This window comes from Rutidosis leptorrhynchoides, chromosome 11, assembly GCF_046630445.1.
Source record: "Rutidosis leptorrhynchoides isolate AG116_Rl617_1_P2 chromosome 11, CSIRO_AGI_Rlap_v1, whole genome shotgun sequence".
Taxonomy (NCBI): Eukaryota; Viridiplantae; Streptophyta; class Magnoliopsida; order Asterales; family Asteraceae; genus Rutidosis; species Rutidosis leptorrhynchoides.
In genome coordinates, this window is record NC_092343.1 from 263,201,512 (window position 1) to 263,489,869 (window position 288,358).

General features: G+C 34.1%; 1 protein-coding gene and 1 long non-coding RNA gene across 3 annotated transcripts; both read left to right on the forward strand.

The window, feature by feature from the left end:
* Window positions 1-120,935: 120,935 nt before the first annotated feature.
* On the forward strand, window positions 120,936-132,485 carry LOC139876909 (uncharacterized). Its single transcript, XR_011768361.1, has 4 exons — window positions 120,936-121,153; window positions 121,811-121,974; window positions 131,810-131,934; window positions 132,105-132,485. It is a non-coding gene; the product is annotated as an uncharacterized lncRNA (long non-coding RNA).
* A 315-nt stretch (window positions 132,486-132,800) lies between these two features.
* LOC139877351 (uncharacterized) lies at window positions 132,801-136,932 on the forward strand. Of its 2 annotated transcripts, XM_071864775.1 has the most exons (7): window positions 132,801-133,060; window positions 134,205-134,439; window positions 134,645-135,115; window positions 135,333-135,519; window positions 136,115-136,228; window positions 136,333-136,431; window positions 136,736-136,932. In XM_071864775.1, exons 3-4 carry the CDS (start codon window positions 134,803-134,805, stop codon window positions 135,425-135,427), a joined length of 408 nt encoding a protein of 135 aa, XP_071720876.1. In that variant the 5' UTR covers window positions 132,801-133,060; window positions 134,205-134,439; window positions 134,645-134,802; the 3' UTR covers window positions 135,428-135,519; window positions 136,115-136,228; window positions 136,333-136,431; window positions 136,736-136,932. The 2 variants fall into 2 exon arrangements, with proteins under 2 accessions (XP_071720876.1, XP_071720875.1); XM_071864774.1 differs by lacking the exon at window positions 136,333-136,431.
* The last annotated feature ends 151,426 nt before the right edge of the window (window positions 136,933-288,358 follow it).

Genomic DNA, 288,358 nt, shown 5'->3' on the forward strand with positions numbered 1-288,358 from the left:
TAACCTCACGATCCATTATTTCGACGGGTTCTTCGATGAATTGGAGTTTTTCGTTGATTTGGATTTCATCTAACAGAATAGTGAGATCTTCTTTAGCAAAACATTTCTTCAAATTCGAGACGTGGAAAGTGTTATGTACAGCCGCGAGTTGTTGAGGTAACTCAAGTCGGTAAGCTACTGGTCCGACACGATCAATAATCTTGAATGGTCCAATATACCTTGGATTTAATTTCCCTCGTTTACCAAATCGAACAACGCCTTTCCAAGGTGAAACTTTAAGCATGACCATCTCTCCAATTTCAAATTCTATATCTTTTCTTTTAATGTCAGCGTAGCTCTTTTGTCGACTTTGGGCGGTTTTCAACCGTTGTTGAATTTGGATGATCTTCTCGGTAGTTTCTTGTATAATCTCCGGACCCGTAATCTGTCTATCCCCCACCTCACTCCAACAAATTGGAGACCTGCACTTTCTACCATAAAGTGCTTCAAACGGCGCCATCTCAATGCTTGAATGGTAGCTGTTGTTGTAGGAAAATTCTGCTAACGGTAGATGTCGATCCCAACTGTTTCCGAAATCAATAACACATGCTCGTAGCATGTCTTCAAGCGTTTGTATCGTCCTTTCGCTCTGCCCATCAGTTTGTGGATGATAGGCAGTACTCATGTCTAGACGAGTTCCTAATGCTTGCTGTAATGTCTGCCAGAATCTTGAAATAAATCTTCCATCCCTATCAGAGATAATAGAGATTGGTATTCCATGTCTGGAGATGACTTCCTTCAAATACAGTCGTGCTAACTTCTCCATCTTGTCATCTTCTCTTATTGGTAGGAAGTGTGCTGATTTGGTGAGACGATCAACTATTACCCAAATAGTATCAAAACCACTTGCAGTCCTTGGCAATTTAGTGATGAAATCCATGGTAATGTTTTCCCATTTCCATTCCGGGATTTCGGGTTGTTGAAGTAGACCGGATGGTTTCTGATGCTCAGCTTTGACCTTAGAACACGTCAAACATTCTCCTACGTATTTAGCAACATCGGCTTTCATACCCGGCCACCAAAAATGTTTCTTGAGATCCTTGTACATCTTCCCCGTTCCAGGATGTATTGAGTATCTGGTTTTATGAGCTTCTCTAAGTACCATTTCTCTCATATCTCCAAATTTTGGTACCCAAATCCTTTCAGCCCTATACCGGGTTCCGTCTTCCCGAATATTAAGATGCTTCTCCGATCCTTTGGGTATTTCATCCTTTAAATTTCCCTCTTTTAAAACTCCTTGTTGCGCCTCCTTTATTTGAGTAGTAATTTTATTATGAATCATTATATTCATAGATTTTACTCGAATGGGTTCTCTGTCCTTCCTGCTCAAGGCATCGGCTACCACATTTGCCTTCCCCGGGTGGTAACGAATCTCAAAGTCGTAATCATTCAATAATTCAATCCACCTACGCTGCCTCATATTCAGTTGTTTCTGATTAAATATGTGTTGAAGACTTTTGTGGTCGGTATATATAATACTTTTGACCCCATATAAGTAGTGCCTCCAAGTCTTTAATGCAAAAACAACCGCGCCTAATTCCAAATCATGCGTCGTATAATTTTGTTCGTGAATCTTCAATTGTCTAGACGCATAAGCAATCACCTTCGTTCGTTGCATTAATACACAACCGAGACCTTGCTTTGATGCATCACAATAAATCACAAAATCATCATTCCCTTCAGGCAATGACAATATAGGTGCCGTAGTTAGCTTTTTCTTCAATAACTGAAACGCTTTCTCTTGTTCATCATTCCATTCAAATTTCTTCCCTTTATGCGTTAATGCAGTCAAGGGTTTTGCTATTCTGGAAAAGTCTTGGATGAACCTTCTGTAGTAACCAGCTAGTCCTAAAAACTGGCGTATGTGTTTCGGAGTTTTCGGGGTTTCCCACTTTTCAACAGTTTCTATCTTTGCCGGATCCACCTTAATACCTTCTTTGTTCACTATGTGACCGAGGAATTGAACTTCTTCCAACCAAAATGCACACTTTGAAAACTTAGCGTACAATTCTTCCTTCCTCAATACTTCTAACACCTTTCTCAAATGTTCACCGTGTTCTTGGTCATTCTTTGAGTAAATAAGTATGTCATCAATGAAAACAATGACAAACTTGTCAAGGTATGGTCCACACACTCGGTTCATAAGGTCCATGAACACAGCTGGTGCATTAGTTAAACCAAACGGCATGACCATAAACTCGTAATGACCGTAACGTGTTCTGAAAGCAGTCTTTGGAATATCATCTTCTTTCACCCGCATTTGATGATACCCGGAACGTAAGTCAATCTTTGAATAAACAGACGAGCCTTGTAGTTGATCAAATAAGTCGTCGATTCTCGGTAGTGGGTAGCGGTTCTTGATGGTAAGTTTGTTCAACTCTCGGTAGTCGATACACAACCTGAATGTACCATCTTTCTTCTTGACAAACAAAACAGGAGCTCCCCACGGTGATGTGCTTGGTCGAATGAAACCACGCTCTAAAAGTTCTTGTAATTGGCTTTGCAGTTCTTTCATCTCGCTGGGTGCGAGTCTGTAAGGAGCACGAGCTATTGGTGCAGCTCCTGGTACAAGATCTATTTGAAATTCAACGGATCGATGTGGGGGTAATCCCGGTAATTCTTTCGGAAATACATCGGGAAATTCTTTTGCAATGGGAACATCATTGATGCTCTTTTCTTCAGTTTGTACTTTCTCGACGTGTGCTAGAACAGCATAGCAACCTTTTCTTATTAGTTTTTGTGCCTTCAAATTACTAATAAGATGTAGCTTCGTGTTGCCCTTTTCTCCGTACACCATTAAGGGTTTTCCTTTTTCTCGTATAATGCGAATTGCATTTTTGTAACAAACGATCTCCGCTTTCACTTCTTTCAACCAGTCCATACCGATTATCACATCAAAACTCCCTAACTCTACTGGTATCAAATCAATCTTAAATGTTTCGCTAACCAGTTTAATTTCTCGATTCCGACATATATTATCTGCTGAAATTAATTTACCATTTGCTAATTCGAGTAAAAATTTACTATCCAAAGGCGTCAATGGACAACTTAATTTAGCACAAAAATCTCTACTCATATAGCTTCTATCCGCACCCGAATCAAATAAAACGTAAGCAGATTTATTGTCAATAAGAAACGTACCCGTAACAAGCTCCGGGTCTTCCTGTGCCTCTACCGCATTAATATTGAAAACTCTTCCACGGCCTTGTCCATTCGTGTTCTCCTGGTTCGGGCAATTTCTAATAATGTGGCCTGGTTTTCCACATTTATAACAAACTACATTGGCATAACTTGCTCCGACACTACTTGCTCCGCCATTACTCGTTCCGACACCATTTGTTCCTTTCGTTCTATTAACCCCTGGTCCGTAGACCTCACACTTCGCCGCGCTATGACCATTTCTTTTACACTTGTTGCAAAATTTGGTGCAGAACCCCGAGTGATTCTTTTCACACCTTTGGCATAGTTGCTTCTGATTGTTGTTGTTGTTGCGGTTATTATTGTTGTTGGGATGATTGTTGTAGTTGCTGTTGTTGTTGTTGTTGTTGTTGTTGGGCCGTTTGTTGTAGTTGCGATTGATGTTGCGATTGTTGGGATAATTGTTGCGATTATTGTTGTAATTGCTGTTGTTGTTGTATTGGTGATTCTTATCACCGTTTTCCTCCCACTTTCTTTTGACTTGCTTCACATTGGCCTCTTCAGCAGTCTGTTCTTTAATTCTTTCTTCAATCTGGTTCACTAGTTTGTGAGCCATTCTACATGCCTGTTGTATGGAGGCGGGCTCGTGTGAACTTATATCTTCTTGGATTCTTTCCGGTAATCCTTTCACAAACGCGTCGATCTTCTCTTCCTCATCTTCGAATGCTCCCGGACACAATAGGCACAATTCTGTGAATCGTCTTTCGTACGTGGTAATATCAAATCCTTGGGTTCGTAACCCTCTAAGTTCTGTCTTGAGCTTATTGACCTCAGTTCTGGGACGGTACTTCTCGTTCATTAAGTGCTTGAATGCTGACCACGGTAGTGCGTAAGCATCATCTTGTCCCACTTGCTCTAGATAGGTATTCTGAAATGTCCCGTTCTTATTGATTAAAAACGTTCCATATTAATTGATTTCGTTGCGAGGTTTTGACCTCTATATGAGACGTTTTTCAAAGACTGCATTCATTTTAAAACAAACCATAACCTTTATTTCATCAATAAAGGTTTAAAAAGCTTTACGTAGATTATCAAATAATGATAATCTAAAATATCCTGTTTACACACGACCATTACATAATGGTTTACAATACAAATATGTTACAACAAAATAAGTTTCTTGAATGCAGTTTTTACACAATATCATACAAGCATGGACTCCAAATCTCGTCCTTATTTAAGTATGCGACATCGGAAGCTCTTAATAATCACCTGAGAATAAACATGCTTAAAACGTCAACAAAAATGTTGGTGAGTTATAGGTTTAACCTATATATATCAAATCGTAACAATAGACCACAAGATTTCATATTTCAATACACATCCCATACATAGAGATAAAAATCATTCATATGGTGAACACCTGGTAACCGACAATAACAAGATGCATATATAAGAATATCCCCATCATTCCGGGACACCCTTCGGATATGATATAAATTTCGAAGTACTAAAGCATCCGGTACTTTGGATGGGGTTTGTTAGGCCCAATAGATCTATCTTTAGGATTCGCGTCAATTAGGGTGTCTGTTCCCTAATTCTTAGATTACCAGACTTAATAAAAAGGGGCATATTCGATTTCGATAATTCAACCATAGAATGTAGTTTCACGTACTTGTGTCTATTTTGTAAATCATTTATAAAACCTGCATGTATTCTCATCCCAAAAATATTAGATTTTAAAAGTGGGACTATAACTCACTTTCACAGATTTTTACTTCGTCGGGAAGTAAGACTTGGCCACTGGTTGATTCACGAACCTATAACAATATATATATATATATATATCAAAGTATGTTCAAAATATATTTACAACACTTTTAATATATTTTGATGTTTTAAGTTTATTAAGTCAGCTGTCCTCGTTAGTAACCTACAACTAGTTGTCCACAGTTAGATGTACAGAAATAAATCGATAAATATTATCTTGAATCAATCCACGACCCAGTGTATACGTATCTCAGTATTGATCACAACTCAAACTATATATATTTTGGAATCAACCTCAACCCTGTATAGCTAACTCCAACATTCACATATAGAGTGTCTATGGTTGTTCCGAAATATATATAGATGTGTCGACATGATAGGTCGAAACATTGTATACGTGTCTATGGTATCTCAAGATTACATAATATATAATACAAGTTGATTAAGTTATGGTTGGAATAGATTTGTTACCAATTTTCACGTAGCTAAAATGAGAGAAATTATCCAATCTTGTTTTACCCATAACTTCTTCATTTTAAATCCGTTTTGAGTGAATCAAATTGCTATGGTTTCATATTGAACTCTATTTTATGAATCTAAACAAAAAAAGTATAGGTTTTTAGTCGGAAAAATAAGTTACAAGTCGTTTTTGTAAAGGTAGTCATTTCAGTCGAAAGAACGACGTCTAGATGACCATTTTAGAAAACATACTTCCACTTTGAGTTTAACCATAATTTTTGGATATAGTTTCATGTTCATAATAAAAATCATTTTCTCAGAATAACAACTTTTAAATCAAAGTTTATCATAGTTTTTAATTAACTAACCCAAAACAGCCCGCGGTGTTACTACGACGGCGTAAATCCGGTTTTACGGTGTTTTTCGTGTTTCCAGGTTTTAAATCATTAAGTTAGCATATCATATAGATATATAACATGTGTTTAGTTTATTTTAAAAGTCAAGTTAGAAGGATTAACTTTTGTTTGCGAACAAGTTTAGAATTAACTAAACTATGTTCTAGTGATTACAAGTTTAAACCTTCGAATAAGATAGCTTTATATGTATGAATCGAATGATGTTATGAACATCATTACTACCTTAAGTTCCTTGGATGAACCTACTGGAAAAGAGAAAAATGGATCTAGCTTCAATGGATCCTTGGATGGCTCAAAGTTCTTGAAGCAAAATCATGACACGAAAACAAGTTCAAGTAAGATCATCACTTGAAATAAGATTGTTATAGTTATAGAAATTGAACCAAAGTTTGAATATGATTATTACCTTGTATTAGAATGATAACCTACTGTAAGAAACAAAGATTTCTTGAGGTTGGATGATCACCTTACAAGATTGGAAGTGAGCTAGCAAACTTGAAAGTATTCTTGATTTTATGAAACTAGAACTTTTGGAATTTATGAAGAACACTTAGAACTTGAAGATAGAACTTGAGAGAGATCAATTAGATGAAGAAAATTGAAGAATGAAAGTGTTTGTAGGTGTTTTTGGTCGTTGGTGTATGGATTAGATATAAAGGATATGTAATTTTGTTTTCATGTAAATAAGTCATGAATGATTACTCATATTTTTGTAATCTTATGAGATATTTCATGCTAGTTGCCAAATGATGGTTCCCACATGTGTTAGGTGACTCACATGGGCTGCTAAGAGCTGATCATTGGAGTGTATATACCAATAGTACATACATCTAAAAGCTGTGTATTGTACGAGTACGAATACGGGTGCATACGAGTAGAATTGTTGATGAAACTGAACGAGAATGTAATTGTAAGCATTTTTGTTAAGTAGAAGTATTTTGATAAGTGTATTGAAGTCTTTCAAAAGTGTATAAATACATATTAAAACACTACATGTATATACATTTTAACTGAGTCGTTAAGTCATCGTTAGTCGTTACATGTAAGTGTTGTTTTGAAACCTTTAGGTTAACGATCTTGTTAAATGTTGTTAACCCAATGTTTATAATATCAAAAGAGATTTTAAATTATTATATTATCATGATATTATGATGTACGAATATCTCTTAATATGATATATATATATTAAATGTCGTTACAACGATAAACGTTACATATATGTCTCGTTTCAAAATCATTAAGTTAGTAGTCTTGTTTTTACATATGTAGTTCATTGTTAATATAATTAATGATATGTTTACTAATCATAATATCATGTTAACTATATATATAACCATATATATGTCATCATATAGTTTTTTTACAAGTTTTAACGTTCGTGAATCACCGGTCAACTTAGGTGGTCAATTGTCTATATGAAACCTATTTCAATTAATCAAGTCTTAACAAGTTTGATTGCTTAACATGTTGGAAACATTTAATCATGTAAATATCAATCTCAATTAATATATATAAACATGGAAAAGTTCGGGTCACTACAGTACCTACCCGTTAAATAAATTTCGTCCCGAAATTTTAAGCTGTTGAAGGTGTTGACGAATCTTCTGGAAATAGATGCGGGTATTTCTTCTTCATCTGATCTTCACGCTCCCAGGTGAACTCGGGTCCTCTACGAGCATTCCATCGAACCTTAACAATTGGTATCTTGTTTTGCTTAAGTCTTTTAACCTCACGATCCATTATTTCGACGGGTTCTTCGATGAATTGAAGTTTTTCGTTGATTTGGATTTCATCTAACGGAATAGTGAGATCTTCTTTAGCAAAACATTTCTTTAAATTCGAGACGTGGAAAGTGTTATGTACAGCCGCGAGTTGTTGAGGTAACTCTAGTCGGTAAGCTACTGGTCCGACACGATCAATAATCTTGAATGGTCCAATATACCTTGGATTTAATTTCCCTCGTTTACCAAATCGAACAACGCCTTTCCAAGGTGCAACTTTAAGCATGACCATCTCTCCAATTTCAAATTCTATATCTTTTCTTTTAATGTCAGCGTAGCTCTTTTGTCGACTTTGGGCTGTTTTCAACCGTTGTTGAATTTGGATGATCTTCTCGGTAGTTTCTTGTATAATCTCCGGACCCGTAATCTGTCTATCCCCCACTTCACTCCAACAAATCGGAGACCTGCACTTTCTACCATAAAGTGCTTCAAACGGCGCCATCTCAATGCTTGAATGGTAGCTGTTGTTGTAGGAAAATTCTGCTAATGGTAGATGTCGATCCCAACTGTTTCCGAAATCAATAACACATGCTCGTAGCATGTCTTCAAGCGTTTGTATCGTCCTTTCGCTCTGCCCATCAGTTTGTGGATGATAGGCAGTACTCATGTCTAGACGAGTTCCTAATGCTTGCTGTAATGTCTGCCAGAATCTTGAAATAAATCTGCCATCCCTATCAGAGATAATAGAGATTGGTATTCCATGTCTGGAGACGACTTCCTTCAAATACAGTCGTGCTAACTTCTCCATCTTGTCATCTTCTCTTATTGGTAGGAAGTGTGCTGATTTAGTGAGACGATCAACTATTACCCAAATAGTATCAAAACCACTTGTAGTCCTTGGCAATTTAGTGATGAAATCCATGGTAATGTTTTCCCATTTCCATTCCGGGATTTCGGGTTGTTGAAGTAGACCTGATGGTTTCTGATGCTCAGCTTTGACCTTAGAACACGTCAAACATTCTCCTACGTATTTAGCAACATCGGCTTTCATACCCGGCCACCAAAAATGTTTCTTGAGATCCTTGTACATCTTCCCCGTTCCAGGATGTATTGAGTATCTGGTTTTATGAGCTTCTCTAAGTACCATTTCTCTCATATCTCCAAATTTTGGTACCCAAATCCTTTCAGCCCTATACCGGGTTCCGTCTTCCCGAATATTAAGATGCTTCTCCGATCCTTTGGGTATTTCATCCTTTAAATTTCCCTCCTTTAAAACTCCTTGTTGCGCCTCCTTTATTTGAGTAGTAATGTTATTATGAATCATTATATTCATAGATTTTACTCGAATGGGTTCTCTGTCCTTCCTGCTCAAGGCATCGGCTACCACATTTGCCTTCCCCGGGTGGTAACGAATCTCAAAGTCGTAATCATTCAATAATTCAATCCACCTACGCTGCCTCATATTCAGTTGTTTCTGATTAAATATGTGTTGAAGACTTTTGTGGTCGGTATATATAATACTTTTGACCCCATATAAGTAGTGCCTCCAAGTCTTTAATGCAAAAACAACCGCGCCTAATTCCAAATCATGCGTCGTATAATTTTGTTCGTGAATCTTCAATTGTCTAGACGCATAAGCAATCACCTTCGTTCGTTGCATTAATACACAACCGAGACCTTGCTTTGATGCATCACAATAAATCACAAAATCATCATTCCCTTCAGGCAATGACAATATAGGTGCCGTAGTTAGCTTTTTCTTCAATAACTGAAACGCTTTTTCTTGTTCATCATTCCATTCAAATTTCTTCCCTTTATGCGTTAATGCAGTCAAGGGTTTTGCTATTCTGGAAAAGTCTTGGATGAACCTTCTGTAGTAACCAGCTAGTCCTAAAAACTGGCGTATGTGTTTCGGAGTTTTCGGGGTTTCCCACTTTTCAACAGTTTCTATCTTTGCCGGATCCACCTTAATACCTTCTTTGTTCACTATGTGACCGAGGAATTGAACTTCTTCCAACCAAAATGCACACTTTGAAAACTTAGCGTACAATTCTTCCTTCCTCAATACTTCTAACACCTTTCTCAAATGTTCACCGTGTTCTTGGTCATTCTTTGAGTAAATAAGTATGTCATCAATGAAAACAATGACAAACTTGTCAAGGTATGGTCCACACACTCGGTTCATAAGGTCCATGAACACAGCTGGTGCATTAGTTAAACCAAACGGCATGACCATAAACTCGTAATGACCGTAACGTGTTCTGAAAGCAGTCTTTGGAATATCATCTTCTTTTACCCGCATTTGATGATACCCGGAACGTAAGTCAATCTTTGAATAAACAGACGAGCCTTGTAGTTGATCAAATAAGTCATCGATTCTCGGTAGTGGGTAGCGGTTCTTGATGGTAAGTTTGTTCAACTCTCGGTAGTCGATACACAACCTGAATGTACCATCTTTCTTCTTGACAAACAAAACAGGAGCTCCCCACGGTGATGTGCTTGGTCGAATGAAACCACGCTCTAAAAGTTCTTGTAATTGGCTTTGCAGTTCTTTCATCTCGCTGGGTGCGAGTCTGTAAGGAGCACGAGCTATTGGTGCAGCTCTTGGTACAAGATCTATTTGAAATTCAACGGATCGATGTGGGGGTAATCCCGGTAATTCTTTCGGAAATACATCGGGAAATTCTTTTGCAATGGGAACATCATTGATGCTCTTTTCTTCAGTTTGTACTTTCTCGACGTGTGCTAGAACAGCATAGCAACCTTTTCTTATTAGTTTTTGTGCCTTCAAATTACTAATAAGATGTAGCTTCGTGTTGCCCTTTTCTCCGTACACCATTAAGGGTTTTCCTTTTTCTCGTATAATGCGAATTGCATTTTTGTAACAAACGATCTCCGCTTTCACTTCTTTCAACCAGTCCATACCGATTATCACATCAAAACTCCCTAACTCTACTGGTATCAAATCAATCTTAAATGTTTCGCTAACCAGTTTAATTTCTCGATTCCGACATATATTATCTGCTGAAATTAATTTACCATTTGCTAATTCGAGTAAAAATTTACTATCCAAAGGCGTCAATGGACAACTTAATTTAGCACAAAAATCTCTACTCATATAGCTTCTATCCGCACCCGAATCAAATAAAACGTAAGCAGATTTATTGTCAATAAGAAACGTACCCGTAACAAGCTCCGGGTCTTCCTGTGCCTCTACCGCATTAATATTGAAAACTCTTCCACGGCCTTGTCCATTCGTGTTCTCCTGGTTCGGGCAATTTCTAATAATGTGGCCCGGTTTTCCACATTTATAACAAACTACATTGGCATAACTTGCTCCGACACTACTTGCTCCGCCATTACTCGTTCCGACACCATTTGTTCCTTTCGTTCTATTAACCCCTGGTCCGTAGACCTCACACTTCGCCGCGCTATGACCATTTCTTTTACACTTGTTGCAAAATTTGGTGCAGAACCCCGAGTGATTCTTTTCACACCTTTGGCATAGCTGCTTCTGATTGTTGTTGTTGTTGCGGTTATTATTGTTGTTGGGATGATTGTTGTAGTTGCTGTTGTTGTTGTTGTTGTTGTTGTTGTTGTTGTTGGGCCGTTTGTTGTAGTTGCGATTGATGTTGCGATTGTTGGGATAATTGTTGCGATTATTGTTGTAATTGCTGTTGTTGTTGTATTGGTGATTCTTATCACCGTTTTCCTCCCACTTTCTTTTGACTTGCTTCACATTGGCCTCTTCAGCAGTCTGTTCTTTAATTCTTTCTTCAATCTGGTTCACTAGTTTGTGAGCCATTCTACATGCCTGTTGTATGGAGGCGGGCTCGTGTGAACTTATATCTTCTTGGATTCTTTCCGGTAATCCTTTCACAAACGCGTCGATCTTCTCTTCCTCATCTTCGAATGCTCCCGGACACAATAGGCACAATTCTGTGAATCGTCTTTCGTACGTGGTAATATCAAATCCTTGGGTTCGTAACCCTCTAAGTTCTGTCTTGAGCTTATTGACCTCGGTTCTGGGACGGTACTTCTCGTTCATCAAGTGCTTGAATGCTGACCACGGTAGTGCGTACGCATCATCTTGTCCCACTTGCTCTAGATAGGTATTCCACCATGTTAACGCAGAACCTGTGAAGGTATGCGTAGCGTACTTCACTTTGTCCTCTTCAGTACACTTACTTATGGCAAACACCGATTCAACCTTCTCGGTCCACCGTTTCAATCCGATCGGTCCTTCGGTTCCATCAAATTCCAAAGGTTTGCAGGCAGTGAATTCTTTGTAGGTGCATCCTACACGATTTCCTGTACTGCTAGATCCAAGGTTATTGTTGGTATGTAGCGCAGCCTGTACTGCGGCTATGTTTGAAGCTAGAAAAGTACGGAATTCCTCTTCATTCATATTCACGGTGTGTCGAGTAGTCGGTGCCATTTCCTTCAAAATAGTTAAATGGAACAAGTTAATCATACAGAATATTAAGAGTAGTTAATAGTATTTCGTAGCATAATATGAACTCATTTATAAAAGCTTTTTCTTCATATTAGCGTTTTATAAGTTTAAATTTGGGTAGTACCTACCCGTTAAGTTCATACTTAGTAGCTAATATACAATTCAACTACTACAATTCTATATGAAAAACTGATTATAATAATATTTCGCGTTCAAACTTTTATACAATATTTTACAAACTTACAATACCGCTTATTTTACATAAAGCATGAAATATAGCACACAATAACTTTGATACAAGATAGTTGTGAAGATAATTCTAGCTAGTACACAAGTCGTTCAGCAAAGGCAATAAAGACACGTAATTCATACGTCCAGAAACAAGTCATGCATTCTGGTTTTACTAGGACTACTTCCCATCCTTGGTCTTGTGCAACATAACCGTTATGGCCGTTGATAAGACAGCGTGTTGTAACGTCGTCAAAGGGATGAGGGTTACGTAATGTCCAACAGTCCCGTAATAATCTAAAAACCTCATTTCTTACCCCAATTACCGACTCCGTCACTTGTGGAAACGTTTTGTTTAATAGTTGTAGCCCGATGTTCTTGTTCTCACTTTGGTGAGAAGCGAACATTACTAATCCGTAAGCATAACATGCTTCTTTATGTTGCATGTTAGCCGCTTTTTCTAAATCACGAAGTCCAATATTCGGATATATTGAGTCAAAATAATTTCTTAACCCATTGCGTAAAATAGCATTTGGGTTCCCCGCAATATATGCGTCAAAGTAAACACATCGTAACTTATGGGTTTCCCAATGTGATATCCCCCATCTTTCAAACGAAAGTCTCTTATAAACCAAGACATTCTTTGAACGTTCTTCGAATGTCTTACAAACTGATCTCGCCTTAAATAGTTGTGCCGAGGAATTCTGACCGACTCTAGACAAGATTTCATCAATCATGTCTCCGGGTAGGTCTCTTAAAATATTGGGTTGTCTATCCATTTTGCGTTTTTATACTGTAAAATAGACAAGAGTTAGATTCATAAAAAAAATACTTATTAATACAAGCAATTTTTACATATATCATAAAGCATAAGCACACTATATTACATATATTACACCACATGAATACAACTATCTTATTCCGACTCGCTCGTTTCTTCTTCTTCGGTTTTGGTTCGTTTTGCCAAATTTCTAGGGATATATGATGTTCCCCTAATACGAGCCGTCGTTGTCCACATTGGTTTAGAAAAACCTGGTGGTTTAGAGGTTCCCGGGTCATTGTTACAACTTAAAGACTTCGGGGGTTGACGATACATATAAAGTTCATCGGGGTTGGAATTAGATTTCTCTATTTTTATGCCCTTTCCCTTATTATTTTCTTTTGCCTTTTTAAATTCAGTTGGGGTAATTTCTATAACATCATCGGAATTCTCGTCGAAATCCGATTCATCGGAGAATTGGTAATCCTCCCAATATTTTGCTTCCTTGGCGGAAACACCATTGACCATAATTAACTTTGGTCGGTTGGTTGAGGATTTTCTTTTACTTAACCGTTTTATTATTTCCCCCACCGGTTCTATTTCTTCATCCGGTTCCGATTCTTCTTCCGGTTCCGATTCTTCTTCCGGTTCCGACTCTTCTTCCGGTTCCTCTCCGGGAACTTGTGAATCAGTCCACAAATCATTCCAATTTACATTTGACTCTTCATTATTATTAGGTGAGTCAATGGGACTTGTTCTAGAGGTAGACATCTATCACATAATATCAAACACGTTAAGAGATTAATATATCACATAATATTCATATGTTAAAAATATATAGTTTCCAACAAAAATGTTAAGCAATCATTTTTAAAGAAAACACGGTCGAAGTCCAGACTCACTAATGCATCCTAACAAACTCGATAAGACACACTAATGCAAATTTTCTGGTTCTCTAAGACCAACGCTCTGATACCAACTGAAATGTCCCGTTCTTATTGATTAAAAACGTTCCATATTAATTGATTTCGTTGCGAGGTTTTGACCTCTATATGAGACGTTTTTCAAAGACTGCATTCATTTTAAAACAAACCATAACCTTTATTTCATCAATAAAGGTTTAAAAAGCTTTACGTAGATTATCAAATAATGATAATCTAAAATATCCTGTTTACACACGACCATTACATAATGGTTTACAATACAAATATGTTACAACAAAATAAGTTTCTTGAATGCAGTTTTTACACAATATCATACAAGCATGGACTCCAAATCTCGTCCTTATTTAAGTATGCGACATCGGAAGCTCTTAATAATCACCTGAGAATAAACATGCTTAAAACGTCAACAAAAATGTTGGTGAGTTATAGGTTTAACCTATATATATCAAATCGTAACAATAGACCACAAGATTTCATATTTCAATACACATCCCATACATAGAGATAAAAATCATTCATATGGTGAACACCTGGTAACCGACAATAACAAGATGCATATATAAGAATATCCCCATCATTCCGGGACACCCTTCGGATATGATATAAATTTCGAAGTACTAAAGCATCCGGTACTTTGGATGGGGTTTGTTAGGCCCAATAGATCTATCTTTAGGATTCGCGTCAATTAGGGTGTCTGTTCCCTAATTCTTAGATTACCAGACTTAATAAAAAGGGGCATATTCGATTTCGATAATTCAACCATAGAATGTAGTTTCACGTACTTGTGTCTATTTTGTAAATCATTTATAAAACCTGCATGTATTCTCATCCCAAAAATATTAGATTTTAAAAGTGGGACTATAACTCACTTTCACAGATTTTTACTTCGTCGGGAAGTAAGACTTGGCCACTGGTTGATTCACGAACCTATAACAATATATATATATATATATATCAAAGTATGTTCAAAATATATTTACAACACTTTTAATATATTTTGATGTTTTAAGTTTATTAAGTCAGCTGTCCTCGTTAGTAACCTACAACTAGTTGTCCACAGTTAGATGTACAGAAATAAATCGATAAATATTATCTTGAATCAATCCACGACCCAGTGTATACGTATCTCAGTATTGATCACAACTCAAACTATATATATTTTGGAATCAACCTCAACCCTGTATAGCTAACTCCAACATTCACATATAGAGTGTCTATGGTTGTTCCGAAATATATATAGATGTGTCGACATGATAGGTCGAAACATTGTATACGTGTCTATGGTATCTCAAGATTACATAATATATAATACAAGTTGATTAAGTTATGGTTGGAATAGATTTGTTACCAATTTTCACGTAGCTAAAATGAGAAAAATTATCCAATCTTGTTTTACCCATAACTTCTTCATTTTAAATCCGTTTTGAGTGAATCAAATTGCTATGGTTTCATATTGAACTCTATTTTATGAATCTAAACAAAAAAAGTATAGGTTTTTAGTCGGAAAAATAAGTTACAAGTCGTTTTTGTAAAGGTAGTCATTTCAGTCGAAAGAACGACGTCTAGATGACCATTTTAGAAAACATACTTCCACTTTGAGTTTAACCATAATTTTTGGATATAGTTTCATGTTCATAATAAAAATCATTTTCTCAGAATAACAACTTTTAAATCAAAGTTTATCATAGTTTTTAATTAACTAACCCAAAACAGCCCGCGGTGTTACTACGACGGCGTAAATCCGGTTTTACGGTGTTTTTCGTGTTTCCAGGTTTTAAATCATTAAGTTAGCATATCATATAGATATATAACATGTGTTTAGTTTATTTTAAAAGTCAAGTTAGAAGGATTAACTTTTGTTTGCGAACAAGTTTAGAATTAACTAAACTATGTTCTAGTGATTACAAGTTTAAACCTTCGAATAAGATAGCTTTATATGTATGAATCGAATGATGTTATGAACATCATTACTACCTTAAGTTCCTTGGATGAACCTACTGGAAAAGAGAAAAATGGATCTAGCTTCAATGGATCCTTGGATGGCTCAAAGTTCTTGAAGCAAAATCATGACACGAAAACAAGTTCAAGTAAGATCATCACTTGAAATAAGATTGTTATAGTTATAGAAATTGAACCAAAGTTTGAATATGATTATTACCTTGTATTAGAATGATAACCTACTGTAAGAAACAAAGATTTCTTGAGGTTGGATGATCACCTTACAAGATTGGAAGTGAGCTAGCAAACTTGAAAGTATTCTTGATTTTATGAAACTAGAACTTTTGGAATTTATGAAGAACACTTAGAACTTGAAGATAGAACTTGAGAGAGATCAATTAGATGAAGAAAATTGAAGAATGAAAGTGTTTGTAGGTGTTTTTGGTCGTTGGTGTATGGATTAGATATAAAGGATATGTAATTTTGTTTTCATGTAAATAAGTCATGAATGATTACTCATATTTTTGTAATCTTATGAGATATTTCATGCTAGTTGCCAAATGATGGTTCCCACATGTGTTAGGTGACTCACATGGGCTGCTAAGAGCTGATCATTGGAGTGTATATACCAATAGTACATACATCTAAAAGCTGTGTATTGTACGAGTACGAATACGGGTGCATACGAGTAGAATTGTTGATGAAACTGAACGAGAATGTAATTGTAAGCATTTTTGTTAAGTAGAAGTATTTTGATAAGTGTATTGAAGTCTTTCAAAAGTGTATAAATACATATTAAAACACTACATGTATATACATTTTAACTGAGTCGTTAAGTCATCGTTAGTCGTTACATGTAAGTGTTGTTTTGAAACCTTTAGGTTAACGATCTTGTTAAATGTTGTTAACCCAATGTTTATAATATCAAAAGAGATTTTAAATTATTATATTATCATGATATTATGATGTACGAATATCTCTTAATATGATATATATATATTAAATGTCGTTACAACGATAAACGTTACATATATGTCTCGTTTCAAAATCATTAAGTTAGTAGTCTTGTTTTTACATATGTAGTTCATTGTTAATATAATTAATGATATGTTTACTTATCATAATATCATGTTAACTATATATATAACCATATATATGTCATCATATAGTTTTTTTACAAGTTTTAACGTTCGTGAATCACCGGTCAACTTAGGTGGTCAATTGTCTATATGAAACCTATTTCAATTAATCAAGTCTTAACAAGTTTGATTGCTTAACATGTTGGAAACATTTAATCATGTAAATATCAATCTCAATTAATATATATAAACATGGAAAAGTTCGGGTCACTACATATTCCACCATGTTAACGCAGAACCTGTGAAGGTATGCGTAGCGTACTTCACTTTGTCCTCTTCAGTACACTTACTTATGGCAAACACCGATTCAACCTTCTCGGTCCACCGTTTCAATCCGATCGGTCCTTCGGTTCCATCAAATTCCAAAGGTTTGCAGGCAGTGAATTCTTTGTAGGTGCATCCTACACGATTTCCTGTACTGCTAGATCCAAGGTTATTGTTGGTATGTAGCGCAGCCTGTACTGCGGCTATGTTTGAAGCTAGAAAAGTACGGAATTCCTCTTCATTCATATTCACGGTGTGTCGAGTAGTCGGTGCCATTTCCTTCAAAATAGTTAAATGGAACAAGTTAATCATACAGAATATTAAGAGTAGTTAATAGTATTTCGTAGCATAATATGAACTCATTTATAAAAGCTTTTTCTTCATATTAGCGTTTTATAAGTTTAAATTCGGGTAGTACCTACCCGTTAAGTTCATACTTAGTAGCTAATATACAATTCAACTACTACAATTCTATATGAAAAACTGATTGTAATAATATTTCGCGTTCAAACTTTTATACAATATTTTACAAACTTACAATACCGCTTATTTTACATAAAGCATGAAATATAGCACACAATAACTTTGATACAAGATAGTTGTGAAGACAATTCTAGCTAGTACACAAGTCGTTCGGCAAAGGCAATAAAGACACGTAATTCATACGTCCAGAAACAAGTCATGCATTCTGGTTTTACTAGGACCACTTCCCATCCTTGGTCTTGTGCAACATAACCGTTATGGCCGTTGATAAGACAGCGTGTTGTAACGTCATCAAAGGGACGAGGGTTACGTAATGTCCAACAGTCCCGTAATAATCTAAAAACCTCATTTCTTACCCCAATTACCGACTCCGTCACTTGTGGAAACGTTTTGTTTAATAGTTGTAGCCCGATGTTCTTGTTCTCACTTTGGTGAGAAGCGAACATTACTAATCCGTAAGCATAACATGCTTCTTTATGTTGCATGTTAGCCGCTTTTTCTAAATCACGAAGTCCAATATTCGGATATATTGAGTCAAAATAATTTCTTAACCCGTTGCGTAAAATAGCATTTGGGTTCCCCGCAATATATGCGTCAAAGTAAACACATCGTAACTTATGGGTTTCCCAATGTGATATCCCCCATCTTTCAAACGAAAGTCTCTTATAAACCAAGACATTCTTGGAACGTTCTTCGAATGTCTTACAAACTGATCTCGCCTTAAATAGTTGTGCCGAAGAATTCTGGCCGACTCTAGACAAGATTTCATCAATCATGTCTCCGGGTAGGTCTCTTAAAATATTGGGTTGTCTATCCATTTTGTGTTTTTAAACTGTAAAATAGACAAGAGTTAGTTTCATAAAAAAAATACTTATTAATACAAGCAATTTTTACATATATCATAAAGCATAAGAACACTATATTACATATATTACACCACACGAATACAACTATCTTATTCCGACTCGCTCGTTTCTTCTTCTTCGGTTTTGGTTCGTTTTGCCAAGTTTCTAGGGATATATGATGTTCCCCTAATACGAGCCATCGTTGTCCACATTGGTTTAGAAAAACCTGGTGGTTTAGAGGTTTCCGGGTCATTGTTACAACTTAAGGACTTCGGGGGTTGACGATACATATAAAGTTCATCGGGGTTGGAATTAGATTTCTCTATTTTTATGCCCTTTCCCTTATTATTTTCTTTTGCCTTTTTAAATTCAGTTGGGATAATTTCTATAACATCATCGGAATTCTCGTCGGAATCCGATTCATCGGAGAATTGGTAATCCTCCCAATATTTTGCTTCCTTGGCGGAAACACCATTGACCATAATTAACTTTGGTCGGTTGGTTGAGGATTTTCTTTTACTTAACCGTTTTATTATTTCCCCCACCGGTTCTATTTCTTCATCCGGTTCCGATTCTTCTTCCGGTTCCGATTCTTCTTCCGGTTCCGACTCTTCTTCCGGTTCCTCTTCGGGAACTTGTGAATCAGTCCACAAATCATTCCAATTTACATTTGACTCTTCATTATTATTAGGTGAGTCAATGGGACTTGTTCTAGAGGTAGACATCTATCACATAATATCAAACACGTTAAGAGATTAATATATCACATAATATTCATATGTTAAAAATATATAGTTTCCAACAAAAATGTTAAGCAATCATTTTTAAAGAAAACACGGTCGAAGTCCAGACTCACTAATGCATCCTAACAAACTCGATAAGACACACTAATGCAAATTTTCTGGTTCTCTAAGACCAACGCTCTGATACCAACTGAAATGTCCCGTTCTTATCGATTAAAAACGTTCCATATTAATTGATTTCGTTGCGAGGTTTTGACCTCTATATGAGACGTTTTTCAAAGACTGCATTCATTTTTAAAACAAACCATAACCTTTATTTCATAAATAAAGGTTTAAAAAGCTTTACGTAGATTATCAAATAATGATAATCTAAAATATCCTGTTTACACACGACCATTACATAATGGTTTACAATACAAATATTTACATCGAAATCAGTTTCTTGAATGCAGTTTTTACACAATATCATACAAACATGGACTCCAAATCTTGTCCTTATTTTAGTATGCAACAGCGGAAGCTCTTAATATTCACCTGAGAATAAACATGCTTTAAACGTCAACAAAAATGTTGGTGAGTTATAGGTTTAACCTATATATATCAAATCGTAACAATAGACCACAAGATTTCATATTTCAATACACATCCCATACATAGAGATAAAAATCATTCATATGGTGAACACCTGGTAACCGACAATAACAAGATGCATATATAAGAATATCCCCATCATTCCGGGACACCCTTCGGATATGATATAAATTTCGAAGTACTAAAGCATCCGGTACTTTGGATGGGGTTTGTTAGGCCCAATAGATCTATCTTTAGGATTCGCGTCAATTAGGGTGTCTGTTCCCTAATTCTTAGATTACCAGACTTAATAAAAAGGGGCATATTCGATTTCGATAATTCAACCATAGAATGTAGTTTCACGTACTTGTGTCTATTTTGTAAATCATTTATAAAACCTGCATGTATTCTCATCCCAAAAATATTAGATTTTAAAAGTGGGACTATAACTCACTTTCACAGATTTTTACTTCGTCGGGAAGTAAGACTTGGCCACTGTTGATTCACGAACCTATAACAATATATACATATATATTAAAGTATGTTCAAAATATATTTACAACACTTTTAATATATTTTGATGTTTTAAGTTTATTAAGTCAGCTGTCCTCGTTAGTAACCTATAACTAGTTGTCCACAGTTAGATGTACAGAAATAAATCGATAAATATTATCTTGAATCAATCCACGACCCAGTGTATACGTATCTCAGTATTGATCACAACTCAAACTATATATATTTTGGAATCAACCTCAACCCTGTATAGCTAACTCCAACATTCACATATAGAGTGTCTATGGTTGTTCCGAAATATATATAGATGTGTCGACATGATAGGTCGAAACATTGTATACGTGTCTATGGTATCTCAAGATTACATAATATATAATACAAGTTGATTAAGTTATGGTTGGAATAGATTTGTTACCAATTTTCACGTAGCTAAAATGAGAAAAATTATCCAATCTTGTTTTACCCATAACTTCTTCATTTTAAATCCGTTTTGAGTGAATCAAATTGCTATGGTTTCATATTGAACTATATTTTATGAATCTAAACAAAAAAAATATAGGTTTCTAGTCGGAAAAATAAGTTACAAGTCGTTTTTGTAAAGGTAGTCATTTCAGTCGAAAGAACGACGTCTAGATGACCATTTTAGAAAACATACTTCCACTTTGAGTTTAACCATAATTTTTGGATATAGTTTCATGTTCATAATAAAAATCATTTTCTCAGAATAACAACTTTTAAATCAAAGTTTATCATAGTTATTAATTAACTAACCCAAAACAGCCCGCGGTGTTACTACGACGGCGTAAATCCGGTTTTACGGTGTTTTTCGTGTTTCCAGGTTTTAAATCATTAAGTTAGCATATCATATAGATATAGAACATGTGTTTAGTTGATTTTAAAAGTCAAGTTATAAGGATTAACTTTTGTTTGCGAACAAGTTTAGAATTAACTAAACTATGTTCTAGTGATTACAAGTTTAAACCTTCGAATAAGATAGCTTTATATGTATGAATCGAATGATGTTATGAACATCATTACTACCTTAATTTCCTTGGATAAACCTACTTGAAAAGAGAAAAATGGATCTAGCTTCAATGGATCCTTAGATGGCTCGAAGTTCTTGAAGCAGAATCATGACACGAAAACAAGTTCAAGTAAGATCATCACTTGAAATAAGATTGTTATAGTTATAGAAATTGAACCAAAGTTTGAATATGATTATTACCTTGTATTAGAATGATAACCTACTGTAAGAAATAAAGATTTCTTGAGGTTGGATGATCACCTTACAAGATTGGAAGTGAGCTAGCAAACTTGAAAGTATTCTTGATTTTATGAAACTAGAACTTTTGGAATTTATGAAGAACACTTAGAACTTGAAGATAGAACTTGAGAGAGATCAATTAGATGAAGAAAATTGAAGAATGAAAGTGTTTGTAGGTGTTTTTGGTCGTTGGTGTATGGATTAGATATAAAGGATATGTAATTTTGTTTTCATGTAAATAAGTCATGAATGATTACTCATATTTTTGTAATTTTATGAGATATTTCATGCTAGTTGCCAAATGATGGTTCCCACATGTGTTAGGTGACTCACATGGGCTGCTAAGAGCTGATCATTGGAGTGTATATACCAATAGTACATACATCTAAAAGCTGTGTATTGTACGAGTACGAATACGGGTGCATACGAGTAGAATTGTTGATGAAACTGAACGAGGATGTAATTGTAAGCATTTTTGTTAAGTAGAAGTATTTTGATAAGTGTATTGAAGTCTTTCAAAATTGTATAAATACATATTAAAACACTACATGTATATACATTTTAACTGAGTCGTTAAGTCATCGTTAGTCGTTATATGTAAGTGTTGTTTTGAAACCTTTAGGTTAACGATCTTGTTAAATGTTGTTAACCCAATGTTTATAATATCAAATGAGATTTTAAATTATTATATTATCATGATATTATCATGTATGAATATCTCTTAATATGATATATATATACATTAAATGTCTTTACAACGATAATCGTTACATATATGTCTCGTTTAAAAATCATTAAGTTAGTAGTCTTGTTTTTACATATGTAGTTCATTGTTAATATACTTTATGATATGTTTTCTTATCATAGTATCATGTTAACTATATATATATATCCATATATATGTCATCATATAGTTTTTACAAGTTTTAACGTTCGTGAATCACCGATCAACTTGGGTGGTCAATTGTCTATATGAAACATATTTCAATTAATCAAGTCTTAACAAGTTTGATTGCTTAACATGTTGGAAACATTTAATCATGTAAACATCAATCTCAATTAATGTATATAAACATGGAAAAGTTCGGGTCACTACACACCACCTGTAACTAGATCAAGACATTTAGCAAATATTACCGCCGTTGATTTTTCTTTAGAATCATCATCCAGTCGACCAAGTACTTCAGTTCAAATTTCCGATAATCCATTTTTTGAACCCGACCTCACAATTGAGAATCCGAAGAATATTCAGGAACGATTCGTAGATCCTGAACCACTAAACTTTCCTCCGGAACCACCAATCATTCAAACTGAGATTGTTGAGGAACGAACCATTAAATCAGAATCCTCTAGTGATTCCGATTCAACAAATTCAATTATGGAGAATCTGGAACCTTTAAGTATGGAAGACCGAATGAGAGCTAAACGCACTGGCCAAGGTCACGCAATTACTCATCCAGACATTAATGCGCCAGATTATGAAATCAAAGGACAAATTCTACACATGGTGACTAATCAATGCCAATTTAGTGGTGCGTCGAAGGAAGATCCAAATGAACATTTACGTACCTTTAATAGGATCTGCACACTATTTAAAATCCGAGAAGTAGAGGATGAACAGATATATCTCATGTTATTTCCCTGGACTTTAAAGGGAGAAGCCAAAGATTGGTTGGAATCATTACCTGAAGGGGCGATTGATACATGGGACGTTTTAGTTGAAAAATTTCTTAAACAATTCTTTCCTGCATCTAAAGCCGTAAGACTTCAAGCAGAAATTGTTACGTTCACACAAAAGCCGAATGAAACTCTATATGAGGCGTGGACTAGATATGGAAAGTTGTTAAGAGGATGTCCGCAACATGGTTTAGACACCTGTCAAATAGTACAAATATTCTACCAAGGATGCGACATCACTACAAGAAAAAACATAGATATAGCAGCTGGTGGTTCTATTATGAAGAAAACCGAAACTGATGCTTACAAAGTTATTGATAACACTGCTTCCCACTCACATGAGTGGCACCAAGAAAAAGATATCGTTAGATCATCTAAAGCAGCTAGAGCCGATTCTAGCCATGACTTAGATTCCATTTCCGCAAAGATAGATGCTGTCGAGAGACGAATGGAAAAGATGACTAAAGATATTCACTCAATACTAATTAGTTGTGAGCAGTGTGGAGGACCACATTTGACAAAAGATTGTCTCAGTATTGAATTAACAATGGAACAAAGAGAGAATATTTCATACATAAACCAAAGGCCTGGAAATAATTATCAGAATAATCATCAACCGCCAAGACCGATTTACAATCAAAACCAGAATTATAACAGAAATATTCCATACAACAACCAACAAGGTCCTAGCAATCAACAAGTATCCAATAATACTTACAACCAGCAAAGACCTAATTTTCAAAACAAACCACCACAAAAAACCGATGATAAAAAGCCGAATTTAGAAGATATCATGACAAAGCTAGTTGAAACTCAAACGCAGTTTTTCACATCTCAGAAACAAACCAATGAACAAAATGCTCAAGCATTTAGAAATCAACAAGCTTCTATTCAAAATCTAGAACAAGAAGTAAGTAACCTAGCAAGGTTAATAGGTGAAAGAAAACCGGGAAGTCTACCTAGTGATACAAATGCTAACCCCCGGAATGAAACAGCTAAAGCTTTTACCACAAGAAGTGGTACAACACTTAAACCACCGGAAATACCTGTAACTTCTGATGAAACTATTCCTACTCCACAAGAACCACAACCTGATAAAGATAAGGAAAAAGAACCGGTAGTTGAAAAGGTTAATGAAGATAACACAGTTAAGGCTAAACCTTATGTTAAACCATACCAACCACCACTTCCTTACCCGAGTAAAATGAAGAAAGATAAACTTGAAGCCGAGCAATCCAAATTCTTGGATATGTTTAAACAGATAAATGTAAATTTTCCTTTCATTGATGTGATTTCAGGAATGCCTAGATATGCTAAATTCTTGAAAGATCTAATCTCAAATAGAAAGAAAATGGAAGAACTCTCGGCTGTTACTATGAATGCTAATTGTTCAGCAGTGCTGTTGAATAAGATACCAGAAAAACTATCTGATCCAGGAAGTTTCACAATTCCATGTTTTCTGGGTAGTCTTAGTTCAATAGAAGCATTGGCAGACTTAGGTGCTAGTATAAATCTAATGCCGTATTCACTATACGCTAAACTAGACCTTGGAGAATTGAAACCAACCAGAATAAGCATACAACTAGCCGATAGATCAATAAAATATCCTAGAGGGATAATGGAGAACATGCTAGTTAAAGTTGGTACTTTAGTATTTCCAGTAGATTTTGTTGTTTTGGACATGGAAGAAGATTCTCAAGTTCCTCTCATATTAGGAAGACCATTCTTAAACACGGCTAAAGCAATGATAGACGTGTTCGGTAAGAAATTGACCCTAAGTATAGAGGATGAGAGTGTTACCTTTTTAGTTGATAGAGCAATGCAACAACCACAATCTGCAGATGATACATGTTATTATATTCAAACTATAGATGCACATGCAGAATTATTAGAAGAATTTCCAGAATTACAAGGAACAGGAGAATGTTCTTTAGGAGAAGGTAATGAACCAATTGATGAAGCTGAAATGTTAGCTACACTTATAGCTAATGGATATGAACCAACAACAGAAGAAATTCAAATGCTAAAAGAAGAAGACAGATATCGATACAAATCATCGATAGAAGAACCTCCGAAATTAGAATTAAAGCCACTTCCAAACTATTTGGAATACGCTTATTTACATGGTGAATCTGAATTACCTGTAATAATATCGTCTTCTCTTACTGAAAATGAGAAATCACAACTCATTTCTGTGTTGAAAGCTCATAAACCAGCCATTGCATGGAAGATTCATGATATTAAAGGAATAAGTCCTTCGTATTGCACACATAAAATCCTTATGGAAGAAGGTCATAAAACGTATGTGCAACGCCAACAGAGACTAAATCCTAATATGCAAGATGTAGTTAAAAAATAGATTATTAAACTGCTAGACGCAGGTTTAATTTATCCAATTTCTGATAGTCCGTGGGTAAGCCCAGTTCAATGCGTGCCTAAGAAGGGTGGCATGACTGTCATTACAAATGAGAAAAATGAGCTTATTCCTACTAGGACTGTAACAGGATGGCGTGTGTGTATTGACTATAGAAAATTAAATGACGCCACCAGAAAAGATCACTTTCCCTTACCTTTCATAGATCAATTGTTGGAAAGATTAGCCGGAAATAGTTACTATTGTTTTCTAGATGGATTTTCCGGATATTTTCAAATTCCAATAGCACCCGAAGATCAAGTGAAAACCACATTCACGTGCCCTTATGGTACTTTTGCTTACAAACGCATGCCATTTGGACTTTGCAACGCCCCTGCAACCTTTCAAAGGTGTATGATGGCGATTTTTCACGACATGATAGAAGAATGCATGGAAGTTTTCATGGATGACTTTTCAGTCTTCGGTGATACATTTGAATCATGTCTAGTTAATCTTGAACGAATGCTTATTAGATGCGAACAATCAAACCTAGTACTTAATTGGGAGAAATGCCATTTCATGGTTAAAGAAGGCATCGTTCTTGGTCATAAAATTTCAAAAGAAGGAATTGAAGTGGATAGAGCTAAAGTAGATGTAATTGCTAAACTTCCACATCCCACCAATGTTAGAGGAGTTAGGAGTTTTCTAGGGCATGCCGGTTTTTACCGACGTTTCATAAAAGATTTTTCTAAAATTGCCACTCCTATGAATAAACTCCTAGAAAAGGATGCTCCATTCATCTTTTCAGATGAGTGTATCAAATCTTTTAATATTCTTAAAGAAAAACTTACTAATGCGCCGATCATGATAACACCAAATTGGAATCTACCATTTGAACTAATGTGCGATGCAAGTGATTTTGCAATGGGAGCCGTTTTAGGACAAAGGATTGAAAAATGATTTCAACCTATATATTATGCTAGTAAGATGTTACAAGGAGCACAAACGAACTATACAACTACTGAGAAAGAACTCCTTGCTATTGTCTTTGCTTTTGACAAATTTCGATCATATCTCGTTCTAGCAAAAACGGTGGTCTATACCGACCATTCTGCTCTTAGATACCTATTTTCAAAACAAGATGCTAAACCAAGATTAATCCGTTGGATCTTACTCTTACAAGAGTTTGATATTGAAATCCGAGATAAAAGAGGAGCAGAAAATCTCGCCGCTGATCATCTTTCTCGTCTTGAAAATCCCGAATTAGAAGTTCTGAATGAATCGACCATACAAGACAACTTTCCTTATGAATATCTATTGAAGATAGATTATAAAGAAATTCCATGGTTTGCAGACTATGCAAACTACTTAGTTTGTGGATTCCTTGAAAAAGGATTATCGTACCAAAAACGAAAGAAATTCTTCAGTGATATAAAACACTATTTCTGGGAAGATCCACATTTGTTTAAAAGTTGTCCAGATGGAATAATACGCCGATGTGTATTTGGAGATGAAGCTAGTAAAATATTAAACCATTGTCACACAGGACCAACAGGAGGGCATTATGGGCCTCAACTAACAGCAAAAAAAGTTTATGATGCTGGATTCTATTGGCCTACAATTTACAAAGACGCACACCTTCTTTGCAAATCCTGTGATGCATGTCAAAGGGCCGGAAAAATAAGTCAACGTGATGAAATGCCACAAAATGTCATCCAAGTATGTGAAGTATTTGACATTTGGGGTATTGACTTTATGGGTCCATTTCCAAAATCTCATAATAATCTATATGTACTCGTAACCATTGATTATGTATCTAAATGGGCGGAAGCACAAGCTCTCCCAACTAACGATGCACGAGTTGTAGTCAACTTTTTAAAACGTCTTTTTGCAAGGTTTGGAACACCGAAAGCTTTAATAAGTGATCGGGGTACTCATTTCTGTAATAATCAACTTGAGAAAGTACTTAAAAGATATGGAGTAACTCATAAAATCTCCACCGCATATCATCCACAAACAAGTGGACAAGTTGAAAATACCAACTGAGCTTTAAAACGTATTCTAGAGAAAACCGTAGGATCAAATCCGAAGGAATGGTCCATTAAATTGGAGGATGCACTCTGGGCTTTTAGAACAGCCTACAAAACTCCAATTGGAACTACACCTTTTAGACTTGTTTATGGAAAAGCATGTCATCTTCCAGTAGAAATTGAACACAAAGCATTTTGGGCTTTGAAGACATGTAATCTTGATTTACATGAAGCCGGACGTCTACGATTAAGTCAACTAAACCAATTAGAAGAATTAAGACATGAAGCATACGAAAATTCGTTAATCTATAAAGAAAGAACGAAGAAATGGCATGATAAAAGAATCAGAAGTTCAAAAGAATTTAAAGAAGGAGACAGAGTTCTTCTTTTCAATTCACGATTCAAGCTATTTCCTGGAAAATTGAAATCAAGATGGTCTGGACCATTCATAGTCAAAAGAGTTTTTCCATACGGAACGATAGAATTAATAAATTCAAATGGGATTGAATTTAAAGTTAATGGTCACAGAGTTAAACATTACATACATGGTCCAATGGAAGTCGACAACGAAGTTAATCACAATTTCGACACCACAGCTAACTAAGTGTGGGGAGAATCAAGTCTTTAAAGGATAATATGTATTTCTGTTAGAGTTAGATTGTCTGTTTTCGTGTAGTTCTCGAAAATGGAACCCGAATGGTCTTTCCCTAGCAGACCCTAAAGAACTAGTCTTCTCCCCCCATTCTGAATTTTTATTTTTTTTAGGTTTTTACAAAATGAAGACTGCCTGTGAACTAAACCATGGTCTAATGCTACACGCTTTGATCACTAAACGTAATAATGACATACTACCGAGTGAACTAGTATCAGTAATCAGAGAAAGAATGGACGGAGTTAGAAAAGAATCCAGATGCGAAGATAATAAGTTACAATTTGGTAAAGGAAAATCAAAATCCGCAGCGAAAAGAAGAGCACGACACCTAGAAAGATGTCACAAATGCGGAAAATGGTCACATGGAGGTAAATGTTCAAATAATCAAACCTATTCAAATACCGAATTTGTTACTTTATGCAGAGACGGACCGTTCATATGTTTAGAAGAAAAGACACTGAATGCTCGAGGTTACGCCTATGTAGCCATGGAAAACCAATTAAACCGACTATCTTATGAATGGGATAGATCATATAACTAAGAAATCTATTTCACAGGTATGTCTGTACAGTTTTTATTTTATTTTTTTTATTTTTAACCTTTTGATAATAAACGCTAATTTGTTCGCTAAAAAGTATTAAATTAGTATTAAATAAAATTAGGTTTGGCGACCGAAATTATTGATATCATTCAAAAATTTATTACATCACTGCGAAATTTAACGTTTATTCTTAAGGTGTAAATATCTTTAATCAATCAACCCAAAATATTTCAAAAATTCGTCATGAGTTAAATTAGGTCTTGGAACCGAAATTACTTTACCGAAAAGAGGGGCACATATTTTTGATAATATTTGATTGATTAAAGTGGGATAAAAAGCCAAAAAGATTTTGTATTTTATTTTTACCATGTTTTTAAAATTAATATATAAATTTTAAATTAATATTGTAAACTTTGTAAAAAAAATATTTTTAAAATTGTAAATATTTGAAAAATTAAAATAAGTTTGGTGTAAATTTATAATATGAATTTTTAATTTTTAAAATATGAATTTTTAATTTTATGCATTTTAATTTTAAGTTTGGTGTGAATTTTTAATATTAATTTTGAATTTTATATTTAAATTGTGTGAATTTAAAAACAAAAATTTACTTTATCTCATTAAGTTAAAAATATGATTTTTAAAATTCATCATAAGTTGAAGACTAGGTCTTTGAACCGAAATTGCTTTACCCGAGGGAGGGACGAGAACTTTTATTATCATTATTTTTAATCTTATTGAATTAAAGTATGCCAAAAACATTAAAAAACCCAAAAATCTTAGCTTTTAAAACAATCGCTACAAAAAGACAAATTTTAAAATTTTGTCGAAGGACGGACTAGGACATCGATCCGAAACGACCTCGTCCTAAATAACAAGGGAAACAAAATTTTAAAATTAATTACTTAATTGTTTTAATTAGTATAAGATATATTAAAAAAAAAAAAACAAACTCCGCGACTCGCGGAGTTTGAAGGGGAAATCTCCGCGACTCGCGGAGGGACCAAAACCCAGAAAAAAAAATAAAACGTAAAAAAAGATCAGTTCACTCCCCACAAAAACACATTGCGAAGAACACAGCGAAAAAACCCCAAAAATACACGAAAAATACACCCCAAAATCACAATTTTTGACCGTTAATCACCAAATCTTTTGCTAAAATCATGTTGAGAAGGATGCTATCTAGGAATTACTCAAGAAAAACGGTAAATTTCTACACCTAAACACCATTTAATCCGAAATTAGTGTTCTTGAGCAATTTTTTTTCCAATTTGATTTTGATACTTTTTAGTGTAATTAAGCTTAAATTGTTTATGTATTATGCTTGTATAACCTAGATTGATGCTGTTTAACATGATTAGAAGCCTTAAACTTCAAATTTTGAGTAATCTAGGGTTTGTGTTCTTGAGCAAATTTGGGGCTTTTTGATATAAACAGGTTATGGCCAATTTTTGTCATGAATTGTTGCTAAATTAAGTAGTGTAACATGTCTAGGTAGTTAAATGATCCAAACTTTGAGCCTAAACATGATTTTGAAAATTAAAGTGGACTTTTTCAAGTCTAAAATTCATGAACTTGATTTTTGAGAGATAATGCCATTTGAAACTTGTTTAATTGCTAGTAATGATTATTTTGACATGTTATTTGAGTTGAATGCTTATGAACTTGGCGAACATTTTCGTATATGCTTATTTGAAAAAGTGTAGATTTGATAAAAATGTGAAAATGAGCTTAAGTTTGATATAAATTGATCATGTCATTGTAATTATTTTGATTGATGATTTTGCTGACACTAATGCATATTTGGATGCACAAAAATTGTGTTTGATGTGTTTTGCAGACTGAAAGGGGTGAATCTTCATCCCAAGCTCGCAATGCTCCTGCTGAGAATGCGGAACAACAGGAGGTGGATAACTACTACAAGCAGGATATACATCATCCAGTCATGACCTTTTCTGATATGCACTTGGAAGAGTTGCACCCGAACCTGAGATTTGACAGACTTTGGATAGATTATCCAAAATATCAAAGGGGTTTGCATACTCTTCATTCTAAGGTTGTTGAGGTACCGAGGGTCATAGAATGGGGACCCTTAGAAGCTGTAGAATTGGTCGGGCCAATTAGGGAATTACTTGTACAGAGGTATGGTAATTCTACTTTTAATGACCGGGTACGTTTATTCACCATGCGTAGACCTGTATATAAAGTATGGTGTGAAGAATTGTTGTGTAGTATAGAGTTGAATGATCGGGTAACTAGTTTAACCGATCGATCTTTTATTAGATTTTTGTTAGGCGGTTCGATGCGCCACATGTCTTTACTAGACATGGCTCAGGCTTTACGTATATATACGCCTGAGGAGTTAGCATCTGCCGATTGTAGAGGGTTGATACTAAACGGTAGAAAGATAGATGAAAATTTTGATACACACGGTGTGTGGAGTCAAATGACAAGCCATCACCGTTTCAAAGGGGGAAATTACTCTTATTTGGATATAGATAGAGCTGAATTAAGAGTAATTCATAGGTTTTTAGCTAATTCAATTACACAAAGGGGTAAGAACAAGGAAAAGGTAAATGAACAGGATTTGTTTTACCATATGTGTATTCGAGACCCACAAAGCGTTGTAAGTATACCGTATTGTGTGGGTTATTATTTATCAGCTATGGTTCGGGGGATGAGACCGCATAGCATAATAGGAGGTGGTATTTTTATTACTTTGATTGCTGAATATCTCGGTGTGGATATAAGTCGGGGGGGATTATTAGTAGAAGAACCAGAACCCCACGATACAATAGGTTTAAATGTATACCATGGTGTGAAAGTTTTGAAGAGGCGAAATAACGCCGCAGTACCATACCATGGTAGACATCCACAGGTTGAGAGAAACCAACAGGAAGGTAATGTAGGAGGGGGAAATGAGATGCAAGAAATGCAAAGGTTTATAGCTTCACAGGAGTACGAAAATGCCAGACAGAGAGCATTTGAAGATTGGCAAGTTCATTAGAACCAAATCATAGCTCATTGCCAACATATAGGTAGAAATTATATTCCTACACCGAAACCCATCTTCCCTCCCTGGTCTATAGAGATGCAACCACCGTATCCTACGTATAACCCTGCCGAAGCATTCTATAGCACCTATGGTTATGCCTGGAACCCCTATTGGTACCAGTATCATCCCTAGTCTACTTATTTTTTTTTTTATTTTGTAATTTGTAATGTTGATACATTTAATACTTATGTTAATATTGTAATAGTTTTTATAATTTTCTAACTTTTATTCTTAGATTTTAATAATTTTTGAATGTGGGGTAATATTTCAAACTTCAAAAATATGTATATATGTTTGCAGTTTATCTTATGTACACAACAGGGTAAAACAACACATTTTCAAAGACTGGCATTAAGTTCAGCAAAAGCAACTAATTTTGACGACAAGATGCAAAATATATGTGAAATAACAACAAGATGGAATGAACAAATGATGTGCACCATTTATCATTCAGCAAACAAACGCCAATATATTTGGAAACTTTGGTAAAAATTTAATCATTTTCACACAAATCACCCTCAATAATTTAAATTGTTACTGATTTCTTGCAAATGAGGGCATTGCAAGATCTTAAGTGTGGGAAGGGGTTAAATTCTTTCGGATTTTAAAATTTTTACTTTATACACTTGGTTACCATTAAAAATACTAGTAAAGCAGTAGTTGTATTAGAATCTAGTGCTCTCTGATAATAAAGAACATCCCTAGTCTTATATACTGACTACCCAATTCTAGTAAAATTTTTAAAAATTTTCAATTAAATGAACTCAAAATCATGTTTATACATATTTATGAACGATAAAACTAGGTTATAACACTGAAATTATTGTTACCTCGAAAAGGACATAAATTGAGAAACAAACCAAAATGTTAAAATTCATTTAAAATGGAATAGAGGACGATTAAAAAAGGAAAATAAAAGCCAAGTGTGGGAAAATTTACCAAGTTATTCAAAACATATATCACATATTTTTGTACAAATAACTGAAAATACTTTTGCTTTGGACTAAACTAAAAAGTTTTACCTGATTTACTGTAAGAAAGATGGATCTACACGATGAATCAATTCCATCATTAAAAGGAAGTAAAGTCTTCCGAAAAAGACACGCGCTTCTTGATTTAGGTCATGAAGTTGTCGTCCAGACCAGCTGTAGGTTGACGAAAAATCTAGAAAAGTCATCACTAAAATCAGCAGGAAATCCACGGACCTCAGCATTAAACAGGGTCGCCAAGTGGTCAGATTTATCCTAACCATGAGAAGGATTTATCTCGTAAAATGGGGGGGGGCACCATGCAAATTAGCTGGATAAGACTAATGAATCAGATCCCTAGAAAGGATAATCTCCTTAAAGATTAAAAATCAGCTTTTAAGCCTGATATTACTCAATCCTAGAGATTGACCTTAAAGATTGAGAATTCAAACTCATGGAATTCAATGATATCTAAACTCGAGCTTGAACGAGAAAATATTTTGATCAAAATTACAAACCGATTTGTTTTCTGAAAACCCTATTTTCAATGCGTTCATTACCATTGAACGTAAAATCCTAGGAATTCACCTGGAATTCATTAGGTCACCTGAACCAAATCGGGTGTCAACCGTAAGAACGGTGGTTGTATAGTGGTCAAAGACATGACCTTGTGCCAGACCGAAAAATCATAAGGGTGAGCTTTACTATTGCTCCTACCAAGGATAGTAATTGCGTCCGACACGTTATAGACCATAATTAAAAGCATGTCAGGGGACATTGCCTTAACAGTTGCTTGTTCAACGCTTTCCTTTACAACCGGACGGTAGTTTACCGAAAGGTAATATACGGGACAAGTAAACTGGACGTGTTGCTTTCCAAATACAAGGTTAGCAAGTGGGTGACACAAAACCGCAAGTTTTGAGCTAAAATTTTCAAATCTGAAACCCACCAAACCCACAAAAATATTTTGCAAACACCGGTAAAGGGTTATTCCGGAAAACTTATCTAGGGTAAAAACTAGATTTAATTTTCAAAAGATCAAATGTTTTCATAAAGATCCAATTTTCTTAATGGATCTAAATTTTTATAGTCATGTGGGACTGTAAACCATATCGTTACTACCATTGTTTATACCGCCGTATAGAAATCACTGATGTACAAAGTGTGAAGAATAAAGAAGTGATTCTAGTATTTCAAGACAATATTGCTTGAGGACAAGCAACGCTCAAGTGTGGGAATATTTGATAATGCTAAAAACGAACATATATTTCATAGCATTATTCCTCAAGAAAGACAAGCTTTTAGTTGCAATTGTTCTATTTACAAGTGATATTCGTTTAAATAATAAAAGGTGAAGACAAAAGACAGATTCGACGAATTGAAGACGCAAACGACCAAAAAGCTCAAAAGTACAGAATACAATCAAAGAGGTTCCAATTATTGATAAGAAACGTCTCAAAATTACAAGAGTACAAGATTCAAAACGCAAAGTACAAAATATAAAATTGTATGCAAGGACGTTCGAAAATCCGAAACCGGGACCAGAGTCAACTCTCAACGCTCGACGCAACGGACTAAAAATTACAAGGCAACTATGCACATAAATATAATATAATATTTAAATAATTCTTATAATTATTTATATATTATATAAATAAATAAAAACCGTCGGCAAGAGAGACTCCAAAATAGGTGAGCTGTAATTTCAAACTCCGCGACTCGCGGAGTTTGAAGGCCAAAAATGCCGCAAGTCGCGGAGCCCCAAAATGAGAAACTGCCTATAAAGCCAACCGAATTCTGATCATTTTAATCATCTTTTTCTTCTTCTCTCATAATACTACGTAAATATTTATATTTATATTTTAATTTTAATTTTAATTATATTTCTAATAATAAGGGTATGTTAGCGAATGTTGTAAGGGTGTAAGTCGAAATTCTGTCCGTGTAACGCTACGCTATTTTTAATCATTGTAAGTTATGTTCAACCTTTTTACATTAATGTCTCGTAGCTAAGTTATTATTATGTTTATTTAATCCGAAGTAATCATGATGTTGGGCTAATTACTAAAATTGGGTAATTGGGCTTTGTACCATAATTGGGGTTTGGACAAAAGAACGACACTTGTGGAAATTAGACTATGGGTTATTAATGGGTTTTATATTAACTAAACAATACCTTGTTAATTTAATATACAAACTTATAATTCGACGTATTTATATATAACCACATACGCTTAATCGGACACGATGGGCGGGATATTTATAAGTACGAATTATTGTTCATTTGCCGGACACGGGGATGGATTAATAGTCAATGGACTCATTAAAACAGGGGTGGATTACATTCAAGGGTAATTGGTGTAATTGTTAACAAAGTAGTAAAACCTTGGTTTACACGCAGTCGATAACCTGGTGTATTCATTAAACAAAGTATTAAAACCTTGTTACAATTCGAATCCACAATTAGTTGGAATATTTGACTTCGGGTATAAGAATAATTTGACGAAGGCTTTCGCTCTTTATATTTATGACTGATGGACTATTATGGACAAAATCCGTATGGACATATTAAATAATCCAGGACAAAGGACAATTAACCCATGGGCATAAAACTAAAATCAACACGTCAAACATCATGATTACGGAAGTTTAAATAAGCATAATTCTTTTATTTCATATTTAATTTCCTTTATTTTATATTTAATTACACTTCTAATTATCGCATTTTTATTGTTATTTTATTTAATTGCACTTTTAATTATCGTACTTTTTATCGCAAGTTTATTTTATCGCACTTTTATTATTCGCAATTTCATTATCGTTATTTACTTTACGCTTTAAATTAAGTCTTGTATTTATTTATTATTTTACATTTGGTTTTAACTGCAACTAAAGTTTTAAAATCGACAAACCGGTCATTAAACGGTAAAAATCCCCCTTTATAATAATAATATTACTTATATATATATTTGTATTTTTATAAAAGTAAACTAATATAGCGTTAAGCTTTGTTTAAAAAGATTCCCTGTGGAACGAACCGGACTTACTAAAAACTACACTACTGTACGATTAGGTACACTGCCTATAAGTGTTGAAGCAAGGTTTAAGTATATCCATTCTATAAATAAATAAATATCTTGTGTAAAATTGTATCGTATTTAATAGTATTTTCTGCTAAAATTTAATAGTATTTTATACCCCTCTGCTAAAACATCACGTGGTTTCATTCGACCAAGCACATCACCATGGGGAGCTCCTGTTTTGTTTGTCAAAAAGAAGGATGGTACATTTAGGTTGTGTATTGACTACAGAGAGTTGAACAAACTTACCATCAAAAACCGTTATCCACTGCCGAGAATTGACGACTTATTTGATCAACTACAAGGCTCGTCGGTTTATTCGAAGATCGATTTACGTTCTAGATATCATCAAATGCGAGTAAAGGAGGATGATATTCCAAAAACTGCTTTTAGGACGCGTTATGGTCATTACGAGTTTATGGTTATGCCGTTTGGATTGACTAACGCACCAGCTGTATTCATGGACCTTATGAACCGAGTGTGTGGGCCATATCTTGACAAGTTTGTCATTGTTTTCATCGATGACATACTTATTTACTCAAAGAATGATCAAGAGCACGAAGAACATTTGAGAAAAGTGCTAGAAGTATTGAGGAAAGAAAAACTGTACGCTAAGTTTTCAAAGTGTGCATTTTGGTTGGAAGAAGTTCAATTCCTCGGTCACATAGTGAACAAAGAAGGTATCCAGGTGGACCCGGCAAAGATCGAAACCGTTGAAAAGTGGGAAACCCCAAAAACTCCGAAGCATATACGTCAATTTTTAGGATTGGCTGGTTACTATAGAAGATTCATCCAAGATTTCTCCAAAATAGCAAAACCCTTGACTGCATTAACGCATAAATGGAAGAAATTTGAATGGAAGGATGAACAAGAGATGGCGTTTCAATTATTGAAGAAAAAGCTAACTACGGCACCTATATTGTCATTGCCTGAAGGGAATGATGATTTTGTGATTTATTGTGATGCATCAAAGCAAGGTCTCGGTTGTGTATTAATGCAACGGATGAAGGTGATTGCTTATGCGTCTAGACAATTGAAGATTCACGAGCAAAATTATACGACGCATGATTTGGAATTAGGCGCGGTTGTTTTTGCATTAAAGACTTGGAGGCACTACTTATATGGGGTCAAAAGTATTATATATACCGACCACAAAAGTCTTCAACACATATTTAATCAGAAACAACTGAATATGATGCAGCGTAGGTGGATTGAATTGTTGAATGATTACGACTTTGAGATTCGTTACCACCCGGGGAAGGCAAATGTGGTAGCCGACGTCTTGAGCAGAAAGGACAGAGAACCCATTCGAGTAAAATCTATTAATATAATGATTCACACTAACCTTACTACTCAAATAAAGGAGGCGCAACAAGGAGTTTTAAAAGAGGGAAATTTAAAGGATGAAATACCCAAAGGATCGGAGAAGCATCTTAATATTCGGGAAGACGAAACCCGGTATAGGGCTGAAAGAATTTGGGTACCAAAATTTGGAGATATGAGAGAAATGGTACTTAGAGAAGCTCATAAAACCAGATACTCAATACATCCTGGAACGGGGAAGATGTACAAGGATCTTAAGAAACATTTTTGGTGGCCAGGTATGAAAGCCAATATTGCTAAATATGTAGGAGAATGTTTGACGTGTTCTAAGGTCAAAGCTGAACATCAGAAACCATCAGGTCTACTACAACAACCTGAAATCCTGGAATGGAAATGGGAAAACATTACCATGGATTTCATTACTAAATTGCCAAGGACTGCAAGTGGTTATGATACTATTTGGGTAATAGTTGATCATCTCACCAAGTCAGCACACTTCCTGCCAATAAGAAAAGATGACAAGATGGAGAAGTTAGCACGACTGTATTTGAAGGAAGTCGTCTCCAGACATGGAATACCAATCTCTATTATCTCTGATAGGGATGGCAGATTTATTTCAAGATTCTGGCAGACATTACAGCAAGCATTGGGAACTCGTCTAGACATGAGTACTGCCTATCATCCACAAACTGATGGGCAGAGCGAAAGGACGATACAAATGCTTGAAGACATGCTACGAGCTTGTGTTATTGATTTCGGAAACAGTTGGGATCGACATCTACCGTTAGCAGAATTTTCCTACAACAACAGCTACCATTCAAGCATTGAGATGGCACCGTTTGAAGCACTTTATGGTAGAAAGTGCAGGTCTCCGATTTGTTGGAGTGAAGTGGGGGATAGACAGATTACGGGTCCGGAGATAATACAAGAAACTACCGAGAAAATCATCCAAATTCAACAAAGATTGAAAACCGCCCAGAGTCGACAAAAGAGCTACGCGGACAGTAAAAGAAAAGATATAGAGTTTGAAATTGGAGAAATGGTCATGCTTAAGGTTTCACCTTGGAAAGGCGTTGTTCAATTTGGTAAACGGGGGAAACTAAATCCAAGGTACATTGGACCATTCAAGATTATAGATCGTGTCGGACCAGTAGCTTACCAACTGGAGCTACCTCAACAACTCGCGGCTGTACATAACACTTTACACGTCTCAAATTTGAAGAAATGTTTTGCTAAAGAAGATCTCACTATTCCGTTGGACGAAATCCAAATCAATGAAAAACTTCAATTCATTGAAGAACCCGTCGAAATAATGGATCGTGAGGTTAAGAGACTTAAACAAAACAAGATACCGATTGTTAAGGTTTGATGGAATGCTCGTAGAGGACCTGAGTTCACCTGGGAGCGTGAAGATCAGATGAAGAATAAATACCCGCATTTATTTCCAGAAGATACGTCAACACCTCCAACTGCTTAAAATTTCGGGACGAAATTTATTTAACGGGTAGGTACTGTAGTGACCCGAACTTTTCCATGTTATATATATATATATATATATATATATATATATATATATATATATATATATATATATATATATATATATATATATATATATATATATATATATATATATATATATATTATATATATTAAATGAAATTGTTATTTACATGATTAAGTGTTTCCAACATGTTAAGCAATCAAACTTGTTAAGACTTGATTAATTGAAATAGGTTTCATATAGACAATTGACCACCCAAGTTGACCGGTGATTCACGAACGTTAAAACTTGTAAAAACTATACGATGACATATATATGGTTATATATATAGTTAACATGATTTTATTATAAGTATGTATCTCATTAGGTATTTTAACAATGAGTTATATACATAAAAATGAGACTATTAATTTAAGAAACTCGAAAACGATATATATAACGATTATCGTTATAACAACGTCTTACTAGGTACATATGAATCATATTAAGATATTGATACACTTGGTTAATTATGTTAAATGATAAGTAAATATATTATTAAGTGTATTAACAATGAAATACATATGTAAAAATAAGACTACTAACTTAATGATTTCGAAACGAGACATATATGTAACGATTATCGTTGTAACGACATTTAACTGTATATATATCATACTAAGATATATTATATATCATAATATCATGATAATATAACAATTTAACATCTCATTTGTTATAATAAACAATGGGTTAACAACATTCAACAAGATCGTTAACCTAAAGGTTTTAAAACAACATTTACATGTAACGACTAACGATGACTTAACGACTCAGTTAAAATGTATATACATGTAGTGTTTTAATATGTATTCATACACTTTTGAAAGACTTCAATACACTTATCAAAATACTTCTACTTAACAAAAATGCTTACAATTACATCCTCGTTCAGTTTCATCAACAATTCTACTCGTATGCACCCGTATTCGTACTCGTACAATACACAGCTTTTAGATGTATGTACTATTGGTATATACACTCCAATGATCAGCTCTTAGCAGCCCATGTGAGTCACCTAACACATGTGGGAACCATCATTTGGCAACTAGCATGAAATATCTCATAAAATTACAAAAATATGAGTAATCATTCATGACTTATTTACATGAAAATAAAATTACATATCCTTTATATCTAATCCATACACCAACGACCAAAAACACCTACAAACACTTTCATTATTCAATTTTCTTCATCTAATTGATCTCTCTCAAGTTCTATCTTCAAGTTCTAAGTGTTTTTCATAAATTCCAAAAGTTCTAGTTTCATAAAATCAAGAATACTTCCAAGATTGCAAGTTTACTTCCAAGTTTTCTAAATCCATTCCAAGTAATCATCCAAGATCAAGAAACCTTTGTTACTTACAGTAGGTTATCTTTCTAATACAAGGTAATAATCATATTCAAACTTTAATTCAATTTCTATAACTATAACAATCTTATTTCGAGTGGAAATCTTACTTGAAATTGTTTTCGTGTCATGATTCTGCTTCAAGAACTTTCAAGCCATCCAAGGATCCTTTGAAGCTAGATCTATTTTTCTCATTTCTAGTAGGTTTATCCAAGGAACTTGAGGTAGTAATGATGTTCATAACATCATTCGATTCATACATATAAAGCTATCTTATTCGAAGGTTTAAACTTGTAATCACTAGAACATAGTTTAGTTAATTCTAAACTTGTTCGCAAATAAAAGTTAATCCTTCTAACTTGACTTTTAAAATCAACTAAACACATGTTCTATATCTATATGATATGCTAACTTAATGATTTAAAACCTGGAAACACAAAAAACACCGTAAAACCGAATTTATGCCGTCGTAGTAACACCGCGGGCTGTTTTGAGTTAGTTAATTAAAAACTATGATAAACTTTGATTTAAAAGTTGTTATTCTGGGAAAATGATTTTTATTATGAACATGAAACTATATCCAAAAATTATGGTTAAACTCAAAGTGGAAGTATGTTTTCTAAAATGGTCATCTAGACGTCGTTCTTTCGACTGAAATGACTACCTTTACAAAAATGACTTGTAACTTATTTTTCTGAGTATAAACCTATAATTTTTCTGTTTATATTCATAAAATAGAGTTCAATATGAAGCCATAGCAATTTTATTCACTCAAAACGGATTTAAAATGAAGAAGTTATGGGTAAAACAAGATTGGATAATTTTTCTCATTTTAGCTACGTGAAAATTGGTAACAAATCTATTCCAACCATAACTTAATCAACTTGTATTGTATATTATGTAATCTTGAGATACCATAGACACGTATACAATGTTTCGACCTATCATGTCGACACATCTATATATATTTCGGAACAACCATAGACACTCTATATGTGAATGTTGGAGTTAGCTATACAGGGTTGAGGTTGATTCCAAAATATATATAGTTTGAGTTGTGATCAATACTGAGATACGTATACACTGGGTCGTGGATTGATTCAAGATAATATTTATCGATTTATTTCTGTACATCTAACTGTGGACAACTAGTTGTAGGTTACTAACGAGGACAGCTGACTTAATAAACTTAAAACATCAAAATATATTAAAAGTGTTGTAAATATATTTTGAACATACTTTGATATATATGTATATATTGTTATAGGTTCGTGAATCAACCAGTGGCCAAGTCTTACTTCCCGACGAAGTAAAAATCTGTGAAAGTGAGTTATAGTCCCACTTTTAAAATCTAATATTTTTGGGATGAGAATACATGCAGGTTTTATAAATGATTTACAAAATAGACACAAGTACGTGAAACTACATTCTATGGTTGAATTATCGAAATCGAATATGCCCCTTTTTATTAAGTCTGGTAATCTAAGAATTAGGGAACAGACACCCTAATTAACACGAATCCTAAAGATAGATCTATTGGGCCTAACAAACCCCATCCAAAGTACCGGATGCTTTAGTACTTCGAAATTTATATCATATCCGAAGGGTGTCCCGGAATGATGGGGATATTCTTATATATGCATCTTGTTAATGTCGGTTACCAGGTGTTCACCATATGAATGATTTTTATCTCTATGTATGGGATGTGTATTGAAATATGAAATCTTGTGGTCTATTGTTACGATTTGATATATATAGGTTAAACCTATAACTCACCAACATTTTTGTTGACGTTTAAAGCATGTTTATTCTCAGGTGAATACTAAGAGCTTCCGCTGTTGCATACTAAAATAAGGACAAGATTTGGAGTCCATGTTTGTATGATATTGTGTAAAAACTGCATTCAAGAAACTGATTTCGATGTAACATATTTGTATTGTAAACCATTATGTAATGGTCGTGTGTAAACAGGATATTTTAGATTATCATTATTTGATAATCTACGTAAAGCTTTTTAAACCTTTATTTATGAAATAAAGGTTATGGTTTGTTTTAAAAATGAATGCAGTCTTTGAAAAATGTCTCATATAGAGGTCAAAACCTCGCAATGAAATCAATTAATATGGAACGTTTTTAATCAATAAGAACGGGACATTTCACATACAACAAAGGTAACTCGTACGTCCGAACTAGCGTAAGATCACTCTTTATTTGATAGATGTTGTAATTCATCACTATTGACAATATCCTCGGAATGATTTTCAGCTTACTCCTCTCTAGATCAAAATTCTCAATATCAGGTCGGTCGACATGAAACAACGTTCTCACCACATGAATATATCTATTAGCTGGAACCTCAAACAACTTTTTGGCAGACGGATAATCGTACCCATCCTTTCTCGCAATTCTTATCCCCAAATCATATGGAAGGTCAGGATGGGCTAATTGATTAAAAGTCTCCATCCGCATTGGAATCACTGAATTCCCCACTTTACCCTCCAGAATTAACGTTCGTGGGAAATTATCTCCTGGAATCCATTTCAAAGTTGACATCCAATTAAACACCTGCGTGGGATACGTCATCTCCCAAGAACAACCCAACTGTGTACTTTCAAATCCCATTTGAACTGGCTGAAGGACAACTTCCCAACCCCAGTCTACAAACACCTGAAACACCCCATACTTTCTCCACACATTTGGAGTAATATACCTTTCACAAAAAGCGTTTCTCAAAAGTTGGTCTTTCTTCTCGGTATACAATCGGACTTGCCATTCATAGGGTAACTCACTCAACCACTTCTTATCTTGCCAATTTGGAGCTCCTCCTGGATTGCCACGACTCCTTTTTGCCCTGCTCAACATTTTCTGCAATCACACAACTCAACAAGCTCGTTAGTACTTAACAACACACCTTACATGTCATTGCTCAATATATCTCATTATAACCTTTTAGCAATACATGCAAATCCTAACCTTATGCACCAAATCAACACACCAATCTTGCATACCTCATTTAACCACAAGACACTTAATTTGACATGTTACACATTATCATCACCACTAGACAACCCTTTTCTCAAGTAAACATCACATAAACATTGTAATCATTATTTCAACAAAAACTATAAACTTTACTACCTAACATTATTGCATTGTCACTTAACAAACATCAAGTTAAACATTGAACACTGAAAACACACATTCAAATCCCAAACATTATCAATTTTTCAGTCAAAGTCAACCCTAGTCAACTACTTAGAAGCAATTAACAAGTTTTAACCTAAACTTTTAAATTAATTATGCACGCATACTCCATTGACATATCTAAACACAATTAACAATAGTTAGAACAAAAGCAATGCTTAAACATAATTAATTTGCACTAACCCTAGCATAAGAACATGAAAATAACAAAACCCCTAAATTGATAATCAAGAACAATGAAAAACACAAGAATGATGATTACCTTGATGTTAAAACACTCGAATTGAAAGAATACTTGAAGAATTAAACCCACAAATCAAAAACCCCCAAACTTAGTTTTAGCCAAGAACACGAATTAACACCCAATTTGTATGATTTGGTAAGGATTAGGATGTTTTGATGAAGTGTTATGACGAATTGATGATGATTTGAGCTTCGATTTGGTGTTAAGATGAAGAAAAATTAGGGTTTAGAGTGATGGGGTTCGTGGTTTGTGGCTGCGTATGTGTTATTAATAAATAAATGATTTTTACCCATTTTAAACCCCAAAATCCGGCATCTGAAAAATAACAAAGGCGTAAATTACGCCGGTTTTGGCGTAAATTACGCCAATACACTTTTGGGCGTAAAAATCTGGCGTACTTTTACGCCTAACATGCGAAAGTTTTCTGAATTTTCAGCTTTCATGGGCGTAAAATACGCCAAAAGTGGCGTAATTTACGCCAACACTCAGGTACAGAAAATTTTTTAATTTCCCAATTTTCTCATTATTTTCGCACAAAACTTCCATTTTTCTCATTCTTTTTACACAAAACATTTTTGGGACTAAAAACCTTGACCCCCTCCCACACTTTAAGCATTGCATTGTCCTCAATGCAAAAAGTTAGAGATAGCCATTCAAACCGATCCCATTTTAAACTTCAAAAATGGTACTTTGCCCCGTCCGTATGTACAAAACAAATAAAAACTTACAAACTTTACAAATGTGTGCAAATTTTTGATGGAGTCGTGCACTCGACTCCTCTTCCGGATTAGCATTCGTCCGGATCAACGGCCCCATTTTTTCGAGAGCTGAATCCATCTTCCATACGGAGCGTGATCATGTTATCTTCATCTTTAATTGTCAAAGTCCCCGTATCAAAATCTAGTGACATCCTGGCGGTAGCTAAAAATCCTCGTCCCAATACAATTGGAGTATTTGCATCCGGTTCACAATCCATAATGAAGAAATCTTCCTTATAACCAATACCGTGAATAATGAAAAGAACATCTTCTGCAATCCCGATTGGGTCATCGACGGTTTGGTTTCCAAATCGAATACTTGTATTAGTTCGGACCAATCCTCGGATGCCTATTGATTTTGCAATTTTTGTTGGCATCATGTTAACACTCGCACCTGAATCTAGCAACACCCGGTAAATCTTCTTCTTTTTGAATTGACACATAACCGAAAAATCGCCCGAATCTCTATACTTAATGCGAGGTTTGAATTCGCATTTTGGTTTGGACTCACTTTTTGGTTTGGACTCAACGTATTCAACTTCAATTATCCGCCCCTCATCATCAACAAACGATGTTTTGGTGTTATTCATGAATCTTTCCGTGTTTTCTTTTCCCCACATACTTTCAAGCGTCTCACGAATCTCCTCTACATCCACGTCCGGTTCTTGTTCTACTTCGGGTGTTTCTGTAACCGTGTTAACACAAATGGTTTCATCGTTGCTTGACTTGGAACCTAAGCGTTGATTGAGGCTAATACCCCCACACTCAACACTTTGATAGATTTCATCCATGTCTATAGTATCCGCTACCATTTCTTTACTAACTACTTTATTTGTGTTAACCTCTTATATCCAAAGCATCATACAATATCCCTCATCAAATTCTCTCTCCACTATATATGCCGAAGGAAAACGCATATTTTCCGAATTACAAAACCTAAAAGTTCCGTTTCCTCCTTCAAAATTGATAGAACCTGCACCTGGGTCGATTTTACAATCCGCGGTTGCAATGAATCCACGCCCGACTAACAATGGAACATCTTCATCCGTAGGCATATCAAAAATGGTGAATGGTACTTCAAGGAAGACACCTTTCACACTAACCATCACATCACGAAGTACACCAATTGCCTGACACTTAGTATTGTTGCCAAGTGTGATGACCGCATCGGATTTAGTCAACGAACATAGAGAACATTTGTCATGAAATAATCGCTTGTACGTCATGTATGACATGATATTAATTGTAGACCCCGTATCAGCAATCACCTTGAATTCACGATGATCATTAGCAAAATGGGGTAAGACCCCAACGAAACTCAATTCGAACAATACTTCCCCTGGGTCTTCTTCTTGACGACGGAACTCCGGCCTTCCCTTAACATCTTCTTCCAATGACAACTTTTCATCAAACTCATCAAAACATTCATCTGAAATAACCTCAGACACCTCGTCCTCTGGCGCATCATCAAATCGCCCATAATCATCCCAAACGTCACAATTGGGCATCCGACTAATAGTAACATTTTGATCAAGCCACGCATCAATGTTCTCTTTACTAACATAATTCTTTGATTCGTTCACCCGAATTGTTCTAAGTTTATGAACTTTCAAGGGTTCAAACCGAATTGTTTCAACTACCCTAGCATCACCAAGCGACAAACCGGAAGCAATTTTCAATCGTTGCCCATTAACTAAGAACGGCTCCCCACCTTTCGGATCTTTTATTTCAATTGCCCCATACGGAGTAACCTTAGTAACCACATAGGGACTGTTCCACTTACTTCTCAACTTTCCCGCAAATAACTTTAGCCTTGAATTAAACAACCACACACTTTGCCCCACTTCAAACATCCGCCTTACAATTTGCTTATCATGAAACGCTTTCGTTTTCTCTTTGTAAATTTTTGAACTTTCATAAGCCTCGCGTCTCAACTCATCCAGCGCCGATAGGTCTAACTTTCTTGCTTTTCCTGCCTCATCCATGTTCATGTTCACCTGTTTAATAGCCCATTCTGCACGATGCTCAATTTTAACAGGTAAGTGACATGCCTTCCCATAAACAAGTCGATAAGGTGAAGTGCCAATAAGGGTTTTATAAGCTGTCCGGTAAGCCCAAAGCGCATCGTCTAGTCTTAAAGACCAATCTTTGTGACTAGGATTTACGGTTTTTTCTAAAATCCTTTTTAATTCCCTATTAGATACTTCCACTTGCCCACTTGTTTGGGGATGGTAAAGCGTAGCAATTCGGTGATTTACCCCATAATCCCTTAAGAGGTTAGCAAAATGCGAGTTCTTAAAGTGCGAACCCCCGTCACTAATTATGGCCTTAGGTACACCATGACGACAAAAAATATTTTTCTTAACAAACTTTAGGACAACTTTGTGGTCATTGGTCCGAGTAGCCTCAGCCTCCACCCACTTGGAGACATAATCAACGGCTACTAGTATATACTCAAACCCAAAGGAAGGTGGAAAGGGTCCCATAAAATCTATGCCCCAAACATCAAAGATTTCACAAACCAAACTTGGGTTCATGGGCATTTCATTACGCTTATAGATTCCCCCATCCTTTGACACCTAGCACAATTTTTCACATACTTACACGCGTCTTTAAAAATAGTAGGCCAAAAGAAACCTGAGTCGAGTACTTTGTACCCGGTTTTCTTGACTTTGTAATGTCCTCCACATGCAAAAGTATGACAATGAGCTAGAATGTCCTTATGCTCATCTTCCGCCACACATCTTCTTATGATTTGGTCGGGTCCACTTCGGTAAAGAATCGGGTCCTCCCAAATACAATGCTTAACCTACGATAAAAAGTAATCTCTCTTGTGCTTGTTCCAATGCTCCGGTATCTTGTTAGTCACCAAATAATTAACGATATGCGCGAACCAAGGTACCTACACAACACTAAACAAACACTCATCCAGGAAATTTTCCTGGATTGGTTTAGCAGGGTCAAACGGTGGCGGGGGTATCCTAGATAAATGGTCAGCTACCACATTCTCAATACCCTTTTTATCCCTTATTTCCAAATCAAACTCTTGTAGCAATAAGATCCACCTAATCAATCTGGGCTTAGACTCTTTCTTATCAAGCAAGTGCCTTAGGGCACTATGGTCCAAAAAGACAACTACCTTAGACCCCCACAAGTATGATCTAAATTTGTCTAAGGCAAAACAACTGCTAATAATTCTTTTTTGGTTGTGGTATAGTTCACTTGAGCATCCGAGAATGTCTTACTAGCATAATAGATAACAACCGGTTTCCTATCAACTCTTTGACCCAAAACAGCCCCAGCCTCAAAATCACTAGCGTCGCACATAATTTCAAATGGTTTAGTCCAATCGGGTGACTGCAAAATGGGTGCTTCGGTCAACTTACGCTTAAGGGTATTGAAGGCTTCCTTACATTGGTCATCAAAGTCAAAAGGTGCGTCTTTTAACAATAAATTACATAATGGTTTAGAAATAAAGCTAAAATCTTTGATAAACCTACGATAGAATCCTGCATGTCCTAAAAACGATCTTACCCCCTTAACATTGGTTGGTAGAGGTAATGTAGCAATAAGTTGAACTTTTGCTCTATCGACTTCGAATCCCCGTTCAGACACAATGTGTCCCAAAACCACCCCTTCCCTTACCATAAAGTGGCTCTTGTCCCAACTAAGGACAAGGTTGGTCTCGGTACACCTCTTTAAAACTTTTTCCAACATACTCAAACACGACTCAAAAGACTTGCCAAATATTGAAAAATCATCCATGAAAATTTCTAAAGACTCGCCTATTAACTCTGAGAAAATACTCATCATACACCTTTGAAAAGTAGCAGGTGCATTACATAAACCAAAAGGCATTCGTCTAAAGGCATAAGTTCCATAAGGACAAGTAAAAGTCATTTTTTCTTGGTCATTAGGGTGAATAGGTATTTGATTATATCCCGAATACCCATCTAAGAAACAATAAATTTTTGACCTGACAAATTTTCGATGATATGATCAATAAAAGGCAAGGGGAAGTGATCCTTTGAAGTTGCAGCGTTCAACTTCCTGTAATCAATACATACCCACCAACCCTTCACGGGACGAGTTGTGATCTTTTCACCTTCCTCAGTTTCCATCACTGTTATCCCAGCTTTCTTTGGCACTGTTTGCGTGGGACTTACCCACTGACTGTCTGAAATAGGAAAGATAATCCCTGCGTCCAACCACTTGAGAACTTCCTTCTTTACAACCTCCTGCATATTTGGGTTTAACCTGCGTATCACGAGCAGGTTTATTGTCCGGATCTGTAACTATCCTATGCATACACACTGAGGGACTTATCCCTTTCAAATCAGCTATTGTCCACCCTATTGCAGCTTTGTATTTATGAAATACTTCCATTAAAGCTTTTTCCTGCACACCTATCAAATCTGAAGCAATAATAACTGGCAAAGTGCCGTTAGTACCCAAAAACGCATATTTCAAATGAGACGGTAAGGGTTTTAACTCAAGAGTCGGTGGTGACTCTAGTGAAGGTCTCGTATTAGTATCAATGGATTTAGGTAGTGGCTCATATTTATGAGTCCACGGTGGCAACCTAGCATCCATTGTACTTGCTACTGCTAATTTTACTGTCTTGACCTCTTCACACTCAACATCCTCTTCGTCACCTAAGCAAAATATTTCTACTGGGTCGTCGGTTATTAGGTGAGAAGTATGTTTTTCCACTAATTCATCAATCACATCTATCCTATAGCATTCATGAACATTCGGTGTATGAAGAGAATTAAAGATATTAATCCTAATCTTGCGATTACCGAAAGATATGTCCATAGCACCCGTTCGACAATTAATGTGAGCATTAATGGTGGCCAAAAATGGGCGTCCCAAGATTATAGTGGGTTGGGTATCTCTATTCCTAGGTTCAATATCCATAACAACGAAGTCAACTGGGTAATAGAAATCCTCCACTTTTACTATCACATCTTTTAATATCCCCCTAGGCGTTTTAATTGATTGGTCCGCTAGTTGAATGATTATGTTGGTTCGTTTCATTAGGCCCAATTCAAATCGGTCAACTAGACAAAAAGGTAAGATATTTATGCTAGCTCCTAGGTCCAATAATGCCTTTTTAACGTTCACATTTCCCACAGTCACAGCTATCAATGGGGTCCCTGGGTCCTTAAACTTAGGTGGAAGTGTACCCGGTACAACCGCACTAAGGTGCTCGGTTAGCTCCACCTTTTTGGGTAAGGTCGCCCTTTGCTTCCTCTTTTGAGTGCAAAGGTCCTTTAAAAATTTAGCATAAGATGGGACTGGCCTAATAGCATCGAGAAGGGGTAAATTTATCTTAACCTGTCTAAACGTTTCCCACATGTCTTCTTGTTGTGGTCCCTTTTTCCCATAAGGGAATTGATTCGGGGACTCTAAGGCCTTGGGAAATGGGACGGTTTTTGATCCCGTTCCCGCTTTCCCGGTCTCATTCACGATTGGTTCGGTCTTTTTCACCCCCTCCCCATTGTTATCATTTTCACTTACCTCTTCCTCATCAAGAACAATAGGAGACTTACTTGATTCTGGTTGCACTACCTCTTTTTCACCAACCTTATTGTCATACTTCTTTCCGCTTCTCAAGGTACCTACCATGTTAATGCTATGCCCTTTTCCTTGATCCTTATGATTTGGATTTAGAACCGTGTAGCTTGGAATTGTACCTGGTTCCCTATTTCCCTTACTTTCCACTACATTACCGATCTCCTTAGTCAATGCACCAATCGACTTATTTTGCACTTCTATCATTTTCCGCATTTCAGAGATGAACGCATCCATCTTAGCATCCGAACTAGATGGTTGATTGGTTAAAGTACTGTTTTGATTTTGGTTTGGGTTCTGGCCTTGGTTTTGGTAATTGTTTTGGTTTTGGTTTCGGTTGTTTGGATAAGGATTTTGATAGTTTCTTTGGTAGTTACCTTGGTTCTGAAAATTACCCTGGTTTTGAAAGTTGTTTTGTGGTCTAAGTTGGTTCCCTTGGTTAGCATTCAGCGCGTTGTTATTGCTCCAACTGAAATTAGGATGATTTCTCCAACCCGGATTATAGGTGTTGGAGTATGGATCATATCTCCGTCCCTGAGCCTCGTTAACTTGTTCTTCCACTATGTGCTGATTTACCGGTGGAATCCCATTTCTACATCCATATGAAAAGTGAGAAGGATCTCCACAAATCTCACATACTTCCTGAACCTGCGAAACATTACAAGCAAGACCCTGATTTGGGTTGTTAAATATAAGCATTTTCAAATCATCAAATTCCTGCTCTAAATTCCTAGATGAACCACCCGAATCGAAAACATGATTCACTCGGGAGGTACTAGGTTGTTTACGATCAACTGAAGCTTGGGTTTTTGAACCCTTGCTTAACTGTTCAAAGAACGCCCATTCATTATCACTAGACCGAGTTAAGAATGCCTCACCACTAGCCGCTAAAAGAAACTGCCTGTTTTGGGAATCTAAACTATCATAGAAAACTTTAACCAATTCCCACTTGGGTATCTCATGGTGTGGACATGCCCTAAGTAACTCCTTCAGACGTTTATATGCTTCATGAAATAATTCACCCGGTAATTGTTTAAAAGATTTTATTTGCGTACGCATGTCTGAGGTTTTACTTATGGGGTAAAATTCTTCTAAAAATCGTTTTTTCATCTCCGCCCAAGTATTAATACTCCGGGCGGGCAAGGAGAGAAACCATCTTTTTGCCTTATCCTTAAGTGAATAAGGAAATAATCGAAGATGTACCTCATCATCAGTGAAACCCTTTACCTGATTAGTAGCACATATCCCATTAAATTCAGTGATGTGTTCATATGGCTCCTCATTAGCCATACCTCGGTAGGTTGGCAAAATCGAAATAAGTTGAGGTCGGACCTCAAATCGTCGGTTGTTTCCTCCTACTGGTGCAGGATAAACAATGGGTGAATGATCCTCAAAATCACCCGGTTGGTAGTAGGTATCTACTCCTCTTGGTCGTTCGGCCATCTCGTCTCGTTGATCAAAAACTTCCTCTTCAGTGTCAGACTCTGATTTAGGAGAGTTCGGTGGAACAATCGGATGTGTCTCTAACTGTGGTTGCGTGGATACTGAAGCCACTGTCGAACCCTTTAAGATTCTTGTAGCTTTTTAATTAGCTTTTGCAGATTTCTCGATTTCCAGGTCTAAAGGCTTAAGATTTTGATCTCTCAAACTCCGAGTTTGCATACACTAACCTGCACTTCAACAAAAACAAGAATACCGAGCGTAAAACTGACAAAAACAAAAATAAACAAAACACTATTTTTGGATTTTTATTGATTTTACAATTTTTATGGTTTGTCTAATCTAACACGAAAGCAATAAAATAAGAGCTTGCAATCAAGCGCACACTTCCTCGGCAGCGGCGCCAAAATTTGATCGATGTCGAAGGGTCAATCAAAAATAGCCTAATTACTCTAACTTAGCTAGGGTAAGCAGGATTCATTTCACGGGAAGTTATGGTTAACTAGCAAGCAATTTCAGGATTTTGTTATTTGCGATTAACTAAGATTAACTAAAGTAAAGACTAGAGTAACAACTACTGAGCAAATGTAACTTGAATATCTAAAATCATAAACAGTGAGCTAAACGAAAAAGTTGTAATCAATTGATTAAAAGCCTTTATCCCTTCTCAATCCCAATCTAACATGCATTCATTTCAAACAAGTATTATGCTTATCAAATATTGATCAAATCTCATAGACAAGATTTCTTAGGCTTATTAATTCTAACTATTTTGAGATTGAATCATGCAACCTAGACACTTTGTCTTTATCCTTAATCTAATTAACACTAAGTGGATTAGGAACAAAATGTTAAATCACTATAACTCAACTTGCAACAATCACAATCAATAATACTTGCATTGATCAATAACAATAGGTTCATAACATCACAATTCAAAAGACATAAGTTTCATAGCATTACAAACCACATAAACTTGAATGAAAGAATACATGTATCAATTGTTCATTGAAGGAATAAAGATCATCCAACCTCAAGTAATCTTTGTTTCTTACAGTAGGTTATCATTCTAATACAAGGTAATAATCATATTCAAACTTTGGTTCAATTTCTATAACTATAACAATCTTATTTCAAGTGATGATCTTACTTGAACTTGTTTTCGTGTCATGATTCTACTTCAAGAACTTCGAGCCATCCAAGGATCCGTTGAAGCTAGATCCATTTTTCTCTTTTCCAGTAGGTTTATCCAAGGAACTTAAGGTAGTAATGATGTTCATAACATCATTCGATTCATACATATAAAGCTATCTTATTCGAAGGTTTAAACTTGTAATCACTAGAACATAGTTTAGTTAATTCTAAACTTGTTCGCAAACAAAAGTTAATCCTTCTAACTTGAATTTTAAAATCAACTAAACACATGTTCTATATCTATATTATATGCTAACTTAATGATTTAAAACCTGGAAACACGAAAAACACCGTAAAATCGGATTTACGCCGTCGTAGTAACACCGCGGGCTGTTTTGGGTTAGTTAATTAAAAACTATGATAAACTTTGATTTAAAAGTTGTTATTCTGAGAAAATGATTTTTATTATGAACATGAAACTATATCCAAAAATTATGGTTAAACTCAAAGTGGAAGTATGTTTTCTAAAATGGTCATCTAGACGTCGTTCTTTCGACTGAAATGACTACCTTTACAAAAACGACTTGTAACTTATTTTTCCGACATATAAACCTAAACCTTTTCTGTTTAGATTCATAAAATAGAGTTCAATATGAAACCATAGCAATTTGATTCACTCAAAACGGATTTAAAATGAAGAAGTTATGGGTAAAACAAGATTGGATAATTTTTCTCATTTTAGCTACGTGAAAATTGGTAACAAATCTATTCCAACCATAACTTAATCAACTTGTATTGTATATTATTTAATCTTGAGATACCATAGACACGTATACAATGTTTCAACCTATCATGTCGACACATCTATATATATTTCGGAACAACCATAGACACTCTATATGTGAATGTTGGAGTTAGCTATACAGGGTTGAGGTTGATTCCAAAATATATATAGTTTGAGTTGTGATCAATACTGAGATACGTATACACTGGGTCGTGGATTGATTCAAGATAATATTTATCGATTTATTTCTGTACATCTAACTGTGGACAACTAGTTGTAGGTTAATAACGAGGACAGCTGACTTAATAAACTTAAAACATCAAAATATATTAAAAGTGTTGTAAATATATTTTGAACATACTTTGATATATATGTATATATTGTTATAGGTTCGTGAATCAACCAGTGGCCAAGTCTTACTTCCCAACGAAGTAAAAATCTGTGAAAGTGAGTTATAGTCCCACTTTTAAAATCTAATATTTTTGGGATGAGAATACATGCAGGTTTTATAAATGATTTACAAAATAGACACAAGTACGTGAAACTACATTCTATGGTTGAATTATCGAAATCGAATATGCCCCTTTTTATTAAGTCTGGTAATCTAAGAATTAGGGAACAGACACCCTAATTGACGCGAATCCTAAAGATAGATCTATTGGGCCTAACAAACCCCATCCAAAGTACCGGATGCTTTAGTACTTCGAAATTTATATCATATCCGAAGGGTGTCCCGGAATGATGGAGATATTCTTATATATGCATCTTGTTAATGTCGGTTACCAGGTGTTCACCATATGAATGACTTTTATCTCTATGTATGGGATGTGTATTGAAATATGAAATCTTGTGGTCTATTATTATGATTTGATATATATAGGTTAAACCTATAACTCACCAACATTTTTGTTGACGTTTTAAGCATGTTTATTCTCAGGTGATTATTAAGAGCTTCCACTGTCGCATAGTTAAATAAGGACGAGATTTGGAGTCCATGCTTGTATGATATTGTGTAAAAACTGCATTCAAGAAACTTATTTTGTTGTAACATATTTGTATTGTAAACCATTATGTAATGGTCGTGTGTAAACAGGATACTTTAGATTATCATTATTTGATAATCTACGTAAAGCTTTTTAAACCTTTATTGATGAAATAAAGGTTATGGTTTGTTTTAAAATGAATGCAGTCTTTGAAAAACGTCTCATATAGAGGTCAAAACCTCGCAATGAAATCAATTAATATGGAACGTTTTTAATCAATAAGAACGGGACATTTCAATTTACGCCAAGTTAGGCGTATTTTACGCCTATGCAATTTTTCTGATCATTTTTCAGGCTCCAGAATCTTGTCAAAAATCCACTTTAACTCGCCGTTTTGTACCACATTTAGCATCAACATCTTTCTTACCTGTAAAACATAAAATCTCATCAAAGTATCTCCTTTTTCACTCACACATTGTTAATTTTGCGTATTTAATCGTAAATAATCATGACAATTAAGGAACGATCACTAACTCTGGCGGAAGATCTAACACCACAGTCTGATCATTCAACACTTCACTGATCGGAAATGGACCAATAAATCTCGGTGCTAACTTACCACGTTTACCGAATCTGATAACCCCTTTCTACAGCGAAACTTTCAGATACACTTGTTCACCCACACTAAAGGTTACCGGACGTCTACGCGGATCAGCATACATTTTCTATCTATCTCTAGCGGCTTTCAACTTTTCTCGCGCAATTGCAACTTTTTCGGCTGTCATTTGAACAATTTCGGGACCTGCAAACTGTTTCTCCCCGGCTTCTAACCAACAAGTCGGAGTTCTGCAACGACGACCGTACAACATTTAATAGGGCGGCATCCCTATACTCGAATGATATGAATTATAATACGCGAATTCAACCAACGGCTAATGTGTATCCCACGAACCACCGTATTCTAACACACAAGCCCTTAACATATCCTCCAAAGTCTATATCGTTCTTTCACTCTGACCGTATGTCTGAGGATTATAAGCTATACTTAAATTCACACGTGTACCCAAATTCTGTTGAAGACTATTCCAAAAGTTTGACACAAATCTGGAATCTCTGTCTGAAACGATCGATAACGGCACACCATGTCGACTAACTATTTCTTTCACATACAAATCGGCTAACTCACTTAACGAAGCTGTCTCACGAGTAGCAAGAAAATGAGCACTTTTAGTTAGATGATCCATTATTACCCAAATCATATCGTGTCGTTTCTGAGTTAGACGATCCATTATTACCCAAATCCATCGTTATATGTTCCCATTTCCACTCTGGAATCTGTAACTGACGTAACGAACCATAAGGTTTCTGGTGTTTTGCCTTGACTTGAGCACAAATATGACACTTTTTGACATATCGAGCGATATCTGTTTTCATTGTCGGCCACCAATACACTGTTTTCAAATCATGATACATCTTATTACTACCCGGATGTACTGTCAATCTGGATTTGTGAGCTTCTGTTATAATTAAATCCCTCAAATCTCCAAGCTTAGGCACCTAAACACGATTGTTTAAATTCTTTAGTCCACGTCAGTCATCAATTAAGTCCACTTTTCATTTGATCATTTGTTCAGATTTAATATGTTCGTCCTCCAAAGCACATTCCTGAACGGTTCTTAAGCTGTTAATCAAATCTGGAGTTATATTCAAACGAAGGAATTTCACATTTTCACTTGACTTTTTACGACTTAGCGCATCTGCAACCACATTTGCCTTACTCGGATGATATTTAATTTCACAATCATAATCCCTGATCAACTCTTGCCACCATCTCTGACGCATATTCAATTCTTTCTGTGGGAAGATATATTGCAAACTCTTATGATCTGTACAAATAACACAATGGGTTCCATACAAATAGTGTCTCCACAGTTTCAAAGCAAACACTACTGCAGCCATTTCAATATCATGCACTGGATAATTCTTCTCATGAACTTTCAACTGTAGCGAGGTGTAAGCGATTACTTTACCTCTTTGCATTAAAACACAACCCAACCCAGCATATGACGCATCACAGTATACCACAAAGTTGTCTGAACGTTCTGGTAAAGCTAACACTAGTGCCTGACACAGTAGCTGTTTCAAAATCTAAAAAGCTTTTTCCTGTTCATCAGTCCATCGAAAGGCTACATCTTTACGAGTCAACTTAGTCAACGGACCCGCTATTTTAGAAAAATCTTTGATAAACCTTCGATAATAACCAGCCAATCCCAGAAAACTCTTAATCTCAGTCGGAGTCTTCGGAGAATTCTAATTCATTACCGCTTCTATCTTTATCGGATCAACCTTTATACCTTCAGCACAAATCACATGACCCAAAAACTGCACTTCACGTAACCAAAATTCACATTTTGAAAATTTTGCAAATAGTTGCTCACGTTTCAACAAGTTCAAAACTTGTCTCAGGTGTTCAGCATGTTCACTCTCTATCTTTGAATACACTAGTATATCATCTATGAACACAATCACAAACTTATCTAAGAACGGACGACACACTCTATTCATTAAATCCTTGAAGACTGCTGGCGCATTTGTCAAACCAAACGGCATGACAAGAAATTCATAATGACCATACTTTGTTCTGAACGCTGTTTTCGGTATATCTGATTCAGCAACACGAACCTGATGATACCCGGATCGTAAATCTATCTTGGAAAAGAATGAAGCACCCTGTAACTGATCGAACAAATTGTCTATTCGAGGTAATGGATACTTATTTTTCACTGTTCTTTTGTTCAATTCACGATAATCAATACACATGCGCATTGACCCATCTTTCTTTTTAACAAATAATACCAGAGCACCCCACAGTGAAGAACTCGGTCGGATAAACCCACGATCTAATAACTCTTGAATCTGTGACATCATTTCACGGATTTCAGACGGCGCTAATCGATATGGATCTTTTGCAACTGGAGTTGTTCCAGGAACCAACTCAATCTTATATTCGACTTCCCTTACCGGCGGCAGACCTGGTAACTCATCTGGGAACACTTCGGGAAATTCTGATACTACCGGAATTTCGGCCACTGTTTTCTTTTCTTTCTTCACATCAATCACATATGCAAGAAATGATTCACAACCCTTAGCCATCGACTTTTTTACTTTCATCATGGTTATCAACGAAAAATTATACCCGCCCCGCTCCCCTCGGGCCACAACACGGGTGTGATGACCCGGGAATTTCCAACCAAATTTAAACTTGAATCTTATATGGTTTCGACACGATAAGCAAAGTCTGTAATGTTGAGTCTTAAAATTTTAGAACTATTTAGATGGATTCATATGACCTTTGGCTGTGCCGATGATTCACGAACAGTTAATTGTAAATAATATGTACACACACACACACACACACACACACATATATATATATATATATATATATATATATATATATATATATATATATATATATATATATATATATATATATATATATATATATATATATATATATATATATATATATATATATATATATATATATATATATATATATATATATATATATATATATATATATATGTATGTATGTATATATATATATATGATTCTTAAACATAATTAATATTATATGTATATTGTAAGACATATATGAAATGAAATAATGTTAAATATTGGATATATGTTATTATAGTTAAAAATATGTAATTATAATAGACTAAATTAAAATTATAAATTAAAATAAATGGTATAGTAATATTATTATTATTTTCAATATTAATATCAAACTTAGTACTATTAATATAATATACGAATATAAGTTTATAATGTAAAAATATTACACAAAGTATGATACTATTAAACACAAGCCATAATATAATTACTATAGTAATATTATTACCTTCATCATTAATATTAACATCAATAACAAATTTGGTACATGTAACATGTTATTGTCAGTAGGATTATTTGTATCGTTATTATTAAAAACATTAACATATTATCATTATTATTATTATTATTATCTTTAAAACAATTTTACTATTATCATTGTTATTAATGGTTATTATAATTTATTAAAATTATCATTTTTTTTCTTTGTTATTATTACTTTCATCAAAAATAAATATTAATATAAAAGAAATGTATTATGAATATTATATATATATAGAAATAAATATTAATACATGTAAGTTGACGTATTAATGATATTATTATTTATGTTATTATTAATAGTATTATTATTATTATTATTATTATTATTATTATTATTAATATATTTATATTATTTATTAATATATAAAAAATATATATATATATATATAAATAAATAGACACAGGAGAGTAAATCTGTTACCCATCATTGTCTGTTTTTATTTTTTTGTGCTTGTTTCGAATATGGCTGTCGACACTCGATCACTACACAACAACATTGCTCCATTATATGTACTACATCTATGTTATCTGCAAATTAAAAAAAAAACATATAAACACCCTGTACGCAAAATAAATTTTCAAAGGCTCGAACTCGTTTCATTTTAAAGAAATCTATAATTGCAGAAAGGTTAAAGATTATTTAATTAATCTATCTGTGAAATTTCAGTTGAAAATTCCTTCTTTTGATTATGAATTTTTAGAGTCAAACTTAATTTATAAAAAGTCAACTATATTGTTCATCGTAAAATTCGAATTCCGTTTGATGTTTCAGATTCAATTATGTATTCAAAAAGTTTCCAGTAATCATTTACAGTATATTTCATGTTTTAATTATAACCTAAAACTATCTAAAATTAAAAATCCAAATTAGAGTTTATAGTGTTCTTGGTTCAAAAATCAAAAACTAGAATTCGAATTCGATTGCAAAAAGTAATAATGTAGTTGTGTTAGGAATCTTTCACTCAAACTTTCTGTAAAATATCAAATTTCAATTCATCTTAACAAACTCGAATTCCTGAGTCAAAGTTTTTAAATTTAAAAGTTCTTGAACAAATTCGAAGTTTATGTTATGAATTAAGTTAAATTAACGATTACAATAGTTTTTATAGATGATTTAAAATGCATTTCATGTTGTAACCCGGGTCCAAATCCTTAAGAAAATCGAAATCAAATTTTTTTTTTTTGATGAAGACCTGCGTCGAACAGCAAGGTCTGTTTTAAATTTTTTTTTTTTTTTTTTTTTGGATTTTAATTAATATAAACGAATGATGTTGAGTATTATTATTAAATTGAAGTATCTAAATATTCTTGTTTGATGATGGTTGAATTTACTAGTCGATCTGTATAGAAGATGAAACATGAAAATATAAACTGGTTAAATAAAATTGGAGTGGGCATAATTTCAGAAATGGGGCAACAGCCCAGCTACTTAACGAGTTAAAGAATTACCGAGAGGTCGCGGGTTCGATACTCGGCTCTGACAGTTTATTTTTTTCTTGAGGCTCATCTCATTAAGGTAGCCTTTCATGTATTTTATTAGTATGTTATTATTATTATTATTATTGTTGTTGTTATTACTATGATAATTATTATTATTATTATCATTGTTATTATTATTAATTGTTATTGTTATTGTTGATATTATTTATTATTATCATTGCAAGTATTATAATAATTATTTTTATTAAAATACGTATATCTATAAAAGCTATTATTTATTATCATTAATAAAATATTAGATACAATATTGAATGTTATTAGTATTATTATGAAAATAATAAAAGCATTGCTTTTCATTAATATTGATATTAATACCATTTCTAGTAATATAGTAACACATTTAAAATTTGTAATATCATTATTATCATTATCATTGTTATAAGTACTATCTTAACATTATCATTATTAGTATTATTATTATTATATTTATTAACAGTGCTAATATTATTATTAAAACTTATTATCATTAATAATCATTTATTTAAGGTTACCATTTTTAAAACGACAAGAATCGTGATTATTAGTAATAACAATATTATTATTAATAGAAGTTTGGTGAATTTAAAAATAAAAGTTTTTAAAATATTATTATAAGTATATATTAACTATATTAACAAATTATTTTAGAAATACTCATATATAACAATTTAGGCAATTTTACTATAACACTAAACAGATATATATATATATATATATATATATATATATATATATATATATATATATATATATATATATATATATATATATATATATATATATATATAACTATAATAATATTAAACATTTTGAATATATACCCAAACTAAATAAGTATAATATATATCCAAGATATAATATATAAACTTATTCGATTACAAATATATGTATTAATAAATATACAAATGATATAGGTTCGTGAAATCCGAGGCCAACCCTGCATTGTTCAGTTGTTCAGTATAGTCATTTGTATTTTTACTACAAAATACATTAGGTGAGTTTCATTTGCTCCCTTTTTAAATGCTTTTGCAATATATATTTTTGGGACTGAGAATACATGTGTTGCTTTTATAAATATTTTACGAAATAGACACAAGTACGTGAAACTACATTCTATGGTTGAATTATCGAAATCGAATATGCCCTTTTTATTAAGTCTTGTAATCTAAGAATTAGGGAACAGACACCCTAATTGACGCTAATCCTAAAGATAGATCTATCGGGCCCAACAAGCCCCATCCAAAGTACCGGATGCTTTAGTACTTCAAAATTTATATCATGTCCGAAGGAGGATCCCGGAATGATGGGGATATTCTTATATGCATATTGTGAATGTCGGTTACCAGGTGTTCAATCCATATGAATGATATTTTTGTCTCTATGCATGGGACGTATGTTTATGAGAAATGGAAATATAAAATCTTGTGGTCTATTAAAATTATGAAATGATTATTTATGTTAAACTAATGAACTCACCAACCTTTTGGTTGACACTTTAAAGCATGTTTATTCTCAGGTACGAAAGAAATCTTCAGCTGTGCATTTGCTCATCTTAGAGATATTACTTGGAGTCATTCATGGCATATTTCAAAAGACATTGCATTCGAGTCGTTGAGTTCATCAAGATTATTATTAAGTCAATTATAGTTAGATATATTATGAAATGGTATGCATGTTGTCAACTTTCGATGTAATGAAAGATTGTCTTTTCAAAAACGAATGCAATGTTTGTAAAATGTATCATATAGAGGTCAAGTACCTCGTGATGTAATCAACTGTTGTGAATCGTTTATAATCGATATGGACTTCGTCCGGATGGATTAGGACGGGTCGCTACAGTTGGTATCAGAGCGGTGGTCTTAGCGACCCAGGTCTTGCATTAAGGTAAGTAACTGTCGGTCGACTGACACTGACAGTCGGTCGACTGTCGACACAACCGGTCGAAGGTAAATCTCAGTCGGTCGGTTCACTCAACAATCGGTCGGTTCACCCTTAGTCGGTCGATTGTCGACCGACAGCCGGTCGACTGTGTTCATCTTCCTCAGAAACTGAACAAAGGCTACGGACTTCACGATGAAATCCTCAAATCTCGATCTAGAGCTCGTTTTAAACACCAAAATCGACCACAACTTGTTCACTCCTTGTTATAGACTCAAAACCCACAACAATTTGACCATAACAACACTTAAATCACTTGTTTTGACACAAATTCAAGCTTTTTACAAAACTCACACAAAACCATGAATTTAACAACGAATTGAACACAAAAACACATGTTACTTACCTTAATAGACTCAGTAAACGATAACAAACACGATTCTAACACCAATTTGAGCTCAAGATCAATGTTTAAGGATTAGGGTTTGGTTAGGTGGGAGGGATGAAGGTACGGTGTTTTTGGTGAATTTTCTAGAAATGGGAAGAAATTACAGCACACTAGTCACTTAATTGGGTTTAATTCCCACACTGTACAACACACGGGTACTTACCAGTTATCTGATATCTTTTGCACAAGATTAGGTAACCCAAACGAGGTCCAATTGAAATAAACAAACCTGTTCTGGGACCCTTGTCACAAACTGGTCACAACACAATTATAATAAAACACTAATAAAATAATTAAAATAAAAAGCACTTAAGACTAAGCACAAACCCTAAGGGTAAAAATAGTCCACTTACAACTAGCCCGGGTTTCAGTCTGTTACAAACACCATTGACCATTATTGACTTTGGTCCGTTGGTTGAGGATTTTCTTTTATTTAATCGATTTACAGTAGGTATCAATATTTCTTCCTCCGAAACCTCTTCTTCTTTCGATTCCTCCTCTTCTGGTTCCTCCTCTTCCGGTTCCTCTTCTTCCGGTTCCTCCTCTTCTGGTTCTTCCGGTTCCTCTTCGGGAAATTGTGAATCTTTCCAAAGTATATTCGACTCTTCATTATTATTAGGTGAGTCTATGGGATTTGTACCAGTGGTAGACATCTATCACACAATATCAAACACATTAAGAGGTTAATATATATCACATAATATTTACATGTTAGTAATATATAGTTTCCAACAAAAGTGTTAAGCAATCGTTTTTAAAGAAAACACGGTCGAAGTCCAGACTCACTAATGTATCCTAACAAACTCGATAAGACACACTAATGCAAATTTCTGGTTCTCTAAGACCAACGCTCGGATACCAACTGAAATGTCCCGTTCATATTGATTATAAACGTTTCATATTAATTGATTTCGTTGCGAGGTTTTGACCTCTATATGAGACGTTTTTCAAAGACTGCATTCGTTTTTAAAACAAACCATAACCGTTATTTTATCGACGAGGTTAAAAGGACACCACCTAGATTATCAGAAATGATAATCTAAAATATCACACTTACACACTACCAATACATATTGGTTTACAATATTAATATGTTACAACAAAGTAAATTTCGAATGCAGTTTTAAACAATATTATACAAGCATGCTGACTCCAAATCTTGTCCATATATTAGCATGCAACAGCGGAAGCTCTTAATAATCACTTGAGAATAAACATGCTTTAAACGTCAACAAAAATGTTGGTGAGTTATAGGTTTAACCTATATATTTATCAAATCGTAATAATAGACCACAAGATTTCATATTTCAATATACATCACATACATAGAGATAAAAATCATTCATATGGCGAACACCTGGTAACCGACATTAACAAGATGCATATAAGAATATCCCCATCATTCCGGGACATCCAATGAACATGATATAAAACTCGAAGTACTAAAGCATCTGGTACTTTGAATGAGGTTTGTTAGGCCCAATAGATCTATCTTTAGAATTCGCGTCAATTAGGCGTGCACTAATTCTCAAAACTAGTGATGTTCCCTAATTCTTAGGCTACCAAGCAAAAGGGGCATATTCGGCTTCGATCATTCAACCATAGAAAGTAGTTTCATGTACTTGTGTCTATTTTGTAAAACATTTATAAAGCTTCATGTATTCTCATCCCAAAAATATTAGATTTTAAAAGTGGGACTATAACTCACTTTCACATATTTTTACTTCGTCGGGAAGTAAGACTTGGCCACTGGTCGATTCACGAACCTATAACAAATATGTACATATATATCAAAGTATGTTCAAAATATAATTACAATATTTTTAATACATTTTGATGTTTTAAGTTTATTAAGTCAGCTGTCCTCGTTATTAACCTACAACTAGTTGTCCAAAGTTAGATGTACAGAAATAAATTGATAAATATTATCTTGAATCAATCCACGACCCAGTGTATACACGTCTCAGGCTAGATCACAAATCAAAGTATATATATTTTTGGAATCAACCTCAACCCTGTATAGCTAACTCCAACATTACTGCATATAGAGTGTCTATGGTTGTTTCAAATAATATATACATGGGTCGAAATGATATGTCAAAACATTTGCATACGTGTCTATGGTATCCCAAGATTACATAATATATTAGAATACATGTATAATACAATATGAGTTAGCTAGGATATGATTAATATAGATTTGTTACAATATTTCCTGTAGCTACAACAATCAAAAAATATCCAATCTTGTTTTACCCATAACTTCTTCGTTTTAAATCTGTTTTGAGTGAATCAAATTGATATGGTTTCATATTAAACTCTATTTTATGAATCTAAACAGAAAAAGTATAGGTTTATAGTTAGAAATATAAGTTATAAGTCATTTTTGTAAGAGGTAGTCATTTCAGTCGAAAGAACGACGTCTTGATGACCATTTTGAAAAACATACTTCCACTTTGAGTTTAACCATGATTATTGGATATAGTTTCATGTTCATAAGAAAAATCATTTTCCCAGAAGAACAACTTTTAAATCAAAATTTATCATAGTTTTTAATTAACTACCCCAAAACAGCCCGCGGTGTTACTACGACGGCGTATATCAGGTTTTACGGTGTTTTTCGTGTTTTCCGGTTTTAAATCATTAAGTTAGCATATCATATAGATATAGAACATGTGTTTAGTTGATTTTAAAAGTCAAGTTAGAAGGATTAACTTTTTTTTGCGAACAAGTTTAGAATTAACTAAACTATGTTCTAGTGATTTCAAGTTTAAACCTTCGAATAAGGTAGTTTTATATATATGAATCGAATGATGTTATGAACATCATTACTACCTCAGGTTTTGTGGATAAACCTACTGAAAATGATAAAAATAGATCTAGCTTCAAAGGATCCTTGGATGGCTTGAAAGTTCTTGAAGCAGAATCATGACACGAAAACAAGTTCAAGTAAGACTTTCACTCGAAATAAGATTGTTATGGTTATAGAAATTGAATCAAAGTTTGAATATGAGTATTACCTTGTATTAGAAAGATATCTTACTGTAAATAAAAAAGATTTCTTGAGGTTGGATGATCACTTTACAAGATTGGAAGTAAGCTAGCAAACTTGGAAGTATTCTTGATTTTATGAAACTAGAACTTATAGAATTTATGAAGAACACTTAGAACTTGAAGATAGAACTTGAGAGAGATCAATTAGATAAAGAAAATTGAAGACTGGAAGTATTTGTAGGTGTTTTTGGTCGTTGGTATATGGATTAGATATAAAGGATGTGTAATTTTGTTTACATGTAAATAAGTCATGAATGATTACTAATATTTTTGTAATTTTATGAGATATTTCATGCTAATTTTATAAATCATTGGTGTATGGATCAGCTCTTAGGTGCCCATGTGAGTCACCTAACACATGTGGGAACCATCATTTGGCAACTAGCATGAAATATCTCATAAAATTACAAAAATTATGAGTAATCATTCATGACTTATTTACATGAAAACAAAATTACATATCCTTTATATCTAATCCATACACCAACGACCAAAAATACCTACAAACACTTTCATTCTTCAATTTTCTTCATCTAATTGATCTCTCTCAACTTCTATCTTCAAGTTCTAAGTGTTCTTCATATATTTTACAAGTTCTAGTTACATAAAATCAAGAATACTTTCAAGTTTGCTAGCTCACTTCCAATCTTGTAAGGTGATCATCCAACCTCAAGAAATCTTTGTTTCTTACAGTAGGTTATCATTCTAATACAAGGTAATAATCATATTCAAACTTTGGTTCAATTTCTATAACTATAACAATCTTATTTCAAGTGATGATCTTACTTGAACTTGTTTTCGTGTCATGATTCTGCTTCAAGAACTTCGAGCCATCCAAGGATCCGTTGAAGCTAGATCCATTTTTCTCTTTTCCAGTAGGTTTATCCAAGGAACTTAAGGTAGTAATGATGTTCATAACATCATTCGATTCATACATATAAAGCTATCTTATTCGAAGGTTTAAACTTGTAATCACTAGAACATAGTTTAGTTAATTCTAAACTTGTTCGCAAACAAAAGTTAATCCTTCTAACTTGACTTTTAAAATCAACTAAACACGTGTTCTATATCTATATGATATGCTAACTTAATGATTTAAAACCTGGAAACACGAAAAACACCGTAAAACCGGATTTACGCCGTCGTAGTAACACCGCGGGCTGTTTTGGGTTAGTTAATTAAAAACTATGATAAACTTTGATTTAAAAGTTGTTATTATGAGAAAATGATTTTTATTATGAACATGAAACTATATCCAAAAATTATGGTTAAACTCAAAGTGGAAGTATGTTTTCTAAAATGGTCATCTAGACGTCGTTCTTTCGACTGAAATGACTACCTTTACAAAAATGACTTGTAACTTATTTTTCCGACAATAAACCTATACTTTTTCTGTTTAGATTCATAAAATAGAGTTCAATATGAAATCATAGCAATTTGATTCACTCAAAACGGATTTAAAATGAAGAAGTTATGGGTAAAACAAGATTGGATAATTTTTCTCATTTTAGCTACGTGAAAATTGGTAACAAATCTATTCCAACCATAACTTAATCAACTTGTATTGTATATTATGTAATCTTGAGATACCATAGACACGTATACAATGTTTCGACCTATCATGTCGACACATCTATATATATTTCGGAACAACCATAGACACTCTATATGTGAATGTTGGAGTTAGCTATACAGGGTTGAGGTTAATTCCAAAATATATATAGTTTGAGTTGTGATCAATACTGAGATACGTATACACTGGGTCGTGGATTGATTCAAGATAATATTTATCGATTTATTTCTGTACATCTAACTGTGGACAACTAGTTGTAGGTTACTAACGAGGACAGCTGACTTAATAAACTTAAAACATCAAAATATATTAAAAGTGTTGTAAATATATTTTGAACATACTTTGATATATATGTATATATTGTTATAGGTTCGTGAATCAACCAGTGGCCAAGTCTTACTTTCCGACGAAGTAAAAATCTGTGAAAGTGAGTTATAGTCCCACTTTTAAAATCTAATATTTTTGGGATGAGAATACATGCAGGTTTTATAAATGATTTACAAAATAGACACAAGTACGTGAAACTACATTCTATGGTTGAATTATCGAAATCGAATATGCCCCTTTTTATTAAGTCTGGTAATCTAAGAATTATGGAACAGACACCCTAATTGACGGGAATCCTAAAGATAGATCTATTGGGCCTAACAAACCCCATCCAAAGTACCAGATGCTTTAGTACTTCGAAATTTATATCATATCCGAAGGGTGTCCCGGAATGATGGGGATATTCTTATATATGCATCTTGTTAATGTCGGTTACCAGGTGTTCACCATATGAATGATTTTTATCTCTATGTATGGGATGTGTATTGAAATATGAAATCTTGTGGTCTATTGTTACGATTTGATATATATATGTTAAACCTATAACTCACCAACATTTTTGTTGACGTTTAAAGCATGTTTATTCTCAGGTGAATACTAAGAGCTTCCGCTGTTGCATACTAAAATAAGAACAAGATTTGGAGTCCATGTTTGTATGATATTGTGTAAAAACTGCATTCAAGAAACTGATTTCGATGTAACATATTTGTATTGTAAACCATTATGTAATGGTCGTGTGTAAACAGGATATTTTAGATTATCATTATTTGATAATCTACGTAAAGCTTTTTAAACCTTTATTTATGAAATAAAGATTATGGTTTGTTTTAAAAATGAATGCAGTCTTTGAAAAACGTCTCATATAGAGGTCAAAACCTCGCAACGAAATCAATTAATATGGAACGTTTTTGATCAATAAGAACGGGACATTTCAGTTGGTATCCGAGCGTTGGTCTTAGAGAATCAGAATTTTACATTAGTGTGTCTTATCGAGTTTGTTAGGATGCATTAGTAAGTCTGGACTTCGACCGTGTTTACTTGAAAAATGATTGCTTAACAAATTTTGTTGGAAACTATATATTTTTAACATGTGAATATTATGTGATATATTAATCTCTTAACGCGTTTGATATTATGTGATAGATGTCTACCTCTAGAACAAGTCCCATTGACTCACCTAATAATAATGAAGAGTCAAATGTAAATTGGAATGATTCGTGGACTGATTCACAAGTTCCCGAAGAGGAACCGGAAGAAGAGTCGGAACCGGAAGAAGAATCGGAACCGGAAGAAGAATCGGAACCGGATGAAGAAATAGAACCGGTGGGGGAAATAATAAAACGGTTAAGTAAAAGAAAATCCTCAACCAACCGACCAAGGTTAATTATGGTCAATGGTGTTTCCGCCAAGGAAGGAAAATATTGGGAGGATTACCAATTCTCCGATGAATCGGATTCCGACGAGAATTCCGATGATGTTATAGAAATTACCCCAACTGAATTTAAAAAGGCAAAAGAAAATAATAAGAGAAAGGGCATAAAAATAGAGAAATCTAATTCCAACCCCGATGAACTTTATATGTATCGTCAACCCCCGAAGTCCTTAAGTTGTAACAATGACCCGGGAACCTCTAAACCACCAGGTTTTTCTAAACCAATGTGGAAAATAACGGCTCGTATTAGGGGAACATCATATATCCCTAGAAACTTGGCAAAACGAACCAAAACCGAAGAAGAAGAAACAAGCGAGTCGGAATAAGATAGTTGTATTCGTGTGGTTTAATATATGTAATATAGTGTGCTTATGCTTTATGATATATGTAAAAATTGCTTGTATTAATAAGTATTTTTTTTATGAATCTAACTCTTGTCTATTTTACAGTATAAAAACACAAAATGGATAGACAACCCAATATTTTAAGAGACCTACCCGGAGACATGATTGATGAAATCTTGTCTAGAGTCGGTTAGAATTCCTCGGCACAACTATTTAAGGCGAGATCAGTTTGTAAGACATTCGAAGAACGTTCCAAGAATGCCTTGGTTTATAAAAAACTTTCGTTCGAAAGATGGGGGATATCACATTGGGAAATCCATAAGTTCGATGTGTTTACTTTGACGCATATTGTAGTGACCCGAACTTTTCCATGTTTATATATATTAATTGAGATTGATATTTACATGATTAAATGTTTCCAACATGTTAAGCAATCAAACTTGTTAAGACTTGATTAATTGAAATAGGTTTCATATAGACAATTGACCACCCAAGTTGACCGGTGATTCACGAACGTTAAAACTTGTAAAAAAACTATATGATGACATATATATGGTTATATATATAGTTAACATGATATTATGATAAGTAAACATATCATTAATTATATTAACAATGAACTACATATGTAAAAACAAGACTACTAACTTAATGATTTTGAAACGAGACATATATGTAACGTTTATCGTTGTAACGACATTTAATGTATATATATCATATTAAGAGATATTCGTACATCATAATATCATGATAATATAATAATTTAAAATCTCATTTGATATTATAAACATTGGGTTAACAACATTTAACAAGATCGTTAACCTAAAGGTTTCAAAACAACACTTACATGTAACGACTAACGATGACTTAACGACTCAGTTAAAATGTATATACATGTAGTGTTTTAATATGTATTTATACACTTTTGAAAGACTTAAATACACTTATCAAAATACTTCTACTTAACAAAAATGCTTAAAATTACATCCTCGTTCAGTTTCATCAACAATTCTACTCGTATGCACCCGTATTCGTACTCGTACAATACACAGCTTTTAGATGTATGTACTATTGGTATATACACTCCAATGATCAGCTCTTAGCAGCCCATGTGAGTCACCTAACACATGTGGGAACCATCATTTGGAAACTAGCATGAAATATCTCATAAAATTACAAAAATATGAGTAATCATTCATGACTTACTTACATGAAAACAAAATTACATATCCTTTATATCTAATCCATACACCAACGACCAAAAACACCTACAAACACTTTCATTCTTCAATTTTCTTCATCTAATTGATCTCTCTCAAGTTCTATCTTCAAGTTCTAAGTGTTCTTCATAAATTCCAAAAGTTCTAGTTTCATAAAATCAAGAATACTTTCAAGTTTGCTAGCTCACTTCCAATCTTGTAAGGTGATCATCCAACCTCAAGAAATCTTTGTTTCTTACAGTAGGTTATCATTCTAATACAAGGTAATAATCATATTCAAACTTTGGTTCAATTTCTATAACTATAACAATCTTATTTCAAGTGATGACCTTACTTGAACTTGTTTTCGTGTCATGATTCTGCTTCAAGAACTTCGAGCCATCCAAGGATCCATTGAAGCTAGATCCATTTTTCTCTTTTACAGTAGGTTTATCCAAGGAAATTAAGGTAGTAATGATGTTCATAACATCATTCGATTCATACATATAAAGCTATCTTATTCGAAGGTTTAAACTTGTAATCACTAGAACATAGTTTAGTTAATTCTAAACTTGTTCGCAAACAAAAGTTAATCCTTCTAACTTGACTTTTAAAATCAACTAAACACATGTTCTATATCTATATGATATGCTAACTTAATGATTTAAAACCTGGAAACACGAAAAACACCGTAAAACCGGATTTACGCCGTCGTAGTAACACCGCGGGCTGTTTTGGGTTAGTTAATTAAAAACTATGATAAACTTTGATTTAAAAGTTGTTATTCTGAGAAAATGATTTTTATTATGAACATGAAACTATATCCAAAAATTATGGTTAAACTCAAAGTGGAAGTATGTTTTCTAAAATGGTCATCTAGACGTCGTTCTTTCGACTGAAATGACTACCTTTACAAAAACGACTTGTAACTTATTTTTCCGACTATAAACCTATACTTTTTCTTTTTATATTCATAAAATAGAGTTCAATATGAAATCATAGCAATTTGATTCACTCAAAACGGATTTAAAATGAAGAAGTTATGGGTAAAACAAGATTGGATAATTTTTCTCATTTTAGCTACGTGAAAATTGGTAACAAATCTATTCCAACCATAACTTAATCAACTTGTATTGTATATTATGTAATCTTGAGATACCATAGACACGTATACAATGTTTTGACCTATCATTTCGACACATCTATATATATTTCGGAACAACCATAGACACTCTATATGTGAATGTTGGAGTTAGCTATACAGGGTTGAGGTTGATTCCAAAATATATATAGTTTGAGTTGTGATCAATACTGAGATACGTATACACTGGGTCGTGGATTGATTCAAGATAATATTTATCGATTTATTTCTGTACATCTAACTGTGGACAACTAGTTATAGGTTACTAACGAGGACAGCTGACTTAATAAACTTAAAACATCAAAATATATTAAAAGTGTTGTAAATATATTTTGAACATACTTTAATATATATGTATATATTGTTATAGGTTCGTGAATCAACAGTGGCCAAGTCTTACTTCCCGACGAAGTAAAAATCTGTGAAAGTGAGTTATAGTCCCACTTTTAAAATCTAATATTTTTGGGATGAGAATACATGCAGGTTTTATAAATGATTTACAAAATAGACACAAGTACGTGAAACTACATTCTATGGTTGAATTATCGAAATCGAATATGCCCCTTTTTATTAAGTCTGGTAATCTAAGAATTAGGGAACAGACACCCTAATTGACGCGAATCCTAAAGATAGATCTATTAGGCCTAACAAACCCCATCCAAAGTACCGGATGCTTTAGTACTTCGAAATTTATATCATATCCGAAGGGTGTCCCGGAATGATGGGGATATTCTTATATATGCATCTTGTTATTGTCGGTTACCAGGTGTTCACCATATGAATGATTTTTATCTCTATGTATGGGATGTGTATTGAAATATGAAATCTTGTGGTCTATTATTATGATTTGATATATATAGGTTAAACCTATAACTCACCAACATTTTTGTTGACGTTTTAAGCATGTTTATTCTCAGGTGATTATTAAGAGCTTCCGCTATCGCATACTTAAATAAGGACGAGAATTGGAGTCCATGCTTGTATGATATTGTGTAAAAACTGCATTCAAGAAACTTATTTTGTTGTAACATATTTGTATTGTAAACCATTATGTAATGGTCGTGTATAAACAGGATATTTTAGATTATCATTATTTGATAATCTACGTAAAGCTTTTTAAACCTTTATTGATGAAATAAAGGTTATGGTTTGTTTTAAAATGAATGCAGTCTTTGAAAAAAGTCTCATATAGAGGTCAAAACCTCGCAACGAAATCAATTAATATGGAACGTTTTTAATCAATAAGAACGGGACATTTCAGTTGGTATCCGAGCGTTGGTCTTAGAGAACCAGAAAATTTGCATTAGTGTGTCTTATCGAGTTTGTTAGGATGCATTAGTGAGTCTGGACTTCGACCGTGTTTTCTTTAAAAATGATTGCTTAACATTTTTGTTGGAAACTATATATTTTTAACATATGAATATTATGTGATATATTAATCTCTTAACGTGTTTGATATTATGTGATAGATGTCTACCTCTAGAACAAGTCCCATTGACTCACCTAATAATAATGAAGAGTCAAATGTAAATTGGAATGATTTGTGGACTGATTCACAAGTTCCCGAAGAGGAACCGGAAGAAGAGTCGGAACCGGAAGAAGAATCGGAACCGGAAGAAGAATCGGAACCGGATGAAGAAATAGAACCGGTGGGGGAAATAATAAAACGGTTAAGTAAAAGAAAATCCTCAACCAACCGACCAAAGTTAATTATGGTCAATGGTGTTTCCGCCAAGGAAGCAAAATATTGGGAGGATTACCAATTCTCCGATGAATCGGATTCCGACGAGAATTCCGATGATGTTATAGAAATTACCCCAACTGAATTTAAAAAGGCAAAAGAAAATAATAAGGGAAAGGGCATAAAAATAGAGAAATCTAATTCCAACCCCGATGAACTTTATATGTATCGTCAACCCCCGAAGTCCTTAAGTTGTAACAATGACCCGGGAACCTCTAAACCACCCGGTTTTTCTAAACCAATGTGGACAACGACGGCTCATATTAGGGGAACATCATATATCCCTAGAAACTTGGCAAAACGAACCAAAACCGAAGAAGAAGAAACGAGCGAGTCGGAATAAGATAGTTGTATTCGTGTGGTGTAATATATGTAATATAGTGTTCTTATGCTTTATGATATATGTAAAAATTGCTTGTATTAATAAGTATTTTTTTTATGAAACTAACTCTTGTCTATTTTACAGTTTAAAAACACAAAATGGATAGACAACCCAATATTTTAAGAGACCTACCCGGAGACATGATTGATGAAATCTTGTCTAGAGTCGGCCAGAATTCTTCGGCACAACTATTTAAGGCGAGATCAGTTTGTAAGACATTCGAAGAACGTTCCAAGAATGTCTTGGTTTATAAGAGACTTTCGTTTGAAAGATGGGGGATATCACATTGGGAAACCCATAAGTTACGATGTGTTTACTTTGACGCATATATTGCGGGGAACCCAAATGCTATTTTACGCAACGGGTTAAGAAATTATTTTAACTCAATATATCCGAATATTGGACTTCGTGATTTAGAAAAAGCGGCTAACATGCAACATAAAGAAGCATGTTATGCTTACGGATTAGTAATGTTCGCTTCTCACCAAAGTGAGAACAAGAACATCGGGCTACAACTATTAAACAAAACGTTTCCACAAGTGACGGAGTCGGTAATTGGGGTAAGAAATGAGGTTTTTAGATTATTATGGGACTGTTGGACATTACGTAACCCTCGTCCCTTTGATGACGTTACAACACGCTGTCTTATCAACGGCCATAACGGTTATGTTGCACAAGACCAAGGATGGGAAGTAGTCCTAGTAAAACCAGAATGCATGACTTGTTTCTGGACGTATGAATTACGTGTCTTTATTGCCTTTGCCGAACGACTTGTGTACTAGCTAGAATTGTCTTCACAACTATCTTGTATCAAAGTTATTGTGTGCTATATTTCATGCTTTATGTAAAATAAGCGGTATTGTAAGTTTGTAAAATATTGTATAAAAGTTTGAACGCGAAATATTATTACAATCAGTTTTTCATATAGAATTGTAGTAGTTGAATTGTATATTAGCTACTAAGTATGAACTTAACGGGTAGGTACTACCCGAATTTAAACTTATAAAACGCTAATATGAAGAAAAAGCTTTTATAAATGAGTTCATATTATGCTACGAAATACTATTAACTACTCTTAATATTCTGTATGATTAACTTGTTCCATTTAACTATTTTGAAGGAAATGGCACCGACTACTCGACACACCGTGAATATGAATGAAGAGGAATTCCGTACTTTTCTAGCTTCAAACATAGCCGCAGTACAGGCTGCGCTACATACCAACAATAACCTTGGATCTAGCAGTACAGGAAATCGTGTAGGATGCACCTACAAAGAATTCACTGCCTGCAAACCTTTGGAATTTGATGGAACCGAAGGACCGATCGGATTGAAACGGTGGACCGAGAAGGTTGAATCGGTGTTTGCCATAAGTAAGTGTACTGAAGAGGACAAAGTGAAGTACGCTACGCATACCTTCACAGGTTCTGCGTTAACATGGTGGAATACCTATCTAGAGCAAGTGGGACAAGATGATGCGTACGCACTACCGTGGTCAGCATTCAAGCACTTGATGAACGAGAAGTACCGTCCCAGAACCGAGGTCAATAAGCTCATGACAGAACTTAGAGGGTTACGAACCCAAGGATTTGATATTACCACGTACGAAAGACGATTCACAGAATTGTGCCTATTGTGTCCGGGAGCATTCGAAGATGAGGAAGAGAAGATCGACGCGTTTGTGAAAGGATTACCGGAAAGAATCCAAGAAGATATAAGTTCACACGAGCCCGCCTCCATACAACAGGCATGTAGAATGGCTCACAAACTAGTGAACCAGATTGAAGAAAGAATTAAAGAACAGACTGCTGAAGAGACCAATGTGAAGCAAGTCAAAAGAAAGTGGGAGGAAAACGGTGATAAGAATCACCAATACAACAACAACAGCAATTACAACAATAATCGCAACAATTATCCCAACAATCGCAACATCAATCGCAACTACAACAAACGGCCCAACAACAACAACAACAACAACAACAGCAACATCAACTACAACAATCATCCCAACAACAATAATAACCGCAACAACAACAACAATCAGAAGCAGCTATGCCAAAGGTGTGAAAAGTATCACTCGGGGTTCTGCACCAAATTTTGCAACAAGTGTAAAAGAAATGGTCATAGCGCGGCGAAGTGTGAGGTCTACGGACCAGGGGTTAATAGAACGAAAGGAACAAATGGTGTCGGAACGAGTAATGGCGGAGCAAGTAGTGTCGGAGCAAGTTATGCCAATGTAGTTTGTTATAAATGTGGAAAACCGGGCCACATTATTAGAAATTGCCCGAACCAGGAGAACACGAATGGACAATGCCGCGGAAGAGTTTTCAATATTAATGCGGCAGAGGCACAGGAAGACCCGGAGCTTGTTACGGGTACGTTTCTTATTGACAATAAATCTGCTTACGTTTTATTTGATTCGGGTGCGGATAGAAGCTATATGAGTAGAGATTTTTGTGCTAAATTAAGTTGTCCATTGACGCCTTTGGATAGTAAATTTTTACTCGAATTAGCAAATGGTAAATTAATTTCAGCAGATAATATATGTCGGAATCGAGAAATTAAACTGGTTAGCGAAACATTTAAGATTGATTTGATACCAGTAGAGTTAGGGAGTTTTGATGTGATAATCGGTATGGACTGGTTGAAAGAAGTGAAAGCGGAGATCGTTTGTTACAAAAATGCAATTCGCATTATACGAGAAAAAGGAAAACCCTTAATGGTGTACGGAGAAAAGGGCAACACGAAGCTACATCTTATTAGTAATTTGAAGGCACAAAAACTAATAAGAAAAGGTTGCTATGCTGTTCTAGCACACGTCGAGAAAGTACAAACTGAAGAAAAGAGCATCAATGATGTTCCCATTGCAAAAGAATTTCCCGATGTATTTCTGAAAGAATTACCGGGATTACCCCCACATCGATCCGTTGAATTTCAAATAGATCTTGTACCAGGAGCTGCACCAATAGCTCGTGCTCCTTACAGACTCGCACCCAGCGAGATGAAAGAACTGTAAAGCCAATTACAAGAACTTTTAGAGCGTGGTTTCATTCGACCAAGCACATCACCGTGGGGAGCTCCTGTTTTGTTTGTCAAGAAGAAAGATGGTACATTCAGGTTGTGTATCGACTACCGAGAGTTGAACAAACTTACCATCAAGAACCGCTACCCACTACCGAGAATCGACGACTTATTTGATCAACTACAAGGCTCGTCTGTTTATTCAAAGATTGACTTACGTTCCGGGTATCATCAAATGCGGGTGAAAGAAGATGATATTCCAAAGACTGCTTTCAGAACACGTTACGGTCATTACGAGTTTATGGTCATGCCGTTTGGTTTAACTAATGCACCAGCTGTGTTCATGGACCTTATGAACCGAGTATGTGGACCATACCTTGACAAGTTTGTCATTGTTTTCATTGATGACATACTTATTTACTCAAAGAATGACCAAGAACACGGTGAACATTTGAGAAAGGTGTTAGAAGTATTGAGGAAGGAAGAATTGTACGCTAAGTTTTCAAAGTGTGCATTTTGGTTGGAAGAAGTTCAATTCCTCGGTCACATAGTGAACAAAGAAGGTATTAAGGTGGATCCGGCAAAGATAGAAACTGTTGAAAAGTGGGAAACCCCGAAAACTCCGAAACACATACGCCAGTTTTTAGGACTAGCTGGTTACTACAGAAGGTTCATCCAAGACTTTTCCAGAATAGCAAAACCCTTGACTGCATTAACGCATAAAGGGAAGAAATTTGAATGGAATGATGAACAAGAGAAAGCGTTTCAGTTATTGAAGAAAAAGCTAACTACGGCACCTATATTGTCATTGCCTGAAGGGAATGATGATTTTGTGATTTATTGTGATGCATCAAAGCAAGGTCTCGGTTGTGTATTAATGCAACGAACGAAGGTGATTGCTTATGCGTCTAGACAATTGAAGATTCACGAACAAAATTATACGACGCATGATTTGGAATTAGGCGCGGTTGTTTTTGCATTAAAGACTTGGAGGCACTACTTATATGGGGTCAAAAGTATTATATATACCGACCACAAAAGTCTTCAACACATATTTAATCAGAAACAACTGAATATGAGGCAGCGTAGGTGGATTGAATTATTGAATGATTACGACTTTGAGATTCGTTACCACCCGGGGAAGGCAAATGTGGTAGCCGATGCCTTGAGCAGGAAGGACAGAGAACCCATTCGAGTAAAATCTATGAATATAATGATTCATAATAACATTACTACTCAAATAAAGGAGGCGCAACAAGGAGTTTTAAAAGAGGGAAATTTAAAGGATGAAATACCCAAAGGATCGGAGAAGCATCTTAATATTCGGGAAGACGGAACCCGGTATAGGGCTGAAAGGATTTGGGTACCAAAATTTGGAGATATGAGAGAAATGGTACTTAGAGAAGCTCATAAAACCAGATACTCAATACATCCTGGAACGGGGAAGATGTACAAGGATCTCAAGAAACATTTTTGGTGGCCGGGTATGAAAGCCGATGTTGCTAAATACGTAGGAGAATGTTTGACGTGTTCTAAAGTCAAAGCAGAGCATCAGAAACCATCAGGTCTACTTCAACAACCCGAAATCCCAGAATGGAAATGGGAAAACATTACCATGGATTTCATCACTAAATTGCCAAGGACTGCAAGTGGTTTTGATACTATTTGGGTAATAGTTGATCGTCTCACCAAATCAGCACACTTCCTGCCAATAAGAGAAGATGGCAAGATGGAGAAGTTAGCACGACTGTATTTGAAGGAAGTCGTCTCCAGACATGGAATACCAATCTCTATTATCTCTGATAGGGATGGTAAATTTATTTCAAGATTCTGGCAGACATTACAGCAAGCATTAGGAACTCGTCTAGACATGAGTACTGCCTATCATCCACAAACTGATGGGCAGAGCGAAAGGACGATACAAACGCTTGAAGACATGCTACGAGCATGTGTTATTGATTTCGGAAACAGTTGGGATCGACATCTACCATTAGCAGAATTTTCCTACAACAACAGCTACCATTCAAGCATTGAGATGGCGCCGTTTGAAGCACTTTATGGTAGAAAGTGCAGGTCTCCAATTTGTTGGAGTGAAGTGGGGGATAGACAGATTACGGGTCCGGAGATTATACAAGAAACTACCGAGAAGATCATCCAAATTCAACAACGGTTGAAAACCGCCCAAAGTCGACAAAAGAGCTACGCTGACATTAAAAGAAAAGATATAGAATTTGAAATTGGAGAGATGGTCATGCTTAAAGTTGCACCTTGGAAAGGCGTTGTTCGATTTGGTAAACGAGGGAAATTAAATCCAAGGTATATTGGACCATTCAAGATTATTGATCGTGTCGGACCAGTAGCTTATCGACTTGAGTTACCTCAACAACTCGCGGCTGTACATAACACTTTCCACGTCTCGAATTTGAAGAAATGTTTTGCTAAAGAAGATCTCACTATTCCGTTAGATGAAATCCAAATCAACGAAAAACTTCAATTCATCGAAGAACCCGTCGAAATAATGGATCGTGAGGTTAAAAGACTTAAGCAAAACAAGATACCAATTGTTAAGGTTCGATGGAATGCTCGTAGAGGACCCGAGTTCACCTGGGAGCGGGAAGATCAGATGAAGAAGAAATACCCGCATCTATTTCCAGAAGATTCGTCAACACCTTCAACAGCTTAAAATTTCGGGACGAAATTTATTTAACGGGTAGGTACTGTAGTGACCCGAACTTTTCCATGTTTATATATATTAATTGAGATTGATATTTACATGATTAAATGTTTCCAACATGTTAAGCAATCAAACTTGTTAAGACTTGATTAATTGAAATAGGTTTCATATAGACAATTGACCACCCAAGTTGACCGGTGATTCACGAACGTTAAAACTTGTAAAAAAACTATATGATGACATATATATGGTTATATATATAGTTAACATGATATTATGATAAGTAAACATATCATTAATTATATTAACAATGAACTACATATGTAAAAACAAGACTACTAACTTAATGATTTTGAAACGAGACATATATGTAACGTTTATCGTTGTAACGACATTTAATGTATATATATCATATTAAGAGATATTCGTACATCATAATATCATGATAATATAATAATTTAAAATCTCATTTGATATTATAAACATTGGGTTAACAACATTTAACAAGATCGTTAACCTAAAGGTTTCAAAACAACACTTACATGTAACGACTAACGATGACTTAACGACTCAGTTAAAATGTATATACATGTAGTGTTTTAATATGTATTTATACACTTTTGAAAGACTTAAATACACTTATCAAAATACTTCTACTTAACAAAAATGCTTACAATTACATCCTCGTTCAGTTTCATCAACAATTCTACTCGTATGCACCCGTATTCGTACTCGTACAATACACAGCTTTTAGATGTATGTACTATTGGTATATACACTCCAATGATCAGCTCTTAGCAGCCCATGTGAGTCACCTAACACATGTGGGAACCATCATTTGGAAACTAGCATGAAATATCTCATAAAATTACAAAAATATGAGTAATCATTCATGACTTACTTACATGAAAACAAAATTACATATCCTTTATATCTAATCCATACACCAACGACCAAAAACACCTACAAACACTTTCATTCTTCAATTTTCTTCATCTAATTGATCTCTCTCAAGTTCTATCTTCAAGTTCTAAGTGTTCTTCATAAATTCCAAAAGTTCTAGTTTCATAAAATCAAGAATACTTTCAAGTTTGCTAGCTCACTTCCAATCTTGTAAGGTGATCATCCAACCTCAAGAAATCTTTGTTTCTTACAGTAGGTTATCATTCTAATACAAGGTAATAATCATATTCAAACTTTGGTTCAATTTCTATAACTATAACAATCTTATTTCAAGTGATGATCTTACTTGAACTTGTTTTCGTGTCATGATTCTGCTTCAAGAACTTCGAGCCATCCAAGGATCCATTGAAGCTAGATCCATTTTTCTCTTTTCCAGTAGGTTTATCCAAGGAAATTAAGGTAGTAATGATGTTCATAACATCATTCGATTCATACATATAAAGCTATCTTATTCGAAGGTTTAAACTTGTAATCACTAGAACATAGTTTAGTTAATTCTAAACTTGTTCGCAAACAAAAGTTAATCCTTCTAACTTGACTTTTAAAATCAACTAAACACATGTTCTATATCTATATGATATGCTAACTTAATGATTTAAAACCTGGAAACACGAAAAACACCGTAAAACCGGATTTACGCCGTCGTAGTAACACCGCGGGCTGTTTTGGGTTAGTTAATTAAAAACTATGATAAACTTTGATTTAAAAGTTGTTATTCTGAGAAAATGATTTTTATTATGAACATGAAACTATATCCAAAAATTATGGTTAAACTCAAAGTGGAAGTATGTTTTCTAAAATGGTCATCTAGACGTCGTTCTTTCGACTGAAATGACTACCTTTACAAAAACGACTTGTAACTTATTTTTCCGACTATAAACCTATACTTTTTCTTTTTATATTCATAAAATAGAGTTCAATATGAAATCATAGCAATTTGATTCACTCAAAACGGATTTAAAATGAAGAAGTTATGGGTAAAACAAGATTGGATAATTTTTCTCATTTTAGCTACGTGAAAATTGGTAACAAATCTATTCCAACCATAACTTAATCAACTTGTATTGTATATTATGTAATCTTGAGATACCATAGACACGTATACAATGTTTCGACCTATCATGTCGACACATCTATATATATTTCGGAACAACCATAGACACTCTATATGTGAATGTTGGAGTTAGCTATACAGGGTTGAGGTTGATTCCAAAATATATATAGTTTGAGTTGTGATCAATACTGAGATACGTATACACTGGGTCGTGGATTGATTCAAGATAATATTTATCGATTTATTTCTGTACATCTAACTGTGGACAACTAGTTATAGGTTACTAACGAGGACAGCTGACTTAATAAACTTAAAACATCAAAATATATTAAAAGTGTTGTAAATATATTTTGAACATACTTTAATATATATGTATATATTGTTATAGGTTCGTGAATCAACAGTGGCCAAGTCTTACTTCCCGACGAAGTAAAAATCTGTGAAAGTGAGTTATAGTCCCACTTTTAAAATCTAATATTTTTGGGATGAGAATACATGCAGGTTTTATAAATGATTTACAAAATAGACACAAGTACGTGAAACTACATTCTATGGTTGAATTATCGAAATCGAATATGCCCCTTTTTATTAAGTCTGGTAATCTAAGAATTAGGGAACAGACACCCTAATTGACGCGAATCCTAAAGATAGATCTATTGGGCCTAACAAACCCCATCCAAAGTACCGGATGCTTTAGTACTTCGAAATTTATATCATATCCGAAGGGTGTCCCGGAATGATGGGGATATTCTTATATATGCATCTTGTTATTGTCGGTTACCAGGTGTTCACCATATGAATGATTTTTATCTCTATGTATGGGATGTGTATTGAAATATGAAATCTTGTGGTCTATTATTATGATTTGATATATATAGGTTAAACCTATAACTCACCAACATTTTTGTTGACGTTTTAAGCATGTTTATTCTCAGGTGATTATTAAGAGCTTCCGCTATCGCATACTTAAATAAGGACGAGAATTGGAGTCCATGCTTGTATGATATTGTGTAAAAACTGCATTCAAGAAACTTATTTTGTTGTAACATATTTGTATTGTAAACCATTATGTAATGGTCGTGTATAAACAGGATATTTTAGATTATCATTATTTGATAATCTACGTAAAGCTTTTTAAACCTTTATTGATGAAATAAAGGTTATGGTTTGTTTTAAAATGAATGCAGTCTTTGAAAAACGTCTCATATAGAGGTCAAAACCTCGCAACGAAATCAATTAATATGGAACGTTTTTAATCAATAAGAACGGGACATTTCACATATATTGCGGGGAACCCAAATGCTATTTTACGCAATGGGTTAAGAAATTATTTTGACTCAATATATCCGAATATTGGACTTCGTGATTTAGAAAAAGCGGCTAACATGCAACATAAAGAAGCATGTTATGCTTACGGATTAGTAATGTTCGCTTCTCACCAAAGTGAGAACAAGAACATCGGGCTACAACTATTAAACAAAACGTTCCCACAAGTGACGGAGTCGGTAATTGGGGTAAGAAATGAGGTTTTTAGATTGTTACGGGACTGTTGGACATTACGTAACCCTCATCCCTTTGACGACGTTACAACACGCTGTCTTATCAACGGCCATAACGGTTATGTTCCACAAGACCAAGGATGGGAAGTAGTCCTAGTAAAACCAGAATGCATGACTTGTTTCTGGACGTATGAATTACGTGTCTTTATTGCCTTTGCTGAACGACTTGTGTACTAGCTAGAATTATCTTCACAACTATCTTGTATCAAAGTTATTGTGTGCTATATTTCATGCTTTATGTAAAATAAGCGGTATTGTAAGTTTGTAAAATATTGTATAAAAGTTTGAACGCGAAATATTATTATAATCAGTTTTTCATATAGAATTGTAGTAGTTGAATTGTATATTAGCTACTAAGTATGAACTTAACGGGTAGGTACTACCCGAATTTAAACTTATAAAACGCTAATATGAAGAAAAAGCTTTTATAAATGAGTTCATATTATGCTACGAAATACTATTAACTACTCTTAATATTCTGTATGATTAACTTGTTCCATTTGACTATTTTGAAGGAAATGGCACCGACTACTCGACACACCGTGAATATGAATGAAGAGAAATTCCGTACTTTTCTAGCTTCAAACATAGCCGCAGTACAGGCTGCGCTACATACCAACAATAACCTTGGATCTAGCAGTACAGGAAATCGTGTAGGATGCACCTACAAAGAATTCACTGCCTGTAAACCTTTGGAATTTGATGGAACCGAAGGACCGATCGGATTGAAACGGTGGACCGAGAAGGTCGAATCGGTGTTTGCCATAAGTAAGTGTACTGAAGAGGACAAAGTGAAGTACGCTACACATACCTTCACAGGTTCTGCGTTAACATGGTGGAATACCTATCTAGAGCAAGTGGGACAAGACGATGCGTACGCACAACCGTGGTCAGCATTCAAGCACTTGATGAACGAGAAGTACCGTCCCAGAACCGAGGTCAATAAGCTCAAGACAGAACTTAGAGGGTTACGAACCCAAGGATTTGATATTACCACGTACGAAAGATGATTCACAGAATTGTGCCTATTGTGTCCGGGAGCATTCGAAGATGAGGAAGAGAAGATCGACTCGTTTGTGAAAGGATTACCGGAAAGAATCCAAGAAGATATAAGTTCACACGAGCCCGCCTCCATACAACAGGCATGTAGAATGGCTCACAAACTAGTGAACCAGATTGAAGAAAGAATTAAAGAACAGACTGCTGAAGAGGCCAATGTGAAGCAAGTCAAAAGAAAGTGGGAGGAAAACGGTGATAAGAATCACCAATACAACAACAACAGCAATTACAACAATAATCGCAACAATTATCCCAACAATCGCAACATCAATCGCAACTACAACAAACGGCCAAACAACAACAACAACAACAACAACAATAGCAACTACAACAATCATCCCAACAACAATAATAACCGCAACAACAACAACAATCAGAAGCAGCTATGCCAAAGGTGTGAAAAGTATCACTCGGGGTTCTGCACCAAATTTTGCAACAAGTGTAAAAGAAATGGTCATAGCGCGGTGAAGTGTGAGGTCTACGGACCAGGGGTTAATAGAAAGAAAGGAACAAATGGTGTCAGAACGAGTAATGGCGGAGCAAGTAGTGTCGGAGCAAGTTATGCCAATGTAGTTTGTTATAAATGTGGAAAACCGGGCCACATTATTAGAAATTGCCCAAACCAGGAGAACACGAATGGACAAGGCCGCGGAAGAGTTTTCAATATTAATGCGGCAGAGGCACAGGAAGACCCGGAGCTTGTTACGGGTACGTTTCTTATTGACAATAAATCTGCTTACGTTTTATTTGATTTGGGTGCGGATAGAAGCTATATGAGTAGAGATTTTTGTGCTAAATTAAGTTGTCCATTGACGCCTTTGGATAGTAAATTTTTACTCGAATTAGCAAATGGTAAATTAATTTCAGCAGATAATATATGTCGGAATCGAGAAATTAAACTGGTTAGCGAAACATTTAAGATTGATTTGATACCAGTAGAGTTAGGGAGTTTTGATGTGATAATCGGTATGGACTGGTTGAAAGAAGTGAAAGCAGAGATCGTTTGTTACAAAAATGCAATTCGCATTATACGAGAAAAAGGAAAACCCTTAATGGTGTACGGAGAAAAGGGCAACACGAAGCTACATCTTATTAGTAATTTGAAGGCACAAAAACTAATAAGAAAAGGTTGCTATGCTGTTCTAGCACACGTCGAGAAAGTACAAACTGAAGAAAAGAGCATCAATGATGTTCCCGTCGCAAAAGAATTTCCCGATGTATTTTCGAAAGAATTACCGGGATTACCCCCACATCGATCCGTTGAATTTCAAATAGATCTTGTACCAGGAGCTGCACCAATAGCTCGTGCTCCTTACAGACTCGCACCCAGCGAGATGAAAGAACTGCAAAGCCAATTACAAGAACTTTTAGAGCGTGGTTTCATTCGACCAAGCACATCACCGTGGGGAGCTCCTGTTTTGTTTGTCAAGAAGAAAGATGGTACATTCAGGTTGTGTATCGACTACCGAGAGTTGAACAAACTTACCATCAAGAACCGCTACCCACTACCGAGAATCGACGACTTATTTGATCAACTACAAGGCTCGTCTGTTTATTCAAAGATTGACTTACGTTCCGGGTATCATCAAATGCGGGTGAAAGAAGATGATATTCCAAAGACTGCTTTCAGAACACGTTACGGTCATTACGAGTTTATGGTCATGCCGTTTGGTTTAACTAATGCACCAGCTGTGTTCTTGGACCTTATGAACCGAGTGTGTGGACCATACCTTGACAAGTTTGTCATTGTTTTCATTGATGACATACTTATTTACTCAAAGAATGACCAAGAACACGGTGAACATTTGAGAAAGGTGTTAGAAGTATTGAGGAAGGAAGAATTGTACGCTAAGTTTTCAAAGTGTGCATTTTGGTTAGAAGAAGTTCAATTCCTCGGTCACATAGTGAACAAAGAAGGTATTAAGGTGGATCCGGCAAAGATAGAAACTGTTGAAAAGTGGGAAACCCCAAAAACTTCGAAAAACATACGCCAGTTTTTAGGACTAGCTGGTTACTACAGAAGGTTCATCCAAGACTTTTCCAGAATAGCAAAACCCTTGACTGCATTAACGCATAAAGGGAAGAAATTTGAATGGAAGGATGAACAAGAGAAAGTGTTTCAGTTGTTGAAGAAAAAGCTAACTACGGCACCTATATTGTCATTGCCTGAAGGGAATGATGATTTTGTGATTTATTGTGACGCATCAAAGCAAGGTCTCGGTTGTGTATTAATGCAACGAACGAAGGTGATTGCTTATGCGTCTAGACAATTGAAGATTCATGAGCAAAATTATACGACGCATGATTTGAAATTAGGCGCGGTTGTTTTTGCATTAAAGACTTGGAGGCACTACTTATATGGGGTCAAAAGTATTATATATACCGACCACAAAAGTCTTCAACACATATTTAATCAGAAACAACTGAATATGAGGCAGCGTAGGTGGATTGAATTGTTGAATGATTACGACTTTGAGATTCGTTACCACCCGGGGAAGGCAAATGTGGTAGCCGATGCCTTGAGCAGGAAGGACAGAGAACCCATTCGAGTAAAATCTATGAATATAATGATTCATAATAACCTTACTACTCAAATAAAGGAGGCGCAACAAGGAGTTTTAAAAGAGGGAAATTTAAAGGATGAAATACCCAAAGGATCTGAGCAGCACCTTAATATTCGGGAAGACGGAACCAGGTATAGGGCAGAAAGGATTTGGGTACCAAAATTTGGAGATATGAGAGAAATGGTACTTAGAGTAGCTCATAAAACCAGATACTCAATACATCCTGGAACGGGGAAGATGTACAAGGATCTCAAGAAACATTTTTGGTGGCCGGGTATGAAAGCCGATGTTGCTAAATACGTAGGAGAATGTTTGACGTGTTCTAAGGTCAAAGCTGAGCATCAGAAACCATCAGGTCTACTTCAACAACCCGAAATCCCAGAATGGAAATGGGAAAACATTACCATGGATTTCATCACTAAATTGCCAAGGACTGCAAGTGGTTTTGATACTATTTGGGTAATAGTTGATCGTCTCACCAAATCAGCACACTTCCTGCCAATAAGAGAAGATGACAAGATGGAGAAGTTAGCACGACGGTATTTGAAGGAAGTCGTCTCCAGACATGGAATACCAATCTCTATTATCTCTGATAGGGATGGCAGATTTATTTCAAGATTCTGGAAGACATTACAGCAAGCATTAGGAACTCGTCTAGACATGAGTACTACCTATCATCCACAAACTGATGGGCAGAGCGAAAGGACGATACAAACGCTTGAAGACATGCTACGAGCACGTGTTATTGATTTCGGAAACAACAGCTACCATTCAAGCATTGAGATGGCGCCGTTTGAAGCACTTTATGGTAGAAAGTGCAGGTCTCCGATTTGTTGGAGTGAAGTGGGGGATAGACAGATTACGGGTCCGGAGATTATACAAGAAACTACCGAGAAGATCATCCAAATTCAACAACGGTTGAAAACCGCCCAAAGTCGACAAAAGAGCTACGCTGACATTAAAAGAAAAGATATAGAATTTGAAATTGGAGAGATGGTCATGCTTAAAGTTGCACCTTGGAAAGGCGTTGTTCGATTTGGTAAACGAGGGAAATTAAATCCAAGGTATATTGGACCATTCAAGATTATTGATCGTGTCGGACCAGTAGCTTACCGACTTGAGTTACCTCAACAACTCGCGGCTGTACATAACACTTTCCATGTCTCGAATTTGAAGAAATGTTTTGCTAAAGAAGATCTCACTATTCCATTAGATGAAATCCAAATCAACGAAAAACTTCAATTCATCGAAGAACCCGTCGAAATAATGGATCGTGAGGTTAAAAGACTTAAGCAAAACAACATACCAATTGTTAAGGTTCGATGGAATGCTCGTAGAGGACCCGAGTTCACCTGGGAGCGTGAAGATCAGATGAAGAAGAAATACCCGCATCTATTTCCAGAAGATTCGTCAACACCTTCAACAGCTTAAAATTTCGGGACGAAATTTATTTAACGGGTAGGTACTGTAGTGACCCGAACTTTTCCATGTTTATATATATTAATTAAGATTGATATTTACATGATTAAATGTTTCTAAAATGTTAAGCAATCAAACTTGTTAAGACTTGATTAATTGAAATATGTTTCATATAGACAATTGACCACCCAAGTTGACCGGTGATTCACGAACGTTAAAACTTGTAAAAACTATACGATGACATATATATGGTTATATATATAGTTAACATGTTTTTATTATAAGTATGTATCTCATTATGTATTTTAACAATGAGTTATATACATAAAAATGAGACTATTAATTTAAGAAACTCGAAAACGATATATATAACGATTATCGTTATAACAACGTCTTACTAGGTACATATGAATCATATTAAGATATTGATACACTTGGTTAATTATGTTAAATGATAAGTAAATATATTATTAAGTGTATTACCAATGAAATACATATGTAAAAATAAGACTACTAACTTAATGATTTCGAAACGAGACATATATGTAACGATTATCGTTGTAACGACATTTAACTGTATATACATCATACTAAGATATATTATATATCATAATATCATGATAATATAATAATTTAACATCTCATTTGTTATAATAAACAATGGGTTAACAACATTCAACAAGATCGTTAACCTAAAGGTTTCAAAACAACATTTACATGTAACGACTAACGATGACTTAACGACTCAGTTAAAATGTATATACATGTAGTGTTTTAATATGTATTCATACACTTTTGAAAGACTTCAAGACACTTATCAAAATACTTCTACCTAACAAAAATGCTTACAATTACATCCTCGTTCAGTTTCATCAACAATTCTACTCGTATGCACCCGTATTCGTACTCGTACAATACACAGCTTTTAGATGTATGTACTATTGGTATATACACTCCAATGATCAGCTCTTAGCAGCCCATGTGAGTCACCTAACACATGTGGGAACCATCATTTGGCAACTAGCATGAAATATCTCATAAAATTACAAAAATTATGAGTAATCATTCATGACTTATTTACATGAAAACAAAATTACATATCCTTTATATCTAATCCATACACCAACGACCAAAAACACCTACAAACACTTTCATTCTTCAATTTTCTTCATCTAATTGATCTCTCTCAAGTTCTATCTTCAAGTTCTAAGTGTTCTTCATATATTTTACAAGTTCTAGTTACATAAAATCAAGAATACTTTCAAGTTTGCTAGCTCACTTCCAATCTTGTAAGGTGATCATCCAACCTCAAGTAATCTTTGTTTCTTACAGTAGGTTATCATTCTAATACAAGGTAATAATCATATTCAAACTTTGGTTCAATTTCTATAACTATAACAATCTTATTTCAAGTGATGATCTTACTTGAACTTGTTTTCGTGTCATGATTCTGCTTCAAGAACTTCGAGCCATCCAAGGATCCGTTGAAGCTAGATCCATTTTTATCTTTTCCAGTAGGTTTATCCAAGGAACTTAAGGTAGTAATGATGTTCATAACATCATTCGATTCATACATATAAAGCTATCTTATTCGAAGGTTTAAACTTGTAATCACTAGAACATAGTTTAGTTAATTCTAAACTTGTTCGCAAACAAAAGTTAATCCTTCTAACTTGACTTTTAAAATCAACTAAACACATGTTCTATATCTATATGATATGCTAACTTAATGATTTAAAACCTGGAAACACGAAAAACACCGTAAAACTGGATTTACGCCGTCGTAGTAACACCGCGGGCTGTTTTGGGTTAGTTAATTAAAAACTATGATAAACTTTGATTTAAAGTTGTTATTCTGAGAAAATGATTTTTATTATGAACATGAAACTATATCCAAAAATTATGGTTAAACTCAAAGTGGAAGTATGTTTTCTAAAATGGTCATCTAGACGTCGTTCTTTCGACTGAAATGACTACCTTTACAAAAATGACTTGTAACTTATTTTTCTGACTATAAACCTATACTTTTTCTGTTTAGATTCATAAAATAGAGTTCAATATGAAATCATAGCAATTTGATTCACTCAAAATGGATTTAAAATGAAGAAGTTATGGGTAAAACAAGATTGGATAATTTTTCTCATTTTAGCTACGTGAAAATTGGTAACAAATCTATTCCAACCATAACTTAATCAACTTGTATTGTATATTATATAATCTTGAGATACCATAGACACATATACAATGTTTCGACCTATCATGTCGACACATCTATATATATTTCGGAACAACCATAGACACTCTATATGTGAATGTTGGAGTTAGCTATACAGGGTTGAGGTTGATTCCAAAATATATATAGTTTGAGTTGTGATCAATACTGAGATACGTATACACTGGGTCGTGGATTGATTCAAGATAATATTTATCGATTTATTTCTGTACATCTAACTGTGGACAACTAGTTGTAGGTTACTAACGAGGACAGCTGACTTAATAAACTTAAAACATCAAAATATATTAAAAGTGTTGTAAATATATTTTGAACATACTTTGATATATATGTATATATTGTTATAGGTTCGTGAATCAACCAGTGGCCAAGTCTTACTTCCCGACGAAGTAAAAATCTGTGAAAGTGAGTTATAGTCCCACTTTTAAAATCTAATATTTTTGGGATGAGAATACATGCAGGTTTTATAAATGATTTACAAAATAGACACAAGTACGTGAAACTACATTCTATGGTTGAATTATCGAAATCGAATATGCCCCTTTTTATTAAGTCTGGTAATCTAAGAATTAGGGAACAGGCACCCTAATTGACGCGAATCCTAAAGATAGATCTATTGGGCCTAACAAACCCCATCCAAAGTACCGGATGCTTTAGTACTTCGAAATTTATATCATATCCGAAGGGTGTCCCGGAATGATGGGGATATTCTTATATATGCATCTTGTTAATGTCGGTTACCAGGTGTTCACCATATGAATGATTTTTATCTCTATGTATGGGATGTGTATTGAAATATGAAATCTTGTGGTCTATTGTTACGATTTGATATATATAGGTTAAACCTATAACTCACCAACATTTTTGTTGACGTTTAAAGCATGTTTATTCTCAGGTGAATACTAAGAGCTTCCGCTGTTGCATACTAAAATAAGGACAAGATTTGGAGTCCATGTTTGTATGATATTGTGTAAAAACTGCATTCAAGAAACTGATTTCGATGTAACATATTTGTATTGTAAACCATTATGTAATGGTCGTGTGTAAACAGGATATTTTAGATTATCATTATTTGATAATCTACGTAAAGCTTTTTAAACCTTTATTTATGAAATAAAGATTATGGTTTGTTTTAAAAATGAATGCAGTCTTTGAAAAACGTCTCATATAGAGGTCAAAACCTCGCAACGAAATCAATTAATATGGAACGTTTTTGATCAATAAGAATGGGACATTTCACACGAGAACAGAATAACTAACCCTAGACAGCATTATTTCTTAGAACATTTGAATCTCCCCACACTTAGGTAGCTGTGGTGTCGAAATTGTGGTTAACTTCATTGTCAATTTCTCTTGGACCATAATCAACTTGCATATCTGTGACTTTTGCTTTAAGCCATTGGTCGGATTCCTGTGTAATATCCACAAATTCAACTAGTTTTGCCTTTTGTTTAGGCGATAGATTGGATACTAACCGGTTACATAACTTAAAGTTCCCCTTGGTTCTAGCATCGCGAATCCATTTAATAAGTTTCTTCATTGAACTGTTAATAACGGGGTCATTTAATTTCGCATCAACAACGGGGTTCTTTGTTATTAAGTCATCATTAGGTGTTACTTCATCTTCCCCACACTTAGGCATTTTATTATTGTTAAGCACTACCGTTAGAGTTGGTAAAACAATATGGTTCTTACCAATCGTTTTTGTTGGTTCGACGGTTTTGGTTGGTGGAGATTTAGCCTTTCGACTCACAAAGGTGATCAATTTTTCATCATTACTAAGTGTCATTCTACCCTCTCTTACATCAAATAACGCCCCGATGGATGCTAAGAATGGTCGACCTAAAATTAGAGGAATGTTTGGGTCCTCTTCTATGTCAATGACAATAAATTCGACTAGAAAGGTTAAATTACCTACTTGAAAGGGTAGGTTGTCAGCAATTTCAACTGGGTGCCTAATAGTTTGATCAAAGAGTCGAACACTCATCTCTGTTGGACTTAACTCACCTACTCCTAGTCTCTTATATAATGAAAGAGGCATAACACTCACACTCGCACCTAAATCTGCTAGTGCATCATACATGACACAATCACTAAGTAGACAAGGAACAATAAATTCACCCAGATCACCCAACCTAGGTGGAGGTTTTGGTGGAACTGTCTTCACCGGGTTTATCTTTACGGTTTTTGTTTCTTGTACTTTCTTATTCTTCTTCTTCTTTCCAGAGGTATCACAAACTTTATTACCTATTACTTACTCATACTCAACTCCTTTTCTTGAAAACGGGATGGGTGGTCTGTATGGTGCCACCACTGGCTTTACATACTCGGGGGGTGGTGGTGGTGGTGTTGTAACTTCTTCATTGTTACTCACATCGAAAACCTTCCCATCTTCTGGAGCTGGTTTTTCAGAATTTATTGACACCATATTAACATTCTCATTCCGAGAATTTACTTCAGTATTACTCGGTAGCTTTCCTTATTCCCTCTCACTTATCATACTAGCAAGAGTACCTACGTGTTTTTCTAGATTCAAAATGGAAGCTTGTTGAGTTCTTAATGACTGATCAAACCTCTCATTTGTTTGGGTTTGAGATGTAATAAATTTTGTTTGAGATTCCATTAGCTTTGCCATCATTTCTTCCAAATTTGACTTTTTCTCTTCGGTTTATTGTGGTGGTTTATACAAGCTAGGTCTTTGTTGATTGAAAGAATTGTTTTGAGTTAGTTGGTTATTCGGACCTTGTTGGTTATACGAGTTATTGTTGGGTTCATTTGGATTGTAAAGAATGTTTTGATTTCGATTGAAGTTTGGCCTTGGCGGTTGATAATTATTTTGATAATTATTTCCCGGCCTTTAGTTCATGTAGGAAACATTCTCACGTTGTTCCATCGTTTGCTCAATGTGACAATCTTTCGTTAAGTGTGGTCCACTGCATTGCTCACAACTGATTCGTATTGCGTGAATATCTTTAGTCATCTTTTCCATTCGTCTCTCGAAAGCATCTATTTTTGCGGAAACGGAATCAAAGTCATGGCTAGAATCGGCTCTAGCCGCTTTAGATGAACAAAAGATGTCTTTTTCTTGATGCCACTCATGTGAGTGGGAAGCAGTGTTATCAATAATTTTGTAAGCGTCAGTTGCGGTTTTCTTCATAATGCAACCACCAGCTGTTATGTCGATGTCTTTTCGTGTAGCAACGTCGCATCCTTGGTAGAATATTTGTACTATTTGATAAGTGTCTAAACCGTGCTGAGGACATCCTCTCAACAACTTTCCGAATCTTGTCCACGCCTCATATAGACTTTCATTTGGTTTTTGCGTGAATGTAACAATTTCTCCTTGAAGTCTCACGACTTTAGATGCCGGAAAGAATTGTTTAAGAAATTTTTCGAGTAAAACATCCCATGTATCAATCGCTCCTTCGGGTAACGATTCCAACCAATCTTTGGCTTCTCCCTTTAAAGTCCAGGGAAATAACATGCGATAGATTTGTTCATCCTCCACTTCTCGGATTTTAAATAGAGTACAGATCCTATTAAAGGTTCGAAGATGTTCGGTTGGATCTTCCTTCGGCGTACCACTATATTGGCATTGATTAGTTACCATGTGTAGGATTTGTCCTTTGATTTCATAATCTGGCACGTTAATGTCTGCATAATAATGGCGTGACCTTGGCCAGTGCGTGTGGCTCTCATTCGGTCTTCCATACTTAGAGGTTCTAGATTTTCCATGATTGAGTTTGTTGAATCTGAATCACTAGAAGATTCTGATTTAACGGTTTGTGGTTCAGGAGGAATGATTAGTCGTTCAGGATCTCTGAGTTGTCCCTGAATATCCTCCGGATTCTCAATTGTGAGGTCGGGTTCAAAAAATGGATTATCGAAAATTTGAATTGGAGTACTTGGTCGACTAGATGACGATTCTAAAGAAAAATCAACGGCGACAATATTGGCTAGATGTCTTGATCGAGTTACAGGTGGTGAACGTATAAAAGGTGGTGAACGTTTTGCTCGGTGCATTCACTGAATATCCTATTAGTTATAAAAGATAAAAATTATATAAGTTATCAAATTAATAGACTTTTCTGATTTTGCCCACGTTTCGAATAGCCAATTGATCCAGCAGGTAGCCAGGACCCTTTAAATCAGAAGCCCACAACTCGCCACTAACAAATCCAACTATTAATACGAACCAGAAAATTTGGATGTCTATCAATTTAACCGCTTAAAATAATTTTTCGTTTTAAATTATTAGAGAAGAAATAGAGAAAATTCTAAGTTCTAAAAACTAGAGCGGCGAGAAATAAGAAAGAAAAAGAGTAGCGTCGAAAAATAAAAAAATTGAAAAATAAAATAAGAAATTAGCGCGTCGAAACTTAAAATTCTAAAAATTAAATTTTAAAAGTTGCGTCTAAAGGTATTAAAACTTAAAAGAAATTCTATATCCAAAACAGCAATATCTTAATTAGGCACTAAATTTTATTAAATACTAAAACGATAAGCGACGTCGTAAAATTCTAAAGCGCCTAAATTTTAGTCTAAAGAAAAAGTACTTAAGGGATTTTACGGCAAATCCTAAAAATCTAAAAGTATAAAAATAACTACGGCAAAAACTATAACTTAAACTAATTACGAGCAAAAAATATAAATATTACGAATAAACGATTAAAAATATACGAAATATAGAAATAATACTTAAAGTTATGAAAATATAATTTTTATAAAAATATAATTTTTATTATTGTATAAAAGTATTTATAAAACTAATTAACACTTAAAACTTAAAATACAACTTTAATTAAACTATGACTAATTAATATTAAATATAAACCCTAATTAGATTAATTAATAAATATAATAATTAAATTAAACCCTAAAACGTAATTAATGCAGTCTGAAGTTCAGGCATGTCAGGCAGCTCCGCGAGTACGGAGGTCTGCTAACCAAAAACTCCGCGAGTGCGAGGTCTGCTGCCCAAAAACTCCGCGAGTGCGGAGGATGCAGATTCAAACGAGCTGCAGGCCCAAATTACGCAGGTCCAATATTTTTTTATTTTTTTTTACTTTATAATCTTTACAAAATTAATATAAGTAATATTTATTAAAGTAAACTTATGTTTTTAAGAACTAAAAAAAATACTTTTATACTTTATATAAATTATATAAAAATATAATTTCTTTTTTTTACTTGAACACTTAAATAGATATATATATATATTATTATTTTTTCTTTTTAATGTTTTTAACACTTATTATAAATACAAAATATTTTTACGAAATACGAAATAATATATTTTTACAAAAATATACTTTACAAAAATATAGCGTTTTGCTTCGGCGTCCCTGCCAGCGGCACCAAAAACTTGATGTTAAAGCGAAGGGGTACTAAATACTATAATATTTTTACTAGGAAATACTATTAAATACGATACAATTTTACACAAGTTATTTATTTATTTAAAGAATAGATATACCTAAATCTTGCTACAACACTTATAGGCAGTGTACCTAATTGTAGAGTAGTGTAGTTTTTAGTAAGTCCGGTTCGTTCCACAGGGAGCTAATTGAAAACGTACTATATTTTTATACAACTATATTTATATAAATATATATAATTATATATAGGTAGTATTATTATTATTATTATAAAAAGGGGGTTTTACCATTTAATGACTGGTTTGTCGTTTTTATATTTTAAGCGTAAAAATAAATGACAATAATTAAAGTGCGTACAAAAATACAAATAAAGCGTAAAAAACTAAATTGCGATAAAGTAAATTGCAGTAAATAAAATGACAGTAAATAAAAGTACGATGAAATATGAAATAAAACAATTATGCTTATTTAAACTTCCGTAACCATGATGTTTGACGTTTTGATCTTAATTTATTTATCTGGGTTAATTGTCCTTTGTCCTGGATTTATTTGATACCTATCTGGTTTTTGTCCATAATAGTCCATCGGTCATAATTATAAAATGCTCGTCAAATTAACCTTATTCCCGAAGTCAAATATTCCAACTAATTAGGGATTCGAACTGTAACAAGGTTTTAATACTTTGTTTAATGATTACACCAGGTTATCGACTGCGTATAATCCAAGGTTTTAATACTTTGTTAACAATTACACCAATTACCCTTGCATGTAATCCACTCTTATTTTAATGAGATATGAATATTAATTTATCCAATTGATCAGTTTGAATAATCAATTACCCAACCCGAATAATTAATTAAATGATTGTAAAGGATGTCGTATAAACGTCACTAAATAGGACATTCGTAATCATTTTAATAATTATTAGATTAACTAATTTGAAGATAGGTTCGACAGATTCCAATGAGTTGTCGCTCAATTAGACAATACCCCCCATCTATTGATAGTCATAGTCCAATATCCACAAGTGTCGGTCTTTTGTCCAAACCCGAATTATGTTACAAAATCCAATAACCCCATATTAATATTTAGCCCAACATCACGATTACTTCGATTTAAATAAACATAATAATAACTTAGTTACAAGACATTAAATTAAAAAGGAAGAACATAGCTTACAGTGATTATTAATAGCATAGCGTTATACGGACATAGTTTCGACTTACAAACTTAAAATATTCGCCACTATAACCTTATTATTATTAACTATAAATTAAAATTAAAATTATAAATATAAATATATATATTTTACGTAGATAGAAAGAAAAAAAAGTGATGGTTCATCGAGCAGAATTCGCGAGCTTTTATAGGCCCACTTTAAACTGTACAGCACCGCGAGTGCGGAGCTTTTGTGCTTCACAGCTCCACGAGTGTGGAGGTTCGCATTCCAGCTCACACAAATTGGATCCTAGGCTGCCGATGTTTATTTTTATAATATATAAATATAATATATATATATATATATATAATTTACATAATTAATTATATATTATATTATATTTATGTGCATAGTTGACTTATAATTTTAGGTCCATTGCATCGTGCATTGAAAGTTGGTTCATGTCTCGGTTTCGGATTTTTGAACGCCTTTTCGTACGATTTAATATCTTATACTTTACGTTTAACGGCTTGTACTCTTGTCATTTTTAGGCGTTTCTCATCAATAATTTGAACCTCTTTGATTGTACTTTGTACTTTTTGGCGTTTTGGTCATTTACATCTTCAAATCGTTGTTTTCTTCTTTTGTCTTCGCACTTATTTATTTAAACGAATATTACATAAAAATAGAACAATTAAAACTAAAAGCTTTACATATTGGAAGGATATTGTGCCTAAATATATGTTCATTTGGAGCACTATCACTATACACCCCTCCCTTGGTGTATTTCGGCCAAAAACTTAATGGGGTGGGCCCCACATAGCCCACAATGATAAAAGTGTAATTGCTTTTAGCCCGAACGCCCGATCGAAGCTCGAAACGCGAAAACGCTACTACGCGATTGATTTTTCGGAGAGATAACATATACGCGACGAATAAAATATAAAAACACTATATATAATCATATGACATTAAAATATAATATTTAAAATAAATTGGATTTAAAAATCCCAAAAGCTTGACCGTTGGTTTGAAAACCGAAAAGATTCGTCGGATAGAAATCCGCGACACGTAGAAACGTATAACTTAAAATATGAATACAAATATTCACATAACACATAATAATTAATATATTATTACAAAAATAATAATATATGTCATAGAAATGACGTGGTACGAATAACAGTTAACGGTCGTTAAATAATTAACGGTAAAAGATAACGGAAAAAGTAGGGTCGTTACAGTACCTTCCCGTTACGGAAATTTCGTCCCGAAATTTAAGCAGGTGCAGGGGTTGACTCGGCATCTGGGAACAAATGCGGGTACTTCTGCTTCATCTGATCTTCACGTTCCTAAATGAACTCGGGACCGCGTCTGGCGTTCCATCTAACTCAAACAATAGGAATTCTACTCTGCTTGAGAGTCTTAACCTCTCGATCCATAATTTCGACAGGTTCCTCAATAAAATGTAGTTGCTTATCAACATGAAGCTTCTCCAGAGGAATAGTCTTATCGGCCTCGGCCAAACATTTCTTTGAATTCGATACATGAAAATCGTCATGAACAGCACTGAGTTATGGTGGCAATTTCAAACGATAAGCCACGGGTCCAACTCTCTCAATAATTTCAAAAGGTCCAACAAATCGAGGATTCAACTTTCCCCTCTTACCGAAATGTATCACACCTTTCCAAGGTGATACTTTCAACATAACACGATCACCGACCTGAAATTCAATATCATTCCTTCTCTTATTGGCATAACTCTTTTGCCGACTTCTGGCGGTTCTCAATCTTTCCTTAATCTGTACGATCTTCTCGGTAGTCTCATGCATAATTTCTGGACCTGTAAGTTGAGCATCCCCAACCTCGTTCCAACAGACAGGAGACCTACACTTTCTACCATACAGAGCTTCAAACGGTGCTGCTTTAATACTTGCATGATAACTGTTGTTATAAGAAAAATTCAGCTAACGGCAAATATTATCCCACCCATTACCAAAATCAATAACACACGCTCGTAACATGTCTTCTAACTTTTGAATGGTCCTTTCACTCTGACCATTCGTCTGCAGATGATAAGCGGTGCTTATATCTAACTTAGTTCCCAAAGCTTCCTGTAAGGATCGCCAAAACCTCGATATAAAACGAATGTCTCGCTCTGAAATAATAGATACATGAACACCATGTCTAGAAACAATCTCCTTTAAATACAAACGAGTAAGCTTCCTCATTGAATCTGTTTCCTTAATTGGCAAGAAATGAGTTGACTTAGTGAGTCGGTCAAAAATCACCCAAATGGTATCATAACCACCCACAACTCTAGTTAACTTCATAATAAAGTCCATCGTAATACCTTCCCACTTCCACTCGGGAATTTCAGGTTGCACCAAAAGTCCTGACGGTTTATGATGTTCAGCTCTAACTTTAACACAGGTCAAACACTTAGCCACATACGTAGCCACATCAGCTTTCAAATTAGGCCACCAATATAGCTCCTTAAGATCATGATACATCTTTCCTGAACCAGGATGAATAGAGTACCTAGACTTATGAGCCTCGTCTAAAATAAGTTGTCGCAGATCACCAAACTTCGAAACCCAAAGGCGTCCTGCAAAATACCGAGTACCATCGGTTCGTACCTTTAACTGTTTACTCAAGCCTCGTACCTTCCTGTTACAAAATTCTCCTCCTTTAAGGCTTCTTGTTGTGCCTCAAGAATCTGCCTTGCGAGGTTTGTTCTAATTGTCATATTCAAGGCCCCAAACCTACGAGGTTCAGCCCTTTCTTTACGACTTAACGCATCGGCCACAACGTTGGCCTTTCCTGGATGATATAAAAGTTCACAATCATAATCATTCAACGTTTCAATCCATCTCCGTTGCCTCATATTCAACTGTTTCTGATCGAGGATATGTTGAAGACTTTTGTGATCTGTGTACACAGTACTTTTGACCCCATAAAGATAATGTCTCCAAATCTTAAGCGTAAAACAACAGCTCCCAACTCTAAATCATGGGTTGTATAACTCTGCTCGTGGATCTTCAACTGACGTGATGCGTACGCAATGACTTTATTTAGCTGCATCAAAACGCAGCCAAAGCCCTGACGCGAAGCATCACAATAAACAACAAAATCGTCATTACCCTCAGGTAGTGATAATATCGGAGCGGTAGTCAACTTATTCTTCAGAGTTCGAAAAGCAGTCTCTTGTTCATCCTTCCACTCATACTTCTTCCCCTTGTGCGTTAAAGCAGTCAGAGGTTTCGCTACTCGTGGAAAATCTTGAATGAACCTTCTATAATAGCCTGCCAAACCTAGAAACTGACGAATTTGAGTAGGAGTCTTCGAAATTTCTCACTTCTCAATTGCCTCAATCTTGGCAGGATCAACCTGTATTCCCTGTTTACTAACAACATGTCCAAGGAATTGTACTTCTCTCAACCAGAAAGCACACTTATAGAACTTAGCGTACAACTCTTCTTTCCTCAACAGATCAAGCACTAAATTCAAATGTTCTTCGTGCTCTTCATCACTCTTGGAACAAATAAGTATGTTGTCGATGAAAATAATAACAAATTTGTCCAGATAGGGTCTACACACACGGTTCATGAGGTCCATAAACACAGCAGGTGCATTAGTCAATCTGAACGGTATAACAAGGAATTCGTAGTGACCATAACGGGTGCTGAATGTGGTTTTCGGAACATCAGCTTCTTTAACGCGCAATTGGTGATAACCAGAACGAAGATCGATCTTAGAATAAATAGACGAACCTTGAAGTTGATCGAACAGATCATCAATTCTCGGAAGAGGGTAACGGTTCTTAACTGTAAGCTTGTTCAACTCGCGATAATCAATAAACCATCGGAACGAACCACCTTTCTTCTTAACAAACAAAACAGAAGCTCCCTAAGGGGACGAACTGGGACGAATGAAATATAGTTGCAACAATGAAGGAGGAAATATATGGAGTAGTCACATCGGTGGCATAGATATTTAAGGCAATTCTCTCAGAGGAGATAACGAGGATCATGGACTTCAAAGTAAATTTTCATTACATTTCCGAAAGGAAGACGTACGAAATGTGTGGTATTTCAACGAGAGTGAACTTCCTTGTACAGCGAGCGAGGAAATCTAGGATTCATCCACATTCTTAAATTTATGTGCGGATGAAAATAACGCAAATCACGGGTTATAAAGAATGGCCGACTCCAGGTGATATGAATCTCCCAAAAATAATTTCGTGCACCTCATAGTATTGAATCCTAGGATTGATGTTTACGAGGGTGTTGCGGTTGACATCGAATATTGAGAGTAGAAATTCTTCAAACGGTCTAGTGTAATATATATCCATGATACCCACTATAACAACAGTTGGGGTAGAAACCCACCTAGCGCCTTCTCTACAATAGGGTGACCACCGAGTGTACCCCAGAAAATTGATTTATCGGTCCGCGTTTCGACCATGTCCAACCATAAGAGGGAAAAGTTTATGAGCGCAAAGACTTTCCAACAAATTTTATAAAATCTGCATCCAAAGTGGTGTAAGAGTTTCTATTAATGAACTTAATAGTAAGTTTCATCCTTAAATGGGGGATGAGAAGAACTGGGATCCAAACACTCTGTAGAGTAATGCGAAAATTTGATAAAATCAATCAAATGAGTTTTGAAAAAGCTTTAAACGTTTGACGTGACAACATAAACGGAACGAAGTTCTTAGTAAATTTAGAAGTATGTACAACGTGTACCATTTTATATAAAACAAATTGACTTAGTCAAACAGCTCAATAAATGAGTGGTTTTAAAATAATTTTGAAGGTATGATTTAGTAAATACTAGCCAAAATAGGTAAGGGTAAATTTATTCATTTGAATCCATACGTACATATATGATTTTATAAATTGTATATGTGAAAAAAATATTTCATTACTTCTATTCGCCCATAAATCTCGTGAGAAGCACCCAATTAAACAAATGTGTAAAACTCCCGATGATAAACAGAGTATCCGTATTTCAGGGGTTACAAGTTGAAGTAAGATCGTGAAAGATCGAATAAAGGACTTGAATCGTCGTGCGACATTTGACCAACAAATGTTACAAGGTCATGAAAACCAATGAGTTAAATGTTGTTTTGACTGTTATCAGGACATAAGTCCCTGGGTCAAAACTGTTCCCGAGCGAAGCTGTTGCTAACAAGCGAGTTATGAAGGGTAGAGCATGAGATATATAATCTAGTTAAAACGAGCTTCTCGTATATCAATAAATAAGATAATGAATATTTTCCCTACCCATGTAATACATCGGAATTTCTAAATAAGTAGTGTAAAATTTTTCTTTGACTCGCTTTCTATTCCTCATGTCACAATATTGGGACTTCTTTACAAATTAACGTAATATAATTACGTTGGCCTGACGCCATTATATTTCACTAATTCATAGTTCCATTCCAATAGCACTACATGAGGTCAGGACACGCGATCAACCTCGGATTTCCACACAATTTCTCTAAAACAATTTCTTAAACAATGCGCTAAGGATAGCACAAGAGACAAAAATATCATAAGTAACGAATAGGAGTAACGATGACATAAAAATGTCTTTGAAGTATCAAGAATCTTTAAATGTCCAGAATGACGTTTCCAGATCGCAACCCAAAGCACAAAGGCACAACCGCACAAAGGCACGTAATATAACAAGAATGTTATATACCTAAACATAATAGCTGACACTGAAATGCCGAGCATTTACAAGTCAAGAATGACATCTCGCGTAATATAACTCAAACGTTATATACATAACCATAATAGATGACATAGAAATGTCGAGAATTTCAGAAGTCAAGAATGACATGTAATGACCCGGAAATTTTTGACAAATTTAAACCTTAATCTTTAAATGTTTCCGACACGATAAGCAAAATCTGTAATGTTGAGTCTAGAAGTTTGAAATCTATATTCGGATAATCAATTACCCTTTGACTGCGTCAACGATTCACAAACTCTTGTTTGTAAATAAAAATGTATATGTAAATATAATTATAAGTATATATATATATATATATATATATAATTTGGCATGTATAAGTTATTATATTATTATTAATATTACCATTATGATTAATAAAACTAATAAGATTATTATTAACATTTCTATTATTATTATCATTATTAGTAATTTAAATCATTAAAATTATCATCATTATAAAAAAAATTATTAATTGTCATATTATTACTAAGCTCTTTATTAATAATATTATTAATAATATTATTATTAGTATTATTAATAACTTTAATATATTTAAACTTATTAAACATCGAAAATTAAAGATATTGGTATATATACATATATATAACAAGTGTTACAGTGATATATAACTATATATACATATACAAATATAGATATACATATAAGACTTCGGATATATATATACACACTTGTAGATATATATGCGAATTAATACAGATATATGAATATATATTACATAGATAATTATTATTACTAATATTTGTATCAATATTATTGTTATATTTAAGATTAATATATAAATATAGATAATACAGGTTATAAAAATAGAAACATAGAAATACAAATTTTTTTTTATATAAATACAGATAGGTATATAGACTGATATAACGCGTAATTTTATTATATATATATATATCATTATCAGTTCTATCATTTTCGCATAGAAATACAAATTTATTTCTGTTCTACTCGTGATTCTGTGTCGCCCATCACCACCATAAAACATGAAAAAATTCATTTTCTATTAATTGGAACGATATAGCTAAGGTTAATCATCACTGTAAATCGAAGGAGAAGAAATCAAACAGATTTATTTATTTTTTTTCATCTCTGATCGAGTTTTAAATTTTCAAAAAAAATTCTAATACGAATTTAATTGCAAAAAGTAATAATGTAGTTGTGTTAGGAATTATTCAAATGATCTTTCTGCAAAATTTTATGATCCAATTCCTATTATTCGTCTTGAATTCGTGAGTCAAAGTTCATATATAAAAAGTCAACTGAATTCTTATTTATCGAATTCGAAATTTATAAGCAGTTTCAGGTTCAATTGATTGTTCCTAAAGTTTCTAAAAACAATTTACAAGATATTTCGTGTAGAAATTTTCTTCTATTACGACCTCAAAATCAAAATTGATCATTGAGTTGTTATTTTGTTCAGCGATGGGGTATATATCTATATATTTTTTTTATTTTGCTTTTAAAACAATGATATTATAACTAGCTAAATCTTGTTTCATTTACATATTTAAATCTAAACTTTTAAGTTGTTGATTGTAATTAATCTGTAAGTAAGAGTCGAGTTCCAAATTGATAAGGAAGAAGATGAGAACTAGTCACAGTTTATATGTTCAGGTGTGGGATAAATATCAGAAAAAGCATCGATGGAGCATTGGTCTAGGGTGTTTTCAAGTAGGTGTGAGGTCGCGGGTTCGAGCCCGACTCAGGACAGTTTATTTTTATTAATGGCTTAATGAGGTAGTTTCCTAATTTAATGATTATTATTATTATTATTATTATTATTATTATTATTATTATTATTATTATTATTATTATTATTATTATTATTATTACACTTAAACTAGTATCATAATTATCGTTAACAGAATAATTATCAGTTTTATAGTTATTATAATTATCAGTATTATTATTATCATATATTATATTTTTTTAAGTATTATCATCACTATTAATGTTTTTACTGTAAAAATAATACAACTTTTTAAATTGTATTATTATTTCTACCAAACAAATATTAAGTTATATGTATTATATTTATTATATATCAATTACCAATAAATTAGTTAATTAAAGTAGTTTAATAAGAATTCGATATATTAGTATTAGGAACTTACTTAAGTTAAAAAAAAATAGATATTATTTATTTATTAACAAAATAGAAAATAAAAATATAAAGAATATTACTAATATTAATATATCAACTTATTTAATTACGATTATATGTGTTAATATATATATAAATGATATAGGATCGTGAATCCGAGGCCAACCCTACACTTGTTCAATGATGTTATATGTATTTTTACTACAAAATACAATATGGTGAGTATATAGTCCCACTTTTAAACTCTAAATATTTCGGGATGAGAATACATGCATTTTACGATTTACGTTATGGACACAAGTGATTAAAAATATATATTCTACGTTGAGTTGTACCACTGGCATACTTCCCTGTAACTTGGTAACTACTATTTACATGAGGTATTGTAAACGCGAATCCTATTGATAGATCTATCGGGCCTGACAACCCCAACCGGACTGGATGACCAGTATTCAACGGTTGTACAGTACTTCGTTTCGGTGACTACACTTGGTACGGTGTAGTAAGATTTCATAATAAAGGGAATATGCGACGTTGATTAAATGTTAAGTATGGTTATCAAGTGCTCAACCACTTAGAATATTTTTATTTAAACGTTTATGAATATGAAATCTTGTGGTCCATAGTTATAACGCTGCTAGCATCAAACCTATATCTCACCAACTTTATGTTGACATTTTAAAACATGTTTATTCTCAGGTACGAATTAAGTCTTCCGCTATGCATTTGCTCATTTTTAAGGACATTACTTGGAGTCGATCATCGCAATGGGACCAAATGTTGATGACTTCGTTCAGGTGGATTAGGACAGGTCATTTCAGTTGGTATCAGAGCGGTGGTCTTAGCGAACCAGGTCTTGCATTAGTGTGTATAACTGATAGTTGTTTAGATGCATTAGCGGGTCTGGACTTCGACCGTGTCTGCATGTCAAAAGTTTTGCTTATCATTTCGTGTCGAAAATTACCTGCTTATCATTCTAAGTCTAGATACGTCCTACTGCCTTTATTGCATAGATAGTGTACCGACAAATCCATATCTTAGCGTATCTGCTAATTCATATCTTAGCGTATCTATTACGATAAACTTTGCCTGATATCTTCCGTAAATTTCTCCGTAATTTAAGGAATCCTGGTACTATATATATCTATGCATATTATGCATTGAGAATACCATCCAACTATCAGTTGCTGTCTCTAAACGTTTCATACCAAAAATATTTATCTGTGATCGCGAAAGATGGCCTCTACGAATCGTCCAAGTTCCTCTGACTCCGAAGACAATGTGACGGGAACACACCAACCAATTAACTACCGTGATTACTGGAGAAGATGGGGGTGGGTTCGCGACATACTCACCCTATGGAGAAGGGAAGAAGGTACTTCATATCATGAACCGAATCTACCACCTAACCTTGGAGTACTTGACCCGCTCACCGGCGAACCTGTTCGCAACACCGTTTATACCCTTTTTGCGAGAATTTTTCGTCTTGAGACTACCATTAACGGAACTAGAGAAGATATCCGATCTCTACCTCACACTGATAACCAACCAGGGTTAGTAGAAGAAGTTAAAGAACTTCGGGCTCGAGTGCTAACCTTGGAGAATATGGTTCAAAACTTACAAGCACCAGCAGCATCACCGGCACTAACAGTACCACCAACAACAACATCCGCGTCACCAGCTTCGACATCTCATTCTGTACCTCGAGTATAATCATCGTTCTACATCGATTATTTTCGCTCGACATGGCGATTACGTAATTTCTAAAGTTTTAGAGATTATGTAATCTAGTATTAACGATAAATCAAATGAGTTTAATATCTTATTGACTCATTAAATCCATGATTACATCTGAAGAAAATATATATGCATATATGTTTTCATAAAGAATGTAATTAATATTCTTTTGTACAAATTATTAATGGTGAAAATATTTTAACGGGTAGGTAATACCCGAGGAATATTTAGATTTCACATTAATAAGTTACACTGTACATTCTTTCAAATCTGATTCAACAGTCATTTACTATCCTGTTTACATCTACAGATATACGTATCCATTCACCGCATAATAATCATATTCATCCAATTTCATATTTGGATTTTGATTTATCAAAAATCAAGTGGCTTAATTAAGGAAACATTTGACAAAATAAAATTTGTTAGAAATAAACAAATTAACTATGAGAAATTTTGTTAAGAATCCACGCTAACTGTTCCTAGCTAATTGTTCCCAGCTAACTGATTACACTTTATTTATCGCAATTTAATTATCGCAATTTACATTCTCGCAATTTTATTTATCGTCATTTAATTTCTGTTATTTACTTTACGCACTTTATTTATCGTCATTTAATTTCTGTTATTTATTTTACGCACTTTAAATATCGGGACACGTATACAATGTTTTGACATATCATATCGACGCATCTATATATATTATTTGGAATAACCATAGACACTCTATATGCAGTAATGATCGAGTTCTCTATACAGGGTTGAGGTTGATTCTATAGTAATATATATACTTTGAGTTGTGATCGAGTCTGAGACGTATACGGATCACGACACGTATTAATTAATTCGAATATAATATAATAAACTGTATATGAATTACTGGACTGTTAACTGTGGACTATCGACTGTGGACTAATAACATTGGACAATTAAAATGAATTAAAATATTGATTATAACATATGAAACTAAACAATTCTTCAAGTTTGCCACTTGAATTCATCTTAAACCTCATTTGTATCTCGACAATTACAACTTGCGATCAAACCTTTCATGATTCTTGAAAACATCTCAATCGAGAGGATGAACCAACCGCACCTCATCTACGGAAGGAGAGATTGATGTACAAAGTTATGCACCTGAAAAACTCTCGGACACTGAGTGAACGTTTAAACACGTAGCTGTGCTAATTCCTTTAGTGATATTATTACCCAAAATAACTTGGTAATCCCTTTCAAGGTAGCAAATTTTGTCACAGCTCCATCAAGTAAATTTCGACTTTTCGTTCGAAACAACCTTATTATAACCTTGAAATATATGCGTGCTCTTTTATTGATACCAGGGAACCTTTTATATTCCACCATATTACCATCAGCGTTTAATCATTTAAAAACATAATTCTCCTGAAACCACCTCGGATTGATAACCAAAGATTCAAATATCATTGCATTAAATGCAGAGGAAACAAAAAAATTGTAGATGGTCTAAACGGCCAAAAGTTTGATGATAAGGAATGGAGTGTTGGGAACGCTCGATAGAAAATGTTTGGTACTGAAAAACAGATTGAGCTTACCATAAAGGAAACCAAGGAGAAATACAAGTAACATACCCTAAATTCATAGAACTCAGATAAATCTGGATCCAACGAAATCTTTAGAGAATATCTTGCTCCGAAGTCATGTTAAAATCTTGCGAAAAATTTTTCTTCATCAACCTCCGAACTTAGAAATTCCAATATATCATCATAAATATCTTCGATATTCCTGAGGATACCTTCACAGCTATTCTTGTCCGAAATTATCTATCTCTTCGTGCTATCTATGTTACATCATAAAAGAAACTGTTTTAGTTTCTATATTCTGTAACAATCTAAGTATAAATAATGAATGAATTTTGGAGAAGTGTTGGGAATTGAAGCATGGGTTAGTATAATATAATGACGTCCGGCCAACGTGATTATATTACAGTAAGTCATGTTGAGTTTCTAATGAAGCATGATGATTCCCAGTACCGTCATCATGTGCCATTCACACGACTCTTACATTCTATCTAATCTCTAAACATATCAAGAAAATATTTTCTTGATGATTCGGTCTTTTCCAGGATATTCTGGTAATTTGACAAATCAAAATCATGCCATTACCATTTCTTTCTTAAGGCATTAGCTATGTTTATTTCGAATCTCATACCTACGAATTCCGGACCATTGCTTGTCTAACTCAATGACGGGAAGAGGAAACGGAAGAATGAAGCTCCAAAATAGAAATTGGAGTATAAATCACAGAAAATAAGAGAGAGCATTAAATATGGATGACAGCGATTATAGAAGACAGAAGCGGGGACATCGAAGTATAAGGGAACATATAAAACCCAACAACCACCCAGAAACTACAAACCGTGCATATCAATATGTATTGCCACGAAAAGACACGGAATAATTAACAACACTATAACCCCAAGGTAATGGTAGAAGAAAGTAATTTCCTCCGGTGGAAGATGAAAAAGAAGAACGATAGATATGAAAGTTAAGAGTATATCAAGAATCAGAATGGGATGGAGCATATTAACAAATGCTTTAGGAGTATGAATCGAGGAAAAAGGATAGAAGGTGTGAGTTGTAAAGAAATGAAGGAAGTAGATTTATAATGAAATATCCGACATAGCAATCGAAACAGATTATTTCATTTAATCAAAGAAGATCCTGATCGCCGAAGAACCAAATCTTATTACGTAAGATTTTCTTTAAATCCCGAAAATCAACAGTAACTACGTCATCGGTTGAAACGAATAAATATATTTACTCATTTCACTCTTTTGTGATAGCTTCACTCGTACGCTTCACATGATCGAATCGTTTTATCGATATCTCTCAATAATGATAAAAATCCATTATTACCTCATATACGCCATGAAAACATTCTTATTGTTATCCATGATGACCTCTATCAAATTTTGGGGACGAAATTTCGTTGACGGGTAGGTACTGTAATGACCCAAAAATTTCCGACAAATTTAAACCTTAATCTTTAAATGTTTCCGACACGATAAGCAAAATCTGTAATGTTGAGTCTAGAAGTTTGAAATCTATATTCGGATAATCAATTACCCTTTGACTGCGTCAACGATTCACGAACGCTTGTTTGTAAATAAAAATGTATATGTAAATATAGTTATAAGTATATATATATATATATATATATATATATATATATATATATATATATATATATATATATATATATATATATATATAATTTGGCATGTATAAGTTATTATATTATTATTAATATTACCATTAAGATTAATAAAACTAATAAGATTATTATTAACATTTCTATTATTATTATCATTATTAGTAATTTAAATCATTAAAATTATCATCATTATAAAAAAAAATTATTAATTGTCATATTATTACTAAGCTCTTTATTAATAATATTATTAATAATATTATTATTAGTATTATTAATAACTTTAATATATTTAAACTTATTAAACATCAAAAATTAAAGATATTGGTATATAAACATATATATAACAAGTGTTACAGTGATATATAACTATATATACATATACAAATATAGATATACATATAAGACTTCGGATATATATATATACACTTGTAGATATATATGCGAATTAATACAGATATATGAATATATATTACATAGATAATTATTATTACTAATATTTGTATCAATATTATTGCTGTATTTAAGATTAATATATAAATATAGATAATACAGGTTATAAAAATAGAAACATAGAAATACAAATTTATTTATTTTTTTATAAATACAGATAGGTATATATACTGATATAACGCGTAATTTTATTATATATATATCATTATCAGTTCTATCATTTTCGCATAGAAATACAAATTTATTTCTGTTCTACTCGTGATTCTGTGTCGCCCATCACCACCATAAAACAGGGAAAAAATCATTTTCTATTAATTGGAACGATATAGCTAAGGTTAATCATCACTGTAAATCGAAGGAGAAGAAATCAAACAGATTTATTTATTTTTTTTCATCTCTGATCGAGTTTTAAATTTTCAAAAAAAATTCTAATACGAATTTAATTGCAAAAAGTAATAATGTAGTTGTGTTAGGAATTATTCAAATGATCTTTCTGCAAAATTTTATGATCCAATTCCTATTATTCGTCTTGAATTCGTGAGTCAAAGTTCATATATAAAAAGTCAACTGAATTCTTATTTATCGAATTCGAAATTTATAAGCAGTTTCAGGTTCAATTGATTGTTCCTAAAGTTTCTAAAAACAATTTACAAGATATTTCGTGTAGAAATTTTCTTCTATTACGACCTCAAAATCAAAATCGATCATTGAGTTGTTATTTTGTTCAGCGACGGGGTATATATCTATATTTTTTTTTATTTTGCTTTTAAAACAATGATATTATAACTAGCTAAATCTTGTTTCATTTACATATTTAAATCTAAACTTTTAAGTTGTTGATTGTAATTAATCTGTAAGTAAGAGTCGAGTTCCAAATTGATAAGGAAGAAGATGAGAACTAGTCACAGTTTATATGTTCAGGTGTGGGATAAATATCAGAAAAAGCATCGATGGAGCATTGATCTAGGGTGTTTTCAAGTAGGTGTGAGGTCGCGGGTTCGAGCCCGACTCAGGACAGTTTATTTTTATTAATGGCTTAATGAGGTAGTTTCCTAATTTAATGATTATTATTATTATTATTATTATTATTATTATTATTATTATTATTATTATTATTATTATTATTATTATTATTATTATTATTATTATTATTATTATTATTATTACACTTAAACTAGTATCATAATTATCGTTAACAGAATAATTATCAGTTTTATAGTTATTGTAATTATCAGTATTATTATTATCAAATATTATATTTTTTTTAAGTATTATTATCACTATTAATGTTTTTACTGTAAAAATAATACAACTTTTTAAATTGTATTATTATTTCTACCAAACAAATATTAAGTTATATGTATTATATTTATTATATATCAATTACCAATAAATTAGTTAATTAAAGTAGTTTAATGAGTATTTGATATATTAGTATTAGGAACTTACTTAAGTTAAAAAAAATAGATATTATTTATTTATTAACAAAATAGAAAATAAAAATATAAAGAATATTACTAATATTAATATATCAACTTATTTAATTACGATTATATGTGTTAATATATATAAATGATATAGGTTCGTGAATCCGAGGCCAACCCTACACTTGTTCAATGATGTTATATGTATTTTTACTACAAAATACAATATGGTGAGTATATAGTCCCACTTTTAAACTCTAAATATTTCGGGATGAGAATACATGCATTTTATGATTTACGTTATGGACACAAGTGATTAAAAATATATATTCTACGTTGAGTTGTACCACTGGCATACTTCCCTGTAACTTGGTAACTACTATTTACATGAGGTATTATAAACGCGAATCCTATTGATAGATCTATCGGGCCTGACAACCCCAACCGGACTGGACGACCAGTATTCAACGGTTGCACAATACTTCATTTCGGTGACTACACTTGGTACGGTGTAGTAAGATTTCATAATAAAGGGAATATGCGACGTTGATTAAATGTTAAGTATGGTTATCAAGTGCTCAACAACTTAGAATATTTTTATTTAAACGTTTATGAATATGAAATCTTGTGGTCCATAGTTATAACGCTGCTAGCATCAAACCTATATCTCACCAACTTTATGTTGACGTTTTAAAGCATGTTTATTCTCAGGTACGAATTAAGTCTTCCGCTGTGCATTTGCTCATTTTTAAGGACATTACTTGGAGTCGATCATCGCAATGGGACCAAATGTTGATGACTTCGTTCAGGTGGATTAGGACGGGTCATTTCAGGACATCCCTCGGTTTCACTATCCGAGGTGTTCTTATAAAGATAAACTCGCATGAGTCGGGGAATACGTTTAAATTGGAATGGGAGTTCCTCCCGGATTCAGAACATAACAGAGATGTATGTATGGTAACCATATACATACCAATATGATACAAATAATCACATATAATAATATATTATCGGTCGGGCTGTAGACTAGACTCACTAATGCACCCTATTGACTCGGGTAACGACATCAATGCAGCCTAATTCCCTACAACCAATGCTCCGATACCAACTTTAACGACCCGTCAAGGTACACTTGATGACCATCGTTATCTTGGTCCCACAGCTTGATCGAAACTCTATATGAATTTAATAAAACAACCTTGCATTTTTTATTTAAAAATGATTTCCTATAAAGGAAATCTACCAAAATGTATAAGTTTAGAAAAACTATACATAAATACTTTAACCAAAAGTTGACCAAAACAAAGTCAACAAACACCCATTATTTAATGTATCAAAATAGAATGCAAGTTAATATTTAACAAAAGCTGCCATCATAAATATGCAGACTCTCTAAGCACAGCGAAAGCAATCAATCATGAACCTGAGAATAAAACATCCGAGTAACTGTCAACAAAAATGTTGAGTGAATTATAGGTTTAATATTGTAAATAATATTTAATTTAAACCACAAAAATTTATGTTTGAAAACATAAAAACTCCTTTTTGGACCACAAAATTATATGCTAGAAAATATATAAAAACATTATTCCATTTACAGTGAGCCACCTGGTAACCACTAAACCAGTTATTTACCCTTGCCAAACACAATAAATAATATACACCGAACAAGTGTATCTTCAACTAAATACGAAGTACTAAACATTCCGATTATAAATTGCTAGCGCGTCTAGCTCGAAATGGGGTTGTCAAACCCGATAGATCTATCCGTAGGATTCGCGTTCACCAGTAGAAACCAGTGATTACAGTTACCAGACTAGGGAATATTTTTGTTCAACTCACAATGAATAATTTAAATCCACTTGTGTCCAAAATATAAAATAAATTGCATGTATTCTCATCCCAAAAGAGTTAAAATAGAAAAATTGCACTATAACTCACCTTAAAGCAAAAGAAGTAACCACACAAGAATGCGAACATCATACGAAGTAAAGTGATCAAGAATGATTACAATGCCGATATAAATAACTAACTTAGGTCAAGTCTTAGTATGATAGGTATTGTCCATGTTACAAGTAGACATAGAACAACACTCAACATGCATCGGTTTGATCAGAACAGCGTACGGACACACACTTTCCATTTTTAGAAAGTTTCTATTTTTAGCAGGTTTTCATTTTTGGAAAGTTTCTATTTTTGGAAAGTTTCTATTTTAGGAAAGTTTATATTTTAGGAACGTTTCTATTTTGGGAAAGTTTCTATTTTTGAAAAGTTTCCAAATTTGGAATGTTTCCATATTTAGAAAGTTTCTATTTTTAGAAAGTTTTAAGTTAGGAAAGTTTCCTTATTTAGAAAGTCAACAAAAGTCAACTGAAAGTCAAAGTCAACCGAAAGTCAACTCAAAAGTCAACCTTGGTCAAACATAGTCAACATTAATTTTAAAAGTGTAAGTTGTAATAATAATATAAGTTATAATGTTAATTAAAGTTAAATATGTAAAATTATGTCATAACATAAGTTTAATTAAATTAAAATGAATTATTAAAGTTAACATAAGTTTAAGTGATATAATTAATATAACATAAGTATTTAATTAATTAATTAAATATTAATTATAATATAAGTATTATTAATTAATAATAAATTTTAAATCATATCATAAGTATTATTAATTAATAATGAATTATTAATCATATCATAAGTTTCTAATTATAATTATTAAATCATAAGTACTTAATAATTAAATTATAATTAAATAATAACTAAGCCTTATAATAATTAAATAATTAATTAATCCTTATTATAAGTCTTATAATAATAATCTCATAATATAAGTTTAATACTTTTCATAAGTATTTTCCATTAATAATAAAAGTATTATTAATCATAAGTTTAATTAAAATGTTAATTAAATCATAAGTAATAATTAAATGATATAATAAATATATATCATAAGTCTTAAATTATAATAATTACTTTTTATATCATAAGTAATTTAATAATAATGAAAATCATTATTTATATCATAAGTTTTAATAATTAATCATAAGTTTTAATCAAAAGTTCATCGGGTCATATCTTGAGCCCCGGGTGTCGGTTTTCGGAGAGTCTTATATATATCTTCGCCTAATCAAACCACCCGACACATTGGTGTACTCAAGAACACTCCAAGAACAATAACCAAGTCGTGATGATCAGCCATTACACCATTTGGAACTTTAATCCGTTCAAAAACACGTTTTAGTCATAACGAGTGATCCGTGGCTCGGATTTCGATGACCCGAACATAAAAGTTCTTGCAATCATCAATCCTAACACACTAGTACACCCTAAAGACTCCAAATTGGTCACAAAGTCGGACCATACCTGTACCAATTCGTTTTTATATTTTAATCTCATCAAAACACCAATTTAAGCATAACTTTTGATCCGGAACTCGAAAAGAGGTGAATCAAAAGCCTAAAATTATGTACTAAATGAGTGGAACTCATCTATATACTTTATTTCATCAAAAATCACAGTTAAGTTCACTGATTTTAACCAACAAGCTGCTGTCCCAATTTAATTAAACCGAAAACATGAATTAACGAGCATTTCTACTCATACAATCAACAATACAATAACATATACGCATCATACTATCACAATAACATCAAAATACAGAATATTAAAGAAAAATTGAAAAGCTAGTGTGACGATCGCTCCAAATCCATATGGACGAACACGTCATTCATTGATTTCATTGCGAGGTATTTGACCTCTATGTGATACGTTTTGTAACATTGCATTCGTTTGAAAAGGTATTTCATAAATGAATATATAAATTCCAGGTTTTTTTTACATCTGATGATTCCTACGTATAGACATTCACCATTTAAATGGTTTACAATAATACATCTGTTGACAATACAGTCAAAATAAGATACATGGTAATGGTTTGATGAATGCAAGTTTCTTGTATATAGCATGTATGACTCCAAGCACATAACTTGTATCACGTATGAGCAAACAGCGGAAGACTTCTAGAAACCTGAGAATAAACATGCTAACAAGTGTCAACACAAAGGTTGGTGAGTTCATAGTTTTAATATTACACATAATCCGTATATCAATGTGGATTACAAAAGTTCAGTTGTTTTATTCAAAACGTTTATCAATAGGTTTTACATAAAAGGTGGATCACAAGATTTCAGTTATTTCATTCGAAACGTTTATCAATCGGTTCTACAAAATTGAGCACCCTGGTAACTAAACTTTAATGTTTATATAATTTGTACCCTTTGTATAATCATCTTAATAATACACGCAAACCAACGTGTACGCTTCTCAAATAGCATACGTCCGTTAAAAGGCTAGTGCTCTAGCTCGGACGGGGATATCAAGCCCTATGGATCCATATATAACTACTCGCGCCCACCAGTTCTTATAACCGGCAGTTACTAGTTACCAAAGCTAAGGGATTTTCGGTTCAAACTCAGTGTAGAATTTAGTATGTACTTGTATCCATTGCGTTTAAAATAAAGTGCATGTATTCTCAGCCCAAAAATATGTATAAAAAGGGATCAATGAACTCACACATATAAATATTGTATATCGGTTAATAAAGCATTTGCATGTATTCTCAGCCCAAAAATGTAGAGAGTAAAAGGGATCTTATGAAACTCACGCATATAAATATTGTATATCGGTTAATAAAACATTTGCATGTATTCTCAGCCCAAAAATGTAGAGAGTAAAAGGGATCTTATGAAACTCACAGTTTAATATTGATATACAATATTGCAGGAAAGCACGTAGACGCATCGGAGATGATAAACACGAGGTTTGATTCACAAAAATACCCCCGAACATTACCCATAATTTCCTTGGCAATAACTCATATTTTCCTTAGCTCTTTCCCGCTCGAAAACATATTTTGAAAATTACTTGGACAGCACTCCGTCGTAATATTTTTTGTACATTATTATTTTTGTATCGCAAAAATAATAACACTAATAATAATAAAAAATAATAAGATTAATAATAATCTTATTAATAATAATAATAATAATAATAATGATAATAAATAATAAATAATATTACGGAGTATATATATATTTGTGTATGTGTGTGATTTAAATCGAGCGAAAACACTGAAATTTATAGATGTGGCCTGAAATCTGGAGTCATGCGACTCGCATGGAAATGGCCTTCTGGCCATGCGACTCGCATGAGGACCAGGGACAGCTCACATTGTTTTGGCTCCTAGCTTGTCGACATAATTAAATATTAATATAATATATATAATTTAAATAATTAATTATATATTATATTAAATTCACGTGCATAGTTGACTTGTAATTTTTGTTCCGATAAGTCGTACGTCATCACTCGACTTATGTCCCGGTTCTGGTTTTTCGAATGTCCTTTCGTACGCTGAGAAAACTTGTATTTTACGTTTCGTGACACGTACCTTTGTCAAGATATAGCCTTAAGTTATCCATAAACTATACCACTCATAGTATATCTTAAACTTTCGAGTATTTTGGTCATTTACTTCTATAAATCATCGTCTCGTTATTTGTTAAAAATACATTTTAAAATAGTGTTTTACTGTAGCAAAGTTACTGTAGCAAAGCCAAATTTTACTGTAGCAATTCACTGTAGCAAAGTCAATTTCACTGTAGCAAATAGTGATTTTCGAAAACACTGTAGCATTTTGAGTAATGTGGCAATTTGAAAACACTGTAGCAAATTAGTGTTTAACTGGTTCATCTTAAACGCTTTTGTTAACTTATCTAAATATCAATTGAATCAATAAACGAATGTTACTATCGTTTATTATATATATGTATATATCTTTTTAATATACATAAATCAGTTTTTAAATACACATTGGACGTTATTTATAAATAAATTTTAATAATAAATATTTCAACTTATCATATACATTCAAATAGATATTTAAACCAATAAGTTTAATGTACGGTATCAAACAATTAATACATTGTTACCTTTTCATGTTATAGTATATATGTATCTTTTTACATATAATTGTTCGCGAATCGTCGAAAACAACCGAAGGTATTTAAATATATAAAAGTAATTCAAAAATTTTGAGATTCAGTTTTACAGACTTTGCTTATCGTGTCGGAAATGTTAATCATACAAAGATTAAGTTTAAATTTAGTCGAAATTTCTGGGTCATCACAGCTAGGGTTAGGGTTTATACCCTAATCAAGAAAAGATTAATATAGACGCGTAGAGGATGATGCGGTGAATCCGGAAATGATGAAAGCCCTTTGATTTGCTTCCTTGATTCTTGAAGATGATGATGAATGTTGTGGTGGTAGGCGACGGCTCAAAAGGGAGGAGAGGGAGGAGGAAAAACTTGAGAGAAAATATTAGGTTTGGTGGAAAATGCTAATGAGAGTGTAATTACAAAATTGAGGAAAAAGATGAGGCTATACACCACTCCCTTGGTGTATTTTAGCCAAAAACCTAATGAGGTGGGCCCTACATGGCCCACAATGATAAATGTGTAATTGCTTTTAGCCCAAATGCCCGATCGAAGCCCGAAACGCGAAAACGCTACTACGTGATTGATTTTTCGGAGAGATAACAAATACGCGACAAATAAAATACATAAATACTATATATAATCATATGACATTAAAATATAATATTTAAAATAAATTAGATTTAAAAATCCCAAAAGCTTGACCGTTGGTTTGAAAATCGAAAAGATTCGCCGGATAGAAATCCGCGACACGTAAAAACGTATAACTTAAAATATGAATACAAATATTCACATAACACATAATAATTAATATATTATTAAAAAAATAATAATATATGTCATAGAAATGACGTGGCACGAATAAAAGTTAACGGTCATTAAATAATTAACTGTAAAAGATAACGGAAAAAGTAGGGTCGTTACAATTTGTTTCCTCACAATTCAATTCACTCTCATCTCTGCACTCTATATATATTTATTATTATTATTATTATTATTATTATTATTATTATTATTATTATTATTATTATTATTATTAGAATTATTATTATTATTATTATTAATATTATTATTATTATTATTATTATTATTATTATTATTATTATTATTATTATTATTATTATTATTATTATTATTATTATTAAGATTATTATTATTAATCTTAATATTAGTAGTATTAGTGTTAGTATTAGTATTATAATTTATACATAAAATACTACGACGAGGTTTTGCTCGCATGTTTTCAAAATGAGTTTTTGAGCGGGATAGAGCTAAGGAAAATATGGGTTATAGCTATGGAGGTTATGGGTAATGTTCATGGGTATTGTTCGCAAGTCAAACCTAGTATTTATCATCTCTGTTGCGTCTACGTACTTTCCTGCAATATTGAATCACAATATTGATACGTGAGCATTCATATCTTATCTTTTATATATTATTTGTGTATCCATGTCTAGTGCTCGAGTATATATATTTATGCATGCTTGTATGCTAAATTTCGTCGTTAAACAGTTTATGATGAATCAAGAATTAAATACATATATTACTGATAAAAGGTATATGATATGCATGTTTTTGGAAAGCTGGCGAAAAATCAATAACTTTTCATTTAGAAATCGCGTAATTTCGATGAACGAATCAAAAGATATGGTCAATTGAATTATGATTGACGTTAATTGGAATTGCTTTTGAATCTGCAATTAATATTTAAACAACTTGTTTGTAATATTGATAAATTGGATTTTTGAATATTACCAACCGAGTAAATGAATCTTTATATAAGGTACATCTCATTTTGTTGAACTATTGTCAAAATTGACCTTTTGAAACAACTTTGGATAACTTTTGTATGTCGATCTCGAGCATTAGGATTGTGATACACTATAACCTGACCTAGCTTGATAGACATTTATTGACCAACATATGTTCTATAGGTTGAGATCTACGGTTATTTGGTAATCCGATTTTCGGTCACATTTTGGTGAACGACTTTATATGCTGCTAAGGTGAGTTTCATTTGCTCCCTTTTTAATTGCTTTTGCAATCTATATTTTTGGGCTGAGAGTACATGCAATTTATTTTAAACACAATGGATACAAGTACATATTAAATTCTACACTGAGTTTAAACCGAAAATCCCTTAGCTTTGGTAACTAGTAACTGCCGGTTATAAGAACTGGTGGGCGCGAGTAGTAGTATATGGATTCATAGGGCTTGATATCCCCGTCCGAGCTAGAGCACTAGCCTTTTAACGGACATATGCTATTTGAGAAGCGTACACGTTGGTTTGCGTGTATTATTAAGATGACTATACAAAGGGTATAAATTATATATACGTTAAGTTTAGTTATCAGGGTGCTCAATTTTGTAGAATATTTTGATAAATGTTTCTGGATGAAACAACTGAAATCTTGTGATCCACCTTTATATACAGATTATGCGCAACATTAAAACTATGAACTCACCAACCTTTGTGATGACACTTGTTAGCATGTTTATTTTCAGGTTCCCTAGAAGTCTTCCGCCATTTACTTATATGTTAGACAAGCTATGTGCATGGAGTCATACATGGCATATTTTTCAAGGAAACGTTGCATTCACCAAATCATCACCATGTATCTTATTTTGACTGCATTGTCAACGGAAGTATTATTGTAAACCATTATTTACGGTGATTGTCTATATATAGAAATCATCAGATGTCGAAAACCTTTGATTTAAACATTCATTTATGGTGTGCCTTTTCAAAAGAATGCAATGTTTACAAAACGTATCATATAGAGGTCAAATACCTCACAATGAAATCGGATGAATGACGTGTTCGTCCATATGGATTTGGAGCGATCGTCACACCCGCAGATGCAATCCCTACTTATATAGTTATGTTTTAAAAAATCCTTTTAAATTATAAGCGTCCCTAACCCAATTTTACATTTTCCATCCCGCCTCAAGATTTCATTTCCTTCCAAACCCTAATATTCATTTCTCCCCAAATCAGATATCACAATCTCATATACACTTCTCCCTCCCCAAATCAGATATCCAATCCTATTAGCTAAGTCGAAAACGTCGGAACTTATAGAAAAGAGCCAACGACGAGAAGGGTGGAACATGTGAAACCATAAACGAATAGAACGATACCCGACACAATTGAAGAAGCGGGGCAAACTATGCCGATGTTATGGATAGAGCTCATCCAATTTACCACAATAATCATGGGAACAAGTTTAATATGATCGATTATTTGCCTTTAAATGTTTTTTTTGTTATATAATATTTAATGAAAACTATACCAATACCAATAAGAATAAATTTTAAAACCAAATCTAATCATATAACTTTCATCTAATATCATATAACACAAATGAAAATATGTAAACTCAAAATTTAAAAATAAAAACTGGCAAAAAGTCAACAGTTATTTTGTGACGGAGGGACTATTTGTTTTAGATTATTAAAAAATAATTATTACTAACATGCTAAATAATAAGTAAAACTTAATTACTGGTATTTAATCTCATTGAAAAATTAAAATTAAAAAATATTACTAAGAGACAAAAAAAAAAGCGTATAGAGTGTATAGTTAAATTAAATTAATAATTCATATTCATAAAAAAAATATAGTTGAAAAAGTCAAAGTTAAATGTCAATTTACAAATATTTGATAACCTGGGAGTGCAAAATAAAAAAGTGTGTATCTTTCTTATCTATAATAAGAAAAATATTATGGCATCATTCAAACCCATGTGTAAAAAGCTCAGCCCTTTGATATGTTTACTTAATTCTAATCTGAACCGTTTAAATAGCTAATGTCGTCATTTAGAATTCTCATGGGTAGTTACAGAACCTAATTGCCCATTTTCCCCCTTACCCTCTCCCTAATTCGAAAACCAAAAACCGTCATCCCCATTCATCATTCGATTTCATCCTAAAAACTTAAAACTGTCATATCTATTAACCGCATTTAAAATCCCCTTAATCTCATTCCATTCCAGAAAATTTGATTTAATGGTCGCAACAAAATTAGGATTGTAATCATAGCGATGATTTTGCTCCAAAACCCTAATCTGGTAAGACTTGCTTTATTGACTTAATTTCATTTAATTTTTACTAAGTCTTATCTTTCAACTAATTTCTAATCTAACGGTGTGCATTTTTATATCTTTCATTTGATTAATTTACCCACTCTGTACAAATGAGATTAATTTGTCAATAATTATTTATTCTTAATTTGCACAATCTGGAAGATGGAGATTAATTTGTACAATGTGGAAGATGGAGATTAATTTGCACAATCTAATAACTTAATTTCTAATCTCACTGTGTGCGTCGTTATTAAATCTATTCTTAATTTCTTTGTATATCCCTCTGATGTGGATGATTGAGATTACTCTGCAAATTGCTTTCTGTTTTTTATGTTTATCTGCTTTCTGTTTTTATGTTTATCTGCTGTAGCAAAGGACTCTTCAAGTTGTTGTAGCATCAATATAAAGATTTGATGTTTATTGCATTTTGATGTTTTATTATTTTAGAACATGTGGGCATGAATATATGGTCTTTTGAGTGTCAACATTCTTTATAACTAAGTAGGTGTTTGGGTTTGCATTTACTAATTTGTTGATTATTGTGACTTAGTAGTTGTTAACTCTTTATTATTGATGTTCCGATGAACATATATTACTTAGAATAATGACAATAACATCTATGAAAAACAAATACATTTGCAGATCCTGAAGAAATATGGCAGATTAATGGGTAAGGGCTAACAAAATGTACCTGAAGCTACACATGAGTCACCAAACCTGTCTGTTCTTGACGATGGAGAAGAACGCCTTCCTTCTCAAAATAATTTTCACACTATTACCCTCACAAGTCAATGCAGCTATATGGGGTATATAACTTTCTTAGTTTTCTTATTAATGTTAATCGATGAGTGATGATTCTGCTATTCTATTTATAAATGTGACTTTTTCCTTTTTGGGTGAGTCAAGTTCTTTGATAACATGGACGAGTATGAAAATAACATGAAATCATGGATAGGATATTTGGTTCGTTATAGAACTGAACTCCACTCACTGTCTTTTATTGTTATAGATTCTGAAAATAGTGGGTCTCTGTTATATTTGTAGACCAGCTGAAGTTGGTCTCAAGCTATGAGTGAGTCATATTTAATTAAACTTGTGGTAGTATAGTTTGAAAATTATGATACTTAACTTCAAAGGTTTATAATCTTTGATAATGTTATTGCATCTTATTAATAAGAAATTGGAAAAAGAAATGTGAAGATGACTCATAAAATTTATAAGGTTTGTTGGATAGCACACCAACAGTTAGTACAATCTATGACCGTTATGTAGGCAACGGGTAATGTTAGCCCAACCATTACTTCATATGAGGTACCTGAAACAACCCAACCCGTATTCCATACGATAATTTTTTTTTTTTAAAATAATACACATTTACGCGCCAATTAAATGTGTAAACCATTCCACACGTCTCGTTAAAACATACAACAAGTTTAGTGTTTACAAAAGGCACAAAGGCCATTAACGAATGTGATACAAGTTTGACCAATACAAAAATGATAGTTTTAAACCAAACAACACATCGATCATGGTTTGGGACTAAACTACCCAAAACGCTAGGCCAACTTCCAAAAGCTCTAACATAACATCATCAAGGGACACCTAGTGCCCAACAACCCCCTTGCCCTTGTCAACACCTGCATCTAAAAGATAAACAACGAGAGGGGTAAGCTAAAGCTTAGTGGGTGCAACAATTATACGTTTACATATACAACCTACTTACTTGCATTCACTTACGCATTTACCGCATACATGCTAGCATTATAAGTAATCATACCATCACAAGTATAACACTAAACCTTCCACCATACGAGCTAGCATAACAATAGCATATAGTTTAAACAATATAATATGCTACAATCCACACACACAACCATGGTTAACCAAACGAACGAGGGAACGGTGTTTAAAGACCGTCGGAGTTCATAACAACCATTAGTGCACTTAACACTTCGTACACTAACCCCACGGGTGGCATCTTAACACGTCGATACTTCACCCCGGGTGGTGCCTTAACACTTCGACACTTCACCCCGAGTGGTGTCTTAGCACATCGACACTTCACTCGTTACATCTCTCGGAGTGGCATCTTAACACATCGATACTTCACTCCTGAGTGGTGTCTTAACACATCGACACTTCACTCGCCACGTGAGGAGCGGTGTCTTAACACGTTGACACTTCACAACTCAACTACACAAATAAATACATCATATATGCACGCATATAATTATTCCACTCACCTTAACACCTCAGTGGTGATTTAATGCTTCCGAAGGCTTCAAAGCAAAGTACCTATTGCATAAGTACACATTCAATTACACAACTAGTGGAATTAACCACATTACACATACTTGAGCATTTAATGACCCGATTCGCATTAAATGACTCAACCACACCAAAACCGCCCTTAAATGGCCAAGACCCGACTTTAATCACTAAAGCTAATGAATTAAGGTCTACTAACTTCAACTAACATAAACTTGTGGCATTTCATACACATTTCACCCAATTAGGTCAACTAGTACATTTTTGACCCATTTTAATTACTTAGACTCACAATCAAGTCAAACTTACCCCTTAACACTTCTTTCATAAATCTAAAAGTGTATTAGTGACTAACAACGTCATTAAACACTTACAATCTCAAATCACAAGACCAAAACCCTAGATTGTGACTATTAGGGTTTCATTACAACAACATAACCCAAATTCACCCATTTTACCCTCAAATGGGTCATACAAGTCTCTAGTAACCAAAACCCTAGCCATTAACCAAATTTAGATTTAGAACTTACCGAGACTATCAACGGGTAGCTAGAGACAAGAGGAACAACTTTAATTCTTGCTCTAAAGATCAACCCTCAATCCTTCACTCTCAAATCTCACTTTTAATCTAAATGGGTGTTGAGTTTTTGGGAGAGAAAATGAAAGAAATAGAAAAAGGAAAATGAATTAAATGAACTAGTGGATGAGATTTAATGCTCCAATCTGATCCATACGCCAAATTACCAAATTGCCCCTTAAAGTCATTTAATTTGAGCTAACATCGGAGTCTGTCCTGCAGTATTGCCGCGACGCGGCTTAAACCGTCACGGCGCGACATACAACATAAAAATCGACCTCCCTTAACTCAACTTCTGTTCCTGATTTGCTTGTTATGCCGCGGCGCGGACCCATTTGTCGCGGCGCGGCCTAAGGCACTATCTGGCCAGTTCGACCATCTTAAACAAATTTCAACATTAATTAATTTTGTACATTCCAAACCCGCTTCCTATTCTCACCTAACCTTCAACTATAGTCTCACAAGACTTAACGTTATCAAAACCCACATATAGACTTGCTTATGCACACATTATCAAGTATACACATATATCTAACGAGTTACAAACGTACAAATGGTTAAGTATGTACCTTTCGATACGTACGGGAAAAACGGGATGCTACAACTCTCCCCCACTTGAATCGGAGCTCGTCCTCGCGATCCAAGCCGCATGACAAGCCGGAAGATATACCAAGACAAACTCTTCGGATTCCCATGTAAACTCGGAACCCTTTCGATGTCACCATTGCACCTTGAAAGTTCTAATTTCCATGTTTCGCAACATCTTAACCTTCTCATCAAGGATTGCAACCGGTTCTTCCGCATACTCTAGCTTGTTATTCAACGTAATCTCATCTAAAGGCACCCAAGTCGAGTCATCCGCAAGACACTTACGAAGATGGGAAACATGAAACGTGTTATGGATTCCCGCAAGTTCTTCGGGTAACTCTAGTCGATAAGCAACCTCACCAACACGTGCCGAAACCTTGAAAGGACCAATAAACCGAGAAGCTAACTTTCCTCGTTTTCGAAACCGGATAACACCCTTCCATGGAGAAACCTTAAGCATCACCATGTCACCTTCTTGAAACTCAATCGTTCTCCTACCTTTATCGGCATAAGACTTTTGTCTATCTTGTGCCGCTTTAAGTCGAGCCCGAATCATTTCAATCTTACTATTCGTCTCCAAGACCAAATCGGAACTCCCGATTTCCCTTTGACCCACTTCTCCCCAACAAATGGGAGTTCGACACCTACGCCCATAAAGCATCTCATACGGTGGCATTCCAATACTAGTGTGGTAACTATTATTGTACGAGAATTCCACCAATGGCAAGTGCTCATCCCAACTTCCACCAAAATCAATAATACACGCCCTTAACATATCCTCCAACGTTTGGTTCGTACGCTCGGTTTGACCGTCCGTTTGAGGATGATATGCCGTGCTCATTTTCAATCGAGTACCCATATCTTCATGAAACTTGTTCCAAAACCGGGACGTAAAACGGGTATCTCGATCCGAAACAATAGATATAGGAACCCCATGTCTCGATATCACCTCCTTGATAAACAACTTGGATAAAGTCTCCGATGATATCGTTTCCCGAATGGGAAGAAACAAAGCACTTTTCATCAATCGATCAACTATCACCCAAATCGTATCATATTGGGTTCTCGCCGTCTTTGGTAACTTAGTAATGAAGTCCATGATAATGTGCTCCCATTTCCATTTCGGGACTTCCAAGGGTTGTAACTTACCGTACGGCTTTTGGTGTCCGGCTTTAACTTGCAAACACGTGACGCATTGTTCAACATACTTAACCACATCACGTTTCATACCGGGCCACCAATAATCTTTCTTCAAGTCATAGTACATCTTTGTTTCACCCGGATGAATGGAATACTTTGACTTATGTGCTTCATCTAGTAGCACTTGTCAGTTACCACCCATCTTAGGTACCCACACTCTTCCTTGAAATGACAACAAACCATGCGAGCTCATAGTAATGAACTCCATTTGCCCCACAATCCGCTCTTCATGCTTGTTGTGAACATACGCTTCTATTTGAATCTCACCAAGCTTTACAAGGAAATCGTTAGTAATAATCATGTGTAACGATCCTACTCGTATCGCCGGATGTTGACTCTTTCGACTCAACGCATCCGCGACCACGTTCGCCTTTCCCGGATGGTAAAGTATCTCACAATCATAATCCTTTACCACATCCATCCACCTACGTTGACGATAATTTAAATCTCGTTGAGTAAAGAGATGTTTCAAACTCATATGGTCCGAATAAATCGTACACTTGACACCATACAAGTAGTGGCGCCAAATTTTCAACGCATGAACCACCGCTGCCAATTCAAGATCGTGAGTCGGGTATCTCTTTTCGTGTTCCTTTAATTGTCGAGAGGCGTAAGCGATGACTTTACCTCTTTGCATCAAAACACACCCGAGCCCATTTAAAGAAGTATCACAATAAACCGTCATGTCTTCTACCCCTTCCGGCAATACTAACACCGGAGCTTGACACAATTTCTCTTTTAACAATTGAAAAGCGATTTCTTGCTCGTTCTCCCAATTAAACCTTACATTCTTCCTCGTTAACTTCATCAAAGGAGAAGCAATCTTAGAAAAGTCTTGGATAAACCGACGATAATAACCGGCCAATCCGAGAAAACTTCGGATCTCCGTAGGCGTAGTCGGTTGTCCCCAACTCTTCACCGTTTCTATCTTCCCCGGGTCTACTTGAATTCCTTCTCGATTCACAATATGGCCAAGGAATTGAACCTCCCTTAGCCAAAATTCACATTTGGAGAATTTTGCATACAACTTCTCCTTCCGCAATGTCTTCAACACTTCACGCAAATGGTGCTCATGTTCCTTCATACTCTTAGAATAAACAAGTATGTCGTCGATGAACACAATTACCGACTTGTCCAACATAGGTTGGCACACTCGGTTCATAAGATCCATGAATACCGCCGGTGCATTCGTAAGACCAAAAGGCATAACTACAAACTCATAATGCCCATAACGCGTTCGAAAAGCCGTTTTCGCTATGTCTTCCTCACGGACCCACACTTGATGATAGCCGGACCGTAAGTCAATCTTAGAAAAATACGTTGCACCTTGGAGTTGGTCAAACAAATCGTCAATCTGAGGCAATGGATAACTATTCTTGATCGTCACTTTATTCAACTCCCTATAATCGATGCACATCCGCATACTTCCATCTTTCTTTTTCACAAACAAAACCGGAGCACCCCATGGCGAGGAGCTCGGTCGAATGAAACCCTTTTCAAGCAACTCTTGGGTTTGATTTAACAACTCTTGCATTTCCGTCAGCACTAGACGATAAGGAGTTTTAGCAATGGGAGTAGCTCCCGGAACCAACTCAATGCGAAATTCTACTTGTCTTTCCGCCGGAACACCCGGTAACTCATCCGGAAAAATGTCTTCAAGCTCATTAACCACCGGAATTTTACGAATGGGTGGTGGCTCATTATGAGTATCAACTACATGAGCGAGATAACATACACCACCTCTTGAGAAAACGTCGTGCCCGTGCATAAGTGCATAATGGTACGAGTCTTCTTCGTTTATCACCATGTATAATCAACTCTCCCCCACTTGGGGTTCTCACACGAATGAACTTATCATGGCATGCAATATCGGCTCTATAACGATCGAGCTAATCCATGCCAACAACAATATCAAACTCACCCAAAGTCATCGGAATGAGATCGATTTTAAACGTTTCGGTACCAAACACAACATTACAATCTTTACACACATCAACCCCTAGCACCGTCTTACCATCCGCTATTTCAACTTCTACCGGATGACTTAACTTAGCTAGCGGTTTGTTAAGCTTAGACACAAATCGAGGCGATACAAAAGACAAATTAGCACCGCTATCAAATAATATCTTTGCCGGATTAGAGTTAACCATGAAAGTACCTGAGACAACTTCATTGGAATGCCTGGCCTCATCATTGGTCATCAAATAATTTCGCCCCTTAGCCGTGCCCGCCGCCTTCTCTAACCTCTTAACATGATCACCCCGCAAGTCGGGACACTCCGGCCTCTTATGCCCTTCTTTACCGCAATTAAAACAAGTGAGCTTGGTTGTGGTTGATTGTTTCGGGCACTCACGAGCCATGTGCCCCCTTTGCCCACAATTGTAGCAAGCATAAGTAAAATCACCGGATGCACCCTTCTTAACACTTCCAACACTCTCGGAGCCCTTCTTGTGCTTCTTGTTAGAAAAGTTCGAATGACTAGTAGCTTCAAACTTCTTTTTGCCGAAGGTAAAGCCACTCTTTCTCAAGATGAGCGACTCGAAACCTTTGGCCATATCAAACAACTCATCAAAACTCTTCACCACATTCACGCTTATCTTCTCTGGATAATTATCATTCAAGATTCGGTAAAAGTCTTCCTTCAACATTTTATCATTCCCGACATACTCCGGGCAAAATTGGGTTTTCGACAAGTAAACGGATTTAAGAGTATTCAATTCCATCGACCCTTGCCTCAAGGAATGTAACTCGTCCTTAAGCCTAGTAAGATCGGCTAAAGTTCGGTACTCTTGGAAGAACTCCGTTTTGAATTCATCCCAAGTAAAATCCATGCATTGTTCTTCGCCATAAACTTGGATTTTTGCATCCCACCATTGCTTCGCATCACCTCTTAGCATGCTACAACCATACCTTGTCTTTTTATCAATCGGGCATTCACAAGTTCGAAAGGCCCCCTCCATATCGGAGATCCACCGGGCACTCTTTAACGGGTCTCTTTAGCCCTCAAAAATAGGTGGTTGAGCATCTTTGAAATTCTTAAAAAAAAGTCACGTCTTCCCACATTATCTTCATGTAGGACGGCTTTAACTTGTTCTTTGACTACATTGACCAATTGTTCGTCAATTGAGTCTAGGAACATCTTCTTGATATCCACAAGGTACTCTGCCTTTTGACTTTTAAGGATGGCCTCAATCTTGGCCGTCAACTCGGCGTCCTCACTAGTGCCCCCATTTTCGGTGTCGTGTCCGTTTCTCATCTTCATTTTATAAAACGGAAAAGATTAAACAACGAACGAAACAAAAGGACATAACACGTATGCATATACGTATACCCCACACTACTCCATCTTACTCAACAATCGTCGTACATTACTTGTTTGACACGATTTGCACTCGTAACAATGGTAGCTAATCATTGTTACGCGAGCACGTCGCATTAACTTGCTAGTACAACGTCCATCTCGCTTGATGATTGCTAAACACATCACAAATCAATTAGCACGAGGTTAGTTAACATAACCAAAGCACTAACAATTCCCGATTAGACCCAAAGTCCTACAAGTCCCGCATAAAAGCGCATGCACAATAAAGTCTAAGTCTAGGCACCTATCTCAAGTCGCCTAAATCTCTTAGACCATGATCTGATACCACTTGAAACAACCCAACCCGTATTCCATACGATAATTTTTTTTTTAAAATAATACACATTTACGCGCCAATTAAATGTGTAAACCATTCCACACGTCTCGTTAAAACATACAACAAGTTTAGTATTTACAAAAGGCACAAAGGCCATTAACGAATGTGATACAAGTTTGACCAATACAAAAATGATAGTTTTAAACCAAACAACACATCGAACATGGTTTGGGACTAAACTACCCAAAACGCTAGGCCAACTTTCAAAAGCTCCAACATAACATCATCAAGGGATACCTAGTGCCCAATAACCCCCTTGCCCTTGTCCACACCTGCATCTAAATGATAAACAACGAGAGGGGTAAGCTAAAGCTTAGTGAGTGCAACAATTATACGTTTACATATACAACCTACTTACTTGCATTCACTTACGCATTTACCGCATACATGCTAGCATTATAAGTAATCATACCATCACAAGTATAACACTAAACCTTCCACCATACGAGCTAGCATAACAATAGCATATAGTTTAAACAATATAATATGCTACAATCCACACACACAACCATGGTTAACCAAACGAACGAGGGAACGGTGTTTAAAGACCGTCGGAGTTCATAACAACCATTAGTGCACTTAACACTTCGTACACTAACCCCACGGGTGTCATCTTAACACGTCGATACTTCACCCCGGGTGGTGCCTTAACACTTCGACACTTCACCCCGAGTGGTGTCTTAGCACATCGACACTTCACTCGTTACATCTCTCGGAGTGGCATCTTAACACATCGATACTTCACTCCCGAGTGGTGTCTTAACACATCGACACTTCACTCGCCACGTAAGGAGTGGTGTCTTAACATGTCGACACTTCACAACTCAACTACACAAATAAATACATCATATATGCACACATATAATTATTCCACTCACCTTAACACCTCGGTGGTGATTTAATGCTTCTGAAGGCTTCAAAGCAAAGTACCTATTACATAAGTACACATTCAATTACACAACTAGTGGAATTAACCACATTACACATACTTGAGCATTTAATGACCCGATTCGCATTAAATGACTCAACCACACCAAAATCGCCCTTAAATGGCCAAGACCCGACTTTAATCACTAAAGCTAGTGAATTAAGGTCTACTAACTTCAACTAACACAAACTTGTGGCATTTCATACCCATTTCACCCAATTAGGTCAACTAGTACATTTTTGACCCATTTTAATTACTTAGACTCACAATCAAGTCAAACTTACCCCTTAACACTTCTTTCATAAATCTAAAAGTGTATTAGTGACTAACAACGTCATTAAACACTTACAATCTCAAATCACAAGACCAAAACCCTAGATTGTGACTATTAGGGTTTCATTACAACAACATAACCCAAATTCACCCATTTTACCCTCAAATGGGTCATACAAGTCTCTAGTAACCAAAACCCTAGCCATTAACCAAATTTAGAGTTAGAACTTACCGAGACTATAACGGGTAGCTAGAGACAAGAGGAACAACTTTAATTCTTGCTCCAAAGATCAACCCTCAATCCTTCACTCTCAAATCTCACTTTTAATCTAAATGGGTGTTGAGTTTTTGGGAGAGAAAATGAAAGAAATAGAAAAAGGAAAATGAATTAAATGAACTAGTGGATGAGATTTAATGCTCCAATCTGGTCCATACGCCAAATTACCAAATTGCCCCTTAAAGTCATTTAATTTGAGCTAACATCGGAGTCTGTCCTGCAGTATTGCCGCGGCGCGGCTTAAACCGTCGCGGCGTGACATACAACATAAAAATCGACCTCCCTTAACTCAACTTCTGTTCCTGATTTGCTTGTTATGCCGCGGCGCGGACCCGTTTGTCGCGGCGCGGCCTAAGGCACTATCTGGCCAGTTCGACCATCTTAAACAAATTTCAACATTAATTAATTTTGTACATTCCAAACCCGCTTCCTATTCTCACCTAACCTTCAACTATAGTCTCGCAAGACTTAACGCTATCAAAACCCACATATAGACTTGCTTATGCACACATTATCAAGTATACACATATATGTAACGAGTTACAAACGTACAAATGGTTAAGTATGTACCTTTCGATACGTACGGGAAAAACGGGATGTTACTGTACCTTAATAAGCTTAATATGCTAGAGTACTTTTTGAGCCTTAAAAATGGGGTGCAAAATTTCATGTATCTTTGTTGTTGATTTTTCATATGAACATGGAATACGGTTGAAGAAAAACAAGAAATTGAAGAATCCAACAAAATAATACATCTTTGATGTCGTGGCAAGTTTTGAATTTATTCCAAGTATGTTTATATCTCATATTTGATCCCACATAGTTTTTACAGGTTGGATCTTATTTGAATTTTAATATTCTTAAAGATTATTTTCTGATGCATTTCGACTTGATGATGATGATGATGAAGAAATTTGTATTTTGGATGATTGGTTACCTGCAAAACCCCACCACCAGGTATGTCGACTGCTACTGCGTCATTCAAGGTTTGATTGTGTTAATATTTTGTAAGAAACACGCTTTTTCCTTACTAATATGGGTTTTCTTTAAAAATTACATCTTGATTAAACATATGCCATCCCATTCCACAAAACTTTGATCTTAGTTTTTTGTCATAATTTGTGTAGTTCTGCTAATAAGAAATTATGATGGATGGAAGGAAAAGGAGCAAATCTTGCATTGATGGCAGTCATAGGACTATTACGGTGGGGGTCACAATTGTAACAGATTCTTCAAAAATCAACATGATAGGCTTGACATATATCATTACATCATTGCACTTATTACTATAGTTTTATGTATAATTCCGCGAAGTCGTGAATTATAACATTAACTAGATGTTAGCATTCACGTCTTTACCCTTAAACTTGAGTAAAATCAAAAGTTTAGCTACTTGCAAACGAGGTGTAAATCTTTCGTTTATAACTTGTCACAATTTGTACTCATTTACTTTGTGTATCTAATTCTAATGTTTTTGATATTTGTCAATTTATTATTCACATATACTTCACAACTATTACTTATATCATTAATATAAATAACTTATTAAATATATATATTTTAAGAATCTTGTATGATAAAATACCCGCGAATGCGCGGGTTATAAACTAGTTTATTATTTATTATATAAATATATAAATATAAATATACTAATTTCCATGGTTGCCTACTGCCCCTGTTGGTTTACTGTTTCGTTTGGATTAATTTGTTCATTCACTTAATAATTTTTGAGGGTACTTTAGTCATATTTGCATCCTTTCTCAATCTCATACTTATATAGTTGTTCTAGGGTGTATTTTTTTTTGGACCGACGTTCATTCACCTACCCGTCGTTGCTGGTGTGATTTGGCGACGTTTCCTTTTTTTCGTCCCTATTGCCTAACATCTCCAATGGTTAATAATAATAATCGATCCATGTTCATCGACGGTTGCCGCGGTTGATTTTCGTTGCGCGATGGTCTCTGTTACCTTTGCTAATCGTTGTTAGAGGTCCGTTCTTATTGTTTCTTTTGATGGTTGTTGCAGAGGGTTTATGCCGTCGGATTTATGTCAGGGTTTCTTCTTTTCATCGTTGTTGAAGACGGTAAGTTTCTATTCGCTATTTGATGGTTTTAGGGTTTCGTTTTCATAATTATTTGCTTTAAACATATCCGAAAGATAATATAGGGTTGAAATTTTATTTGTTTTTCAGAAAGGGGGCTCTATATATGTATTATATTATATACTGAAAAGTAGAATTAGAGTAATTGTTGTTTGATTTAATAATATGTGGCTCTTGAAACCGTTAGCTGTTGTTGGTAACTGTTTCTCTTAACTCTATTGTCTCATTTGATGCGTGTTGTTACTTTGGTAATTGGGTATGATTCGTTTGCATTGTTTTTGGGTTGCTGTAGCTGATGCGTGATTCAAATTTATTGTCCAAAGTGCATAGTTGGATGATACTGTACAGTTTCATTCCTTTTTACAAATTATTTTATTTGATGCATTGGTTTCAGAACTGGTTTCAAAAGACATAGTGTCACTGTAGCCAACGTCCTTGATTGTAAGCAGCTGGACGTTTAGCTATTTAGGCTAAAAATAAAAAATCTGGTGTTGTTTTCATTTATGCCTTTTTCCCTCTGTCTGTCGTTTGTTTTGGTTTTTATTTGTGTTATACTGTAACTTATATTTTTACAAGTTTCAGTAGTAAGTGATAATGACAATAGATTTTTGTAGCTGTAGACTTTTCTGCTGGGAGATTCACTTATATAAGCTAAATAGTATTAGTACATTCTTCTTTTTATATGTTTTCCATAGTTTTGCTACCTGTTTCAGTTCCTAGGTGCCAAAACAATGCTCCTATATCAGATAAAAAAAATATTTAGATTCAATTGGTATCATATAATATAATTTTTTAGATCCCTCATTTTCTTCTCTATCCTTTATCTTAACATGTTCCTTTGATGTCAATTATGAAATAGAATGGATATATTAGAAGCTTGATTTGCATATGTCAACTTATTGTTGGATAGGAAGCTTGCAATGCTCTTTTGGATTTTGCACAATTAGTAGTATTAATTGTTTTCTTTAATTTTGTTACATTTTTTATTTTAAATGTGAGTTCCATGAATACATTAAAGTGTGTTTGCAGGCTTTAGTACGTACAGTAAACAGAAATGCAGAAAGAGATTCAGTATATGAAGTTTTTAACCACTTGCAATAATTCATGCCAATGACTGTTAATGCAGGGTTATAGACAACAGGACATTGTTGAGATTGTTGCAGCAGATAAATCGGCAATTGAAGAGACTGATGAAAAGCTTAAACCGATTAAAACACCCGATCGTGATATGAAAGATACTGCTTGTCAATTTAATGATATACAAACATCCGATACTGCTATCAACACTGTTTTAAGTCAAAACAGTGACCTGATCATCGCTGTTTCATTTCCTTCTACACTTACTGACCATCCATCTTCAGGTAAAATAACAATAACATTAATAGGTTTATTATTACTAATAAACTGAGCTCTGATTATGTTATTTGTGTTCTTGAAATTGTGATGAAGTGCTGTGTAATTTCATCTATGTTCATCAATTTTGGTTCAGTATTAGTAAAAAATTTGTTTTTTTCTATTTTTTCTGTAAGCTTGCTAAATTTACTTAATTAATTTGTATTCCATCAGGACTTATGATTGATGAAAAGCCTAAAACAGCGGATGAAGAGACTTTTTAAAAGCTTAAACCGGCTGTTGAGATTGATGCAGTTAAATCGGCGATTCAAGACACTGATGAAAAGCCTAAACCAGTTGTTGAGATTGATGCCGATAAATTGGTGATTGAAATGACTGATGAAAAGCATGAACTGGCTGTTGAGATTGATACCGATAAATCAGCGATTGAAGAGACCGTTGAAAAGCCTAAACTGGCTGTTGAGATTGATGCCGATAAATCGCCGATCGAAGAGACTTATGAAAAACCTAAACCGGCTGTTGAGATCGATGCTGATAAATCGGTGATCGAGGAGACTGATGAAAAGCCTAAATCGATTGAAACTCCTGAGCCTGATATGGAAGATACTAACGAAGAGGTGTTAACTCAAAATGTTGACCCAGTTGCTTCATCTCCTTCTAAACTTGCCGAAAATCGATCTTCAGGTGAAATCCCAATATACACACACGCACACACACATCCATCCATATCATATCATTCTTTTCTTTTATATGGTTCTTGCAGTTGTGATGATGTGATGCGTGAATTTTCATTTTTTTTTATTAAAATTCCGCTTTAGTTAATTCACTACAAATCTGTTTCTATTTATATATTTTGTGTGCAAAAGATAGCTCAATTTAATTAATTTGTATTACATTTCAGGACTTGTGAGTGAGGAGAGTTTTGAGCAATTAGGAACTGTTGAGATTGTTGCTGCAATTCTGCAGTCAAAAAGATTGATGAAATGCCTACACTAATCAAAGCACCTGAACCTGAAAAGTGTGAAAAGAAACCGAAGTTCAATTTACGCAAAAGTTTAGCCTGGGACAGTGCCTTTTTTACAGTGATGGTATGCTATAACTTTAGCTTAATATTACATTTATTTGACGACTTCAATTATTTTAGAGGGTGTTTAGATTTTTGATTTGAAACTAGTCACTGCATCAGATTATAGCGACTTCAAGTTACTGTAATCTGTTTTTGATCTCTACATAAACAGTGTTTTGTTATTTATTAGGGGTCAAATGGTCACTCTTAGATAAACGAATACACAAGTTCTCCATGTAAGTCTGTTATAATTTATACCGATGTTCGGTATACTCATAAGTAAATAAATGATTAAGTAGCTCCCTAATTTTTTTTACATTACCGTTGCTAGTTATACATGTATCTGATCATTCCAATATTTTGGTATATTCACATTATAGTTATTTAATACTTACAAAACTGAGATTATATATTGTGGTAACCAACTTTATAGTTTAGTTTTTCACGTAGCTTCTTAGTTTACACATTTAGTTTTCATATATTCATTTGGATTGCTTCCTGAGAATCGCCATTCAACAGTTGGTATTAACTTTTTTATCATTTAAATTACGAGTTCTAATCATTCTCTATTGTATGTTTCCTAAATTTGCAACTTCATGTTCTTTTGTTGTTTGCAGCTGCAACAGTTGCTCCTACTACTTTGTTTCAGCGACCTATGCTACTGCTATGTCAAGCTATTAACTATCAGTGTTCATCATTGCCTGAAACCTTCGTCGCCCTTTATCCCTAAGGTATATAATTGCGTTCTTTTCTGCTTAATCAGTTACCTATTTCTCACTTCCAAATTTTGTGAAATTTGTTATTGTAGTAGAAGTTTAATTTGTCGCTATAGTAGGAACCTAAATGCTATGCTAGATGAATATTTGCTTGGACCGTATGGTTTATTTATGACAGTTGGAGACGCTATTGGTACGTCTCTTGTCTGTTTATATCGGTATGTCCTTGTTAAACTTGTAATAATTAACATTAATTTTAACGTGTACCTTTATCTTTATGTTTATACATGGATGGTTTATTTATAGGTGGTACGTTAAGATTGATAGAGATAGATGTTGACCTAATACGTTATGCTGACCTAATACGTTATGCGCTGCTTGTCATTGATTTTACGTTCTTGTTAAATGTTATTCGAATTGGGATTAATTGTGAATTTTTATGTTTAGTTTTGTTTGTGTTATGAGAATAATTTATTGAAAAATAATTTTGTTTTATTTTGAAATATATAATCTTTTTTGTAGGTAGTACCTCTTGATTAAGAAGATTGCTTCATGATCGATCTGCTCGTTCTTAGGATTCATGTTTTTACTTCTTTATTATTATCACCAAATGTTACTAGACTTTTATATTTGATTTTTGTAACTATGTTTACTTCCAGATGAAACATATATGAGATTATGGGTTTGCTATTAAATAAAAATTAGTTTTTGAATGTCAATCTCATTTATAGAATTTGTTTGTTTTAATTATAATTTTATGATCATGTCCATGATTATTTTATATTTATCATGATCATTATGGCTGATTTGCTCGACCCTAAAAATCGGTTTTATAATTTTACTTTGAGATTTAAGGACCCTTTTAAAAGGTCCTAATATATGTTTTTAGGACCAATTTGTATTGTAAATATTTATATTATAAGACCCTAAAAAGAGTTTCATAATTTTAGTTGAGATATTAGGACCTTTTTAATGGATCCTAATATATGTTTTAGGACTCATTTATATTGTAAATAATAATTATATTATAGGACCCTAAAAAGGGTATCATCATCTTGGTTAGGATATTGGTTAGGATATTAGGACCTTCATTAACAGTCATAACATGTGCTTTTTAGGACCTTTTTTGTGTGTTTTAGGACCTTATTGAAAGGTCGCAATATAGCATTTAGGACTCTATTCATGTGGTCCTTGGGTATTTTATAGGACCCTATTCAAGAGTTTCAAAAACTTATGTTATGACCCTATTTGTGTGGTCCTTAATGATATTATAGGACCCTTATTTATGAGTTTCATAAACTTATTAGAACCCTTTTTAAGAATCCTAATATGTTTTTAGGACACTTAAATAAAGTCCTTATATGTTTTAAAATATTAGAAGTATATATATGATCATATAATAAGGTCCTAATATGTTAATGGGATCATTTCTAACGGTCCTTAATGATATTATAGAACCCTTATTCATGGGTTTCATAAACTTTATTCAGCTATTAGGACCCTTTTTAAAGATCCTCGTATGTTTTTTAAGACCCTTAAATAAAGTACTTATATGTTTTAACATATTAGATGTCACATTATATGACCCTATAATAAGGTCATAATATGTTCATGGGACCTTTCGTAAGGATTTTTATACATTTTTTAAAACCCTTTTCTAATAAGGTCCTAATATGTTGGTAGGACCCTTATTAGTCTATTGGGACGCCACTGTGGGAGGACCATTTCGTTAGTGGTCCTATCAGCTCAAAGGTCCTATTAGAGTACATAATAGGACTATAAGGCCGTTTTTCTTAGTGGTTGATCATTATGAGATACCAACAAGATAATGTCCTATTAAGTACTTTTTTATGCAACCATAAATTTAAGGGTCCTAATAATCATATGATAATTAGGACCTCAAATACCAAGCGTCCTAGTTTTGTGACCTTATTATCTTGTTGGTTGATCATTATAAGACACCAACAAGATAACGTCTTATTAGGTATATTTTTATGCAACCACAAATTTGAGGGTCCTAATAGTCATATGATAATTAGGACATCAAATACCAAGCGTCCTATTATTGTGACCTTAGTATCTTGTTAGTTGATCATTATGAGACACCAAGAAGATAATATCCTATTAAGTACATTTTTATGCAACCACAAATTTAAGGGTCCTAATAGTCATATTGGACGTGGGCTGGGTGACGTGAATAAATGTTATTGTTTAATGGCAGGGCAATATTTGGATTGCAGCCGTGACGATTCATTATTTGTCACTTGGTTTACGCATACGTCTGAGCCTTAAAGAGAACCACAATGATTACCAACGTAGTTTTTGAGTGATTTTCTTTACTAAAACTACACATTTGTATTAACGATTGTGTTTCATCATGTTGGCAATTCTAACGGGTATTCTTGTCTTTTGCAACGTTTGTTAGATATATGCTATATTCTCTTATGGTTGCTTCCATTTCATTCTTTCCCACACACAAATATCAGTTGGGTCCAGGAATGAAGAATGAAAATGGTTTTCTATTATTTGTATACAAAGAAGCTTAATAGAAAAGACTATGATGATAAATTTTTATGGGTTGGGTCCAGGAATGAAGAATAATGGTTTTGTATCTTGGCGAGGCAACTTTGAGTTTGCAGCCATGGCGATTCCTATTCTCTTTCCTTACTTTACCCAATTATGTGAGCCTATATTTGCTACTCGTTGACCCTCCTCTCATATTTTCCAAAATAAATCAATGCAAAACAAGAATAATTTTTTGAGGTAACATTTAATTTGTGTTTGTGTATTCAGACATTGAACTTTATTTCACTACAATAAAAGTGAGTATATAGGACCTTTTTTTCTGGGACCTGGTAAAGGGTCCTAAAAGCTACTTAGATAGGACCAGACAACATTTAGGGTCTCATTATGATATACGCTTTTAGAGTGTGGTCCTAAAGAGCTATTTAGTGGGACACATTATTTTTTGTGTCTTATTATCATATATTTTCATAGGAAGTGAATCCTAATAGAGGAGTTTATAAAGCATTTATTTGTTAGTGTCTCATTATATGTTTATGTAATAGGAAATTTGATATGAACGTCATATCAAATAAACCTTTAGAGGCCATTTATTTTTGAGAGTCTTATTATACTGTAACATATTAGGACATTTGATACTTATGTCCTATAAATGCATGTTATTAGGACACTTAAATTATTAATGCATGTTAGCATATGATTTAATATGAGATAATAGGACATTTAAATTGTGAATCATATTGTAACAACCCGCCTCCAATAACCGACCAAAAACAGTCCCAAAAAAAAATTTAAACTGCTGCTCAGGTGTGGTGCGCGGCGCGCTCCACTGAAAGTGCGCAGCGCGCACAAGGCGTTCCAGGCTCTGATCAAACTGTTTTTAACTCGTAAAAAGATGGACCACTTCCCGACATATTTAGACCGAACGCTTTTCACGGCAAACTTATATATGTAAAACTAACACGAATCAAACATAAAACGATGTTTTACAAGCGGGGCCCATACGACCCAAAATACAAGTTTAATACAAGTTTAGAGTTTCGACCACCAAAAAGTTTAAGTTTCAAACTACACAATGAGCATGGCGTTTGGGATTAAACTACCCAACTATCGGTCAAACTCCAAGAGCTACTAAAGCCAAAAGCGTCCCCTAGCATCAAGCGGGATCTCTAGTCCGAACGAATGCCCTTACCCTTATCCACGCCGGAACCTATAAAATGGTAAACAACGAGAGGGTAAGCTAATGCTTAGTGAATGCAATACTTATACATATACATATGTAATTTACCTACACGCATCCACCTATAAAACCATTACATACAACGAACAAACGAATTAGCATCAACAAACACACGACTAGCAACAACGTTAGTATATAATTCAACACGATAATATACTAAACATAAAAGGGCATAAACACGCTAACCGTTCACCGCTTACTACTACCGACTTGTAGCCGACCAAGATCATCGAGTCTCACTCGTACCATGTCACCGACTTGTGACTCGTCATATGGTGTCACCGACTTGTGAATCACCATGTAGCATCACCGAATTGTGAAGCCCCACCTAGTGTCACCGACTTGTGAAGCCCCACCTAGTGTCACCGACTTGTGATCACTAAGAAATGTCACCGACTTGTGACTCATCATAAGATGTCACCGACTTGTGAATCACCACTATTACTTATGGGTCACCGCCTCGTGAACGCCATGTGGCATCACCGACTTGTGAAGTACCACCAAGTGTCACCGACTTGTGAACACTATGGGGTGTCACGGACTAGTGCACCACCCGTCAATACATATGAGGTCACCGACTTGTAAACCTCCAAGAGGTGTCACCGACTCGTGAGACACCTAGCGAGATACTACCGACCCGTAGTTCTCTTCACCCGAATACCAAATAAGCCACCAACTTGTGACATAACGCCCAACACTCACGATGTGGCGCCAAAGGCCCACATCGCGTACGAGTAAATAAACCACATACATACATGTATAAATATTCCACTCACCTTGATTTCAAGTAAGGCAACTTCCGCTTGAGCTCCTAATCGTCCGATGCAAATCACCTAAGTAATTTACAACCGAATAAGCTAAATACACTAGCTTATACACAAAACACCATAAGTGCAATATCGACCCATTTGCACATGCATCACTTTGACTAAGTCAAAACTCGCCCAAAACACCCATAATCAAAATTAACTAATGATTATGTTCAAACACCCCCTTATGCTCAAGGTTCAACATCAAAACACTTACTTGCATCATTAGGACACAAAAATCCATTTTGACCCAAACTCAAGTCAACACCCATTTGCAAGTTTACACTTCTAATCACTTATAATCTTAATTAACTAGTGATTCCAACAACCAAACATGATTAACAACTAATCATCTTCATTAACAAACCCAAACCAACCAACAATGGTTATTAACACCATTTACTAGCTCGAACATCCAATTAACAACTAATGGGTTTATTTCAAGAACACCCATTTCAAAACCCCAATTATGAACACTAAATCAAACTATGAAAACTCGGAGTTAGAGCTTACCAATACCACCACAACGTAGCCGTGAATAAGGTGAACAACTTTAACACTTGCAACTTCGTTTGATTCAAGCTCCTTCTTCCCAAATGAAGCTTTCTCTCTCTAAGCTCTATTTCTCACTCTAGGGTTTGAGAGTGTGTGGAAGAGATGAAGATAAGATTGTGGACTTGAAAGAGTCCACCAATCTGCCTTTGTGGCCTAAAACTGACCCTCAAGTGAAAAGACCATAATGCCCTTCATTAAACTCAAAACAGAAAAACTGGGGTTCTGTCGCAGGGACAGTGCACGGCGCGCACCATCACCGCTGCGCGGCGCGCACGAAGGGCTGAACAGGTTCTGTCTTCGGTTTACTCACACAATTTTCCCCACACTTCATGCACTCTAATACACTTCTGTAAAATAAATAATCGGGTCTTACAACTCTCCCCCACTTAAATTGGATCGCGTCCTCGTGATATAAACATCATCGCGAACGAAAACAACTCATTTTCCACAAGTCTTCGAGTTCTCACACAATCTCAGAACCTTTGAGGCCACCGTGCATCCTATCGATCACACTTTACTACCATGCAACGTTCCAATTGCACAATTAACCTTCATGATTTCCTTGGCATACTCCAACTCACGACTTAGAGTTCTAACGCCCATCGCCAATACTCTAGAGAGTTCGTTCCCGAACGCACTCTATCCTAACACGCCCCTACATGAGACAGTCCAAACTAACACTCTACGTCTCTAGTTGGCTCTCAAAACGAGATAACTTACGGCAAATGGCTCAAACACGCCTACCAAACCAAAGAAGCGTCGTACCCTCCGGGTACATACTCCCCCACTTAGGGTTTTAACCCTACCTTATCATCGTCAAGATGATAATACCTTGCGAAATTTCAACATTCCACAACATACATGACCGGTACCAACGTCGGTCATACTCAAAATTTTCCGCGGACTTACCACAAGATACTCGAACCTAGTCTTTCCGAATTGGCTAAACGTCAACGCCCGCTAGTCGTCGCAATAAACCATGATCGTACCTTCGGGTTTCCTCACCGGTAGCCAAGTACAAAGTAATCACACCACCGGAGTGAAGCATTCCACTTGCAGGTATATGGAGGGCACCTGACGTAGTGCTATGCAACTCCCATTACTACCACCGTGTCTCATTCACTTGCCCCTTTCGGGGTCCATCCTCGGCGTTATATGACACTTGACTATTCGAAGTCACCCAAACCCAATGAACATTACGGCTCAACGCCACAACTCCCTAGCAATCAACTGCTAGTCGAGATCTACCTAGGACACAAAGCAGGCCTAGCAAACTTTCACTTACAATGGCGATGCTTGGTGCCACCAAGACTTATACCCTACCCGTACCGTCTCGACCGTTAACGCGGTCACTTACACACAAACAAAGATAGTCAACCACCATGACTATACTCGCACACATACAAAGTCAACGTGAACGCCTCTCGAACGGCATACCATTACTACGCTAAACCTTATGGAGCGCAATACAAGTAACCCTCTAATAAAATCACGGTTTCACCCGACTCGGTTAGGCCTCCAACTCGCCCGGTCAACCTACCTCGGCCAACCCTTAACAAGAATTAATTAACCCGACCCGGTTAGTCAAATACGCTCGGTCAACCCGCCTCGATCAACACTTATTGTAGTGACCCGAACTTTTCCATGTTTATATATATTAATTGAGATTGATATTTACATGATTAAATGTTTCCAACATGTTAAGCAATCAAACTTGTTAAGACTTGATTAATTGAAATATGTTTCATATAGACAATTGACCACCCAAGTTGACCGGTGATTCACGAACGTTAAAACTTGTAAAAACTATATGATGACATATATATGGATATATATATATATATATAGTTAACATGATACTATGATAAGTAAACATATCATTAAGTATATTAACAATGAACTACATATGTAAAAACAAGACTACTAACTTAATGATTTTTAAACGAGACATATATGTAACGATTATCGTTGTAAAGACATTTAATGTATATATATCATATTAAGAGATATTCATACATGATAATATCATGATAATATAATAATTTAAAATCTCATTTGATATTATAAACATTGGGTTAACAACATTTAACAAGATCGTTAACCTAAAGGTTTCAAAACAACACTTACATGTAACGACTAACGATGACTTAACGACTCAGTTAAAATGTATATACATGTAGTGTTTTAATATGTATTTATACACTTTTGAAAGACTTCAATACACTTATCAAAATACTTCTACTTAACAAAAATGCTTAAAATTACATCCTCGTTCAGTTTCATCAACAATTCTACTCGTATGCACCCGTATTCGTACTCGTACAATACACAGCTTTTAGATGTATGTAATATTGGTATATACACTCCAATGATCAGCTCTTAGCAGCCCATGTGAGTCACCTAACACATGTGGGAATCATCATTTGGCAACTAGCATGAAATATCTCATAAAATTACAAAAATATGAGTAATCATTCATGACTTATTTACATGAAAACAAAATTACATATCCTTTATATCTAATCCATACACCAACGACCAAAAACACCTACAAACACTTTCATTCTTCAATTCTCTTCATATAATTGATCTCTCTCAAGTTCTATCTTCAAGTTCTAAGTGTTCTTCATAAATTCTACAAGTTCTAGTTACATAAAATCAAGAATACTTTCAAGTTTGCTAGCTCACTTCCAATCTTGTAAGGTGATCATCCAACCTCAAGAAATCTTTATTTCTTACAGTAGGTTATCATTCTAATACAAGGTAATAATCATATTCAAACTTTGGTTCAATTTCTATAACTATAACAATCTTATTTCAAGTGATGATCTTACTTGAACTTGTTTTCGTGTCATGATTCTGCTTCAAGAACTTCGAGCCATCCAAGGATCCGTTGAAGCTAGATCCATTTTTCTCTTTTCCAGTAGTTTTATCCAAGGAACTTAAGGTAGTAATGATGTTCATAACATCATTCGATTCATACATATAAAGCTATCTTATTCGAAGGTTTAAACTTGTAATCACTAGAACATAGTTTAGTTAATTCTAAACTTGTTCGCAAACAAAAGTTAATCCTTCTAACTTGACTTTTAAAATCAACTAAACACATGTTCTATATCTATATGATATGCTAACTTAATGATTTAAAACCTGGAAACACGAAAAACACCATAAAACCGGATTTACGCCGTCGTAGTAACACCGCGGGCTGTTTTGGGTTAGTTAATTAAAAACTATGATAAACTTTGATTTAAAAGTTGTTATTCTGAGAAAATTATTTTTACTATGAACATGAAACTATATCCAAAAATTATGGTTAAACTCAAAGTGGAAGTATGTTTTCTAAAATGGTCATCTAGACGTCGTTCTTTTGACTGAAATGACTACCTTTACAAAAACGACTTGTAACTTATTTTTCCGACTATAAACCTATACTTTTTCTGTTTAGATTCATAAAATAGAGTTTAATATTGTAGTGACCCGAACTTTTCCATGTTTATATATATTAATTGAGATTGATATTTACATGATTAAATGTTTCCAACATGTTAAGCAATCAAACTTGTTAAGACTTGATTAATTGAAATATGTTTCATATAGACAATTGACCACCCAAGTTGACCGGTGATTCACGAACGTTAAAACTTGTAAAAACTATACAATGACATATATATGGTTATATATATAGTTAACATGTTTTTATTATAAGTATGTATCTCATTAGGTATTTTAACAATGAGTTATATACATAAAAATGAGACTATTAATTTAAGAAACTCGAAAACGATATATATAACGATTATCGTTATAACAACGTCTTACTAGGTACATATGAATCATATTAAGATATTGATACACTTGGTTAATTATGTTAAATGATAAGTAAATATATTATTAAGTGTATTAACAATGAAATACATATGTAAAAATAATACTACTAACTTAATGATTTCGAAACGAGACATATATGTAACGATTATCGTTGTAACGACATTTAACTGCATATACACCATACTAAGATATATTATATATCATAATATCATGATAATATAATAATTTAACATCTCATTTGTTATAATAAACAATGGGTTAACAACATTCAACAAGATCGTTAACCTAAAGGTTTCAAAACAACATTTACATGTAGCGACTAACGATGACTTAACGACTTAGTTAAAATGTATATACATGTAGTTTTTTAATATGTATTTATACACTTTTGAAACACTTCAATACACTTATCAAAATACTTCTACTTAACAAAAATGCTTACAATTACATCCTCGTTCAGTTTCATCAACAATTCTACTCGTATGCACCCGTATTCGTACTCGTACAATACACAGCTTTTAGATGTATGTACTATTGGTATATACACTCCAATGATCAGCTCTTAGCAGCCCATGTGAGTCACCTAACACATGTGGGAACCATCATTTGGCAACTAGCATGAAATATCTCATAAAATTACAAAAATATGAGTAATCATTCATGACTTATTTACATGAAAACAAAATTACATATCCTTTATATCTAATCCATACACCAACGACCAAAAACACCTACAAACACTTTCATTCTTCAATTTTCTTCATCTAATTGATCTCTCTCAAGTTCTATCTTCAAGTTCTAAGTGTTCTTCATATATTTTACAAGTTCTAGTTACATAAAATCAAGAATACTTTCAAGTTTGCTAGCTCACTTCCAATCTTGTAAGGTGATCATCCAACCTCAAGAAATCTTTGTTTCTTACAGTAGGTTATCATTCTAATACAAGGTAATAATCATATTCAAACTTTGGTTCAATTTCTATAACTATAACAATCTTATTTCAAGTGATGATCTTACTTGAACTTGTTTTCGTGTCATGATTCTGCTTCAAGAACTTCGAGCCATCCAAGGATCCGTTGAAGCTAGATCCATTTTTCTCTTTTCCAGTAGGTTTATCCAAGGAACTTAAGGTAGTAATGATGTTCATAACATCATTCGATTCATACATATAAAGCTATCTTATTCGAAGGTTTAAACTTGTAATCACTAGAACATAGTTTAGTTAATTCTAAACTTGTTCGCAAACAAAAGTTAATCCTTCTAACTTGACTTTTAAAATCAACTAAACACATGTTCTATATCTATATGATATGCTAACTTAATGATTTAAAACCTGGAAACACGAAAAACACCGTAAAACCGGATTTACGCCGTCGTAGTAACACCGCGGGCTGTTTTGGGTTAGTTAATTAAAAACTATGATAAACTTTGATTTAAAAGTTGTTATTTTGAGAAAATGATTTTTATTATGAACATGAAACTATATCCAAAAATTATGGTTAAACTCAAAGTGGAAGTATGTTTTCTAAAATGGTCATCTAGACGTCGTTCTTTCGACTGAAATGACTACCTTTACAAAAACGACTTGTAACTTATTTTTCCGACTATAAACCTATACTTTTTCTGTTTAGATTCATAAAATATAGTTCAATATGAAACCATAGCAATTTGATTCACTCAAAACGGATTTAAAATGAAGAAGTTATGGGTAAAACAAGATTGGATAATTTTTCTCATTTTAGCTACGTGAAAATTGGTAACAAATCTATTCCAACCATAACTTAATCAACTTGTATTGTATATTATGTAATCTTGAGATACCATAGACACGTATACAATGTTTCGACCTATCATGTCGACACATCTATATATATTTCGGAACAACCATAAACACTCTATATGTGAATGTTGGAGTTAGCTATACAGGGTTGAGGTTGATTCCAAAATATATATAGTTTGAGTTGTGATCAATACTGAGATACGTATACACTGGGTCGTGGATTGATTCAAGATAATATTTATCGATTTATTTCTGTACATCTAACTGTGGACAACTAGTTGTAGGTTACTAACGAGGACAGCTGACTTAATAAACTTAAAACATCAAAATATATTAAAAGTGTTGTAAATATATTTTGAACATACTTTGATATATATGTATATATTGTTATAGGTTCGTGAATCAACCAGTGGCCAAGTCTTACTTCCCGACGAAGTAAAAATCTGTGAAAGTGAGTTATAGTCCCACTTTTAAAATCTAATATTTTGGGATGAGAATACATGCAAGTTTTATAAATGATTTACAAAATAGACACAAGTACGTGAAACTACATTCTATGGTTGAATTATCGAAATTGAATATGCCCCTTTTTATTAAGTCTAGTAATCTAAGAATTAGGGAACAGACACCCTAATTGACGCGAATCCTAAAGATAGATCTATCGGGCCCAACAAGCCCCATCCAAAGTACCGGATGCTTTAGTACTTCGAAATTTATATCATATCCGAAGGGTGTCCCGGAATGATGGGGATATTCTTATATATGCATCTTGTTAATGTCGGTTACCAGGTGTTCACCATATGAATGATTTTTATCTCTATGTATGGGATGTGTATTGAAATATGAAATCTTGTGGTCTATTGTTACGATTTGATATATATAGGTTAAACCTATAACTCACCAACATTTTTGTTGACGTTTAAAGCATGTTTATTCTCAGGTGAATATTAAGAGCTTCCGCTGTTGCATACTAAAATAAGGACAAGATTTGGAGTCCATGTTTGTATGATATTGTGTAAAAACTGCATTCAAGAAACTGATTTCGATGTAACATATTTGTATTGTAAACCATTATGTAATGGTCGTGTGTAAACAGGATATTTTAGATTATCATTATTTGATAATCTACGTAAAGCTTTTTAAACCTTTATTTATGAAATAAAGGTTATGGTTTGTTTTAAAAATGAATGCAGTCTTTGAAAAACGTCTCATATAGAGGTCAAAACCTCGCAACGAAATCAATTAATATGGAACATTTTTAATCAATAAGAACGGGACATTTCAGTTGGTATCAGAGCATTGGTCTTAGAGAACCAGAATTTTGCATTAGTGTGTCTTATCGAGTTTGTTAGGATGCATTAGTGAGTCTGGACTTCGACCGTGTTTACTTGAAAAATGATTGCTTAACAAATTTTGTTGGAAACTATATATTTTTAACATGTGAATATTATGTGATATATTAATCTCTTAACGCGTTTGATATTATGTGATAGATGTCTACCTCTAGAACAAGTCCCATTGACTCACCTAATAATAATGAAGAGTCAAATGTAAATTGGAATGATTCGTGGACTGATTCACAAGTTCCCGAAGAGGAACCGGAAGAAGAGTCGGAACCGGAAGAAGAATCAGAACCGGAAGAAGAATCGGAACCGGAAGAAGAATCGGAACCGGTGGGGGAAATAATAAAACGGTTAAGTAAAAGAGAATCCTCAACCAACCGACCAAGGTTAATTATGGTCAATGGTGTTTCCGCCAAGGAAGCAAAATATTGGGAGGATTACCAATTCTCCGATGAATCGGATTCCGACGAGAATTCCAATGATGTTATAGAAATTACCCCAACTGAATTTAAAAAGGCAAAAGAAAATAATAAGGGAAAGGGCATAAAAATAGAGAAATCTAATTCCAACCCCGATGAACTTTATATGTATCGTCAACCCCCGAAGTCCTTAAGTTGTAACAATGACCCGGGAACCTCTAAACCACCAGGTTTTTCTAAACCAATGTGGACAACGACGGCTCGTATTAGGGGAACATCATATATCCCTAGAAACTTGGCAAAACGAACCAAAACCGAAGAAGAAGAAACGAGCGAGTCGGAATAAGATAGTTGTATTCGTGTGGTGTAATATATGTAATATAGTGTTCTTATGCTTTATGATATATGTAAAAATTGCTTGTATTAATAAGTATTTTTTTTATGAATCTAACTCTTGTCTATTTTACAGTTTAAAAACACAAAATGGATAGACAACCCAATATTTTAAGAGACCTACCCGGAGACATGATTGATGAAATCTTGTCTAGAGTCGGCCAGAATTCCTCGGCACAACTATTTAAGGCGAGATCAGTTTGTAAGACATTCGAAGAACGTTCCAAGAATGTCTTGGTTTATAAGAGACTTTCGTTTGAAAGATGGGGGATAGCACATTGGGAAACCCATAAGTTACGATGTGTTTACTTTGACGCATATATTGCGGGGAACCCAAATGCTATTTTACGCAACGGGTTAAGAAATTATTTTGACTCAATATATCCGAATATTGGACTTCGTGATTTAGAAAAAGCGGCTAACATGCAACATAAAGAAGCATGTTATGCTTACGGATTAGTAATGTTCGCTTCTCACCAAAGTGAGAACAAGAACATCGGGCTACAACTATTAAACAAAATGTTTCCACAAGTGACGGAGTCGGTAATTGGGGTAAGAAATGAGGTTTTTAGATTGTTACGGGACTGTTGGACATTACGTAACCCTCGTCCCTTTGACGACGTTACAACACGCTGTCTTATCAACGGCCATAACGGTTATGTTCCACAAGACCAAGGATGGGAAGTAGTCCTAGTAAAACCAGAATGCATGACTTGTTTCTGGACGTATGAATTACGTGTCTTTATTGCCTTTGCTGAACGACTTGTGTACTAGCTAGAATTATCTTCACAACTATCTTGTATCAAAGTTATTGTGTGCTATATTTCATGCTTTATGTAAAATAAGCGGTATTGTAAGTTTGTAAAATATTGTATAAAAGTTTGAACGCGAAATATTATTATAATCAGTTTTTCATATAGAATTGTAGTAGTTGAATTGTATATTAGCTACTAAGTATGAACTTAAAGGGTAGGTACTACCCGAATTTAAACTTATAAAACGCTAATATGAAGAAAAAGCTTTTATAAATGAGTTCATATTATGCTACGAAATACTATTAACTACTCTTAATATTCTGTATGATTAACTTGTTCCATTTGACTATTTTGAAGGAAATGGCACCGACTACTCGACACACCGTGAATATGAATGAAGAGGAATTCCGTACTTTTCTAGCTTCAAACATAGCCGCAGTACAGGCTGCGCTACATACCAACAATAACCTTGGATCTAGCAGTACAGGAAATCGTGTAGGATGCACCTACAAAGAATTCACTGCCTGCAAACCTTTGGAATTTGATGGAACTGAAGGACCGATCGGATTGAAACGGTGGACCGAGAAGGTCGAATCGGTGTTTGCCATAAGTAAGTGTACTGAAGAGGACAAAGTAAAGTACGCTACGCATACCTTCACAGGTTCTGCGTTAACATGGTGGAATACCTATCTAGAGCAAGTGGGACAAGACGATGCGTACGCACTACCGTGGTCAGCATTCAAGCACTTGATGAACGAGAAGTACCGTCCCAGAACCGAGGTCAATAAGCTCAAGACAGAACTTAGAGGGTTACGAACCCAAGGATTTGATATTACCACGTACGAAAGACGATTCACAGAATTGTGCCTATTGTGTCCGGGAGCATTCGAAGATGAGGAAGAGAAGATCGACGCATTTGTGAAAGGATTACCGGAAAGAATCCAAGAAGATATAAGTTCACACGAGCCCGCCTCTATACAACAGGCATGTAGAATGGCTCACAAACTAGTGAACCAGATTGAAGAAAGAATTAAAGAACAGACTGCTGAAGAGGCCAATGTGAAGCAAGTCAAAAGAAAGTGGGAGGATAACGGTGATAAGAATCACTAATACAACAACAACAGCAATTACAACAATAATCGCAACAATTATCCCAACAATCGTAACATCAATCGCAACTACAACAAACGGCCCAACAACAACAACAACAACAACAACAGCAATAGCAACTACAACAATCATCCCAACAACAATAATAACCGCAACAACAACAACAATCAGAAGCAGCTATGCCAAAGGTGTGAAAAGTATCACTCGGGGTTCTGCACCAAATTTTGCAACAAGTGTAAAAGAAATGGTCATAGCGCGGCGAAGTGTGAGGTTTACGGACCAGGGGTTAATAGAACGAAAGGAACAAATGGTGTCGGAACGAGTAATGGCGGAGCAAGTAGTGTCGGAGCAAGTTATGCCAATGTAGTTTGTTATAAATGTGGAAAACCGGGCCACATTATTAGAAATTGCCCGAACCAGGAGAACACGAATGGACAAGGCCGCGGAAGAGTTTTCAATATTAATGCGGCAGAGGCACAGGAAGACCCGGAGCTTGTTACGGGTACGTTTCTTATTGACAATAAATCTGCTTACGTTTTATTTGATTCGGGTGCGGATAGAAGCTATATGAGTAGAGATTTTTGTGATAAATTAAGTTGTCCATTGACGCCTTTGGATAGTAAATTTTTACTCGAATTAGCAAATGGTAAATTAATTTCAGCAGATAATATATGTCGGAATCGAGAAATTAAACTGGTTAGCGAAACATTTAAGATTGATTTGATACCAGTAGAGTTAGGGAGTTTTGATGTGATAATCGGTATGGACTGGTTGAAAGAAGTGAAAGCAGAGATCGTTTGTTACAAAAATTCAATTCACATTATACGAGAAAAAGGAAAACCCTTAATGGTGTACGGAGAAAAGGGTAACACGAAGCTACATCTTATTAGTAATTTGAAGGCACAAAAACTAATAAGAAAAGGTTGCTATGCTGTTCTAGCACACGTCGAGAAAGTACAAACTGAAGAAAAGAGCATCAATGATGTTCCCATTGCAAAAGAATTTCCCGATGTATTTTCGAAAGAATTACCGGGATTACCCCCACATCGATCCGTTGAATTTCAAATAGATCTTGTACCAGGAGCTGCACCAATAGCTCGTGCTCCTTACAGACTCGCACCCAGCGAAATGAAAGAACTGCAAAGCCAGTTACAAGAACTTTTAGAGCGTGGTTTCATTCGACCAAGCACATCACCGTGGGGAGCTCCTGTTTTGTTTGTCAAGAAGAAAGATGGTACATTCAGGTTGTGTATCGACTACCGAGAGTTGAACAAACTTACCATCAAGAATCGCTACCCACTACCGAGAATCGACGACTTATTTGATCAACTACAAGGCTCGTCTGTTTATTCAAAGATTGACTTACGTTCCGGGTATCATCAAATGCGGGTGAAAGAAGATGATATTCCAAAGACTGCTTTCAGAACACGTTACGGTCATTATGAGTTTATGGTCATGCCGTTTGGTTTAACTAATGCACCAGCTGTGTTCATGGACCTTATGAACCGAGTGTGTGGACCATACCTTGACAAGTTTGTCATTGTTTTCATTGATGACATACTTATTTACTCAAAGAATGACCAAGAAGACGGTGAACATTTGAGAAAGGTGTTAGAAGTATTGAGGAAGGAAGAATTGTACGCTAAGTTTTCAAAGTGTGCATTTTGGTTGGAAGAAGTTCAATTCCTCGGTCACATAGTGAACAAAGAAGGTATTAAGGTGGATCCGGCAAAGATAGAAACTGTTGAAAAGTGGGAAACCCCGAAAACTCCGAAACACATACGCCAGTTTTTAGGACTAGCTGGTTACTACAGAAGGTTCATCCAAGACTTTTCCAGAATAGCAAAACCCTTGACTGCATTAACGCATAAAGGGAAGAAATTTGAATGGAATGATGAACAAGAGAAAGCGTTTCAGTTATTGAAGAAAAAGCTAACTACGGCACCTATATTGTCATTGCCTGAAGGGAATGATGATTTTGTGATTTATTGTGACGCATCAAAGCAAGGTCTCGGTTGTGTATTAATGCAACGAACGAAGGTGATTGCTTATGCGTCTAGACAATTGAAGATTCATGAACAAAGTTATACGACGCATGATTTGGAATTAGGCGCGGTTGTTTTTGTATTAAAGACTTGGAGGCACTACTTATATGGGGTCAAAAGTATTATATATACCGACCACAAAAGTCTTCAACACATATTTAATCAGAAACAACTGAATATGAGGCAGCGTAGGTGGATTGAATTATTGAATGATTACGACTTTGAGATTCGTTACCACCCGGGGAAGGCAAATGTGGTAGCCGATGCCTTGAGTAGGAAGGACAGAGAACCCATTCGAGTAAAATCTATGAATATAATGATTCATAATAACCTTACTACTCAAATAAAGGAGGCGCAACAAGGAGTTTTAAAAGAGGGAAATTTAAAGGATGAAATACCCAAAGGATCGGAGAAGCATCTTAATATTCGGAAAGACGGAACCCGGTATAGGGCTGAAAGGATTTGGGTACCAAAATTTGGAGATATGAGAGAAATGGTACTTAGAGAAGCTCATAAAACCAGATACTCAATACATCCTGGAACGGGGAAGATGTACAAGGATCTCAAGAAACATTTTTGGTGGCCGGGTATGAAAGCCGATGTTGCTAAATACGTGGGAGAATGTTTGACGTGTTCTAAGGTCAAAGCTGAGCATCAGAAACCATCAGGTCTACTTCAACAACCCGAAATCCCAGAATGGAAATGGGAAAACATTACCATGGATTTCATCACTAAATTGCCAAGGACTGCAAGTGGTTTTGATACTATTTGGGTAATAGTTGATCGTCTCACCAAATCAGCACACTTCCTACCAATAAGAGAAGATGACAAGATGGAGAAGTTAGCACGACTGTATTTGAAGGAAGTCGTCTCCAGACATGGAATACCAATCTCTATTATCTCTGATAGGGATGGCAGATTTATTTCAAGATTCTGGCAGACATTACAGCAAGCATTAGGAACTCGTCTAGACATGAGTACTGCCTATCATCCACAAACTGATGGGCAGAGCGAAAGGACGATACAAACGCTTGAAGACATGCTACGAGCATGTGTTATTGATTTCGTAAACAGTTGGGATCGACATCTACCGTTAGCAGAATTTTCCTACAACAACAGCTACCATTCAAGCATTGAGATGGCGCCGTTTGAAGCACTTTATGGTAGAAAGTGCAGGTCTCCGATTTGTTGGAGTGAAGTGGGGGATAGACAGATTACGGGTCCGGAGATTATACAAGAAACTACCGAGAAGATCATCCAAATTCAACAACTGTTGAAAACCGCCCAAAGTCGACAAAAGAGCTACGCTGACATTAAAAGAAAAGATATAGAATTTGAAATTGGAGAGATGGTCATGCTTAAAGTTGCACCTTGGAAAGGCGTTGTTCGATTTGGTAAACGAGGGAAATTAAATCCAAGGTATATTGGACCATTCAAGATTATTGATCGTGTCGGACCAGTAGCTTACCGACTTGAGTTACCTCAACAACTCGCGGCTGTACATAACACTTTCCACGTCTCGAATTTGAAGAAATGTTTTGCTAAAGAAGATCTCACTATTCCGTTAGATGAAATCCAAATCAACGAAAAAACTTCAATTCATCGAAGAACCCGTCGAAATAATGGATCGTGAGGTTAAAAGACTTAAGCAAAACAAGATACCAATTGTTAAGGTTTGATGGAATGCTCGTAGAGGACCCGAGTTCACCTGGGAGCGTGAAGATCAGATGAAGAAGAAATACCCGCATCTATTTCCAGAAGATTCGTCAACACCTTCAACAGCTTAAAATTTCGGGACGAAATTTATTTAACGGGTAGGTACTGTAGTGACCCGAACTTTTCCATGTTTATATATATTAATTGAGATTGATATTTACATGATTAAATGTTTCCAACATGTTAAGCAATCAAACTTGTTAAGACTTGATTAATTGAAATATGTTTCATATAGACAATTGACCACCCAAGTTGACCGGTGATTCACGAACGTTAAAACTTGTAAAAACTATACAATGACATATATATTGTTATATATATAGTTAACATGTTTTTATTATAAGTATGTATCGCATTAGGTATTTTAACAATGAGTTATATACATAAAAATGAGACTATTAATTTAAGAAACTCGAAAATGATATATATAACGATTATCGTTATAACAACGTCTTACTAGGTACATATGAATCATATTAAGATATTGATACACTTGGTTAATTATGTTAAATGATAAGTAAATATATTATTAAGTGTATTAACAATGAAATACATATGTAAAAATAATACTACTAACTTAATGATTTCGAAACGAGACATATATGTAACGATTATCGTTGTAACGACATTTAACTGTATATACACCATACTAAGATATATTATATATCATAATATCATGATAATATAATAATTTAACATCTCATTTGTTATAATAAACAATGGGTTAACAACATTCAACAAGATCGTTAACCTAAAGGTTTCAAAACAACATTTACATGTAACGACTAACGATGACTTAACGACTTAGTTAAAATGTATATACATGTAGTGTTTTAATATGTATTTATACACTTTTGAAACACTTCAATACACTTATCAAAATACTTCTACTTAACAAAAATGCTTACAATTACATCCTCGTTCAGTTTCATCAACAATTCTACTCGTATGCACCCGTATTCATACTCGTACAATACACAGCTTTTAGATGTATGTACTATTGTTATATACACTCCAATGATCAGATCTTAGCAGCCCATGTGAGTCACCTAACAAATGTGGGAACCATCATTTGGCAACTAGCATGAAATATCTCATAAAATTACAAAAATATGAGTAATCATTCATGACTTATTTACATGAAAACAAAATTACATATCCTTTATATCTAATCCATACACCAACGACCAAAAACACCTACAAACACTTTCATTCTTCAATTTTCTTCATCTAATTGATCTCTCTCAAGTTCTATCTTCAAGTTCTAAGTGTTCTTCATATATTTTACAAGTTCTAGTTACATAAAATCAAGAATACTTTCAAGTTTGCTAGCTCACTTCCAATCTTGTAAGGTGATCATCCAATCTCAAGAAATCTTTGTTTCTTACAGTAGGTTATCATTCTAATACAAGGTAATAATCATATTCAAACTTTGGTTCAATTTCTATAACTATAACAATCTTATTTCAAGTGATGATCTTACTTGAACTTGTTTTCGTGTCATGATTCTGCTTCAAGAACTTCGAGCCATCCAAGGATCCGTTGAAGCTAGATCCATTTTTCTCTTTTCCAGTAGGTTTATCCAAGGAACTTAAGGTAGTAATGATGTTCATAACATCATTCTATTCATACATATAAAGCTATCTTATTCGAAGGTTTAAACTTGTAATCACTAGAACATAGTTTAGTTAATTCTAAACTTGTTCGCAAACAAAAGTTAATCCTTCTAACTTGACTTTTAAAATCAACTAAACACATGTTCTATATCTATATGATATTCTAACTTAATGATTTAAAACCTGGAAACACGAAAAACACCGTAAAACCGGATTTACGCCGTCGTAGTAACACCGCAGGCTGTTTTGGGTTAGTTAATTAAAAACTATGATAAACTTTGATTTAAAAGTTGTTATTCTGAGAAAATGATTTTTATTATGAACATGAAACTATATCAAAAAATTATGGTTAAACTCAAAGTGGAAGTATGTTTTCTAAAATGGTCATCTAGACGTCGTTCTTTCGACTGAAATGACTACCTTTACAAAAACGACTTGTAACTTATTTTTCCGACTATAAACCTACACTTTTTCTGTTTAGATTCATAAAATATAGTTCAATATGAAACCATAGCAATTTGATTCACTCAAAACGGATTTAAAATGAAGAAGTTATGGGTAAAACAAGATTGGATAATTTTTCTCATTTTAGCTACGTGAAAATTGGTAACAAATCTATTCCAACCATAACTTAATCAACTTGTATTGTATATTATGTAATCTTGAGATACCATAGACACGTATACAATGTTTCAACCTATCATGTCGACACATCTATATATATTTCGGAACAACCATAAACACTCTATATGTGAATGTTGGAGTTAGCTATACAGGGTTGAGGTTGATTCCAAAATATATATAGTTTGAGTTGTGATCAATACTGAGATACGTATACACTGGGTCGTGGATTGATTCAAGATAATATTTATCGATTTATTTCTGTACATCTAACTGTGGACAACTAGTTGTAGGTTACTAACGAGGACAGCTGACTTAATAAACTTAAAACATCAAAATATATTAAAAGTGTTGTAAATATATTTTGAACATACTTTGATATATATGTATATATTGTTATAGGTTCGTGAATCAACTAGTGGCCAAGTCTTACTTCCCGACGAAGTAAAAATCTGTGAAAGTGAGTTATAGTCCCACTTTTAAAATCTAATATTTTGGGATGAGAATACATGCAAGTTTTATAAATGATTTACAAAATAGACACAAGTACGTGAAACTACATTCTATGGTTGAATTATCGAAATTGAATATGCCCCTTTTTATTAAGTCTGGTAATCTAAGAATTAGGGAACAGACACCCTAATTGATGCGAATCCTAAAGATAGATCTATCGGGCCCAAAAAGCCCCATCCAAAGTACCGGATGCTTTAGTACTTCAAAATTTATATCATATCCGAAGGGTGTCCTGGAATGATGGGGATATTCTTATATATGCATCTTGTTAATGTCGGTTACCAAGTGTTCACCATATGAATGATTTTTATCTCTATGTATGGGATGTGTATTGAAATATGAAATCTTGTGGTCTATTGTTACGATTTGATATATATAGGTTAAACCTATAACTCACCAACATTTTTGTTGACGTTTAAAGCATGTTTATTCTCAGGTGAATATTAAGAGCTTCCGCTGTTGCATACTAAAATAAGGACAAGATTTGGAGTCCATGTTTGTATGATATTGTGTAAAAACTGCATTCAAGAAACTGATTTCGATGTAACATATTTGTATTGTAAACCATTATGTAATGGTCGTGTGTAAACAGGATATTTTAGATTATCATTATTTGATAATCTACGTAAAGCTTTTTAAACCTTTATTTATGAAATAAAGGTTATGGTTTGTTTTAAAAATGAATGCAGTCTTTGAAAAACGTCTCATATAGAGGTCAAAACCTCGCAACGAAATCAATTAATATGGAACGTTTTTAATCAATAAGAACGGGACATTTCAAATATGAAACCATAGCAATTTGATTCACTCAAAACGGATTTAAAATGAAGAAGTTATGGATAAAACAAGATTTGATAATTTTTCTCATTTTAGCTACGTGAAAATTGGTAACAAATCTATTCCAACCATAACTTAATCAACTTGTATTGTATATTATGTAATCTTGAGATACCATAGACACGTATACAATGTTTCGACCTATCATGTCGACACATCTATATATATTTCGGAACAACCATAGACACTCTATATGTGAATATTGGAGTTAGCTATACAGGGTTGAGGTTGATTCCAAAATATATATAGTTTGAGTTGTGATCAATACTGAGATACGTATACACTGGGTCGTGGATTGATTCAAGATAATATTTATCGATTTATTTCTGTACATCTAACTGTGGACAACTAGTTGTAGGTTACTAACGAGGACAGCTGACTTAATAAACTTAAAACATCAAAATATATTAAAAGTGTTGTAAATATATTTTGAACATACTTTGATATATATGTATATATTGTTATAGGTTCGTGAATCAACCAGTGGCCAAGTCTTACTTCCCGACGAAGTAAAAATCTGTGAAAGTGAGTTATAGTCCCACTTTTAAAATCTAATATTTTTGGGATGAGAATACATACAGGTTTTATAAATGATTTACAAAATAGACACAAGTACGTGAAACTACATTCTATGGTTGAATTATCGAAATCGAATATGCCCATTTTTATTAAGTCTGGTAATCTAAGAATTAGGGAACAGACACCCTAATTGACGCGAATCCTAAAGATAGATCTATTGGGCTTAACAAACCCCATCCAAAGTACCGGATGCTTTAGTACTTCGAAATTTATATCATATCCGAAGGGTGTCCCGGAATGATGGGGATATTCTTATATATGTATCTTGTTAATGTCGGTTACCAGGTGTTCACCATATGAATGATTTTTATCTCTATGTATGGGATGTGTATTGATATATATAGGTTAAACCTATAACTCACCAACATTTTTGTTGACGTTTTAAGCATGTTTATTCTCAGGTGATTATTAAGAGCTTCCGCTGTCGCATACTTAAATAAGGACGAGATTTGGAGTCCATGCTTGTATGATATTGTGTAAAAACTGCATTCAAGAAACTTATTTTGTTGTAACATATTTGTATTGTAAACCATTATGTAATGGTCGTGTGTAAACAGGATATTTTAGATTATCATTATTTGATAATCTACGTAAAGCTTTTTAAACCTTTATTGATGAAATAAAGGTTATGGTTTGTTTTAAAATGAATGCAGTCTTTGAAAAACGTCTCATATAGAGGTCAAAACCTCGCAACGAAATCAATTAATATGGAACGTTTTTAATCAATAAGAACGGGACATTTCAGTTGGTATCCGAGCGTTGGTCTTAGAGAACCAGAATTTTGCATTAGTGTGTCATATCGAGTTTGTTAGGATGCATTAGTGAGTCTGGACTTCGACCATTTTTACTTGAAAAATGATTGCTTAACAAATTTTGTTGGAAACTATATATTTTTAACATGTGAATATTATGTGATATATTAATCTCTTAACGCGTTTGATATTATGTGATAGATGTCTACCTCTAGAACAAGTCCCATTGACTCACCTAATAATAATGAAGAGTCAAATGTAAATTGGAATGATTCGTGGACTGATTCACAAGTTCCCGAAGAGGAACCGGAAGAAGAGTCGGAACCGGAAGAAGAATCGGAACCGGAAGAAGAATCGGAACCGGATGAAGAAATAGAACCGGTGGGGGAAATAATAAAACGGTTAAGTAAAAGAAAATCCTCAACCAACCGACCAAGGTTAATTATGCTCAATGGTGTTTCCGCCAAGGAAGCAAAATATTGGGAGGATTACCAATTCTCTGATGAATCGGATTCCGACGAGAATTCCGATGATGTTATAGAAATTACCCCAACTGAATTTAAAAAGGCAAAAGAAAATAATAAGGGAAAGGGCATAAAAATAGAGAAATCTAATTCCAACCCCGATGAACTTTATATGTATCGTCAACCCCCGAAGTCCTTAAGTTGTAACAATGACCCGGGAACCTCTAAACCACCAGGTTTTTCTAAACCAATGTGGAAAACGACGGCTCGTATTAGGAGAACATCATATATCCCTAGAAACTTGGCAAAACGAACCAAAACCGAAGAAGAAGAAACAAGCGAGTCAGAATAAGATAGTTGTATTCGTGTGGTGTAATATATGCTTATGCTTTATGATATATGTAAAAATTGCTTGTATTAATAAGTATTTTTTTTATGAATCTAACTCTTGTCTATTTTACAGTATAAAAACACAAAATGGATAGACAACCCAATATTTTAAGAGACCTACCCGGAGACATGATTGATGAAATCTTGTCTAGAGTCGGTCAGAATTCTTCGGCACAACTATTTAAGGCGAGATCAGTTTGTAAGACATTCGAAGAACGTTCCAAGAATGCCTTGGTTTATAAAAGGCTTTCGTTCGAAAGATGGGGGATATCACATTGGGAAATCCATAAGTTACGATGTGTTTACTTTGACGCATATATTGCGGGGAACTCAAATTCTATTTTACGCAATGGGTTAAGAAATTATTTTGACTCAATATATCCGAATATTGGACTTCGTGATTTAGAAAAAGCGGCTAACATGCAACATAAAGAAGCATGTTATGCTTACGGATTAGTAATGTTCGCTTCTCACCAAAGTGAGAACAAGAACATCGGGCTACAACTATTAAACAAAACGTTCCCCCAAGTGACGGAGTCGGTAATTGGGGTAAGAAATGAGGTTTTTAGATTGTTACGGGACTGTTGGACATTACGTAACCCTCGTCCCTTTGACGACGTTACAACACGCTGTCTTATCAACGGCCATAACGGTTATGTTCCACAAGACCAAGGATGGGAAGTAATCCTAGTAAAACCAGAATGCATGACTTATTTCTGGACGTATGAATTACGTGTCTTTATTGCCTTTGCTGAACGACTTGTGTACTAGCTAGAATTATCTTCACAACCATCTTGTATCAAATTTATTGTGTGCTATATTTCATTCTATATGTAAAATAAGCGGGATTGTAAGTTTGTAAAATATTGTGTAAAAGTTTGAACACGAAATATTATTATAATTAGTTTTTCATATAGAATTGTAGTAGTTGAATTGTATATTAGCTACTAAGTATGAACTTAACGGGTAGGTACTACCCGAATTTAAACTTATAAAACGCTAATATGAAGAAAAAGCTTTTAAAAATGAGTTCATATTATGCTACGAAATACTATTAACTACTCTTAATATTCTGTATGATTAACTTGTTCCATTTGACTATTTTGAAGGAAATGGCACCGACTACTCGACACACCGTGAATATGAATGAAGAGGAATTACGTACTTTTCTAGCTTCAAACATAGTCGCAGTACAGGCTGCGCTACATACCAACAATAACCTTGGATCTAGCAGTACAGGAAATCGTGTAGGATGCACCTACAAAGAATTCACTGCCTGCAAACCTTTGGAATTTGATGGAACCGAAGGACCGATCGGATTGAAACGGTGGACCGAGAAGGTCGAATCGGTGTTTGCCATAAGTAAGTGTACCGAAGAGGACAAAGTGAAGTACGCTACGCATACCTTCACTGGTGGAATACCTATCTAGAGCAAGTGGGACAAGACGATGCGTACGTACTACCGTGGTCAGCATTCAAGCACTTGATGAACGAGAAGTACCGTCCCAGAACCGAGGTCAATAAGCTCAAGACAGAACTTAGAGGGTTACGAACCCAAGGATTTGATATTACCACGTACGAAAGACGATTCACAGAATTGTGCCTATTGTGCCCGGGAGCATTCGAAGATGAGGAAGAGAAGATCGACGCATTTGTGAAAGGATTACCGGAAAGAATCCAAGAAGATATAAGTTCACACGAGCCCGCCTCCATACAACAGGCATGTAGAATGGCTCACAAACTAGTGAACCGGATTGAAGAAAGAATTAAAGAACAGACTGCTGAAGAGGCCAATGTGAAGCAAGTCAAAAGAAAGTGGGAGGAAAACGGTGATAAGAATCACCAATACAACAACAACAGCAATTACAACAATAATCGCAACAATTATCCCAACAATCGCAACATCAATCGCAACTACAACAAACGGCCCAACAACAACAACAACAACAACAACAACAACAACAACAACAACAACAACAACAACAATTACAACAATCATCTCAACAACAATAATAACCGAAACAACAACAACAATCAGAAGCAGCTATGCCAAAGGTGTGAAAAGTATCACTCGGGGTTCTGCACCAAATTTTGCAACAAGTGTAAAAGAAATGGTCATAGCGCTGCGAAGTGTGAGGTCTACGGACCAGGGGTTAATAGAACGAAAGGAACAAATGGTGTCGGAACGAGTAATGGCGGAGCAAGTAATGTCGGAGCAAGTTATGCCAATGTAGTTTGTTATAAATGTGGAAAACCGGGCCACATTATTAGAAATTTCCCGAACCAAGAGAACACGAATGGACAAGGCGGCGAAAGAGTTTTCAATATTAATGCGGCAGAGGCACAGGAAGACCCGGAGCTTGTTACGGGTACGTTTCTTATTGACAATAAATCTGCTTACGTTTTATTTGATTCGGGTGCGGATAGAAGCTATATGAGTAGAGATTTTTGTGCTAAATTAAGTTGTCCATTGACGCCTTTGGATAGTAAATTTTTACTCGAATTAGCAAATGGTAAATTAATTTCAGCAGATAATATATGTCGGAATCGAGAAATTAAACTGGTTAGCGAAACATTTAAGATTGATTTGATACCAGTAGAGTTAGGGAGTTTTGATGTGATAATCGGTATGGACTGGTTGAAAGAAGTGAAAGCAGAGATCGTTTGCTACAAAAATGCAATTCACATTATACGAGAAAAAGGAAAACCCTTAATGGTGTACAGAGAAAAGGGCAACACGAAGCTACATCTTATTAGTAATTTGAAGGCACAAAAACTAATAAGAAAAGGTTGCTATGCTGTTTTAGCACACGTCGAGAAAGTACAAACTGAAGAAAAGAGCATCAATGATGTTCCCATTGCAAAAGAATTTCCCGATGTATTTCCGAAAGAATTACCGGGATTACCCCCACATCGATCCGTTGAATTTCAAATAGATCTTGTACCAGGAGCTGCACCAATAGCTCGTGCTCCTTACAGACTCGCACCCATCGAGATGAAAGAACTGCAAAGCCAATTACAAGAACTTTTAGAGCGTGGTTTCATTCGACCAAGCACATCACCTTGGGGAGCTCCTGTTTTGTTTGTCAAGAAGAAAGATGGTACATTCAGGTTGTGTATCGACTACCGAGAGTTGAACAAACTTACCATCAAGAACCGCTACCCACTACCAAGAATCGACGACTTATTTGATCAACTACAAGGCTCGTCTGTTTATTCAAAGATTGACTTACGTTCCGGGTATCATCAAATGCGGGTGAAAGAAGATGATATTCCAAAGACTGCTTTCAGAACACGTTACGGTCATTACGAGTTTATGGTCATGCCGTTTGGTTTAACTAATGCACCAGATGTGTTCATGGACCTTATGAACCGAGTGTGTGGACCATACCTTGACAAGTTTGTCATTGTTTTCATTGATGACATACTTATTTACTCAAAGAATGACCAAGAACACGGTGAACATTTGAGAAAGGTGTTAAAAGTATTGAGGAAGGAAGAATTGTACGCTAAGTTTTCAAAGTGTGCATTTTGGTTGGAAGAAGTTCAATTCCTCGGTCACATAGTGAACAAAGAAGGTGTTAAGGTGGATCCGGCAAAGATAGAAACTGTTGAAAAGTGGAAAACCCCAAAAATTCCGAAACACATACGCCAGTTTTTAGGACTAGCTGGTTACTACAGAAGGTTCATCCAAGACTTTTCCAGAATAGCAAAACCCTTGACTGCATTAACGCATAAAGGGAATAAATTTGAATGGAATGATGAACAAGAGAAAGCGTTTCAGTTATTGAAGAAAAAGCTAACTACGGCACCTATATTGTCATTGCCTGAAGGGAATGATGATTTTGTGATTTATTGTGACGCATCAAAGCAAGGTCTCAGTTGTGTATTAATGCAATGAACGAAGGTGATTGCTTATGCGTCTAGACAATTGAAGATTCACGAACAAAATTATACGACGCATGATTTGGAATTAGGCGCGGTTGTTTTTGCATTAAAGACTTGGAGGCACTACTTATATGGGGTCAAAAGTATTATATATACCGACCACAAAAGTCTTCAACACATATTTAATCAGAAACAACTGAATATGAGGCAGCGTAGGTGGATTGAATTGTTGAATAATTACGACTTTGAGATTCGTTACCACCCGGGGAAGGCAAATGTGGTAGCCGATGCCTTGAGCAGGATGGACAGAGAACCCATTCGAGTAAAATCTATGAATATAATGATTCATAATAACCTTACTACTCAAATAAATGAGGCGCAACAAGGAGTTTTAAAAGAGGGAAATTTAAAGGATGAAATACCCAAAGGATCGGAGAAGCATCTTAATATTCGGGAAGACGGAACCCGGTATAGGGCTGAAAGGATTTGGGTACCAAAATTTGGAGATATGAGAGAAATGGTACTTAGAGAAGCTCATAAAACCAGATACTCAATACATCCTGGAACGGGGAAGATGTACAAGGATCTCAAGAAACATTTTTGGTGGCCGGGTATGATAGCCGATGTTGCTAAATACGTAGGAGAATGTTTGATGTGTTCTAAGGTCAAAGCTGAGCATCAGAAACCATCAGGTCTACTTCAACAACCCAAAATCCCGGAATGGAAATGGGAAAACATTACCATGGATTTCATCACTAAATTGCCAAGGACTGCAAGTGGTTTTGATACTATTTGGGTAATAGTTGATCGTCTCACCAAATCAGCACACTTCCTGCCAATAAGAGAAGATGACAAGATGGAGAAGTTAGCATGACTGTATTTGAAAGAAGTCGTCTCCAGACATGGAATACCAATCTCTATTATCTCTGATAGGGATGGCAGATTTATTTCAAGATTCTGGCAGACATTACAGCAAGCATTAGGAACTCGTCTAGACATGAGTACTGCCTATCATCCACAAACTGATGGGCAGAGCGAAAGCATGATATAAATGCTTGAAGACATGCTACGAGCATGTGTTATTGATTTCGGAAACAGTTGGGATCGACATCTACCGTTAGCAGAATTTTCCTACAACAACAGCTACCATTCAAGCATTGAGATGGCGCCGTTTGAAGCACTTTATGGTAGAAAGTGCAGGTCTCGGATTTGTTGGAGTGAAGTGGGGGATAGACAGATTACGGGTCCGGAGATTATACAAGAAACTACCGAGAAGATCATCCAAATTCAACAACGGTTGAAAACCGCCCAAAGTCGACAAAAGAGCTACGCTGACATTAAAAGAAAAGATATAGAATTTGAAATTGAATAGATGGTCATGCTTAAAGTTGCACCTTGGAAAGGCGTTGTTCGATTTGGTAAATGAGGGAAATTAAATCCAAGGTATATTGGACCATTCAAGATTATTGATCGTGTCGGACCAGTAGCTTACCGACTTGAGTTACCTCAACAACTCGCGGCTGTACATAACACTTTCCACGTCTCGAATTTGAAGAAATATTTTGCTAAAGAAGATCTCACTATTCCGTTAGATGAAATCCAAATCAACGAAAAACTCCAATTCATCGAAGAACCCGTCGAAATAATGGATCGTGAGGTTAAAAGACTTAAGCAAAACAAGATACCAAATGTTAAGGTTCGATGGAATGCTCGTAGAGGACCCGAGTTCACCTGGGAGCATGAAGATCAGATGAAGAAGAAATACCTGCATCTATTTCCAGAAGATTCGTCAACACCTTCAACAGCTTAAAATTTCGGGACGAAATTTATTTAACGGGTAGGTACTGTAGTGACCCGAACTTTTCCATGTTTATATATATTAATTGAGATTGATATTTACATGATTAAATGTTTCCAACATGTTAAGCAATCAAACTTGTTAAGACTTGATTAATTGAAATATGTTTCATATAGACAATTGACCACCCAAGTTGACCGGTGATTCACGAACGTTAAAACTTGTAAAAACTATATGATGACATATATATGGATATATATATAGTTAACATGATACTATGATAAGTAAACATATCATTAAGTATATTAACAATGAACTACATATGTAAAAACAAGACTACTAACTTAATGATTTTTAAACGAGACATATATGTAACGATTATCGTTGTAAAGACATTTAATGTATATATATCATATTAAGAGATATTCATACATGATAATATCATGATAATATAATAATTTAAAATCTCATTTTATATTATAAACATTGGGTTAACAACATTTAACAAGATCGTTAACCTAAAGGTTTCAAAACAACACTTACATGTAACGACTAACGATGACTTAACGACTCAGTTAAAATGTATATACATGTAGTGTTTTAATATGTATTTATACACTTTTGAAAGACTTCAATACACTTATCAAAATACTTCTACTTAACAAAAATGCTTACAATTACATCCTCGTTCAGTTTCATTAACAATTCTACTCGTATGCACCCGTATTCGTACTCGTACAATACACAGCTTTTAGATGTATGTACTATTGGTATATACACTCCAATGATCATCTCTTAGCAGCCCATGTGAGTCACCTAACACATGTGGGAACCATCATTTGGCAACTAGCATGAAATATCTCATAAAATTACAAAAATATGAGTAATCATTCATGACTTATTTACATGAAAACAAAATTACATATCCTTTATATCTAATCCATACACCAACGACCAAAAACACCTACAAACACTTTCATTCTTCAATTCTCTTCATCTAATTGATCTCTCTCAAGTTCTATCTTTAAGTTCTAAGTGTTCTTCATAAATTCTACAAGTTCTAGTTACATAAAATCAAAAATACTTTCAAGTTTGCAAGCTCACTTCCAATCTTGTAAGGTGATCATTCAACCTCAAGAAATCTTTGTTTCTTACAGTAGGTTATCATTCTAATACAAGGTAATAATCATATTCAAACTTTGGTTCAATTTCTATAACTATAACAATCTTATTTCAAGTGATGATCTTACTTGAACTTGTTTTCGTGTCATGATTCTGCTTCAAGAACTTCGAGCCATCCAAGGATCCGTTGAAGCTAGATCCATTTTTTTATTTTCCAGTAGGTTTATCCAAGGAACTTAAGGTAGTAATGATGTTCATAACATCATTCGATTCATACATATAAAGCTATCTTATTCGAAGGTTTAAACTTGTAATCACTAGAACATAGTTTAGTTAATTCTAAACTTGTTCGCAAAAAAAAGTTAATCCTTCTAACTTGACTTTTAAAATCAACTAAACACATGTTCTATATCTATATGATATGCTAACTTAATGATTTAAAACCTGGAAACATGAAAAACACCGTAAAACCGGATTTACGCCGTCGTAGTAACACCGCGGACTGTTTTGGGTTAGTTAATTAAAAACTATGATAAACTTTGATTTAAAAGTTGTTATTCTGAGAAAATGATTTTAATTATGAACATGAAACTGTATCCAAAAATTATGGTTAAACTCAAAGTGGAAGTATGTTTTCTAAAATGGTCATCTAGACGTCGTTCTTTCGACTGAAATGACTACCTTTACAAAAATGACTTGTAACTTATTTTTCCGACTATAAACCTATACTTTTTCTGTTTAGATTCATAAATAGAGTTCAATATGAAACCATAGCAATTTGATTCACTCAAAACGGATTTAAAATGAAGAAGTTATGGGTAAAACAAGATTGGATAATTTTTCTCATTTTAGCTACGTGAAAATTGGTAACAAATCTATTCCAACCATAACTTAATCAACTTGTATTGTATATTATGTAATCTTGAGATACCATAGACACGTATACAATGTTTCGACCTATCATGTCGACACATCTATATATATTTTGGAACAACCATAGACACTCTATATGTGAATGTTGGAGTTAGCTATACAGGGTTGAGGTTGATTCCAAAATATATATAGTTTGAGTTGTGATCAATACTGAGATACGTATACACTGGGTCGTGGATTGATTCAAGATAATATTTATCGATTTATTTCTGTACATCTAACTGTGGACAACTAGTTGTAGGTTACTAACGAGGACAGCTGACTTAATAAACTTAAAACATCAAAATATATTAAAAGTGTTGTAAATATATTTTGAACATACTTTGATATATATGTATATATTGTTATAGGTTCGTGAATCAACCAGTGGCCAAGTCTTACTTCCCGACGAAGTAAAAATCTGTGAAAGTGAGTTATAGTCCCACTTTTAAAATCTAATATTTTTGGGATGAGAATACATGCAGGTTTTATAAATGATTTACAAAATAGACACAAGTACGTGAAACTACATTCTATGGTTGAATTATCGAAATCGAATATGCCCCTTTTTATTAAGTCTGGTAATCTAAGAATTAGGGAACATACACCCTAATTGACGCGAATCCTAAAGATAGATCTATTGGGCTTAACAAACCCCATCCAAAGTACCGGATGCTTTAGTACTTCGAAATTTATATCATATCCGAAGGATGTCCCGGAATGATGGGGATATTCTTATATATGCATCTCAGGTGATTATTAAGAGCTTCCGCTGTCGCATACTTAAATATGGACGAGATTTGGAGTCCATGCTTGTATGATATTGTGTAAAAACTGCATTCAAGAAACTTATTTTGTTGTAACATATTTGTATTATAAACCATTATGTAATGGTCGTGTGTAAACAGGATATTTTAGATTATCATTATTTGATAATCTACGTAAAGCTTTTTAAACCTTTATTGATGAAATAAAGGTTATGGTTTGTTTTAAAATGAATGCAGTCTTTGAAAAACGTCTCATATAGAGGTCAAAACCTCGCAACGAAATCAATTAATATGGAACGTTTTTAATCAATAAGAACGGGATATTTCACTTATCACCAAATTGATTAACCCGACTCGGTTAAGTCGAACTCACTTGGTCAACCCGACTTGGTCAACACTCCCAACAACTTATTGATTAACCCGACTTGGTTAGTTAAACTATCTCGGTCAACCCGACTTGGTTAATCCCCTAAAAATAAATTGATTAACCCGGCTCGGTTAGTCAAATACCCTTAGTCAACCCGCCCCGGTCAACGCCTAACAATAATTGATTAACCAGACTTGGTTAAGTCAAACACACTCGGTCAACCCGACTCGGTCAACACTTATCATTTAATTGATTAACCCGACCCGGTTAGTCAAACTCACTTGGTTAACCCGCCTCGGTCAACATCCAACATCCAATTGATTAACCCGACATGGCTAATCAATCCGCAATGGGCTAACTCGACCTAGCTAGTCACTACAACACATGGATAAACTCAATCATTATCCAAAATCACCCGCATAAAGATAGTACTAAAATCGAATAGTACCTAAATCAAGCGTAGCTAGATTTTCGCGCTCTATCACTATTCCACTCGGGACATTCCGACTTCCGGTGTCCCTCCTTCCGGCACTTAAAACATGTGACCTTACCCGACGGACAATCACGAGACTTATGCCCCGTTTGCCCACAATTATAACACGCGAATTTAGAACCACCCGTGTCATTCATCTTTACGCTTCTGACACCTTCGGTAGCGCTTTTACTCTTCTTGTTCGAAAACGTCGCCACTTAGAACTTCCGTTTACTAACATCGGACACACTTGGCTTTGACACCTCCGGTTCGAAACCCCGCGCCAACTCAAACAACTCTTCAAAAGACTTAGCCATTCCCCGACTAATCTTACCCTTCAACTCGTCATTCATGGTACGGTAGAAATCTTTCATCAACTTGTGATCGTCACCAACATACTACGGACAAAAACGAGTCTTTGCCAAGAAGGTAGACTTGAGAGTAACCAAGTCCATCGAACCTTGTCGCAAATTGTGTAACTCGTCCCGGATTCTATCAAGGTCGGAAGAAGTTCGGTATTCATCAAAGAACTCCTTTTTGAACTCATCCCATGACAAGCTCATACATTGTTCCTCGCCATACAATTGAATCTTGTCATCCCACCACAACTTGGCTTCTTCACGTAACATACTAGAACCGTACCTCATTTTCTTCTCGGGAGGACATTCACTAGTACGGAAAGCCCCCTCGATGTCTGAAACCCAACATGTACTCTTCAATGGATCCCTTACCCCATTAAACATAGGAGGTTGTGCATCCTTGAAGTTTTTGTAATGGAAGTCCCGCCTCCTATTTCCTTCACTCCCTTCACCTCGGGGATAAATATTTCTAGCATCAAGCACTTCCTCGATTGCGACCTTCACCCTTTCATCAATTAGATCGGTTAATTGCCCATCAACCGATTCCCGAAAAACTTTTCTAACATCCTCGAGAAACTCCGCTTTTTGACGTTTAAAGATGGCCTCAACCTTAGCCGTGAACTCAACGTCTTCGTCTTAATCTTCGTTGGCTTGTTTGCTCCTTGTAGTCATTCTAAGAAATGAACTCGGTTAGGAACACAACATGAATAACTTACACACACCACCACGATCAATCGTTCACAAACATATAATAAGCCACAGTTCGTACATCCCATCTAGTTCAACACTTGTTGTACATCACTTGCATGACTTAGCTTGCAACCGTAATAATGGTCGCGAAGCATTATTACGCTCACACGCCATGCCGAGCTCATGAATACAACGACTATCTCGCTAGATATTCAGCGCAAACAACATGATTAATAACAACATAATCAATACATAGCTAGTTCACCCATTCTCTAAGGCACTAACTAAATCCCGAACCGACCCGCAATCCTACAAGTCCCGCATAATAGCACACACAAAAGTCTAAGTCTAGGCGCCTATCTCAAGTCACCTAAATCCCTTAAACCATGCTCTGATACCACTTGTAACAACCCGCCTCCGATAACCGACCAAAAACAGTCCCAAAAAAAAATTTAAACTGCTGCTCAGGTGTGGTGCGCGGCGCGCTCCACTGAAAGTGCGCGGCGCGCACAAGGCGTTCCATGCTCTGATCAAACTGTTTTTAACTCGTAAAAAGATGGACCTCTTCCCGACATATTTAGACCGAATGCTTTTCACGGCAAACTTATATATGTAAAACTAACACGAATCAAACATAAAATGATGTTTTACAAGCGAGGCCCACACGACCCAAAATACAAGTTTAATACAAGTTTAGAGTTTCGACCACCAAAAAGTTTAAGTTCCAAACTACACAATGAGCATGGCGTTTGGGATTAAACTACCCAACTATCGGTCAAACTCCAAGAGCTACTAAAGCCAAAAGCGTCCCCTAGCATCAAGCGAGATCTCTAGTCCGAACGAATGCCCTTACCCTTATCCACGCCGGAACCTATAAAATGGTAAACAACGAGAGGGTAAGCTAATGCTTAGTGAATGAAATACTTATACATATACATATGTAATTTACCTACACGCATCCACCTATAAAACCATTACATACAACGAACAAACGAATTAGCATCAACAAACACACGACTAGCAACAACGTTAGTATATAATTCAACACGATAATATACTAAACATAAAAGGGCATAAACACGCTAACCGTTCACCGCTTACTACTACCGACTTGTAGCCGACCAAGATCATCGAGTCTCACTCGTACCATGTCACCGACTTGTGACTCGTCATATGGTATCACCGACTTGTGAATCACCATGTAGCATCACCGACTTGTGAAGCCCCACCTAGTGTCACCAACTTGTGATCACTAAGAAATGTCACCGACTTGTGACTCATCATAAGGTGTCACCGACTTGTGAATCACCACTATTACTTATGGGTCACCGCCTCGTGAACGCCATGTGGCATCACCGACTTGTGAAGTACCACCAAGTGTCACCGACTTGTGAACACTATGGGGTGTCACCGACTAGTGCACCACCCGTCAATACATATGAGGTCACCGACTTGTAAACCTCCAAGAGGTGTCACTGACTCGTGAGACACCTAGCGAGATACTACCGACCCGTAGTTCTCTTCACCCGAATACCAAATAAGCCACCAACTTGTGACATAACGCCCAACACTCACGATGTGGCGCCAAAGGCCCACATCGCGTACGAGTAAATAAACCACATACATACATGTATAAATATTCCACTCACCTTGATTTCAAGTAAGGCAACTTCTGCTTGAGCTCCTAATCGTCCGATGCAAATCACCTAAGTAATTTACAACCGAATAAGCTAAATACACTAGCTTATACACAAAACACCATAAGTGCAATATCGACCCATTTGCACATGCATCACTTTGACTAAGTCAAAACTCGCCCAAAACACCCATAATCAAAATTAACTAATGATTATGTTCAAACACCCCCTTATGCTCAAGGTTCAACATCAAAACACTTACTTGCATCATTAGGACACAAAAATCCATTTTGACCCAAACTCAAGTCAACACCCATTTGCAAGTTTACACTTCTAATCACTTATAATCTTAATTAACCAGTGATTCCAACAACCAAACATGATTAACAACTAATCATCTTCATTAACAAACCCAAACCAACCAACAATGGTTATTAACACCATTTACTAGCTCAAACATCCAATTAACAACTAATGGGTTTATTTCAAGAACACCCATTTCAAAACCCCAATTATGAACACTAAATCAAACTATGAAAACTCGGAGTTAGAGCTTACCAATACCACCACAACGTAGCCGTGAATAAGGTGAACAACTTTAACACTTGCAACTTCGTTTGATTCAAGCTCCTTCTTCCCCAAATGAAGCTTTCTCTCTCTAAGCTCTATTTCTCACTCTAGGGTTTGAGAGTATGTGGAAGAGATGAAGATAAGATTGTGGACTTGAAAGAGTCCACCAATCTGCCTTTGTGGCCTAAAACCGACCCTCAAGTGAAAAGACCATAATGCCCTTCATTAAACTCAAAACTGAAAAACTGGGGTTCTGTCGCAGGGACAGTGCGCGGCGCGCACCATCACCCCTGCGCGGCGCGCACGAAGGGCTGAACAGGTTCTGTCTTCGGTTTACGCACACAATTTTCCCCACACTTCATGCACTCTAATACACTTCTGTAAAATAAATAATCGGGTCTTACAACTCTCCCCCACTTAAATTGGATCGCGTCCTCACGATATAAACCTCATCGCGAACGAAAACAACTCATTTTCCACAAGTCTTCGAGTTCTCACACAATCTCGGAACCTTTGAGGCCACCGTGCATCCTATCGATCACACTTTACCACCATGCAACGTTCCAATTGCACAATTAACCTTCATGATTTCCTTGGCATACTCCAACTCACGACTTAGAGTTCTAACGCCCATCGCCAATACTCTAGAGAGTTCGTTCCCGAACGCACTCTATCCTAACACGCCCCTACATGAGACAGTCCAAACTAACACTCTACGTCTCTAGTTGGCTCTCAAAACGAGATAACTTACGGCAAATGGCTCAAACACGCCTACCAAACTAAAGAAGCATCGTACCCTCCGGGTACATACTCCCCCACTTAGGGTTTTAACCCTACCTTATCATCGTCAAGATGATAATACCTTGCGAAATTTCAACATTCCACAACATACATGACCGGTACCAACGTCGGTCATACTCAAAATTTTCCGCGGACTTACCACAAGATACTCGAACCTAGTCTTTCCGAATCGGCTAAACGTCAACGCCCGCTAGTCGTCGCAATAAACCATGATCGTACCTTCGGGTTTCCTCACCGGTACCCAAGTACAAAGTAATCACACCACCGGAGTGAAGCATTCCACTTGCAGGTATATGGAGGGCACCTGACGTAGTGTTATGCAACTCCCATTACTACCACCGAGTCTCATTCACTTGCCCCTTTCGGGGTCCATCCTCGGCGTTATATGACACTTGACTATTCGAAGTCACCCAAACCCAATGAACATTACGGCTCAACGCCACAACTCCCTAGCAATCAACTGCTAGTCGAGATCTACCTAGGACACAAAGCAGGCCTAGCAAACTTTCACTTACAATGGCGATGCTTGGTGCCACCAAGACTTATACCCTACCCGTACCGTCTCGACCATTAACGCGGTCACTTACACACAAACAAAGATGCCCTTCATTAAACTCAAAACAGAAAAACTGGGGTTCTGTCGCAGGGACAGTGCGCGGCGCGCACCATCACCCCTGCGTGGCGCGCACGAAGGGCTGAACAGGTTCTGTCTTCGATTTACTCACACAATTTTCCCCACACTTCATGCACTCTAATACACTTCTGTAAAATAAATAATCGGGTCTTACACATATAAAGGGACTTTATAAGGTATTTAATTGTTGTTGTCTCATTATTTGATAATGTAATAAGACACATGATATGACGTTCATATCAAATGTACTTTCTATAAGACTTTTATTTGTGTGAGTCGTATTATAGTAGACCAATATAGGACACTTGAATTTTTTAAAGGACTAATTAATTTTTTGAGTCTTAATTATCATATGATTTAATAGAACACTTTAATTGTGAATCATAAAATGGAATTTTATAAGACATTTAACGTTTTGTTGTCGCATTATGTGGTAATTTAATGCGACGCTTTATATAAAAGTCATATGAAATTAACTATCATAGGACATATATTTGTCCTAGTCGTATTACATCGGAAGCTAATAGGACATGTGATATTTATGTTCTATCATTGTAAATTTTTAGGACACTTTGATTCTTTAATATGCTGGAGGAGTTTTTAGAGTCTTAATTATCATATGATTTCATATGACACTTTAATTGTGAATCATTAAACATGATTTTATAAGACATTTAACGTTTTGGTGTTGAATTATGTGTTAATTTAATAGAACACCATATATAAAAGTCATGATATGAAATATCATAGGATACTTATTTGTCTTAGTCGTATCACATAAGAAGATAATAGGACGTGTGATATTTATGTCATATCTGTAGCGATCGGACAAAATCGTCATTGACGGCGTGGTCTACTTAGGTCCCGTTACGTGGTCATAAGTCTTTAAAACAACGTTTGACCAAAATATGTCGCATTCATTTCAAATGTAAAGATGTTTCAAAGTTTACAAAGTAGTTCAACGACTAAACATATTACAACGTTTTAAGTACAAATGAAACCTATGCGACACAATTTAAAGTAAAGTCAAAAGACGCTCCATGTATGCATGTATACTCGACATCCAAGCAAGTACCAAAATAGAGTGCGGAAGCATGTATCACTTAGCATTCAAGGACCTGAGAAAAACATAGAAAATCTGTCAACGAAAACGTTGGTGAATCATAGGTTTAGTAAGTAAATTGTATTGAACCGCAAGATTTAGTATAAAGTGATTATCCAAATCGTTTTCATTTCAAAAGTTGTTGTTTGTATCACGAGCACCCAATTACCAAGGCTTAACTGAATAGTACCTCTGCATCATAGTGTTAGAACCTACACTATATCCCGAAAATACGTTTCATTCATCCGAATGAGGGTTCATCAAACCCGTATGGCCACACAACATAAGTTCTCGCTTACACCCTACAAGTGTAACTAATGATAATTGGACTTGAGGATTTTTGTTCTAAGTCGTACGTAGAATGTTTGTTTTTGTACTTGTGTTCACTTTGTAAAACGAAACGTTTATGTTTTCTCATCCCAAGTATAAGTATAAAAGAGTAAAAGTGGGACTATGATCTCACCTTGAGTGTACGAATATAAAGGTACTTCACAAGTAAACGTGTGCAGAAACGAATGCTAGTCTCGACCTAAACAAATAGGCTGTATCAATATCGGTAAACACGGAAGGTCAAAGTTGTTCAATTAGTCCTATGGCTCGTTACGACTCGATTAATATAGCATGTGAGTCAAATTGTCAAGTTTCATGCAAGATACAAGTATAAAAGCACGTTAGAATGATTGCATAAGTATTCGATTAAGTTTGAATAAAAGTCAACTTTGGTCAAGTCAAAGTCAACGAAAAAGTCAACACGTTCGGGTTGGGTCTCGGACAATTTTTCTGAGTTTTATAATCATATATGAGCATGTTAAAACAAGTAACATGTTAATCGGAGGTGCGTAGCATAGTTAGAATTAAACGGTAATCGACCAAGTTTGGCAGAAATATGTAGTTCATTTGGATGGCGTCCAAAAAGGCTGGACGGCGTCCAGCAGTGAAGGACTGGACGGCGTCCAAGGACTGGGACGGCGTCCAAAAATATACAGATTGCTGTTTTGCTGAAATTTCACAAGTGCACGAACCAAACTTCAAACAAACACAATTTATGATCCGGAAACAATCAAAACATGTATCTTATGTCGTTGGAAAGGTATTTTGACGAGGAAAAAAACTAAACACATATCATCAACTAAATCCAACATTTATTACACCAAAGTCCAACATTTATGCTCAACATAATTACTCCAAGTTCGTTAAATGGGGTTCATGATTCGGGCAACCAATTTACATGTATGATATGCCGTTTCGAAGGTATTTAAACATACATTGCAACTAAACACTTACCAACAACATTTCATAGCATTCAATGCATCAAAAGTTCATATTTAAGTCTATCAAACCCTAACCAAAATCACAAAATCAATAATCATGTTAGTGAAGTTTTCTTAGTCAACCTACACATCAAAATGAAGCTAGTGATGCTAGTAACACATTTAATACATGAACTTTTAACATCTAACAACATTTAAACACCCAAATCTCAAGATCAAACAAGTCACTTTTCAAGTTCAAGCTAGTTACACCAAAACAACAAGATCGAGCATACAAATCATATATTCGTGTTAGACTCGAGTCATAGACACTAACTAACACTTTTATAAGTCAAAAACATCAAGAACAAGGAATTTAGAATTTTTAGAAAGTTACCCAAAAGAGATGAAATTGGTATGGAATTGAAGAGGAAGATGCAAGGATTCCAAATATGTAATTTGTTTGAGTTGATGCTTGCTAGATTTTGAATAAATGATGAATCTTTGTTGAGTGAGTTGAGAGGAAATGAAAGTATCAAAAAGGAAGAAGGAGGTGAATGAATGAGTGGGGGAGGAGAAGGTTTGACTAGCTGACCTAGTCAAATCTTTGGTCCCTTGGCAATTTTAGTCCCTCGAGTTTAAAAGCGGGTGCGTGAATTACCTAAACGAAATATTTTAAAACGCGTTTTAACGAGTGATGTTATAATTTAATAACGGACTTTAAAATAGTGAAACGGAAAGTAAACGGAAAAAGACGGGTTGTTACACTATCATTGTAAATTTTTAGAACACTTTGATTCTTTAATATGACTGATGAATTTTTTGAGTCTTAATTAACATATAATTTAATAAGACACTTTAATTATGAATCATTAAACGAGACTTTATAAGATGTTTAATAGGTTAATGTCGTATTATGTGTTATATAAAAGTCCTATGAAATAAAATATTATAGGATAATTATTTGTTTCTATTATAAAATACTTTATGAAAATAGTCATAAACAAATGGCTTTAATAGGACCTCGTAGTTTGTGTTCTTATAATAATTTTCGTTATTTATTGGATGCTTTAGTTTTAAGGTCCTATTATAATTTACATCATTAACTTAGGGTTTTAAAAAATGAAATTAATAGGTCGGTTTAATTGTGATGTCCTATTATAATATGCATTTTTAACATAGGGAAAATGTATTTAATAGGACGGTTTAATTTGGGGACCTATTATAAAATTCATTATTAAGTTAGAGTCCTAAGAAATGAATTTAATGAGACGCTTTAAGATCACTCTCAACCATGACATACTTCCTCAACTTTTTTTAGCGTCACATCAGCTTTTTCTCTCCACATTCCTCACTACTTCCTCTCATAACACTCTTATAACACATCATTGCCAACCATGACATACTTCATCATATTTTTATTGTTATTAAAATTATGTTAGTATTAAAATAAAATAAAATAAAATAAATCAAATGATGGTAATGAGTAAAATAAAAGAAATCTGGAATATACACTTGAAATATTCAACTACCATTTTATTTATGGGTCTCACATATATTATAAATATTAATATTAATTATTAATTAAATATATAAATATAAAATAAAATAAAAGAAAATCACACCACCCATTTCATCTTCTTCCCCTTTTTAACCCACTTTTTCAAACCTTCATTTTTCTTAAAAAAAAAAAAAAAAAAAAAAAAAAAAAAAAAAAAAATTCAATTGCAGCCACCAAAGAGTAAAAAATAATTGGAAATACACATGAAAATTAGAAATACACTTGAAAAAGGTCCACGATTTCGTCCTCAAATATGCTTGGGGAAGAAAAGTTTCAGGTCGAAATGGGTTTGAGCTTTGGAGGGCGGCCCAGGGTGGGGTGAATGCCATCGGCTCCCTCCCAAGCTTGCTTGATGGCGGCTCCTATCACAGCCGGTTGGGAGTGGTCTAATGATAATGAAAAGCAAGTTAAATTTATTATATACTCCGTATGTAAATAAATCACGATTACTGACATGTGCAGAAGGTGCATATAAACTACATGCACCATAATTCTATCCAATGGCTGCTTTTAAAATTTTGGTACGCATGTAGTAGAAAGAGTTACACAAGCAAGAGTTGCACAAGCAAGAATAAAACTCAAATAGACACAAAATAATAGCAGGTATATAATTGAATGTAAACACAACCCAATGAGATATATCACCATACATAAGCACATTAATACTAACAAATCAAGCATAAATGGTTTCAAGCTAACAAAAGAAACAAAGTACAAGTACAAGTTGAAAAGGAAACAAGTTTATGCTTATATCAAATGTTCACAAATCAAAAGGCATTAAGCAGAATCGGTTATTATACTACGCATGTGGATTGGTTGAAGATTAATTCACATTAGCCACATCATGAGCTCTTGTGGTTTTTTCAGAGGCCCGACCAGAAGATATCACATGTGGAGAAGGTTCAATTAAATGTCCAAGCTTCTGAATCAAAAAGTAAAGTGCATTGTTCGCCCATTTTAACTTGGCCTCCATTGCAGTGATAAGTTAATGCACCATAAGCATCAAAGTGTAATTTGTCAAGACCATAACTCATTGTCCCATGTTACAGCAAAAATGACATGTGAACATATTCCATTGAATTTGTTATTTGTGTTGATGCTATCGTTTCTTTAGAGCACTTTGTGATGGGAATCATGTTACTGAGTAGCTGCAGTTGCAGACAGTTGTAGTTGTATTGCATTAACAAAACACCATGTGAAGAGAATATATAAATTGCATATATACACGGATACACCTATTCAGAAATCCTATAATGTTAGATAAAAATTAGAATAGTTTTAACAGGTAATAATTAAAGAATTCAAAAGTAGTTGCTCGAGACTATATAACACTTAGTCGACAAAGAACCGAATCCTTTCAACCTTTGAGTCATAATAAACTGCCCTAACTTCAATGATCCACAAATATACCAAACACTAAACTTTGTTTACACCACAATTGCACTCCAGCCCTGAAGACGAACATATCCTTCTTGTTGTAGTAATCGCCTACGTTTATCACTATAATACGAATAAGAAATCTATTAACCAACTAATAACAATCTTAAAACAAAAAACTTAAATGGAGAAATCAAGATTAAAGCCACATTTAAGATCATACCTTTAACGCCTTTAAAAAAACTTATACTTTTAACATCCCTCTCGATCTTGATTTCAAAAAACACCCAATACTTTTAGGTTTTTACACACCAAGTACGGCATCACTTGGTTAAAAAACTTTTTTTAAATACATATCTATATCTTTATTTTATAAACAGCTAGTTTATACGTTTACTTCTATCTCAATAGTAACTAGTTACATAAAAATCACTGTTTTCATAATAGACACAAAAAAATAAAAAAAAATAAGGGTTTTAATTGCATACACAAATACTAAGTTTATGATATCTTTTAATGTCAGTAGCAAATTAATTTGATAAAGGTTAAAGTTGACAGAGTCATTAAGTAATACAACATATGTGATAATTTATGATAGCAACCGAAATTATAGGTTCCGAAAAAACCACAATTAAGAAACTATGTGATAATGAACTTCCATGAAAAATCTTCATACTACAATAGCGCGTAAATCATTTTATTTGATACAACTTAAGCTGCAACAAACTTGAGTTGAAAAAGCAATGATATAATAGCATATACTACCAATCAACCCTTTGGCACTTTTACAACCATAACATTTTAGTTATATATGTATTGTATACCAAACCAAAACAACCAAATTATTACTCTAACACATCAACCTTAGGGCTTCAGTTCGATAAGAACCAAATTACAAATCAAACAATCATAGATCCAACACAAGAAGGTTTAATACGATAGACTTTTCATCTAAGCTATAAAGCTTAAACCAACACTTTGAATTTCTATGTACTAATCATCGATAACACTTCTCAAGTCTCGACTAAATATATTATATTATTATAGAGTAAAAAGAACAAAAAGATTACCTGTAACATTTTCTAGGAGCCATTCGGAATATTTAGGACTAATGTGTCTGTTCCACCACCAAGAATACATATCCAAATCTCGGTTCAGATATCCTTAAAATCGTATATATGAAAACCAAAGTTCAGTACTTATTCCTGCAAATAACACAAACAAGTACTCCGTACTATAGATATACAGTATCAACAAAAACTATAGATATATGTAACCAAAGTTCAGCTTTCAATCGTCATACAGTATCAACAAAACTATAGATATACATACATACACGCATATAGATATAAACTGTAAACATCTCAAGATAAATCTGAGTTACAGTAGTTAGGGATTCCATGGAATCAAACACCGATTGTTGATTACACTTCGCCACTGAATCGTTCAAACAATTTTTGATTCGAGAACAATTAGGGCTGGAAACAACGATTATCCTTAAAAATCGACACCACAATTGGTGTCGATATGATTAATTTGACGGGTATTGTTCCAGAGGTGATTATCGTCGATTATTAGGGTTAATTCCGGGATGGTGATAAAGTAAAGGAGGAAACTTTTGACGGGTTTGAAAGGATAAAGCGTGAATTTCTATTTGAAGTTCTTTTCAGATTACAAAAACAAAAATCGATAGAAGAATGGTACTAACTAATTAATAAGGATTTAAGAGGGAGTGTTACAAATTTTTGAGAAGGCGGGGGGCAGAATTGTATCATAGGTTTTTAGAAAATGTTTATTTACTTGTGATTTGGCTACATTCAAACGTTTCAAATTAATATTATGTATATGTATGTATATGTACATGTATATAATTTTTTAAAAACGGATTAAATAAATGTTATGTACACGTGTTTCATATAAAAAAAATTTACTAATAAAAATTTACTCCGTATTATTCAGATGTGTTCCATATAATTTGTTGGGAAAACTTATATAAACATGTTAAATGAATATCCTATAGACGTGTTTCGTATAATGTTTTTGGCAGAACAAAAACTTGCTATTTAAATATTCTAAAAAACTTATTATATAGACGTGTAAATGATGCAATAACTTGGGGCGAATCAATGTGATTGGACGATTATAATTCGAAATCGAACTTGGTTATGATGCTCTATGTATATAGTATGTTATGTTATGATATTTATTACACCTATTACTTGCTATACTTTCACTAAGCGATTGCTTACGTTGTATATTCATTATGTTATGTAGGTGCTCGAAAACATCGTGAAGGTAAAGGACCGGCCAAGGACTAGAGGAGCATTGGCTAGTGTAAGTGGATTCGCAAGTCTTGTATTATGATCATGTCTCTAGTACCGCTTGTGTAGACGCCAAGGTTATTTTCAAGAGTTTTGTTAAGTTTTGTTTTGGTTAGGTTGAATGGGTCATACAAGTTGCGCACATAACATGTTATGTATATTAAAATGAGTTGAATGATGATGTTTTCGTAGAAACTAGTACAATGTCGATATGTGTTTTCTTAATGTATTGTGTGGCCAAGTTTGTAGCTTGGTTGTAGCTTAAATGGCAGGAAATTTGAGTTTGAGATTGGTTAAACACCAAGTGTCAAATTGGATATTGGCTGCTAAAAAAACTGACCATAAGACATGGTGCGCCGCATCAGACTCTTAATGTGTCGCACCGTATAACGTGAAGGGATCGTGGAAATTCCACTAGCTTATGGAAGGTTTTGGATGCACTGATGCGCTGCATCATAATGCTGGAAAAGGGAGAGGTGCGCCGCACCTCTTATGTGGTACACCGCACCTCTTCTGTGGTGCATCGCACCATGCTGGAGGTTTAAAAAAAACTTGTTGATTTCTGAAGTCAGGTTTTAAGGCACCTTATTTGTACTTTCTTTAAATAGTCAGAGAAGAGAGTATAAAAGTAGATATTGTAATTAATAACTTGATAATAATAGTTAATAAAATGTGAATTTATAATATGAAATATTATAGAAATTGAAAATTTGATTAGATTAAAGTATTATAATTGAAATATTATAATGTTTAATAACTCATTACAACGGCATTAACAAATGAAAAAACAGCGACACCAGACTGTAACAACTCAACCCGTTATCCAACCGAATACGTGCAATTAATTTTTTTTTATTTTTTTTTACAAAGGGGTCGCGGCGCGCAACACCCTTTGTGCGCGGCACGCACGAGCTACATCAGCTTCTGTCCGGTTTTGCCAATTTTCAAATAAAGATCTCCCACTTCCCGACACATTTAGACGAACGCTTTTCACAACATGTTATAATAGTTAAAACTCACACGATTCAATAATAAAATAAGTTTTACGAATCCGGGCCTACATATGCCGAAATTCGAGTTTCGTACAAAATATAAGTTTCGACCACATTAGTTTAAATTCCAAACTACACTTTGAGCATGGTGTTTGGGGGTTAAACTACCCAAATTTTGGTCGAACTTCCAAAAGCTAGACTCCCAAAAAGCTTCTCCTAACATAACGAAGCGGGATCACTAATCCAAACGAACGCCCTTACCCTTGTCCACGCCGGAGCCTATAAAAAGGTAAACAACGAGAGGGTAAGCAAAACGCTTAGTGAATGCAATAATTATACACATACATATATAATACACCTACTTGCAAACACCTACACACATACCGCATACACGCTAGCAATAAAATTAGCATACCATCTCAAGTGCGAAGCTAATAATCTCCAATACCGCAACTAGCATAAACAATAGCATATAATCGACATAATTGTAACGACTCCAAACCGTTTAATTAAAACTGGCCATTTTTTTTAAAGACAGGAGCGGCGCACCAAGCCTAGGTGCGGCGCTTTTGAATACCCAACAGCGGCGCTTTTGATGCCAAAAGCGGCGCTTCTACGGCCTGATGAAAAACACCACCAAAGACTGACCAGGAGCGGCGCTTTTACTACAAAAGCGGCGCTTCTGTACCTGGGAAGTGCAGTTTTGTATTTTAACTAAGTGTCGTCCCAACCCAAACGCTCCAACGCGAGTTCACACCCTAAAATCCCAAGCACAAGACCAATATGACTCAAAATACATTTTACTTGTAAGATAAAAGTAATTTGACAACCAAACGGGCACAACGACCCTTGGGATGTAACATCCCGCATTTTTCCGTTAAATTTATTTTTAACACCGTCTTTTTTTAGATAATGTCTTTCGTTATCTAAATTTGTATCTTTCGTTAACTAATGTTCTTGATAATTCCGTTATTCGATTATAACATTTCCCGTCTGAAATGTCCCGTTCATATTGATTATAAACGTTCCATATTAATTGATTTCGTTGCGAGGTTTTGACCTCTATATGAGACGTTTTTTAAAGACTGCATTCATTTTTAAAATAACCATAACCTTTATTTTATCAATAAAGGTTTCAAAAGCATTACGTAGATTATCAAATAATGATAATCTAAAATATACTGTTTACACAAAACCATTACATAATGGTTTACAATAGAAATATATTACATCGACATATGTTTCTTGAATGCAGTTTTTACATAATATCATACAAACATGGACTCCAAATCTTGTCCTTATTTTAGTATGAAACAGCGGAAGCTCTTAATATTCACCTGAGAATAAACATGCTTTAAACGTCAACAAAAATGTTGGTGAGTTATAGGTTTAACCTATATATATCAAATCGTAACAATAGACCACAAGATTTCATATTTCAATATACATCCCATACATAGAGATAAAAATCATTCATATGGTGAACACCTGGTAACCGACATTAACAAGATGCATATATAAGAATATCCCCATCATTCCGGGACACCCTTAGGATATGATATAAATTTCGAAGTACTAAAGCATCCGGTACTTTGGATGAGGTTTGTTAGGCCCAAAAGATCTATCTTTAGGATTCGCGTCAATTAGGGTGTCTGTTCCCTAATTCTTAGATTACCAGACTTAATAAAAAGGGGCATATTCGATTTCGATAATTCAACCATAGAATGTAGTTTCACGTACTTGTGTCTATTTTGTAAATCATTTATAAAACCTGCATGTATTCTCATCCCAAAAATATTAGATTTTAAATGTGGGACTATAACTCACTTTCACAGATTTTTTACTTCGTCGGGAAGTAAGACTTGCCCACTGGTTGATTTACGAACCTATAAAAAATATGTACATATATATCAAAGTATATTCAAAATATATTTACAACACTTTTAATACATTTTGATGTTTTAAGTTTATTAAGTCAGCTGTCCTCGTTAGTAACCTACAACTAGTTGTCCAACGTTAGATGTACAGAAAAAAATTGATATATATTATCTTGAATCAATCCACGACCCAGTGTATACACCTCTCAGGCTAGATCACAACTCAAAGTATATATATTTTTGGAATCAACCTCAACCATGTATAGCTAATTCCCACATTACTGCATATAGAGTGTCTATGGTTGTTCCAAATAATATATACACATGGATCGATATGATATGTCAAAACATTTGCATACATGTCTATGGTATCCCAAGATTACATAATATATTAGAATACATGTATAATACAATATAAGTTAGCTAGAATATGATTAATATAGATTTGTTACCAATTTTCACGTTGCTACAACAAGAAAAATTATCCAATCTTGTTTTACCCATAACTTCTTCATTTTAAATCCGTTTTGAGTGAATCAAATTGCTATGGTTTTATATTGAACTCTATTTTATGAATCTAAACATAAAAAGTATAGGTTTATAGTCGGAAATATAAGTTACAAGTCATTTTTGTAAAGGTAGTCATTTCAGTCGAAAGAACGACGTCTAGATGACCATTTTAGAAAACATACTTCCACTTTGAGTTTAATCATGATTTTTGGATATAGTTTCATGTTCATAAGAAAAATTATTTTCCCAGAAGAAAAACTTTTAAATCAAAGTTTATCATAGTTTTTAATTAACTAACCCAAAACAGCCAGCGGTGTTACTACGACGGCGTATGTCCGGTTTTACAGTGTTTTCGTGTTTCCAGGTTTTAAATCATTAAGTTAGCATATCATATAGATATAGAACATGTGTTTAGTTGATTTTAAAAGTCAAGTTAGAAGGATTAACTTTTGTTTGCGAACAAGTTTAGAATTAACTAAACTATGTTCTAGTGATTACAAGTTTAAAACTTTGAATAAGATAGCTTTATATGTATGAATCGAATGATGTTATGAACATCATTACTACCTCAAGTTTTCTGGATAAAGCTACTAGAAATGAGAAAAATGGATCTAGCTTCAAAGGATCCTTGGATGGCTTGAAAGTTCTTGAAGCAGAATCATGACACGAAAACAAGTTCAAGTAAGATTTCCACTCGAAATAAGATTGTTATAGTTATAGAAATTGAATCAAAGTTTGAATATGAGTATTACCTTGTATTAGAAAGATATCTTACTGTAAATAAGAAAGATTTCTTGAGGTTGGATGATCACTCTACAAGATTGGAAGTAAGCTAGCAAACTTGGAAGTATTCTTGATTTTATGAAACTAGAACTTGTAGGATTTATGAAGAACACTTAGAACTTGAAGATAGAACTTGAGAGAGATTAATTAGATGAAGAAAATTGAAGAATTAAAGTGTTTGTAGGTGTTTTTGGTCGTTGGTATATGGATTAGATATAAAGGATGTGTAATTTTGTTTACATGTAAATAAGTCATGAATGATTACTCATATTTTTGTAATTTAATGAGATATTTCATGCTAGTTGCCAAATGATGGTTCCCACATGTATTAGGTGACTCATATGGGCTGCTAAGAGCTGATCATTGGAGTGTATATACCAATAGTACATATATCTAAAAGCTGTGTATTGTACGAGTACTAATACGGGTGCATACGAGTAGAATTGTTGATGAAACTGAACGAGGATGTAATTGTAAGCATTTTTGTTAAGTAGAAGTATTTTGATAAGTGTCTTGAAGTCTTTCAAAAGTGTATGAATACATATTAAAACACTACATGTATATACATTTTAACTGAGTCGTTAAGTCATCGTTAGTCGTTACATGTAAGTGCTGTTTTGAAACCTTTAGGTTAACGATCTTGTTAAATGTTGTTAACCCATTGTTTATTAAATCAAATGAGATGTTAAATTATTACATTATCATGATATCATGATGTATTAATATATCTTAATATGATATATATACATTAAATGTCGTTACAACGATAATCGTTACATTTATGTCTCGTTTCAAAATCATTAAGTTAGTAGTCTTGTTTTTACATATGTATGAAACAACCCAACCAGTATTCCATACGATAAATTTTTTTTTTTCTTTTATACAACACATTTACGCGCCAATTAAATATGTAAACCATTCCACAAGATCCACTTAAACGTACAACAATTTAAATGTTTACAAAAGGCACGAAGGCCATTAATCAAATTCAATACAAGTTTGACCCACTACAATTGATAGTTTATAATCCAAACGACACTCGAGCATGGTTTGGGACTAAACTACCCAAAACATTAGGCCAACTTCCAAGCTTCAACAAAACATCATCAAGGGCCACTTAATGCCCGATAACCCCTTTGCCCTTATCCGTACCTGCGACTAAAAAGATAAACAACGAGAGGGGTAAGCTAACGCTTAGTGAATGCAATAATTATACACGTACATATATAATATACTTACTTGCAAACACTTACACACATACCGCATACATGCTAGCAACACAATTAGCTTATCATCTCAATTATAAACTATAAATTTCCAATATCACAAGCTAGCAATGCAATAGCATATATACAAACCGTACAATATAATATGCTTACACTACAACACAATAACCATGGTTAACCAATCGTACAAGGGATGGTACTCGAATTTCCCATTGGTGTTCATAACATCCATTAGTGTACTTAGCACCTCGTATCACTAACCCCCGGGTGGCATCTTAACACCTCGATACTTCACCCTTTAACATGGAGTGGCGTCTTAACACCTCGACACTTCACTCCTAGGTGGCATCTTAACACCTCGATGCTTCACCTCGAGTGGCATCTTAACACCTCGATGCTTCACTCGTCACGTGAAACGTGGTGTCTTAACACCTCGACACTTCACATCTCACGCTACCACAAATAAATATATTATATACCTACGCATATAATTATTCCACTCATCTTAACACTTCGGTGGTGATTTAAATGCTTCCGAAGGCTTCAAAGCAAAGTACCTAATTACATAAGTACACATTCGATTACACAACTAGTGGAATTAACCACATTACACTTGAGCATTTAATGACCCAATTCGCATTAAATGTCTCAACCATACCAAAACCGCCCTTAAATGGCCAAGACCCGACTTTAATCACTAAAGCTAGTAAATTAAGTCTACTAACATCAACTAACACAAACTTAGGTTAATTCATACCCATTTCACCCAAACTAGGTCAACTAGCCCATTTTGGATCCATTTAACACTTTCACTACCAAACTTGTCAAACATGACCCAAATAACATCTCTTTCAACTTTAACAAGCGTGTTAGTGACTAAAAACGCCATTTAACATTTATAACCCCAAATCATAAGACCAAACCCTAGGTTATGGCCATTTGGGTTTTCTTTCCTCAACACAACCCAAGTTCGCCCATTTTAACCCCAAATGGGTCACATAAGTTCCAAATGAACAAAACCCTAGCATAAACTAATTAAAACTCAAAACTTAGAGTTAGAACTTACCGAGACTATCAACGCGTAGCTAGAGACACAAGGAACAACTTTAATTCTTGCTCCAAAGATCAACCCTCAATCCTTCACTCTCAAATCTTGCTTTTAATTCAATTGGGTTTTAAGTTTTGGGAGAGAAATTGGAAAGAAAAGAGAAAAGAAATAAATGAAATGGATGAGTGGTTGGGATTTAATGCTCCCATCTGATTTATACGCGAAATTATCAATTTGCCCCTTGAAGTCATTCAATTTGAGCTAAAATCGGAGTCATAACTGCAGAGTTGTCGCGGCGCGGCGCTATATGTCGCGGCGCGACATTACGAAGGAAAAACAACCTCTCTTAACCCACTTTCTGAACCTGGTTCGCTTGAAATGCCGCGGCGCGGACCCCTTTATCGCGGCGCGACACATAAGGGGAAAATCGACCCTTCTTAATCCAATTGCTGATCTGGATTTGCTTTATATGCCGCGGCGCGGCCCAATGTGTCGCGGCGCGGCATTGGCCGTCACCTGGACACTTCGACAACCTTAAACAAAATTTGATTTTATTTAATTCGTACACTTAAATCTCGCTTCCTATATTCGCCTAACCTTCAACAATAGTCTCATAAGACTTAACGCTAACAAAGCCCATGTATAAACTTGTATTCGCGCACATTATCAAGTATATATATATATATATCTAGACATTTACGCATAGTCTAGCAAGTTACAAACGTACAATGATTAAGTATGTACCTTTCAATATGTACGGGAAAAACGGGATGTTACAACTCTCCCCCACTTGAATCGGAGTGCGTCCTCGCGATCCAAGCCGCATGACAAGAGGGAAGATAAACCAACACAAATTCTTCGGGCTCCCAAGTAAACTCAGAACCTTTACTACGACGCCATTGAACTTTAAAAGTCCTAACCTCTTTATTTCTCAACCTTTTGACCTTCTCATCGAGTATAGCAATCGGCTTCTCAATATACTCTAACTTATTGTTTAGCTCAATCTCGTCTAAAGGCACCCATGAAGAATCATCCGCAAGACACTTACGGAGATGGGAAACATGAAATGTATTATGGATCCCCGCAAGCTCTTCGGGTAATTCCAAACGATATGCAACTTCGCCAACACGAGCTAAAATCTTAAACGGACCGATAAACCGAGGAGCTAACTTTCCTCGTTTTCGAAACCGAATAACACCTTTCCATGGCGAAACCTTAAGCATCACCATGTCACCTTCTTGAAATTCGATCATTCATCTACGTTTGTCGGCTTACGACTTTTGTCTATCTTGAGCCTTTTTCAAATGCTCTCGAATCATATCAATCTTGCTATTCGTTTCTAAGACCAAATCGGTACTCCCGATTTCCCTTTGACCCACTTCACCCCAACAAATCGGGGTTCGACACCTTCGCCCATAAAGCATCTCATACGGTGGCATCCCGATACTAGTATGATAACTATTATTGTACGAGAATTCCACCAAAGGTAAGTGCTCGTCCCAACTACCACCAAAATCAATAATACACGCACGTAACATATCCTCCAATGTTTGATTCGTACGTTCGGTTTGACCGTCCGTTTGAGGATGATACGCCGTGCTCAACTTCAATTGCGTGCCCATATCTTCATGAAACTTTTCCCAAAACCGAGATGTAAAACGGGTATCTCGATCCGATATAATAGATATAGGAACCCCATGTCGAGCGACCACTTCCTTGATAAACAACTTAGCCAAGGTCTCCGACGATATCGCTTCTTTAATGGGAAGAAACAAAGCACTTTTCGTCAACCGGTCAACTATCACCCAAATCGTATCAAATTGGGTTCTCGCCGTCTTAGGTAACTTTGTTATGAAATCCATGGTAATGTGCTCCCATTTCCATTTCGGGATTTCTAACGGTTGCAACTTACCATACGGCTTTTGGTGTTCGGCTTTTACTTGTAAACACGTGACACATTGCTCAACATACTTCACAACATCACGTTTCATGCCCGGCCACCAATAATCTTTCTTCAAGTCAAGATACATTTTCGTCGCGCCCGGATGAATGGAGTATTTTGACTTATGTGCTTCATCAAGTAGCACTCGTCGGTAATCACCCATCTTAGGCACCCACACCCTTCCTTGGAAGGACAACAAACCACGCGAACCCATAGTAATAAACTCTGATTGGCCCACGATTCGCTCCGTATGCTTGTTGTGGACATAAGCCTCTATTTGAATCTCACCAAGCTTTTCAAGAAAGTCGTTGGTAATAATCAAACGTAACGACCCCACTTTTATCGCCGGATGTTGACTCTTTCGACTCAACGCATCCGCGACCACATTTGCCTTACCCGGATGATAAAGTATTTCACAATCGTAGTCTTTCACCACATCCATCCACCTACGTTGGCGATAATTCAAATCTCGTTGATTAAAGAGATGTTTCAAACTCTTATGATCCGAATAAATCGTACACTTGACACCATACAAGTAATGGCGCCAAATTTTCAATGCATGTACTACCGCCGCCAACTCAAGATCATGAGTCGGATACCTCGTTTCATGTTCCTTTAATTGTCGAGAGGCATAAGCGATGACTTTACCTCTTTGCATTAGAACACACCCGAGACCATTTAAGGAAGCATCACAATAAACCACCATGTCTTCAACACCTTCCGGTAACACTAACACCGGAGCTTGACACAACTTCTCCTTTAACAATTGAAAAGCAATTTCCTGCTCGTTCTCCCAACCAAACCTCGCATTCTTCCTTGTCAATTTCGTCAACGAAGAAGCGATCTTAGAAAAATCTTGGATAAATCGACGATAATAACCGGCCAATCCGAGAAAACTTCGGATTTCCGTAGGCGTAGTCGGTCGTCCCCAACTCTTCACCGTTTCGATCTTCCCCGGATCTACTTGAATACCGTTTTCGTTCACAATATGACCAAGGAATTGAACTTCCCTTAGCCAAAATTCACATTTGGAGAACTTTGCATACAACTTCTCCTTTCGTAGCGTCTTCAATACTTCACGCAAATGATGTTCATGTTCGTTCATACTTTTCGAGTAAACTAGTATGTCGTCAATGAACACTATTACCGACTTGTCCAACATAGGTTGGCACACTCGGTTCATAAGATCCATGAATGCCGCCGGTGCATTCGTAAGACCAAAGGGCATAACTACAAACTCATAATGCCCGTAACGCGTTCGAAAAGCCGTTTTCTCTATGTCTTCCTCACGGACCCGCATTTGGTGATAGCCGGACCGTAGGTCGATCTTAGAGAAATACGTTGCACCTTGAAGTTGATCAAATAAATCGTCAATCCTAGGTAATGGATAACGATTCTTGATCGTCACTTTATTCAACTCACGGTAATCAATGCACATACGCATACTACCATCTTTCTTCTTCACAAATAACACCGGAGCGCCCCATGGCGAAGCACTCGGTCGAATAAAACCCTTCTCGAGCAACTCTTGGGTTTGATTTAACAACTCTTGCATTTCCGTTGGTGCTAAACGATAAGGAGTTTTAGCAATGGGAGTAGCTCCCGGAACCAACTCAATACGAAACTTAACTTGTCTTTCCGCCGGAACACCCGGTAATTCGTCCCGAAAAACGTCTTCGAATTCACTAACAACCGGAATTTCACGACTAGGTGGTGGCTCATTGCGAGTATCAACAACATGAGCAAGAAAAGCCATGCCACCATTAACAAGGAAACGACGTGCCCGTGCAAAAGTGCATATCGGTACAAGTCTCCTTCGCTTATCGCCATGAATAATTAATTCTCCCCCACTTGGGGTCTTCACCCGAATGAATTTATCATGGCATGCAATATCGGCTCTATTAAGATCGAGCCAATCCATACCAATAACAATATCAAAATCACCCAAAGTCATCGGAATAAGATCGATCTTAAACGTTTCGGAACCAAATACAACATTACAATTCTTACACACATCAACCACTAGCGCCGTCTTGCCATCCGCTATTTCAACTTCTACCGGATGACTTAACTTAACTAGCGGTTTATTTAACTTAGGCACAAATCGAGGTGACACAAAGGACAAATTAGCCCCACTATCAAAAAGTATCCGTGCCGGATTAGAGTTAACTATGAAAGTACCTGAGACGACTTCATTGGATTGCTTGGCCTCATCATTGGTCATCAAATAGTTGCGACCCCTAGCCGTACCCGCCGCCTTCTCTAGACGCTTAACATTATCGTTGCGCAAATCGGGACACTCCGGCTTCTTATGCCCTTCTTTACCGCAATTAAAACAAGTGAGCTTGTTTCCGAAAGATGGTTTTGGACAATCACGAGCCATATGACCAACTTGCCCACAATTATTGCACGTAAAAGTAAAACCACCGGAAGCGCCCTTCTTCACGCTATTGACACTTTCGGAACTTTTCTTGTTCTTTTTGTTCGAAAAGTTTGAATAGCTCGAACCTTCACTTTTTCTCTTGCCAAAAGTAAAACCACTCTTTCTTAAGATGAGCGACTCGAAACCTTTGGCCATGTCAAACAACTCATCAAAGCTTTTCACTACGTTCACACTAATCTTATCTTGATAGTTGTCGTTCAAGGTTCGATAGAAATCTTCCTTCAACATTTTATCATTCCCGACGTACTCCGGGCAAAATTGGGTCTTGGACAAAAACACGGATATGAGGGTGTTCAAATCCATCGACCCTTGCCTCAAGGAACATAACTCGTCCTTAAGCCTAGTAAGATCGGCCGAAGTTCGGTATTCCTTGAAAAATTCGGACTTGAATTCATCCCAAGTGAATTCCATGCATTGCTCTTCACCATAAACTTGGAGCTTTGCGTCCCACCACAACTTGGCATCGCCCCTCAACATACTACACCCGTACCTTGTCCTCTTATCGAGAGGACATTCACAAGTACGGAAGGCCCCCTCCATATTGGAGATCCAACGGGCGCTCTTAAGAGGATCTCTTTCACCATCAAAAGAGGGAGGTTGAGAGTCCTTGAAATTCTTATAGAAAAAGTCCCGTCTTCCCACATTATCTTCGCGAAGAACGGCCTTAACTTCCTCCTTTACCACATTGACTAATTGCTCGTCAATCGTATCTAGGAACATCTTCTTAACGTCTTCGAGAAAAGCTTCATGATGCCTTTTCAAAATGGCCTCAACCTTGGTCGTAAACTCGACTTCTTCACTAGTACCTCCGCCGTTGATATCATGCCTGTTTCTCATCTTCATTCTATAAGACGGAATAGATTAAACAACGAGACGAAAAGGATTTAACACATAAGTATATACATATACACCACACTACCCCATCTTGCTCAACAATCGTCGTACATCGCTTGTTTGACACGATTTGAACCCGTAACAATGGTAGCTAATCATTGTTACGTGAGCACGTCGCATTAACTCGCTAGTACAACGTCTATCTTGCTTGACGATTGCTAACACCACACAAAACAATTAGCGCAAGGTTAGTTCACATAAACCTAAGCACTAATCAACTCCCGGTCCGACCCGTCTCCTACAAGTCCCGCATAACGCGCATACACAATAAAGTCTAAGTCTAGGCACCTATCTCAAGTCGCCTAAATCCCTTAGACCATGCTCTGATACCACTTGAAACAACCCAACCCGTATTCCATACGATAAATTTTTTTTTTCTTTTATACAACACATTTACGCGCCAATTAAATATGTAAACCATTCCACAAGATCCACTTAAACGTACAACAATTTAAATGTTTACAAAAGGCACGAAGGCCATTAATCAAATTCAATACAAGTTTGACCCACTACAATTGATAGTTTATAATCCAAACGACACTCGAGCATGGTTTGGGACTAAACTACCCAAAACATTAGGCCAACTTCCAAGCTTCAACAAAACATCATCAAGGGCCACTTAATGCCCGATAACCCCTTTGCCCTTATCCGTACCTGCGACTAAAAAGATAAACAACGAGAGGGGTAAGCTAACGCTTAGTGAATGCAATAATTATACACGTACATATATAATATACTTACTTGCAAACACTTACACACATACCGCATACATGCTAGCAACACAATTAGCTTATCATCTCAATTATAAACTATAAACTTCCAATATCACAAGCTAGCAATGCAATAGCATATATACAAACCGTACAATATAATATGCTTACACTACAACACAATAACCATGGTTAACCAATCGTACAAGGGATGGTACTCGAATTTCCCATTGGTGTTCATAACATCCATTAGTGTACTTAGCACCTCGTATCACTAACCCCCGGGTGGCATCTTAACACCTCGATACTTCACCCTTTAACATGGAGTGGCGTCTTAACACCTCGACACTTCACTCCTAGGTGGCATCTTAACACCTCGATGCTTCACCTCGAGTGGCATCTTAACACCTCGATGCTTCACTCGTCACGTGAAACGTGGTGTCTTAACACCTCGACACTTCACATCTCACGCTACCACAAATAAATATATTATATACCTACGCATATAATTATTCCACTCACCTTAACACTTCGGTGGTGATTTAAATGCTTCCGAAGGCTTCAAAGAAAAGTACCTAATTACATAAGTAGACATTCGATTACACAACTAGTGGAATTAATCACATTACACTTACTTGAGCATTTAATGACCCAATTCGCATTAAATGTCTCAACCATACCAAAACCGCCCTTAAATGGCCAAGACCCGACTTTAATCACTAAAGCTAGTAAATTAAGTCTACTAACATCAACTAACACAAACTTAGGTTAATTCATACCCATTTCACCCAAACTAGGTCAACTAGCCCATTTTGGATCCATTTAACACTTTCACTACCAAACTTGTCAAACATGACCCAAATAACATCTCTTTCAACTTTAACAAGCGTGTTAGTGACTAAAAACGCCATTTAACATTTATAACCCCAAATCATAAGACCAAACCCTAGGTTATGGCCATTTGGGTTTTCTTTCCTCAACACAACCCAAGTTCGCCCATTTTAACCCCAAATGGGTCACATAAGTTCCAAATGAACAAAACCCTAGCATAAACTAATTAAAACTCAAAACTTAGAGTTAGAACTTACCGAGACTATCAACGCGTAGCTAGAGACACAAGGAACAACTTTAATTCTTGCTCCAAAGATCAACCCTCAATCCTTCACTCTCAAATCTTGCTTTTAATTCAATTGGGTTTTAAGTTTTGGGAGAGAAATTGGAAAGAAAAGAGAAAAGAAATAAATGAAATGGATGAGTGGTTGGGATTTAATGCTCCCATCTGATTTATACGCGAAATTACCAATTTGCCCCTTGAAGTCATTCAATTTGAGCTAAAATCGGAGTCAGAACTGCAGAGTTGTCGCGGCGCGGCGCTATATGTCGCGGCGCGACATTACGAAGGAAAAACAACCTCTCTTAACCCACTTTCTGAACCTGGTTCGCTTGAAATGCCGCGGCGCGGACCCCTTTGTCGCGGCGCGACACATAAGGGGAAAATCGACCCTTCTTAATCCAATTGCTGATCTGGATTTGCTTTATATGCCGCGGCGTGGCCCAATGTGTCGCGGCGCGGCATTGGCCGTCACCTGGACACTTCGACAACCTTAAACAAAATTTGATTTTATTTAATTCGTACACTTAAATCTCGCTTCCTATATTCGCCTAACCTTCAACAATAGTCTCATAAGACTTAACGCTAACAAAGCCCATGTATAAACTTGTATTCGCACACATTATCAAGTATATATATATATATATCTAGACATTTACGCATAGTCTAGCAAGTTACAAACGTACAATGATTAAGTATGTACCTTTCAATATGTACGGGAAAAACGGGATGTTACAATGTAGTTCATTGTTAATATACTTAATGATATGTTTACTTATCATAATATCATTTTAACTATATATATATATCCATATATATGTCATCATATAGTTTTTACAAGTTTTAACGTTCGTGAATCGCCGATCAACTTGGGTGGTCAATTGTCTATATGAAACCTATTTCAATTAATCAAGTCTTAACAAGTTTGATTGCTTAACATGTTGAAAATATTTAATCATGTAAATATCAATTTTATTTAATATATAAAAACATGGAAAAGTTCGGGTCACTACATGTAACGACCCGGAAATTTCCGACCAAATTTAAACCCTAATCTCTATAGGTTTCCGACACGATAAGCAAAAACCCTAATGTTGAGTCTAGAAAGTCTGAAAATTATTTCGGTTAATCAGTTACCCTTTGACCATGCCTGAAAATTCACGAACCATTAATTGTAAATAAATATATAAAGATAAAATGTGTAAATAATAAATATTCAATAGGTGTACTATATTATATAATGAAAAGATTATATATAATATGTAGTTTTAGGTTAAAGTATAAAGGTTACATTAATATTATTATCATTACTTCATTATAACTAATAATATTAATATTAAAATTAGTAATTGTATTAAGTAGTATTATTAATACCATTATTAAAAATATTATTGTTAACAATTCTTTTTATTATTAAACTTATTAGAATTTTTAATTCTGTTAATATCATAATTACTTATTATTAATATATTATTATTTTTAGAATTATTAATATAACTATCAATATTATAAATCTTATTATTATTATTAAGATTAAAAATATGATTACTAACAAAATTATTATCATCATTTTTGGAATTATTATTATTATTTAGGTAGTTATCAAAAATCTGGAATTATATATATATATATATATATATAAATCAGGTATATATACATGTATATATATATATAAATACGTATTCACCAATATGTATACACAAAACTGTTTCTGCACATACAGATAATTATGTATTAGCTTTATATCACAATCAGGATGTAATTATCCATCTGATTTTAGAGAATCCCTGATTTGTACGAAATAAATTATAACTTGTATCTGCTCTCAAAATTTCTTACTTCCTGTTACTAATTGGTAATCACTGTAAGTGATTTTTGTCACGTTTGTCACACGTCGTATTCAGTCACGATTTAGAATAGCAATTACCCTAATATATAATTCATACGCTGCAATTGGTAATCGAAGGAAACATTCACCAAACTTGGTCATCTTGGTCACCATGAGTACTTCACCTTCCACGACCACTCTAGTTCACGGCTACTACCTTCATCATAAAACACCACTTCAATATCGAAACCCACTTGATCACCACTATAGACTCATCCCGTTTCTTTGCTTGTTTAGTTGATTACTAACAAAAGCCATACTTATCACCTTTACCCCATAATAATCAAACACCATCGCCATAATTCGATATTTTTTTGTTCTCTATTTACAAACCAAACCCATCAACAAATCACTCCATCACCAAATTGTCATCATCGAATCACCAACAAAACACCTTCATTCCTTTCCTTCTCTTTTCTGATCTTGCAGACAGCTGCTCGCCATCCTTCATTTTTTTTTTCCACGATTTCCTTTCAAAACAACCCATCATAAACCTACAATTTGCAATCACTCTTCTGCTACTGCTTCTTATTGTTTATAGCCTTCAGATACAGCTGCAACTGCAGCGATTTATATGTATGTTGCTGTCTAAAGCGCTGGCCAAACAAACCCACTTACAAACTTGCAAGTTCGGTTTGTTCAATTTAATATAATGAAACCTATTTTTATTTAGATAATAATAATGAAGTTTATGAACTCACAGTGATTATAATATATAGAAGATGATGAAAGGTTAGTGCGATGATTAGCCATTAGGTGTAAAGTCGTATAAAAAAAAAGAAATAAAGCAGCGAAAACCTTTTAGGGTTGTCGACATCTGATCTTGAGTGCTGCGTGAATTATCAGTAAATGAAAACGGAATTAAATCGTGGATCAATTAAACCGGAAAGTGGGATGTTAGGAAATCTGTTTTGTTATATGGGCCGAACATTAGTTGGGCTATTAGCAAGATAGTAGCATGAAACAGTTTAATAATCGGGGTTATAAACAAAAGGGTTGGGATCTAAGTCAGAAGATGGGATATAGATCATTGGTTAAGAGTGATTGTTGGGAAGCGAGAGATCTTGGGTTCGAGCCCTGTCTTGTGCAATTCTTTTTAGAGAACTTTTAAAAAGGGTTCGTGAATCCGAGGCCAACCCTATACTTGTTCAATGGTGTTATATGTATTTTTACTACAAAATACATTAGGTGAGTATATAGTTCCCTTTTAAAATCTAAATATTTTTGGGCTGAGAATACATGCGCTGTTTTTATAAATGATTTACGTTATGGACACAAGTGATCAAAAATATATTCTATGTTGAGTTGTACCACTGGCATACTTCCCTGTAGCTTGGTAACTAATATTTACAGCGGTATTGTAAACGCGAATCCTGTTGATAGATCTATCGGGCCTGACAACCCCAACCGGACTGGACGACCAGTATTCAACGGTTGCACAGTACTTCGTTTCGTGACTACACTTGGTACGGTGTAGTAAAATTTCATAATAAAGGGAATATGCGACGTGATTAAATGTTAAGTATAGTTACCAAGTGCTCAACCACTTAGAATATTTTTATTAAAATGTTTACATATGAAATCTTGTGGTCTATATTTATATTGCTGCCGGCATTAAACCTATATCTCACCAACTTTATGTTGACTTTTTAAAGCATGTTAATCTCAGGTACGAATTAAGTCTTCCGCTGTGCATTTGCTCATGTTAAGGACATTACTTGGAGTCGATCATCGCAACGGGACCAACTGTTAATGACTTCGTCCGGGAGGATTAGGACCGGTTGTTAAACTACAGTACCTACCCGTTAAATAAATTTCGTCCCGAAATTTTAAGCTGTTGAAAGTGTTGACGAATCTTCTGGAAATAGATGCGGGTATTTCTTCTTCATCTGATCTTCACGCTCCCAGGTGAACTCGGGTCCTCTACGAGCATTCCATCGAACCTTAACAATCGGTATCTTGTTTTGTTTAAGTCTCTTAACCTCACGATCCATTATTTTGATGGGTTCTTCAATGAATTGAAGTTTTTCATTGATTTGGATTTCGTCCAACGGAATAGTGAGATCTTGTTTAGCAAAACATTTCTTCAAATTCGAGATGTGGAAAGTGTTATGTACATTCGCAAGTTGTTGAGGTAACTCAAGTCGGTAAGCTACTGGTCCGACACGATCAATAATCTTGAATGGTCCAATATACCTTGGATTTAATTTCCCCCGTTTACCAAATCGAGCAACACCTTTCCAACGTGCAACCTTAAGCATGACCATTTCTCCAATTTCAAATTCTATGTCTTTTCTTTTAATGTCGGCGTAGCTCTTTTGTCGACTTTGGGCGGTTTTCAACCGTTGTTGAATTTGGATGATCTTCTCGGTAGTTTCTTGTATTATCTCCGGACCCGTAATCTGTCTATCCCCCACTTCACTCCAACAAATCGGAGATGTGACGACCCGGGAATTTTCGATCAAATTTAAACCTTAATCATTTTATGATTCGATATGGTGAGCAAAGTCTGTTAAACTGTGTTTCAAAATTTTGAATAGTCTACATGGATTTAGTTAACTGTAACAAAACCCGACAATTCATGAACCATTGTGCGTAATTAATATGTAGTATATACATATCTATATATAACATTATGAATTAATAAAATATAATATATAATTTGAATTAAAATGTAAAATAATATATATAATCAAGTTATTATTAAAATAAATGTATATATGAATTCTATATATTGTAACATTTGAATATTAAATATTTGATGTAAGTTATAATATATATTACATAATTACTAATATGTAATATCTAAAACAATAAGTTTTATTCTAAATTAAATTATAGTTGTTATAGTAATATTAGTATCACTATCTATATTAATCTCTATATTAGAAATATTAATATTTTAATATATAATATGAAATTTGATACATGTAATATATTATTGACTGAACTAATATTATGGTTATCATTATTGATATTATTAAGTATAATCAGTATTACAAAAATAGTTAAGATTATTATTATCATAATACGACTTATTATTATTAATATTAATATTATTATTATTAATAGCATTACAAATATTATTATCAAAATATTTGATATTAGTATTAGTATTTTTATAATATTAAGAGTATTATTATCAATATAATTATATTTACTAATAGTTAATTAATATTATTTATATGATAAAAATCAGTTAAAGGATCCAATTATACATCACCATCAAAAATTTCATTCTTGTCTGTGATCCAGTATATGTCGAATTTAAAAAAAATGTTATTTTTTTTAATTAGTATTATTATGATAATAATATCATTAACATTATTATTATTATTATCTCTATTATTGTTATTACTATTAGTTTTATTAATATTAATATTAATATTAATATTAATATTAATATTAATATTAATGTTTAATAATAATATGTTTTCTTAATATACAGATATAAGTAAATATACAGATATACAATACATGTATACAAAGAATACACATATACGGATAAATACCTATAAATATATATATATATACACTTTATACGTATAATTAATATAAATAAAAGAAGGATCGTAATCAGTTGTCCAATCTCAAACTGTAGGTAATTTGTTCCCTATCTAAATCCAGTACGATTTGATTCCTAATTTAAATCACAAGCTTACAAAATCTGTTATCAATCTATTTCAATTTTTATCCTGCTGTCTGCCACAGGTATTAAGGAATGGATTAGTTATATAACCAATCAACTCATGTTGTAATATACACAATTATAAATTTTTGCAAACCTAAGATATTTATATAACAATATATTTATGTATACTAATATTACATAATATTATGTTTTGACTAATATAATATTATTTATATTAATATAACGTTAACTAAATCATATATCAAATAAGCATTATGATATATTATAAGTATTAACAAAATTATATATGAATATAAATCTAAATACATAACTAAATATATATAAAATGGTTCGATTACCAGTATATGTGTTAACATATATATAAATGATATAGGTTCGTGAATCCGAGGCTAACCCTATATTTGTTCAACGTCGTTCTATGTATTTTTACTACAAAATACATTAGGTGAGTTTCATTTGCCCCCTTTTTAATTGCTTTTGCAATATATATTTTTGGGCTGAGAATACATGCGCTGCTTTTATAAATGTTTACGAAATAGACACAAGTACTTAAAAATACATTCTACGTTGAGTTGTACCACTGGCATACTTCCCTGTAGCTTGGTAACTACTATTTACATGGGTATTGTAAACGCGAATCCTGTTGATAGATCTATCGGGCCTGACAACCCCAACCGGACTGGACGACCAGTATTCAACGGTTGCACAGTACTTCATTTTGTAGGCTACACTTGGTACATTGTAGTAGATTTCATAATAAAGGGAATATGCGACGTTGATTAATAGTTAAGTATGGTTACCAAGTGCTCAACCACTTAGAATGCTTTACATACACTTGCGAGTGTATTATTTTTATGATTATGAAATCTTGTGGTCTATTAATATATTGAAATGATTGTTAGGATAAACCTATGAACTCACCAACCTTATGGTTGACACTTTTAAGCATGTTTATTCTCAGGTACGAATTAAGTCTTCCGCTGTACATCTGCTCATATTACATGGAGTCATTCATGGCATATTTAGGACAACACCTCGCAATGGGACCAAATGTTGATGACTTCATCCAGGTGGATAAGGACGGGTCCTCACAGGTGGTATCAGAGCGTTGGTCCTAGTGAACCAGGTCTTGCAATAGTGTGTCTAACTGATAGTTGTTAGGATGCATTAGCAAGTCTGGACTTCGGCCTAGTAGTTGTTAGGTTATATTAGTAAGTCTGGACTTGAACCTGGTCTGCATGTTAAAAGTTTTTGCTTACCACCAATTGTCGAAAAATATCTACTTATCATTGTTGGTTTCGACACGTCTTATTGCAATTAATGCATAGATGGTGTACAGACAAATTCACATCCTATCCCATTAAATCTTGTCTGACACGTTTCCTTAATTCTCTCCGTAATCTACAAGATCTTCTGTACTATACATAGATATTCTATGTAATTAGAATATCATCCGATATCCGAAATTCATTTCATACCAAAAACTCTTTATTTAACCGAGCAAAATAGAACTCACCACTAGTTCAAGCCCTCGGATTCTGATATGGAGTCCCACTCAAGCTCCGAAAGCAGTGTAACTGGAATGGATTAACCAATTAGTCATCACCAATTCTGGATGAATTGGGGATGAGTTCGTAGCCTACTTAATCATTGGAGTCAAGAAGAAGGTGATCCCTTCCACTAACAGAATTCACCTCTGGGTGAAGAACCTGAAGCACTTACTGGCGAACCTGTCCGAAACACCATTTTCTCTCTCATTTCTAGAGTATCTCGCCACGATTACATACTACATCAAATTCTAGATTTTATTTATCCGCTCGTCCGAACCGACAATCACCCCGGTGTAATAGAAGAAGTCAACGAGCTTCGCGCTCGAGTAGTGGCTTTGGAACGTATGGTGCAAAGATTACAAGCACCATCAGCAACACCAGTACCACCAGTAACGTCCACATCGCAAGCCTCAATACCATAAGCACCAGCAGCATCACCGGCATCAACAGTACCATCAACAACATCAACATCCGCATCCCACACCTCATCATTAAAAATCTTTACCACGAACATCAACATCATACGCACCATATATACCAAGGAGTACCAACAACAATGAACGATGAAGTATTGGACCACAACTTCATTAATATTCTGTGAAGAATATGTAGTTCCTAATAGTTTTAGAGATTACTTATTCTAGCTCAAACCGAAAAGCAAATGAGATTAATATCATATTAACTCATTAAATCCATGATTACATCTGAAGAAAATATATATGTAAGTATATTTTCATAAAGATTGTAATTAAAAATTCTTTTGTACCAACTGTTAATGATGAAAATATTTTAACGGGTAGGTAATACCCGAGGAATATTTGGGTTTCACATTAATAAGTTACACTGTACATTCTTTAAATCTGATTCAACAGTCATTTACTATCCTACTTACATTCACAAAGATACGAATCCGTTCACCACAAAATAACCATTTTCATTCAATTTCTTATTTGGATTTTGACTTATCATAATCCAACAAGTGACATAATGAAGAAAAAATTGGACAAAATAAAATGTGATAGAAACAAACGAATTAACTAATTGTAATATTGCTAAGAATCCATGCTAACTGTTCTTAGCTAACTGGTTACATTTTATTTATTTATCGCAATTTAATTATCGCAATTTATATTCTCGCAATTTTATTTATCGTCATTTAATTTCTGTTATTTATTTTACGCACTTTAAAATCGGGACACATGTACACAATACGTCGGATTAATTCTGAGACAATAAGTTGTACACAGGTCATCATACGTATTTATTAATTCGAATATCTGGTACATCCTAACACAATAAGTATACAATACGTTTTGATAAATCCTAAGACAATACGTACACAATACGTCTTAGTTAATTCTAAGACAATACGTTTACAATACGTCTCTGGGTTGATGCAAAGACAATACGTATACAATACGTCGTGGGATAAATCTAAGATTATATATATATAAACCAATTATTGGACTATCAACTAAGGACTGCCATTATTGGACAATTAAAATGAATTAAAATATTGATTATAACATATGAAACTAAGCAATTCTTCAAGTTTGCCACTTGATTTCATCTTAACCCTCAATTATATTTTGACGATTACAGTCAGCGTTCAAATTTATCAAGATTCTTAAAAACACCTCAATCGAGAGGGTGAACCAACCGCACTTCATCTACGGAATAAGAGATTGACGCATATAGTTATGCACCTGAACACTCGGAACCTGTGTAAACGTTTAACACGTGTCTGTTCTAGCTCCTTTGACGTTATTACTACCGAAAATAATTTTGCAACTCCTGTTCGAGTAGCCAATTTTGTCACAGCTTCAGCAAATCAACTTCGACTTTTCATTTAAGACAACCTTATTATAACCTTGATATATATGCGTACTCTTTATTGTTACTGGGGAACCTTTTATATTCCACCATATTACCATCAGCGTTTAATCATCTAAAAACACGATTCTCCTGAAACCACCTCGGTTTGATAACCGGTGACCCAGATCCGTTAACTTTGAAAATACTGACGAAGCAGCATGTTGTAGATGGTCTTAACAGCCAAAAGTGATGATAAAAGAATCGAGTGTTGTGAGCATTCGATAGAAAATTAGGTACTGAAAAATGGATTGAGCAAACCATGAAGAAGACCAAGGACAAATACAAGGACCAAATCCTATATTCAAAGAACCCAGATAAATCTGGATCCGATGAAATCTTTAGAGAATCTCTTGCTCCGTATCCACGTTAAAATCTTGCGGAAAATTTTTCCTTATCAACTTTCGAACTTAGAAATTCCAAAATATCATCATAAATATCTTCGATATTTCTGAGGATATTTTCATAAATATTCTTGTCCGAAATTATCCACCTCTTAGTGTTTTCTGTACCCCATTATATGGGAAACCTCTGTAAAACCTAAGTATAAATTATGAATGTTTTTGGAGTAGTGTTGGGAATTGAAGCTTGAGTTAGTATAATATAATGCGCTTGGCCAACGTGATTATATTACAGTAAGTCATGCTAAATTTCTAATGAAACATGATGATGATTCACAAATCATAACGTCATCATGTGCCATTACACGACTCGTTCAATCTGTTCAACCTCCGAACATATCAATAAAATATATTGTTGATAGTTCCATCCTCATTGATTCTGGTAAATTAACCAATCAAATCGTGAGAATACACTCTTTCGTGCTTAGAACGTTATAATTATTCGAAACTCTATATCTACGAGTTCTAGACCATTATTCGCTTGATTTGAAATTGAGAAGAGAAAACAAGAGCATGGAGCTTCGAAATATAAGGAAAAATATAAAGCCGACAAAAATACGGAAATTACAAACCGTGTATATCAATACGTATTGCAACGTAAAGACACGGGAGAATTAAAAACATTATAACCCCAAGGTAATCATAGAAGTAAACAGATTCCTCTGGTGATAAATGAAAGAGAAGAATGACAGAAACAATAGTCAGGAAAATACAAAGTATTAGAACTGGATTAAGCATTTTCAGAATCTTTTGGAAGTATGAATTGAGTAAAGGAAAGGTGAAAAGAATGGAACAGAAGAGGTTAATTTATAACAAAATGTCAGACGTAGTAATCGAGACAGATTACCGCATTCAATTATATAGGATACTAATTCCTTAGTTATCGAAAAATCAAATCTTTTATAGATTTCGAAGATTATCTTTACATTCCTTGAATTTAGGAAATTCACCGTGACTACGTCAAAAGTTAAATCTTTATCTCAATCTTTTGTGATAGCTTCACCCATACGCTTCAAATAATCGAATTGTTTTATCCATTTACTCAATGATGATAAAACTCTATTTTTCAACTCTTATTCATCATGAAAACATTTCAATTGTTAGCCATGACGACCTCACTCAAATTTCGGGACGAAATTTCTTTAACGGGTAGGTACTGTGACGACCCGGGAATTTTCGATCAAATTTAAACCTTAATCATTTTATGATTCGATATGGTGAGCAAAGTCTGTTAAACTGTGTTTCAAAATTTTGAATAGTCTACATGGATTTAGTTAACTGTAACAAAACCCGACAATTCATGAACCATTGTGCGTAATTAATATGTAGTATATACATATCTATATATAACATTATGAATTAATAAAATATAATGTATAATTTGAATTAAAATGTAAAATAATATATATAATCAAGTTATTATTAAAATAAATGTATATATGAATTCTATATATTGTAACATTTGAATATTAAATATTTGATGTAAGTTATAATATATATTACATAATTACTAATATGTAATATCTAAAACAATAAGTTTTATTCTAAATTAAATTATAGTTGTTATAGTAATATTAGTATCACTATCTATATTAATCTCTATATTAGAAACATTAATATTTTAATATATAATATGAAATTTGATACATGTAATATATTATTGACTGAACTAATATTATGGTTATCATTATTGATATTATTAAGTATAATCAGTATTACAAAAATAGTTAAGATTATTATTATCATAATACGACTTATTATTATTAACATTAATATTATTATTATTAATAGAACTACAAATATTATTATCAAAATATTTGATATTAGTATTAGTATTTTTATAATATTAAGAGTATTATTATCAATATAATTATATTTACTAATAGTTAATTAATATTATTTATATGATAAAAATCAGTTAAAGGATCCAATTATACATCACCATCAAAAATTTCATTCTTGTCTGTGATCTAGTATATGTCGAATTTAAAAAAAAAATGTTATTTTTTTTAATTAGTATTATTATGATAATAATATCATTAACATTATTATTATTATTATTATTATTATCTCTATTATTGTTATTACTATTAGTTTTATTAATATTAATATTAATAATATTAATATTAATGTTTAATAATAATATGTTTTCTTAATATACAGATATAAGTAAATATACAGATATACAATACATGTATACAAAGAATACACATATACGGATAAATACCTATAAATATATATATATACACTTTATACGTATAATTAATATAAATAAAAGAAGGATCGTAATCAGTTGTCCAATCTCAAACTGTAGGTAATTTGTTCCCTATCTAAATCCAGTACGATTTGATTCCTAATTTAAATCACAAGCTTACAAAATCTGTTATCAATCTATTTCAATTTTTATCCTGCTGTCTGCCACAGGTATTAAGGAATGGATTAGTTATATAACCAATCAACTCATGTTGTAATATACACAATTATAAATTTTTGCAAACCTAAGATATTTATATAACAATATATTTATGTATACTAATATTACATAATATTATGTTTTGACTAATATAATATTATTTATATTAATATAACGTTAACTAAATCATATATCAAATAAGCATTATGATATATTATAAGTATTAACAAAATTATATATGAATATAAATCTAAATACATAACTAAATATATATAAAGTGGTTCGATTACCAGTATATGTGTTAACATATATATAAATGATATAGGTTCATGAATCCGAGGCTAACCCTATATTTGTTCAACGTCGTTCTATGTATTTTTACTACAAAATACATTAGGTGAGTTTCATTTGCCCCCTTTTTAATTGCTTTTGCAATATATATTTTTGGGCTGAGAATACATGCGCTGCTTTTATAAATGTTTACGAAATAGACACAAGTACTTAAAAATACATTCTACGTTGAGTTGTACCACTGGCATACTTCCCTGTAGCTTGGTAACTACTATTTACATGGGTATTGTAAACGCGAATCCTGTTGATAGATCTATCGGGCCTGACAACCCCAACCGGACTAGACGACCAGTATTCAACGGTTGCACAGTACTTCATTTTGTAGGCTACACTTGGTACATTGTAGTAGATTTCATAATAAAGGGAATATGCGACGTTGATTAATAGTTAAGTATGGTTACCAAGTGCTCAACCACTTAGAATGCTTTACATACACTTGCGAGTGTATTATGTTTATGATTATGAAATCTTGTGGTCTATTAATATATTGAAATGATTGTTAGAATAAACCTATGAACTCACCAACCTTATGGTTGACACTTTTAAGCATGTTTATTCTCAGGTACGAATTAAGTCTTCCGCTGTACATCTGCTCATATTACATGGAGTCATTCATGGCATATTTAGGACAACACCTCACAATGGGACCAAATGTTGATGACTTCGTCCAGGTGGATAAGGACGGGTCCTCACAGGAGACCTGCACTTTCTACCATAAAGTGCTTCAAACGGCGCCATCTCAATGCTTGAATGATAGCTGTTGTTGTAGGAAAATTCTGCTAACGGTAGATGTCGATCCTAACTGTTTCCGAAATCAATAACACATGCTCGTAGCATGTCTTCAAGTGTTTGTATCGTCCTTTCGCTCTGCCCATCAGTTTGTGGATGATAGGCAGTACTCATGTCTAGACGAGTTCCTAATGCTTGCTGTAATGTCTGCCAGAATCTTGAAATAAATCTGCCGTCCCTATCAGAGATAATAGGGATTGGTATTCCATGTCTGAAGACGACTTCCTTCAAATACAGTCGTGCTAACTTTTCCATCTTGTCATCTTCTCTTATTGGCAGGAAGTGTGCTGACTTGGTGAGACGATCAACTATTACCCAAATAGTATCATAACCACTTGCAGTCCTTGACAATTTAGTGATGAAATCCATGGTAATGTTTTCCCATTTCCATTCCGGGATTTCAGGTTGTTGTAGTAGACCTGATGGTTTCTGATGTTCAGCTTTGACCTTAGAACACGTCAAACATTCTCCTACATATTTAGCAATATCGGCTTTCATACCTGGCCACCAAAAATGTTTCTTAAGATCCTTGTACATCTTCCCCATTCCAGGATGTATTGAGTATCTGGTTTTATGAGCTTCTCTAAGTACCATTTCTCTCATATCTCCAAATTTTGGTACCCAAATTCTTTCAGCCCTATACCGGGTTCCGTCTTCCCGAATATTAAGATGCTTCTCCGATCCTTTGGGTATTTCATCCTTTAAATTTTCCTCATTTAAAACTCCTTGTTGCGCCTCCTTTATTTGAGTAGTAAGGTTAGTGTGAATCATTATATTCATAGATTTTACTCGAATGGGTTCTCTGTCCTTTCTGCTCAAGGTGTCGGCTACCACATTTGCCTTCCCTGGGTGGTAACGAATCTCAAAGTCGTAATCATTCAATAATTCAATCCACCTACGCTGCCTCATATTCAGTTGTTTCTGATTAAATATATGTTGAAGACTTTTGTGGTCGGTATATATAATACTTTTGACCCCATATAAGTAGTACCTCCAATTCTTTAATGCAAAAACAACCGCGCCTAATTCCAAATCATGCGTCGTATAATTTTGCTCGTGAATCTTCAATTGTCTAGACGCATAAGCAATCACCTTCGTCCGTTGCATTAATACACAACCGAGACCTTGCGTTGATGCGTCACAATAAATCACAAAATCATCATTCCCTTCAGGCAATGACAATATAGGTGCCGTAGTTAGCTTTTTCTTCAATAATTGAAATGCCTTCTCTTATTTATCCTTCCATTCAAATTTCTTCCCTTTATGCGTTAATGCAGTCAAGGATTTTGCTATTTTGGAGAAATCTTGGTTGAATCTTCTGTAGTAACCAGCCAATCCTAAAAATTGATGTAACGACCCTACTTTTTCCGTTATCTTTTACCGTTAACTATTTAACGACCGTTAATTGTTATTCGTGCCACGTCATTTCTATGACCTATATTATTATTTTTGTAATAATATATTAATTATTATGTGTTATATGAATATTTGTATTCATATTTTAAATTATACGTTCCTACGAGTCGCGAATTTCTATCCGGCGAATCTTTTCGGTTTTCAAACCAACGGTCGAACTTTTGGAATTTTTAAGTCCTAATTATTTTAAATATGATATTTTGATGTCATATGATTATATATAGTGTTTATATATTTTATTTGTCGCGTGTGCGTTCTCTCTCCGAAGATTTAATCGCGTAGCGGTATTTTCGCGTTTCGGGCTTCGTTCGGGCATTCGGGCCACAAGACCTCTTTCAATTGATCAAGTGGGCCATGTGGGGTCCACCCCTCTCAAAAATTCGGCCAAGCCCCTTTGAAAGGGGGTGTTTGTGCAATTTTGTGTAATTAGTGACTAGATTGATCAAAAGTCTCATTTTCCTTCATTTCACCCTAATTTCTCATTTTAGTTTTCTCCTCTCCTTCTCTTTTCTTTGGAGCCGTCACCTGCAACACCAATAACCATCATCATCTTTTTATTTCAAGCTTGGAGATTTAGGGCTTTCATCATTTCCGGATTCACCGTATCGAGCTCTACGCGTTCATACTAATCATTTCTTGATTAGGGTATAAACCCTAACCCTAGAACTTTTGATTTTTCTTTATTTTTCTGTTTTTATATGTTATTATAGTAGTATGATGATTGTGGATTATTGTAATGATGTTTGTATGCATAGAATTGCTCAATTTCACTTGTTTTCGGTTTGATAAAATTGGGACAGCAGCTTTTTCGTGTGTTTCTGATATTGTAACTGATGTTGATCATAAAATAAAGTATATAAATGAGTTCCTCTCATCAAGACATTAATTCTAGACTCCGGATTCATGTCGTTTCGATTCCCGGAGCCCTAGATGCGAGCAAAGTGGTATTTTGTTAAGATTGAAATGTGATTTTGGTATGAACCAGGTTTGGTCCGACTTTGTGACCATATTTGGTGACTTTAGGGTGTTTTAGTGTGTTAGGACTGATGGTGGGGCGAACTTTCATGTTCGGGTCATCTCAATCCGAGCCACGAATCACCCGTTACGTCTAAAACACGTTTTTGATTGAATTGAAGTTCCAAGTAGTGTATTGGCTGTATATCACGACTTGTGGGCTGTTCATGGTGTGTTCTTGAGTGTACCAAAGTGTCGGGTGGTTTGCTTAGGCGGAGATATATGTAAGGCTCGCCGAAAACCGACACCCGGGGCTCAGGATACTACCCGATGAACTTTTGATTTTAAAACTTGGGATTTATTATTAAACTTATGATATAAATAATGGATTTCATTATCATTTAATTACTTATGATATAAAAAGTAATTATTATTATTATTTAAGACTTATGATATATATTTATTATATCATTTAATTAATACTTATGATTTAATTAACATTTTAATTAAACATATTATAAATGATACTTCATTATTAATGGAAAATACTTATGATAAGTATTAAACTTATATAATGAGATTATTATAATAAGACTTATAATAAGGATTAATTAATTATTTAATTATTATAAGGCTTAGTTATTATTTAATTATAATTTAATTATTAAATACTTATGATTTAATAATTATAATTAGAAACTTATGATATGATTAATAATTCATTATTAATTAATAATACTTATGATATGATTTAAAATTTATTATTAATTAATAATACTTACATTATGACTAATATTTAATTAATTAATTAAATACTTATGTTATATTAATTATACCATTTAAACTTATATTAACTTTAATAATTCATTTTAATTTAATTAAACTTATGTTATGACATAACTAGACATATTTAACTTTAATAAACGTTATAACTTATATTATTATTATAACTTACACTTTTAAAATTTACATTGACCATGTTTGACCAAGGTTGACTTTTGAGTTGACTTTCGATTGACTTTGACTTTCAGTTGACTTTTGTTGACTTTCTAATTAAGGAAACTTTCCTAACTTATAAACTTTCCTAAAATAGCAATTTTCTAAATTTGGAAACTTTCCAAAAATAGAAACTTTCCAAAAATAGAAACTTTCCAAAAATAGAAACTTTCCAAAAATAGAAACTTTCCAAAAATAGAAACTTTCCAAAAATGGAAACCTGCTAAAAATAGAAACTTTCTAAAAATAGAAAGTGTGTGTCCGTAAGCTGTTCCGATCAAACCGATGCATATTGAGTATTGTTCTATGACTACTTGCAACATGTACAATAGCTGTCATACTAAGACTTGACCTAAGTTAGTTATTTATATCGACCTGCTCTATTTATAGGTCGGCGTTGTGATCATTCCTGATCACTGTACTACATTTGCTGTTCGCTTAATTGTGTTGGTTACTTCGTTGCTATTAAGGTGAGTTATAGTCCCATTTTTCTATTTTAAATCTTTTGGGATGAGAATACATGCAATTTATTTATATTTTGGACACAAGTGGAAGTTGGTTTAAATTATTCATTGTGAGTTGAACAAAAATATTCCCTAGTCTGGTAACTGTAATCACTGGTTTCTACTGGTGAACGCGAATCCTATGGATAGATCTATCGGGTTTGACAACCCCATTTCGAGCTAGTCGCGCTAGCAATTTATAATCGGAATGTTTAGTACTTCGTATTTTGTTGTAGATACACTTGTTCGGTGTATATTATTTATTGTGTTTGGCAAGGGTAAATAAATGGTTAAGTGGTTACCAGGTGGCTCACGGAAAATGGAATAATGTTTTATTATATGTTTTCTAGCATATAATTTGGTGGTTTAAAAAGGACTTTTATGTTTTCAAACATAAATTTTTATTGTTTAAATTAAATATTGTTTGCAATATTAAACCTATAATTCACTCAACATTTTTGTTGACAGTTACTCGCATGTTTTATTCTCAGGTTCATGATTGATTGCTTCCGCTGTGCTTAGAGAGTCTGCATATTTATGATGGCAGCTTTTGTTAAACATTAACTTGCATTCTATTTTGTTACATTAAATAGTGGTTGTTTGTTGACTTTGTTTTGGTCAACTTTTGGTTATAGTATTGTTGTATAGTTTTTCTAAACTTATACATTTTAGTAGATTTCCTTTATAGGAAATCATTTTTAAATAAAGAATGCAAGGTTGTTTTATTAAATTCATATAGAGTTTCGATCAAGCTGTGGGACCAAGTGACGGAGCCGTTAAGTGTTTTGACGGAGTCGTCTCAGTTGGTATCAGAGCTCTGGTTGTAGGGAATTAGGCTGCATTGATGTCGTTACCCGGGTCAATAGGGTGCATTAGTGAGTCTAGTCTACAGCCCGGCCTATTATATATTATTATATGTGATTATTTGTGTCGTGTTGGTATGTATATTGTTATCATACATACATTTCTATTATGTTCTGAATCCGGGAGGAACTCCCATTCCGATTTAAACTTATTCTCCGATTCATGCGAGTTCATCTTTTAAAGGAACACCTCGGTTAGTGAAACCGAGGGGGTGTCATTCTTGACTTCTGGAATTCTCGACATTTCTATGTTATAATTAGTGTTTATTGATATAACGTTTAAGTTACATTACGTGTTCTAGAATTCTCGGCATTTCTATGTCATCTATTATGGTTATGTATATAACGTTTGAGTTATATTACGCGAGATGTCATTCTTGACTTCTAAAGGCTCGGCATTTCAATGTCAGCTATTGTGTTTGGGTATATAACATTTTTGTTACATTACATGCCATTGTGCCGTTGTGCCTATGTGCTTTGGTTTTTGAAACGGAAAATGTCATTCTTGACTTTTAGAGATTCTTGGTACTTCGAAGACATTCTTATGTCATCGTTACTCCGATTCATTATTTTGGATGTCTTTGTCTCTTGTGCTATCCTTAGCACATTGTTAAGAAATTGTTTTAGGGAAATTGTGTTGAAATTCGAGGTTGACCACGTGTCCTGACCTTATGTAGTGATATTGGAATGGAACTATGAGTTAGTGAAATATAATGGCGTCAGGCCAACGCGATTATATTGCGTTAATTCATAAAAAGTCCCAATTTTGTGACATGAGGAATAGAAAGCGAGTCAGAGAAAATTTATACACCACTCATTCGGAAATTCTAACGTTGTTACATGAGTAAGGAAGATACTCATTATCTTATTTGTTGATATACGAGAGACTCGTCTTAACCGAACTACTTACCCTATGTTTTATCATTCATAACTCGCTTGTTAGTGACAGCTTCGCACGTGAAGAGTTTTGGCCCAAGGACTTATGTCCTGATTATAGTCAAAACAATATTTAACTCATTGGTTTTCATGACCTCGTAGCATTTATTGATTAGATGTTGCAAGACGATTCAAGTCCATCACCCGAGCTTTAACGATCTTACTTCAACTCGTAACCTCTGTAATGCGGATACCCTGCTTTTCATTAAAATTTTTACACATTTGTGCAATTGGGCGGTTCTCACGAGATTTATGGGCGAATAGAAGTAATGAATTATTTTGTCATGTATACTGTTTATAAAATCATATATGTACGTATGAATTCAAATGGACTAATTTAACCTTACCTATTTTGGCTATTATACACTAAATTATACCTTCAAAATTATTTTAAAAACCACTTTTGTTGAGTTGTTTAGTTAACTCAAATTGATTTACGTAAAATGGTACACGTTGTACATACTTCTAAATTTACTAAGAGCTTCGTTCCATTTATGGGGTTACATTAGACGTTTAAAGCTTTTTCAAAACTTCTTTGATTGATTACATTAGAATTTTCGCATTACTCTACAGAGTGTTTGGATCACATTTCTTCTCATCCTCCGTTTAAGGATGAAAATTTACCATTAAGTCCATTGATAGAAATTCTTACACCAGTTTGGATGCCGGTTTTATAAAATTTGTTGGAAAGTCTTTGCGCTCATAGAATTTTCCCTCTTATGGTTGGACATGGCCGAAACGCAGACCGATAAATCAAGTTTCTGGGGTACACTCGATGGTCACCTTATTGTAGAAAAGGCGCTAGGTGGGTTTCTACCCCAACTGTTGTTATAATGGGTATCATGGATATATATTACTCTAGACCGTTTGAGGAGTTTCTACTCTCAATTTTCGCTGTCAACCGCAACACCCTCGTAAACATCAATCCTAGGATTCGATACTTTAGGGTGCACGAAATTATTTTTGGAGATTCATCTCACCTGGAGTCGGCCATTCTTTATAACCCATGATTCGCGTTCTTTTCATCCGCACATAAATTTAAGAATATGGATTAATCCTAGACTTCCTCGCTCATTGTACAAGGAAGTTCACTCTCGTTGAATTATCACACCTTTCATACGTCTTCCTTTCGGAAATATAATGAAAATTTACTTTGGAGTCCATGATCCTCGTTAACTCCTTTGAGAGAATTGCCTTAAATATCTATGCCACCGATGTGACTACTCCATATTTATTTCTTCCTTCATTATTGCAACTTTATTTCATCCGGCCCAGTTCGTCCCCTTGGGGAGCTCCCGTTTTGTTCGTTGAGAAGAAAGATGGTTCATTTCGTTTGTGTATTGATTATCGTGAATTGAACGAGCTTACTGTTAAAAACCGTTACCCTCTTCCGAGAATTGATGATCTGTTCGATCAACTTCAAGGTTCGTCCGTTTATTATAAGATTGATCTTCGTTCCGGTTATCACCAATTACGCGCTAAAGAAACTGATTTTCTGAAAACTGCTTTCCGCACCCGTTACGGTCACTTTGAATTTCTTGTTATGCCGTTCGGATACAAATGCACCTGCTGTGTTTATGGACCTCATGAACCGTGTGTGTAGACCCTATCTGGACATATTCGTTATTGTTTTTATCGACGACATCCTTATTTATTCTAAGAGTGATGAAGAACACGAAGAATATTTGAAGTTGGTGCTTGATTTATTGAGAAAAGAAGGGTTGTATGCTAAGTTCTCTAAGTGTAATTTCTGATTAAGAGAAGTTCAATTCCTTGGATATATTGTTAGTAAACAAGGAATACTAGTTGATCCCGCCAAGATTGAGGCAATTGAAAAGTGGGAAATTCCGAAAACTCCTACTCAGATTCGCCAGTTTCTAGGATTAGCAGGCTACTATAGAAGGTTCATTCAAGATTTTTCACGAGTAGCGAAACCTCTGACTGCTTTAACGCATAAGGGGAAGAAGTACGAGTGGAAGAGTGAACAAGAGTCTGCTTTCCAAACTCTGAAGAAGAAGTTAACTTCCGCTCCGATATTATCACTACCTTAGGGTAATTATGATTTTGTTGTTTATTGTGATACTTCGCGTCAAGGCTTTGGGTGTGTTTTGATGCAATGAAAGAAGGTTATTGCATATGCGTCATGTCAGTTGAAGATTCACGAGCAGAATTACGTAACCCATGATTTAGAGTTGAGAGCTGCTGTGTTTGCGCTTAAGATTTGCAGACATTATCTATATGGGGTCAAAGGTACATTGTACACTGATCACAAAAGTCTTCAACATATTCTTGATCAGAAACAGCTAAATATGAGGCAACAAAGATGGGTTGAGACGTTAAATGATTATGATTGCGAACTTTTATATCATCCGGGAAAGGCCAATGATGTGGCTGATGCATTAAGTCGTAAAGAAAGGGCTGAACCTCGCAGGTTTAGGGCCTTGAATATGACAAATCAAACAAACCTCGCTAGGCAGATCCTTGAGGCACAATAAGAAGCCTTGAAGGAGGAAAATTTTGTAACGGGAAGGTCCGAGGCTTGAGTAAACAGTTAGAGGTACAAACCGATGGTACTCGGTATTTTGCGGGATGCCTTTGGGTTCCGAAGTTTGGTGATCTACGAAAACTTGTTTTAGATGAGGCTCATAAGTCTAGGTACTCTATTCATCCTGGTTCAGGAAAGATGTATCATGATCTTAAGGAGCTGTATTGGTGGCCTAATTTGAAAGCTGATGTGGCTACGTATGTGGCTAAGTGTTTGACCTGCGCTAAGGTTAAAGCTGAACATCAGAAACCGTCTGGACTTTTGGTGCAACCTGAAATTCCCGAGTGGAAGTGGGAAGGTATTAAGATGGACTTTATTACGAAGTTACCGGGAGTTGTGGGTGGTTATGATACCATTTGGGTGATTGTTACCGACTCGCTAAGTCAACTCTTTTCTTGCCAATTAAGGAAACATATTCAATGAAGAAGTTTACTCGTTTGTATTTGAAGGAGATTATTTCGAGACATGGTGTTCCCGTGTCGATTATGTTGGACTGAGGCAGTCCTAACAAGGTGCTCTAGGAACTAAATTGGATATGAGCACCGCTTATCATCCACAGACGGATGGTCAGAGTGAAGGGACCATTCAAACATAGAAAACATGTTAAGAGCGTGTGTTATTGATTTTGGAAATGGGTGGGATAAATATTTGCCGCTGGATGAGTTTTCTTATAACAGCAGTTATCATGCAAGTATTAAAGCCGCACCATTTGAAGCTCTGTATGGTAGAAAGTGTAGGTCTCCTGTCTGTTGGAATGAGGTTGGGGATGCTCAACTCACATGACCAGAGATCATTCACGAGACTACCGAGAAGATTGCACAGATTAAGGAAAGATTGAGAACTGCCAGGAGTAGGCAAAAGAGTTATGCTGATAAGAGAAGGAACGATATCGACTTTCAGGTCGGTGATCGTGTTATGTTGAAAGTTTCACCTTGGAAGGGTGTGGTACGTTTTGGTAAAAGGGGAAAGTTGAATCCTCGAATTGTTGGACCTTTTGGGATTATTGAGAGAGTTGGACCAGTGGCTTATCGTTTGAAATTGCCACAAGAACTCAGTGCTATTCGTGACGTTTTTCATGTATCGAATTTAAAGAAGTGTTTGGCCGAGGCCAATGAAACTATTCTTTTTGATGAACTTCATGTTGATAAGCAACTTTATTTTATTGAAGAACCTGTTGAAATTATGGACCGAGAGGTAAAGACTCTTAAGCAGAGTAAAATTCCTATTGTTCGAGTTAGATGGAACACCGGACGCGGTCCCGAGTTCACTTGGGAGCGTGAAGGTCAGATGAAGCAGAAGTACCCGCATTTGTTCCCAAATGCTGAGTCAACCCCTGCACCTGCTTAAATTTCGGGACGAAATTTCCGTAACGGGAAGGTACTGTAACGACCCTACTTTTTCCGTTATCTTTTACCGTTAACTATTTAACGACCGTTAATTGTTATTCGTGCCACGTCATTTCTATGACCTATATTATTATTTTTGTAATAATATATTAATTATTATGTGTTATATGAATATTTGTATTCATATTTTAAATTATACGTTCCTACGAGTCGCGAATTTCTATCCGGCGAATCTTTTCGGTTTTCAAACCAACGGTTGAACTTTTGGAATTTTTAAGTCCTAATTATTTTAAATATGATATTTTGATGTCATATGATTATATATAGTGTTTATATATTTTATTTGTCGCGTGTGCGTTCTCTCTCCGAAGATTTAATCGCGTAGCGGTATTTTCGCGTTTCGGGCTTCGTTCGGGCATTCGGGCCACAAGACCTCTTTCAATTGATCAAGTGGGCCATGTGGGGTCCACCCCTCTCAAAAATTCGGCCAAGCCCCTTTGAAAGGGGGTGTTTGTGCAATTTTGTGTAATTAGTGACTAGATTGATCAAAAGTCTCATTTTCCTTCATTTCACCCTAATTTCTCATTTTAGTTTTCTCCTCTCCTTCTCTTTTCTTTGGAGCCGTCACCTGCAACACCAATAACCATCATCATCTTTTTATTTCAAGCTTGGAGATTTAGGGCTTTCATCATTTCCGGATTCACCGTATCGAGCTCTACGCGTTCATACTAATCATTTCTTGATTAGGGTATAAACCCTAACCCTAGAACTTTTGATTTTTCTTTATTTTTCTGTTTTTATATGTTATTATAGTAGTATGATGATTGTGGATTATTGTAATGATGTTTGTATGCATAGAATTGCTCAATTTCACTTGTTTTCGGTTTGATAAAATTGGGACAGCAGCTTTTTCGTGTGTTTCTGATATTGTAACTGATGTTGATCATAAAATAAAGTATATAAATGAGTTCCTCTCATCAAGACATTAATTCTAGACTCCGGATTCATGTCGTTTCGATTCCCGGAGCCCTAGATGCGAGCAAAGTGGTATTTTGTTAAGATTGAAATGTGATTTTGGTATGAACCAGGTTTGGTCCGACTTTGTGACCATATTTGGTGACTTTAGGGTGTTTTAGTGTGTTAGGACTGATGGTGGGGCGAACTTTCATGTTCGGGTCATCTCAATCCGAGCCACGAATCACCCGTTACGTCTAAAACACGTTTTTGATTGAATTGAAGTTCCAAGTAGTGTATTGGCTGTATATCACGACTTGTGGGCTGTTCATGGTGTGTTCTTGAGTGTACCAAAGTGTCGGGTGGTTTGCTTAGGCGGAGATATATGTAAGGCTCGCCGAAAACCGACACCCGGGGCTCAGGATACTACCCGATGAACTTTTGATTTTAAAACTTGGGATTTATTATTAAACTTATGATATAAATAATGGATTTCATTATCATTTAATTACTTATGATATAAAAAGTAATTATTATTATTATTTAAGACTTATGATATATATTTATTATATCATTTAATTAATACTTATGATTTAATTAACATTTTAATTAAACATATTATAAATGATACTTCATTATTAATGGAAAATACTTATGATAAGTATTAAACTTATATAATGAGATTATTATAATAAGACTTATAATAAGGATTAATTAATTATTTAATTATTATAAGGCTTAGTTATTATTTAATTATAATTTAATTATTAAATACTTATGATTTAATAATTATAATTAGAAACTTATGATATGATTAATAATTCATTATTAATTAATAATACTTATGATATGATTTAAAATTTATTATTAATTAATAATACTTACATTATGACTAATATTTAATTAATTAATTAAATACTTATGTTATATTAATTATACCATTTAAACTTATATTAACTTTAATAATTCATTTTAATTTAATTAAACTTATGTTATGACATAACTAGACATATTTAACTTTAATAAACGTTATAACTTATATTATTATTATAACTTACACTTTTAAAATTTACATTGACCATGTTTGACCAAGGTTGACTTTTGAGTTGACTTTCGATTGACTTTGACTTTCAGTTGACTTTTGTTGACTTTCTAATTAAGGAAACTTTCCTAACTTATAAACTTTCCTAAAATAGCAATTTTCTAAATTTGGAAACTTTCCAAAAATAGAAACTTTCCAAAAATAGAAACTTTCCAAAAATAGAAACTTTCCAAAAATAGAAACTTTCCAAAAATAGAAACTTTCCAAAAATGAAAACCTGCTAAAAATAGAAACTTTCTAAAAATAGAAAGTGTGTGTCCGTAAGCTGTTCCGATCAAACCGATGCATATTGAGTATTGTTCTATGACTACTTGCAACATGTACAATAGCTGTCATACTAAGACTTGACCTAAGTTAGTTATTTATATCGACCTGCTCTATTTATAGGTCGGCGTTGTGATCATTCCTGATCACTGTACTACATTTGCTGTTCGCTTAATTGTGTTGGTTACTTCGTTGCTATTAAGGTGAGTTATAGTCCCATTTTTCTATTTTAAATCTTTTGGGATGAGAATACATGCAATTTATTTATATTTTGGACACAAGTGGAAGTTGGTTTAAATTATTCATTGTGAGTTGAACAAAAATATTCCCTAGTCTGGTAACTGTAATCACTGGTTTCTACTGGTGAACGCGAATCCTATGGATAGATCTATCGGGTTTGACAACCCCATTTCGAGCTAGTCGCGCTAGCAATTTATAATCGGAATGTTTAGTACTTCGTATTTTGTTGTAGATACACTTGTTCGGTGTATATTATTTATTGTGTTTGGCAAGGGTAAATAAATGGTTAAGTGGTTACCAGGTGGCTCACGGAAAATGGAATAATGTTTTATTATATGTTTTCTAGCATATAATTTGGTGGTTTAAAAAGGACTTTTATGTTTTCAAACATAAATTTTTATTGTTTAAATTAAATATTGTTTGCAATATTAAACCTATAATTCACTCAACATTTTTGTTGACAGTTACTCGCATGTTTTATTCTCAGGTTCATGATTGATTGCTTCCGCTGTGCTTAGAGAGTCTGCATATTTATGATGGCAGCTTTTGTTAAACATTAACTTGCATTCTATTTTGTTACATTAAATAGTGGTTGTTTGTTGACTTTGTTTTGGTCAACTTTTGGTTATAGTATTGTTGTATAGTTTTTCTAAACTTATACATTTTAGTAGATTTCCTTTATAGGAAATCATTTTTAAATAAAGAATGCAAGGTTGTTTTATTAAATTCATATAGAGTTTCGATCAAGCTGTGGGACCAAGTGACGGAGCCGTTAAGTGTTTTGACGGAGTCGTCACAATTGACGTATATGCTTCGGAGTTTTTGGGGTTTCCCACTTTTCAACGATTTCGATCTTTGCCAGGTCCACCTGGATACCTTCTTTGTTCACCATGTGACCGAGGAATTGAACTTCTTCCAACCAAAATGCACACTTTGAAAATTTAGCGTACAGTTTTTCTTTCCTCAATACTTCTAGCACTTTTCTCAAATGTTCTTCGTGCTCTTGATCATTCTTTGAGTAAATAAGTATGTCATCGATAAAAACAATGACAAACTTCTCAAGATATGGCCCACACACTCGGTTTATAAGGTCCATGAACACAGCTGGTGCGTTAGTCAATCCAAACGGCATAACCATAAACTCGTAATGACCATAACGCGTCCTAAAAGCAGTTTTTGGAATATCATCCTCCTTTACTCGCATTTGATGATATTCAGAACTTAAATCGATCTTCGAATAAATCGACGAGCCTTGTAGTTGATCAAATAAGTCATCAATTCTCGGCAGTGGATAACGATTTTTGATGGTAAGTTTGTTCAACTCTCTGTAGTCAATACACAACCTAAATGTACCATCCTTCTTCTTGACAAACAAAACAGGAGCTCCCCATGGTGATGTGCTTGGTCGAATGAAACCACGTTCTAATAGTTCTTGCAGTTGGCTTTGCAGTTCTTTCATCTCGCTGGGTGCGAGTCTATAAGGAGCACGAGCTATTGGTGCAGCTCCTGGTACAAGATCTATTTGAAATTCAACAGATCGATGTGGAGGTAGTCCCGGTAATTCTTTCGGAAAAACATTGGGAAATTCTTTTGCGACGGGAACATCATTGATGCTCTTTTCTTCAGTTTGTACTTTCTCGACGTGTGCTAGAACAGCATAGCAACCTTTTCTTATTAGTTTTTGTGCCTTCAAATTACTAATAAGATGTAGCTTCGTGTTGCCCTTTTCTCCGTACACCATTAAGGGTTCTCCTTCTTCTCGTACAATGCGAATTGCATTTTTATAACATACGATCTCTACTTTCACCTTCTTCAGCCAGTCCATGCCAACTATTACATCAAAACTCCCTAACTCTACTGGTATCAAGTCAATCTTAAATGTTTCGCTAACCAGTTTAATTTCTCGATTCCGACATATATAATCTGCTGAAATTAATTTACCGTTTGCTAATTCGAGTAAAAATTTACTATCCAACGGCGTCAATGGACAACTTAATTTAAAACAAAAATCTCTACTCATATAGCTTCTATCCGCACCCGAATCAAATAAAACGTAAGCAGATTTATTGTCAATAAGAAACGTACCCGTAACAAGCTTCGGGTCTTCCTGTGCCTCTGCCGCATTAATATTGAAAACTCTTCCGCGGCCTTGTCCATTCGTGTTCTCCTGGTTCGGGCAATTTCTAATAATGTGGCCCGGTTTTCCACATTTATAACAAACTACATTGGCATAACTTGCTCCGACACTACTTGCTCCACCATTACTCGTTTCGACACCATTTGTTCCTTTCGTTCTGTTAACCCCTGGTCTGTAGACCTCACACTTCACCGCGCTATGACCATTTCTTTTACACTTGTTGCAAAATTTGGTGCAGAACCCCGAGTGATACTTTTCACACCTTTGGCATAGCTGCTTCTGATTGTTGTTGTTGTTGTTGCGGTTGTTATTGTTGTTGGGATGATTGTTGTAGTTGCTGCTGTTGTTGTTGTTGTTGTTGTTGTTGTTGTTGTTGTTGTTGTTGTTGTTGTTGTTGTTGTTGTTGTTGGACCGTTTGTTGTAGTTGCGATAGATGTTGCGATTGTTGGGATAGTTGTTGCGATTATTGTTGTAATTGCTGTTGTTGTTGTATTGGTGATTCTTATCACCGTTTTCCTCCCACTTTCTTTTGACTTGCTTCACATTGGCCTCTTCAGCCGCCTGTTCTTTAATTCTTTCCTCAATCTGGTTCACTAGTTTGTGAGCCATTCTACATGCCTGTTGTATGGAGGCGGGCTCGTGTGAACTTATATCTTCTTGGATTCTTTCCGGTAATCCTTTCACAAATGCGTCGATCTTCTCTTCCTCATCTTCGAACGCTCTCGGACACAATAGGCACAATTCTGTGAATCGTCTTTCGTACGTGGTAATATCAAATCCTTGGGTTCGTAACCCTCTAAGTTCTGTCTTGAGTTTATTAACCTCGGTTCTAGGACGGTACTTCTCATTCATCAAGTGCTTGAATGCTGACCACGGTAGTGCGTAAGCATCATCTTGTCCCACTTGCTCTAGATAGGTATTCCACCATGTTAACGCAGTACCTGTGAAGGTATGCGTAGCGTACTTCACTTTGTCCTCTTCAGTACACTTACTTATGGCAAACACCGATTCGACCTTCTCGGTCCACCGTTTCAATCCGATCGGTCCTTCGGTTCCATCAAATTCCAAAGGTTTGCAGGCAGTGAATTCTTTGTAGATGCATCCTACACGATTTCTTGCGCCGTTAGCTGCATTGCTAGATTCGGAGTTATTGTTGGTATGTAGCGCAGCCTGTACTGCGGCTATGTTTGCAGCAAGAAAGGTACGAAATTCCTCTTCGCTCATATTCATGGTTTGTCAATTAGTCAGTGCCATTTCCTTCAAATAGTCAAATAAAACAAGTTAATCATACATAATATTAAGAGTAGTCAATAGTATCTCGTAGCATAATATGAACTCATTTATAAAAGCTTTTTCTTCATATTAGCATTTTATAAGTTTAAATTCGGGTAGTACCTACCCGTTAAGTTCATACTTAGTAGCTAATATACAATTCAACTATTACAATTCTATATGAAAAACTGATTATAATAATATTTCGCGTTCAAACTTTTTCACAATATTTTACAAACTTACAATACCGCTTATTTTACATATAACATGAAATATAGCACACAATAACTTTGATACAAGATAGTTGTGAAGATAATTCTAGCTAGTACACAAGTCGTTCAGCAAAAGCAACAAAGACACGTAATTCATACGTCCAGAAAAAAGTCATGCATTCTGGTTTTACTAGGACTACTTCCCATCCTTGGTCTTGTGGAACATAACCGTTATGGCTGTTGATAAGACAGCGTGTTGTAAAGTCGTCAAAGGGACGAGGGTTACGTAATGTCCAACAGTCCCATAACAATCTAAAAACCTTGTTTCTCACCCCAACTACTGAGTCCGTCACTTGTGGGAACATTTTGTTTAATAGTTGTAGCTCGATGTTCTTGTTCTCACTTTGGTGAGAAGCGAACATTACTAACCCGTAAGCATAAAATGTTTCTTTATGTTGCATGTTAGCCGCTTTTTCTAAATCACGAAGTCCTATATTCGGATATATTGAGTCAAAATAATTTCTTAACCCGTTGCGTAAAATAGCATTTGGGTTCCCCGCAATATATGCGTCAAAGTAAACACATCGTAACTTATGGATTTCCCAATGTGATATCCCCCATCTTTCGAACGAAAGCCTTTTATAAACCAATGCATTCTTGGAACGTTCTTCGAATGTCTTACAAACTGATCTCGCCTTAAATAGTTGTGCCGAGGAATTCTGACCGACTCTAGACAAGATTTCATCAATCATGTCTCCGGGTAGGTCTCTTAAAATATTGGGTTGTCTATCCATTTTGTGTTTTTATACTGTAAAATAGATAAGAGTTAGATTCATAAAAAAAATACTTATTAATACAAGCAATTTTTACATATATCATAAAGCATAAGCACACTATATTACATATATTACACCACACGAATACAACTATCTTACTCCGACTCGCTCGTTTCTTCTTCTTCTTCGGTTTTGGTTCGTTTTGCCAAGTTTCTAGGGATATATGATGTTCCCCTTGTCAAGACCCGTCCTAATCCATCCGAACGAAGTCCATATCGATTACAAACGATTCACAATAGTTGATTACATCGCGAGGTACTTGACCTCTATATGATACATTTTACAAACATTGCATTCGTTTTTGAAAAGACAATCTTTCATTTCATCAAAAGTTGATGACAGGCATACCATTTCATAATATATCTAACTATAATTGACTTAATAATAATCTTGATGAACTCGACGACTCGAATGCAACGTCTTTTGAAATATGTCATGAATGACTCCAAGTAATATCTTTAAAATGAGCAATTGCACAGCGGAAGATTTCTTTCGTACCTGAGAATAAACATGCTTTCAAGTGTCAACCAAAAGGTTGGTGAGTTCATTAGTTTAACATAAATAATTATTTCATAATTTTAATAGACCACAAGATTTCATATTTCTATTTCTCGTAAACATACGTCCCATACATAGAGACAAAAAATCATTCATATGGATTGAACACCTGGTAACCGACATTAGCTAGATGCATATAAGAATATCCCCATCATTTTGGGATCCTCCTTCGGACATGATATAAATTTCGAAGTACTAAAGCATCCGGTACTTTGGATGGGGCTTGTTGGGCCCGATAGATCTATCTTTAGGATTCGCGTCAATTAGGGTGTCTGTTCCCTAATTCTTAGATTACCAGACTAAAAAGGGGCATATTCGATTTCGATCATTCAACCATATAATGTAGTTTCAATTACTTGTGTCTATTTTGTAAAACAGTTATAAAAACAGCGCATGTATTCTCAGTCCCAAAAATATATATTGCAAAAGCATTTAAAAAGGGATTAATGAAACTCACCATAATGTATTTGTAGTAAAAATACATATAACGATATTTAACAACTGAACAATGCAGGGTTGGCCTCGGATTCACGAACCTATATCATTTGTATATTTATTAATATACATAATTGAAATCAAATGGGTTTATATATATAACCTATTAATGATGTTATTTTTATATTAATAATATATTTATATTTCATATATTCCTTTTATATAATAATAAAAATATTTTATTATATTATATGTGTTAAATATATATATTTATGTATTTTATTCGTTTCTCCAAATTGTAGTTATAACTATACTAAATTAATATTAGTAGTGAAAAAAAATAATGATAATTACATTATTAATATACTTATGTTAATGATAATAGTTATACTATTTTTAAAATGATAATAATACTAATTTTTATGAAAGTACTATTAAATTATAATATTTTTTTTATATTCATAATAATATTAATAACAATAATAATAATAATAAGAATTTTTATATCATGATCTAATTATAATCATATTCTCCTATATATATATATATATATATATATATATATATATCTTTAATCGTACACATACTTATATTTTTTTTTTCCGGGTGTATTTACCTTAACTAAATTCATGGTCTTACTCCTAATCTTATTTATCTTTTTATTTCCTAAAATTAACTACTTCTTTCGTCATAATATTATTTTCTAGTGTTAATAATAATAATAATTATTATAATAATAATAATACTTATTGATAATATTAGTAATAACAATAATGATAATAATAATTGTAATTATAATCATGATAGTAATATTAAATAATAACTAATACTTATATTAATACACTAACAATAACAATAATATCAATACTAGTAATAACAACAATTAATAATAACAATAATATTAGTAATATTAAAATTAGAAAACTACCTTATTTGGAATGGGTTCCAAAAAGAAATGACAGCCCCTGGGCTTGAACCCATGACCACACGCTAACCCAAACACACCCTCAACCATTCCTCCGTTCACTGCTTTTCTGATTTAATACTAATCTAATTACTTTTAAACCGTATGTTCCTGGTTTCTATTCTTCTTCTTCATCAGTTTTTTTAAAAAAATCGATTCACAACATCATAACAATTTTAATAACAGTTACAAATTTGATTCTAAAATACAATATCCATCGCATAACAATTAATTGAGGTTAATTGGATTGAGAAAGGAAAAAAAAAATACAAGAACAGCTTCGGTCGCTGTTTCAAAAATAAAATTTGATTTCCTTTTCTAAAACGTTTTATACAAATGTTATAACACGATTTAGTTTGGAAATTGTTTATAGAAACTAATGGGTTCGTTAATTTGACTTGAAACACCCAAATGACTTTGAATTTAAAGATGAACAATCTGTTGACTTTTTAAGAACGAAGCTTTGACTCTAAAATTTGGAATCGATACGCAAAATTGGAATTTCAATTTCTCCATATAGTTTTAGTAAAAGGTTTCTAACAATACAACATTTTTGCATTTTGAAAATTCGTCAAAAATCGATTTATGGTAAGAATCTTTCAAGAACAAGACCCGTCGACAACTGCAGGTTATATATATGATTTAAATTCGAAAATTTGGATGAGTTGTAGTTAGTAATAGGTAATTATAGTGAAAAGGAAATGGAATGACTCTCTTCTAACTGAATTGATCGATTAAATAACAATTCCAGTCGACAGGAAAGATTTTTCAAGACAGAGAAAAAAATAAAAAAAATAAAGAAAAAGTGAATACGATTTGTAACGAATTTTGTCTTTAGTTCTATGATGGAATCGAATCTATAATCAGATAAATGACAAGGACAAAATTTACCTACAACATGATAGTAACATCAACTGAATCGTACAATTAATTCTTGATTTATATAAATAAAATTAACTTAATAATAATAATTCCATAAATAAATAATAATAATAAATAATAATGCTGAATATTATTAGTAATAATAACATAATAATAATATTAATAATAAAAATTATCCTAATAATAATATTTAGATTAATAATACTATTAGTTATTGTTTATTATGATATTATTAATAATGATATTAATAAATGGTATTAGTGTTATAGTAATAATAATAATGATAATAATGATTTTTTTTAAATAATAGTACTAAATAATAATACTAGTAATAGCATGTTACATGTTTTAAATTTTTATTTCTACATATTACATATTTTAAATTTTAGTAATACAATTAATAATATTGATATAAATATTTAATAATAATGATGAGAGTAATAATAACGTTAATACAATAATTACGCTTATCAAATCTCATATCTTTATATTATATTTCATATATTAAATTAATAATATCAATACTACTGATATTAGTATTAATATTAACATTAAGAATAATAAGGAAAGTAATAGTAGTAATGTTATTATAAGATCATATTTTTTTTAATGTATAGTTATATTTAACATAGTATACATTATAATTGTACCACATATAACATATGTTGAATATTATTTATTCATTTTAATATAAATACATTATACAATATGTGTTTGCACTCTTAAATATAAATGTCTCATATATTTACAAGTATTATATATTTATTTACTTGATATGTTATTTTCTTTTAAAATAATTTCGACACATAATATTTATAACTTTTATATATATATATTTCAATATACATATGATAATAATTATTATAGAATTCATCTATACATAGGTTTATTTTAGTAACATCTTAATTTATATAATATTTTACATTTTCAATTTTTAATGAGTTAATAACATTTTTATAATTTCTACTACTTACATTTATAATTATATATATTTATATATAAACTTATTTGTTTACAAACAATTGTTCGTGAATCGTCGGGGTTAGTTAAAGGTCAAATGAATTCATGAATACAATTCAAAGTTTTTGAGACTTCAACATTACAGACTTTGCTTATCGTATCGAAACCATATAAAGATCAAGTTTAAATTTGGTCGGAAATTCCCGGGTCATCACAGTACCTACCCGCTAAAGAAATTTCGTCCCGAAATTTTGAGTGAGGTGGTCATGGTTAACAATAAAAATGTTTTCATGACGAATATGAGTTGATAAATAGAGTTTTATTATTAATGAGAAATATGGATAAAATGATTCGATTAATCGAAGCGTATGAATGAAGTTATTACAAAAAAATCGAGATGAAGAAATGGAGATTTTCCATAACTTTTGACGTAGTCGCGATTGAATTCCGGAATTCAAGGGTTTTAAAGAAAATCTTTGAAATCTAAAAGATTTGATTCTTTGACGAATAAGGAAATTAAGATCTCTATAATTAAATACGGTGATCTGCCTCGATCACTCCGTCTGACATTCCCATTATAAATTAAACTTTTCCATTCAATTATTCTCACCATTCCTATACTTTCTTTCTTATTTCATACATCCAAAAGATTGTAAAAATGCTTAATCCATTTCTAATCCTTGATATTTTTCCTAATTATTATTTCTATCATCCTTCTTTTCAATCTTCCATCAGAAAAATCTGTTTCCTTTTATTATTACTTTGAGGTGATACTATTCTTAATTCTACCGTGTCTTTATATTGTTATTCGTATTAATATCCACGGTTTGTAATTTTGGTGTTGTCATTGGGCTTTATATTTTCTCTTATATTTTGGATCTCTTTGCCTTTTTATTATCCTCTCGACCTCTATTAAAGCGATCAACGATCCAGAATTCATAGATATGAATTTCGAAATGAACATAGTTAATGTTCCAAGAAATAAATGGTAATAGCACGATCTTGATTCGTCAATTTACCAGAATATCCGGGAAAGATAGAACTATCAAGAAAATATGTTCTTGATATGTTAATATATGAGATAAAATGTAAGAGTCATGTAACATGGCACATGATGACGTTATAATCTGTGAATCATCATGTCCCATTTAGAAACTCAGCATGACTTACTGTAATATAATCACGTTGATCAAGTGTCATTATATTATACTAACTCATGCATCAGTTCCCAACATTACTTCAATAACATTCATATTTTTAAGCTCGAAAGTTTACAGAATATAGAAACTAACAGTTTCTATATGATGTAACACTGATAGCACGAAGAGATTAATGGTTTTAGATAATAATAGTTATGAAAATATCTTCAAAAATATCGAAGATATTTATGATGATATTTTGGAATTTCTAGATTCGATGGTTGATGAAGAAAAATTTTTCGCAAGATTTTAACATGAATTCGGAGCAAGATATTCGTTGAAGGTTTCATTGGATTTAGAATTACTTGGATTCTTTGAATATAGGGTATGGTCCTTTTATTTGTCCTTGGTATCCTTCGTGATTAGCTCAATCCATTTTCCAGTTCCAATTTTTCTGAGCTTTTCCAACATACCATTCTTTATCATCAAACTTTCGATGATTAAGGTCGTTTACGGTAGTCTACGGTTTCTGCTGCTTCATTCAGCTTTTTCAACATTCAGAATATTGATTTGTAGACTGAGTGCTTTTCAGAATTTCATAATGAAAGATAATAATTCTAAGAGATAAACGTTATACATATAACTGTTGATGTAGATATGCTGTGAGTTTTCAAAGTACTGATTGCTGATTCCCGGTAATTGGTATGGCAGTTCTTGTTACAAGATGCGGATGAGTACATGATGAGACTTCAATAGATAAATATAGTGATTTGTCGGAGAGATTTAAGCCAAGGAGTAATGAGGTTGCTGGTACGTCTGCTGGTAATATGGTGGAATATAAAAGGGTTCCCTGGTAACAATAAAAGAGCACACATATATATCAAGGTTATAATAAGGTTGTTCAAATGAAAAGTCGAAGTTGACTTGCTGAAGCTGTGACAAATTTGGCTAATTTGGAAAGAAATTGAAAAGTTATTTTCGGTAATAATAACACTAAAGGAGCTAACACAGATGCGTGTTAAACGTTTACTCAGATTCTGAGAGTTTTCATATGCATGACTGTATGCCTAAATATTTTCTTCCATAGATGAAGTGCGGTTGGTTCCTTCTCTCGATTGAGGTATTTTCAAGAATCATGAAAGGTTTGAACGCAGATTGGAATCGTCAAGATATAAATGAAGTTAAGATGAAATCAAGTGGCAAACTTGAAGAAATGTTTAGTTTCATATGTTATAATCAATATTTTAATTCATTTTAATTGTCCAATGTTATTAGTCCACAGTCGATAGTCCACAGTAACAGTCTAATAATTCATATATAGTTTAATATATAATATTCTAATTAATTAATGCGTGTCGTGAACCGTATACGTCTCAGACTCGATCACAACTCAAACTATATATATTATTATAGAATCAACCTCAACCATGTATAGTTAACTCATGCATTACTGCATATAGAGTGTCTATGGTGATTCCAAATAATATATATAGATGCGTCGATATGATATGTCAAAACCTTGTATACGTGTCCCGATATTTAAAGTGCGTAAAATAAATAACAGAAATTAAATGACGATAAATAAATTGCGATAATTAAATTGCGATAAATAAACTGCGATAAATAAAATGTAATCAGTTAGCTAGGAATAGTTAGCTGGAAACAGTTAGCGTGGATTCTTAACAAAATTTCTCATAGTTAATTAGTCTGTTTTTAACAAATTTTATTTTGTCAAATGTTTTCTTTATTATGCCACTTGTTGGATTCTGATAGGTCAAAATCCAAATATGAAATTTGAATGGAAATGGTTATTCTGGGGTGAACGAATTTGTATATCGGTGGACGTAAGTAGGATAGTAAACGACTGTTGAATCAGCTTCGAAGAATGTACAGTGTAACTTATTAATGTGAAATCTGAATATTCCTCGGGTATTACCTACCCGTTAAAATATTTTCACAATTAACACTTTGTACGAAAGAATTTTTAATTACAATCTTTATGAAAACATATATACATATATATTTTCTTCAGACGTAATCATGGATTTAATGAGTCAATGTGATATTAAACTCATCAGATTTACGATTAGAGCTATGGTACATAATCTCTAAAACATTAAAGTTTACATAATGGTCATGTAGAACAAATATGATTGATGTAGAACGATACATAGATTGATGATTATAATCGATGTACAGAATGAGATGTTGAGGCGTGTTATTGATGGTACGGGTGCTGTTACTGATGGTACTGTTGGTGTTGGTGTCGGTGATGTTTGATAATGCTAAAAACGAACATATATTTCATAGCATTATTCCTCAAGAAAGACAAGCTTTTAGTTGCAATTGTTCTATTTAAAAGTGATATTCGTTTAAATAATAAAAGGTGAAGACAAAAGACAGATTCGACGAATTGAAGACGCAAACGACCAAAAAGCTCAAAAGTACAAAATACAATCAAAGAGGTTCCAATTATTGATAAAAAACGTCTTGAAATTACAAAAGTACAAGATTCAAAACGCAAAGTACAAAATATAAAATTGTACACAAGGACGTTCGAAAATCCGAAATCGGGACCAGAGTCAACTTTCAACGCTCGACACAACGGACTAAAAATTACAATATGCACATAAATATAATATAATATTTAAATAATTCTTATAATTATTTATATATTATATAAATATTTAAAACCGTCGGTAAACAAAGAGCCAAACTCGTGTGAGCTGTAAAAGCAAACTCCGCGACTCGCGGAGTTTGAAGGCAAATGTTGCCGCGAGTCGCGGAGCCCCAATTTCTGAAACTCCCTATAAAAGCAACCGAATTCTGATCGCAAAATCATCCTTTTTCTTCTTCTCTCATAAAACGTATTATATATATATATTATAATTTTAATTTTAATTCTAATAATAAGGGTATGTTAGCGAATATTGTAAGGGTGTAAGTCGAAATTCTGTCCGTGTAACGCTACGCTATTTTTAATCATTGTAAGTTATGTTCAACCTTTTTATATTAATGTCTCGTAGCTAAGTTATTATTATGCTTATTTAATCCGAAGTAATCATGATGTTGGGCTAATTACTAAAATTGGGTAATTGGGCTTTGTACCATAATTGGGGTTTGGACAAAAGAACGACACTTGTGGAAATTAGACTATGGGCTATTAATGGGTTTTATATTAACTAAACAATACCTTGTTAATTTAATATACAAACTTATAATTCGACGTATTTATATATAACCACATACGCTTGACTGGGTACGGTGGGCGGGATAACTATAAATACCAATAATTATTCATTTTACCGGACACGGAACTGGATTAATAGTTAATAGACTTGTTGAAACAGGGGTGAATTACATTCAAGGGTAATTGGTGTAATTGTTAACAAAGTAGTAAAACCTTGGTTTACACGCAGTCGATAACCTGGTGTATTCATTAAACAAAGTATTAAAACCTTGTTACAATTCGAATCCCCAATTAGTTGGAATATTTGACTTCGGGAATAAGAATAATTTGACGAAGGCTTTCGCTCTTTATATTTATGACTGATGGACTATTATGGACAAATCCGTATGGACATATTAAATAATCCAGGACAAAGGACAATTTGAAAGGACCCGTTCATATATATTATAAACGATTCACAATAGTTGATTACATTGCGAGGTATTTGACCTCTATATGATACATTTTACAAACATTGCATTCGTTTTTTAAAAGACAAAATTTCTTTACATCGAAAATTGACAGGCATGCATACCATTTCATAATATCCACTATCCAACTATAAATTGATTTAATAATAATCTTTGATGAACTCAATGACTCGAATGCAACGTTCTTCGAAATATGCTATGAAAGACTCCAAGTAATATCTTTAAAATGAGCAAATGCACAGCGGAAGATTTCTTTAACACCTGAGAATAAACATGCTTTAAAGTGTCAACCAAAAGGTTGGTGAGTTCATTAGTTTATCATAATCATTTATTTCCATCATTTTAATAGACCACAAGAATTTCATTTCCAGTTCTCATAAATATACGTCCCATGCATAGAGACAAAAATAATCATTCATATGGTGAACACCCGGTAACCGACATTAACTAGATACATATAAGAATATCCCCTATCATTCTGGGATCCTCCTTCGGACATGATATAAATTTCGAAGTACTAAAGCATCCGGTACTTTGGATGGGGTTTGTTAGGCCCAATAGATCTATCTTTAGGATTCGCGTCAATTAGGGTGTCTGTTCCCTAATTCTTAGATTACCAGACTTTAATAAAAAGGGGCATATTCGATTTCGATAATTCAACCATAGAATGTAGTTTCAATTACTTGTGTCTATTTCGTCAAACATTTATAAAAGCGCATGTATTCTCAGTCCCAAAAATATAAAGGGTAAAAAGGCAAATGAAACTCACCATACTGTATTTCGTAGTAAAAATACATATAACGTTATTGAACAAGTGCAAGGTTGGCCTCGGATTCACGAACCTAAATTAATTATATATAATTATGTGTTGGTCAATATTTGTCTAACAAATTAGGCCAAGTCATAGTGTACCACAATCCTAATGCTCGAGACTAATATGCAAAAGTCAACAAAAGTAAATTTGACTCAAAATAATTTCCAAAAATCTATACATGATTAATATATAGTTTAAATATCGTCGTTTTATATTTTTAAATATTTTTAAAAGATTTATTAGAGTAAATAATATAATTTATTTATTAATAAATAAAATTTTATATTAAATTTATATAATATAATATACTTTTATATATATTAAGTAATAAAATTTATAGGGTTCATTTAATATCATAAAGATAATATGATAGGTATTATTAAAGTAAGTTATTACACGTAGTAAAATATGTTTGTATCACATATTTATTTGATAAAATAATATCTATAATGATAGTAAGTAAAAGTTGTATTATTTTGTAATAATAATAATTATTATAAAAATATCAATATTTATAATTACTAAGATGACATTATGATAAAACGATAATTCTAATTATGATAACTTTAATATTTACGATAATTTTTAATATTATCTTTAAAATAATAATTCTATTTAAAATAATAATAATAATGATATTTTATAGTAACAATGACATTTCTATTAAAATGATAATTTTTGTTAAAATGATAGTTTTAATACTAACGATATTTTTAATAATAATAGTAATGATAAAAATAATAAGAACGATAATTTTATCTAAATCAATATCTTATAATATTTTAATTTTATCATGATACTCTTACTCATTATTTCCTAATCGTTTCATTTAATAGCTTTTAATCGTCTTTTATATCGTGTTCATAATAATGATAATAATAGTAATCAAAATAATTAGGTGTTACAAATATTTGTTTTAATTACACTAATATTAATAATGATAGTTACTATAACATTTTTAACGATAATACTAATAATTATCTTAATGATAATATAGTAATAGTAATAATAATAATAACAATGACAATATCCATTTTTAAATAATGATATATATATTAATAATGATAATAATAATAATAATAATAATAATAATAATAATAATAATAATAATAATAATAATAATAATAATAATTGGATAATAATAATAATAATACTAATTATAACTTTAACAATAATAACGATAGTAATAATAAAAAAAATAACAATTTTTAATGATAAATCCATTTTATTGATAAAGATAATAATAATGATAATAATAAGATAAAACTAGAACGACGATAAAAACGACGATAATAATAATCATTTTTAATAAAAATATAGAAAATTCAATTGATTATAACTTCTAATCCGTTCATCGAAACCATTCGATATCTAAAGGAAAAGTCCTTAATTTTTCGCTAGCTTTCCAAGGACATGCATATCTTATACCTTATCTCAACCGCAAGTGTAACTAATTCAATATTCAACCTAACCTGTCTAAGGGCAATATCAAAAGTACAAGCATGTATAATCCTAAATACTCGAGCACTAGTCAGGGATACACTATTAGTATGTAAAAGTTAAATTATGAGTACTCACGTATCAATATTGAGATTCAATATTGCAGGAAAGGTACGTAGACGCAACGGAAATGATAAACACTATATTGACCTCACGAGCATACCCATGAACCATACTCAATCACCTCCATAGCTATAACCCATAATTTCCTTAATCCTATCCTACTCGAAAAACAATTTCGAAATCACTCGGACAGCACTCCGTCGTAATATTTTATGTATACTAATAATATCTTGAAATAATACGGAGTAAATATATATATGTAAATCGATTGAGAGAGTTTAGAGAAAAATATTTTCAAGTTTCTATGAAATAATGAAACCTATTGAATTCTATTTATAATAGATTTTTGAATTATTAAAGTGAATTATTAAAGTATGAATTATTAAAGTGAATTATTAAAGTATGAATTATTAAAGTGAATTATTAAAGTATGAATTAAAGTGAATTATTAAAGTATGAATTATTAAAGTGAATTATTAAAGTATGAATTATTAAAGTTAAAGTAAAGTAAAAATAAAGTAAAGGTAAAGTTTAAGTATAGTAAAAGTATAAAACTATGTACGTATAATACGCGTATAAATATATATAATATTAATTTAAATCGTTATATATATTTAATAAAATAAAATATAAATATCGTTATCTTTATCATACTAGTTAAGTAATGAGTTGTCAAAAGTGGTTCTAGATATTTATAAAAGTTGTATACGTTTTAATAATAAAGTTCTTTTTAAACTGAAAACGTTTTTGTACGTTTGAAACTAAATAGATCAATCGAGTCTTTATGAGATTCAATCTTCCACTATCCTTTGTCTAGTTCTCAATGATTGACAATTTGTTCTTATTTATAAATCACTTTACCATTTTTCGAATATTGTTAAAACAGAAAGATTTCTCAAATCAACGCGGGCCTTTCAACAGAGACTTGTAATCATAATTCAATAAATCTGATAATTCAATCATTTGATCTTATCTTCTAATTCCATTGATAAATATTTTGAAACAGATACAATCATATAAAGTATTTAATCTAATATTTTGTTTACGTTTCAAGTTATAATATATATACACATATACATATATAATCATATTCGTTTAATGGTTCGTGAATCGTTGGAACATGGTCGAGGTTGAATGAATGTATGAACATAGTTTAAAATTCTTGCAATTTAACTTAACAAATATTGCTTATCGTGTCGGAAACATATAAAGATTAAAGTTTAAATTTGGTTGGAAATTTCCGGGTTGTCACAGTACCTACCCGTTAAAGAAATTTCGTCCCGAAATTTGAGTGGAAAGGTCGTGAATGATAATAAGTATGTTTTCATGATGCATACGGGCTGAAAATTAGAGTTTTATCATCAGCGAATAATTTGGATAAACAATTCATTTATATGAAGAGTACGAATGAAGCTAACATAGAAGAGTGAAATGAGTAAGTGTAGATTCATCTTATCATTTAACGTAGATATGATTGATTCCCAGATTTCAAGGGATTTGAAGAAAATCTTCTTAATAAGATTTGACTCTCCGGTAATCAAGGGAATTAGGATCCGCTTTAAATGCGATCGTCTATTTTAATTGTTCTGTAGGAGATTTTCTTATAAATTCACCTCCTTCATTTCCTTACAACTCACACCTTCTGTTGATGCATTTTATGCAAGTTCCTAAACATCTACCCGCGTCCATTGCAGGTACAACAGTTTACAGGCCACCATGATTGCTCGTTATTATCCTATCCGTGTTTGTATGTGGTTACAGGAACTGCAGGAACGAGATTTAGATGTTTAACTATGTTAGACTTAGTCAGACGTACGAGTGAAGCCTCACTAGTACAGCTGACAGGCTCATACGCACGGTTGATGCTGAGCTAAGTCACAATTACAACCTAAATGAGAAGACACGAGTGAGTGATCACCCGTACGACAGATGAAGCCAACTCGTACGTGTGATGAATGAATCGTATAGGTGAGTCAACAGCAGGGGTATATAAAGTCTTATGTTCTTCATTTTAGGTTAAGCCTCTCATTTGTTACACACACTCAGATCTAGTGAGCTCCTCCGATTCTCTCTCAGTCCAAATCACCCAGGTGGTGAATAATAGCTCTAGGTGTTGATCTAATCACACTTGATTTAGTTGTGGTTTGACTAAATTAATCAAAAAAAAAAACTTAACCTATTCACTAGAGGGTTTGATTCACTTATTCCGCCATTGTGTGAGTTAAATCTGTTGATTTCTAAGTTCCTAGTCATGTTTCATCACCTTCTATTCTTTCCCCCTCAACTCATATTTTAAAGTATTCATCAATATGCTCCATCCAGTTCTGATTCTCGATATACTTCTAACTTTCATATCGGTCATTCTTCTTTTTCATCTACCGCCGGAAGAATCTATTTACTTCTACTATACTCTTGGTTTTATAGTGTTTTTAGTTCTCCCGTGTCTTTATGTTGCTATATGCATTGATATATACGGTTTGTGATTTCTGGGTTGTTGTTGGGTTTTATATCTTCCCTTATATTTCAAAGTCCTTGCTTCTTCTATAATCATTGTCATCCACAGTTAATGCTCTCTTCTAATTGCTATGATTTATACTCCCATTTCTAGTTCGGAGCTTTGTCCTTCCGTTTCTTCTTCTTGCGATTAAGCACCGCTTGTAATGGTCCAGAATTCGTAGATATAAATTTCGGAATGAACATTGTTAATGTTCTAGGAAGGAAATTGTAATGACACGATCTTGACTTGTCAAATTACCAGAATACCTCGGAAAAGGTCGAATCATCAAGAAATATTTTCTTGATATTTAGAGATCAAAGAGAATACAAGAGTCGTGTAACATAGCACATGATGACGTTATGATCTGTGAATCATCATGTTTCATTTAGAAACTCAGCATGAATTACTGTAATATAATCACGTTGATCAAGTGTCATTATATTATACTAACTCATGCTTCAGTTTCCAACACTACTTCAAAAACATTCATATTTTAAACTCAAAGGTTTACAGAGTATAGGAACTAAACAGTTTCCTTTTTGATGTAATACAGATAGCGCAAAGAGATAAATGATTCCAGATAAGAATAGTTATGGAAATATCTTCAGAAATATGGAGGATATTTATAATGAAAGATACGATGATATCTTAGAATTTCTAATATCAGAGGATGATGAAGAATATTGTCTGTAAGGGTTTAGTGTCAGGAGCAAGGTATTCGTTAATGACTTCAGCAGACACTGAATCATTTGGATTCTTTGAAGGCAGGTTCAGTCTTTGTGATTTGTCCACAGCCTCCTTCATACTTTGCTCAATCCATTTTCCAGTTCCAAAACTTCTCTATTTCTGAGCTTTGTTAATACACTAATCTTTATCATCAAACTTTTTACTGCTAAGGTCGTTTACAGTTTTTATTGCTTCATCAGCATTTCGAGAACTAGTTCGCGGTTCAGAGTGTTTTTCAGAAACTTCACATTCGAAGTATGTAAGCCTTGGAAATAGACGTTATGTATAACTGTTGGCGTCAACATGCTGTGAGATTTCAAAATACTGATTGCTAATTCCCAATGATTCGTATGGCAATTCTCGTTACAAGAGGCAGATGAGTAAATGATGAGGTTTCGATAAATATAAAGATTCTTCAGAATGCCCAAGATCAGTGAAGTTGTTGGTAAGTTTATTGCTAATGTGGTGGAATATGAAAGGTTCTCCAGTAACAAAAGGGTAATCACATATATCAAAATTATGATAAGGCTACCCCGAATGAAAAAATCGAAGTTGTCTTGCTGGAGCTGTGATATAATTTGCTACTTTGCAAAGGAATTGCAAGGTTATTTTTTGCTAATAAATGCCAAAAGATCTGACACAGATATGTGTTGAATTATGACTTTGGTTTCGAGAACTTTTTAAGTACATAACTGTGGGTAATATGTGGTTGGATCATCATCTTGATTGCTCATTATTTGAAGTGTCTTCAGAGATTTTCGAAGGGTTTGAACACAGATTGTAATTGTTTGTATACGTTTGATGTTCTAACACACTTTTGAAGTCAAAGTATAGATTTGAAAGATGTAGGAATCTAAAAGTGATGGTACCGGTTATATCTCGAATTGAATTCTGAGATTTTAAAATCAGAATATGTAATTGGGTTTGAATGAGTATGGTTGTTTTGATTTCTATGAAAGAATGTATATTATTGTGAAAGTAGGAAGTATAATTGATAATTTGCTTGATCTGATTCGATGAATGTAACATATTAATTGTGAATTTATATATATCTCTCGGGTATTACCTACCCGTTAAAAAAATTTCACAATTAATATTTTGTACATAAGAATTTTATTACAGTCTTTATGAAAATATATATATGTATATATTCTCCTCGGATGTAACATAGATTTTAATGAGTTAATACTAAATTAAACTCATTCGATTTACGGTTGGAACTAGAATTGAATAATTCCTTGAAGGCTTTAGAGGTTACATAAGTATTTCTTCAATAATATTGAAATTATGAATCAATACTTCGTTATTTGTTGAGATGTGATGTTGGTTTTCGTTAAATTCTTGTGAACTTCTCAAAGTACGAATGATGTTATCTGAAAAGTTTCGGTTACATCAATGATGAAGTGTAAAATCAAATATATACTTGATTTATTAGGAATTGGAATTTGTTGAATTGAGACAGAGATTGTAGTTAACGATGGTTAAGTCGCGAGCGAGGGACGTACATTATTGCATATTTGTAATATGAATTAACCGAGTAGTTAAGATTCACACACAATAGCTTAGCACGGAAAGATTTATTTTTTTATTTCAAAATATATATATATAAAATATATATATAATTTCTTCAGAGGGAATGAGTTAATTCTTCATAACTTGTTGATACAATATACACGTTATTGATTCGTAATGATGTCCACAGTGATTCTTGAACTGACGGAGTTTGTGATATTATAGGTGTTGTTGATTCTGATGTTGACTGTACTGACGATGCTGGTGACGTTGACGGTACTGTTGATGCTGTTGGTAAAACAAGTTTAACTTGTTAATCACACACCATTTTTGTCAGGGTTTCTACTCTTCCTTCTATCATTTTGGTTCGCTTAACTGATTTATGGTTAGTGCTAGATTAGATAATCTCTAAGACTTTAGAGATTATATAATCGCCGCGGAATGTTTCTCCAATGAAGTTATGAATTAATGCTTCGTCAGTTATTGTTGTTGGTACTCCTTGGTATCTATGGTGCGTATGACGTTGATGCTAGTGGGACAGATTGTGAAGTTGAGGTTTACAACGCGATTGTGGTTGGAGGTGGTAATGGTACTGTTGGCATTGATGATGGTGGTACTGGTTATGCTGCTGGTGCTGCTGCTGGTGTTTGTAATCTCTGCACCATATTCTCCAAAGCCACTACCCGAGCGCGAAGTTCGTTGACTTCTTCTATTATTCCAGGATGATTGTCGGTCGGAACGAGAGGATAAATAAAATCTAGAATTTGATGTAGTATATAATCGTGACGAGATACCCTAGAAATGAGAGAGAAAATGGTGTCTCGAACAGGTTCGCCGGTAAGTGCTTCAGGTTCTTCGCCAAGAGGGCAATGTGGTGGATGGAAAGGATCGCCTTCTTCTTGTTTCCAATGATTGAGGAGGCTACGAACCCATCCCCAATTCATCCAGAATAGGTGATGACTGATTGGTTGATCCATTCCGGTCACACTGCTTTCGGAGCTTGAGTGAGATTCCATTTCAGAATCCGAGTGACTTGAACTGATGACAAATTCCATTTCGTACGATTGAATAAAGGATTTTCGATATAAAATGATTTTTCGGCTATCGGGTGGTATTCTATTTACATAGGATATCTATATATAGAGATCAAAAGATTTCATAGATTACGGAGGAATTTGCGGGGTATGTCAGGCAAAGTTTAAAGTAACAGATACGATAAGATATGATTTAGCAGATACGCTAAGATATGAATTTTGTCTATACACTACTCATGCAATTAATGTAGCAAGACGTGTCTAGACTAATAATAATAAGCAGGTAATTTCCTATGGATGATAAGCAGATGATTTCCGACTAGAAATGATAAGCAAAACTTTTGACATGCAGACACGGTCGAAGTCCAGACTCACTAATGCATCCTAACGACTTATCAGTTAGACACACTAATGCAGACCTGGTTCGCTAAGACCACCGCTCTGATACCAACTGAAAGGACCCGTTCATATATATTATAAACGATTCACAATAGTTGATTACATTGCGAGGTATTTGACCTCTATATGATACATTTTACAAACATTGCATTCATTTTTTAAAAGACAAAATTTCTTTACATCGAAAATTGACAGGCATGCATACCATTTCATAATATCCACTATCCAACTATAAATTGATTTAATAATAATCTTTGATGAACTCAATGACTCGAATGCAACGTTCTTCGAAATATGCTATGAAAGACTCCAAGTAATATCTTTAAAATGAGCAAATGCACAGCGGAAGATTTCTTTAACACCTGAGAATAAACATGCTTTAAAGTGTCAACCAAAAGGTTGGTGAGTTCATTAGTTTATCATAATCATTTATTTCCATCATTTTAATAGACCACAAGAATTTCATTTCCAGTTCTCATAAATATACGTCCCATGCATAGAGACAAAAATAATCATTCATATGGTGAACACCCGGTAACCGACATTAACTAGATACATATAAGAATATCCCCTATCATTCCGGGATCCTCCTTCGGACATGATATAAATTTCGAAGTACTAAAGCATCCGGTACTTTGGATGGGGTTTGTTAGGCCCAATAGATCTATCTTTAGGATTCGCGTCAATTAGGGTGTCTGTTCCCTAATTCTTAGATTACCAGACTTTAATAAAAAGGGGCATATTCGATTTCGATAATTCAACCATAGAATGTAGTTTCAATTACTTGTGTCTATTTCGTCAAACATTTATAAAAGCGCATGTATTCTCAGTCCCAAAAATATAAAGGGTAAAAAGGCAAATGAAACTCACCATACTGTATTTCGTAGTAAAAATACATATAACGTTATTGAACAAGTGCAAGGTTGGCCTCAGATTCACGAACCTAAATTAATTATATATAATTATGTGTTGGTCAATATTTGTCTAACAAATTAGGCCAAGTCATAGTGTACCACAATCCTAATGCTCGAGACTAATATGCAAAAGTCAACAAAAGTAAATTTGACTCAAAATAATTTCCAAAAATCTATACATGATTAATATATAGTTTAAATATCGTCGTTTTATATTTTTAAATATTTTTAAAAGATTTATTAGAGTAAATAATATAATTTATTTATTAATAAATAAAATTTTATATTAAATTTATATAATATAATATACTTTTATATATATTAAGTAATAAAATTTATAGGGTTCATTTAATATCATAAAGATAATATGATAGGTATTATTAAAGTAAGTTATTACACGTAGTAAAATATGTTTGTATCACATATTTATTTGATAAAATAATATCTATAATGATAGTAAGTAAAAATTGTATTATTTTGTAATAATAATAATTATTATAAAAATATCAATATTTATAATTACTAAGATGACATTATGATAAAACGATAATTCTAATTATGATAACTTTAATATTTACGATAATTTTTAATATTATCTTTAAAATAATAATTCTATTTAAAATAATAATAATAATGATATTTTATAGTAACAATGACATTTCTATTAAAATGATAATTTTTGTTAAAATGATAGTTTTAATACTAACGATATTTTTAATAATAATAGTAATGATAAAAATAATAAGAACGATAATTTTATCTAAATCAATATCTTATAATATTTTAATTTTATCATGATACTCTTACTCATTATTTCCTAATCGTTTCATTTAATAGCTTTTAATCGTCTTTTATATCGTGTTCATAATAATGATAATAATAGTAATCAAAATAATTAGGTGTTACAAATATTTGTTTTAATTACACTAATATTAATAATGATAGTTACTATAACATTTTTAACGATAATACTAATAATTATCTTAATGATAATATAGTAATAGTAATAATAATAATAACAATGACAATATCCATTTTTAAATAATGATATATATATTAATAATGATAATAATAATAATAATAATAATAATAATAATAATAATAATAATAATAATTGGATAATAATAATAATAATACTAATTATAACTTTAACAATAATAACGATAGTAATAATAAAAAAAAATAACAATTTTTAATGATAAATCCATTTTATTGATAAAGATAATAATAATGATAATAATAAGATAAAACTAGAACGACGATAAAAACGACGATAATAATAATCATTTTTAATAAAAATATAGAAAATTCAATTGATTATAACTTCTAATCCGTTCATCGAAACCATTCGATATCTAAAGGAAAAGTCCTTAATTTTTCGCTAGCTTTCCAAGGACATGCATATCTTATACCTTATCTCAACCGCAAGTGTAACTAATTCAATATTCAACCTAACCTGTCTAAGGGCAATATCAAAAGTACAAGCATGTATAATCCTAAATACTCGAGCACTAGTCAGGGATACACTATTAGTATGTAAAAGTTAAATTATGAGTACTCACGTATCAATATTGAGATTCAATATTGCAGGAAAGGTACGTAGACGCAACGGAAATGATAAACACTATATTGACCTCACGAGCATACCCATGAACCATACTCAATCACCTCCATAGCTATAACCCATAATTTCCTTAATCCTATCCTACTCGAAAAACAATTTCGAAATCACTCGGACAGCACTCCGTCGTAATATTTTATGTATACTAATAATATCTTGAAATAATACGGAGTAAATATATATATGTAAATCGATTGAGAGAGTTTAGAGAAAAATATTTTCAAGTTTCTATGAAATAATGAAACCTATTGAATTCTATTTATAATAGATTTTTGAATTATTAAAGTGAATTATTAAAGTATGAATTATTAAAGTGAATTATTAAAGTATGAATTATTAAAGTGAATTATTAAAGTATGAATTATTAAAGTGAATTATTAAAGTATGAATTATTAAAGTGAATTATTAAAGTATGAATTATTAAAGTTAAAGTAAAGTAAAAATAAAGTGAAGGTAAAGTTTAAGTATAGTAAAAGTATAAAACTATGTACGTATAATACGCGTATAAATATATATAATATTAATTTAAATCGTTATATATATTTAATAAAATAAAATATAAATATCGTTATCTTTATCATACTAGTTAAGTAATGAGTTGTCAAAAGTGGTTCTAGATATTTATAAAAGTTGTATACGTTTTAATAATAAAGTTCTTTTTAAACTGAAAACGTTTTTGTACGTTTGAAACTAAATAGATCAATCGAGTCTTTATGAGATTCAATCTTCCACTATCCTTTGTCTAGTTCTCAATGATTGACAATTTGTTCTTATTTATAAATCACTTTACCATTTTTCGAATATTGTTAAAACAGAAAGATTTCTCAAATCAACGCGGGCCTTTCAACAGAGACTTGTAATCATAATTCAATATATCTGATAATTCAATCATTTGATCTTATCTTCTAATTCCATTGATAAATATTTTGAAACAGATACAATCATATAAAGTATTTAATCTAATATTTTGTTTACGTTTCAAGTTATAATATATATACACATATACATATATAATCATATTCGTTTAATGGTTCGTGAATCATTGGAACATGGTCGAGGTTGAATGAATGTATGAACATAGTTTAAAATTCTTGCAATTTAACTTAACAAATATTGCTTATCGTGTCGGAAACATATAAAGATTAAAGTTTAAATTTGGTTGGAAATTTCCGGGTTGTCACACAATTAACCCATGGGCATAAAACTAAAATCAACACGTCAAACATCATGATTACGGAAGTTTAAATAAGCATAATTCTTTTATTTCATATTTAATTTCCTTTATTTTATATTTAATTGCACTTCTAATTATCGCATTTTTATTGTTATTGTATTTAATTGCACTTTTAATTCTCGTACTTTTTAATTATCGCAAGTTTATTTTATCGCACTTTTATTATTCGCAATTTCATTATTGTTATTTACTTTACGCTTTAATTTAAGTCTTGTATTTATATTTATTATTTTACATTTGGTTTTAACTGCGACTAAAGTTTTAAAATCGACAAACCGGTCATTAAACGGTAAAAACCCCCCTTTATAATAATAATATTACTTATATATATATATATATATATTTGTATTTTTATAAAAGTAAACAAATATAGCGTTAAGCTTTGTTTAAAAAAAATTCCGTGTGGAACGAACCGGACTTACTAAAAACTACACTACTGTACGATTAGGTACACTGCCTATAAGTGTTGTAGCAAGGTTTAAGTATATCCATTCTCTAAATAAATAAATATCTTGTGTAAAATTGTATCGTATTTAATAGTATTTCCTGTAAAAATATAAGCTATTTTATATACTACTCTGCTAAAACATCAAGTATTTTTGGCGCCGCTGCCGGGGAACTCTCTTAAACGCCGGAAGCGCAACGATAATATATAAAAAAAAGAGATTTTTAGTTTACTTTTATTAAAATTCGTTTTTATAAAAATACATTTTAAATATTCAAAAATATAAAAAGAAAAACAAAAATTTATATATTTTTAAGAGTTTGTTAAAAGTTTTATAAGTTTCTTTATTTTTATTTTAGTTTATAAAAATATAAGTTTTATTTAAATAAGTTTTATTTATATAAAAACAGAAAATAAAAAAAAAAGTCAAATTTAAAACTGTTGCAGAGTTGAATTCTGGATCCCCGCGACTCGCGGGGTTTGCTGCATCGATTACCGCGACTCGCGGAGTAACTCTGACACCGACAGAAACCCTAACTGTAATTAATTACGGGTAATTAATTATTATTATTATTATTTAACCCTAATTATTATTATTATTATAATTAGTTTTATTTTAAGTTTTACTTTTTATTTATTTTAGTTTTTATTAATATTTTGTTTAATTAGTTTAATTAAATTGTAAAATTAGTAGTTTTATTAAATAAATAATATAAAAATAATATTTTTATAAAAATTGTACTTTTTACAACGTTTTGTATATTTTTATATTTTGTCCCTTTTTAATTGTTTTAGCGTAACTTTTGTATTTTTCGCTCATATTTAGTTTTAATTCATAGTTTTTGCCATAGTTATTTTTACTTCTAGATGTTTAGGCTTTGCCGTAGAATTCCTTAAGTGCTTTTTCTTTAGACTAAGATTTAAGTGCTTTAGAATTTTGCGACGCAGTTTTTAGATTTTAGTACCTTTTTAAGTTATTTCCATTTGGGATTTAGTTTTTCCTGTAAGCTTTAATATTTTTAGACGACTTTTTCCTATGTATCAATTATCATTCCAATTAGTAATCTCAATTTGCGATTATAATTTTAAGTTAGTTGTAGTAATAAGGTTAGGTTAGTCAAGTGTTTTAAGTTTTATAAGTTTCTTTTATTTTTCCGTCACCTTTTATTTTTTTTAACCATTTTTCTTTTTCGACCTTTTTCGACACACTCTTTTTCTTTCTTATTTCTCGCTATTCTAGTTTTAGGATATAGATTTTTATTCTACTTCTTATCTAAATTTCTTAAAATTATGAAAATTTATTTTAAGTGGTTAAATTGATAGACATCAAAATTTTCTGGTTCGTAGTAATAGTTGGATTTGTACGTGGACCGGGTTATTGGAGCCAAACAGTCCTCAATTATATTGAGACCAAACGAATCCTGCCCTTCTGCTGCATCTTTTGGCTATTCGAAACGTGGGCAAAATCAGAAAAGTCTATTGATTGGATAACTTATTATAATTTTTCTTTCCTTTTAAAAACTAATAGGATATTCAGTGAATGCACCGAGCAAGACGTTCACCACCTTTTGTACGTTCACCACCTGTAACTAGATCAAGACATTTAGCAAATATTACCACCGTTGATTTTTCTTTAGAATCGTCATCCAGTCGACCAAGTACTTCAGTTCAAATTTCCGATAATCCATTTTTTGAACCCGACCTCACAATTGAGAATCCGGAGAATATTCAAGGACGATTCATAGATCCTGAACCACTAAACTTTCCTCCGGAACCACCAATCATTCAAACAGAGATTGTTGAGGAACGAACCATTAAATCAGAATCCTCTAGTGATTCCGATTCAACAAATTCAATTATGGAGAATCTGGAACCTTTAAGTATGGAAGACCGAATGAGAGCTAAACGCACTGGCCAAGGTCACGCAATTACTCATCCAGACATTAATGCGCCAGATTATGAAATCAAAGGATAAATTCTACACATGGTGACTAATCAATGCCAATTTAGTGGTGCGCCGAAGGAAGATCCAAATGAACATTTACGTACCTTTAGTAGGATCTGCACACTATTTAAAATAAGAGAAGTGGAGGATGAACAGATATATCTCATGTTATTTCCCTGGACTTTAAAGGGAGAAGCCAAAGATTGGTTGGAATCGTTACCTGAAGGGGCGATCGATACATGGGATGTTTTAGTTGAAAAATTTCTTAAACAATTCTTTCCTGCATCTAAAGCCGTAAGACTTCAAGCAGAAATTGTTACGTTTACACAAAAGCCAAATGAAACTCTATATGAGGCGTGGACTAGATATGGAAAGTTATTAAGAGGATGTCCGCAACATGGTTTAGACACCTGTCAAATAGTACAAATATTCTACCAAGGATGCGACATCACTACAAGGAAAGACATAGATATAGCAGCTGGTGGTTCTATTATGAAGAAAACCGAAACTGATGCTTACAAAATTATTGATAACACTGCTTCCCACTCACATGAGTGGCACCAAGAAAAAGATATCGTTAGATCATCTAAAGCAGCTAGAGCCGATTCTAGCCATGACTTAGATTCCATTTCAGCAAAGATAGATGCTGTGGAGAGACGAATGGAAAAGATGACTAAAGATATTCACTCAATACGAATTAGTTGTGAGCAGTGTGGAGGACCACATTTGACAAAAGATTGTCTCAGTATTGAATTAACAATGGAACAAAGAGAGAATATTTCATACATAAACCAAAGGCCTGGAAATAATTATCAGAATAATTATCAACCGCCAAGACCTATTTACAATCAAAACCAGAATTATAACCGAAATATTCCATACAACAACCAACAAGGTCCTAGCAATCAACAAGTATCCAATAATACTTACAATCAGCAAAGACCTAATTTTCAAAACAAACCACCACAACAAACCGATGATAAAAAGCCGAATTTAGAAGATATGATGACGAAGCTAGTTGAAACTCAAACGCAGTTTTTCACATCTCAAAAACAAACCAATGAACAAAATGCTCAAGCATTTAGAAATCAACAAGCTTCTATTCAAAATCTGGAACAAGAAGTAAGTAACCTAGCAAGGTTAATAGGTGAAAGAAAACCGGGAAGTCTACCTAGTGATACAAATGCTAACCCCCGGAATGAAACAGCTAAAGCCATTACCACAAGAAGTGGTACAACACTTAAACCACCTGAAATACCTGTAACTTCTGATGAAGCTATTCCTACTCCACAAGAACCACAACCTGATCAAGATAAGGAAAAAGAACCGGTAGTTGAAAAGGTTAATGAAGATAACACAGTTAAGGCTAAATCTTATGTTAAACCATACCAACCACCACTTCCTTACCCGAGTAAAATGAAGAAAGAAAAACTTGAAGCCGAACAATCCAAATTCTTGGATATGTTTAAACAGATAAATGTAAATCTTCCTTTCATTGATGTGATTTCAGGAATGCCTAGATATGCTAAATTCTTGAAAGATCTAATCTCAAATAGAAAGAAAATGGAAGAACTCTCGGCTGTTACTATGAATGCTAATTGTTCAGCAGTGCTGTTGAATAAGATACCAGAAAAACTATCTGATCCATGAAGTTTCACAATTCCATGTTTTCTGGGTAGTCTTAGTTCAATAGAAGCATTGGCAGACTTAGGTGCTAGTATAAATCTAATGCCGTATTCACTATACGCTAAACTAGACCTTGGAGAATTGAAACCAACCAGAATAAGCATACAACTAGCCGATAGATCGATAAAATATCCTAGAGGGATAATGGAGAACATGCTAGTTAAAGTTGGTACTTTAGTATTTCCAGTAGATTTTGTTGTTCTGGACATGGAAGAAGATTCTCAAGTTCCTCTCATATTAGGAAGACCATTCTTAAACACGGCTAAAGCAATGATAGACGTGTTCGGTAAGAAATTGACCCTAAGTATAGAGGATGAGAGTGTTACCTTTTCAGTTAATAGAGCAACGCAACAACCATAATCTGCAGATGATACATGTTATTATATTCAAACTATAGATGCACATGCAGAATTATTAGAAGAATTTCCAGAATTACAAGGAACAGGAGAATGTTCTTTAGGAGAAGGTAATGAACCAATTGATGAAGCTGAAATGTTAGCTACACTTATAGCTAATGGATATGAACCAACAACAGAAGAAATTCAAATGCTAAAAGAAGAAGACAAATATCGATATAAATCATCGATAGAAGAACCTCCGAAATTAGAGTTAAAGCTACTTCCAAACCATTTGGAATACGCTTATTTACATGGTGAATCTAAACTACCTGTAATAATATCGTCTTCTCTTACTGAAAATGAGAAATCACAACTCATTTCTGTGTTGAAAGCTCATAAACCAGCCATTGCATGGAAGATTCATGATATTAAAGGAATAAGTCCTTCGTATTGCACACATAAAATCCTTATGGAAGAAGGTCATAAAACGTATGTGCAACGCCAACGAAGACTAAATCCTAATATGCAAGATGTAGTTAAGAAAGAGATTATTAAACTGCTAGATGCAGGTCTAATTTATCCAATTTCTGATAGTCCATGGGTAAGCCCAGTTCAATGCGTGCCTAAGAAGGGTGGCATGACTGTCATTACAAATGAGAAAAATGAGCTTATTCCTACTAGGACTGTAACAGAATGGCGTGTGTGTATTGATTATAGAAAATTAAATGACGCCACCAGAAAAGATCACTTTCCCTTACCTTTCATTGATCAAATGTTGGAAAGATTAGCCGGAAATAGTTACTATTGTTTTCTAGATGGATTTTCCGGATATTTTCAAATTCCAATAGCACCCGAAGATCAAGAGAAAACCACATTCACGTGCCCTTATGGTACTTTTGCTTACAAACGCATGCCATTTGGACTTTGTAACGCCCCTGCAACCTTTCAAAGGTGTATGATGGCGATTTTTCATGACATGATAGAAGAATGCATGGAAGTTTTCATGGATGACTTTTCAGTCTTCGGTGATACATTTGAAACATGTCTAGTTAATCTGGAACGAATGCTTATTAGATGCGAACAATCAAATCTAGTACTTAATTGGGAGAAATGCCATTTCATGGTTAAAGAAGGCATCGTTCTTGGTCATAAAATTTCAAAAGAAGGAATTGAAGTGGATAGAGCTAAAGTAGATGTAATTGCTAAACTTTCACATCCCACCAATGTTAGAGGAGTTAGGAGTTTTCTAGGGCATGCCGGTTTTTACCGACGTTTCATAAAAGATTTTTCTAAAATTGCCACTCCTATGAATAAACTCCTAGAAAAGGATGCTCCATTCATCTTTTCAGATGAGTGTATCAAATCTTTTAATATTCTTAAAGAGAAACTCACTAATGCACCGATCATGATAACACCAAATTGGAATCTACCATTTGAACTAATGTGCGATGCAAGTGATTTTGCAATGGGAGCCGTTTTAGGACAAAGGATTGAAAAACGATTTCAACCTATATATTATGCTAGTAAGACGTTACAAGGAGCACAAACGAACTATACAACTACTGAAAAAGAACTCCTTGCTATTGTCTTTGCTTTTGACAAATTTCGATCATATCTCGTTCTAGCAAAAACGGTGGTCTATACCGACCATTCTGCTCTTAGATACCTATTTTCAAAATAAGATGCTAAACCAAGATTAATCCGTTGGATCTTACTCTTACAAGAGTTTGATATTGAAATCCGAGATAAAAGAGGAGCAGAAAATCTCGCCGCTGATCATATTTCTCGTCTTGAAAATCCCGAATTAGAAGTTCTAAATGAATCGGCCATACAAGACAACTTTCCTGATGAATATCTATTGAAGATAGATTATAAAGAAATTCCATGGTTTGCAGACTATGCAAACTACTTAGTTTATGGATTCCTTGAAAAAGGATTATCGTACCAAAGACGAAAGAAATTCTTCAGTGATATAAAACACTATTTTTGGGAAGATCCACATCTGTTTAAAAGTTGTCCCGATGGAATAATACGCCGATGTGTATTTGGAGATGAAGCTAGTAAAATATTAAACCATTGTCACACAGGACCAACAGGAGGGCATTATGGGCCTCAACTAACAGCAAGAAAAGTTTATGATGCTGGATTCTATTGGCCTACAATTTACAAAGACGCACACCTTCTTTGCAAATCCTGTGATGCTTGTCAAAGGGCCGGAAAAATAAGTCAACGTGATGAAATGCCACAAAATGTCATCCAAGTATGTGAAGTATTTGACATTTGTGGTATTGACTTTATGGGTCCATTTCCAAAATCTCATAATAATCTATATATACTCGTAGCCATTGATTATGTATCTAAATGGGCGGAAGCACAAGCTCTCCCAACTAACGATGCACGAGTTGTAGTCAACTTTTTAAAATGTCTTTTTGCAAGGTTTGGAACACCGAAAGCTTTAATAAGTGATCGGGGTACTCATTTCTGTAATAATCAACTTGAGAAAGTTCTTAAAAGATATGGAGTAACTCATAAAATCTTCACCGCATATCATCCACAAACAAGTGGACAAGTTGAAAATACCAACCGAGCTTTAAAACGTATTTTAGAGAAAACCATAGGATCAAATTCGAAGGAATGGTCCATTAAATTGGAGGATGCACTCTGGGCTTTTAGAACAGCCTACAAAACTCCAATTAGAACCACACCTTTTAGACTTGTTTATGGAAAAGCATGTCATCTTCCAGTAGAAATTGAACACAAAGCATTTTGGGCTTTGAAGACATGTAATCTTGATTTACATGAAGCCGGACGTCTACGATTAAGTCAACTAAACGAATTAGAAGAATTAAGACATGAAGCATACGAAAATTCGTTAATCTATAAAGAAAGAACGAAGAAATGGCATGATAAAAGAATCAGAAGTTCAAAAGAATTTAAAGAAGGAGACAGAGTTCTTCTTTTCAATTCACGATTCAAGCTATTTCCTGGAAAATTGAAATCAAGATGGTCTGGACCATTCATAGTTAAAAGAGTTTTCCCATACGGAACGATAGAATTAATAAATTCAAATGGGATTGAATTTAAAGTCAATGGTCACAGAGTTAAACACTACATAGATAGTCTGATGGAAGTCGACAACGAAGTTAATCACAATTTCGACACCACAGCTAACTAAGTGTGAGGAGAATCAAGGGGTTTATGTATTTCTGTTAGAGTTAGATTGTCTGTTTTCGTGTAGTTCTCGAAAATGGAACCCGAATGGTCTTTCCCTAGCAGACCCTAAAGAACTAGTCTTCTCCCCCCATTCTGAATTTTTATTTTTTTTAGGAAATGAAGACTGCCTGTGAACTAAACCATGGTCTAATGCTACACGCTTTGATCACTAGACGTAATAATGACACACTTCCGAGTGAAATAGTATCATTAATCAGAGAAAGAATGGACGGAGTTAGAAAAGAATCCAGATGCGAAGATAATAAGTTACAATTTGGTAAAGGAAAATCAAAATCCGCAGCGAAAAGAAGAGCACGACACCTAGAAAGATGCCACAAATGCGGAAAATGGTCACATGGAGGTAAATGTTCAAATAATCAAACCTATTCAAATACCGAATTTGTTACTTTATGCAGAGACGGACCGTTCATATGTTTAGAAGAAAAGACACTAAATGCTCGAGGTTACGCCTATGTAGCTATGGAAAACCAATTAAACCGACTATCTTATGAATGGGATAGATCATATAACTAAGAATACTATCTCACAGGTAAGTCTGTACAGTTTTTATTTTATTTTTTTTTATTTTTAACCTTTTGATAATAAACGCTAATTTGTTCGCTATAAAGTATTAAATTGGTATTGAATAAAATTAGGTTTGGCGACCGAAATTATTGATATCATTCAAAAATTTATTACATCACTGCGAAATTTAATGTTTATTCTTAAGGTATAAATATCTTTAATCAATCAACCCAAAATATTTCAAAAATTCGTCATGAGTTAAATTAGGTCTTGGAACCGAAATTACTTTACCGAAAAGAGGGGCGCATATTTTTGATAATATTTGATTGATTAAAGTGGGATAAAAGGCCAAAAAGATTTTTAATTTTATTTTTACCATGTTTTTAAAATTAATATTTAAATCTTAAATTAATATTGTAAACTTTGTAAAAACAATATTTTTAAAATTGTAAATATTTGAAAAATTAATATAAGTTTGGTGTGAATTTATAATATTAATTTTTAAAATTAAGTTTGGTGTGAATTTTTAATTTTTAAAAAATGAATTTTTAATTTTATGCATTTCAAATTTTAAGTTTGGTGTGAATTTTTAATATTAATTTTGAATTTTATATTTAAATTATGTGAATTTAAAAACAAAAATTTACTTTATCTCATTAAGTTAAAAATATGATTTTTAAAATTCGTCGTAAGTTGAAGACTAGGTCTTTGAACCGAAATTGCTTTAACCGAGGGAGGGACGAGAACTTTTATTATCATTATTTTTAATCTTATTGAATTAAAGTATGCCAAAAACATTAAAAAAACCCAAAAATCTTAGCTTTTAAAACAATCGCTACAAAAAGACAAATTTTAAAATTTTGTCGAAGGACGGACTAGGACATCGATCCGAAATGACCTCGTCCTAAATAACAAGGGAAACAAAATTTTAAAATTAATTACTTAATTGTTTTAATTAGTATAAGATGTTAAAAAAAAAAAAAAATTACAAACTCCGCGACTCGCGGAGTTTGAAGCTTTAAACATCGCGACTCGCGGGAGGACAAAAATACAGAAAAAATAAAATCGAGCAAGAACAGCTCAGTTGCACACCACACCAAAAACACAGCGAAATACTGCGCGAAAAAACCCCAAAAACACCCCCAAAATCACAATTTTTAACCGTTAATCATCAAATCTTTTACTAAAATCATGTTGAGAAGGATGCTATCAAGGAATTACTCAAGAAAAACGACTGAAAGGGGTGAATCTTCATCCCAAGCTCGCAATGCTCCTGCTGAGAATGCGGAACAACAGGAGGTGGATAACTACTACAAGCAAGATATACCTCATCCAGTCATGACATTTTCTGATATGCACTTGGAAGAGTTGCACCCGAACCTGAGATTTGACAGACTTTGGATAGATTATCCAAAATACCAAAGGGGTTTGCATACTCTTCATTCTAAAGTTGTTGAGGTACCGAGGGTCATAGAATGGGGACCATTAGAAGCAGTAGATTTGGCCGGTCCAATTAGGTAATTACTTGTACAGAGGTATGGTAATTCTACTTTTAATGACTGGGTACGTTTATTCACCATGCGTAGACCTGTATATAAGGTATGGTGTGAAGAATTGTTGTGTAGTATAGAATTAAATGATCGGGTAGCTAGTTTAACCGATCGATCTTTTATTAGATTTTTGTTAGGAGGTTCGATGCGCCGCATGTCTTTACTAGACATGGCTCAGGCTTTACGTATATATACGCCTGAGGAGTTAGCATCTGCCGATTGTAGAGGGTTGATACTAAATGGTAGAAAGATAGATGAAAATTTTGATACACACGGTGTATGGAGTCAAATGACAAGCCATCACCGATTCAAAGGGGGAAATTACTCTTATTTGGATATAGATAGAGCTGAATTAAGAGTAATTCATAGGTTTTTAGCTAATTCGATTACACAAAGAGGTAAGAACAAGGAAAAGGTAAATGAACAGGATTTGTTTTACCATATGTGTATTCGAGACCCACAAAGCGTTGTAAGTATACCTTATTGTGTGGGTTATTATTTATCAGCTATGGTTAGGGGGATGAGACCGCATAGCATAATAGGAGGTGGTATTTTTATTACTTTGATTGGTGAATATCTCGGTGTGGATATAAGTCGGGGGGGATTATTAGTAGAAGAACCAGAACCCCGCGATACTATAGGTTTAAATGTATACCATGGTGCAAAAGTTTTGAAGAGGCGAAATAATGCCGCAGTACAATACCATGGTAGACATCCACAGGTTGAGAGAAACCAACAGCAAGGTAATGTAGGAGGGGGAAACGAAATGCAAGAAATGCAAAGGTTTATAGCTTCACAGGAGTATGAAAATGCTAGACAGAGAGCATTTGAAGATTGGCAAGTTCATCAAAACCAAATCATAGCTCATTGCCAACATATAGGTAGAAACTATATTCCTACACCAAAACCCATATTCCCTCCCTGGTCTATAGAGATGCAACCACCGTATCCTATGTATAACCCTGCCGAAGCATTCTATAGCACCTATGGTTATGCTTGGAACCCATATTGGTATCAGTATCATCCCTAGTCTACTTAGTTTTATTTATTTTGTAATTTGTAATGTTGATACGTTTAATACTTATGTTAATATTGTAATAGTTTTTATAATTTTCTAACTTTTATTCTTAGATTTTAATAATTTTAGAATGTGGGGTAATATACCAAACTTCAAAAATATGTATATATGTTTGCAGTTTATCTTATGTATACAACAGGGTAAAACAACGCATTTTCAAAGACTGGTATTAAGTTCAGCAAAAGCAACTAATTTTGACGACAAGATGCAAAATATATGTGAAATAACAACAAGACGGAATGAACAAATGATGTGCACCATTTATCATTCAGCAAACAAACGCCAATATATTTGGAAACTTTGGTAAAATTTAATCATTTTCACACAAATCACCCTCAATAATTTAAATTGTTACTGATTTCTTGCAAATGAGGGCATTGCAAGATCTTAAGTGTGGGAAGGGGTTAAATTCTTTCGGATTTTAAAATTTTTATCTTAAACACTTGGTTACCATTAAAAATACTAGTAAAGCAGTAGTTGTATTAGAATCTAGTGCTCTCTGATAATAAAGAACAGCCCTAGTCTTATATACTGACTACCCAATTCTAGTAAAAATTTTCAAAATTTTCAATTAAATGAACTCAAAATCATGTTTATACATATTTATGAACGATAAAACTAGGTTTTAACACCGAAATTATTGTAACCTCGGAAAGGACATAAATTGAGAAACAAACCGAAATGTTAAAATTCATTTAAAATAGAATAGAGGACGATAAAAAGGAAAATAAAAGCCAAGTGTGGGAAAATTTATCAAGCTATCTTAAACATATGTCACATATATCTGTAACAAATAAATGAAAATACTTTTGCTTTGGACTAAACTAAACTGTTTTACCCGATGAAAGAAAAGAAGAGATGGATCTACACGATGAATCAATTCCATCATTAAAAGGAAGTAAAGTCTTCTGAAAAAGACACGCGCTTCTTGATTTAGGTCAAGAAGTTGTCGTCCAGACCAGCTGTAGGTTGACGAAAAATCTAGAAAAGTCATCACTAAAATCAGCAGGAAATCCACGGACCTCAACATTAAACAGGGTCGCCAAGTGGTCAGATTTATCCTAACCATGAGAAGGATTTATCTCGTAAAATGGGGGGGCACCATGCAAATTAGCTGGATAAGACTAATGAATCAGATCCCCAGAAAGGATAATCTCCTTAAAAGATCAAAAATCAGCTTTTAAGCCTGATATTACTCAATCCTTGAGATTGACCTTAAAGATTGAGAATTCAAACTCATGGAATTCAATGATATCTAAACTCGAGCTTGAACGAGAAAATATTTTGATCAAAATTACAAACCGATTTGTTTTCTGAAAACCCTATTTTCAATGCGTTCATTACCATTGAACGTAAAATCCTAGGAATTCACCTGGAATTCATTAGGTCACCTGAACCAAATCGGGTGTCAACCCTAAGAACGGTGGTTGCATAGTGGTCAAAGACAGGACCTTGTGCCAGACCAAAAAATTATAAGGGTGAGCTTTACTATTGCTCCTACCAAGGATAGTAATTGCGTCTGACACGTTATAGACCATAATTAAAAGCATGTCAGGGGACATTGCCTTAACAGTTGCTTGTTCAACGCTTTCCTTTACAACCGGACGGTAGTTTACCGAAAGGTAATATACGGGACAAGTAAACTGGACGTGTTGCTTTCCAAATACAAGGTTAGCAAGTGGGTGACACAAAACCATAAGTTTTGAGCTAAAATTTTCAAATCTGAAACCCACCAAACCCACAAAAATATTTTGCAAACACCGGTAAAGGGTTATTCCGGAAAACTTATCTAGGGTAAAAACTAGATTTAATTTTCAAAAGATCAAATGTTTTCATAAAGATCCAATTTCCTTAATGGATCTAAATTTTTATAGTCATGTGGGACTGTAAACCATATCGTTACTACCATTGTTCATACCGCCGTATAGAAATCACTGATGTACAAAGTGTGAAGAATAAAGAAGTGATTCTAGTATTTCAAGACGATATTGCTTGAGGACAAGCAACGCTCAAGTGTGGGAATATTTGATAATGCTAAAAACGAACATATATTTCATAGCATTATTCCTCAAGAAAGACAAGCTTTTAGTTGCAATTGTTCTATTTAAAAGTGATATTCGTTTAAATAATAAAAGGTGAAGAAAAAAGACAGATTCGACGAATTGAAGACGCAAACGACCAAAAAGCTCAAAAGTACAAAATACAATCAAAGAGGTTCCAATTATTGATAAGAAACTTCTCGAAATTACAAAAGTACAAGATTCAAAACGCAAAGTACAAAATATAAAATTGTACGCAAGGACGTTCGAAAATCCGGAACCGGGACCAGAGTCAACTCTCAACGCTCGACGCAACGGACTAAAAATTACAATATGCACATAAATATAATATAATATTTAAATAATTCTTATAATTATTTATATATTATATAAATATTTAAAACCGTCGGTAAACAAAGAGCCAAACTCGTGTGAGCTGTAAAAGCAAACTCCGCGACTCGCGGAGTTTGAAGGCAAATGTTGCCGCGAGTCGCGGAGCCCCAATTTCTGAAACTCCCTATAAAAGTAACCGAATTCTGATCGCAAAATCATCCTTTTTCTTCTTCTCTCATAAAACGTATTATATATATATTATAATTTTAATTTTAATTCTAATAATAAGGGTATGTTAGCGAATATTGTAAGGGTGTAAGTCGAAATTCTGTCCGTGTAACGCTACGCTATTTTTAATCATTGTAAGTTATGTTTAACCTTTTTATATTAATGTCTCGTAGCTAAGTTATTATTATGCTTATTTAATCCGAAGTAATCATGATGTTGGGCTAATTACTAAAATTGGGTAATTGGGCTTTGTACCATAATTGGGGTTTGGACAAAAGAACGACACTTGTGGAAATTAGACTATGGGCTATTAATGGGTTTTATATTAACTAAACAATACCTTGTTAATTTAATATACAAACTTATAATTCGACGTATTTATATATAACCACATACGCTTGACTGGGTACGGTGGGCGGGATATCTATAAATACCAATAATTATTCATTTTACCGGACACGGAACTGGATTAATAGTTAATAGACTTGTTGAAACAGGGGTGAATTACATTCAAGGGTAATTGGTGTAATTGTTAACAAAGTAGTAAAACCTTGGTTTACACGCAGTCGATAACCTGGTGTATTCATTAAACAAAGTATTAAAACCTTGTTACAATTCGAATCCCCAATTAGTTGGAATATTTGACTTCGGGAATAAGAATAATTTGACGAAGGCTTTCGCTCTTTATATTTATGACTGATGGACTATTATGGACAAATCCGTATGGACATATTAAATAATCCAGGACAAAGGACAATTAACCCATGGGCATAAAACTAAAATCAACACGTCAAACATCATGATTACGGAAGTTTAAATAAGCATAATTCTTTTATTTCATATTTAATTTCCTTTATTTTATATTTAATTGCACTTCTAATTATCGCATTTTTATTGTTATTGTATTTAATTGCACTTTTAATTATCGTACTTTTTAATTATCGCAAGTTTATTTTATCGCACTTTTATTATTCGCAATTTCATTATTGTTATTTACTTTACGCTTTAATTTAAGTCTTGTATTTATATTTATTATTTTACATTTGGTTTTAACTGCGACTAAAGTTTTAAAATCGACAAACCGGTCATTAAACGGTAAAAACCCCCCTTTATAATAATAATATTACTTATATATATATATTTGTATTTTTATAAAAGTAAACAAATATAGCGTTAAGCTTTGTTTAAAAAAAATTCCCTGTGGAACGAACCGGACTTACTAAAAATTACACTACTGTACGATTAGGTACACTGCCTATAAGTGTTGTAGCAAGGTTTAAGTATATCCATTCTCTAAATAAATAAATATCTTGTGTAAAATTGTATCGTATTTAATAGTATTTCCTGTAAAAATATAAGCTATTTTATATACTACTCTGCTAAAACATCAATGTTGCTGAAGCTGGTATGTTTTGCACCATATTTGCCAAGGCTACAACTCAGGCGCGAAGCTCGTTGACTTCTTATATTATTCCGGGATGATTGTCGGTCGAAATGAGCGGATGAATAAGGTTTTGAATTTGAGATAGTATATAATCATGGTGATATATTCGGGTAATGAGGGTGAAAATGGTGTTTCGGTGTGGTTCGTCGGTAAGTGCTCCAGGTTCTTCACCAAGAGGTGAATTTGGTTGATGGAAATGATTGCCTTCTTCTCGTCTCCATTAATTAAGTCGACTACGAACTCATCATATGAATTGGGGATGGTTGGTTGGTTGATTCATTCTGGTGACGCTGCTTTCAGAGCTTAGGTAAACATCCACGTCGGAATAGCTGTCGGAATAACTATCGGAATAGCTATCGGAATTTGAGGGACTCGAACTGGTTGAAGGATTCATCCCGTACAATTAGATAAAGAATTTTCAATAAGAATTAGATTATAGGATGTAGATTAGTACCTTACAATACATAATTTACATATGCATATAATACTAAAATCCCATAAGTTACGGAGGAATCTACGGAAGCTGTCAGGCAAAGGTAACAACAACCGATATGCTAAGATATGAATTTATCTATACACTATCTATGAAATAGTGGCAGTAAGATGTGTCTAGACTTTAAGGATGATAAACAAGTAATTTTCGACACGAAATGAATAGCAAAACTTTTGACATGCAGACACGGTCGAAGTCCAGACTCACTAATGCATCCTAACGACTTATCAGTTATACACACTAATGCAGACCTGGTTCGCTAAGACCACCGCTCTGATACCAACTATCAAGACCCGTCCTAATCCATCCAGACAAAGTCCATATCGATTACAAACGATTCACAACAGTTGATTACATCGCGAGGTACTTGACCTCTATATGATACATTTTACAAACATTGCATTCGTTTTTGAAAAGATAATCTTTCATTTCATCGAAAGTTGATGACAGGCATACCATTTCATAATATATCTAACTATAATTGACTTAATAATAATCTTGATGAACTCGACGACTCGAATGCAACGTCTTTTGAAATATGTCATGAATGACTCCAAGTAATATCTTTAAAATGAGCAATTGCACAGCGGAAGATTTCTTTCGTACCTGAGAATAAACATGCTTTCAAGTGTCAACCAAAAGGTTGGTGAGTTCATTAGTTTAACATAAATAATCATTTCATAATTTTAATAGACCACAAGATTTCATATTTCCATTTCTCATAAACATACGTCCCATACATAGAGACAAACAATCATTCATATGGATTGAACACCTGGTAACCGATATTAACTAGATGCATATAAGAATATCCCCATCGTTCCGGGATCCTCCTTCGGACATGATATAAATTTCAAAGTACTAAAGCATCCGGTACTTTGGATGGGGCTTGTTGGGCCCGATAGATCTATCTTTAGGATTCGCGTCAATTAGGGTGTCTGTTCCCTAATTCTTAGATTACCAGACTAAAAAGAGGCATATTCGATTTCGATCATTCAACCATATAATATAGTTTCAATTACTTGTGTCTATTTCGTAAAACAGTTATAAAAACAGCGCATGTATTCTCGGTCCCAAAAATATATATTGCAAAAGCATTTAAAAAGGGATTAATGAAACTCACCATAATGTATTTTGTAGTAAAAATACATATAACGATATTTAACAACTGAACAATGCAGGGTTGGCCTCGGATTCACGAACCTATATCATTTGTATATTTATTAATATACATAATTGAAATCAAATGGGTTTATATATATAACCTATTAATGATGTTATTTTTATATTAATAATATATTTATATTTCATATATTCCTTTTATATAATAATAAAAATATTTTGTTATATTATATGTGTTAAATATATATATATATATTTATGTATTTTATTCGTTTATCCAAATTGTAGTTATAACTATACTAAATTAATATTAGTAGTGAAAAAAAATAATGATAATTACATTATTAATATACTTATGTTAATGATAATAGTTATACTATTTTTAAAATGATAATAATACTAATTTTTATGAAAGTACTATTAAATTATAATAATTTTTTTTTATATTCATAATAATATTAATAACAATAATAATAATGATAAGAATTTTGATATCATGATCTAATTATAATCATCTTCTCCTATATATATATATATATATATATATATATATATATATATATATATATATATATATATATATATATATATATATATATATATATATATATATATATATATATATCTTTAATCGTACACATACTTATAATTATTATTATTTTCGGGTGTATTTACCTTAACTAAATTCATGGTCTTACTCCTAATCTTATTTATATTTTTATTTCCTAAAATTAACTACTTCTTTCGTCATAATATTATTTTCTAGTGATAATAATAATAATAATTATTATTATTATAGTAATAATAATACTTATTGAGAATATTAGTAATAACAATAATGATAATAATAATTGTAATTATAATCATGATAGTAATATTAAATAATAACTAATACTTATATTAATACACTAACAATAACAATAATATCAATACTAGTAATAACAACAATTAATAATAACAATAATATTAGTAATATTAAAATTAGAAAACTACCTTATTTGGAATGGGTTCCAAAAAGAAATGACAGCCCCTGGGCTCGAACCCATGACCACACGCTAACCCAAACACACCCTTAACCATTCCTCCGTTCACTGCTTTTCTGATTTAATACTAATCTAATTACTTTTAAACCGTATGTTCCTGGTTTCTATTCTTCTTCTTTATCAGTTTTTAAAAGAAAATCGATTCACAACATCATAACAATTTTAATAACAGTTACAAATTTGATTCTAAAATACAATATCCATCGCATAACAATTAATTGAGGTTAATTGGATTGAGAAAGGAAAAAAAAAATACAAGAACAGCTTCGGTCGCTGTTTAAAAAAAAATTGATTTCAATTTCTAAAACGTTTTATACAAATGTTATAACACGATTTAGTTTGGAAATTGTTTATAGAAACTAATGGGTTCATTAATTTGACTTGAAACACCCAAATGACTTCGAATTTAAAGATGAACAATCTGTTGACTTTTTAAGAACGAAGCTTTGACTCTAAAATTTGGAATCAATACGCAAAATTGGAATTTCAATTTCTCCAGATAGTTTTAGTAAAAGGTTTCTAACAATACATCATTTTTACATTTTGAAAATTCGTCAAAAATTGATTTATGGTAAGAATCTTTCAAGAACAAGACCCGTCGACAACTGCAGGTTATATATATGATTTAAATTCGAAAATTTGGATGAGTTGTAGTTAGTAATAGGTAATGATAGTGAAAAGGAAATGGAATGACTCTCTTCTAACTGAATTGATCGATTAAATAACAATTCCAGTCGACAGGAAAGATTTTTCAAGACAGAGAAAAAAAATAAAATAAATAAAGAAAAAGTGAATACGATTTGTAACGAATTTTGTCTTAGTTCTGTGTTGGAATCGAATCTATAATCAGATAAATGACAAGGACAAAATTTACCTACATCATGATAGTAACATCAAATAAATCGTACAATTAATTCTTGATTTATATAAATAAAATTAACTTAATATTAATAATTCCATAAATAAATAATAATAATAATAAATAATAATGCTGAATATTATTAGTAATAATAGCATAATAATAATATTATTAATAAAAATTATCCTAATAATAATATTTAGATTAATAATACTATTAGTTATTGTTTATGATGATATTATTAATAATGATATTAATAAATGGTATTAGTGTTATAATATTAATAATAATGATAATAATGATTTTTTTAAATAATAGTACTAAATAATAATACTAGTAATAGCATGTTACATGTTTTAAATTTTTATTTCTACCTATTACATATTTTAAATTTTAGTAATACATTAATAATATTGATATAAATATTTAATAATAATGATGAGAGTAATAATAACGTTAATACAATAATTATGCTTATCAAATCTCATATCTTTATATTATATTTCATATATTAAATTAATAATATCAATAATACTGATATTAGTATTAATATTAACATTAAGAATAATAAGGAAAGTAATAGTAGTAATGTTATTATAAGATCATATTTTTTTAATGTATAGTTATATTTAACATAGTATACATTATAATTGTACCACATATAACATATGTTGAATATTATTTATTCATTTTAATATAAATACATTATACAATATGTGTTTGCACTCTTAAATATAAATGTCTCATATATTTACAAGTATTATATATTTATTTACTTGATATGTTATTTTCTTTTAAAATAATTTCGACACATAATATTTATAACTTTTATATATATATTTCAATATACATATGATAATAATTATTATAGAGTTCATCTATACATAGGTTTATTTTAGTAACATCTTAATTTATATAATATTTTACATTTTCAATTTTTAATGAGTTAATAACATTTTTATAATTTCTACTACTTACATTTATAATTATATATATTTATATATAAACTTATTTGTTTACAAACAATTGTTCATGAATCGTCGGGGTTAGTTAAAGGTCAAATGAATTCATGAATACAATTCAAAGTATTTGAGACTTCAACATTACAGACTTTGCTTATCGTATCGAAACCATATAAAGATCAAGTTTAAATTTGGTCGGAAATTCCCGGGTCATCACACCCCTAATACGAGCTGTCGTTTTCCACATTGGTTTAGAAAAACCTGGTGGTTTAGAGGTTCCCGGGTTATTGTCACAACTTAAGAAATACAGGTGTTGATGATACATATAAAGTTCATCGGGTTTGGAATCAAATTTCTCTATTTTTATGCCCTTTCCCTTATTGTTCTCTTTTGCCTTATTAAATTGTGTTGGGGTAATTTCTATAACATCATCGGAATCCTTGTCGGGATCCGATTCATCGGAGAATTGGTAATCCTCCCAATACTTTGCTTCCTTGGCGGAAACACCATTGACCATAATTAACTTTGGTCGGTTGGTTGAGGATTTTCTTCTACTTAACCGTTTTATTATTTCCCCCACTGGTTCTATTTCTTCTTCCGGTTCCGATTCTTCTTCCGGTTCCGATTCTTCTTCCGGTTCCGACTCTTCTTCCGGTTCCTCTTCGGGAACTTGTGAATCAGTCCACGAATCATTCCAATTTACATTTGACTCTTCATTATTATTAGGTGAGTCAATGGGACTTGTTCTAGAGGTAGACATCTATCACATAATATCAAACACGTTAAGAGATTAATATATCACATAATATTCACATGTTAAAAATATATAGTTTCCAACAAAAATGTTAAGCAATCATTTTTAAAGAAAACACGGTCGAAGTCCAGACTCACTAATGCATCCTAACAAACTTGATAAGACACACTAATGCAAATTTTCTGGTACTCTAAGACCAACGCTCTGATACCAACTGAAATGTCCCATTCATATTGATTATAAACGTTCCATATTAATTGATTTCGTTGCGAGGTTTTGACCTCTATATGAGACGTTTTTCAAAGACTGCATTCATTTTTAAAACAACCATAACCTTTATTTTATAAATAAAGGTTTCAAAAGCATTACGTAGATTATCAAATAAATAATATAAAATATACTGTTTACACACAACAATTACATAATGGTTTACAATAGAAATATATTACATCGACATATGTTTCTTGAATGCAGTTTTTACATAATATTATACAAACATGGACTCCAAATCTTGTCCTTATTTTAGTATGCAACAGCGGAAGCTCTTAATATTCACCTGAGAATAAACATGCTTTAAACGTCAACAAAAATGTTGGTGAGTTATAGGTTTAACCTATATATATATATATCAAATCGTAATAATAGACCACAAGATTTCATATTTCAATATACATCCCATACATAGAGATAAAAATCATTCATATGGTGAATACCTAGTAACCGACATTAACAAGATGCATATATAAGAATATCCCCATCATTCCGGGACACCCTTCAGATATGATATAAATTTTGAAGTACTAAAGCATCCGGTACTTTGAATGGGGTTTGTTAGGCCCAATAGATCTATCTTTAGGATTCGCGTCAATTAGGGTGTCTGTTCCCTAATTCTTAGATTACCAGACTTAATAAAAAGGGGCATATTCGATTTCGATAATTCAACCATAGAATGTAGTTTCACGTACTTGTGTCTATTTTGTAAATCATTTATAAAACCTACATGTATTCTCATCCCAAAAATATTAGATTTTAAAAGTGGGACTATAACTCACTTTCACAGATTTTTTACTTCGTCGGGAAGTAAGACTTAGCCACTGGTCGATTTACGAACCTATAACAAATATGTACATATATATCAAAGTATATTCAAAATATATTTACAACACTTTTAATACATTTTGATGTTTTAAGTTTATTAAGTCAGCTGTCCTCGTTAGTAACCTACAACTAGTTGTCCAACGTTAGATGTACAGAAAAAAATTGATATATATTATCTTAAATCAATCCACGACCCAGTGTATACACCTCTCAGGCTAGATCACAACTCAAAGTATATATATTTTTGGAATCAACCTCAAACCTGTATAGCTAACTCCCACATTACTGCATATAGAGTGTCTATGGTTGTTCCAAATAATATATACACATGGGTCGATATGATATGTCAAAACATTTGCATACGTGTCTATGGTATCCCAAGATTACATAATATATTAGAATACATGTATAATACAATATAAGTTAGCCAGGATATGATTAATATAGATTTGTTACCAATTTTCACGTTGCTACAACAAGAAAAATTATCCAATTTTGTTTTACCCATAACTTCTTCATTTTAAATCCGTTTTGAGTGAATCAAATTGCTATGGTTTCATATTGAACTCTATTTTATGAATCTAAACAGAAAAAGTATAGGTTTATAGTCGGAAATATAAGTTACAAGTCATTTTTGTAAAGGTAGTCATTTCAGTCGAAAGAACGACTTCTAGATGACCATTTTAGAAAACATACTTACACTTTGAGTTTAATCATGATTTTTGGATATAGTTTCATGTTCATAAGAAAAATCATTTTCCCAGAAGAAAAACTTTTAAATCAAAGTTTATCATAGTTTTTAATTAACTAACCCAAAACAGCCCGCGGTGTTACTACGACGGCGTATGTCCGGTTTTACAGTGTTCTTCGTGTTTCCAGGTTTTAAATCATTAAGTTAGCATATCATATAGATATAGAACATGTGTTTAGTTAATTTTAAAAGTCAAGTTAGAAGGATTAACTTTTGTTTGTGAACAAGTTTAGAATTAACTAAACTATGTTCTAGTGATTACAAGTTTAAACCTTCGAATAAGATAGCTTTATATGTATGAATCGAATGATGTTATGAACATAATTACTACCTCAAGTTTTCTGAATAAAGCTACTGGAAATGAGAAAAATGGATCTAGCTTCAAAGGATCCTTGGATGGCTTGAAAGTTCTTGAAGCAGAATCATGACACGAAAACAAGTTCAAGTAAGATTTTCACTCGAAATAAGATTGTTATAGTTATAGAAATTGAATCAAAGTTTGAATATGAGTATTACCTTGTATTATAAAGATATCTTACTATAAATAAGAAAGATTTCTTGAGGTTGGATGATCACTCTACAAGATTGGAAGTAAGCTAGCAAACTTGGAAGTATTCTTGATTTTATGAAACTAGAACTTGTAGAATTTATGAAGAACACTTAGAACTTGAAGATAGAACTTGAGAGAGATTAATTAGATGAAGAAAATTGAATAATAAAGTGTTTGTAGGTGTTTTTGGTCGTTGGTATATGGATTAGATATAAAGGATGTGTAATTTTGTTTACATGTAAATAAGTCATGAATGATTACTCATATTTTTGTAATTTTATGAGATATTTCATGCTAGTTGCCAAATGATGGTTCCCACATTTGTTAGGTGACTCACATGGGCTGCTAAGAGCTAATCATTGGAGTGTATATACCAATAGTACATACATCTAAAAGCTGTGTATTGTACGAGTATGAGTACGGATGCATACGAGTAGAATTGTTGATGAAACTGAACGAGGATGTAATTGTAAGCATTTTTGTTAAGTAGAAGTATTTTGATAAGTGTCCTGATGTCTTTCAAAAGTGTATGAATACATATTAAAACACTACATGTATATACATTTTAACTGAGTCGTTAAGTCATCGTTAGTCGTTACATGTAAGTGTTGTTTTGAAACCTTTAGGTTAACGATCTTGTTAAATATTGTTAACCCATTGTTTATTAAATCAAATGAGATGTTAAATTATTACATTATCATGATATCATGATGTATTAATATATCTTAATATGATATATATACATTAAATGTCGTTACAACGATAATCGTTACATATATGTCTCGTTTCAAAATCATTAAGTTAGTAGTCTTGTTTTTACATATGTAGTTCATTGTTAATATACTTAATGATATGTTTACTTATCATAATATCATGTTAACTATATATATATATCCATATATATGTCATCATATAGTTTTTACAAGTTTTAACGTTCGTGAATCGCCGGTCAACTTGGGTGGTCAATTGTCTATATGAAACCTATTTCAATTAATCAAGTCTTAACAAGTTTGATTGCTTAACATGTTGAAAACATTTAATCATGTAAATATCAATTTAATTTAATATATAAAAACATGGAAAAGTTCGGGTCACTACACCGTTTACTCTCGCGTATTTAAAATATTCGTTTGAATAATTCTCGCACTCGCTTTGAAACTTGAGGGACCAAAATTGGCTAGGAGACAAACTAGTTGACTAGGTCAACTAGTCAACCATTCATCCCCACCACTCATTCAACCTCCTCATCTCTTCTCTCTTTTCTCTTTTCCATTTTTGGACTCAAACACCCATTTCATTAATTCATCATCCAAATCCGAATCAAGAAGGAAACATCAAAACAAATTACATATTCGTGATCCTCTCTTCATCCTCTACATTTTGGTACCAATTTCATCACATTTGGGTAACATTTCTAAAACACTAGATTTCTCTAAATTCGTTTTATATACTTGAAATGATGTTAGTTAGTGTCTATGGCTCAAGTATAACATGAATATTGATAATGCTAAAAACGAACATATATTTCATAGCATTATCCCTCAAGAAAGACAAGCTTTTGGTTGCAACTGTTCTATTTACAAGTGATATTCATTTAAATAATAAAAGGTGAAGACAAAAGGCAGATTCGACGAATTGAAGACACAAATGACCAAAACGCCAAAAAGTACAAAGTACAATCAAAGAGGTTCAAATTATTGATGAGAAACGCTTAAAAATGACAAGAGTACAAGCCGTGAAACGTAAAGTACAAGATATTAAATCGTACGAAAAGGCGTTCGAAAATCCGGAACCGAGACATGAACCAACTTTCAATGCACGATGCAACGGACCTAAAATTACAAGTCAACTATGCACATAAATATAATATAATATATAATTAATTATGTAAATTATATATATTATAAAAATAAACGTCGGCAGCCTAGGATCCAATTTGTGTGAGCTGGAATGCGAACCTCCGCACTCGCGGAGTTTGGAAGAACAAAAGCTCCGCACTCGCGGAGCTGCACAGTAAAATGTGGGCCTATAAAAGCCATTGAATTCTGCACGAAAAAACACACCTTTTTCTAATCTATCTCTTACTCTCTACGATATATATATATATATATATATATATATATATATATATATATATATATATATATATATATATATATATAATTTATAATTTTAATTTTAATTTTAATTTTAATTTTAATTTAATAATAATAAGGGTATGTTAGCGAATGTTGTAAGTGTGTAAGTCAAAATTCTGTCCGTGTAATGCTACGCTATTATTAATCATTATAAGTTATGTTCAACCTTTTTAAATTAATGTCTCGTAGCTAAGTTATTATTATGCTTATTTAATGCCGAAGTAATCGTGATGTTGGGCTAAATATTAAAGACGGGGTAATTGGGCTTTGTACCATAATTGGGGTTTGGATAAAAGAACGACACTTGTGGACATTGGACTATGACTATTAATAGATGGGGGGTATTGTCTAATTGAGCGACAACTCATTGGAATCTGTCGAACCTATCTTCAAATTAGTTAATCTAATAATTATTAAAATGATTACGAATGTCCTATTTAGTGACGTTTATACGACATCCTTTACAATCATTTAATTAATTATTCGGGTTGGGTAATTGATTATTCAAACTGATCAATTGGATAAATTAATATTCATATCTCATTAAAACAGGAGTGGATTACATGCAACGATAATTGGTGTAATTGTTAACAAAGTATTAAAACCTTGGATTGCACGCAGTTGATAACCTGGTGTATTCATTAAACTAAGTATTAAAACCTTGTTACAGTTCGAATCCCCAATTAGTTGGAATATTTGACTTCGGGTATAAGATTAATTTGACGAGGACACTCGCACTTTATATTTATGACCGATGGATCGTTATAGACAAAAACCGTATGGACATATCGAATAAACCAGGACAAAGGACAATTAACCCATGATAATAAATTAAAATCAACACGTCGAACATCATGATTACAAAAGTTTAAATAAGCATAATTTCTTTATTTCATATTTAATTGCACTTTTAATTATCGCACTTTAATTTATTGTCATTTTATTTATTACACTTTTATTTATCGCACTTTAATTATTGTCATTTACTTTACGCTTTAAATTAAGTCTTTTATATATTTAATATTTTACATTAGGTTTTAACTGCGACTTAAGTTTTTAAATCGACAAACCGGTCATTAAACGGTAAAAACCCCCTTTTATAGTAATACTACTTATATTTATATTTATGTTTATATAAATATAGTTTTAAAAATATAGCGTTAAACTTGGCTAGTTCCCTGTAGACGAACCGGACTTACTAAAAACTACACTACTGTACGATTAGGTACACTGCCTATAAGTGTTGTAGCAAGGTTTAGGTATATCCACTCTATAAATAAATAAATAAATAACTTGTGTAAAATTGTATCGTATTTAATAGTATTTACTAGTAAAAAATTATAGTATTTAGTACCCCACCTCGCACACATCAAATATATGTTTTGTTTGCTCGATTTGTTGTTTTTAGAGTAACTAGCATGAACTTGAAATGGGTGTGCTTAATCTTGAATTTCGGATGATTAAATGTTGTTAGATGTTAAAAATTCATGTATTAAATGTGTTACTAGCATCATTAGCTTCAATTTGATGTGTAGATTGATTGAGAAAATTTCATAAACATGATTATTGATTTTGTGATTTTGGGTTAGGGTTTGATGAACTTTAAAATGAATTTTTGATGCCTTGAATGACATGAGATGTTGTTAGAAAGTGTTTAGTTGTATTGTATGTTTAATTACCTTCGAAATGGCATATCATACATGTAAATTGGTTGCCCGAATCATGAAATGCATTTTTTAGAACTTGAAACTTTGATTATGAACATTTAACGATCATTCGACGAGGTTTTTGTTGTGGTAAATGATGAACTTTTTTGATGAAATGTGTTTAGTTGTGTTCCTTATCGAAATACCTTTCCAACGATATAAGATACTTGTTTTGATTATTTACGGTTCATGAGTTATACTTGTTTGAAGTTTGGTTCGTGCACTTGATAAAACTCAGAAACAACATTTCTCAGGTACAGAAGCTACGCTCCTGAGCTAAGAGCGCCACTCCTGGTAGGCCTTTATGTGGAGTTTTTCACCAGACGTTAGGAGCGCCGCTCCTGAAAAACAAGAGCGCTGCTTCTTATAACAGACTGAAACCGGGGTTAGAAGTAAGATTACTTAATTGCCCTGAGGTTTATATTTGTGTTTAAAATATGCTTTTATTTTAATAATATATTTATTATTAATTGATTATGTAGTTAAGACCAGTTTGTGACAAGGGTCACAGAACAGATTCGTTTGTTTAATTTGGACTCCGTTAGGGCCTCCTAACGAAGTACGAAAGATATTAGATAACTGGTAAATACCCGTGTGTGATGGGGTATTATCTTTTAACACATAAGAGTGTAATATCTGGATGTTTACCTTATTTCCCAAAACTAGAACGTACCTAAACTTTATCTCATCTCAAACCCTAATCAAATCCAAGCTTGAAATTGAAGCAAGTGGCATTAAGGATTGATTCATATCATCTTTGTGATCATTAATCCATGTTTGTGTGCTTGAATTCGTGATTTAATTCTTAGAAATTGGGTTTGGGGTGCAAAGTGGGTTTTTGATGAATATAAGCTTGAATCTTCATGTTTTGTGTTTGTTATGCTTAATTGATGTTAGAAATAATTGTTATATAGTTTATATGATGTTTTTGAAGTTGTTTTGGTGTTAGAACTTGCGAAAATCGAGTTTTTCGGCCAAAAACGCGAAAATCAGTGTGCAGGAGATGTTCTTCAGCTCCCACACGAGTGACAGGTCACTCGTACGAGTGACCACACTTTTGAGGGTCAACCACGCGTGTGAGGGCTCACTCGCACGAGTGAGGCCTCAGCCACACGTGTGACACCTGGTCAGATTTGTGGAAACTTGTTTTGGTCATAACTTTCAAAACGTGGCTTCGTTTTTGATGAATCAAGTATCGTTGGAATCATAATGAAAAATTCTTTCCAATGGTAAACTATTTAGAAGCTATATCAAAATGTATTTGGGTCAGAAATAGAGGTATTAGCGTGTGTGTCTAGTGTGCATGCGTTAATTTGTTATTATGGGTTGAATTCTTGATATAGGCTTATGAATGATTGATTATATGATGAATTTAGGTTGTAATATGTCATTACATGTTGCTATTGATGTTCCTTGTCACTCGCATGAGTGAGCCTTCACTCGTACGAGTGATTCTTCACTCGCACGAGTGAGCTTTCACTCGTACGGTTGAGGCGGTCAACCGTACGGATCTACAGTTGTTTCATTGGGTATTTAACTAAGGACCAAGAGTACGAGTGAGGATTTAACTGCACGGTTGAGGTTCCTCAAACGTGCGGGTGAGTATCACTCGTACGGTTGACTGGTCAGGTAGATAAGTGTTCAAGTGCTTGTTTATTGATGTTATTGTCTTGTTGCTGGGATGATATCAAGACATGATTACTGACTTGGTTATGTTTATTCTCAGGTGAAAAGGATAAAGAGAAAGCTCAGTAGTTAGAATCTGAGCCGTTGCTGGTAATTGGTGAGTGGGTCTATCTTCGGATAGAGTGTTAAGTAGCTGACACGCTACTTGTTCAGACTCTTAATATTATGTTTATGTTCAGTACGATTACCATGCGTAGTTAGATATTTCCATGCTAGTTAGGACGATTGCATGACTATTTATCTGTGATCTTATGTGCGCACTGTTAGTTTGACACCAACCGAGGCAGCAAGGTTGGGAACCCTCCGAGGCAGCAAGGTAGGGTTGATGTGATGTCGACAGTGGTAGCCTGGTCGGGTCATGAGTTACTGATTGTTCAGTATAGCATAGAAGGACGCATGTGTTGAGTCTGGACGGTTATGCAGTGGAATCAGTAAAGCGGACTATCGGTAGACTGTAGCTTGATCAACTAAGTCGTGTGCTCGTACAAGCCGCCGATCCTCATATTGTCATTTATTGTTATATGCTAGTTCAGGACGTTAGCATAATTATGATCCCTTGCATGTTCAGTTACTTATGCTTGGTCTGTTAGATAGTATCCATTCACTTAGCTGTGTGCTAATTCCCCCACATTTTCCACCCTTGCAGGTTTAGGTACTGCTGATTAGGATGGGTGTTACGAACGGGCTGAAGACATGTTTGACTATTAGCTGAACTCTGATGTTGTCAGATTTTGAAATGTTTTTACGTAACACCGTTGTTTTGCAAAGCTGTATTGAATATTAACTAAGGGTATTTAGGTAAATTCAGTCTTCCGCTGTGATTTAAAAAAAAATCAGGGTGTTACAAGTTGGTATCAGGGCTGGTTTAACCCGACTGGCAGGTTAATCGTAGAGGGGGATCTCACAGTGGCGACCTGTGACGAAGCATTGGCTCTTACCCCTTGCGACCCATTTATGTGTAAAGGGTTGGCCGGCTGTGTGGAGACGCGGGCTGTAAAACCAGGCTTTGAGGTACACTCAGTGGTCACCCTTTACGCAGGAACGGCACTGAGTGGGATGCGTCCCCAACTTGTTTTACAAGTTGGTATCAGAGCATAAGTTTGACAGCAAGTACATGCGTGTATCTTGTTCTCAAACCTTGAGTGTAGTCAAACATGTCCGTGGGTGGAGTTAAGTGAATGCAGGATAGTATGTGCGTTAGTTGTGATTGAACTAACCTATTATCTACTAAGTTTTGTGTGAAGTGATGTGATAAGACAGGTATGAAGATCGATCAACTCCTGTAGATGCCCCGTTGACCCTCAGCATTGTCAGAGATCCGTTGATGACATCAAGATTGATTTTGATTAGCCAGGAGTGTTGCATTAAAGTATCAAGTGGATAAAGATGAATATGAGTTGCAGTGATAAAGGAAGTTACGAGATACAAAAGAAAAAGATAAATGAGATGGCAATCAAAATTGATTCTGGCTACCATTGCTGCGGTGATTGTAATCAATAGGGGAGTGGGTCCGGGGTGCAGGTGGGATCGATGTGTTGATAGATAAGAAGATGTCTTCTTTCTTATGAAGGTGCCTTCTCGTTACATTATTGTAATTAGTAGTGTAATATTGGATTGTATACATGTGGTTATGTGTGTTTATAATCTGTTGTAATTAGTGGGGATCATGGTAATATAATTGTTATTTTTACAACAGAAATAGTCGATGGTTTGACGGTTCCAGTTACATTAGATATGTCTGGAGCTACCATCAACAATATTGGGATCTTGTTCCCTTTGACGTGGTTCCATGCTTTTTGTGATTGACATGTTCTCTGAGGCTTGTCAGATATGATTGCATTAGATATGCTTGCCATGATTAGTGATAATTGTTGGTTTCATATTGGGTATGAAACTCTATATGATATTTTTTTTGTAAGGATGATATGAGTTATATTTCCTTTTGATAGACAGGACACACATAGTGGCCTGTAGAGTTCAGAATTGGAGATAGAGTATTTGTTATGGACGAATAACTTGAACATCGCATTATGTTGTCATGTTTTATGTGATTTCATGATATGTAAGTCAAAACTGAAATGCGATATGTGATAAGTGCCATGTTGTGTAGTTATGCATGGGATCTAATTTAAGTGACATGTTGCCATGCTTTTAGTAAATTGTCCATTAGTCTAAACCTGACATATTATTATGATAGGGCTTATATGAGGTGTTGTTCCGTTACAGTTGACGAGCGGAATGTACGTATTGACTCGTAGGGACTGATTAAGGTAGTAGTCCCCTTAATTGTTGACCAGTGATTGGGATTCTATTAAGTGACTTTATGAGGCGATTAGTCTATATGCTTAATAGACCGTGACTGAATCACTGAGTGTGACTAGTTTAATGATATCGTAGTATGATTGGACTTATTGTGTAGGACCCGTAGGGTTATCCAAAGGATTTGTTTTCCTTTCGTGGCCTGATATGACCTTTCATGTGGTTCTTAGAATAATGTGGGCGACTTTCTTGAATTGGTCTCTTGGGAAAAGATAGATGAACTTTGACCTAACTGAGGACCGAGTTTTTGGGTGTGTGTTGACCTTGAGTCTTGGGCGTGAGTTAGACTAAGATTGGAATTTGTGAGTAGTGTTATGTGGGTTATCTTTAGATAACAGGGGAAATCCTTGATTTAAATGGGGGTTGGTATTGGGTAGATGCTAAGACCCGAAGATAATGTCGAGTGTTCGACCCCGTTTGGAATTGTGATCAGTATGTCAATAAGATGGAATGATTTGATATGATAAATTCTTATGTTATGGGAGTCGTGTAACAGCTTCAATTGATGATTGAAATCTTTTGAGAAATTAACTTGTAGTAACTGGTTAATTGTTGCATTAATGAACCTTAAAAATCGGTAAATCTAGGTTCAACGATCATGGAATTATTGATGTGAGCGTGTGTCTGTAAATAATAATTGAACCTATTTTGAGATAGTATATGTTTATGGGTTGATTGTGTTTTTGAACTGAGAGTTCTTACAAATTGTCATATGTTGACAGATTGACCGATTCATTGTTGAAGTTCACCAAAGAAAGATTTGACCTTAGGTGGAACTTGAAACAGAGATTGACTCTTCCAGTACTGTATAGCTAAAAGTGATTTAAGACTGAGTTCATGGGAACTGTTGGATGTTATCAGAACTGGTTATTATACAGTTGAGTTAGAAAGCATTGTTAGATATTTAATCTTTAGGATAATTCATAGTTCAGAAAACCTGAGGTTGTAAGAAGCACTAGATTGGGATTTTCAGTATGAACCCAGAACGGTGTGATAGTGGATGAGGTGTCGACAAACAGTAAGTGTTTTAATTGTGCGTTAAAGTATAGGTTTGTCAACCTTGTGTTCTTTGGAATTGTTTATTATTAGTGGGTTGTAATTAATAGTGACTCATGAACGTAGTAAGGGATAGACTGATGAACATGATTAGGATCTTGCTCTGAGATATTTGAAATGAAAGTATGATTTGAGACAATGTATTGCGTATGGCCAACGAAAATACATTGTAGTGAATCATATAGTAGTTTTGAAAGTCGGAGAAGATATAGTAGGTGATGGATATGATGTTGATTGAGAGTGTTGTATGTTGTGACCAGGTGAGATTGGATATATCAATTGGAAAACATTGTTTCAATGGGTTGAAAATTTTAAGTTACATTGAGATCAATATTATCTTTTGGAGGAAAACTTGATGAGATATGACATATGATTATTTGTTTAATTTCCCTTAATATCGATTTATTACGATTTTCTGAATTTATTATGATTTACAGGAAGTTACTTTCAGACATGGTAATGATCGTTGTGTTAGATCAAGAAGTTGATTTATTATTGGTTAATAAGGGTAAAATTGCAAGCTTTGATGAGAGTATTATGTTCGTACTAATTAGTACTATTGACGATATGATTAGAGGCATATGCTAGTCGATGAATATTTAGTATATAACAACATTGTTGCAGGAAATATGATAAAATTCTCAAATACCGGGTTGAGAATGAGTATTTGATTATAGATTTGGGTAATTTCAATGAAATTAGTACTGTTATTGTGAGGAAATTAGTGTTGATATTGTGTTTTCATGTGAAACGATCACAACAAATTGATGACGTGGAACGACAGAATTGGAAAATTTTATGGAGCCATCTTATGGGTAAACTCGAGAACCTGACTGAAAGGTTTGATTAGATGGTTTATAGGTGGATTACCGATGATATCTACAAGAATTGGTGTGCAATGTCAGTTTTGACGTGGACTTTTCATAAAACACCATAGAAACCAGATTGTTGTTATAAATTGATGGGCTAAATAATGGACAGTTACCTATGATTCTAGAATTTAGTAGGTAAATAGAAACTAGATATGACTCACTTTGTGGAAATTTATTAGATCGATGACGGATCGATGTATTGTTTATGAGTTTTCTCATGTTGAAATGGTGCTAATCGTAAGTGAAGTAGATTTGATGGATCGTTATCCTTTTAACTTAAACACTCGGGTAGAAAATGACTTGCGTAATTTTTGGTATATGTCTGATTGTTGGTATGTGGTTACTTCGAGAAAGGACGAGTGTGATACTGTAGGCAATCGTGTGATAGATTGTCTGACTATTGTGTTGGGTAAATGGAAATAGTGGACCAACTTATGTCAGAATTGACCATTTGATGGTAATCGTAATTGAAAAGTTGGTGTTTGACTCGGTAACAGTAAGAATTCAATTTGATAAATTTGGATGTTGAGTTGCTAATTGAGAAGACTTGTTGAGTAATGAACCTACTTAGGTAGTGCATGTAGCAGTAATATATGTTTTGATTTGGTTCTCGATGTGACCATTGATGAGGATGGTTGTTACCTTTGACCCTTGTGACTATGAATGACCAGATTCCGAGGACGGAATCTCTTTAAGGGGGTGGATTTATAACAGACTGAAACCGGGGTTAGAAGTAAGATTACTTAATTGCCCTGAGGTTTATATTTGTGTTTAAAATATGCTTTTATTTTAATAATATGTTTATTATTAATTGATTATGTAGTTAAGACCAGTTTGTGACAAGGGTCACAGAACAGGTTCGTTTGTTTAATTTGGACTCCGTTAGGGCCTCCTAACGAAGTACGAAAGATATTAGATAACTGGTAAATACCCGTGTGTGATGGGGTATTATATTTTAACACATAAGAGTGTAATATCTGGATGTTTACCTTATTTCCCAAAATTAGAACGTACCTAAACTTTATCTCATCTCAAACCCTAATCAAATCCAAGCTTGAAATTGAAGCAAGTGGCATTAAGGATTGATTCATATCATCTTTGTGATCATTAATCCAGGTTTGTGTGCTTGAATTCGTGATTTAATTCTTAGAAATTGGGTTTGGGGTGCAAAGTGGGTTTTTGATGAATATAAGCTTGAATCTTCATGTTTTGTGTTTGTTATGCTTAATTGATGTTAGAAATAGTTGTTATATAGTTTATATGATGTTTTTGAAGTTGTTTTGGTGTTAGAACTTGCGAAAATCGAGTTTTTGGGCCAAAAACGTGAAAATCAGCGTGCAGGAGATGTTCTTCAGCTCCCACACGAGTGACAGGTCACTCGTACAAGTGACCACACTTTTGAGGGTCAACCACGCGTGTGAGGGCTCACTCGCACGAGTGAGGCCTCAGCCACACGTGTGACACCTGGTCAGATTTGTGGAAATTTGTTTTGGTCATAACTTTCAAACCGTAGCTCCGTTTTTGATGAATCAAGTATCGTTGGAATCATAATGAAAAATCCTTTCCAATGGTAAACTATTTAGAAGCTATATCAAAATGTATTTGGGTCAGAAATAGAGGTATTAGCGTGTGTGTCTAGTGTGCATGCTTTAATTTGTTATTATGGGTTGAATTCTTGATATAGGCTTATGAATGATTTATTATATGATGAATTTAGGTTGGAATATGTCATTACATGTGATGTTCCTTGTCACTCGCATGAGTGAGCCTTCACTCGTACGAGTGATTCTTCACTCGCACGAGTGAGCTTTCACTCGTACGGTTGAGGCGGTCAACCGTACGGATCTACAGTTGTTTCATTGGGTATTTAACCAAGGACTAAGCGTACAAGTGAGGATTTAACCGCATGGTTGAGGTTCCTCAAACGTGTGGGTGAGTGTCACTCGTACGGTTGACTGGTCAGGTAGATAAGTGTTCAAGTGCTTGTTTATTGATGTTATTGTCTTGTTGCTGGGATGATATCAAGACATGATTACTGACTTGGTTATGTTTATTCACAGGTGAAAAGGATAAAGAGAAAGCTCAGTAGTTAGAATCTGAGCCGTTGCTGGTAATTGGTGAGTGGGTCTATCTCCGGATAGAGTGTTAAGTAGCTGACACGCTACTTGTTCAGACTCTTAATATTATGTTTATGTTCAGTACGATTACCATGCGTAGTTAGATATTTCCATGCTAGTTAGGACGATTGCATGACTGTTTATCTGTGATCTTATGTGCGCACTGTTAGTTTGACACCAACCGAGGCAGCAAGGTTGGGAACCCTCCGAGGCAGTAAGGTAGGATTGATGTAAGGTCGACAGTGGTAGCCTGGTCGGGTCATGAGTTACTGATTGTTCAGTATAGCATAGAAGGACGCATGTGTTGAGTCTGGACGGTTATGCAGTGGAATCAGTAAAGCGGACTATCGGTAGACTGTAGCTTGATCAACTAAGTCATGTGCTCGTACAAGCCACCGATCCTCATATTGTCATTTATTGTTATATGCTAGTTCAGGACGTTAGCATAATTGTGATCCCTTGCATGTTCAGTTACTTATGCTTGGTCTATTAGATAGTATCCATTCACTTAGCTGTGTGCTAATTCCCCCACATTTTCCACCCTTGCAGGTTTAGGTACTGCTGATTAGGATGGGTGTTACGAACGGGCTGAAGACATGTTTGACTATTAGCTGAACTCTGATGTTGTCAGATTTTGAAATGTTTTTACGTAACACCGTTGTTTTGCAAAGCTGTATTGAATATTAACTAAGGGTATTTAGGTAAATTCAGTCTTTCGCTGTGATTTAAAAAAAAATCAGGGTGTTACACTTCTGGTCCTCAAGAGCGCCGCTCCTGGTTTTGGTGCGCCGCTCCTGTGCTGAAAAAGTAGGCCAACTTATTTTGTGTTTTCACAAATTCATCCCCGCTTACTCGCAACTCCGATTAACATGAAACTTGGCCAACATGTTTATATATGATTACTAAATGAAGAAAAATTGTCGGATACCCGACCCGACCCCGTCAACTTTGACCAAGTTTGACTTTTATTCAAACTTAACCAAATACTTGTTTAAACCGTTCTAATCTTCTTGTATACTTGATTCTTGCATGGAACTTGCCAATTTGATTCACATGCTATATAATCGAGTCGTAACGAGCCATAAGACTAATTGAACACATTTCGCCTGACCTTGAGTCGTAACCGGTTAATTGATACAACTTACTTGTTTAGGTCAAGGCTAAACAACTTTCATGCATACGCTTACTTTGTGAAGTACATTTATACTCGTGCACTCGAGGTGAGATCATAGTCCCACATTTTCAACAATTTTTACTCTTTTAAATTGTGGGCTGAGAAACATATACTTTGTTACATCTTGTACTACTTACTGTTATGTTTTGAACACAAGTTCGATGAAACAACATTCCACAGTGAGTTAGAACAAAATCCTCAATTCGATTATCATTAGTTACACTTACCATGTGTAAGCGTGAACTTATGTTGTGTGGATCCATACGGGTTTGACAAACCCTTATTCGGACGGTTCGCTACCGTCATTTCGGATGGAATGTATTTTCGATAAAGAGTGTATGTTCTAACACTATTGTGATGGGGTTCTATGGAAGGAAATTTAAGCCTTGATAATTGGGTGCTCGCGAACCTATTTTGGAATGCAACTTTTGGATGATCAATTTTATGGAAATACTAAATCTTATGATTCAAAAATAACGTTTATTACTACATCTATGATTTCACCAACGTTTTTCGTTGATAGTTTTCTATATGTTTCTCAGGTTCATACTTGACTACTTGATACATGCTTCCGCGCACTTTGATTACTTGCTTGAGGTCAAGCATACATGCATACGCTAGCGATAGCACTTTTGGATTCAAACTTAATGCATACATACTTACGCTATTTATAGCAACTGTGATTTTCAACATATATTATGTCGCAAGTTATTTTCATTTATACTTTATAACTTTTGTAAACTTAATCTTGTTGTCGATCCGTTTGGTAAACTAAACTTTGAAAGTCTTGTACGTTTCAAATGAATGCGACATAATTTTGGTCAAACGCGTCTCATATAGGGACTACGACCACGTAACGGGACCTAAGTTAACGACGCCGTCAATGACGATTTTGTCAGGTCGCTACATGGGACTCCAACGACCCGTTAAACACATTAGAGTAGCGATTTAGACCCAAATGAGTTTAATTTCAAAACAAATAACGAGCATGATGTTTGGGGATAAACTACCCAAACCTAGGTCAAATCCAAAAGTAATCTAACAAGCAACCAAAAGGGAAATCGTCTAAATCCCGAGCATACCCTTGCCAACTCCGCTTTCGAACCTAAAAATGTAAACAACGAGAGGGTAAGCTAATGCTTAGTGAATGCAATACTTATACGCATACATACATAATTCAATCACTTGCATACACCTACACAAACAACATAATATCATTAGCAAACCGCAATAAACGAATAATCAACGTACAATGCTAATAAAACTTACACACCCCAATATACACAATGTCGACATTCGACTCGATGGTGGCCGACGAAGAGTAGTAGGTCAATTACGTTAACTACTCACCACCCATCGCAACGCGTACGTGGCCGACGAAGAGCGGTAGGTTAAAATCATTAACCACTCACCACTACGCACCATGAGGCCGACGAAAAGTGCAACCAAAACGTTAACACTTACCTCAATCACAAGGATGGCCGACGAAAAGCGAACCCGCTTACCATCCCACAATAAGTGTCCAACGAAGAGCGAATCCCTAAACGGATAACACTCACCACTTACCCCAACACAGACATGTGGCCGACGAAGAGCGATAGGTCAACATTAATCACTCGCCACATAAACAAACACGCACATGTGACCGACGAAGAGTGATAGGTTAAGCATTAATCACTTGTCACATAACCAAACGTACACATGTAGCCGACAAAGAGTGATAGGTCAACCATTAATCACTCGCTACATAACCAAGCACACACATGTGACCAATGAAGAGCGATAGGTCAAACATTAATCACTCGTCACATGCCTCACCTCCAATCGTGGTCAACAAAGAGTTATTCCTTCCGGATATCACTCACCACATAACGCAACCAAATATAGCCAACGAAGAGCTATCCTTACGGATATCACTCACTATATTTTCCAACCCAATCGTGGTCCCCGAAAAGTGAATCCTAACGGATGTCACTTACCACTCCGCACGCAAGCAACCAAATTATATACATAAACGTATAAATATTCCACTCACCTCGATTGCTAGAAAGGCAACTCCCGCTTGAGCTCCTAATCGTCCAAATGTGAATCACCTAGATAATTCACAAATAAATAAGCTAAACACTCTAGCTTATGCCCAAAATACCATAAGTGCAATTTCGACCCATTTGCACATACTTCACTTTGACTAAGTCAAAACTCGCCCAATTCACTCATAATCACAATCGATTAGTGATTATGTTCCAACAACTCATTTTACTCAAGGTTCCATCATCAAAACACATTACTTGCATCAATTTACACAAAACCCATTTTGACCTAATCTCAAGTCAAAACACCCATTTTGCAAGCTTACACAATTAATCACTTATAACCTAAATTAACTAGTGATATAACACACCCGAACATGATTATCAACTAATCAATTTCATCAACCAACCCAAAAACCGCCAACAATGGTTATCAACACCATTTACTAGCTTAATCACCCATTTATCAGCTAGTGGGTCTTATTCAAGAACACACAATCAAGACCTTAACTTTGAATATCAAATCCAACAATGAAATTCAGAGTTAGAACTTACCAATACTACCACAACGTAGCTAGGATCGATATGAACAACTTTAACACTCGAGCTTTTGATCGATTCAAGCTCCTTCTTCTCCAAATCTCTCTCTATAAATCTCTCTCTCTCTCTAGATGAAATGGGAGTGTTTGTAGATGTAAAATATGATCCAAAACTAGATCTAAAACTGATTTTATGGCTACAAATCCGTCCCCAAGTGAAAAGACACAAATACCCCTCATTTAACTCTTTTAAAATTTCCAACAGCACCCACTCAGGACCAAAAGCGGCGCTCCTAGCCTAGGAGCGGTGCTCCTAGAGCCTTCCAGCTCATAACCTTAAATTAAAAATGTCCGAGCTTGAATTACGATCGTCTGAGCTTTTGATTCGCCTCAATCCGAGTTCGTATGAGAAAGTTATGACCAAATTGGTGAAAGTGCGCGTAACCTCTCTTTACACGCTCCATTCTCCACGTTTCCAACACCCGACACCTCAAACATTATATTATTAATAAAATAATATACTTCATCATTTAAACACTTCTCGGAACATTCGCGCCACGAAAAACGGGGTGTTACAATAATACAAATATGCTACAATATAACACACAACCATGGTTAACCATTCTCGCGTCATGGTGCTACCGGCTCTTTGGTTTACACCATATGCATCGGTTATGATGCTACCGGCTCTTTGGTTTAAATCATAACCCGAGTCATACTCGCTCTAAGTGCTACCGGCTCCTTGGTTCACACTACAACACATGTACTACGATGCTACCGGCTCCTTGGTTCACATCGTAGCACAATCGTACATACTATGGCACTACCGGCTCTTTGGTTCATACCATAGCATACAAATAAATACATTATATATATACGCATATAATTATTCCACTCACCTTGTATCCAAAACGAAGGTAAGCCCACAAGCTCTTCAACCGTCAACGATATCACCTATAATATTAATATAAAGTCAACGCTCAACTAGTTGGACCAACACCAACAACCTACTCATGTGCATTTAATGACTTAATGTATTAAATCACCCATTTACACCAAAACCGTCCATTTAAGGTCAAGACCATCATTAATCACTAAAAGCTAGTGATTAAGGTCTAACAACGCTAACTACCACAAAATCGGGGTATTTCATATCCATTTTTCCCAATTAGGTCAATCATTACCCAATTGACCATTTTAAAGTCAACACACCCATTTCGGGTTATCCACTAACCCAACTAACACCCATTTACTTAGTAACTAGGTGTGCTAGTAATTAACTAACCAATTAAGACTCATAAACACCAATCAACACTTTGAAACCCTAGGTTAGTTGTTATTGAGTCCTCATGACTCAATCTTACCCAAGAACACCCAAAATCACCAAATATGGGTTTTATGTTCACCATTCACCCAAACCTTAACCCTTATATAAATCAAATTAAGGAAATCAAAGTTAGAACATACCACCACAACCAAAACGTAGCTAAAGGCTAGATGAACAACTTTAATACTTGAGCTTTAACCCAAATCAAGCTTCTTCCTCATTGATTTGAGCTTTCTCTCTCTCAAAGGGTTTCTCTCTCTAAAATTGAAGTAGAATTGAAGGTGGTGTTGGTGGTTGTGTTGAATGTGTTTCAACCACCACAAAACTGGCCATAAGTGCCCTAAACCCGGCCCCATGTGAAAGGACCATAATGCCCTTCATTAAACTTTAATTTAAAAATAGGAATCTCTGCACAGGGCTAGTGCGCAGCGAGCACACTTAACCCTGCGCGGCGCGCACAAGTGTCTGGACAGTTTCTGACTTCTGTTTAACTGCACAATGTTACCCACACTCTATGTACCATATTTACACTGCCGTACAATCATAATTCGGGTCTTACACATACTACCCTAACAACCAAAATCACTCAGCGCATATCGCTAAGAACTTGCCTAAGAATCACACCATAAAAATCAACTACACCTCTACTCGAATGCAATGAAAAATTAAAATGAATATACCACACGAATGAATACAATCATGGATTGAACTCGAGAATCCGAAATGTGATGCCCCGTACAAAATTAACGTGTACGGATCATCAACAACATGATCATTACAAGGTCAAACACTATATGCTGTTTTAAAATAAGTTTGCATTCATAAGAAAGGGTGACGTCATAACCAACATCAAAAGTTTTACAAACGATAGTAGGCTTCTACGAATAGAAGCAATTAACATAAGTACGAGACCCAATGATCATTACAAATTCATTGTTTCAAAAGTAACATAGTTTGTGAATACTAGGTAAATGTTTCATGTAGAGACATCTCTAACAAAAGCAGCGGGAGTCTACACAGCAAGACTACTACAGCAGAAGCATCAAACCTCTAAGCACCTGAGAAAACATGCTTAAAATGTCAACACGAATGTTGGTGAGCTATAGTTTATATGTAACAGTAATGTAAGGTAGGCCACGAGATTTCGTATTTCAAAATAGTATGGAAAGTATATGTTCAACCGTGGGCACTTGGTAACTAACTTAACGTAATATCACCCCCTAAAAGTACACTTGGCGAGTGCGTAAGTTTACAAAGTATTAAACACCCTTTAAATGCTAGCGCGACTAGACCGAGTGGGGATGTCAAACCCTATGGATCCATATCTAAGATTCGCGTTCACCGGTTCAAAAACCAATGACTAAACGTTACCGAGCTAAGGGGAAAGTTTATGCCGTTATATCACCCACACATACATAAAGTTTAAGTACTCATGCCTAGTATGTAAAACGTAAAAGCACATGTATTCTCAGTTCCCAAAATAGTTAATGTAAAAAGGGATGCTATAACTCACAGTGAAAAGTAGTAAAGTCGGTACGAGATAAGTAAGCAAGTAGTTGGTCCGAAAGGTCCTCAACCTAAGTTAAAAGTTGCTATTTCAGTAAATCGTTCTCAAAGGTTTAAAAGTATGTAAATTAGGTCTTAAGTATCATCATCATCAACAACATAAGTAAAAAGTAAAGTAAGTTTTCAATCAAGAATAGAGATCGAAACAAAGGCTGAATTCGTTCGGCTTCTACGACCTCTATACAAATCGAAAAGACACGTAGTCAGTGGCTATGGCTCCGTATGTGAGTCCTCCAACCACTGACCACTTTTCAGAACCAAAATCGTCTTCGTTTGACCGTGGCGACAGTTTAAGTGCGAGTAGGTCAGAAATTTCAGCACAACGTTATAAAGGTGTAGTGACTTTCGGAAGGCTATAAATCCTAAACCATAAATCGGATTAAGACGAGTCCTAAACGAAAAGTCATCTAATCGAACCGAAAAATCTGGAAATCAAATTTTACAGTAGTCCAGGTGACTGATCAGACCTCAAAAACAGTAAACAAAGTGCTCCGGCGGGTTCTTGGTGCTTGATGTTCATCACGGTTCTCATCCTTGATGCTTGTAGCTTCAAGTGTACAACTCGTTGATATGTTTGCATCATCTTTACCAAGTTTTGACCATCATAACACTAGTGTATGTCTAAGATATGTAGCACAACTCATTTAAGGGTTGTAAGAAGTTTGATGAACCAAAGTTACATCAAGATCTTAGATCCGACACATACATGAGTTCTAATAGTAATATTAAGCTATAAACTTGAATGTAAACTAAATAAACAAGATCTTAAGTTGTAGAACTTAGATCTTAGTTAGATCTTGAAGATCCTAGACTAGAAAGTTTAGATCTAGTGTTCTTAAGTTAAACCCTAGGTTATGGAACTTGGATCTTTACTTTAATAAAACCATAAGTTATGAAATTAGATTTTACTCTTGTAGAATGTATATATAAGCTTATAAGCTTTTGTTTTAGACAAAATTGGAAGACCATAAGCTATAAAAACTTAGATCTAACATAAGTGTATGAAGTTATAACTAGAAAGTTTAACTTCCATGTTCTTGAACTTACAAAGTTAAACTTTAGTTTCAAGAAGAACGAGATCAAGTTTAACTAGTAATACTTGACCAATATTATACAATCACGAATTTAAAACAAAATAAAGAAATAAACTAAAGTTACAAGTAACAAGTTCATGTTTGTTTCATACTTAAGAAGATTCAAGCCAAAGCTTGGATCTTAAGAAAATAAACCTTAAGTTTACAAAACATGAACACAAGTAAGGTCTTAAAGCTTATGAGCTTTAGATCTTTATAATATTTCA

What these genes read in the sequence shown, in the direction of transcription:
- LOC139877351 (XM_071864775.1), top strand. Translation starts at nt 134,803, where the DNA reads ATGACTGATGAAAAGCATGAACTGGCTGTTGAGATTGATACCGATAAA. An exon ending in TGCCGAAAATCGATCTTCAG is followed by an intron (nt 135,116 to 135,332) that starts GTGAAATCCCAA and finishes ATTACATTTCAG; the next exon opens with GACTTGTGAGTGAGGAGAGT.